The sequence below is a fragment of the Electrophorus electricus genome, chromosome 4 (assembly GCF_041902795.1).
Source record: "Electrophorus electricus isolate QZ-2024a chromosome 4, ASM4190279v1, whole genome shotgun sequence".
NCBI lineage: Eukaryota > Metazoa > Chordata > Actinopteri > Gymnotiformes > Gymnotidae > Electrophorus > Electrophorus electricus.
In genome coordinates, this window is record NC_137500.1 from 29,505,798 (window position 1) to 29,785,267 (window position 279,470).

Below are 279,470 nucleotides of genomic sequence, written 5' to 3' on the forward strand. Positions count from 1 at the left end.
ATAACCAAATATTGGAGTATCTGACCATAAGAAAGAGCCAGTACTCACACATTATGTAACTGCCCTATTAGCATGTGCAGCCTGTCTTGGAAAAGGCAAGTCCAAGCTCCTAAGTGGCTCAGTGGTCTAGTGCTAGTCCTGTCATTTTGTGATTGCTGGTTTGATCGCCAGTAATGCTGGAGTCAGACCTGGGTGGGAGTCCAAGAGGGCATAATTGGCCTTGCTCTCTGGGTGAGTTGGATGCCCCATATCCTGACATGGTGCCAGCCAATCAGACTGTCTGCTTGCTGGGGAAGCAGGAGCTTGTGGTTGGTGTTCTCCAAGTGTGTTGGAAGGTCTGGTGTGCTTGTAGCAGAAGATAGTTGAAAAGAACACACATGTGCTAGCCTTCATCCTCCTCATCCTAACACTGGGAGAAAATTGGGGCAAACCCATGACAACATATGAATATCATTTTTTATAAAAAGCTAATTAATGTTAAAAATCAGACCTGGACATATGTATATTTTTAAAAGGTCATTTCCTGTGATTGAGAGAAAAGCTGTTTTGAATTACTGGTCAAAAGCAAACTATTACTCTGTTTTGCCTTGACATAATGTACTTTGATACAATAATTGGATCTCATATATATGGGCAGTGGTAGCTCAGTAGTAAGGTGTTCTCTTCCATACTAACTTAGGAATGTTCTGGATGCCAGCCAATCCTCAGGATGCTACAGAACCACCAGTTCTCAACATGCATAGCAATATAGGCTGCATTACATTTACAGCATTTAGCTGACACTTTTATCCAAAGCGACTTACAATTATGACTGAGTACAACTTGAGCAACTGAGGGTTAAGGGCCTTGCTCAGGGGCCCAAAAGTGGCAACTTGGCAGTGGTGGAGCTTGAACCAGCAACCTTCCAATTACAAATCAACTGAGCTGACACTGCATTACTACCACATATAGCTTCAGCAGAATCAAATGTACAATTAAAACTTTTTGTATTGTCAGTGTGATCTTCCAAATACTGTTAAAAAAAATCTGTGATAACAAAAGTCTACTGGATCCTTAGCAGAAGTTGGCTCAAAGGAAGCTATAATCCATGAACAACAAAACAAGGTTGATAGCTGTTAACATTCTGCCCTCTGGTGGTGCATGTAAAAACGTATCCAATAGATTTCAAATTGCGCTTGGATTAAATTTATTACTGGTTCAGTATGGCCAGAAAAGCTAAACAGTGATTATAAACAAACACCAGGAAAGAAGTGGGCAGTGAAAGTTGAGAGGAAGAGGAAGAGGGGTTTAGGCAGCGGGTGTTTTTAATAAAAGTATTTCCCTCTGTTCTTCCCTATTCCTGTGTGCAGAACAGAAGTAGTAAAATTTTAAGTTACAACCTGTGAAAAGTTAAAGTGTTTATAAAATCGATGACATGGCTTGATAGCTATACTGTAATGTTGGTTGCTTCTGTATTCATCCAGCTGTAAAACATTTTTGGCCTTGAGTAAGTGTTTTACTCCCAACATTCCATGCACAACAGACGGAAGAGTTGTCATTCCATAATGCGTTTTGCTTTTTTACTGGATTAGAAATATATTACAAGCTGTCATGATCCTTTTCTGGGTATGCACCATGCAATCTGGCAGTCTGAGAAACAAATCTGTGGCTGCCAGATTCCAGAATAATGCTACATAGTAGAATGCATAGTCCAGTAAAGTTTGTTGCGAGGGATAATGGTCTGAAGAGAGAGATTTTATATATATTCATCATGATGTTTGAAGAAATACCAGTATGGAGGGAGGGTTTGTCAGAAGATAGTGTGCTGGTGCTCTCTGCTACTTCCCTCCTTACCCATCCCCTATGCTTGCACAAGCTGCAATGAGTGAGTGCATGACATTACATATGAGAACGCTAAGACTCACTCAAAGGGCCATATTAACACTACAGGAGAGACACTGAAATGTGCAGACTATTCTGGAAAAAACAAACTGAATATCAAATTTCTTCTGCTGAAGAGATAGATGTGATACAATCACAGTTGTACAATGCATAGCCAAGTAGGGCAATTCTCAGCTTCAACCTCAATGTGAGAAGTAACTAAATAAACTAACTGTGGCTTCCACCATTTACAACTAAAGCAGATGATTACAGAGCTCATACCTCTAGATACAAATTCAAGACCAAATCATGATTTATGCATTCTGAATGGTTTAAAGAACAAAAGATGGCCTATGTGGTAATGAACTGTGACCCACACTCACTTTTGGAATATCACCCACTTGCCAAATCACATGACTATGACTGCCATGCTGCTGTGGACTGAGACATTGATACAGGAAGTCTGGCTGGACATGTCTTGAGCCGTGAGGGTGACCAATCTTTTGTCTCCCCCTATAATATCTCAGAGTTCAGAGCCCACTGAACTGTGGATCAGTTTGCTACACTGAATGAAAAAACTGCATGCAAAAGATTAAACGAAACCAAGACCCCAGCCTGGGGTCTGTGCTGCCCTGAGCTGTTGCTTCAGGCTATTACTTAGCACTGCAACAGTTCGGGCTTGCAACTCCCAGTCAGGATGTACAATCTCTCAAGGAATATGGCTGCTCTGCGAAAAGAAGCTTGCCTTGGACTACTGGTGGAAATGTATCCATAGGATTCTTTTTTTGTAGGACACTGAACAGGCATGCAACAGACTTTTGACTGGCAACAGCCAGAGGTGAGGAGAGTAGAGACTACAGCAGAGCTGCCTGAACACCCTCAAACACCATGTTATGTGAAACTCTTAGTGAGGTGCTGCAAAAGAAACTTTAAAATAAGCGACACTGACCTAGGCTACCTGCCTGCTGTCACCCAGTACTGGAATAGCTAGGCCGGTCTGGGAGTCTGTAAGAAGAACACTTCTCGGCTTCATACTTCATACAGAAGCTACATACTTCCTCGTCACAAATTCTAGCACAACACACCAACACGCACATGCACACACACACACACACACACACACACACATATATATATATAAAATTTAAACTCTCCTCGTCATAGTGTGCACGATTGTTGGTCATTGTAGGTGTCACGTCTTGATGTAATATTCCTTTCGTCATTGGTAAACGTATTCGTGTTTGTCGCATGTGTTTATTGTTGACCGTTTCATGTTTGTGTTTATCGTTTGTAATGCTTGTGAGTGCCGTTATCGTTCTATGTTTATATGTAAATAAATTTACGTCCCAGTCGCTGGAGTCTGTGCGTCCTGCCCCTCGCCCTGTGGCACTCGGGCCACCACACGTTTTATATATATATATACAATTTGAATAGCATAATTGAAGGTATATATATATATATATATATATATATATATATATATATATATATATATATACCTTCAATTATGCTATTCAAATTTCAAAGAGTACAAAATTGCTAAACAAAATAGCTTTAAGCATTTAGAAGTGCTGTTTAGATTTTGATGTTTCCTTGCAATATTAATTTGCTATACAAGGTTTTTGTTTTTAAACGCTTTTTTTTAACGCTCCCCTCCCATATTAGTCATAGGGAAGTATAATCTGTACTGTTTTCCTGTCAGCAGCCTGCCGTTTAACCATTTTGAAGTTTCTGTGCTGAAGCAACAGTCATCTCTGACAGGAAGTCAAATGCTACACATCGATACAAATGCTAAAACTACTTCAGCAATCAGTAAGTAAAGACAAAACATTCTTAAGGCTGCTTAATGCACTTCTTAAGGATTTGTGATAGTAATGACTTCTACCAAACTGTTGACTGTTTTTTTTATCATTAAAAATATCATCTTAATGTCAATATACAGAACATGGTTTTGACATTTCATAATGGCATGTTTATAAATGGTATATTTCTAAATAGATTTTTTGAAGTTGTCTCTTGCCTGATACATAATATTCATAATAGTTGTGATACTCATATGTAACAATGTTCATGGTAACTTAGTGAGCTCAACTTCCAGGAAGTGTGAAAAAACACAAAATATAATACCACCTCTATATGTTCATGTATCAGTTTGTATCTAATCATATATCGTATTTATCGTGATCATTCTCTAAGCCTATAAAAAAGAGGAAGTTTAAACAGCTCTTTCTGTAGAAAATTATCAGTGGGAGTAATGACAGTAGAAGAGTACAGGCAGCACAGGCAGTTTGACCACTTATGGCTGCCTGAAGCCCTGCTTCTATGTACTAAGGATTGCTGACCTTGAACTGAACTTCTGTTTTTTTTTTTTTCTGACAATTTCAGAATTCTGGACTTTAAGGGGCTTTCCAATATTTTCACCATCACATTCATGACTTGTAATCACATAAAAAGTATATGGTAATCTAAGATGTGTAATAGTTTCATAAGAGAGCAACTGATAAAATATAGTTGGGTTGTAAAATTAAGAAACCAACAAATGTTTTAGCAATTAAGCATTTACATTAACATATTTTGATATATTTATACTGATTTAATATATTTTAATGTTATCAATACAGCTTTCTTTTAATCTGGAGGAGACACTTGCTGGCCACTTTATTAGATAGTCTTATATTAAAGTCTTATATATTTAAAAGGTGCATTAATATACAATATAAATATGTAGCTCATCTGATGCATGCATAATCTTTCAGCCACCTTGTTTCTGACTAATTCTGACTGGATATCATTTGGGTAGGAGGCCATTGTCAAAACAGCATTCCTGACAGGGAACCTTGAGGTAGTATGGTAGTGAAAGTTATGTTGTTGTTGCTGAAATTGTATACTTCAGTGCAATGGTATTGTAAATGTAAACCCAAATGGAATTTGTCAAGAAGGCTATTTATATATGAAATACAATAAATTAAAAAAAACAGATAATTGGTTATACATCACTTTCTCAATTATCTTATCTATAAAAGGAATATTTGAAACATCTGTGGAGTTATGTAAAGAAGAGTATTTTCAAGAGTGGTTTAATGGTAAAATGTTGTATGATGTCAGATAGTCTACAGTTCATACAATGTGTTCCTTCTAAATTAGTTTTTCTAATAATGTAATTGGCAAATATATACTGCAGCTCACATAAAACCATCTTGAGAATGTAATATTATAAAGGACCTGATATTAAAAAGTAACAGAACATGAATTCCAAACATAAGAACTTGTACTAAAAGTGACTAACACTGACAAATATTGAAAGTCATTTGATTTATGATAAAACAATTGGCCCATCAAGAAAACAGAGCAAAACGAAATCTCTCTAACTTCATATAATCATTCGATCATTATGTGCTCATTGCTTTCTATGGATCTCCAATGCAATTTCAATGAAAAAAAAAATCAATGTCAAGGTAATAAGACATTTTAAAAACATTTTAAGTTTAAAATTCCAGGAAAACATTTTAGCAATACATAGAGTGAATATTTCTTACTATTGTGTATGGACGTATTTAGTAACTTGAGATTATTGTATTAGCAAATGTAATAATTTATCATTATTTAGTAATTAACAGTGTAAACTGTGGTCTTTTGTATTAGAGAATGCACCAGGCACTGTGTCTGAAGACCCTTCTCCTGCTGTCATTTGGAGGATATGGTAAAGCTTCACTGGATAGAAAAAGACCATAGTCTATATGTAGTATTTAACAAGGACACACAGTGTAATTGATGCAAAACAAAAGTTATTTCAGTGTTAACAGCACCCCCTTGTAGTGAATTATGTTAAGTCTGAGCGAGTGTGTGAGTTTGCATCTAAAATGTAATGTAGGCCAGAGTATTCTGTGAATACATACATAAAAGTTGTTTTTACTTCCCATATCTAAAATATGTTACTGTATTAGTCTTCTCCCAGGATCAATGTACAAAAGCCTCAGTGAGTACGTGTGATGACTGTATCAAGTCCGGACCAGCCTGTGCCTGGTGCCAAGAACTGGTGAGTACTGTGGTCTAGGATTAAGCACATGGCTCATTCACATAAACCCATTTAAATTACATTGAATGTACTTATGAGAGAGCTGGCAATGGTCCATCTTATCAAACACCACCCATTACTTAATTAGTCCATTGTTTTTACAAAATTAATAGTTTTAATACTCTGACAATTTTAAGTAGAACTAATTTGGTGTGGTTCAGTCTTTAAGTACAAGAAACATCTGAGTAGACACTTGGTGGGATAGGGTATAAAATGGGCATAGTTTTGCTTGTTTGTTTTCTTGATAACTGAGAAATGTAACGTGTGTTGGCCCGAGTGCCGCAGGGCGCGAGGAAGGACACACAGACTCCAGCAACTGGGACGTACACTTAGTTTACATATACGACACAACGGCACTCACACTTATCAAACAATGAACATGAAAGGGTTAACATTAAACAAACATGATACAGAAGTATACATCGAACATTAGCACGTCACACTCACACATTACGCCGACAAAGACCAACAACCTGCACCTCATTAGTCTGTATGTATATAAACCCGTGTTGAGGTGCAGGTGTGGTTACAAACAAAACAGGCCTCCCACTGCACGTGGCAGGCCGAACCACATGCCTCGAGGGCGGCGAGCGTTCCATGACAGAACCCCCTCCCAAGGGGCGCGGCTCCCGACGCAAGTCTCCGGGCGCCGTGTACACGTAAACACATAGCACGGCAGTGCCCGGCGCCCACCCAGTACCAGGCAGGCCAGGTGCCGCCAGCAAGGGAGACCTCGCAGAGAGAGGGAGAAAGGCAGCTTCCCTGCCTCTCTCAGGGCAGTCCGGTACGCTCCACACAATGTTGTGCCTGTAAACACAAAAAGGCGCAAACACACACGATAGAGCCAACACACAAACATAAGGCGCTGACATGACACCTGCCGTCCCCGCAGGCGGCTTGACGTGTCCGTGGCCTTGACACGCGGGGATGCACATCCGCCCCGGTTGCAGACGTGCTACCGCCCCTAACGGTCCTCCTCTCTTCCGCCGCTCTAGGAGCGTCCCTGAGGTGGTTTGCCTCCGAGGCTTTGGGCAGACCCTTCCAGTCTCGCTGGCGAGTCCGCTGAGGGGAAGGTGCTTAGGAGATCCCGCTGGCTCCACCCGACCGCCCTCTTCCTAGTGCCCCTCGGTCCTCCTCGGCCCAGGCTCCACAGCCTTAGGCCCCCCCCGAGAAATTCCGGGGGGTGTTCAACTCCGCCTCCGGAGAAGACACGGACCGCAATCATGGTCCTCTCCCTAATATCCTGAGATCCAGGCGGTAGTGCAGGGGGTGTCCACGCACCTCCTGCTGGGAAGTCCGTTCTTCGCTGAGGGAGTAGGCGTCCTGTGGTGATGGTCATTCTGTAATGCGTGTTGGCCCGAGTGCCGTAGGGCAAGGGCCAGGATGCACAGACTTCCTCGACAGGGACGAACATTTATTACATAAATGACAGCGGCACTCACATGTATTACAAACGATAAACATGAAACGCTTTGACATTTAAATAAACACAATACACAAGAATCCATCTAACACAAACACATTACACTCAGACATTACATCTACAATGACCAACAACGCCGCATACCCTGACTTGGGTTTAAATACACACAGACAAAAGGAGGTACAGGTGTGTGCAGGCGTGACCGCAAATGAAAGTCCTCCCACAGCACGTGGCTGGCCAAACCACGTGCCTCGCGGGAGGCGAGCGTTCCGTGACAACACTGAAGTATATTAACACAGAAGTACAGTTATTTGTACTGTACTCATACGAATATGAATTCACCATCACTTTTGCAGTGTGACATTAAAATGGGCTTTGAGCAAATTGTTATTATTTTTTTCTTGTCACGGAACGCTCGCCTCCCTCGAGGCACGTGGTTCGGCCCACCAAGTGCAGTGGGAGGACTGTCTTGTTTGTAACCACACCTGCACCTCATTAGTCTGTATGTATATAAACCCGTGTTAAAGTGTGCAGGTTGTTGGTCATTGTCGGCGTAATGTGTGAGTATGACGTGCTAATGTTTGATGTATACTTCTGTATCATGTTTGTTTAATGTTAACCCTTTCATGTTCATTGTTTGTGATAAGTGTGAGTGCCGTTGTGTCGTATATGTAAACTAAGTGTATGTCCCAGTTGCTGGAGTCTGTGCGTCCTGCCTCGTGCCCTGCGGCACTTGGGCCAACATGCATTACAGAATGACCATCACTACAGGATGCCTACTCCCTTGGTGAAGAATGGACTTCCTGGCAGGAGGTACGTGGACACCCCCTCCATTGCAGAGGTATGTGGACACCCCCTGCATCCCAGGATATTGGGGAGAGGACTGTGAGTGCTGTCCATGTCTTCTCCGGAGGTGGAGTTGAATACCCCCAGGAATTTCTTGGGGAGGGCCTAAGGCTGTGGAACCTGGGCTGAGGAGGACTGAGGGGCACCATGACGACCAGAAAGAGGGTGGTTGGGTGGAGTCAGCGGGATCTCCTGAGTCCCTTCCCCTCAGTGGACTCGCCAGCGACACTGGAAGGGTCTGCCCAAAGCCTTGGAGGCAAACTGTCTCTGGGATGCTCCTAGAGCGGCGGGAAAGAGGAGGACCGTTAGGGGCGGTAGCAGGTCTGGAACCGGGGTGGACGTGCACCCTTGTGTGTCCGTTGAGGCCATGGACACGTCAAGGCACCTGCTGGGACTACGGGTGCCACGTCACAGCGCCTTATGTTTGTGTGTTGGCGCTATTGTGTGTTTGTGTCTGCGCCCTTTGTACAGGCACAACGTCTTGTGGAGCATACCAGACCGCCCTGAGAGAGGCAGGGAAGCTGCCTTTCTCCCTCTTGCCGTGAGGTCTCCCTTGCTGGTGGCACCTGGCCTGCCTGGTACTGGATGGGTGCTGGGCATTGCCGTGCTGTTTTTTGTCTACGTGTACACATCACCCAGAGGTTCTCCTTAACTGGAAGGACGCTTCGGGAGCTGCGCCCCTTGGGAGGGGGTTCTGTCACGGAACACCCGCCTCCCGTGAGGCATGTGGTTTGGCCAGCCACATGCAGTGGGAGGACTTTTTTGTGGCCACGCCTGCACACACCTGTACCTCCTTTTGTCTGTGTGTATTTAAACCCACGTCAGGGTGTGTGCCGTTGTTGGTCATTGTAGACGTAATGTCTGAATTTAATGTGTTGGATGTATTGTGTATTTGTTTAAATGTCAAATCGTTTCATGTTTATCGTTTGTAATGCGTGTGAGTGCTGCTGTCATTTATATAATAAATGTTCATCCCTGAGGAAGTCTATGTGGCCTGCCCCTTGCCCTACGGCACTCGGGCTGACGCGCGTTACAAGTGTAAACATACTCCAGTGTAAATGCACTTCAGTGTAAATGTAGTCCAGTGTATGCTATCTGTATTATACTGCATTTACTTTTCTGCAAACCTAATTAATCTGATGCACAGAAATTAGCAACATAACATGATTAAAAAGGGTTTCAAAACAACTTGAACAGGAACTAAACATTTGTTACTGATTGTGGTATCAAAGCCAGCTTCCAAATCATGCATGCTCTTAATCATCTCCCACTGTACTTGGATCAGAATCAGCCAAACATTTTCACTTCATGGGGCAAAGGATTTCCACTCTCAAACACTGCCAGATATCTTAAATAAATTGTTGCTAATACCACTGCACTGAAGCAAACTGATATCAACTTTCTGTTTTGACAACAAAGAATTTTACCAAGCCTGGGGAGCAGGAAGCAGTACGATGTGACACAAGGACAGTGCTTCTGGGAAAAGGTTGCCTAGAGACAAATATTGTCAGCCCCAGGAGCAATCATAAGAAGGATAAAGACAGACCACTGTCTGGGGGCCAACACCAGAAAGATCCAGTTCAAATACAACCCCAAGAGATCACACTTGAGTTAAGACCAGGTATTCTAATTGAAATTACAAAAAAATAAATACAAATCAAAAGGTGTGTTTCCTGCTTTCCATTAGGCAGCACATTGTTGTGCTGGTTAATTCTACTTTCAACCATTTTTAAATGATGCAAAGCAGTCAGTTTCTAAAACTGCTTGTGGACATGCCTTAATCCCTTCAGAGACATCCCTGGTATAAGATAATGAGTTTTACTTGAACTTAAGTGAATAATTGGTTAAAACCTTTTTTCCCAGGTCACCCATTCACGTTCGAGTTTAAGTTTCAAAGGGCAGAGGGTTACCCAGTTGATCTGTATTATCTGATGGATCTGTCCTACTCAATGGGAGATGATTTGAAGAATGTGAAAAACCTGGGGATACAGTTACTTAACAAACTGAAAAGTATCACTGGACATGCAAGAATAGGTAAGAGGACATTATTAAGAAGGCATTAGGAGGACATTCAAACTCCAATAATTTGTTCAAAACCACTTTGTGAATGATGCATTAACTTGTTTTTTTTGTGCAGGCTTTGGCTCATTTGTTGATAAGACACTTCTCCCATTCACGGACACAAATGAAGAGAAACTGAAAAAGCCATGTCCACCCAAAGAAAAGGACTGTCAGCCAGCATTTGGCTTCCAGCATGTCCTCAATCTGACAGAGGATGCAGAATTATTCACTACTATGGTCTCTAAGCAGAACATATCTGGCAACCTGGACACTCCAGAGGGAAGTCTGGATGCCATCATGCAAGCTGTCACCTGTGTGGTGAGACTGCACTCAAAATCATTTCCCTAACATGACAGAAAAGCCTTCTTTTTGCTCATGGTCTTGTTCTTGGTATTCATGGTTTAACATGCAACAAGCCCACTCTGTGCACAGTGATGATGACATTCCATCTTACTGCAACATCTTTTCCAAATGCACAGGACCAGATCGGCTGGGGGAACAGCACACGGCTGCTTGTGCTGGCGACCGATGCCGGCTTCCACATGGCTGGAGATGGGAAGCTTGCTGGCATTCTAGAACCCAACAAAGAAACCTGCCAGCTGGACGGAAACATGTACAGCAAGAGCAACATTTGGGTACCTCTGACCACTTATGTTATACAGATGAATTGTAATAAATTAATTATGGTTGTATGGCTGCACTGGGTTTTTTTTTTGTTTGTTTTTTTTGTTTTGTTTTTTTTTGAGAATCCACTGAGAGATCCCTCTATTAGGTACACCTACTCTCTGTTTGGATGCTCTAATACACCATTGTTGGAAGCCATATTTTACTCTGAAGTTCTATACCATGTGTACCATGTGAGACATTAAGTCCTATATCCTGCAAACACTGTGATGTCAAGTCCTGTACCATGTGTACTCTGTGTACATGACATCCAGTACCCTGTGTACATTGTGACATTAAGTTTTGTACCCTGTGATACCTTTTCCTGGCCTCTTGACATTATTTTGACCAATACATTAATACATTGATACATACGGTTTATATGTAGGTATCAATATATGTAAATACGATTTATGCAAACATGCTTGAATACAACATGAAATATGAAATCTCCAGCACTTAATGAGAGAGGCCACTGGAAACATGGCACAACTGTGCAGTGACAAGAAAGGCCACCAGACATTTCACTTCTAAGTGCATGGGATTAGATAATAAAGGACTGGTATCCAATCTGTATAGATGCAGAGTAGGTGTACCTAATAATATTGAAATATTTTCTCCTCATGGATGATTCAAAAATACAATGCCCTGAGTTTTCACAACTGTAATTTCTCTGTCAGGATTACCCATCTGTTGGCCAGATAGCCAGAAAGTTGGAGAAGCAAAACATACAGCCTATTTTTGCTGTCACAGAGAACGTGGCAGATGTGTACACTGTGAGTAGTAATACCACAATATGCTAGACATTACCTCAAAAATAAAGAATGCATCCTGCACACTACCAAAAAGGTCAAGAAAATCCAATTGAGGTTTTTATCAATTTTATTTATACAACATACTTCTGATCTGTTTTGGTAGTGTGTGGCCTACATTCTTTATTTTTGTAGACATTCTATTATTTGCTTTATGCACCTAAAGCAAATGTCTTTCTGTTTGTTTTCTTGGATTGAGCACAACTTCAAACTTTTGTTTTTCATTACATTGACCTCATATTACAGTGACCTGATATTACTGTGACCTGACATTACAATTTCCTGAGCAGAGACAGAGATAGTGCTCATGGCTGTGGTCCTTTTTTTAGGAACTGAGCAAACTGATTCCTAAGTCTGCTGTTGGAGTACTAAGTGCTGATTCAAGCAATGTGGTCAACCTAATTGTGGAGGCATATAATGTGAGTTATATTTGTTCTCTCTATTTTGTTTTAACAAAATATTTGTAAATTGTAAAAATTTGGTATAATATTTATTTACAGAAACTGTCCTCCAGTGTAATTATGACCCATGATGTGCTTCCTGAAGACATAACAGTAAAGTACGCGTCTGACTGTGAAACAGGTGATAAGAAGGAAACCTGCAATGGTGTCACCATAGGAAAGAAGGTGAGTTCACTATTAACATGATCACATGCAGCACAGAGACCAGAACTATTTTTTTAATAATGAATTGTAATTACTTTTTTTCAATTAATGGTTTGTATTTTTTTTGGTAATAAATTAATAATTAATTATTAATAATTATTTTGTGAATTGGACAGTAAAAAACATTAGCAATTAGAGCAGGGTGATTTATACTGAGTAACCACTTAGGCAAACAAATTCTAGAGCTAAGGCTAGAGGCTACCAGTTTTCTTTAAGTCAGATGTTCTCTGCACATTCAGTTTCCAGTCATGTTTCCATGAATGACATGTCTTGAAATTGGGGTATGTCATGTCAGGCTATTTTGTGTACACATAAGAGCATCTATACAAATGTATGATTTATGATGTAATTCATAAGTGTTTGAATCAACATCGCATCGCAACATCACAACAGTGCATCGGCTGACATGCAGCTAACACCTTACCATTGGTTAACAACAGGAAATTCATGAAAGAGGCAAATAGGCTGACAGCATATTCAAGTTACAGGACTGACTTTAGAATACTTCAGTACTGCAAGAAGTGGTGGGTTACATCTTACATCTGACTGTAAAATGTATGGAAGTTTGTTTGACAACTCTAGAGTAGGTCTACCTTACAAAGTGATCACCCAGTGTAAAAAAATCATTTGTTTAATAATGATAAAATAGTAAAGCAGTAAGAGTCACTGCATGATGGGCTGAGACTGTCCACTCCTGTTATGGTGTTTGTGCTGAGTAGGGATTATGTTATTTTCTCCAGGTGACATTTAACATAACCGTGAAAGCAGAGTCATGCATAGACACAAAGTCTTTCAACATTGGCCCCATGGGCTTTCGGGAGAGACTGAAGGTCAATGTTAAAACACGATGCAAGTGCGAGTGTGATAACAGGATGTCCTTGCATGAACACTGTAATAACCGTGGCAGTGTCATCTGTGGCACATGCAGGTAAAAGACTGTCCCACACCCCACTCCCTTTTTTGCCCTGTGAAAATACAAAAAAAGGGTCAAACAGCGGCACTGATGTGTAATGCTTTTCATCCCCTCTCGCCGTAGATGCCAGGGAGGCTTCTTGGGACAACGTTGCGAATGTAGCCTTGGTGAGAAGGACGAGGCTACACTGAAGGCACAGTGCCGCAAAGACAACGGCACAGAGTGCGAGGGTCGCGGAGAATGTGAGTGTGGGGTGTGCAAGTGCCACCTTACCGAAGGAGGCCAATATTACTACGGCTCTCACTGCGAATGTGATAACGAGCACTGCGAGAAGTACCAGAACAAGCTGTGCGGAGGTAGTGCCATACACGTAACACACACACACACACACACACACACACACACACACACACACACACACACATACACACACAGACACACACCCCCACACACACACATACATACACACACAGACACACACCCACACACACACACATACACACACACACACACACACACACACACCCACACACACACACATACACACACACACACACACACACACACAGACACACACACACACATACACACACGCACACACACACACACACACACACACACACATCAGGGGAAGCCAAATTGAGCTTGTGATTATGTGGGGTTTTTTTTTTGACCAGGCAATGGTAATTGCCGCTGTGGTGTGTGTGAGTGTTTTGAGGACTTTGAGGGATCAGCATGTCAGTGCAGGAAATCCAATGATGCTTGTACCACAAGTGGAAGCGATTGCCATGGACGTGGCAAGTGTGTGTGCAACCAGTGTGTTTGCATGCGGGAATACAAGGGACCCAAATGTGAAAAATGTCATACTTGCCAACTGCCATGCCAGAAGTCTGGGTAAGGAAAACATCTTCGCTCCAGAACTTGGCATTGCTTATACACTGATGTCACGACAATGCATTAAGGGACTTCTTTAATATATTAATTCTCCCCCTTGCTAGCATAATATGCTCATATAGCCATTATTATATGCTAATATTCACATCTCCATGCCACATGTTAGGAGCTGCATTGAATGTCTAGCCTTTGGAACAGGATCATTTGCGAAGAACTGCTCAAAATCTTGTTCCCACCTTCAACACGAAATGAATGAGAAATTGATAAATAATGACTGTCGAGTAAAAGACCATGAAGGCTGTTGGATGTTCTTCTCCATGACTGAAAAAGATGGATTTGACAAGTATTCTGTCAAAATTCTCAAGGAGAGAGGTAAGACCAAATAAATAATACATTAGCACAATAAACTTGAGAGACAGATAGATCAGCATAAATAGCAACACCAAATATTTTTAATCCAGTGCCACTTCAAGCACTATGCAGCTCATCACTGATACCTTTTAACTATGCTAATTCCATGTCTGTGTTATGTAACAGCAAATAGCAAAAATTAGATAAGCATTTAACCTGCCTGGAGGGTACATGTTCTAGGACATGGCACCTCATTCATCTATGTCCATCCTGTGTGTTAGAATGTCCTGAGGGGCCCAATGTAGCAGCCATCGTGGGTGGTTCACTGGCAGCTGTGGCACTGATTGGATTTCTACTACTCCTTATCATCAAGGGTTTTATTTATGTAAAAGATCTCAAAGAGTGGAGAAATTTTGAAAAGGAAAAGCAGCGCTCTCAATGGGCAAAAGTATGTTTTTTTTGTTTGTTTGTTTTTTTACTGCATATCATATAACAAACCTTTATAATACACCTTTTAAACATCAAATATTCCTGAAATATAACAATTCCCTACTGAGTTGCATGTTCAGTGGAAGCACAGATTCAATGCACTGTGTCAGTGGATGGAATGTAATTTTTGTGTTCCTGCTCCAGGGTGACAATCCATTATTCCAAAAAGCAACCACAACTGTTGCAAATCCAGCATTTACTGGAGACTCCTAAAGCAGTTGTAGAACACTGCAGGGAAACTGAGCTATGCATATGAAATCCACCAGAGATGCCTACTGTGCGAGCTGTGACGTCTGTGAACAATCCTCAAGGATGTGGACTATTATCTGAGCCAGGTGATCGATGCTCTGCTTTAAACACCTTAGCCAGATGATCACCTGGGCAAGGGAGTCGACCTCTACAGGCTTCAACTGCCTCTGGAGACATGACCTGGAAACCTCCTGAGGACTGGATTAATATGTGACAGTGCAATTATATTTTTCGAATCCCTTGTTACATTTGCAAGTGTTTTTATCATGACTGCTTGCTTTGCCAGTCTTTCAATGTACAATGAATAGTCATATCAATGTATAATTGTACAAAGTTGAAGATACAATCTAAATAAACATATTTCTTGGCTAATATATTTTGATGCTTGAAGCATGCATGAAATGGATGAACATGAAGTAGCTAGACATTATGACTTTTATAATTCAGCCCTCTGTTTTTTAGAACTACATGGATGCTTGTCCATATAATAATATAATGTAAAGAACACACTGACAATCTGAAGATTTGTGGCACATAGAAATGTGTCAGTGGGCCCATTTGCCACAGGGCAGGATTCACACAGGCACAGGGGCATGGAGCGAATGGGTGTCCAGGACTACATAAAACAGGGCTGAGGGTCACGAAGGCACGGGTCCCAGTTGTACCGCTCTCTCCACCTCTGCCTCCGCCTCCGCCTCTCCCCAGGCGGAGGTGGTTAATGAGTCTGCGTCTCAGTAGAGACACAGCAGAATACTGGAGGCTGAAGTTCACAAAGAGGCAGCGAGACAGCCTGCCATTCTGCTACCAGGGAGACACACACACACGGTACAAGACGCAGGTAGGATTCGTTTATTCTTAAATCTTAGTTAAGCTGGTGGTAACGACGAGGTTGAACTCATAGCCATTGAAAGCCTTTGTTAAAGTAATGAATGTTTGAGCACTGGTGGCAGCCTGTGTCGTTGCAAATAATTAGAATGTTTTGATGAGCTATGGTGCTATAAGGCTGTGTTTCTGTGCGTGTGTGGTAGGGTCAGAGGTTGCTAAATAGCATGCAAATCATAAATCATAAAAGCGTTCTAACCTCAGTTTCCCATGAAGCCCTCGCAAGCAACATCATTCACAATGGATCCAGTGTTGCTGTATGTGTTGGGCAGAACAAAAGCTGAAGCTATTAAACTGGTCCAAGAGAGCACTACAATGAGCCACTGTACATCTCAACAACAATCAACTTAACCCACATTTGGTGTTCTGATTCTGTGTAGCTCCAAATTCTGCCTTGTGATTTTATAAGATATTCCTGAGTTCCCATTTCGGGTTTTTGGTTGTCATAAAACAATGTAAAAAACAAAACAAAACAAAACAAAAAAAAAACTGGTCATCTGTAGCTCATTTAAGCAGTTTAGGGATAATCAGTGCACTTGATGCTAAGAATGACATGGTTAAATTCATGTGAAGGCACCACATGCAAAGAATATTCCAAAGAAAGAAAAGGAATGAAGTAATTTTTCTGTAGTTCCTGGAGTTTATTAATAAGAAATGCTGTCATAAGGGGAAGATTTTAAAAGGTTCAATTATCTTATGGTTTTTGATAATGGATGAATTAATTATTTACAAAGGTTTTGGGCCCACAAACTTATTAGTTGTTAACTGGAGTTCAAGAAAAAAAAAATTTAACCTAAACATTATTCTCTCTTGAGTAGTCTATTCTAGCATATTGTAATATTTATTATTTATTCTAATCATATTTATTTACCATTGTTAAGACAAATTGTAATAATCCTCTTTCCAGTTGTAGTTACTTTAAAACAATTAGGGTTGATTGTCCCAGATACAACGATTAGACAGAATAAATAATGCCTTAGACATGAAGGAGTTAAAGGTTCATGCATTCCAGTTGAATTTACTCTCAAAATGGTTTTGTATTCATTTCAGCCAAAACACAGACAGCATTTTTATATTATTACTTGGCCTGTGTTTCAACAGCTGCCAAAGCAATTAACAATCCATACTTGAAAATCAGGATCTTCAGACCAAACAGCTACATGTGTGGAACTTTACTGTTAACTGCAAATCTCCAGGAAGGGTTTCTGAGGCTGGGAGCTTCTTCCTGTGAAGCGCATTATACCATGCACACCTGTATGTAGATCCACTTCGTCTGCCATAAAAGGTCACTGTGGCCCTGACTGGCTGCAGAAAGACATCCCAGCGAGAGGCAAAGTGCAGGGGCTGTAAAGTAGGGAGGGAACAGTAGAGACTCTCCGACACCAGCTGTTCTATCCCATAGCACCTTTCTATCTCGACACCACTCTCTCTCTCTACAGGTGAGTCCTACCCTATGCTACTCTTGCCTCTAATAATGAAAGAGTCCTAGATAGCATAATGATCATTCAACATAATATTACTAAATGTATTACTACAGTATGGCCTGTCGAAATAAAAATATGCCTTGCTTTCATGTAACGTATAACAAATGAGTTCTACACTATGTGTTTTGGTGGCAAAAAAAATTGTTGTAGATTTTCGTAAAAGCTATGTTCAAGATAATGAATTTTATAACTGTGATGCCTGTAAACAGCCACATCAGTGGCTGTTTAATTGTGGCACAGCTACCATGACACAGCCATCGTCACCATGGGCATGTTTCTGGATCTGACGCTCATCAGGTTGAGAATGTCCCATTTTGTTCTGCGTTGGTGGCAGTAACATTTTGACTGTGTTAATTTGTTTTTTTTAATTATTATTTATTATGAAAAGGTGTCAGGAATAGAAACATATTCTCAGCAAGGGCAGCAACCGAATGTCTTCCATTTAGGGTGTGGTTATACTGCTTTGCTGCAGTTATGTCTATATTTAGAATCACAAGAATGAAAAAACAGGGAAATTACAACACCTTAACAACCAAACATCATCCGGTGCATATGTAGGGTCTTTATTCTTGATTGCCTATCAGCTTATTTGTGACAATAAAATAATGAGGTGTACTTATGAAGTGCCATGGTTTGGATTAGCGCTGGATTTCGGAGCCCCTGTGACGGAGTGTTCCAGAAAGATTGGTCTGGAGGTAAGCGGAGCTCTGTGCCAGTGGGCGGGTACACTAAGACAGGTTGATGACAAACCCAGCTTACCTTTCTCATGGCACTATCGGACCACCTTACGCAATCGTCCAACACACCGCAGTAGACCACCGAATGATATGGAAGACATGGTATACTGAAATGTCTGAGAGAAATTCTTGTTAAGGTGGCATTAGGTCTTGCACAGGACACTGAAGGTAGGATTTTTATTTCCTTCCTCCATTAGCACAGAGACTGCCACATGGGCGCATAGGGAATTCCCCTGTGTCGGCTCCTTCACCAATGACATCCATTACTGACTGAGCAGGGAAAATGATTTCCCTTTAGACTTACAGGTGTATCCTTCCCTTATTAGACTGAGTTCACCAATCCAAACTCAAGATCACCAGTGCACTCATGAGCCAGTCTTATCATCATACCACCATAAGCATATACAAAGAGAAAATGATCTGTGATGAGATAAACTGATGAATAAATAGTTTAACATTATACCTCTACTCTTGTACTGTGCACAGAGAGCAAGTAATGGCCACTGTATTATTTGTTTTTGTGTACAGTAAGTATAGAGTAAAAGCAATGGAAAAACATATGAACTGAAGAAAAGAAAAAAGTATTTTGAATCCCTGAGGTTTTAGCTATACCACTATGATAATCAGCCATCACCCAGTCAAATTATCAAATAAAATTTGATGAACTCAGTCATGGGAACCTAGTCCCTGAATAGTACCTAACACCTGCTGCCTCTGAAGCTCTGAGGCTCTGAGGTAGGTGACAGTTACTAAGCGATGGTGAGCAGACTGACTCAGGCCCACTCAAGCATTAATGACTCAGATGATCTATGTGTGATGTGTGTGTATCCAACTGCAAACACGACTGAACATGGTAGGTGATGTGGTTTTGAGCTATGTGCTCAATTCATGTATGTGTTGCTAAACTCTACACCATAGCATATTAAAACAGCTGGGTTGCAACAAATACACACTGAACAAACATTGTGGGGTAACCTTTTGCAACTTTCAGTATGCACTGTATTGCACATTAACTCTTCATACTATTTAATTAACTAAATTAGACCTTTGAGCCAATATCTTATGATCGACTGAAGCCATAATTACTGATAGAAACCTGCAGACACCAGTAAAAAAAAAAAAAGAAAAAAAAAAGCAATACCAGAAAAGCAGAATTACAAGGTCATTTCCACACAGAACCCCCTGGCTTAACATTACAATTTTCAAAATCTGGCTATGAATCTTAGAAATGACAGTAAGCTAGCAAAAATAACCTTATTCAAATTACAAATTGATAGGTGTGTGTGTGTGTGTGCTACAGACCTAGGAGGTAATATTTTCAATTTCTGTCCTGTGAGCTTTACTGGAGGAAAGTTATTAAGAGAGAGAACAGAATATAATATACTTAGTCCGATGAGCCTGTACGGTACAAACAATTATGTTGTGACAACAAACCTATGCTTATTAAACATCTAATTCATAGAAGGGGTATGTTCTGTGCATTAAGAAATTATTTTCTCATCTTTCTGTCTTAAAGGTAGGTCCTCGATTCTGAAGCTGGCAAAATGCCACAAGTCCAAGTTAAAAGCGAAGTTCAAAAGGTCCTTAATAAAACTACACCAGGTCTACAGATATGGAGAGTGGAGGTGAGAGGTGAATCACATCAGCTTGGACATGTTCACATATAGCAAGCAAAGCAATGTTATTCAATGTTAGTTTTTTTTGTTGTTTTTTTTCTCAGTGTGATTCTATAACATGCCACTTATCAGACCTCTGTTTTATTGGTGGCAGAATATGGAACTCGTGCCCTGCCCACCTAAAACATATGGGCACTTTTATGAAGGAGACAGCTATTTAATACTATATGTAAGTATTTACTGCAAGATATCAACTGCATTATAAAGTTTTAAGTTCGATTAAATGCTTCATAAAGGTTCATAGACTACAGAGTGCTAAATATGTGCTCCACTCTATCAGACACACAAGACAAGCAGCTCCTTCAGCTATGACATTCACTACTGGCTGGGCAAGTCAACCTCTGTTGATGAGCAAGGGACTGCAGCCATATACACCACCCTAATGGACGATCACCTGGGGGGCGTGGCAGTGCAGCATCGAGAGGCGCAGGGCTGCGAGAGCTCCGAATTCAAAGGCTACTTCAAACAAGGCATCATGTAAGATCCTTGCTTTCAACAACTATAGTACTGGTCTGGGGTTATCTAGCATGTCAAGATCAAACACCTGTGACTGAGTCTGATAACATTACAGTATGGTTTGAAATAACAAAACAGAGGCATTAAGCCATTGGCACTGTTGGTCTACTGAGTGACTGCTTGTGACCCATAACAATAATAGTAACAATACAACATCACACAACATCCCTCTTAGTGAAGGTTATTTCTTCAAGAGGTTTATAGACCATAGCCTTGCATAACTCTTTCTTCTGCATTTTGGAAAGGTCCAAAATGCATATCTAGAGGTTGCATATTTGTAAGAGGAGCAAATGACTATATTAAGAAGCAAATCCTCTTTACCACAGTTATAAGAAGGGTGGAGTAGCTTCGGGTATGAAACAAGTGGAAACCAACACATACAACGTGCGCAGACTTCTGCATGTTAAAGGCAAGAAGAATGTGGTCGCAGGAGAGGTGAGAAGAGACCCACACTTGTCTTAACACAGGAAATATATGTGTTATTTTCATGCCCATGTAAGAGAGAGCCAATGTGTACTTTTTGCTCAAAGATGATGCTTGAGCTGATGGTACACTGTTTAAAGGGGTGTAAAATTGCCGTGCTGTGAAGTCTGTCGAGTCACGCATGGTAACGTGAACCTTAGAATAAATGACTTGAAGATGGCTATGTCCAAAAATGTGCTATGCAGACAATTTTCACTCTTAGCAAAAGACTTTTAACACACGAAAAATAACAGTATGTTGCAAATTTGCTTCACTCTGTGCTCAGGTGAATATGAACTGGAGCAGCTTCAATAAAGGCGACGTGTTCCTGCTGGACCTGGGAAGCATCATCATCCAATGGAATGGCCCAATAAGCAATCGCATGGAACGACTACGGGTAAATCATGTCAGGGTATATGAATAATATGTAACCTGTACTGGCAGAACACAAGATGAGTAGGTATAAAAAAAAAAAATAATAAAATTACAAGGTCAGTCTAGTATGACATTTTCAATCTTTTGTATGTCAAAACGTCCCATGTCTATATGATACAGTAATAACTTGGTTTTGATGCCTGTTGTCTTTGTAGGGCATGAATTTGGCGAAGGACATTCGTGACCGAGAGAGGGGGGGGCGAGCACAGGTGGTGGTGGTGGAGGGAGATGATGAGAAATCTTCTGAGGAAGCCATGAAATTGATGAAACAGGTCTTGGGAGAAAAACGGGAAATTAAAGAGCCCATTCCAGACGAAGTGGTGGAGGAGAAACTCAAATCCAGCATCAAACTGTTTCAGTGAGATCACATTACAGTTGTGGCTATATTTACATTCTTTACAAAAAATATCAAGTACCATATCAAGGCACTTTCCAGGTTAAATTAAAATTTTATTACAAATTGCCCAGATATCAATTACACTATTAAAGGTTAATTGCCAATTTTACTATGTAGTTGTGCCTAAATCCCTATACAGGTTTATCAAACATTAATGCTTTTATTGACTATCTGAACTAAAATTTCTGCTTTGAGCAGTATTTCTGATGCTGGAGGTAACCTAGTGGTCCAGGAGGTAGCAGTGAAGCCACTTACACAAGACCTGCTTAATCCAGAAGTAAGAAATAAACCTTAACACCAGTTCAGATTACATGAAAGATTGCTATTTAAAAATCACTGGTAATATATAGTGTTACATAAGTGTTATGTGTTATATATGAGAATACATAACAGTGGCATTACATGTCAAAAATGCATTTATTAGCTGTGAGGTCTCTAGTCCTTTTAGGTTTTCATTGCATTTCAAAAAGCGAAAACTCTGGTTGGTTTACACCATGCAGAGTAAATGTTTAACTACAGCCCTGTGATTATGCAGTACACAGAAGGGGAAGAGCATGGTGCAAAGGCCTTACTGATAGGGAAGGATCTAATGTCATAGAAACATTACACCTCACATCCATGATTAGGTGTACAAGTATATTCCATAAGTCCTCCGCTTGCACGGGGCATGATTAAATTCCAAGGTCCATAAAATCCCGAGCAGATGATAAGAGGCCTAGGCTAATCAATAACAACATCACTGTAAAGCTACAGAAAGGAGATCTCCTTCCAAGATACCATTCACAATGCAGGAACTGAAACCAACTTACTTCCTGTTCAAGACAGTGCAATCAAAGTTAAATTTTGACTGTATGGTCTCCTGTGGAATCCAAAGATAAATTAAGCTGCAAAACACAGACAAAGAGAAGTAAAACCACAAGAAACTCTTTCCACATGAGCAACTAATTATATACTTTTTAGCTGCTCACATAGTTGTGTGACGTGCTGACTACATTTGAAAGACCTCAGAGGAGAACCATAAGGCTGACCAAATAATAGATAAAGAACCATCACCCATGGAAAATGTGAGAGAAACAGACTATATTTAAACAGGAACTTTAATGAAACTATTCCTATTACATCAAAGATACATCTAATCTCTTTGATAGGACTGCTATTTGCTGGATCAGGGTGGAATACGAATCTTTATATGGAAGGGCCGCAAGTCATCAAAGACAGAGAGGTCAGAAGCACCGGAGAAGGCTGAGGTGAGTGCTGAAAATGCTCTTAATTCCTAAAAAGGAACTGAAGCAACAATGTGTATCTTTCACAAGAAACTGGTATTTCCACAGACCTAATAATAACAGAACTGCGGGTTCCTTATGCAAGGTACTTCTTAATTCATTCTTTAACTTTAGGCCTACAAAAAGGCTAAAGGCTATCCTCCATCCACATATGTGGAAACAGTGAATGATGGCTCTGAGTCCTCAGTGTTCAAGCAGCTGTTCCAGAAATGGACAGTGAAGGGTCAAACAGCTGGACTTGGCACCACGCACAGCCCAGGCAAAATAGGTGAGCACAACTTGAGTATACAAAAGAACATTGATTACCAGTTAGAGCCACAAATGATGTCTGCATAGGCAAAAAAAAAAAAAAGACAGCTGAACTGACTTTGTGCATTTTAATTTTCTCCACAGCCAAAGTTGAGCAAGTAAAGTTTGATGCTATGTCAATGCATGCCAGGCCTGACATAGCAGCCCAGCAGAAAATGGTGGATGATGGTTCTGGTGAAGCAGAGGTCAGTAATGTATTAAGTAATGGCACTGGAAGGATCTATGTTAAAAATGATTCAATACATTGTCCCAATGGAAAGACTAAAAAACAGAATGTGGAGGCACTCATTCAGGCAAAAACAAATGTTTCCCAAGTATCTTTGTCATAATAAGTAAAGTTACACGAAATTATGCCAAGTTAGAGCATGCAGAAGCCATGGCCTGAAGCATGTAAAAAAATATATTTAAAAAATATTCTCTACATGCTAATGCCATTGATATTAAACCTTTACATGCAGGGTATTGAGTAGACACAGATGGAGTGGTACTGTCACTCACAGCAGTCCCAAGACTCCCCTTTAAGAACTCACCTTCAGTTTGCAAGGATTGACTGTCCTTATCTACTGCAATCCTGAGCCTGTTTTTTTCTTTTGGCCTTCTAAGTTTTTTATCTATACCTGTTTTTGCCTTTTGAATTTTTGCTCTATGTGTTTTGCTTTTTCTGTATCTTGACTGCTGCTTAGACTTATGAACATTGGCCTGTGGCACTGATTTTTGGATTGTGTGACCTTAACCTGACTGTTAGTAAAACCTTAAAAATGGATCCCAGCAGAGCATTCAGACAACAATCATTATATGAGGCATGTAGAATTAAAACTGACTGCAAACTTGGGATCTCATCAGCCCATAACACATATAGGGACTTATCAGAGACATGGCTTCTTTGTTTTTGGCAAGTCATTTTGGTTGCCATACCAACATGTTCATGCCGAATTCCAGGATCCTGGATTTGCTATGGGAATGATCAGTCAGACTGCTTTCATAAAACATAACTGCTGTTTCTTTGTTCAGAAAGATGTCATCGGGAGTGTGTGCACTATTGTTTCAGGGGGTAGTGGAAGTGTGTAGGATTCCAAAATCAAATAACTATGAGGTTCAGGTTTTGCAAGTAAATGTCCTTTTTCTTCTTTCAGATGTGGAGGATAGAGAACAATGAGTTAGTCCCCGTGGACAGAAAGTGGTTGGGCCACTTCTTTGGTGGTGACTGCTACCTCATCCTCTACAAATATGAAATCAATGGAAAAATGCACTACATTCTGTATATCTGGCAAGTAAGTGCACATGCATAATCTTTCTGTCTTTCTGTGTGTGTGTGTGTGTGTGTGTGTGTGTGTGTGTGTGTGTGTGTGTGTGTGTGTGTGTGTGTGTGTGTGGGAACGTAAAAAAAATCAGCTAAGCAACAGATGTCCAGAAAGCTAACCACAGGTGTTAGCCGGTCAGCCATATTGGTGTACATTCAACACAGTTAGGAACTTCTTAATGTGCAGGGACGCCATGCAAGCACAGCAGAGCTGACAGCGTCTGCATATCAGGCGGTCATCCTGGATCAGCAGTATAACGGCGAGCCAGTGCAGGTTCGAGTGCCTATGGGAAAGGAACCCATGCACCTCATGGCCATCTTCAAGGGCAGGATGGTGATTTATGAGGTGGGTCAAATATGTGTTGCTCCATCCATCAGTAAAGGTTGTGAATCTTTTGCCATCATCTAGTAACCTCTTATAATGACACAAATCTGCATTCTAAAAAGTACCTTATTAAACAGAATATTTGATGCATCCACTTCCTGTTTGTTCATAAGTTCCCATTCATTGGTTCACAGGAAGGAAGTCCCAGAGAAGGCTCCACCGACGCTCAGCCCAGATCAAGACTGTTCCATGTTCACGGCTCTAATAATTTAAACACCCGTGCCATAGAGGTGCCTATCCGAGCATCCTCTCTCAACTCCAATGATGTGTTTGTGCTCAGCACTGCCAACTGTTGTTACCTGTGGTATGGAAAGGTCAGTGTCAGCAGTGTCACCACAGTCTTGATTCCAGCCATCATGAAGTCAGCAGCAATACCTGGACCAAAAGCAGTGTAACTCTAAGTGCTTATACCTATGTCTAATGATAAAAAAATTAAATACCATTTCAATTTTTGTAGCACTTTTCTCCATTGTCCATATAGCAAATGCATTTACTGCTGAGATTTCAAGTCATTACCAGTTATGATCCAAGTGCATCATTCAGAGCATAATTGTTTATGATGTCAAGATTTATCATCTGTAAAAGTGATGAGAAGTTCTAACATACAAATCCAAATAAAATCATTTACCACCCCATCTTTCCTCTGCAGGGCTGCAGTGGAGATGAGCGCGAGATGGGCAGATCCCTGGCTGACATCATCTCCAAGAGAGAAAAGAATGTGATAGCAGAGGGTCAGGAACCTGCTGACTTCTGGGTCAACCTGGGAGGAAAGTCCCAGTATGCCAGTGGCAAGAGGTAAAATGTCAAAACACAGTCACCCCAACACTGCACATGTGCACTGCTCACATCCAGCACTATGATTAAGCTCTGGTTTCTGTTCTCATGAGCAGGCTTCAAGAAGAAAACAGCCAGATCACTCCACGCCTGTTTGAGTGCTCCAATCAGACAGGTACATTCGTTGCAACTGAGATTTCAAACTTTAATCAAGATGACCTGGATGAGGATGATGTCATGCTACTAGACGCTTGGGACCAGGTGAGTCATGTTCAGCTTCTTCTCCAGGATTGTGGCTTTCACCAACAGCTAGCCAACAATAGAGTTTCATCTCAACAGGGTGGAGATAACATATGCCCGTAAGGTTAAGAGTGAAATCCATGGTTGCCTGCTATATTTTTCAGATTTTCCTGTGGATTGGGAAAGGAGCCAATGAGACTGAGAAGAAGGAAGCTGTAACTACAGCACAAGAGTACTTGAAGACCCACCCTGCTGGGCGGGACTCAGACACGCCCATCCTAGTGGTCAAGCAAAGCTTTGAACCACCCACCTTCACTGGCTGGTTCCATGCCTGGGATCCTCACATGTGGAATGTAAGCACATTTCGACTGCTTTTAAAACTGAGGTTAAGAATTTCATTTAACTTGACAACTAATAGAATTTTAATGATTTCTGCTTTGTCAGGATGGAAAGTCCTATGAGCAACTGAAGTCAGAGCTTGGAGATGCAACTGACATCATCAAAATTACCGTGGTGGGTGTTTTCCCTTATTTAAAGCTGCCTAATTTTACCCAGCATGTGGTGTTGGTGAGCAATTGTGGAACAGCTCTAGGAAGTAATAACAATACAGTAATAACAAGAAACATATAATAAAAAATATAATAATAATAATAATAATAATGCACCAAAAAAATTTTTAATAAAATAAAATAAGCAAAACTGTGCAAATTGTATAAACATTTTCTGGAAAACTCAAGGGCACAATTTGCACATTAAGCTGATGCTTTTATCCAAAACAACTTATACTTTTGACTGAGTACAATTTTGAGCAATTGAGGGTTAAGGGCCTTGCTCAGGGTCCCAACTGTGGCAACTTGGCAGCAGCAAAAGTTGAACTAGCAAACGTCTTAACCACCGAGCTACCACTGCCCTTTTTAAATGTTGGTTTTTTGTTTTTTTTTTAGTTGCACCTATTTATCAATTATGTAGTGTCTAACATAAGCAAAACTGTATGTGTGAGTACAGGATATGGCCAAGCCTAACTCTCAGATCAATGGCAAGGATCCAGTAGGAGTCATGTCCTCATCTACGCTGCCAAACTTCCCAGCAGACCAGCTGGTGAACTGCCAGGTAGCTGACCTACCTGAGGGGGTTGACCCTTCCAGAAGAGAGGTATTTGCATCTTAATGAACACAAATGAGTATCTTAGGTCTTAATGTGTAATTCTTTCTCTAATGAGACAATGAATTATGCTGGACAATGTGAACTGTTGATCTAATAATGAGATCATCTTTTACTTCAGACACTAAGCTCCTCTCACTGTCTCACTGTCCCCAGGAGTATCTGTCAGACAAAGACTTCAGTCTAGTCTTGGGCTTTTCACGGATGGACTTCTATTCTATGCCATTGTGGAAACAGAAGAACCTTAAGAAAGAGAAGGGCCTGTTTTAGGAGAGCCAGGAATCCATTATCAGGATGAGTGAAAGCTAACAGGTGTCTGAGTTAAAGTATGTCTGAGTGACACCTCAAGGAGATTACACTACCGTACAGATGACTGAAACCTGTTGTGAGATTTTTCATCTATTTGTTTACATATAATTGTTTTATTTAAAATATACATTAAATAATTTTACTACAAACAAAACATATGGCTGGGTGTGATTAAGATTTTAAGAATAATTTTCCTTTAAACAAATTATACAAGGATCATTATATAATACAAAAATAGTATATATTAATACCTTTTAATAACAAGGAACTGGGATAAAAAATGTTTAGTTGAAATGCAGCCCTCTCGCTAGTGTCTCAGCTCTGTCGCTACTCTGTTGCAGCTCTGTTGCACATCTGTCACAGCTTTGTTTTTACACACATAAACTGCCATTGTCACCATAGCTCTTAAATGAATATGAGCCCTTACATTTTTATGAAGTGGTCTTGTAAGTGTTGAACAGTCATTTCATGCCAAAACATAGCAATATACATAGAGAATACCACGTTTCTGATGTTAACATGAAATAACACTATTTGCTAATATCTTATAGTGACATCTAGATATTATTTGTTGCTCTGTGTATATAGACTATTTTCCAATTGCCATACAATCGCTAATCAATAAAAGAGTAAACATCCTTATTTCAGTTGCATTATTGTATTTTCATTATCCTCACAATTTTCCTTTACACATATTCATACATGTAGGTTACTTTAGAGTTCTACAGTGGTGGGGGCCAAATCGTTAAGATATTCCAAGTCATCAGTATATAACAGCCAAAGATTGATTCAGCTCAGTTTTTATTCTAGGCCTGTTCAGTTCACCATTTTACAATACTAAAACCTCATTTTGAACATAGTCTGTCAGGCATTCTTAAATGTATGATGGTACTGTGCTTTAAGAGCTTTAAAAAACAAAAAGTTTATAAATTTTGTAAATTCTAAAAGAAGCATATATAAACATATGTATGCATATATGTTTACATACATATATGTTTACATACATATTCAGACATCACTTCCCGTGTTCTAAACAGGCTTTTCAGGAGAGAGGCCACATGTAAAATGATAGAGAACCAGACAAATGACAAGATTTGCATGGACACACAAAACTATATTCAAGGGCAGGTGCATGAATTATAGGAGTCGGGGCATCTAGTGTCAAATAATCTGGAGAATGTGCAGCAATACGGTATTGACATCAGTGATGGCTTGTGTTTTCCTAGGTGAGGCAATGTCATACCCAACCCAGTAAAACCATGCTGGGTTTTTTTTCACATTTCAGACAACAAATAGCTTGACTGTGAGTGTTACATATAACGAACCATGCCTATGGGAGCGACATATGAGACAATCCTTATCACTGACTAACCACTACACTGCAAAACAGTTACAATATCAGTTGCAATATCTCAACTTTTCTGACGCTCTCTTTTCCTGATTCATGTTGCTGTTGCTCCCACAGCTGCCATCTGTCTCCACAGAAATAAAAAATGAGAGACAGCAAAAAATGATTTGCTGCAAATAGCACAAATGCTAAAAATGGAAATGTAACCAGGTAAGGTATGTTAGGGTTGAAACTTCATTTTTATTATTGTTGATTTCATTTTTTTCCATCATTTTCTTTATAGCAGAGTGAGATCATTTTTAGGCATTGGGGTACAGAGTGAAATATAAGGGGTATAAAGCAAACATTATTGAAAGGTCTAAGCCAGCGACGGGACAATAGCACCATCTAGTGATATTGTAGTCTATGTTATGCCTCATTTTTGCCATTACTTTTACTGTGCTCTTGAAATCACACAGAGCCAATGGAACACAATAAAAATATTGTATATTTTATATTTAGTGAAAATGTATAACATGAGCAAAATAAGCAATGAAATTATATGGAAATTTAAACGATTTGTCTTTTTATCTTCTAAACACTGGACTTTTTTTTATTAATCACAATTGAATTATCCTTTTAAACTAGTAGTAAATTGACAACTTCCACATTACTTCTTTGAAAACTAATAAATCATGAATCTAAGTATTCTTTTAATTGTCAGTCAGAAATTTCCATGATTAAAAATGATTTTAATATTATCATATTTTCATATCATATTTTCTATGCTTGACATTGTCTTCTAGTTTGGTCACTATCACCATCCTGCAATGTATGAATATATACAATGTATAAGGAATAAAATCTGTAGAATTTCAGTGCAACTGCAAACCTAACATTAGGTCAAATGATCCCAAATGATTTGACCTCTAAACATCAAGACAGAATCTTATTCACTGTACTCCCACAACTTTAGCCCATGTCCTTGAACGATGCAAAGAACATGCTTACATAAATCATCTGTTATTGCAGTTGTAAAATTGCAGGGTCTTGTGATTTGTTTAAAGAAAGAAAAAAGGGTAATCTGCTTCTATGGACAGAGTGCCTTATCAGAATAGTGGTTAATGAGTCTCTGTGCTTCTCTGATCCCTGAGAGGTAGGCTCCATGTGTGGTGGTGTAGAAATTCACATGGGTAGCTTCACCTGCAAACAGCACCTGCAACGGCTTCCGAGAGAGACAATCTATTATCTTAAAGGTAATTTTCTTTTTTGTATGGATGTTGTATGTTATTGGCCTGGTAGACTTCAACAACACCAGTGGCAAACATTCTAATATACTACAACAACACGGGTGGCAACCATTCTAATATACTACAATACCATGGCAAGCACTACATGCACACACAAAAAATGTATATGCATATGCCCCACCCTGAAGATTAACATTTGTGAAGAGATTAATTCCACTCATGATTTAACATGTCTCACTATTGAGATGCAACTGAAGGCTGTCTTCGATGTGCAGAATACCAGAACAAGGCTGTGTACTTCAAAAGTACAGACACTCCTCCACAGCTCCATCAGCTGCAATAATTCTAGTCCACCGAGATGTGCCACACTAAGTTAGACTTTTTTATCAAAAACATGCACATAAGGTGTTGGTTATCCTGTTAATATTTCTTTGAGAAAAAAATATGTATTTGGTTATGTTTATTTCTACTTTATTATATGATAAACCATTGACCAGTTGCAGTTTTGAAAATGAAGGCTGTACATTGTTTCTGAAAAATGAATAAATAATTTAATTAACTTTGCAGCTATGCAGCCTGTTGTCCTGCCTTTATAACTCACTCCTTGGACATGAATCTCTAAAAAACATCAGCAGCAAATCAGTACTGATTTACAAAAAAGAAATAAAGATTTCATGCAAGCGTTACATGCACAATATTGTGCAACAGGTGTGAATTCAAAAATACTAACAGCAAGAATAGATAAATATGATACCTTGCTTTCTGAGGTTTCACTTTGAAGAGGAAGAGCTGCTGCAAGAGCCTTCTGTCTTCTCACCCCATTTACCCCCTTGGGAATAAATGAATAAGAGCCAAAGACCCAGGGGTCATGACCCCACCTGGAGATCAGTACTTGGGACACATCAGGAACGGACCAGCCAGTGAAGGACCTAAGCAGTCTTTCAAAATAAAAGCACCAAGTTTCAGAAATATGTACAATAGACCAAAATATATTGCAAGTCAAGATGACATACTTCACACAGGTATTTCCCACTTCACTGTCCTGCAGTGTCTCCATATGAAGGGCCTCTCTGCCTGTAATCCAGCCGCAGAGTACTGTAGGATGGCGAGCCACGGTGTCAAAGCCACAAATCCATGTCTTTTTCCAGCCATCCTCTTCAGTTTGTGAGCCATAGACTGCCTTATCCTCAGGCCCCTCATCCCACACAAGTTGGATTCCTGCACAGTCTTCTGGCCAGAACCTCTCGCTAAAACATAGGAAGATCTTATCTACTGTGCCAAAGCCAAGCCTCTCTATAGCATCCATCTTGGATTTTGGTAAGGCAGGTTCAAACATGGCTCCTGCATGTTGTTTTAAAACTCCTAATGACACAGTCACAAGGACATGGTCGGCCTCGAAACTTTCTTCATTCTCACAGATTATCTTGATGGGATGGCTCCTCTCTCTGCTCTTAGTACCCAGGGATATTTTATTCAGGTCCCACTGGATTCTCTTCACAGGTTTACTCGTCAGGATGATTTCTGAAGGAACATCTTTCAGAAGAACATCTAAAATTGCTTGGTAACCCCTTGAACCCAAGGAATTAAAGAAGTCTCCATCCAAGTCAATATAATCACTAATCTGAGATGCAGACACTTCAAACAGGGAAGAAGCAGCCTCATCACTGCATTCACTCCTCTTGCACCACTCAAAAATCCTTGGTCCATCTTCTGACATTGCTAAAGGAGATTCTGCAAAGGAAAGATCAAGGTAATCCCCCAGGTTCATGTCTCTATACTTGCGTCCTAGTTCTTCATCAGAGGCTTTAGTGATGAGTTTTTTAAAGAGAGAAACGACCTGGTCAGCAAGATTAACAGAGAGGTGTTTTCCACCATCCTTAAAAAAGTAATCACGAGAAGTCTCAGAACTGTCTTCAGATAGCAGATGGTGTTCTTTTGCTATCCGGAAGAGAGGGTTCCCTTTCTGCCCATGGATCCAATTAGCCCCAAGCTCAATAATATTCTCTGTGAATGGCTTAGTCGTGCACACCCTGCCACCTACTTGTTCATTTGCTTCAAGAATCTTGACATGCTGGAATCCAGCCTGAAGCAAACATGATGCAGCAGACAAACCTGCTAATCCTGCACCCACCACCACAATCATGGCATCTCTGGAAATCGCAGGGGCCACACTCATATTTGCTCTTTAACCACTGAGCGCAACTATCAGACTGATGAACAGACAGAATGCAATGACAGGAAAACCCAAAACACAGCAGTATCCAATTAAAGGGGGTTTAAGGCCGTGAAGAGCAGACTATAGGTGAGCGTAGTGCGCGATTCGGCAAAACTGAGAGGAGTATAAACAGCGTTTACCGAAGTCGTTCAGATCCAGGGTTAAAATCCAGGGGCAAAATTCAGGTTGTGTCCGAGGAGCTGTCAGGAAGCAGTGAGCAAGCCCTCGGTATACATGGCAATATTTCACAAAGATGAAAGGGTAAGAGGGTGGGAACAGAGCCAAGGATAGGGGAACAGGTAGGGCTGGTTTATATTTAAGTGAACTTGATGGCGTGTGCTGATTAACCCTAGTCAGAATGCCGAGTGTAAGTTGTGGACACAGGACAGTATTCTACAGTCTCTTGTGCAAGTCAGAGAGTCCGTGTATGAAATAAACGAGTTTGACTGCAAAGCGCTTCTCAGGTCAGACTGTGTAACGCGTGGTGGCCCGAGTGCCAGAATGCAAAGACTCAAGCAACTGGGAGATACATTTATTTACATAAATGACAGCGGCACTCACGCGTATTACAAACGATAAACACGAACATGTAACGAATGACATTAATCAAACACGATGAACATGAATACATTTTTAACAATGACGAAAAGACCATTAACACTCAGCACACTTTGACACGGGTTTATATACATTTAGACGAACGAGGTGCAGGTGTGGTTATAAATAAAACAGCCCTCCCACCGCACGTGGCGGGCCAAACCACGTGACTCGGGGGAGGCGAGCGTTGCGTAACAAAAGGAGAACGCCATCAGTTTTGCTCAATTTTTTGCATCATTCACTGGTTTAAAGCTGGTTATGATTTTGAGCCCTTTGAAATGATTTTACTACCATAAATTATGTAGCCAGCGATAAGAAGCCCAATCAGAAAGTTGCCAGTTCAAGCCCCACCTTTGCCAAATTGTGACTGTTGGTCCCCTGAGCAAGGTTCCTAATCTCCTATTGCTCAAGTTGTGTTCAGTCAGAATTGTAAATTGCTTTGGATAAAAGTGCCTGATAAATTAAAAATGTAAAAAAAATCTGCAGGCCAGGAGCCTACTCAGAATTTATTAACAAATTTGCAGATTTCCTCTCTAGTCACTCTAGTAAAAATAGCCATTATTGTAGGTGATTTCAATATTCACTGTGATAGTGTCCAAGACCCTCTGAGATCGGCCTTTAGATCTACAGTGGTGTGAAAGTGTTTGCCCCCTTCCTGATGTCTTTTTTTTTTTTTGCATATTTGCCACACATAAATGTTTCAGATCATCAAACAAATTTAAATATTAGACAAAGATAACTCAAGTAAACACAAAATGCAGTTTTTAAATTAAGGTTTTTATTAAGGGGAGAAAAAAAATCCGAACCTACATGGCCCTGTGAGGAAAAAAGTGATTGCCCCCTAAACCTAATAACTGGTTGGGCCACCCTTAGGAGCAACAACTGCAAGATAACTGGCAATGAGTCTTTTACAGCGCTATGGAGCAATTTTGGCCCACTCATCTTTGCAGAATTGTTGTAATTCGGCCACATTGGAGGGTTTTCGAGCATGAACTGCCTTTTTAAGGTCATGCCACAGCATCTCCATCGGATTAAGGTCAGGACTTTGACTAGGCCACTTAAGTCTTTATTTTGTTTAAGCCATTCAGAGGTGGATTTGCTGGTGCGTCTTGGATCATCGTCCTGCTGCAGAACCCAAGTGCGCTTCAGCTTGAGGTCACGAACAGATGGCCGGACATTCTCCTTCAGAATTTTTTGGTAGACAGCAGAATTCATGGTTCCATTTACCACAGCAAGTCTTCCAGGTCCTGAAGCAGCAAAACAGCCCCAGACCATCAGACTACCACCACCATATTTTACTGTTGGTATAATGTTCCTTTTCTGAAATGCTGTGTTACTTTTATGCCAGATGTATTGGGACAAACACCTTCCAAAATGTTCAACTTTTGTCTCGTCAGTCCACAGAGTGTTTTCACAAAAGTCTTGAGGATCATCAAGATATTTTCTGGCAAAACTGAGACGAGCCTTTATGTTCTTTTTGCTCAGCAGTGGCTTTCCTCTTGGAACTCTGCCATGCAGGCCATTTTTGCCCAGTCTCTTTCTTATGGTGGAGTCATGAACACTGACCTTAACTGAGGCAAGTGAGGCCTGCATTTCTTTGGATGTTGTTGTGGGGTCTTTTGTGACCTCTTGGATGAGTCTTCGCTGCGCTGTTGGGGTAATTTTGGTCAGCCAGCCGCTACTGCGAAGGTTCACCACTGTTCCATGTTTTTGCCAATTGTGTATAATGGCTCTCACTGTGGTTCACTGGAGTCCCAAAGCTTTAGAAATGGCTTTATGACCTTTTTCAGACTGATCGACCTCAATTACTTTGTATTTCATTTGTTCCTGAATTTCTTTGGATTGCAGCATGCTGTCTAGCTTTTGAGGATCTTTTGGTCTACTTCACTTTGTCAGGCAGGTCCTATTTAAGTGATTTCTTGATTGCGAACAAGTGTGGCCGTAGTCAGGCCTGGGTTTGGCTAGAGAAATTGAACTCAACTTTCCAAAGGTGTGATAAACCACAGTTCATTTATGTTTTAACAGGGGGGCAATCATTTTTTCACACAGGGCCATGTAGGTTTGGATTTTCTTTCCAATAATAATAAAAATCTTCATTTAAAAACTGCATTTTGTGTTTACTTGTCTTATCTTTTTCTAATATTTAAATTTGTTTGATGATCTGAAACATTTAAGTGTGACAAATATGCAAAAAAAAAAAAAAAAAAGATATCAGGAAGAGGGCAAACACTTTTCCACACCACTGTGTATTAGAATCAATAGGTTTCCCCTAATGTATAAGAGAACCCACACACTCTGATGGACGTATGCTTGACTTAGTACTGACATACGGTGTAGACATAGAGAACATAGTTATACTACCCCGGTCGGATGCCATCTCAGACCATTCCCTAATTTAATTTGAACTACATATGAGCCACAATATAGTAAACTCGCCTCACTATCATACCACACACATAATCACGTCAGCCACTGCACCTAGATTTATTGCGAATCTCCCAGACTTATCATTTGCGATGTCCCCTGCTGTAGCCCACCACACCGCCACCCCAGCCAACTACCTCTCTGTTGGACGTTCTCTTGCTGGATGTGCGAACCATCAGGACAAGACTAGGACCTCTAGAAAATTGCACTAGACATTATTTGCTTTAGTTTTATTTTATTTAATTTTATGTATTTGTTTATTTATTTTTCTCTTAGAAGTTTTATTATTGTGGTAACCGTTTTCGGCCAGAGGAGGATGGATCCCCCTTTGAGTCTTGGTTCCTCTCAAGGTTTCTTCCTCATGCTCTAGGGAGTTTTTCCATGAAACTGTTGCCCTTGGCTTGCTCACTGGGGGCTTGGACTTGGACATTTGTAAAGCTGCTTCGTGACAACATCTGTTGTAAAAAGCACTATATAAATAAATTTTGACTTGATTTGATTATAAATGCAAGACGTCCTGGTCTTTTAGAACTTCTTGTAAAATGCCAATCTAAATCTAAGACTAAATCTGTCAGACTGAACACTCTAACAGAGTATCTAACAGAGACTAACAGAGATGAATTGATGAGCCAAAGGAGGAGAACCATTCTAGATGGCAGAGCAAGTGGACATTAGTTAAATTTAATCTCATATTTGTAAATCTCCAAAACATTAAAGTAAGAAGTGAGAAAACACCAGTTTACATAATGTTTCTTACAATCAAGATCACAAATTGTAGCTTATCAGAATTTCCTTTTTGTTCCCTCAAGGACAAATTATTGCTGCTTGACATTGTCTTCTAGTTTTGTCACTATCACCATCCTGCAATGCATGAGGATATACAATGTATAAGGAATAAAATCTCTAGAATTTCAGTGCAACTGCAAACCTAACATTACGTCAAATGATCCCAAATGATTTGACCTCTAAACATCAAGACAGAATCTTATTCACTGTACTCCCACAACTTTAGCCCATGTCCTTGAACAATGCAAAGAACATGCTTACATACATCGTCTGTTATTGCAGTTGTAAAAATGCAGGGTCTTGTGATTTGTTTAAGGAAAGAAAAAAGGGTAATCTGCTTCTATGGACAGAGTGCCTTATCAGAATAGTGGTTAATGAGTCTCTGTGCTTCTCTGATCCCTGAGAGGTAGGCTCCATGTGTGGTGGTGTAGAAATTCACATGAGTAGCTTCACCTGCAAACAGCACCTGCAACGGCTTCAGAGAGAGACAATCTATTAACTGAATATTTGTCAGAGATCTAAAAAAATAAGTGTGTGCATTGATATATAAATTCAAATCATACTGCTTTCAATAAACAGCTGTATGTAGCTCAATTTATTTTCACACTGTAATACTGAAATAATGAAAGAAAAGCTCCAACTATACCTTACTCTCAGGGAGTTTACTTTGAAGGGGGAGAGGTGCAGCCATTGCCTCGTGCTCCTTCACCCCATTTACCATGTGGGGAACGAATGTATAGGAACCAAAGACCCAGGGGTCAGAACCCCATTTGGAAATTAGTACTTGGGACACATCAGGAACGGACCAGCCAGTGAAGGACCTGAGCAGTCTTTCAAAATAAAAACAGCAAGTTTCAGAAATATGTTTGTTTAAAATACTGTAGGCCAAAATAAATTGCAAGACATACTTCACACAGATATCTGCCACTTCACCATCCTGCAGTGTCTCCATATGAAGGGCCTCTCTGCCTGTAATCCAACCACAGAGTACTGTAGGATGGCGAGCCACGGTGTCAAAGCCACAAATCTTCTTAAACCATGTCTTTTTCCAGCCATCTCCTTCAGTTTGTGAGCCATAGACTGCCTTATCCTCAGGCCCCTCATCCCACACAAGTTGGATTCCTGCACAGTCTTCTGGCCAGAACCTCTCGCTAAAACATAGGAAGATCTTATCTACTGTGCCAAAGCCAAGCCTCTCTATAGCATCCATCTTGGATTTTGGTAAGGCAGGTTCAAACATGGCTCCTGCATGCTGTTTTAAAACACCTAATGACACAGTCACAATGACATGATCGGCCTCGAAACTTTCTTCATTCTCACAGATTATCTTGATGGGATGGCTCCTCTCTCTGCTCTCAGTACCCAGGGATTTTTTATTCAGGTCCCACTGGATTGACTTCACAGGTTTACTCATCAGGATGGTTTGTAATGGCAGACTCTCCAAAAACACATCTAAAATTGCTTGGTAGCCGCCAGGGCCTAAAGAGTTAAAAAAGCCTCCCTCAAGAGCAATGTAATACCCAATCTCTGATGCAGACACTTCATACAGAGAAGAACTTGCCTCATCTGTACATTCACTTCTCTTGCACCATTCAAAAATCCTCCATCCGTCCTCAGAAGCAGCTAAAGGTGATTCAGCAAAGGCAGCATCAAGATACCCCCCCAAACTTAGGATTCTATATCTGTCCTCAAGTTCTGACTCAAAGGCCTTAGAGGTTAATTTACTGAATAAGGAGCACACTTGATCAATATTGCCAGCACAAAGCAGCTTCCCACCTTCCTTAAAAAAGTAATCACGTGGAGTTACAGAGCTGGGCTGGCACATCACTTTATTTGCTGATATCCCCTCAACCAGCAAATCATGATCTTTGGCCAACTGGTAAATTGGGTTTCCTTCCTGTCCATGGATCCAGTTTGCACCAAGCTCTATAACATTTTTGCTGAATGGTCTTGTTGTGTGGATTCTACCTCCTATTCGCCTGCTGCCCTCAAGGATCTTGACATTCTGGAATCCAGCCTGGAACAGAAGAGATGCTGCTGCCAATCCTGCAAATCCTGCTCCCACCACCACAATCTTGGCATCTCTGGACCCCACGGAGGATACACTCATTGTATTGGTCTTCCAGATAGCTATGGAATGAGCATTCATGTTTGATTTGACCATCTCTTACACATCACATTTATTTATTCCATTTTTCGCTAACTCTATAAAAAGAATTATAAAAATGATACTTACAACAGATATTCCGTGAACAGTGTTACGACTTCTTGCTGTGTCAAATAGCTAGCTACTGACAGGTTACATTTATAGGGCAGGTTATTACATAAGTGATCTTTGGAACTAATCACTTATATGCTGTTATGGGATGATGTTATAAGTATAATGACTATGCCAAGCAACCTACCTATGTTTCCAATGATGCTAGCCTATAGGTCCTCACTCCGGACTTCCTGGATTCTGTAATCAGTGACAATTTATGTCATAGAACATGTAGATATTCAAATTCCAGCCCTCAAGCTCCACTGTTTATTATGCTGATATGAATACTGCCAAAGATAGTTACTTATTCACAGCTTATTTGTTGGATGAGGTTGGTTGCTTATTCGTAAAGGGAGTGTTCACGTTAATTATTTGATGTGGACTTTGTTTTACAGACATGAAGATGAAGATGTGATCATACATTTGTTAAGAATTGATTCTGTATCTCAACCTGGATTTAGACTAGCCCAACATCATTTCACACCTTAAAACTAACTGGAAACCTGGCACATTGAGCAATAGGATACAATGGCACATGAAAAAGAAGCTGAAATTCCAGATCAGTACTGAAGACTTTAATGACATTGGCCAGACAATAAGAAGTTGACCAAAGAGAAGAGGTCAAATCCTGTTTAAAAACAAACAAACAAACAAAAAAAAAACTACAACAAAAACAAAAAAAACTGATCTTTGGTTGACCCAAGGTGTGAGGTGTGAATGTTGCTTTAGTCAATGATCATTTCTCTTTTAATTCCATTGAAGTTGCCATTAAAAACACAAATCAGGCTTTCATAAAAGAACAACAAAAAATTTCAATTCCAGTCATCCCATTTTTCAGAGGAAAATGTGGGTCAACAAGATTCTGGAGCTGTTAACAGAAAGAAAGCTATGCTTCAGTAATTGCATTTATAAAAGGAAACTGCTGCTATGGAACTGTCTAAGACAAACCATGTGCTACTGCAAATGTAAGCATTTTTTATATTTTTCATCATAAATCAATCATAATACATCCCTTATTTTGTGTTAAGATGTAATCTTCTCTCAATAACTGAACTGTAATAGTTTTTGTAAAGTAGTGTTGTGACTTTATGCTAAAGACATTTTGCTATGGATGTAACTTTGCTTTGAAAAGTACTGGGGATAAGAATGTGGACTGGTGCCTGCATTCAGTTCAGCTGACCCACAAACTTACATTCCCTTCAAGAAATCAAGAGGAATCCGTTTAAATTTTCCAATCTGATTCATTTACGTATGTGCGTCATTGCTCAGTGTAGCATGTTGCCAGTTAGTTTTGAGGTATGAAATAATCTAAGGCCAATTTAAGATCATATTTTCTTACAGGACGTGACCTCTTCTACTTGGTTAGCTCATTATTTGCCTGGCCCAGTCATTAAAGTCCTCAAACTTGATCTGGAATTTCAGCTTTTTCCATGTGCCATGTTGCCAGTTAGTTCTGAGGTGTAAAATGATCTTGGACCAGCCAGATTTTTCTTACAGGGTAATAGGACTTCATTACAGTGAATTGGGCTTTCAATATGTCTCACCCTTGTATTCATTTATCTGTGTGCACAATGTGCCATGTTGACAGTTGTGATGTATTACATCACCATGGGCCAGATTCAGATCAAATTCTCTTCACATAAAGATATTTGTTCCCTAATGAAAAATTATTGCATGTCTGACCTGTGGTTATTTAAATTCTGAAACCTGAAATCTAGAATTTCTTCTGATTAACTTGTATAGAATCGCTGAATGTATCATGTTCTCAGTTACGTTTTGATGTATAACATCAACAGCTAGACAAAATAAATTTATCTTACGAAAGAAATGTAACCTAAAACAATTTGCATACTGAAATTACATTATACACTTGGAATGAATTGAAATAATAAATATTTCCCCAAATATTTTAATTACATTTTAATCTCATTTTTACATTCACAATATCAGTATGAGAAACAGAATCAATTTGTGATGACATCTTCATTTAGTATATAAAACAAAGTGCGCAGCAAATATGCGAGGTGAATACTCCCTTTACGAATAAGGAGCCAACTTCAGCCTCCGAATAACAAGCAGTGAATAATTCTCCAAAATAATATGAACCTGCGAATAAGTAACTCACTTCGTCGTCGTCTTGGGGTTCAGTTTTTTCGGCATTAGTACGGATAACGATATTACCGAAAACAGCTAGCGTTCTTGGGTTAGCGAACTTTTAAGAACTCTCTTAACTGTATTACGACACACCAAAACTAACAACTGCACACACATTTAATTTAAGCGCGTTTTCACTGTAATTTTTTTCTGGACCCAGGTCAGCTTGCTCCGCACGTTCAATAACTTTGAGAAAGTGATTGTTGAGAAAGCGGTGTCGAACCCGAGCAGTTCAGGGTACCGATCTCTGGTCCATCCAAAAACGGTGGTCTGGGGTTCGCTTCTAGGGCGGTCAAGCGTGGACACTCTCTGCTCCCAGCGCCGCTGGGGGGATGCAGACTCGGTTCATTTTGTAATGCGACTGCTTCGACGCATCTTCCTCTTGGTGTATTTTCTGAGTAAACGCATACTATCCAGATAAACGTTTTAATTCCTTTTTTTCTCAGGTACCTTGTTTTTGGCACAGCACCGTGCGGATTAAGTTTTTGTGTGTGAAAGCAAACCAGCGCTAAATGAGCCCCTCCCTCACACAATCCCCGAATCGGTCCTGGGTGCAGAGTGAAGTATTCGGGACAAGCGTGAAAACGCCCTAAGTTTCACTTATCTAATTAGCTACTGACAGTAGCCTATGTTTAGTAGCTAGCAAGGTTGCCAAACAAAGTCCTGTTGCTATTACACTTCCTCCTACACTTATAAAATCGTCGCACACAACAGGCAATATTATGAACGATAACCGAGAACTCGAATGGAATGACCGACCTAACTAGCTAAAAATTATTTATTAATTTATTAATGGGACATAAAAAGATATGGATGGTGAGCATTGTCATAGTTACAAGCGCAACTATGTAGTTATTAAAGCCTACACATATTTAAAAAATACAAGCAAAATGAAACAAGACAGGCCACATGTTAGCTAGAGAAACAATTATTAAATATTCTTTATGATTACCCATATACCACACGATTTGCGGATTTCTCTTGCAAAACATGGCAACCTCGTTCACGGTGTAACGTCCATTCCACTCTGAAGGAAACAAAGGCCAAATCTCCGACGATCCACTTCAAGAAAACAAATGCTGGCATTTTGATTGATGTTTAGTCTTTTCTCGCTCGAATGAATTAAAAACATCTGTTAGCTAACTGATTTCGCTGAGCATTTATTCCACAGTTTATGTTACTTTATTATGGAAGAATAAAGATGAAGTGTCGAGTCACCTTGTGACGGACATTAAGCTAACTGTAGCTAGTTAGAAAGCAAGCGGACATTGCACATGTAAACACCGACTTCTAATAACTTGCTTATAAAACGAGAAAAGTACACGGATTTTTTCCCAATCATCTTGACTTGACTTGACCTGACTTGGATTATGGGTGTAGTTCTACGCAACCTCCAACACGTTGTTCCCCTTCGACGTGCTAGGCTGCGCAAAAACGTAGAAATAGTGAGACATATTTTGGGCATTCAAAAATTTGATATGAGCATAATTTGTGTAGATAACCCAAAGATGCAACGTATCAACAATATCTACAGGAAAAAGAATATGGCGACAGATGTACTTTCCTTTCCATTTTATGAGGTAAAGATTCCTAAAGAAAATCCTTTTGTCAATGTCACGTTACAACGCTAAAACTGTTAAATCGAGTGTCTACGTAACTTGCGACCCTTTTCATTCTTTCTTCGATTAAAAAGACGCTTGTTTTCCTAAGGACCTAAGACCAGGGAAGCTACCGTGTGCCGTTCACAGAGATGAGTATAATCTAGGAGATATATTCTTGGGAGTGGAATACGTAATGCAACAGTGTAAAGAAACGTCCTGCGATTTTCATGGGACCCTGACAGTAAGTACCTCAGTCATGATATAAAAATAGTTAAACAAGTTGCATGAAAAGCGTCATGGCTTCTCTTGTCCCACAGGTAGTTCTTGCACATGGAATCTGTCACTTGCTGGGATACAGACACGAGACAGAGGAGGAGTGGGATGAGGTACAAAATGAGTGACGTAACGCAGAATAAAAGCCTCAGTGAATAATAGACAAAACCAAAGTGCTATCCCGCTGCATCCAAGTTGTGCTGATAAATTGCATAAAATGTATTCGAAAAGTACGAGGATTCTAGCTTATGAACGAAAGGATGCATGACTAACTGTGATTCACTTAAACAACTTTAGAGGAATATCACATATTCGGCTAAAACTAAATTTATCCTGTAATAATGCTAAAAAACATAGTAGTTGCACTCCATTTGCTGTAGATAATAGTTCATAAAAACGAGTTGTATTATAAGGTAGCTGTTTAAATTTGTTCTATTGACAGATGTTTCAGAGAGAAAATTACATCCTAAGTGAGTTCAACAAGCTAACTGGGAGTCATCTTGAGCCTCTAACCAAAAGATGCACACGACAGGTGACATGACACTGGAGGGAATGGGTTGAAGGAGTTACTGGACATCAAGTCAGAATAAAGACAGACAGTCACCTCAACTTTGCTCTACCACTGAAACATTTGATTTAATAATTAACATTCAAACAAAGTCTGCATTTTCTTTTTCTAAATAAATTTTATTTCTAAAATGTTGTTTAGGAAGTCAAAGACTTAATACTAAGCAACTAATTAAAGTTTATACCAGTTTTTCTGAGAAAATGTTCTTTATAACACCGGAATTCACTATTCAGCCCACTCTTCTGTTAATGCAATCAAGATGACAAACAGAAAGTGAAAACAGAAAAGCATAAATAAAAGTTCTGGAGATGTGATTACCAAACATATTAAAACAAGAGACAATATAACCAGACAGTGGCTTCCAAAAAAAAAAGTCATAAAATAAATATTCACATCTGCTGACCTCACAAAACGTAAAGTCACACTAGAATAGCTTCTCTATTCAGTAAAGGATTATGCGTTGTGTCTGTCTTCATTCTAAGGAAAGACATCCTACCCAAATTGGCTGTGCAACATCCACAATATAAAGCTCTATCTGGGAGAGAAAGAAAATATACTTTACTGGGTGTATATCAGAGGGTCACAAAGAAACCTTCAGAAGGGTCCTCTTAAAAAAAAGACAAGCTACATCAATCTTTTAGCTTGTTAGATTATATTTATAAAATATGATTAAAATAGCAATAAACAGTCTTCAGTAAAGCCTTGAATATAAACTGGAACACCCCCCCCCCCCCCCAACCCCCTCATCGCTATATGACAGACATAAAAGCCAACTGGCAAAGTAAACATTGCACCACATTTTCAGCTGCATATCAAACAGGAAACAGATGTCCCAACATCACCCCCAAACATAGAAGAATAAATCTTTATATTTCAATAGATCATAAAGGATTTTGGAAAAGTTGAAAAAGAAACAGCTAAAGGACAAATACTCCCTGACCTCAAACATTTGCTCTGAAATTATTAATGCATAAAATGTTCTGCTGTGCCAAGAGACTTTATTTCATTAAATGCAATACTGAGCAAATAGGAAGAATTGAAAAAATAGATTAACAAATGTCTCGAGGCGAAATTTCATATCCTACAGAATCCCAAAATGCATTCATTATGTTAATTTATTTCGTTGGTGTTGTCATAAACTTTGTTATATTTACACAGGCTTACAGAACATAAATACTGCTCTACTTTAGTGACAATGTTCCACACCAAGGGAAAAAAAGGAAAGCAAAAAGAAAAGTGCCTGGAGTAAGTGAGTAAGGAGGGTGTATGGACGGTGATCAGTAGTACTGGACAGAGGTACAAGTTCTACACTAGACTCGGCTCATCCGTCCATCACTCCATAGACCCATCGCAGCAGCACAGGACTGCAGGTAGCACCTGGTATACACAGTCTCATAAAGGTTGCAGAACAGTGCGGCTGGAATCAGTGGTTCCTCCTGCTCTCTCTAACTCTGACAGCTCCTCAAACACATTCCTAAGAAGACAATGTTTAGCATCAGAAAAACACAGGATCTGTACTGCTTCCAAAAAAAAGTTTTTCAAAAGGTTCACTATGGATTTCCCAATAAAAATAGGTGTTTTCCCCCCTTAAGACATTAGCAACCATATACCATGTCACATATTTCTGTTCCTTACTTGTGCATGTAGAAGAAGATGTATCCACTCCTGTCTCTGTCTCTCTGCACAGTGGCCTCTTGTGTCCGGGACACATCTAAGTCATTGTAAGTGAGCCAGGACTGCTTCTTCATATCATAAACATCAGTGATGTAGTGGCCTGAAGAGAAAGAAGGATCATGGTCAATGACACTTTAAATAGATATTAGAATTTAATCACATTTTAAGACAAGGATGGAAACCCTGACATGAGAGCAAGCACCAACCATGTCTACTTCATGATGAATCTATTGAACCTCATTTAACCATACTACTTTAGTGTATTGTATGAGATCCTGTTCCAAAATTATGCCATGTAGCTTGGTCATACCTGATGATGAGCTGGTGCCAATGTGACTGACCACACTAATGAGTCTGAAAGAGTTTGCAAGCTCTCCACTCTGCAAAGGAGACAATTAACAACTAGCAATTGTAACTTGATGTAAAGTTACTGCCATGTGGTGGTTCAAAATAGAGAGGTACTTGATGGTCTCAACATCAGTCTTACCTCAGCATTCCTCTTCAGTTCCTCTGCCTCAGCTTCACTGTACTCCATGTCTAGAGCATCCTCATTGCCTGAATCATCATCAGAGCACAGCAGCTCAGGGAGGGAGTTGTTGAACTCTGAGAGAATCAATGATGAAATTTAAAAAAACCAAAAAAAAAAAACCAACCATTCTTACTTCTGAGCAAGAAACCATCCCAAGCATTTGAAATGATACTGAAGTAGAGCAGCTCAGTCCCTACTTCCCTACCTTGCAAGCTGAGCTCCGTAGCTCTTTTTAGATCGTCATCCTCCCTCATCTCCCTCGCCTCCTGTGCATGCAAGACACTTCCTAATATTAGCCATTTACCTGACACACAACTGCTTATTACTGCATTATGTATCTCAATCCCCACCCCCCCAAAAAAAGGACCCACATGGGCATTTTACAATAACCCAAGTCAGCATTTGCCATATACAATTACACTTATTGTCATGAAGTTAAAAATACAATTAATGGGAAACCAAAAAGCTATACATGTTCTTGCAGGCTCTGGGCGAGAGCCTGCTGCAGCTCCTGCTCCTCACGCTCCTGGTCCAAACTGTACTGCTGCATCCAGTCCAGCTCGCCCTGAGTACCATCTGGAGTCTGGTTCTCCTTGTTCTCGTCCATGGTCAGGTCCAGGGAACCCAGCACATCTGAGAGTTAAAAAACAAGTTTCAGAGGAGGAGAACAACAACAACCACATATGCACAATCTTTTTAACCCTTGTACACAACACAGCCTCCTGCTGCAAAAGAAAATAGATTCTATGTACTACACACCATTTAAAAAAAAAAAACAACACAAACACACTGAAGATTCCCACAAAACACTGTTAGAAGATCAAAGAAAAGAAAACGAAATGATTTGTTCTGGGATCTCTGTACACTGCCTATACCTCCAGATGGTTTGTCTCCATCTAGCAGATCCAAATGGTGAGTCATCTCCTGAGCATCTGTATCACCAAACCCCGTGTCAGGGCTGCTTGTTGGTTCATCATCACGGGGCACAGAGGGACCAGCATCGTGCCGACTCATCTCAAGAACAGCAGCCAGCATTTCATCGTCATTCATGCCTGTGAACTCTGACTGCTCCACTTGACCACTCTGCTGCACCTGGGCAAGAAGATGGCACTTCAGTTACATGCACTCCAAAATAATTTAGCTCGAATAAGAAAGAGGGTCCATACCACATTTTCACAATATATTACCCATTAGTGCTGCCGTTATATTTAGTTACTGTTCAGTATTGAGCGTAGACACTCTATTGCGATTAACCATGATTACTGCAATACATCTAATTTTATTCCAAAAGCTCCAGTGCATTCAATGCACGGACTACATGTTTATCAAAAAAAAAAAAAATTCATAGAGAGGCATAAATATGATTAAGTACCATCAGGCTGAGCTTCACTCTGCAATAGTGTTGTATATGACCACAGCCACACACCCCTGCCACAAGTCTCATTTCAAAAACAAAATTAAGGCATTTCCCCCTTGCCAAAAACTGGTTGGAATTCTCATCAACCAGCCTTCTAGTATGTACCAAATCAAGAATAAGCCTATCGGCTCACCTCCATCCTTTCATCATCTGGGAGGGATTCACTCAGTCGATGTTTTCCACTACCTTTCCTGATTAGTTCCTCTTCACTATCAGAGTCACATAAGACACTTCCTGTGTTTTCAGACTTTATAGACCCTTTCCTAAGAGAATAAAAATAATGGGATCAAGTGATAACTTGTTATATTTCAGTTATATCTCAAAGGGAATAAAATGTCATATCAGGATTAATGAAAAATTTATTGCCTTACCGTAACATAGAGGAGTTGACAGATTGTGATGTTTTCAGTGTTCTGGACCTGCGATGACATGTAGTGCACAACACACAAACGAGTAAGGGACCAAGACACCAGTGTGCCATGACTACCAATTATTGAATGTAGTTGGGCAAAAACAAAGAAAATAATTTTAAATTTCAGCAATTACAATAGGGGCTTGAACCCTAAAAAATAAAACAATGCATTACCTTACAGTAATCTTATAAGAGCTTAATAATTAGCTGGCAAGTTGAATCAAGCAGGTGAGCTCAAAAAGTCTAAACTAGGCAAAGCAGAGGTCCATCAGCACTGAATGTCCCTGCTGTACCAGAGTTACAGAGTTTAATTGATGAGCGGAGTCTCACAGTGCTGTGTAGGCGCTCCAGCCAAGGCTGAGCGGGGGCCGTGTATTCTCCGTGCAGTGGGAGAGCAGGGTGAGATATTTCGGGATCAAGACCTGCTGGCCCAGCTTGCTGTTCAGAGACAGCTGAGCGTTGTAACTGTACCGCTTCAGATGAAGAATCAGCACCCTGACCCAAGAGGAAAAAAAAAAAAAAGGGGGGGGGGGGTGTCAGCTTCCCTTAGACATGAAAAATAAGCACATATAAACTACAATAATGTGTTCTAGATTACCGGGGCAGCCTGCTGAATTTGTGTGTAACTGTAGCAGCTTTCCCATTACACTTCTCACATGAATATTCGATTTCTTCCATCTATAAGGAATGAGCAACATAGTTGCTGGTTAGTACTAATTAAATCCATATAAAAGTTAACAGTATTTGGAGAGCAAGTCTTGCTCGTGTTCAGCGCTGCAGCAGTATAAAAAAGTAGGAGAAATTGTTATTAACCTGTCATTTCAAAATATTTGAGAAGAGAAGAACAAAAAACTTTTGGTTTTTTTGCACAGTATTAATATGGAGATGTGAAAATTTCCCTTTGTAGGAACATGCAACCCTACCCTGAAGAAGAGATCCAGTGAGTCCTGGATGGATCTGAGAGGGAGGGTTTTCTTTCTGCGAGGCAGATCTATGGATAGGTCATTGAACCGCTCGCGTTTTGTCACCACCTCCCCACAGCTGAGTTTCATGGGGTTAAAACCACACAGCAGCACAGATAATGGACATAGTTAACAGTTGCAATGTAAGAGAAATGAAAAAAAAAGTCAACTCTTTAAAAAAAAAAAAACAAATGAAAATGTTTCCAGGGTAATGTTTATCAAATTTTTTTTACTGCATTCTTAAGCCAAACTCTCATGAGTTTCCCAACTACATATTTTACACAAGCTGCCAGCATGCTACATCAGGTGCCATGCCACTACTTCCTTTTGTAAAAACAAAATTTAAAAAAATATATAGACAATTGTGAACAATTAAATGCACTTTGTAAGACATCCCACCTTTTACATGTGATTGTGTGCTGCACTTCGAATTCCATGTTGACGGTAACAGGGCACGTGTATATGCGAGCAGTGTCTGTGTCCTCCGTTAACCGCGTGCCCTGAGGCTCATCCCAGGCTGAGTACTCACTCTTCCAGCTCTTGTTGACTTTCTCCACATCCTCCTTTAGCTGATCCAGACACTGGCTCAGGAACTCGTGGGCATCCTAGAAGGAAAGTTTTAAATCACGTATTTAATACAATCTTGCCTAGTTCCAAATGCATCTTAAAAATGAAGGTACCAAGGCAAATCAAAATGCATTATACGGTTTCATTCAGAGGATCAACCCTGTTTCAAGGGAACCATTCTAGTGCACAACTAGCTAAGAAGGTAACCTCTCATCTTCGTGGGTTTGAACGCTATGTTCTCACCTGCACACTCCCAAATTAGGATTAGCAAAGAAGGTAAGAATTAAACTGATGTGCCCCTCTTACATTTTGCATATAGCCAGAAAAGCGTTCAGCTGTAGATGAAATTGCATTCTTGACCCTCCTCAGCAAATCTTTCTTCACCTCTGGAGACGAGTTATCTTTTTTGGCAAGCAGATGGGCAAATCGCCTAATAGAGAAAAAGCAGCAAGGAATTATATTACAGGCTGTAATTTAAAACAAAACAATAGCTCATGTCTGGTGTTTCTGAACCCTTTTTAGGAACCCACAAGTACTGTTTATAGATAGCAATGCAACTGTACCTCAACAGGGCATTGATGGGAACCCTCCTCCATGGGATACCCTGTTTCAGAAGGTCGTTTGAAAAACAGGGCAGGCTGAAAAGTGACTGCAGTATGGCATTCATGTAGCAGGTGTTTCCCAGGTTGGAGAATCTAAAGGAGAGAAACTGGTCATTAAACAAGCACCTGAAAAATCAAAGTGACAAAGTGAGTGATATTTAGGACTCTGACCCCTGCAGAGGTGGCTGAGGTTGTGTTAGGGTGGAAGGTCTCGGCTTATTCCAGCCTCCATATTCCAGAGATGTCCGGACTTTCTTAAACGGAGTGGAGTGATTGGGCAGCATGAGGCTTCTTTTGGCAGAAGGGGACTGGCTTGTGCTGGTGGACCTTTAATAGCAAAAGTCAACTTGATAAGAGCAAATGCTCAATTGTTGGCAATTCTTATTTGTCTAAGAGAAGAGCAGCATAACACTCAATCTTACGTGTAAACCACCAGGCTGTCAGATCTGAAACAACTGTAAACTGAACTAGAGTAAACATACATCATATGGTCCTTACCTGTCCAATAATGTATGTGTTTGACTGTAATCTTTAGTTCCTGTCCTGCTGCCATAGAAGGATGATGGCTGGAGGGGTGCTGATGCATGGGGAGCTATTGGTGAGCAAGTGTTAAAGACCAAAGAATTAATTAAAAATCAAAACAAAACCGCACCTCTGGAAAGAAATTAATTAGCACCATGAGTACCAACCTGTCCTGTTCTCCTCTGCCTGCTTCAGCTTCTCTTTGCAGCTGAGCAGATACTTCCTGGAAGGGTCTGCGATGGCCTTATTGTTACTAGACAGAAAAAAAATTGTTTACAAATGGGCCCAGTATTTATGTATTCCAGCAATACATCTGTGCTTTAAATATGGAGTAGGTAATTTTGTAGAAACCATCAAGACTAAGATAGTTTATGCAAATATCCATTCAAACAAAATCCCACTCTACCTTCAGTGCTCCCCAAAAACACATGAACACACACTGCCTGACAACAGCTGGAGTCCACAAGAGCGCACATTAGAGAGGAGCACAACATAGCATTTATCCCTATATTCAACCAGTTCATGTCTCATAATGCATGTAAATAAAGGTTATTTCTAGTAGCCACACCTGTCAAGCTAGTATGTTAATATTGCAAAAGATGAAGTCTCATTGTTGGCTAGCTTGCAACAGCTAGTTGCAGTAATGTTAGATATCACGCAAAAGCTAAAAACACCAACCAGGTTAGCGATTCTACACAGCCAAAGTTGGTTTTGAATGTTTATTTTTAATCTTCAGCAAATTTAATCAATCAATGCTTGCTGATGAAACAGCAGCAATACCTAGATAACTACTGCTGGAAAGCCACACAAGTGTTCTCTGGTTTACATTTACATCATTTGGCAGACGCACTTGTCCAGACAGGGATTTACAGAATGAAATGAAAATAAATAATAAGCAAGAGACCATCAAGATTTCAACAAATATAACAAAAACATGCTTCTACAATTAACTACCTACTCCACCATTACAGGATAGGGATAATACTAATAATAAAAGTGTCTACTGTCTAAGTGTTTAATGAAGTGTCAGAAAATAATGTGACGTGAACCCACTGGGTTTGTACCAATTTATTCATTGTGTTTAGCCATCTTGCACACAGCTGAGGATGTCTGAATAATTCTTGAACTGTGGAAATTGTTCTTTTAGCTCTGATTTCTGAAGCTACTTGAAAGTCATGACTACCTAGAAGAGTCATTCTCTTTGGGGTAGTCTTCATTCAGGTCAGTATCTGAGTTTATCAACCTCTTCCTCTTCTCATTCCTTAGGAAGGCACACAGAAGAACACCTCAGTTATATCAAACCATGCAACTGTGCTACCCAATCCATCAATTACTTGATGTGCTACACCTACCCAATCCATCAATTACTTAAATGTTAATTAACAACCACCGGAGTAGCAAAATATCACATTATAGAAACAGCCACAGAACAGCAAAATGAGTTAAACTTCACAGACCTGTTCTCTGAGAGTCCACTGCGCACAGGTGTTGATGTTACTCGGCTGGGACTCCCAAGAGGCTTCCGCGGAGTGCTTTCCTCTCTGCTGTCCAAGCTTGACCGCCTTTGAGTTGCCTTGAAAGCATAAACAAAATACACAGAAGAAAAATTACAATGCCAGAAAGCAACTGGCATTTAATACATTCATGAAATGTGCATATACACTACCTGTTTTTCTGACTGAGATAAACCGGATTCATTCTGCGCTGTTCGGTTCCCAAGCACTAATCCAAAACTGGCACTCCCCTGGTTTGTCTTAAGAGCTAAATTAAATAACAAAAAGAACAAGTTAATAAAAACATGAATAAAAAGGAATCAATATTTCTTAAAAGAGGTCACTGCCTTAAAAAAATCATCCCTCCAAATTTGAAAAAATGTAATATACAATTATATTGATTATTTACACATACCCATTTGTTTAGCCTGCTTAATTGTTTCAAGGTAGTCCTTTAATTTTTTTCCAACCATTGTGGACATTTTCTCAAATATGACAACACTTGAGTCTTTCAGTGTCAACGACAAACGGCTAAGGTTGTGCATGGAACCCAAAACAACATTCTTCACATTGTGGTTTAACTGTAACGAAAAGAAGCAAAATAAAAAGTTTAAACTGCAATGCCTTCTTTTTTAAAAAACTGTTTTATCTATACAAGCTATACTATTTAAACTGTTTTATCTAACAAGTAGTAAGAACATATTCTTATTTACAAATGACCCCCTGCAACACAGCAGAAACTACCTGACTGACAAAGGCATACAATAAGGAAAAAGGGAAAAATGCAATCGAAGTTATATACCAGTCAGCTTGTGGATATGTGTACAAACGTGATGGTGGGGGTGTTATATGGCAATTACATACCTGAAAATGTTTTGGGGTCCCACCACTGTTGAACTTCAATACTAGGTTTACTTTGTTGTCCCTCTCGTGGATCTCAAATATTCCCTCCCTCCATCTGCTAGTGCCCACATCCCGACTGATGTAGCGAATGCGAACAGCGCCACCGCTGGACATCTTGGGCACTACAACAGCCATTAGTGCGTCAACTGGACAAGGCGCTCAAATTTTCGGCTTTCAATACTATTGAGGACGAGCAGATGAGGCCAGTGCTCCTCACAAAAGCCCTAACAATAGAGAAAAAGACACATTGAAAAAACACTAGAATGACACACAGTTAAGTGTAAATCTCTACTGGAATACTATACAGTTTGAGTTACATTACATGACAGAAATTGAACAAATGTGCATTTTCACAATAGCAAAAACAACATACGGAATGCCGGGAAGCTCTAACAGATTTAGGAGTATTGCATTTTCAGTTAGAAGAGTTTAAACTGGAACGCAACAAGATAAATTTAGCTAACCAAATTAGCTGATTTGTAGCTAAACGTCCAAGAAGAAATTAGTCGGTCAAATTAAACGAACCTCTAAACACTAAAACTAAGGCTGTTTGTGACCTGTCCAAATGAGATGTTAAAGAGTGTGTTCCTTGCCTGACACTTATCCTAGAACAAGATATAGCTGATGTTCCGTTAACACAGCTTACATAGATAACGCTAGCCAACAGTCTATTAAATCAAACAATTCAACGAATAATGAGTTTCTCTTTTACACTCCTCTAATATCCCATCAATATGAAGGTTGTACACATTATAAGGTAACCTAGCTAGGTAGTTAAAGTTGTAACATTAAAAAGTTAGCTAGCTATTCTAGTTCGCTTGTCAGTCTGGGTCAAAACAGAGGAATAGTATTCAAATAAAACAAAAATGCTTTCTTTAGTTATAGCTGTATATGTTTAAAAGGAGAACAATCTGTCAATAATCACAGTAAGATAGCTGGCGTTGACTACCCAGCACAGCTAGCTTTAGCTATGTCAGGCATCTACCATGCTAGCTAAGATAGCTATCCTAGCTACGTAATCTTGCCTGCTGGAGATACTTTAGAAGTCGACACCATGAAGAATAAGAAGGCAATTAGTCAAACAAAAAAGAAAGAAAGAATCAGTAATAACGAAACACCACATGAATAATCAGATGCTGGTAGGTCTGATGGCGCTACTAGAACTCTACATACAAAATAAATAGAGTAAGCTAGCTGGCTAGCTAGCTGTCTATCTAATCAATTACATGTCATGGCTAGTGGTTCAAACATACAAACAGTAGCTTGTAGCTAAGCTAAGAAGCTAACTTAAGCCAAAAATAACTGAGGCCGTACAGATGTAAGTTAGCCAGCTAACCTAGCGAGCTAACGTGCTAGCAATACATGACTTGGTAGTGGTTATTTTGCTTGCTAGTAATTTGAGGGAACCTGCCAGTTCCCTCCCAGAAAACAATAAATACGTACCCGTTTCCAGGCCAAAAACGTAACGAAAAGTCTTTACAATTAATATATCTCCCAAACAAGCTGCAACGGTTGTGGGCGAAAGGTGCCGGCATGCGGTGGCCCAGTGTTGTGTTGTTGCTGGTCCACGACGTCGCGTTCTGGCAGGCGATGATGGCGGGAACGTGAAAACTCACAGCGGAAGCGAGAGGCGAGGAGAGATCTCGCGAGATTTGCGAAGCTCGTGTGTATATTGTCCCGGTTGGCGTTAATGTAGTTATGCACGCTATTATGTATTCCAAAGACTTACTAGCCTGTCCAGCAAGGATGAAACAGTGGGCATCCGTAGGCTATCAAAAGCAAAATATAGCTGCAAAACGATGAACTTTAGAAAATGTGTTGCATAATGTTGGCAAAGTGCCCTCTGCACAAATAAATAACCCTATCCAGCTCAGTCTCATTTCCCATCATTTTATTGTTTGTTGTATTGTTCCAGTCTCATGCATGTTTACACTGTGTATTGCTAGTGTCTCAGAGGAGATTAGTAAAAGGCATCAGATTTTCCAAACATCTCCCTCTTAAAACCTAACCATTTCTGTTTAAAGTTGTATTAACATGGACTCTTACCAGATAATAAATTAAGCCAGGTCATATGATGCGCTTGTTTGTTTTACCTATTCAGGGAACAGATGCACTGACCTGTAAACAATCCACTGTTAAGACAGTAATGCTTAATTACCATCCTACAAATAAAACTGGCTAATACTATGCTTAAACACTACAGAATCCTCCAGGATGATGCCGAAGCCGCATCCCTTTTTAAGGATCCTCCATTAATCGCTTAAAAATGAGGAAAAAAATCAAAAACATGTTTACCAAGAGTGAGATCAGTCAAATAACTGGTACTGTGGCCTATAACTGCACTAGATGTTCTATATGTATATTATTAAAATAACTAACACAAAGGATCAATTGTTTCACCCATTCCTCCTCAAGCATTGGGAACAATTGGCAATGGTAGCTGAGTGGTTAAGGTACTTGACATCTAATTGGAAGGTTGCTGGTTCAGGCTCTACCACTACCAGGTTGCCACTGTTGGGCCCCTGAGCAAGGCCCTTAACCCTCAATTACTCAAGTTGTGCTCAGTTATAATTGTAAGTCGCTTCGGATAATAGTGTCAGGTAAATGAAATGAAGCATTACTGCAGGAGTTGTCTATTGTATTTCTTGCAAGAGATGTAACCAGCTTTACATTCGAGAAACCAAGAGAAGGCTTGCTGATTGTTGTTGTTGAACATATTCAGATCATCAGTATTAAGGATTTGTCATTTCCAGTGGCAAAACATATTAATGCTAAAGGTCATTTTAATGCTAATGAACTAAAGAAGCATGTTGCTTGCACAGCTGATGATGAAGAACCTCTGTTGAAACGGTCCTGTTTCTAATGGAAACCTTATGTACTTCACTGAAATTTTGACTACTTCTACATCTTTATTAAAGTACACTGTAGTTTCTCCCTCTTCTTCAGATTTATATACATATCATGGAAATTATGCATGTGAACACGTAGTGCAGCAAAATCAGGTGATTTCTTGGCACAGGAAATTTTATGGCATAGTGCCATAAAGATATGTGCCAAGTATAGGCTGGAGGTGCTGAGGTCAAAGCAGGACATATCTGTAAAAGTGGTGGAGAATGACCGAGCTACGTTCCTATGGGACTTCCAGATCCAGACTGACAAAATGGTAATGGCTAACCAACCGGACATAGTAGTGATGGACCAAGAGAAGAAGAGGCCTATAGAGATTGATTTAGCAATCCCAAGTAAGTGCAATGTCAGGACCCACAAAGATCAAAAGCTCAAAAAATACCAAGGTCTGAGATGAAAAGATGTGGAAGGTGAAGGCAACAGTGGTTCTTATGATAATTACAGCACTAGGAGCTGTGACCACCAAACTGGGAATGTGGCTTCAGGAGGAACAACATTCAAGATCTATGTCCAGAAGAGTGAAGTCCTGGGAACAGGATATTATATTATATTATATTATATTATATTATATTATATTATATTATATTATATTATGTTATATTATATTATATTATATTATATTATATTATATTATATTATATTATATATGCTCCTCCTCATTCCCTTCTTCCTTGGGTTTCTGTTGTCTGAGGTACTCACTAAACATCACTAAACACTTCATCACTTCATGGCAGATAAGTGGTACAGAGCAATCAACATGTCACGTTGGACCAGTTAACCTCTGTAAAGAACACAGGAGCAATGAGGAAAGTGTCAGGGATCACCACTGAGTGAACAATGTGTTCTGGGCCTGCAAAGCAGACACATGCTTAAGACACCAATGTTAACCAAAGTTCATCGTCAACACCTCCTCCAGTGCTGCATAAAATGGATGAACAGTGGTGTATATATCATGAAATACATGAGAACCACCTCAAAGAGAAAACTGTGGGCCAAATGCAGGGAGGTGCTGCATTTGGGGGATGTTTTCCTGGCATGATCTTGGAAAGCTAATACCATTGCATGAGTCTCTGAACGCCAACGGGTACTTGGCAATCCTAGCAGATCATGTGCACCCCTACATGCTGACGTTCTTCCTTGATGATAATGGCATCTATCAACAGGATAACATCCACCCTTTGGTGTCCTTCTCTGGCCTGTTAACTCACCCTATCTCAATCCACTGGAGCACATCTGGGAACACTTGGATCACTAGGTTCACCCTGCTGACCTACAACCTCCACAACCACTGAGGGACTTCAGTGCTCTGCTGCAGTTGGAATGGGCATAAGTGTCCCTGGATACCTTCCATTACCTAATACAGTCCATGCCATGATGTCCTGCTAATGTCATCCAAGAAAAATGGAAGGTTAACACCTTCGAGGTTGTCCTAGTGATGAGAGGGGCACTTGGGGCTGTGACCCCTATGCTGTAGAAGTGGGTCCAACAGATCCCATAAATGTCATCAATCTCAGTCCAGTGCAGCGTAATTCTAGGAATAGCAAAAATAGTGTTCTGCACTCTCAACCTCCTAGGCCTGAGTGTGAAGAAAAAGATATAAATACCCACTGGAAGGGGGAGACATGAATTTTTAATTTTTAAGTAACTGCAGTGTACATGGGTTAAAAATATAGAGGGTTTCCAGAGAAATAGGATATTTCAGACAGAGGCTAGGAATAAATCAATGCAGAATGAAATAAGAATATGAGCAACAAATGCTAGCATTTTGATTGTGTGGCTGGTGTAGGACCTCTGTTTGAAATGTCCTTTTTCTCAGGAAACCTTGTGTACTACATTGCTAATAAAATTGACTAATTATTTCTATCTCTCTAATTTAATGGTATCTTCTTTATTTTCTTCTTTCAAATTTTTATTCTGTTCTTTTAATCAGAAATCAGTTGTAGCCTTTTACCAGCTAGAGTGGAGATAAAGCTTCACTGTCTAAATAAGAACATATATAAGAATTTTCTGGGTAGAAATGAAATCAATGCAGAATGAGCATGATCGACCAATCAGAATCTGGTGGAATAAACAAAAAAGCCATAATGGGAGTGGCGAGGAAAGGGGCGGGAGGAAGGGGACTGGGAGTTCAGCTTAGCAGAGGGGGCAGTGCTGAATACAGCTCCGCTCTCCCGGCTTCTCTCTCAGTACTGCCTGTCAGAGCAGAGTGCCTGGCCGCCCTAGACACAGCCTGGTTCCCAAGCCACCAGACGCTTTTCATCCATCATAGGTCTGCATCGGGAGGACACTTTCCAGACAGGTGAGTACTGTTGCTGACTGCCTTCTGGCTTCTCCTCTATTTCCATTTGGCAGGAATTAACATTGTCAACTGTAGCCCTGTGACAGGTTACAGTCTTAGTAGAGTAAATGTGGTTGGGATATTATTTTGTCTCTGCTTGCTGTTGGGTATAAGGAACACATTACAGCAGGGAAGGAAAAGGAAAAGAATAAACCCTTTAATTCACAGTTACTGTATGCCTGTGTAGTTTTGACTTTTCCTCACATACATAGCCCACTGCTCTGTTTAGAGTACTATAAAGAGAAAACTAAATAATACATTTTGTGATGCTGTACTGTGAATTCAATAATGTTGAGTGTTATTATAATTTCACGCATTTTAACTAACACAAGGATTTGTGCCATTGTTTTTCATGTAAGAACCAGATGGTTATTACTGTTCAGAAAAACTGTTACGACACCTGGCAGTTCTCATATCCTCCCATTGCATACTGCCCAACTGGAGGTAATTTATCCTCCCATTGCATACTTCCCTCATTGAGGTGGTTTATGCTCCCATTGCCTCCTGTGCTCCTGGAGGTAGTTATTTTTCATTGCAATGTGTTTGGTTGTATGCTCAGCCCCCAGAGGTTCCCCATGAATGCTGCCTCAGCACTGACCTAACGGGTCAGACTGACAGGCCTGCTAAACTGTGTTTCAGTTATTAGGAACCAATTTCAGAAATGGCTTACTGTGTGGAATTTTTAATCACTGCTCAGCACATGTATGTCAAAGGAGTGCTTCATCATTGTTTGAGAGTCACTGATAAGCTGATCTGTGGCCTTACTAGCAAAATAAACATGCTATGTTACATTTTTGTTGCTGCTCTGAACTAAAATTCACATTAGCAATGATGAAGGATGATAAAAGTAAAACAAATAAAGAATGTTCATGTCCACAGATAAATCTGTGTGGAAAATGGGATCTCCCCAGAAGTGCTGTAAGTTCTGGCCTAACCTCACTCTCGCCACTAAGCCCTCTCTTTTGGCACAACCTGTCCACTAATATAAATAATGTAAGGACTTCAGACATGCTTTATGGACATATTTCATCCTCTTGCAGGTGTCCAGACTGAAGCCAGTCTCGAAATTATGAAAGCTGGAAGTATCCTGAGGAAAGCAAAGTCTCAAATTTGGAGACACCGTCACTACAAACTGCAGGAAGACTGCAAGACGATTGCATACAAATCAAGCTGGGCTTTGAACTCTTATTCAACCTGTAGGTCCTTAATAATTGTTTCAAATCCCCCTGCAAAGGCATTGTCTACATGCATGCTGAAATCCATTATGGTCATCTCTTTCTGATGGATTAGTCAGAAATTTTGTGGATTAATGTTTAACTCTGGGTACTGACTGAGACTCACATTCGCATAATCCAAAAAAACAAGCAAAATGTGATATTTTCATTTTTCTGTCCTGGCACAATCGATACTTTGATTCTCTGGCATTTTAAATATTATGCTGATTGCAATATTGCACATACAATAATCACTGGTCTACAGTTTATACCATATAGGTTCACCATCTTGTAAGGTACTCCTAAAATTCTAAACACTGTTGATTTTGCTGTGTATTGTTTCTTTCTCAAATGCTCCAAACTTACAACTTACCGTGAACATTACATGCTATAAATCCACAGTGTTTCATTACTGAATGTTTTAATTCTAACTCTAATTTTAATTTTAACACTGAATTTTAATTCAGTGTGGTGTTTTCCCCAGTCTCTGTAGGTGATGTGGAGGCTGTGCGGGAGGGCCATCAGTCAGAGGTGTTCCTGAGTATGGCAGGAGAATTTCCTCCAGAACGCTGCTTTACACTGGTGTTTCATGGCCGCCGTGGAAACCTTGACCTTGTGGCAGAGTCTGCTGAGGAGGCCCAGGCTTGGATTCAGGGCATGCGGATTCTCATTGACAACCTGGAGAACATGGACAAGAGGGAAAAACTTGATCAGTATCCTCCTTATGCACATATCTGATACTCTTTCTTTGTGAGGCACAACAGAGGCAGGTCCATTTTGAAAGGACCCAGTTGCATATTCCTTAATGCTACTCAAAGATTAGTGTAAATATAAATATCAGGAATATGAAAGCATTTTTCTTTACAAGTCTATCTGCTCAGATGGGTCTCTGACTTGTTCATTAAAGCAGACAAAAACAGAGATGGCAGAATAAGCTTTAAGGAGGCTCGGAGGTTACTGAAACTTATGAACATGGACATGAATGAAGACCATGCATGGCTTCTTTTCAGGGTGAGAAGATCAGACATGGTCCTTTGCTCACAGCAATGCCTTTTCACAATTTATGATTATTTACAGTGAATAGTAGACAGTTCTGATAGGCTTACTTGTACTAAGTACAACTTACAATTACAGCTTGCTGAAATACAAGAAACAGAATAAGAACCTACACAACAGTTATGTATACAGATTTCACAACAGCCTGTAGACAAAATCAAGCTCATTTTTATTTGCACAGTGTTAGGGTGACACTGGAGGTTACATTTTATTCAACTGTTGTGATAAGTGGCCTGCCAAATGACCAGTGAAATAAATACTACATTATAGGGCATAATCTTAGTTATTTAAAGTATTATTTTTTAAAGTTATTTAATGTAACTTCAAAAGAAAGCAGTTTGCCAAAAATATGCATGTTGTAATTAGTGTCCATTTAAAATGTGTTTTTGTTCCTGCCATAAACATGCCTACTAAATGCTGTAAACACACCATGCCATTAAAATTGTATCTGTAGGTTTCTTTCTCTACTCTTCTTCTGACGCAGAGGGCTGATAAGAGCAAGACAGGCATGTTGGAAGGTGATGAATTTATCCTCTTCTATAAGATGCTCACTGAGAGAACAGAAATTTTGGAGCTGTTCCAGGACTACTCCAGTGATGGAGAGACGCTTTCGCACTGTGATCTGGAGGAATTTCTGCGAGAAGAACAGCTTGAAGGAGAGAGGAGTCATGAGCACGCACTCGAGCTGATAGAGCAGTATGAGCCATCAGATACGGGTACACTCAACCTAAGGAACATAGCTTTGCCTTCCACTGTGGCAAGATATAGTGCTGGCCTTCTGAAACAACAGAACCTAGAGATGTAAATGAAAGGCACAATGTTCACCCCTGTTCTTGATATTGAACAAAGTGTTCAGTGAATAAACCATTAGAGTTGATTAAACTAATGCTATAACAGTCTTATAATAAGAGCTTAGAGTAAAATAGAAGTACAGCATTCATTTACATTAAATTAGAACATTTTATAAGTAGAAGTGCTTTACTGATACATTGAATTTATTGTGACTTCTTTTTCATGTGTTCCTGACAGGAAAAACCTGCCACATCATGTCAATAGATGGCTTTCTGATGTATCTGACTTCTGTCGAGGGCTCTATCTACAACACAGATTACAAGCATCTCTATCAGGATATGACCCAGCCTCTCAATCATTACTTTATCTCCTCCTCACACAACACATATCTTTTAGAGGACCAGCTGAAAGGGAGGAGCAGTGTGGAGGCCTACATTCAGTAAAACACAGCTTTAGTCTCTTTGACTAGGCTCCATTATGTTTTAAATAGTTAAATAGCTTTGGCAAGAAAAGTCTAAATTCTTTTGTTTTCAATGTATTTATCCATTATTGTGAGAATATAAATATATATATATATATGCACAATGGTTTTATATGTAGCAAGTTCAGTGCAAGCTAGTTTATTCTGCTCGTCAGAAGGAGCTAACATCTTCTGTGTAGGGCTCTGAAGCGAGGATGCCGGTGCTTGGAGATTGACTGCTGGGATGGTTCAAACGGAGAGCCTGTGGTTTACCACGGACACACTCTCACATCCAAGATTTTCTTTAAAGATGTGGTCACCACAGTGGCAAAATATGCCTTCAAGGTGACTGGTGTTTAATGGGATGAATTCAACCAAACTGAGAATGTGCTAAGAATGTGTAAATTATCTTTCAATGCAAAACTTTGCCTTTCAGGTGTCAGAGTACCCAGTAATCTTGTCCATTGAAAACCAGTGTAGCATAGAACAACAGAAAGTCATGGCTCAGATCTTAAAGGATACATTTGGTGACATGTTGCTGAAGACTACAATAGATGGCAAGGTACCTCACGAGTTGCCATCTCCGGAGGTAAGTTAGAATTCAGAACATTTATGTCTTGGCATTAGCTATTAAAGATATTTTCCCACTTTTCTCACTTGTTTATGGATATCTGATCACAGACTCAGCCAATGTTTCTTTGCTCATTTAGATGTCTTAATATTAATGTCTGTCAAAACAGGAAGGTCTAATGTGTGTTAATGGAAGCTGCAGCATTAACAATTCAAAGACTTTGATTTTGAAAGTAGTTTCACCTAATAGCCTTGTCATAAAAATAGTTTGTCCAGTTAAATGGCTGAATTAAATCAATCAGTGTTTTGATAGTGTTCTGTAATGGTATGGTAATATATGTTTCATAGTGTTTTGCTAAATGAGAAAGCATTTTACAAGTAACCACAGTTATCACACATATATGTTTGTTTCAGGAACTTAAGGGCAAAATCCTCCTGAAAGGGAAGAAGATTGGTGGACTGGAGTGTTTGGAAGTAGACAGTCCAGTAAGCGTTGAAGTAAGTGATGAAGACGAAGCTGCAGAAACACTTAAGAGCAGTCCGACTGCAGAGAGCTGGCCGTCAGAAAGCAAGGTAGGCAAACCTGTACACACAGTATGGCTCTCACTACGATGATTTGTTCGTACTTTAATCATTCCTAAATTTTAGGACGGTCCTTTGGGATTGGCATACATACACTCCACAGTTAAGATTAGGGATGTGTTCTAGTTAAACATATGCATGACAGCTGAATGCTTTGTGCTCTCCAAAAGGTTGTAGTGCTTGACAGTACTAGATGCCACATGTCACTGTCACTGATACTATTATGCTGTCTAAGATGGAATAAATTCCTTGTTATGCCTTTCATTTTTTTCTTTTTAAAAAGTTAGTTTTAAAAATTGTTTTTTACTTTCCTTTAATAACTGTTTTATCTAATTTTATATTTCTATAATCTATTTTATGTGTTTATACATTTGTCTTTATAAAACACTTTGAAATACTACCACGCAATACAGTTAAATACTTGGAGCAAGACAACTGTGACTGTGACTAAACCGAGAGAAAATTAAAAAATGCCTAAAAGTTAGTAAGATTATGGTTGGGGACATCAAATGATTAAATGAAGATTGGGATTAGGGATTAGTGGTCTACCGATTAATCGGCCATCCGATTAATAGGGTCATTAAAAGTTGTTTTTAGATAGTCGGCATCGGCCGATTTAATAGATTTTAGGGGTTTTTTTTGTTTACTTGTAATTTTTAAAATTTAAAATAGAGTGCAGATCTACTTAAGCGACAATGCTCATCTTTTATTTGCAAATATTGTTCTGTGTGAATAATACATTAGTGTTAAATTTAATGGTCGCTGAGACAAAAACAGAGATGTGACTTGTTTATTTATCCTTTATTTATATGTTTGCTTTTTTTTGTTCCCTCTCAGAACTCTTAATTTTTTTTTACAAAGTTTACTTTCCTCATTACCTGTGGACATTTATTTAGTTCATACATTTTTATTTTGTAACGCGTAGTGGACCGAGTGCCGCAGGGCGAGGGGCAGGACGCACATTTATTTACATATAAATATAAAACACTAACGGCACTCAAGAATTACACACGATTAATACGAACATGAAACGCTTAACATTTAAACACGGACGATAAACACAAATACTTTTAACAACGAGAAAGGGAATATTACATCAAGACATTTACGACGTTACATCCACACTCTACGTCAACAATGACCGACGACTCTGCCCACCCTGAGGTGGGTTTAAATACACACAGATGAAACGAGGTGCAGGTGTGTGTAGGTGTGGCCACAAACGAAAGCCCTCACATTGTACATAGCTGGCCAAACCACGTGCGTCGCAGGAGGCGAGCGTTCTGTGACAGAATCCCCTCCCAAGGGGCGCGGCTCCCGACGCGTCAGTCCCATGAACGCGAACCTCCGGGCGCCGTATACACGTAAACACAGACACAGCACAGCGGTGCCCGGCGCCCACCCAGTACCAGGCGGGCCAGGTGCCGCCAGTAAGGGAAACCTCGCGGCGAGAGGGAGAAAGGCAGCTTCCCTTCCTCTCTCTGGGACGCTTATAGAGCGGCGGGAAGAAGGAGGACCGTTTAGAGAGGTGGCACGTCTGGAACCGGGCCGGACGTGTACCCCCGCGTGTCCGTAGAGGCCAAGGACAAGTCAAGGCGCCTGCGGGGACGGCGGGCGCCACGTCACAGCGCCTTGTGTGTGTGTGTGTGTGTGTGTGTGTGTGTTTGCGCCTTTGCGCCTTTTGTTTTTATAGGCGCAACATCTGTTGGAGATTACCGGACTGCCCCGAGAGAGGCAGGGCACTCGGGCCACCCCGCGTTACATATTTAAAACAAATACACGGTAGAGAGAGTGCAGATTTACTCAGACAAACAGAGACAATGCAGAAAATAATATTGTTAAATAACTTCATTTAAGTTCAGTAATTTTATTATTACTATTAAATTGTTGTATTTTATCAAATGCAAAAAACAACAAAAAACAAAACAAACAAAAAAGGGTATTATATCAGCATTAAATATTGACCATCGGGAACCCTTCTCTTTAAGTATTGGTATCAGCATCAGCTATTGCAAATCCCATATTAATGAATCACTATTAGGGATAGGTCAGGATCAATAGTAAAATATTTGGTTTACTTCATTAAACAGCTACAGTCAAACTACAGTGGACTCTCTAGATAAAATGCTGTTTTATTTAATTCCCTGTATCAAACACTTGATTACTGTTTTTATATCTTTTGTTTGTTGTCGATTAGAAATCAAAGCAAAATATATCCAAGGAGTTCTCAGACCTTATCATATACTTCAAGAAGGTACCATTCAGAGGCTTTGAGCACGCAAGCAGCCACAGCAAGCCTTATGAGATATCCTCCTTCTCAGAGTCCAAGGCTCGCAAATATATCAAGGAAGCTGGTATGCTCAGAAATCACACTGAGTTACAGCAGATTTACATATCACTCTCAGAAGATAACACAAAAATGGCAATTATTAAATGATTTTGATGTATTGAATGTATAAAATTATTGTTTAACTGCTTAGAGTATAATTATTTGACAGAAAATAAAGGTCCTCATTTGTTTGTCTCAAAATAAAGAATAAAACCACTGTAAAAGCATATTGTACATTGGCTTACGCAACAGAAATTCTCCATTAAAACACATGACTCAAAGGCTAGGCTTTTGTTTCTGTTAAATTATCCATTTGTTTTTCCCCTAAGTAACAGTGTGGTACGATTTATCAATACATGTAACATACTCACTATCAAAAGTAATCATGATGACAAATGGCTCAACCAAAAATTACTTGTTTGTTTGCTGTATGTGCTGTATGCATAATGCAAAGTCTGTGTGTCCACTCTGTCCAATAGGATGTGATTTTGTTCAGTACAATACAAGGCTGCTGAGCAGAGTGTATCCTAGTGGACTGAGAACAGACTCTTCAAACTTCTGTCCCCAAGAAATGTGGAATGTGGGGTGTCAAACTGGTAAGGGCCTACTGTAAAATCACTAATTTGTCTGAATGCGATTTAACTGTACAAAAGCATAAAGTAATATATTAATTTCTGTTGGAGCCATTTGAACAATGAATACTTTATTGTGCATAAAAACTTAATGGAAGTCTTCAACCCTGTAAATTGTACAAATGCTATGAGGGGTGGTGACTTGGACATAAGACTGTATTATGTATTCTATCATAAAATTGCATTATTTCATGTCTCTAATCCACAGTGGCTCTTAACTTCCAGACTGCGGGAATAGAGATGGATCTTAATGATGGTCTCTTTAGTCAGAATAATCGCTGTGGATATGTTTTAAAACCTGATATCCTGCGTAATAGAGAGCGATGTTTCAATCCAGAGAGGCCCCAGGACTGCAAGGACTTCTGTCCCCTCAACCTCACTATTCAGGCAAGAATTTTTTTTTTTACAAATTTGTTCATTAACATCTAGGCTTACATAACTTAGAAACATAAATAGAGGTATTAAAACTGTATATTGTTTTTAGGTAATTAGTGGCCAGCAGCTCCCTAAGATAAGCAAAAAAGAAGGCTCAATTGTTGACCCCTTTGTAAGGGTGGAGATCTATGGTGTTCCTCTGGACCAGACCAAACAGGAGACCAAATACATTGAGAACAATGGTGAGGAAAAGATGTGATGTCCTCAAGCCATATGGTTGCACAAGAAAAAAAGAGAAGGCTTTGCAATTTTTCTTTCTTTCAAAGCATTTATTGCATTTATAATATCCATTACTTTGTGATGAGATTTTGGTAGTCAGCCCCTGAGATTGCATTAGCATTGATTTCCTTTTCCTGTTTCTTTTGTTTGGAGGATTCAACCCATGCTGGAGTGAAATATTAGAGTTTGTGGTCCATACTCCTGAGCTGGCACTGGTGCGCTTTGTTGTGGAAGACTATGATAAAGCATCCAAGAATGATTTTATAGGGCAGTACACACTACCTTTTTCCTGTATTCAGACAGGCAAGTCTGCAATTAGGACATTAGATGTCATTCCACTATAAATATATATTTTTAATTTATTATATATATATATATATATATATATATATATACACACACACACACACACACACACACACACACACACACAATTTTCCATCAAATAAACTGTCTCCTATCTCTTCCAGGGTATCGCCATATCCATCTTTTATCGAAAGATGGCACAAGCATTTGCCCCTCTTCGTTGTTTGTGCACATTAAAATTACAGAGGTAACAGAGGTTCCCAGAGCCTCTTAGATTGCCTATCAAGAACATGCAGCATGATGGCAACAATCCTGGAGATGCCTCCACACACATTTGCAGAATGTATACTGATATAGTGTGCTGTTGTGTATACATACATATGAAGTTAAATTAGTTCAGAATTCATAGTACTACTACAATTACTGGTCTGGTTTTAAATGCTAAGCACATATGGAAAGATTCCCCAAAAGTAGCCAAAACTGAAGGACCCATTGGTTTAGTATTTATGTTTAACTGATAAATATGATATATAGATTTCAATGATTTTCTGGCTTTAGAAACTAGTAAAGGATTTTAAAACTGTAGAATAAATTATTTTACAAGTTGTAGACCTTCTACAATCTATGCAACACAGAACCCTAACTTAGCTATAGATCCTGTGCAGCAGGAATTTCCGACATGGGTGTTAAATGTTTTACTTTTATTTATTTAGATTGTTTACAATACACATTTATAACATTTCACTTTAAGTCTTGTTTTGAAGTAGTCACCTTGTATCAGTACATCCACTGCATTTACAGTGTCCCATTATCCCTGCTAATCATATTTTGTAGTCTTACCTCAGGGTGGAGGTCATTTTGCACACATCTGTGTCTCCTTAAATACAGGACTTTTGTGACATTCAGGGGAAATGTTTGAGGGAACACATATATAAATGTATGCTGCTATTAAAGCTATTTATTTATCCCAGTTGTTGATATTTTGTGTGTAGCTCTGGCCTGTTCCATTGTAAAGCCAGTCACTTCAAATAAAAGGTTATCAAATTACAAATTAAAGCATGAAGCAATTTTACATATGGTACTAAGCAATATTTTTCATGATAAAAGTGCCTTTAGAATCCCAAGAATAATTAACAAAATAAGAGTAAATAAAAATATTGTTTTCAATACCATATATGTGTGTGTGTGTGTGTGCGCGCGTGTGTATAAAAGACTATATAATTATTGTTGACTCTTTCCCCATCATGAAGTTTTCCCTTTGAATATGCAAGTGTTTCGAAAAGCTTAAAAGATATCAACTCAGATAAAAGACAATTCACCTTCAGTCAAGTGTATGTTAAACCTAAAACAAAACTGTTACAGTGTATGAATGGGCTAAACCCTCAGGGGAAAACAAAGGCTAAGGTTCTTCCATTTCTTTTACTGCCTCTGCAACACTTTGTCCTTCTGCGACCCCTTCTTCTTTTGACCCAAGCCTGGCCTTTTGGAGAGGGACTGCAGGAACGTCTGGGTCCTTATACACTCCACTGTGCAAGGGCTGGCCTGGATGATGCCTGCGTAGGTGCTTTACCACCTGGAACTTCTGCTTGGCACGGTAGGAGCAGTGCAGGCAGCGGAAGGGCAGCTGATTGGTGTGGGACAGGTAGTGGTGGCGGAGGCCGGCAGGCCAGCGGAACCCGCGCTGGCACACAGAGCACACATAGGGCCGCTCGTCGCTGTGCCTCTTCTGGTGCGTCTTGAGCAGGAAGCGGGTCTTGAAGGCCTTGCCACACTTCTCGCAGACAAAGGAACGCACATCCCGATGACGTGTCTCGCAGTGAACACGCAGGGCATCTGCGCGGTTTGTGCGATATTCACATTCCTCACACGCATATGATTTGGCTCCTTAATACCACAAGGAGAATTAAAAACAAATTTATATATATATATATATATATATATATATATATATATATATATATATGAGAATATATGAGAGAGAGAGAGAAATTATTAATTAGTAATTCATTAAACATGGTAACTGTGTTAATATCACTGCATTTAAGGACCTTACTCGTACCTGAATGTTTTGTCATGTGGTACTTCAACTGGTTTACCCATTTGCATTTGTAACCACATTCTGGGCAGAGATATTTGCGTTCATCCTGGTGAATCCTCATGTGATACTGAAACAAATAATGACTCAATAATAATAATAATAACGTCTCCATTTACATCCGTTAGTTAATCTTCATGGCTGTTTAAATGTAAACATTTCCCAAAAACTTTGTAATATTACAATCATTACAATTAGATGAAATGTTAAAAGTAGTTAATTACACTTTTGAAATTGTGCAATGGGACTCGTTGAGAAAACTACCAGTTGTTACAGTGACAGCCTCATTGCTGGTGTTTCATACCTTCAGTCGAGAAGGATCAGCACAGGTGTAGGTGCACTTCTCACAGCGGTACGGTTTCTCTCCTGTGTGGATGCGAATGTGCCATGTGATCTTCTGCCTGTTGCGGGTAGAAAAGTCGCACTCTGTGCATTTGTAGAGACAGGTGCCTCCATGAGAACGAACGTGCTGGTCAAACACAAGCTGATGTGAGCAAGAGAAGCCGCAAACATCACATTTCAGAGTTTTTTCCTCGTGACGTTCCCCCTCATGCTCATCCAAGATATGCTGGATTAGAAGCAGCCTCTTTCCAGTGGTGAAAGGGCAATCTGGACACTGCTGGGTGAGAGAGATCTTGTGGCGCTTCTCTGGAACAAGCCGTGAGTCTTGTGAGCTAGCACTATCATTTCGAGAATGTTCACGTTGCATGTGGTCTTTGAGGACAGGTTGGCTGGTGCAGGTGAAGCCACACTGGGAACAGCCTTGGCTGCTGTCAGTCTGGTGAGCCCGCTTACAATGCTGCTTCAAGGCAATATCAGAGCTGAAACGGGCCTCACATTGACTGCAGGAGTGACATAGCTCCCCCGTGTGGCAGCTGAGGGTGTGGCGGTTGATGTCGGTTGGGTTGTAGCCTTTGTAGTCACACAGAGGGCAGAAGTGGGTGGCCTGCTTGTCGTGGATCCTCTGACGATGCAGACGTAGCTTGGATGAGGTGCCAAAAGTGTGACCACACAGCTCGCAGCAGTGCCTCCCGACACCAGTGTGGATGGACTCGTGGGCATCCAGGCGGTTACGCCGTGCCGTGCTGAAATCGCAAAAGCGACAACGGAACGGGCGCACGCCCTCATGTTTCAGTGCCACATGCTGTGCCATACATCTCTCCTGTTTGCAGGTGAATGAACAGAGTCTACAACATAGCTGAGCTCTTCTGCCCCTCTTAGTATCCATTCCTTTACTGTGAATCAGGAAGTGATGCTTTAGCGATTTCTCTGATCTGGCCACGAATGAACAGTGCTGGCACTGGATCTCCCCAGGCCTTAAACAGCCTCGCTTTTCGTGGCTTGTCAACGCCCTCTTCTGTTGGCAAACAAACGGACATCTTGGACAAGAAATTCGCTTTTTACTCTTTATTGCTTTCTCTCCCAAGTCTCCTTTAGTGTTTCCTCTGTCTTGCTCCCCTTCCTCACAGTCTGACTCACTGTGCTGTTCCTCTGGCTCAGAGCCAATCACAGTAAACTTTCTTTTAGATATTCGTCTGGAGCAGGCTGCACAGTGCCGATCTATCATGGCCTTTCTGCTACATGAAAAGGAACATATTTTGCAGGTGAACTTACAACTGTCTTCATGATAACCACATGTTTCACCATGAGCCAAGCCAAGGGACTCTGAACCATCATTTGTTTTCGTGCTCTCTGAGTCAACATTTGCCATTTTAGCTCCCAATGTGATTTCCTGCATATTCTCCTTCCATTGATCTGTCCCTATAACAGGTGTCAACAGGCATCCAGTTTTGTCCTTATTATATGTTTTATTCTGGCTCTGTGCAGTTCTATCATGTTCTGTGTTCACAAAAAAGATTTTTTTCTTTTTCTGCAGAGCACGGCACTTTCTGAAACGGTGGGTGTTAAAGGAACGTAATTGTTTGAAGCGTAAGCCACAGTCCTGGCACTGGAGAGCCGCCTTCATCACCTGGCAGGATGATCTGCAATGCCTCACTAAAGCTGCATGTTTCCGGGTCACATACAAGCAACGATCACACTGGTAGATGTTGTTTCGAGTCTGGACCACCAGCATCTGCACTCGACCCTCCAGGATCAGGACCTCAGCTTGGTCTTTGTCATGTCTCCTCATGACCTGAAGCAAAGTTTCTGAACCTCCAGCCTCATTTGCATGGGCCGAAGAGAAAGCAGACTGAGTGGCTGCTGAGGTTTGGGCCTCGTCCTCCAAAATCTCATTTCCTCTGTCTGGTATCTGCTCATCAGATGTACTACCATCCTCATGGCCTGACATGACAACATCTTCCTCTTCACTTACAGTCTCCAGAGGGATCTGAGGGACATCACATGGCATGTAAGACCCAGTAGCACCATCTATAGGCACAGTCACAGCACTTTCTGTCTCAGTATCCAAGGGAGCCATCTGTGGATTTTCAGTTCCTGCTAAGGGAGTTAGAATACCAAATTGCTCTTGGTCAAGAATAACGGGCTGACTTCCTACACTGACCTTATTTTTTTCCTCTACAAACGACCTAACATCAGAACCGACATGGTGTTCTAAGATTGCATTGGCTTTGTCTGAATTATTTGCTGTTTCACATCTATGAGGACTATCGGAACTAACAATGTTTGTCACATTATTTTGCAACTCCACTTGGTTAGCATTTTGTGTATTGCTTCCTGAATCCGCAGGACTTCCTGAATTTTCCTCAACTGCTCTCTGAGGTCCTGCAACTTTAGAGTAAAAATTCTGCATTACATCCACAGAGTTCTTTTGTCGTTCTTTTTCTGCATATATCTCCAGCCATTTCACGTCCCCAGGGATATATCCATGAGCTTTCCGCTTGTGCAGGAAAAGACCAGTGTTGCTAAATGTGGTGTAGGAGCAGAGGGCACAGCGAAACTCCCTTGTCCGAGTATGTTTGCAGTTTTCATGGTTGTGTAGTGCTTGCCGGTACTTTGTTGAATATGCACAGAACTTGCACTGGTAAAGAGGAGGCTGGTGCTCTTCACCAGTAGAATGTTTAAGCTGCATGTGTTTCTGCAGTTCGGACTTCCGCTTGCAAGAGTAGGCACACACCTCGCAAATCAAGGTTTTGGCTTGATGACGGAGTTTATGGCTGTTCAGCTGGTCAATGCGGTGGCAGCGGTACATGCACTGGTTGCACTTGTACCTGTGACAGAATAAGAAATTGTGTGCTGTAAGTAGTGTTATACAAGTGTTATAAGCGTTAGCTGAAAAGGGAACCAAGAACGATCAAGAACCAAACGCACCGGAGATCACCAGTATGTTTGCGCATGTGGACATTCAGATAATGCTTCCATTTGGTGACATAGCCACATTCTGAACACATATGCTGCTTATCATCAGAGTGCGTCAGCATGTGCTTTGAGAGATACGTCTCATCTCGGCATCTGAATTCACACAGTGCGCATTTGTGGGGCTTTTCACCTGCAAACATTTGTGAATACAACTATGATCACCATAGAAAAATATATATTTCACATTACAACAATAAAAGAAAGATTACAAAAAGATCAACTCACCTGTATGCATCAGCAAGTGTCTTTTAAGGACTCTTTTGTGAGCGGTCACAAAGCTGCACTCCTGGCATCTGTGTATTTTCTCACTGGCATGGAGATGGCCTACATGCTGGTCAAACTCCACTGGATTGAAGGTGCTGAAAGGACAGAAGCTACAGCTAAGCTGTGTCTCACCTGCATGGCCCTGTCTTTTGTGCTGCTGGAAACGGCTCTTGTTAGAACAAGTGAAGTTGCACTGTGTGCAGTGAAAAGCCTGATGCATGCGAAAATGAGCCTCCATATCCTCTTGGCTCCCAAATAAAGCGCTGCAGGCATGGTGACGGCACTCCGTGGCTTTGACCCCATGTACATCAATTATGTGCTTCTGAATCTGCTTTTTTTCTGTGCTCTGAAAGGAGCATCCCTGCTGGAAGCAGAGCAGAGGCTGGCCATCGTGCGTCATGTGATGGGTCTTCATGTGGCTCTTTAATGCCTGACTCTGGTGAAAGCTCTTTTGGCAAGTCGGGCATGTGTAGGGGTCCGTGGCATGATCGTCCTCACCTTGGTGACCGTGCACGCTGATGAGGTGGCGGCGCAGTGTGTTACGCTCCACCGCGCTGTACTCACACAGGTGGCAACAGTGTCGCTTCTCGCCAGACTCACGGAGCATGTGGACGCGCAGCTTACTTTTGCTGGTGAAGTAATGCTTGCAGGTGGGACACTGCAGGCTGGGGTCGGGAAAATGGAGACGCATGTGTTCCATCAGGTGAGAGCGAGTCTTAAAGCAACGCCGGCATTCTGTGCATATGTGCGTGCGAAACATGTGCTCTGTACCCTCTTCGACATGATCTGCAATAAACAAATAATACAAGACAAAATATTAAATACATTAAATAATGTGCTGAGAATACTCAGTAAGGCTACTATGATGAAGAAGAGTATTCATAAACAAGAATCAACAATATAAAAAATGTAATTTAAAAAAACAGCATAATGAAATATAATAAAACCTGAAATGTTTTTTTAAGTGCTCACCTTGGATAGAGGGCACAGATGCATTTCTCTTAGGAACTTTTACTCTTTTATTTTTATTTTTATTTTCTTCAGGTTGTGGAATCTCAATATCAACCTCCCTATCTTGAGACAAAGCTGGAGACAGTTTTTGAACCTTTCTCTTTTTTTGAATTTCAGATTTGTTTTTATTGCAAAATGTATTCATAGTGACTTTATCCTTGTTACAAGCTAGTTAAGAATTTTAAGATAAAAAGAGGGCAACAAACAGAAGTCATTAAACAAGCAATTCTGTGGCATGGTTCTTGCTGCTTTTATTAGAACAAATGTGTAGCTCTCTTACCAATATTTGAAATCTCTGTCAAAGAATTCTCCTGCTGTATGGTGTTACGAACAGGTTCTTCATTGCACTGGGCTAATTTTTGTTCTTCCATCTTGAAACTTGTGTGAGCCTTTAAATCAGTGAATGTGTCTTCACAAGAGACGTCTAGCAGATGCAGGTGTCTCTGACAGAGTCTGACTTCTCTCCATGTCACAGTATTTCCACAGGCACACCTGCAAGTTATGAAATGAAATTAACCCAGTTACAGAATACCACAAAATAGTGTACTGCAAAAACAAAACAAAGTGCTCAGACTTGCCACAAGGTCAGATTTTCAGATATTTTTTACGTTATGCACCATGTTTAACTAGCTCTCTACATCTTAATCAAATGACAAAGTTGATCAATAGCTACATCTTTAAGAGCATACCATGATATTAAACTCTGTAACCCAGATGGTACCTTATGATGGTACCTTATTATCTGAATCAAGTAGCTAATATCTTAACGGAATTAAGACCCACTGCCTACGTTTTCAGACGTACTCACTCTAGAAAACAACGCATTTTCAGTCACCTAGGCCAGACAGGTAACTATCCTTGTTCAGTCATGAATTTACAGTTCGTAAAAAGAAGAGACTTTCAACAGAATAATTTAACCTACTGATACCTGATGCCAGTTATATTCTAGCTAATTAATTTTCTTTATTACCTTCACTTACGATGTTGATGAAACGTCGTGCAAGCGGCGCCATTTCTGTTTCTACGACACCATTGCTAATGCTAATCTTGCACTAAAAGTGGCAAGAAGAAGATAACGTGTTTCATGGCGTTTTAAATAGTAAATTAATAAGCGGTTATCATTTCTCTTATAAGATACACATATAATACCTTCTTTCATCTTAAAAGTTTTTATTGACATAATGTGTTATGGAACTATTTTGGTGGTACACATATCAGACGGATATTTTTTTCTTAACAACGGAAGTGTCATGGTAGCCACCAATGTGATTTGTCCTGTGCATTTATCCAATGAGAACTACACCGATGTGGTGTAACAAGGGCTTGTTGTGTATCTTAACTTATTGAATCTAACAGCAATGATGGATTTTTTTTAAATGTTTTACGCAAACAGTGAGCTGTACACCTAGCTAAACTTTGGGGAGATGATCATTTCATTAACGTAAGTAATGGGACCGTACTTTTCTACTGAATATTCAAGGAGACGGGCATATCTAGCGTTAGCTAACTAGCTAGTTAACTATCTACTATAACTAAACAATCTTATAATTTTGGAAGAATGTTTGTCCTAACTCATGGTTTTGTTAAATATCCAGCTAGTATAACCGGGTGTGTTTGTCATATTTTGTATTGTAGAGTGCACAGTGGACAGAAGAGGCAATTATAGCTAGTGGTCCTGATCCCCAGGAAAAAAATAAATAAATAAAAATAATACACCTACATAATGACCCTGTCCGATTTCCTTGGAGCACTGAAAGATAACCCCTACTTCGGAGCTGGCTTTGGACTAGTTGGTGTCGGCACAGCAATCGCAGTGGCGAGGAAAGGGTCACAGATTGGCATGATCTTCTTCAGGCGTCATTACATGATCACCCTGGAGGTTCCCAGCCGAGATAAGAGTTACCACTGGTTGCTGAGCTGGATTACTAAACATGCTAAGCATACACAGCATCTAAGCGTAGAGACCTCATACATGCAGCACGAGAGTGGCCGCATTCACACACAATTTGACTTCCACCCAAGTCCTGGCAACCACATAATTTGGTGAGGCACCACAGACAGTGAGAATCAGGGGTGTTTTGTAGTTTGACAACCCTAAGATGTCTGACTGATCTTATCAAGCTCATTGTCAGAACGTTCAAGAATATTGTGTAGAATTGACTGCATAACATCCCTGCAATAAAAACACAGTATTTTCAAATTATACCTTCAAGGCAATACACTGAAAGCCTGTTTGGAAGAATAATGATGGAATAATGTTATGAAAGTAGTTGGGTTTTTGTAGGTATGGAAGAAAGTGGATAAGGGTGGAGAGGACCAGGGAGAAGCAGATGGTGGATCTGCACACAGGAACGCCTTGGGAATCTGTCACCTTCACAGCCCTTGGCAGAGACAGGCAAATATTCTTCAACATACTACAGGAAGGTAGGAACCAGTCTTACAACTGCTGATGTGTTTGGTGCAGAGTGTTTCAATTGCTTCAGATGTTTTGAATAAATAATTGGTACAGAAGAAGTTTCTCTTGATTATGAATTGACATATCCATACATGGAAGACCATAACACAACACAGTTTAGTTTTTTTTCCTCCCAACCCACATAGTTTTACTCATCACCTAATTATTAAGCCCTTTATATGCTAAATCAGGTGTTAAAGCTGTTGGTTTTCAATACTGAACCCAGTTTCTTCGTTGTGTGGTAATATTGGCCCTTTTTTAAAATAAAAATTAATCAGAGTTTCTAATCTGAACTCACTGATGCATCAACTGCTTGCTCATGTAGCACGAGAGCTGGCTTTGAAGCAAGAGGAGGGCCGTACTGTGATGTACACAGCTTTGGGAGCAGAGTGGAGGCCATTTGGGTTTCCACGCCGTCGCCGCCCCTTGTCTTCTGTTGTGTTGGAGAATGGGGTGGCCGAGAAAATTGTGGATGATGTAAAGGAATTTATAAGTAATCCAAAGTGGTACACTGACAGAGGTATACCATAACATTCAGATAATTAATTAGGTCTGCATATTTGAAAAAGAGTGTATGGGTGTTGATCCTTTTTTTGTTTGTTTTTGTTTTTATTTGTTTATTGTAGGCATTCCATACAGAAGGGGATATCTACTATATGGGCCTCCAGGCTGTGGAAAGAGCAGTTTCATGTAAGACTTGTGACTTTCATCATTACTACAAAGCATTATGCTAGAGTTACTAAATATCATCAGTACAAATACATAATCCAGTCATATCAGAGAATTGTCCACGAATTATCAAACAGCATGCTGTGGTGGAGTTTTTTTCTTTCTGCAGTGTAGTGTAAAGAAAGCAAACTTTCTTTTGAAATTACTTCAGAAGAGTAATTTATTTCTTGGGTGAGATATGGCTTTCCACCTTACTCTCAGGTACAACAGAGAGAACTAATCAATTGCCTGGAGAACAAAGGACTCAATCTCCTTGATAACCTCAGTACATAAATTTGCAATATTCATTAGGCCTTACTGTATAAACTTTGAGTTCCATAGTGTCAACATGGTCATGTCAGTGTCAACATTACATGAATTTACAGGTCGTGTGTATGTAGGATTATGTCTGTTTGGGTCCTTTGGTTGTGTCTTTTAGAACAGCCCTGGCTGGGGACCTGGGTTACAGTATATGTCTGATGAGTCTGAGTGACCGCAGTCTGTCGGACGACCGGCTCAACCACCTGCTTAGTGTGGCTCCCCAGCAGAGCATCATTCTGCTAGAGGACGTGGACGCTGCATTCGTCAGCCGCGATCTACTACCCACCGAGAGTAAGTCTATGGGGTGATGCTTCTTGAGTACCTGATCGTCTGATTTTCAAAGTGTACCTGTTTTTGAATTTTTTACATTATTGCTAGATGAAGCAAGCTGGAATCATTTACTAAAGGCAAAGTGGCAGAACCAGGTTATGGGAATAAATAACTAATAATTTCATGCTTTTAAGTTTTGGTTTTGGATTTTGTTATTTTTTTAAAACAAACACAAAAAAATGTTTTCTATGTGTTTTACCTGGACCTTATGTTTGCTGTTCACAGACCCAGTGGCTTACCAGGGTATGGGAAGGCTTACATTCAGTGGACTTCTTAATGCTTTAGATGGAGTTGCTTCTTCAGAAGCCAGAATTGTGTTCATGACCACTAATTTAATAGAAAGGTAAGGGGGAAATTAATGAATACATTTGCTATGTACTAAGCATTGTTATGTTAATTGTTACCCTTCTGTTTAGAGATTCTTATATGTTTACCTTCACAGATATAAAACTGTGATACTTAAGCCAGACAACTGTTATACTACACTGTGCACACAATTATTAGGCAAGAGAGTATTTTGATCATATCATCATTTTTATGCATATTTTCCAACTCCAGGCTATATTAACTTGAATGCATATTGCTCAACACCCTATATTAAAGTGTGCATAATTATTAGGCAGCTTCTTTTCCTCAGGCAAAATGGGCCAAAAAAGATTGTTAACTGACTTTGAAAAGTCAAAAATTGTAAAAAGTCATTCAGAGGGATGCAGCAATCTTAAAATTGCTATGATATTGGGGAGTGATCACAGAACCATCGCACGTTTTGTTGTAAATAGTCTACAGCGTTGCAAGAAACATGAGAAAAAAAGACGCAAATTAAATGCCAAAGATTTCAGAAGAATCAAATGTGAAGCATCCAGGAACCCATTATTCTCCAGTGCTGTCATATTCTAGAACTGCAACCTACCTGGAGTGCCCAGACATACAAGGTGTTTAGTACTCAAAGACATGGCCAAGGTAAGGAAGGCTGAAACCTGACCACCACTGAACAATACAAGGTAAAACGTCAAGACTTGGCCACAAAATATCTGAAGAGAAAATTTTCAAAGGTTTTATGGACTGATGGGACGAGAGTGACTCTTGATGGACCAGATGTATGAGCCCGTGGTTGGATGAGTACACAGGGCACAGAGCTCCACTTCAGCTCAGATGCCAGCAAGCTGGAGGTGGGGTACTGCTATGGGCTGGTATTAATTGGGTTAAAGTTGGACTCACGATCAGCTCCCAAACCTACTGCCAATTTTTAGAAGACACTTACTTCAAGCAGTGGTGCAGTAGAAGGTCTGCAACTTTCAAGAAAACCATGATTTTTATGCAGGAAATTTCATCATATGCATCAAATTACTCTGCTGTGTGGCTAGCCAGTAAAGGCCTTAAAGATGAAAGAATAATGACCTCCTTCCTCACCTGACCTAAACCATATTGAGAACTTGTGGGCCATTCTTAAACAGGAGATTAATGGTGAAGGAAAACTGTACAGCTGTCTGAACAGTGTCTGGGAGGCTGTGGTTGCTGCTGCACAAAAATTTGTTCGTCAACAGATTAAGAAACTGACAGACTCCATGAATGAAAGGCTTATGACTGTTATAGAACAAATGGGTGGCTATATTAGTCACTGATTTAAAAAAAAAATGTATTTAAATGTCAGAAATGTTTATTTGTTAATTTAGAGTTATTTGTTTATTATTCTCACTTTAACAGATGAAAATAACTGGGGAAAATTTCCATTTTTCATTTAGCTTATGACTTAACTGTACAATGTTTGCCCAATGATAATGTTGTCTTTTTATTGCTTTTGTTTTTTAACCTGTCATGTGCTAAAGGCTTGATCCAGCTCTAATAAGACCTGGTCGTGTGGATCTGAAGCAGCATGTTGGCTACTGTACACACTATCAACTTGCACAGATGTTCCGGAGATTCTACCCACTAGAGTCTGCCGCTAATGGGGAGAGATTTGCAGAGCGCGCACTAGCAGTGCACTCGGAGCTCAGTGCGGCTCAAGTTCAGGGACATTTCATGCTATATAAAATGGATCCTATCGGCTCTATTGACAATGTTGCAAAAATTAAAGAGTGATGGTAATGGGAACAGCGGTGTGAATTGCCAAAGAAACAATGGACAGATGATGATGATGATGATGATGATGATGATGGGAACGGATATTAAACTTGACTTTAATCTTTTTTTGTTTATTTCTTATACAACACAAAATATTTGGTCATTAAAATTGAAGAATGTGAAGTTTTTCTTTATTCTTGTAGTTGAGGATTTTTTTCCCAGTTTTTACACGCTTGCACATAGGTGACTAATGTAGAACTGTGGTGATCTGCAAACATCTAAAATAGATGATGGGCTTTTCTGTTTTTTTACGATTTCTAGTCTTAAGTATTTTTGTTGACCAATAGGAAATCTGATTTAAGTAGCCCATTGATGGGATTTAATTATATGGGTGTCCATGAGTGCTTTGATTAAGTTGCAAAATGATCCTAACAATACGATGTCAACATTTTGCATTTGTTTTACTTTACTTTAAGTTGCCTAAAAGGAGTTTGTTTTAAAACAAACTTCAAGAAGTACAGTAATATGCATTCATACCACTATGAAATTACATATTACTAGTAATATGATCAGTTTCTGCACAAGCTACCCTTTCTGTGTTTCCAAAGAACTGATTGGAGATTATACATGCAAACTGGAAGTGACAAGAATTTCAAATTAAGACAGCCAGTGACAATGAAAAGCAAGTCTTCCGGTAAGTAGTTAATTTAATGACTGTATTGCAGTGTTCAGATTTGTAAATGACAAACATTTTAGCACAACTGGAGCTCTAGATGTTTAATTCTTTGCCAAGTTCATAATGGGAAACATCAGGCGTTCTCTGAAGTAAAGCAATACATAAAATAAGAGATGTTAATAAGGGAGATTAATTGTCTCCGCTTTGAGAAGCTTTAGCAAGGCATCCCCTATCGCCACTGCCACAAATCTTCCCACGGAGCAAAAATGTTTCAGGCTTTCTTTATTTTACTGGTAGGTGGACCAGTAATGTAAAGTTATACGGCAAGCACCGTTGTTACCAAAGTAGAACTCCGTGCTTATTTGGGTAAAGGGTTAATCTTCGGGTCTGTGGCCCCGCCTCATGTAACCTTTACACAGTGAAAAACAAGTTTCTGGGTACATATCCCTTCATGCTGCTGCACTGATGGCGGGTCGATTAGCTCTGTGTTTGGTCGAGGCGACGGCTGGACGGCTGTACTTGAGGCCCACCGCAGCCGGTCTGTGCCTGAGAAGAGCAGCAGGGGGGACTGCTACCACTCCTGTCCCACTGCAGGCCAGTTCTGGGAACCTTAGGACTCAAGCTGATCTCCCTGAGGTCACTCTGCCCACATTTCTGTACAGGATGATCTTCAAAGGGTATTACAATCGATTACATGAGCTGCAGGTACAGTAAGTATGTTAAACAATATGGCCGATGTGCTGTTGAGAGATTTCTGTGCCCACTGGGTTGTTTTGTAATACATTTTAGACTTCACTCATTTGTATTAAAGAGCTGCCTGTAAATGTGTTGTTACATTTATGGTCTTTCATTCTGAATTGTTTGCCGAGCTTTGGCTACCCAGATGACAAATTGATGGTCTTTCTTTCGAGCCAGTTCACACAAAAACCAAAGATTTAAAGATCAGAATTAAAAGATGAGATGGTATTGGGAGATAAGGTGGTTATGTGAGAACTAAACAGCACTGAAAACCGAACCCAGTGGTTTCAGATACTTCTGTCAGAAAACCACAACAGAGTCTTTTGTCAGTGCTGTTCAGGTCAATTTCAAATAATACGATTTGTTCAATGAATAGTTTATACACTGGACATCTGATTTAGTTAACTTGGTTTGTTTATCTGCTGCTCAGAGAAACAACTGAGATTAAATAGAATTGGACAAAATAGGGGTGGTTTTCCCAAAACCTTCGTAACGCGAACTACTAAGTGTATGAACATTCTTACATTTACGAGCGTTTAATAAGCTTTTAATAACTAATTTCGTTTTTAAACTCGTTCGTAAATTTAAGAATACTCTGATCTGTTCGAAACTCCCTAAGCTATGTACTTTGTAACTTGAAGCTGTAGTGTAGTGAAGCTGTAGAACTACCTAAAAAAGCGCAGAGGCCGATAATTTTCGTTTTAAAAACTCACTAACGCGCTGGTTCAAAGCATGATAAAAACAGTGTGTTTATAATGTGGCTGAGATCAGTCGTTATCGGTCAACGCACACCTGATTTCCCTAAATTAATTTTGATCACTGTAGGTTAATTACCCAATTTTCCAACTGTCTTTAAGCAAATGTTTCAATGTATGATTTCTCCAGTTGTATGAAAAGCAGATTTATGGCCCTATGCTTAAAATGAACATTCGTGGGGAGCAGACTATTAACCTAAGCAGTGCGGCGCTGCTGGAGGAACTGCTGAGGAGAGATGAGAAGTTCCCTCGCAGAGGAGATATGACTCTGTGGACTGAATATCGAGATATGAAGGGCTTTGGATATGGTCCCTTCACTGAGTAAGCCACATCCATATTCTTTATACCAGTGCTTTGAAACTCATCCGTTATGGTATATTCTAAGATGTATTATGCTCATCAATGCTCATTATGTGTTTCTGTAAATATGAAAGTGGTCATATGAGAAATGTATGTATATGTATGTGTGCTTGGGAAAATCCAGTGGTTATGTAATACAGTGTTATAAAGCACCGTTGCCTTACTATTTATTATTGCAACATCTAATTTTGTGTTTACAGGCAATCAAGCCTCTGCGGCTTTCTTTTCCAAAAGATGTGTCCAAGTTTAAAAGTGTAAAATACATGTTTGTCCTGTGGGAGCTGTTGTGATTAATTCTGTGGCTTTAGTTTCTTAAATCGCCAGTTTCGAGACCTTTGTGACCTCTCCAACAAAGGCAAACTTTTTCATGGTTTTTCACCAGAGAGGGAGAGAAGTGGTATAAACTCCGAGCTGTGCTGAATAAACGTATGCTGCATCCCAAGGACTCGCTGAAGTATGAGAATGTAGTTAACGATGTGATCACAGATTTTGTTAAAAGGATACGTTACCTGTGCAAGATAAGCCCTACTGGAGACCTGGTGCCCAATGTGACCAATGAGCTGTACCGTTTCTCTCTAGAAGGTATGATCAGTCAGGCTTAATTACATCCGGAGCGTCTACTTATTGTATCTACCCACATATTGTTTAATTTGTATTGTACGCTTAAATCATGTGCAAATATATAACAAGTGTGTTTACAGTGAGTATAAACACAGTTCTGATGAAGTAGAAATAATATACTGTTTAATTTCTGTGTTGAGCATTTCATCTTTCTGTCCTTTTCCTATTTTTTTAGGAATCTCCCGCATATTGTTTGAGACTCAGATTGGCTGTCTGGAAAATGAGATTCCAGCTGAGACTCAGAACTTCATTAACTCGATTTCCCAGATGCAAAGAGAGAGTATACCTGTGTCCGTGCTACCCAAATGGACCCGCAATTACTTGCCGTTCTGGAAGCACTACGTGGCTGGATGGGATGGCATTTTCAGTTTTGGTAAGTAATTGAAATAATTGTACAGTGTGGATGTTTTGTTTGTGTGTTCTGTGATATTTCACACTGTTTTGATTTACTAATAAGTACTAAAAGCTTTACTGTGTACACTTACTCAGTAGCTGTACCTAAGAGGTAGCTTTGTAATCCACAGAGATCTGCCAGTTGTAACCCACTAACATACTACTGGCAGTACTGTTGTATTGTGAAGTCAGTTGATCATCTGAGTCCCATACTCTCTGTATCTGTATCAGGTGGTGTTATTGCACTCATAAATACACTTTATGAAAATATACATTAATATATTAGAAATATACATATATACTGTATGTATTCATTTATATTTACTTATGCAAAATATCTAGACATCACCTCCTCAGTTTTTAAACAGGTTGTTAATGAAAGAGACCACTTGCCACATGTGCAAACAACAAGACAAGTTAGTATGAGCTTTTGAGTACATTAAATTGACAAAAAAAGGATGGTAAGTAGATGTACATAATAAAGTTGTCACTAAGCCTACTCAAGACAACTTCTCATTTACAAGTTTATTAAAACATGGTTTTGTATAGCATGCAAGCTAATTGACAGAAAGATGGAAGACATTCAGAAGCGTTTGGATACAAACCAGGAAGCTGCAGGAGAGTATCTCACCTACCTTCTCTCCAACACTAAAATGTCTAAAAAGGATGTGTACGGAAGTGTTGCTGAGCTACTACTGGCTGGTGTGGAGACGGTAAGTATTGAACACAATATAGCTTTGATTATGAATACACAAATTAGATTATTTATACGTGGCAGCATGAGTATAAACACAAGGAAAAATAAACAGTAAATGGGATAAAATGCACATCTGTCTCTGTCCTGTCCCTTAAGACCTCCAACACTTTGCTGTGGGCTTTGTATCTGCTGTCACGGGATCCAAAAGCACAGGATATTCTATATCAGGAAGTGGCCGACATCGTCAAGGGAGACCAAATACCTGCAGCTCAGGACATAAACAACATGCCTTACCTCAAGGCTGTCATCAAGGAGACACTGAGGTGCATGTCCTGAAGGAGAGAAAGAAGGTTTAAATTAACATTAGCATTCTGTTGAACCAGTTTTGTGTAAAATTACTTACATCCATGTTAAGGCAGGATTCCACAGTATGTTGTAGAAAAGTACTCAAATTATTTTCAGAGCAGTTAGAATATTTTACTATGGAAGGTAATGAGTTATTTATTTTATATATTCTTTAAAATGCCTTGGTAATTTTAACCACTTTATTAATGTTGTTATGATTACACATAGAATGTACCCTGTTGTTCCCGTAAATGCACGCCTTTTGTCAGGAAATGATGTGATCATTGGAGGACACTTCTTCCCAAAAGAGGTGCTTATTTTTTTTCTTTTACATTGCAACATTTGTCTGCTATGTATAAAGTGCAGTAACTAATCACCAGCCCTTATGAACAGACAACGTTTGTGATCTACCATTACGCAATCAGTCAGGATGAGACAGTCTTCCTTCATCCACAAATGTTCAAGCCTGAACGATGGTTACGGGATGGGAGGGAGAGGCCTCACCCCTTCGGATCCCTCCCATTTGGGTTTGGAGTAAGAGGGTGTGTTGGCCGCCGCATCGCTGAACTAGAGATGCACTTGGCTCTGGCAAGGGTAAGAAACCAGACATGCCCACCCTCACTGGGTCATATAGAGAATATCCTCTCTCTGCTTGCATAATTATTCAGTCACTTACAACATGTTTGTATGTAACAGAGTATTTTTTAAATGTGAAGCAGATAATCATGCCTTAATCCATTATGTAACTTACTTATTCATGCATGTTTAGCATACTGAACATCCTCCACAAGAGGGATGTATTAGCATTCAAGTAGAGACACTATGTAAGAGTGGTGCTTTGCAACAGTAACACTTTGTAACACGGTTTTGAATTTATACACTTTATTTCTGTCTAGATAATCAAGCTGTTTGAAGTCCAACCAGACCCCAGCATAGGAGACGTCAAATCAATAAACCGCAATATGCTCGTGCCAGACAGACAAGTAAACTTTCACTTCCTGGAACGGAAAGATGCATCCACTTAAACGGCTTTTTCACAGTTTTAGTTGAATTTGGATTGTCATTTTACAGCAGATTTAAAAAATATTGTATAAAGACATATGTTTAATATTATGGTTGCTATATGTTCATTTGACAATACTATGGTGAATTTGGTTGTAGTAGCCCACATAAAGCCCATGAGTACAGGACCGTTTTTATGAGTATTACTTTCAGTTTAAATAAAAAATTTAAATTGTTAATTTAAAATTAAAAACAATTTAAAAAACAATATGTGTGTTCACTCATATATTAGATCTTGTCCTATGGTATGTTCCAGTAATACACTTAGCAACAGATTTCTCTGGCTCCTCAACATGTATGTATGTGTGTGTGTGTGTGTGTGTGTGTATTTATATATATACACACACACATATATATATATATATATATATATATATATATATATATATATATATATATATATATATATATATATATATAAATTATGTATGTGTGTGTGTATGTATGTATATATATATATATATATATGTGTGTGTGTGTGTGTGTGTGTGTGTGTGTGTGTGTGTGTGTGTATATATGTATTGTGTGTGTATGTATGTATATATGTATGTATACGTATATGTGTGGATGTGGGTAGGTAGGTAGGTAGGTAGGTATATGGTTCATTAGTGTTATGTGACTGTAGTTCCCTTTTAATAGTGTTTGTCTCCAAAGGGGGCAGTAGTTAGTTTTGAATATCACGAAACACACCCGCCATTACGACGACGAATTGAAAGTGTCGGTAGGTCTTTTTAACTAGCTAGCTAGGATAACAACATTGGGAATATTCCATTGTTTCCTCACCGATAACAATTATTTTGTTACAACATATGATGTGGACAAACCAAGGACAATATCCGTATTTGGTGTTGTAGTGTCTACCTTGTAGGAAATTGTGTTATGAAGGGTGTGGTGAGAAAGACAACGTTGCTACCAAGCTATCCTAAAGAAATGGCTAACCAAGCTAGCTAGCTATCCAACAGTACCTAAGTTAGCAATTTGTCGAGGTTTACAGTCCGAAGAGTCACATTAACATGGTCATCTTCGTGTAGTTATAGCCCACGGTGCATATTGTGAACCAGTATTGTTAATTTGATCACGAGACTAAACATCAAGATGAATTCGTCTAATATTTTTGGCAGACAACAAAGTGGCTTTCAAGTACCGAGTAATACCAGTCAGAGTAGTGGCATATTTCAATCATTTGGTCAGCAGGGCACAAGTAGCACAACCCAAAATATCAGCTTTGGGCAACCATCAACGTTTGGCCAGCCTTCAGCTTTTAATCAGCAGTCAATTTTTGGTCAACTAACTGGGCAAACATCTGTCTTTAACCAAACTTCATCATTTGGTCAAAGTGGTGGGCTAGGACAGTCCTCATTTTCTTCCATGGCTCAATCACCGGGTTTTGGACAACCAGCTTTAGGTCAGGAGACACTTGGATTTGGAACACCTTCACCTTCTACCGTGCAGAGCCAGACTCCTGCCTTTGGTCAGGTATCAGCATTTGGTCAAACATCTGTATTTGGACAACCCACATCTGGATTTGGCCTTCCTTCCACTAACTCTCAGCTGGCCACTAGTTCTGTCAGCACAGGAGGTACTCAGCCCAGCTTTGGGCAGTCATCTTTTGGTCAGCCCTCTGCCTTTTCTTTGCCTACTGCTACATCAGGCTCTGTTGTGAGTGGTCAGAATAATACACAGACATTGTTTAGCTTTAAACCACCAAATGAGGCTGTCTTCAAACCAATTTTCAGTGTCAGTCCAGAGCCTCCTAACCCTCAGCCGGCTCCTGAGCCTTTGGGTTTACCCAAGCCAACGGCGAGTGGTTCAGACAGCAGTGCACCTGGTGGCTCTGGTGTATCTCTTTTCACAGGTGTAAAACCAAGCACTCTGGGCTTCAGCTTCTCTCAGCCTGGATCTGCCCCTTCTGTCTCAGCTACAAGTGGCAAGATTTCCCAGACAGAGACACTGGGTGGAAATGGTCTCCAATTCACATTCTCACAACCTGCCAACCCATCGAGCAATTGCAGCAGCACTAGTGCTCTTCAACCCTCCACGGTTCCCAGCAGTTCTTCCTCATTCAGCTTCTTAGCAAAGGTCCTCCAGCCCCAGACAGAGACTAAGATGCCCCTGTTTGGTGGCACTGGCACTGCTTTTGGCCAGCCACCCTTTGGATTTAGAGGGCCAAAGCATGGACAGAGTCAGGCTGAGAGATTAGGAGATGAGGAGAGCACAGGAGAGCCAGAATTTGGAAGTCTTGGGAAGGGCATGAAACGAAAAGATGAGCCTGTTGACCCAAATTCCAGTCAAGGAAAAAGTTCCAAAATTGAGGAGGTGCAAGGTGGAGCAGAGGCCCCAAGGCACCTATCAAAACGGCCCCTCCTGCGGAATCGAGGACCTGCTAGCGGGCTATTTCGGAATGCCTTAAGTGGCTTGATGAAGACGTCAGTTAGGAAAGAAGACCGCCCCCTCAACTGGAATGAAGAAGACAGACCAGATCCCCCAGTTCCAGATGCAGATGTGTCTGCTACCCCACCTAGAGCTCAGGTTCCCATTAGAAACATTCTGGAGAAAGCAGAAAAAGCTGGTGAGGTTTTGTTTTATATTCATATTTATTAAAGCATATGATACAGCTACCATGCCCATTTATAATCTGGAGATTGCTGTGAACTGACCCCGTAATCCATAGCTATGTCAGGACTATAAAGTGTCATAGTATATTTGGCTCAGTCTGTTTGTTTTTGAAGCTTTTAAGCCTGAAGCTGAGAGAAGTACCCCAGCCCGAAGAGCTCGACATGGGGAGAGCACTGACAGCCTGGCTAGTCTCTCTCCCTCTGAGACTACTGTCATACAGTGTAAGGGAGTTCCCCCCCACATCAACAATAAAGGCATGATTGGAAAACATTTTGGCCGCTTTGGAAAAGTGGCCAGAATATATTGCAGACTTCAAAAAAATGTAGCCATTGTACACTTCCATGACCATGTAAGTTTCTCCTTTTTTAAAATAGAATATGTTTTCTAGATTCTTGTCACAGAAATTGTATGTTACATTTGATACCATATACGACGTGCTGTATGATACATGGACTAATAGATTTCTGATTTTATCAGGCAACAGCAGTTAAGGCAAAAAAGAGGGGTAAAATTATCCAAGGGACTGAAATACAAATATTTTGGCAAAGAAAGAAACAAAGTAAGTGACTGCATTGATCTTAACTTAATCAGATGATTCATTACCAGATCATCTGATACATTTGCTTGATCAAATATTTGTTTTCCAACTCTATTTTTGTATCTGACAGTCAAAAATAATTATGCTATATTTACCCATTAAGGTCCAAGCGAAAAAGCAGAGAGAGCTCCAGAGATCAAGGATGTTGGTGTAGAAGGAGACTCGAGGCCTGTGGGCTCCCAGCTCACTCCACTGCGAAAATCTTTGCCCAGATCTCCAGCTGTCACCAGTTCCATCTCTCTCCCTAAAGGGTACCTGCTCCAATTTTTAAAAAAATTTGCCATTCTTGTATCTAATTAGCACACATTTTGCAAATTAGCATGCTTGCTTACTCTGTTTGAAGTACTCGTGTACTCCTCCCTAAGAATGTTTCTCTTCATTTCTGCTCAGCTGTATTTTAAGAATACTCGCTTACACTTATATTCAGTTTTGTGGCATGCCCCACTGGTCATTATTACTGACTCTGTTTTGTTTTCTTCTTTCAGGTCTCCTGCCAAGAAACCCTCTGTGACAACAATACTCCAGTTTGATAGTGAATACCAACAGGAAATGGCCTTAGAGGGCCACAGCCTAGATCGCCCAATGATCAGTCTTCCTTCATCCCTCCAGCATCTGATTGGTCAGGAGGCTGAGACAGCAGAAGAGAAATACCGCCTTCTTGAACAAAGAGACAAGATCCTTCGACAATGTACAGACACGCTGCTGTTATCTTAAATGAATGTATTACTGCCTTTATTGCTTGCAAAAATGTAAAATGAATGTAGCAACCATTCTTTTTTTTCCTCTTTGTAGTGAGACCCAAGAGAACAGACTTGGACATGTCCAAAGTGTTTGTGGGAACATGTCTTGATATGTGCCCTGAAAAGGAGCGTTATATGAGGGAAACTCGCAACCAACTCAGTATCTTTGAACTTATTCCAGACACAGAAAAGGTTTCTCCTTTCGGTTCTCTTCCACTCACATGTCGGAATCTTTATTTTATTTCATATTGAATGAGGAATTCTGTTTAAACTGTTTTTGGTTTCAAGTCAAAATGTTAACCATCAGTAGTTTTACAATGTCTTTATTATTGTTACTTAACTTGGTCTGGCCCTACTGTTTTCTCTAAATTTATAGCCCAAAGAGCTTCATGAGTGTGTAATTCTGAACATTGAACAGTGACACTGGTGCTCATTTGGAAACTGGTGAAATCAGCCATGCTCTACTGTCCAGGTGGACCATTACGCTGCCATTAAAGAATACAGCAGGTCATCAGCTGATCAGGAGGAACCTCTCCCTCATGAGCTGCGGCCCCTGCCAGTGCTGAGCATGACCATGGACTACCTGGTTACTCAGATAATGGACCAGGGGGATGGCAACTATCGTGACTGGTATGACTTTGTTTGGAACAGAACCAGAGGAATTCGCAAGGTGTGCCCCAGTGCTTCAATTCCCTTTTTTATTCAGATTGCTTTTGTTACTATAGGCAACACACTTAATGCCTGTGGTTCTCTTCTACACTCTTGATTTATGTTTTTACAGGATATTACGCAGCAGCACCTGTGTGACCCTATCACAGTATCGCTGATAGAGAAGTGCACTCGCTTTCACATACACTGTGCTCACCACCTCTGCCAGGAGCCAATGATTTCCTTCGATGCCAAGATTAATAATGAGAACATGACCAAGTGCCTCCAGAGTCTGAAGGAGATGTATCAGGACCTGGCCACCAAGGAGGTGTACTGCCCCCATGAGGCTGAGTTCCGCCAGTACAGTGTGCTGCTCAAACTCAATGAAGGAGATATTCTTCGGTATGTTTCTGGGTTAGCAGTGAAATGAGTTGCCATTTGGTCTTGTACTATGTTTAGTATTTGTGCAAGTAGTGTGTAGTATTGCCTTACAGACTGTAACGTTTGTATGCAAATTGTGAGTGATGCAGTGATCACAGAAACACAATTTTTTTTGTCTTATAGTGAAGTGCAGCAGTTTCATAAAGAAGTCCGTGACTCAGCTGAAGTGAAATTTGCAGTACAAGCCTTTGCAGCCCTCAACAGCAACAACTTTGTCAGATTCTTCAAGCTAGTGAAAGCAGCATCTTATCTGGCCAGTTGCATTCTTCACAGATACTTTAATCAGGTGTGTGCTGTTTAGAGAACAAGTCATATCCTCTAAGAATATTTACCCAAGATTTCACTAATGGAATGTTTTTCTTGGTAAGGTGTCCAATTTGATCAGAACTAAAATGCAGTTTTTTTTTTCTGTGTGTGGGGGCGGTGTTAGGTGAGGCACACTGCACTGAAGGCCCTGAATATGGCCTACACTGTGGGCTCTCAAAGGTCCACCACCTTCCCCGTGGAGGACTTGGTCCGAACGTTGATGTTTCGCAATGCTTCTGAAGCCACCGACTTCCTGCAGCAGTATGGACTCAGTGTTACTGATGGGTAAGGACTAACATTTACTTTTTTTCTGTTCTTGGAATATTTATCAAAAACATAACAGTTTACGCTTTTTGGGCTCTTTTGTGTGTGTGTGTGCGCGTGTGTGTGTTTATGTGTAATTTCTCCAGCATGGCCGAGCTGAGTCGTACAGCCTATCAGGAGCCAGACTTGCCCCTGCCCCAAAGGAAGTCGATGGCCATCGAGAGGAAGAGGGCGGTACTGATAGGGGAGGTTGTGAACGGTGGAGCGCTACCCAATCCCCCTCAGCACATTCCAGTCTGCAGCTTTGATTCGAACAACAAATACAGAGGGGAGGGAGCTTCTTTTGAGCTACCTCCAGCTGCAATAAAAGGTTGTGCAAGAGCATTTTCATATACTTATCTTAAATTGCTTGATCATACTACTTTTTCCTTGTAAAAGAGTTTAGTGCTGTGGTTTGGGTTGTGCCAAGTCATTAAACACTCAAAACTTCAAAAAATTGTCATAAACGACCAACATAAAGAGCTTAGTTCTTCCAAGTGTGAATGTTATGACGACTGACTAGGCACCAAGACTGTGCACCCCAACTCACTGTTCCAGAAGTGTCAGTCATTTAAAAAAGCAATAGAAAGAACAACTTTAAGTTTTGAGATTTAGGTTGTGATTTTTGATTTCAGTTCATTAGTCCATACAGCTGAACAGTCTATTAGACAATACATGACTTTTTTTTTTTTTCTTTGGGCACAGATCTGAACCATCTGTAAATTCCAAATATGAGCAAAATGGTCTATGCGAACAGTCCCCTTAAATCAGTCATGCAAGCAATTTAGGAATGAATCTGTGTATATATAATTGGTTGTTGCATGAGGCCTCTTGTACCATCATGGTCTTCCTCTAGGCTTAGTAGTCTAATGGGGTTAGTCATGTGACTATACTGAGTGGTTTACATGTCTCCTCTTGTGCTGTGTGTCTACAGTGGAAGTTCTTCCAAAGCCTCTGAGTGCGACAGATGCAAGATCTCATCTCAGACCTAAACTGCTGGTAGAACCTAGTCTGTTTGCAGAGTCGCCTGCAGTAGTGGAAATCCCTCAGCCCACAGAAACGGAGCAGACTGGGGAGCCTTCCCAGCTTGTTGTCCCTGGGCTGCCCCTGAACCCAAAGCTCACGTTCCAGCCCATAGCACAGCCCCAGCCTATCAGACCCACATCCCCCCCTCCAAAACTCGAACCAGCCTACTCCAATCAGGTGAAATACTCAGAAGGTGGGATAAGGACAGGATTAAGGACAGCTGTGTGTAGTTTATGCATGATGAATATGTAAAGATAATTAGCATCCTCCTGTGCCTCCTGTAGGATCTAATGAATGAGCTGGAATCTGTGGTGGAGGAGGTTTTGCAGGCTGAGGTTGCAGACATAGCCAAAGCTGGGGCTGAATATGTCTCTGCAGCTCTGAGGTCTGAAATGTATTTTTCAGTATGTTATTATTTGAGAGATATATAATGTATAAAAATGTGTTTTTATTTATTTGTATATAGTTTGTTAATGCATCATCCTGTTGTAATGTGGGCATATCTTTGTGCCTTTGCACACTGCAGCGTGAGTGAGACTGAACTGGAGACAGTGGTTTGCGAGGTGGTGACTCAGATGCTCAGAGACCTGTCAGCTTCAGAGATAGCTGCTGAGAGGGAGAGGATTGCTGAGGAGAAACGCAAGCTAGAGGAAGCCAGGTGTCTGAATCTCTGACTCTTTGTTCAGGCTCACAAACAACTGAGAGGCTTTTTTTTCCACATTTCTTTAGTTTCTATTTGGATTGCAGTAAGAAAGTGCCACACAACTGCCAACTTCTCTAAAAGCACCAGTGGGATTATGTAAAATGTTGACATGAATGCAGAACATTTGCGATATTTGGATTAAGACTAAGTTTGCTTCATGCATTTGTTTTCAGGCAGAGGTTGGAACATGAGGCCTTCCTGGACGAGCTGAGTTCAGATCTCTGTGCTGAAATCACCGAGGAGGTCCTAACACAGTGCACCAGGGAAACAGCCGATGCAGAAATAAAGTCAGTCCAATTTTCAATGCAGTTAAAATCCAAACTTGCTCAGAGGCATTAAATATCTTATTGCAAATAGCAAGACATGGATCTCCCTCTACAAATTGATCAATCTTAAAAGCATGTAGTACCAGGAATTAATCCAGAAATTTTAATGTATGTGTGTACATGCATGCATGCATGCATGCATACATGGGTGTTCATTTTTAGTACATATAGAACGAATGTCTTCCCCATAGATGTGCGCTGGAGGAGAAGGCTGTATATGTGGCCCACTGCTCAGAGGAGGTGTGTAACAGCTTAGTGGAGGAGGCACTGGAACAGGAGATCGCTCATCTAGCCAGAGACTTGCTGGCAGTGGAGTTACGGCGAATACACAAGTTTATCAAAAGGTATAAAACACTTTTATTGCTGTGTCAGTTCATGTGTTTAATGTGTGGTCCTGAAGAGTGCACTTGTGCCCCTCTCCACAGAGTTGTCTCTTCTGCTTTTATATGTTTTTGAGAGTTTCTGCTGTGAATTTATTCCATGTGTAATGGACTCTGTGTTTTTTGCATGTTTAGGTGGCGTGATGTGGTAGCTGTGCGCAGACAGCTAAAAAGGCAGATGCGTGGGTTCCCTGCAGCCCCATGCTGTGTGGACCCTCGCTTCAAGCTGAAGGCCTGGGCCCCCAGCGCTCCGTCCCCCAACTCCAAGGACGTCCTCGCACGAGGCGTTGTCAACCTGGGCAATGCAGGGAACATGGTCGTCTCCTGCACCAGGTAACCACACCGGATTTGTCACTGCTCACATTCTCAGTATCACCATTAAAGTCATAACTGCGTGTTATGGTAAATGCATTTTATTTTTTGTAATTACAGTCTACTAAAAACAAGGAATGACAGCATCCGTCAGATGAGAGTGGACTTCTACTTTAATTTGTTACTGAGGTGAGAGAATTTGGACTTGGCTATGTGTCTGAGTGTGCAGTGCACACTTCATTGTTGATCTGATTGAATGATTTGTGTGTTTTTCTTTGGTGCAGTGAGCGTATTTGGGCTCCTCTTGACCTGCCCATGCTGGTGGCTGAAAGCACCCCCAATCCACCTGACAGAATCTTCTGGAAAGCGGCTCTTCTGCTTCCCAGTGACCAGGATGATGACATGAGCTTTGCTGACAGGTGTGAGAAAGACTGCATGGCAACACTTTGTCCTAAGTGTCTGGACCATCATGTTTTGTCAAATTAGCAAAATCAGTCATTTTAGCTGTCTTTTGAGTCAATTTTCATGAGATTTTACAGATTAAAAAAAAAAAAAAAAAAAAGTTTGGAATTGTGTTGGAAAAACATTTGGAAAAAGTTTGGAATTGGGAAATCCTTCACAAAAAACACTTTTTGATGGCTGTGCTGCAGCACCCTAAAACACTGGCTGGAAGTGAAGCTGGGTGGTGCAGTGAGGAGGGAGGAGAGTGCAGCAAAGGTGGAAGGGAGCATGCAGACACTGCTCATCAGCAACAGCCTGAGAGATACAGGACTGAAGACCCACAGAGTTCACCTCTGCATAAAGGTGACTCCCTCTGCTGACAACCCAACACAGTACCGCAAACATTCATGTCTTTGTCTAACTGTTCAGCATTACTGTTAGACTGGGTCTGTACTGTACCAGTTATGTTTTCTTTCTCTATACATGTATTTTTATAATTATTTATTTCAAATTCTCAGATGTTGAATGCAATGGTTTTATTTCTGAGTACAGTTGAGCTCTCCATGTAATAAGTGATCTGTTAATTAATGTATTTATTAGATTTATCAGTTTTTGGTTATATTTTGGGTTATTGGGTTTTTGTCTTTTGCAGTAATAAATGCTGTGAGTATGGCATTGTGGTGTGTTTAACAAAACCTTCTATTGCATAGAGGTCCTGTAAAAGGATGTTGGAATTTAGTTCTCTCAAGTTTAGTCTTGATGTTCTCTCCCCATCTCCTTGCAGGTGAGCCATGGTCCTCTGAGCGAGGAGGGCCAGAGTCAGCTGGAGGAGGGAAAGGATCTTCTGGGAACCAGTGCCCTGCTCATGCTGCTGCCACCGCTGTCCAGCAGAGGCCATCCTGGCCTGGGGGAAGCTGACGGAGATGTGCCCTTGCTCTCTGCTCTTCTCCAGCTGAAGCAGGTGCAGCAAGCTAGTTGCTGGAACACAGCACTTCCCCTGGTGCTGCTTATACCTGGCCAGCTGGAAGGACAAATTACTGAAGAGAAGCTAGAGGAAGGTAGTGGCAGCTGTGTACATATACAATGGTGTTATTACAAAGTCATCACTATTTTTCTGTTTATCTCTCATTTTATCAATATTCAAATCCACATTTTCCTGAATATTTGTGACTTACAAACTCATGAGCTTTATGACCATGTCATTAGTTTTTCTCTCCTTTGTCCTATAGTTCTTATGTTGAAGACCCTAGTTAATGATGGGCTAATCTCAGAATACATCTTTATCCATGTTGCGGGGAACATCACTGACCTGCAGGGATCCCATCAGGTCAGTCCCATCATGTTACTAAGCCCCCAATCTAACACAAGCAGCTTTGGTACAGAGACCAGAATCAAAAGAAGTCAAAATATGCAATATGATGATGATTTTTCATCTGTAAAGTGTCCCTTCAGAGGGTTGACTCTTACTGTGTGTCATGCAGCATCCCATATAATACACATGAAATGCCTGGAAGTCAGCATGCTAATCCATAGCCTTCTTTTTCATCTCCAGCTTGTTGTGTTGTAGTGATTTGATCACATATAGCTCAGAAAAGACTGTATGAAGACAAACGAGATTTTGTTTGAGTAAAAAATACAGCTGTTGTTTTATTGATCTCCATCAGATTGGCGAGGCCGTGCGCTGGCTGGTAGCCCACTCTCCAGCCTCTACTGTCCTCTCTTGCCAGCCCCTGCTCCAGTTTGTAGAAGCAGGGCTGTGCCGCGAATTCCACGCCAGGTTCGGTCATGACAAGCAGGAGCGGCTCCAGGCTGGTTTCCCATGCCAGGAGCCAGCAGCCATCATTCGCCTGTATAATAGTGTGCTGGCCTATCTAGCAGGCATGGTCAGCTCTGAGCAGCTGGCCAGCCTCTCCTGGCCCCCGCCTGAGTTCTCTCTACCTGAGAACAAAGAGCTGGTGCCACACCTGGAGTGGAATTCTCCACAGCATCTGGCCTGGCTGAAAAGGGCCATTCTCAGCCTGCAGATCCCTGAGTGGGACCGGCCCCCTCCAAACAGTATGTCTGTTGCACTGATGAAAGTTTCTTCTGACTTTCAGTTTCTAGGTGTGCCTTAGGTATTTCATATATTAAAGCAGTGCCACGTCACTTGTAATTTTGAAAATCCTTTGTAAATAATTAAACAAATGTCTCTCTTCCACCAGCTTCGTGGCCCTGTCTATGTGCATACATATTTCAGTATGTATCCCAGATCCCTAGCTCTGCCCAGAGCCAGCCCCTCCTCATGTCTCGCCTGGAGCACTTGCTAGCCAGAGTGCTTGCCCAACAGCAACGTCTAGCCAGTGATGAGGAGGTCGATGATGAGAAAGACAGGCCTTCCTTTAATCACATACCCTGGGATGACATCTTATTCCTCTGCATAGAGCATCGGCTGAAAGACTGGAATCTACCAGAGACTCCAAATGCAAAGGGTGAGTGTGTCATTCATGGGGATTTTCAGAATTTTGTTCATGTTCTCTGATATGTGTCTATGTAGTTACATTTTCCACAGCTTTTTGTTTTGGGGACTGTGGTCAACTTGGCTTTCTATGTCTGTTATAGATTCCTTCACTGACAGTGGCGATATCTGGGTGTACTATTACAAAGACCAGCTTAAGGACTTCCTTCCTCCAGAGAGTTGGGTAGCAGCTGTAAAAGGCACTCACATGGAGAAACGGCAGCATGCAGATGGGTAAGAATCACAGGCTGTAGATGCACGTAACTCTTCAGTCCCGAGTCCCACGTTTCCAACTCAGTAATCAGCTTTTTCTAGTTCTTGTTTCTCTGGTACAGGCATGCTGGGAGGAAATATCGTTTAAGGGAAAAGAACCCTCAGTGTCATGCTATTCTGTTTTGTTTACATTCATGGATTAAACCTGGCACTTTTCCTGCAAATAAGACATTTCTCAGGTCATTGTGTAGCCAGATAGCTCAGAGTGATTTGATCAATCTCTGGGAAGGCTCAGAGAAGTAGAGGGTGAAAAAGGTCCATAGATCTTGATTATTCAACTAATGCAACCATACAACAAATGACGAAAAATAAAAACAAAAATATGGGCTGGCTTGTCCTTTATACTCCATTATTTATCCAATATAGAGATAATTTTGCATAAATTCCTTATTTGAGCTTTCAATTAGGTTTTCTTCCAGGTCAAAGGTGAGCTCAAGGCTCAAGACTCTGACCCCAGCTGCACAGTTGCCCAGGCAAAGGTTGTTCCAGAGTCAACCGGAGGCCGAGGAGAGCCCTTCTGTGCTGGACATCACTCGTACTCTCTCCACTCAGGAGCTGCTGCCCCACCATCTGCTTTCTAGCATCCAGTTGGAGAAGGCTCATAACCAGCGGTTAGTGAAACACTTCAGTCTGACCCTTAACAGTTTCTAACAGCTGTGTTGCATGTTGATGGATGCCTTGAAAGTGAAGATAAAAGTAGACCTAATCCCTGGTTTGTTGAGCTTGGAAACAGGTAAAGCTGTCTCCTCTGGACCAGTGTGCTGAACCTTCTGATGTGTGTTCAGATTTGAGCAGCAGCTGGAGCGCTGGTTGGCACAGGATCCCCTAGACTCTGTCTCCATGCCTCTCTTCATCCCTTCCACGCTGCTGTCTGTGCCTGAATTTTTGGCTCCCAGCCGCCGCCCTATTGTGTCTGCTGCCTCTCTAAAACAGGTAATCTCAGACCTGATTTTACATTTTATTTATTTTTCTTGCTGCAGTAGGCAGTCCTACTGTGTTTGTGATTGAAGGTACTTGTCATTGAAGTTGAGTTCTGGGAAGTGTTTTTAATAGTGTAAAATCTATTGCAGTTTGTCTCTGTATGAGCTGAAACATGAGTTTTTACAAAAAACATTTTTATGTAAAAAGAAAAAAAAAAACAACTCAAAGAAATCATGGACTGGTTTTGATCTTTAGCTGTTTGAAGAATAACTCCATTTTATTTAGTTTTGCATTTAAAGTGTGACGAGACACAGGTGTTTTTGCACAAACTCTGTGTGTGTGTGTGTGTGTGTGTGTGTCTGTTTGTCTACCTACTTTTGCAGGGGATTGAAACCGATGACCCTGCTGAAAAGGTTCCTGCCACTTGCAGAAAACATGCACCTCTGTCTCTGACACAACGGCTGGAGGAGCTTGAAAGGTTGATATTAATCAATCAAGAGGAAGAGATGGCATGCAGTCTCAAGATAAACAGCCTGTTGGAAATCATAGAAGACTGAGCAATGTGCTCCTATCTCTTAATACTTTCTGTGGTATTATAGTTGCTTAATAGCCAGTGTTGGATTGTTTTGAAAGGATTTTTAATGTATGTATTAAGTTTTGATGCAATACATTGGCCTTTAAAAATAACTTTTTTTCCCTTTTAGTTTTGTATATCATGGTAGTTGTAATTAAAAAAAAAATCAGCTGCCATTTGTACTTTAACATTTGTTATGGTTCAAAGTAATGTGCCTGGCACATGAGTTGATTTATTTGCTGATATTTATGTTTATATGCGAGTGTAGAATGCTTTTTATTGTGTTTTATTTATAGTACAGAAATGTGTGAGCTGTATTTTTGCCTTCTGCCCACTTTTGGGAAAGCAATAAAGTTATATACTGAAAGCTTGTAACCATTCTAGAAAGATTGAAATTGCTCTGCGTTGTGGCAGCGACTGCAAATTATTTGAATACCACGCCCATTTCCCCACCTTCCTAAAGGATAGTTGGACGAGCCGTCCTATGGTACTATCACTCCACGCAGAAGATGGCTCGGAAGGCGTCGCTGAGGGTTGTGGGGAATTTAGTTTTATGGTGTATTTTCGTGGACGAAGGTTGCATAAATGACTAATGTAGAGAACTACGTTAAAAAAAAATCCTCGTAGAGGGAGGATCGTCGGTGTCGGACGAAATTTGACGCATATATTTCAACTTTTAGAGAGGTTTAATCATAAAGTGACAATATGAGTGAGGGGACGTAAGTATATTTCAGCGCATAGGACAGATTTATTGAAATGCGATTTTAGAATACGTATGGGTTAGATCCTGAGGACATTTGTGTGCTTGTGTAATGTACTGGAATTAGAGTATCACTGGGGTAGCTTTTTCATGTTTTTTATTACTAACTTCACTTTCCATGTTACTTTATCGGCCTGCGTTATGGTTTCTTTATTACACGTTCTTAGTAAAACCTAAGTCCCAGTGCATTACCCAAACACTCCAGGTGTCTGCGGAGAAGGGGAGGACCCTATAAGACTGATCCAGCGACGGCCCTAACACGATGGAGGTTGTCTAGCGTCGAGGGGCGACAAACATGGAAATATCTGGAGGATGAAGAGAGCGTGGAGAGGAAACAAACGATGCTGGAGGCTCACTGCCTGGGTCTGGACACGGTAAACAACAACGAGTACAGCTTGTAATAAATGTGCACCAGTTGATTTAAAATTGCCACTGCATAACTGCAGTATGTGAATAATAAACCACACACACACAAAAAAAATCCTCATCGTATTTTTAAAGTAATGAAATAGAATGAGACGTTAAAGAAGTCAGAGCAACCTAATTTCAAAGTCGAACAAACTCAAGAGACGTTTTAAATTCATTCAACTTCATATTAGTGTATACAATATATTAATAATATAATACAGCAATGCTGTCTGCTTAATTAGCTCCGATTAAAAAAAAATGATAGTGAGCTTTGATTGTGTTATTTAAACTTTTATGTAATAATACTCACCCAACGGTTATGCCCCCATAGAGGGAGTTCATGCCAGCTTCCCCTGCTGCTCTGACAGCTATCGAGGCTGCACTCAAAGGTATGGAGTTTTACAGCCGTCTCCAGGCTGAGGACGGACACTGGACTGGTGACTATGGTGGACCACTTTTTCTGCTTCCAGGTACAGTGCAGTTCTTCACATAAAAATGTCTTTAGCACAAATAAGCAGGAAGGTACGAGCGACAGTTATTTTATTTCCTTGGAACATCTTATCATATAAGTGAATCTGCATTTTGCAGGCCTTCTCATAACCTGCCATGTTGCTAAGATCTCTCTGCCAGAGGCCTGGAAAAAAGAAATGGTGAGGTATCTGCGTTCTGTGCAGCTGCCAGATGGAGGCTGGGGACTGTAAGTTTGACATGATTCAATACGTGTAATCAAATGGTTAAAGGAGATCATGGCAAGTAATTTTCCAGGAAAATGAAACAAGTTTAGTCAGTATTCTTTGTCATAAATAATAAAATCTTCTGTGCAGTTAGTGGAAATGATCAATTCTATCTATTTGATCTAAACATATTAAAGGTCTATTATCACAAATATGAAATACACCATGTCAGTGACAACATAAAAAACCCACAAAGGGGTCTATTTAAAAAAAAACAACAACCTGCCTCTATGATTAACTTTCCAGGCATGTTGAAGACAACTCTACTGTGTTTGGTACAGCCCTAAGTTACACGACACTGAGAATCCTGGGAGTTTTGCCTGATGACCCAGATATGGTGCGGGCAAGGAACAACTTGCACAGTAAAGGTCTGTGCTTAACACTTAAGAAGTACAAATGCACAGTGAGCTGTTATTTAAGTGAGTGAGATGCAGATGTGACTCCACTCTAGTCTTCCACTGTTACTGAATTCCAGTCCTTTTACAGGAGGCGCTGTAGGTATACCATCTTGGGGAAAATTCTGGTTGGCCATCTTGAATGTGTACAGTTGGGATGGAATGAACACACTCTTTCCAGAGATGTGGTACACAAACATTTCAATACAGGCCATAATTTTTGATGATTTCCCTCATTTTTAAATGAATGTATTCCATTTCAAGTCTGTGTTATCAATCAGGCTGTTTCCAGCTTGGATGCCTGCACATCCATCCACACTGTGGTGTCACTGCAGGCAGGTGTACCTTCCAATGAGCTACTGTTATGCTGTTAGACTTTCTGCCCAAGAAGACTTGCTAGTGCATAGCCTGAGACAGGTACAATACAAACTTAAACCAATAGAGGGAGTCCTAGAATAACACTCATCCTTTAAGTGAGGCTTGTAATGGCCATTAATGTTGGGTGTCCTGGGGTCCTTCCAGACTTCTTTGACATATATTTTTATGCCCACATTCAGTTTTTATAATTGAGATTAGCATGTGATTTATAACTAAATGAAGAACACCTCAATGGTTTTCTCAGCCCATTTGAGAAAACTAACTAAACATGTTCAATTGAAACATTGATTTCAACTGAAACACATGGAAGGTTTACATATAAGGTGAACTCTTATATAAATGGTCGGAGGGGTCATTGGAATATTATTTGGTTTCTATTCAGACATACCTGTCATCATATATCATTACTGGATTGCACATTTCGACATGTACATTAGTTAAATTTCTAAGTATTGTTTTACAGTATTTTACAATGTATGCTATTTATTTATAGGAGTTGTATGTCCAGGACTATTCAAGTATTAACTGGCCAGCTCAAAGGAACAACATTGCATCCTGTGATATGTACACCCCCCACAGCACCCTCCTCACTGTTGCCTACAGTAAGTGTATATTTTTGTTTGTATCTTTTTTGTTGTTTACAGTCAGCAAAATGTGCCAGCTAATCTCTATTTCTCAGTGATCATGAACATATATGAGGCTCACCACAGTACTACATTGAGAGAGAAAGCAGTCAAAGAGCTGTTTGATCACATTAAAGCAGACGATCGCTTTACCAAGTGCATTAGTATTGGGCCGGTAAGTTACCCGACAAGCATCTTTCACATTTTGCCTTTAATGCCGTGATCAAGAATTTGTAAAGATACAATAACCACATTTTTGTTGTAAACCGATTGGTTTCCACTGTTAACAGTCAGAATCAGGTTTATAGGCCAAGTATACTGACATGCACAAGGAATTTGGATCCAGCTGTTGGAGACTCTTGAGCAATACAGTTATCTTCAGTAAAATTTATTTCATTGAATGCAAACAAAAGAATTTGAATACATATATGCCATTTGCTGCCTCTTGCATTTAAGGCTGTGGCCTGATGAGTTGTCAACTTTTGGTTTTAAAGCTTTGACTTGAACATGAACCAATGCTTCTTTATACCATCATTTTGTTGTGTTTTTTTTGGGGGGGGGCTGTTTGGGTTTTGCTTTGTTGTTTACTTTGCAGCAAAGTTGAAATTTAATTATTGTTAGTAAATACCCACCATGAAAGCACAGTTTATATTCTGGCTGTATCCTCAGATCTCAAAGACCATTAACATGTTGGTGCGCTGGTATGTTGATGGACCCTCATCAGCAGTCTTCCAGGAGCATGTAGCTAGGATCCCAGACTACCTTTGGTTAGTGACATTTGAGTGACAATTGGACATTTGTGATCTGAAGATTCCCATGTACCTTTCCACTCAGATGTGTAGAAAGCACTCTTTAATGTCATAATAGAAGTATATTTAATAACATAAAGACTTATACAAAGTCACCTGTCCCTTCCCAGGTTAGGTCTTGATGGCATGAAGATGCAGGTGAGTGTCTGATTCACCAAATGTTCATACATACAGCTTTTATTGTCACACAGTAAACAATTGAAAGTGATCAGGTCAGGACTGGGTTTAGGTAAGAAAGATTCCTGGAAATGTTCTTAGTCCATCAAATAGTTATGACAGGTGTATTATGCACTTACCACTGCAGTGCTTTTGGCTGCCATAGGTCAGATAAGATCATTTCATTCATCGTATGGTTTTGTTGGGAATTGTGTCTCATTCTTTTTAAAAATCTGCTATGATTTTCCTCCAGGGAACCAATGGATCCCAACTATGGGATACTGCTTTTGCAGTACAAGCATTTCTCGAGGTATGAAAACGTGTCTGAGGTATTTAAATATTCATTTATTAAATAGTCAAATCAAATCAATCAAAGTTTGTCACATATGTAAACCATTCATTAAATTGCAAATAAAATAAAATCCAGACCATTGTGTTTTAGTGTTCCCCTGGGTGTTATTGCGTATCCCTAGGTGTTGTTGAGTATCCCTGGGTGTTGTTGAGTATCCCTGTGTGCTATTGAGTATCCCTGGATGTTATTGAGTATCCCTGGGTGTTATTGAGAAGCCCTGGGTGTTACTGAGTATCCCTGGGTATTATTGAGTATCCCTAGGTGTTTTGCCATTGATGTTTTCATGTGCAGGCACATGCCCAGGACCACCCCCGCTTTACACAGTGCCTGAAGAAGACCCACCAGTTCTTTAATCTAACTCAGGTAGGAGCAGCACAGACTTTCCTCACTGTGTTCCATAGTTGCATTTTAGAGCTTTGTGGAATCCAAGACCTGATTTCATTATTTCAGATTAAAGAGAACCCTCCAGAATATGAGAGATACTACAGACAAATGAACAAGGTACTGTAAGCATGCATTTAATGTTAATTCATTATCTGAATTTGGAACTTTTAAATGACTTAAAACATGTGCATGTGTGTGTGTGTGTGTGTGTGTGTGTGTGTGTGTGTGTGTGTGTGTGTGTATCCCTGCTTCTGCTTTTTGTGTGTGTGAATCAGGGAGGTTTCCCCTTCAGCACACGGGACTGTGGCTGGATCGTGGCTGACTGCACAGCGGAGGGGCTCAAGTCAGTGCTGTTACTGCAGGAGCAGTGCAGGTTCATCACTGAGGCCATACCTCCACAAAGGCTCTTTGATGCGGTCGATGTGGTACGGCCCTCAGAAAACCCCTCTGCGCAACGTACAATTTATGACATCGAGTCAAACTCTCTCTCTCTTATTATAGCTTCTTAGCATGAGAAACACTGATGGTGGTTTTGCCACATACGAGACCAAGCGTGGAGGAAAGCTGTTAGAGCTCCTGAACCCTTCAGAAGTGTTTGGTGAGAGTTTGTTAATAGAATGCGAGATTGTTTTTAACTCAACCCTTTTGAAAATCTATGCCTATTTAAGTAATTACGAATATATCACACTGTATTTTTTGCATGGTTTTAGGGACCTCTTGTTACATTTTCAGTGAGGTACTGATGCAGCTGTTTTTCTTGCTCAGTTTTGTATTTAACTACTTTGTGCCGTGTGACAGGTGATATCATGATTGACTATACCTATGTGGAGTGCACTTCAGCCGTGATGCAGGCTCTACAGCATTTCCACCATGTTTATCCTGAGCACAGAGCCCCAGAGATCAGGTACTATTTCAGTAAACCGGTCACAGCACTTATTAGTACATTCAAAGCATGCCAGGTGTTGAGCTCTAATGTGTTTATTATAGGAGTACTCTTCAGCAAGGGCTCAACTACTGTAGACGGGTGCAAAGACCTGATGGCTCATGGGAAGGGTAGGCAGAGCTTCAGTACTAATTTGAGACCTGAAAATTATAGAAGCTTAGAAAGGGACTGATTGATTTATTGATTTTTTTTCTTTGATTACTGTAATGTAGCATTCTGTAATGTATTACATATATTACAAAGAAAACAAAATCAAAATGCCTTTTTGACTAAACACATAATATATGTGAATATGTGCCTTTCCTTTTACTTTTGTGTCTGTCCTTGCAGGTCTTGGGGCGTGTGCTTTACATATGGAGTCTGGTTTGGACTGGAAGCGTTTGCATGTATGGGACATATTTTCCAGGATGGGTATGATGGGTACGTTACAGACCCATAAACCACGTGAAAAGTCGGCTCTTTCTGGTCAGTTCATGAGTCAGTCAAGCTGTCGTACTGGCTTTTCCTGTTCTTCGTGCTGCAGACTGGTGTGTGCTGAGGTGAGGCAGGCCTGTGACTTCCTGCTCTCTAAGCAGATGGGAGATGGTGGCTGGGGAGAGGATTTTGAGTCATGTGAACAGCGCCGCTATGTACAGAGCAGAAACTCACAAATACACAACACCTGCTGGGCTCTTCTGGGTCTGATGGCTGTCAGGTATTCACCATCCCCCAAGTACATTTGTTTAAGCATGCTCATTGATTGATTTAAGATTTTCTTTTTATTAATCAGAATTTTATTTTTTTTAATTAAAAATTCATATTTATCCACTGCGTATAAAGTCCTTCATTCCTTTATTCATACTGTAGGTACCCTGACCACAAAGTCATAGAGCGTGGGATACAAGTTTTGATTGACAAGCAGCTTCCCAATGGAGACTGGCCACAGGTGAGCTGTGTTTTTCCATTAGTTTATTTATGCATTAAGATTTGTAGTCTCCACTGTCAGTCTACTGTTCTTTTAAAATGAAAAAAATTTACATAATCCAGACCCTTCTTGACCTTTGCAGGAGAACATTGCTGGTGTGTTCAACAAGAGCTGTGCCATTAGTTACACATCCTACAGGAATGTGTTTCCTGTTTGGACCCTGGGCCGTTTCTCACGCCTCTACCCCTTTAGCTCTCTAGCTGGGAAGGTGAAACTTTGAGGCACTCAGGGGTCAACTGTGAGGAGTTCGCATTGCTTTAGTGTTTCATGGCCTGCTTTAATGCCTGAAAAGTGTTCAGTTTTCATAAAAACTGATTTGCTGCTAATATGAGATTAGAACTGAAGTATGTACACTGATCTCTTATGATTGCAGAGATTATGTTCCTTGATTTTGGTACTTTTTATGTAATTTTGAATGTCTTTTTTTGCACATGTGGAGCTTTGGTATAAAAGATGTTTTTGTCATCTTAAAGACCTGTAGGGTGAGCAGCTGTCCCCGGTCAATCAGTCATGTTTTCCTGAAAGTGAACCTCAACCTTTAGATGCACGCACCTCATGTACCTGTAGTATATTTCTGTTGCTTAACTGAAGAATCACATCTGGGAAAGACATTATTCCACACCTCATATTCTCATCATCTACTTTTTTAGAAGTAAAGCTGCATGGTTTTTGTGTCAAATTGTAACGTTGAGCAGTAAGGAGGAGGACGCATGTGCGGAGAGGAGCGAGATTTATTATGGGCAAATCCAAAATCCAAGAGTCGTTTAGGCAGTCCAGGGTCATAGAGCTGACACAGAGAGTATGAGGGTACATGACTAAACAAAAAAAACAGACACACACGAAGGCAAACGGGGAAGCAGGCTATAACTAAGGCTAGGAAACACGAAGGCTAAGATAAACACAAAGGCACGGAGTACAAAGAAACAACCGTAATGAAACACATTCAAACAATAATTCAAACGCATGAAACAGTCAAGCATCCAAACAATGAACAACCACGACCAAGGCACACAACAGAGTTTAAATACATGAACTAGAAATGAGGGACCAGGTGTAAGCAATCAATGTGAGGACAAAACGAAACTATGGAACGGAGCTAAACTGAAGACAAGGAAAATACGGAAGATGGAAGGGACTGATCGTGACACAAATGCATGATATGTTTCATTCTTCATCCTGTGAATGTGTCTCTTTTCAGTCAACTCTTTGTAAACAGCATAATTTTCTTTATTGGTTTCTCTTTGTATGTTGGAAATAAAACCATGCTCATCTGAAGACATTGATTGCTAAAATATCAGAAACATATTTGTTGATTTTGTAGAGATTGATGCTACTGATAGGTTGCTAGGTTTAGAGCTAGTTTAGATGCACATGGTATTGACCTTTTACACACAGTATTTTCCTTTAATTTATGCAGTAATCACTGCTAAAGTGTATTGCTAGTCCACAACTGGTAAATTCACATGCCAGGTTTAGGGATTTCCATAGTTGTTGGCTCTTTAGATCTAATCAGTGCCTCAGACATCACAGAGAAAAACTCTGATGCACCATAAATAGTAAACATCTTTGTGTGTGTGAGAGTGTGCATGTGCACACACTCAAGTGAGTGCACATGTCACCTATACTAACTTTTATTTAGATTTGCAGCCCTAGTTGTGTTTAGGAATAAACATTTGATCAGGATAATAAGTTTAGGCTTGGGAATTTATGTAACGTTAAAAGCACATGTATGTATGTGTGTATGTGTGTGTGTTTGTGTGTGTGTGTGTGTGTGTGTGTGTGTGTGTCTTCTAGGCAGCTGAAACTTTGGTTCCAGTCTATGGAATTGTTTTAAAGTTTTTGTAAAACACACTGTAACAGTGAACATTATTACTACTAAATACTAAATATTACATACAAATAAAAAATTGCCACACCTTTCTTAGATAACCTGTTATGCAAATATTTGTTATGTTGTGTTATTTTTAGGGTTGACCCTGAAACTAAAATGTGTTTGGTTACCTGTCATGTGAAAAGTGGCTTGACCTGTTTGTGAGTCTTAGTTATGGGCATGTTTCATGCTATTTCTTTCTCTCATTTTATATTTTATTATTGTCATGACATGTTGGGTAGTTTCTTCATAGTTTATGTCTTGTATTGGTATCTCTGTTTATATTCAATAATGTGTACTAGTACAGTGTGTGTTAACAAAGCTTGTTATGTGATTAAAAACTGCATTCCATTATGATGCTTTATTATTAAGTATGGCATACACTGGTTACCAGTCACATTTGCTAAATGAAAGAAATCTTGAAGTCAATTACAAAGACAAAATTTCTATATAATTACAGACATATTTTATTCCTTTTTGCTTTAAATTTATGATCAATTGTATACTTTCAAATCATTATTATATGTATGCTTATATTCATATCTGTCATTTTCTGTTAATACAAAATATGATGTATAACATATATAATAATCAAATTCTCTGTACAATGAAACTTTTTGTTAAACAGTTTGTCCAAAAAGTTTTTGTAAAACACACTGTACCAGTGAACATTATTACCACTAAATGCTAAATATTACAAACACAGGATTACCACACCTTACTTAGACAACCTGTTATGCCTGTTATTTTTAAGATTGACACAGACATGAAAACATGTTTGATTACCTGTCATGTGAACAGTGGCTTGACTTGTTTGGGACTTTTATTTACAGGGGTGTTTCATGTAATTTTTCTCACATTGTATGCTTTAATATTGTCATGACATGTATTAGGAAGTTTCTTCATAGACTATGTTTTGTATTAGTATATTTATTTATATTCATTAATGTGTAATGTGTACCAGTTTGTGTTACCAAAACTTATGATAAAAATTGTTGGTGTTGATTATATTGATTGCTTTATTTTTAAGAAGTATTGCATACAGTGGTTACCAATAACATCAAATGTAATAAATCTAGAAGCCAACAAAAATGACTAAAACCTTTCTCAGAAGAATCCCAAACATATTTATCCCTTTGTTTTAAATTTATTGTAATACATTTTATACTTTCAAATCATTATCATATGTATGCTTAAATTCTGTCATTTTCTGTTAATACAAAATATGATGTATAACATATATAATAATAAAATTCTCTCTACAATGAAACTTTTCTGTATATGTCTTTAAGCTCTAAGTTGTACTACTCCAACTCAGAGCTCCTATTGGTAGGTGAGTTGAATGCATAAGCATAACATGTGACCTCTTTACTGAGGCTCTCAAAGCTTGTATAAAGAGACAAACCTTCTGTGTGTCCTTTACTGGAACAGAGCTTTTACACACCTTGGAATTTTAGAGACATTGCTGTAAGTGAACCTCTTGTCATTATTTTAATATTTCTTATGCTGATAATATTATCATTCTGAAAATGATATCTGATTTTTAACATTTTATTAATGATCTAATACATTGTAGATGACCTTAAACAGTTTTTTTCTTACTCTTTCTTTTTTCTTCAACCATACTTCAGCTGAAATGGGCATTTCATAATTAGTGTTAACACTCGTATTGATGTCAAACTCGTATTATGTAAATGTTTAAGGTATTAATACCTACCACCTTAAGTCTTATTTTTTTACGTGTTGAGGTTGTGTGTGTTGGCCGTTAAAGGTTTTCAGTTTAATGAAGAGTCATATGTTTATTAATATATTTATCAACAAACTTCTACATCTGATGTAGAAACTTCTACAGCTGTGCATTATAGTTCCAGAATTTCTTACGTCATTACAGTGTACCAGCAGTTTTTCTTTATTTGTAGTTTTTCTTTATTTTATGATAATAAACAAGTCACACTACACATTATCGTTAGTCTGTTTATTGTCAGCATTAATTTTATAGTTGAAAAATTAAAAAATATATACCTCTAGAACTTCGTCACTTAAGCATGCTATTTAGGATAAGGTCTTTAGGATACGTTGACATGATGAAGTGACAGTTCGTTAATTATTTTTAGCAAATTTAATGACAAAACAATTAAATATACTTTTTTATCAATATTCTTATTTTGCATACTTTTTAACACATGGAGATATAATCCAATATATTTAAAATATTATCAGACATATTACAAAATATTTATTTAAAATTATAAAGCATGATTTTGATGTTTTTATTTCAGGAGAGAGTCTTACTGGCACCAGCATGAACCCCAACTACCCACAGCAGCCATGGCCATGGGGACAACCTGGACAGATTGGCCCCAATCCAAATGCTCCTTATGGCAACATACCATACCAGCCCCAACCCCCACAGCCAGGCCTACCAGGATTCTGTCCAGCCAGTGTATGTCAAGGACCTTGTCCGTGCGGGCATGGCCAAGGAGGTTATATCCAGGGGCCAGGATGTGGGCCTGGATACGGGCCTGGATACGGGCCAGGATATGGGCCTGGATATGGGCCAGGATATGGGCCTTTCCATGGGCACAGTCACGGGCATGAGCCTGGACGTGGGCATGGCCTCGGGCACTTGCTTGGGCACTTGCTTGGACGTGGGCATGGGCACGGGCATGGACATGGGCACGAGTATGGGTACGGGCACGGGTACTGGCACACGGGTCACTGGCATGGTTATAAGCATGGGCATAAACACTGGAAACACAGAAAGGTGAGAACCCAATTACATAAAACTGAACAATAAATAAGTACATTTAAACACTACACAGAATTGTGCAGTTACTACTCATGGTAAACATGCAGGTGTGTGGCTAAATTAGTATTCATATGTCCTATAACTGAAATATAATTTGTTTCTTCCTTTCCACAGCATTCTGGGAGCAGCTCTAGCAGTGATTCTGATTAGGGAATGGATGAAGTTTGTCTACACATCGAATCTTTATGTTATCCACACTTCAAAAAATACATTAATTTATTAAAGTGTTCATCAGCATTAATAAGTAGGCTGCACTACATGTAATTGTCAACTTTATGAGATGAAATATCTGATAAGTGACTGAATGACAGGACACAAATTCAAACTCAGTATAAAGAAACCTCCCATCATTATACAACTTTAAAGCTACCATTTTTTACTTACTTTTTAAATAAAACTTTAGGGTCCAAGAGACCAAAGTTAGCAGCATGGTGCAACAGGTGTCAAATGACAAAGGACCTTCACTGGCCTAATGGTGGTACTATAGCACACCCTTTTATATTTTTTGTGATTTTCTCTCACAATGTCATTTTTAGAGATAGAATTCGACTTCAAATGCATTCCTTGGCTCCCCCCCGCCCCTCCCAACAAATCAGATTATTAAGATCCACCCGCTTTTTTGCTAATTTGCATAATATGTGACACTTTTGCAAAGTAGTCCTAGATTTTTCTTGTTGCCATTGTTGCCATAGAATCTCATTAAGTGTCTCAATAGTTATCACAAAATAATCTCAGTAATTATTAAAAATAATCTGAAATGTCAAAAATATGGCATAAACTCTTTATGCTTCATCAGTTTATGAAACTTAAACACTCTGAATATTTAAAGATTCTCTAAGATTCTGTAATGTTTCAAAACATTTGGTCATTACGGGCAACTATTCAAGAAAATCAAGTACATATTTTCACTTAGGAACATAACACTGTATTCAAATGATTATTTTCAGGAGTTCTAATAACCTTGTAATTACAACTAATTATTTTAAAAATGTCATCAAAATTATTATTTTTAAAACATTTTTTTTAAATCAAGACCTTTTGACTGTATGTTACTGCAACCTGTTGATCAAAGGGGTTCCGGTAAGACTTTTCTGAGTTATATCACTGAAACTCTATCATAGTTTGTCTGAATTTGACTACAATGGAAATATCTATTCAATCTATTTTAACATTCAGAGGAAAACTACAAAGTTTGAGACTTAATCACTGGGAGGTTCTACAAGGCAGAGTTACCTATTTTGCATATAATCTTGTACAAAACAATGTATAAAACAAATTTTTGAGACATACATGTAATAATAGATTGATATTGAAACCTGAGAACCAGGTATAACAGCTGCAATATTTTAGCAACTATATACGATAGAATATTGCATGAATTTAGAGGTCTGTTAGAAGTCACTAAGCATGGTCTGGCTACACACTATACTTAAGTGTAATTGCACTTAAGAATGCTGATCTAATAGGTTACCAAAGAATTTAATGAGTTTTTTGTATTGTAATTATTACCTCTGAATCACTCAGTAAGATAATTGCCTAACAAAAATATACTAATCAATGTTTTTTTTTGTTGGACTATTATTGGTTTAGTCATAACAATATTCTGAAGTTAACACGAATGTAAATAATGTTCATTCCCTGTCACATTTACCCTTCTTGAAAATTCAACTGTTTGCATAGTGGAAATAAAACCAGTTTGTCCATACATACTTAAGCTTGATAACATGCACTGTTATTCTCAAATGGTGTATTTGTTAATGATGACATTGGTGCATTGGTCTTTCCTTAAAATGTGGAAGATGGTTTGGAATGAAGATTATGTTTAGTTTTGTTGTGGATACAGTTTTTATAGCTAGCTAATATTTTTAAAATTACATTTTGGGTTTTATGGGTTTGAATGAAAAACACTTTTCCAGTTTGTTAGTTTGAAGTATAATATCCCTTTTTGTGAAACGTGGGTTGCAACATAATATAAAAGCCATGCTAAAAATAACATTAAATATAATAAAATCATATGGTAAACCATTAAACTTTTTAAAGTTTCATTGGTAGGAGTAGGCGAGGCATAGCTATGAGGTGTGACGAGAAACAAGAGACATTTCAGTATAAAGAGCCATCTTCTGAGTATGGTTTCAGTTTGTGTTTAAGGTGCCTGATATTTGCTGAACCATTCTGGACTTTAGTGATATTGCAGTAAGTACATTTGGTTTTATTAAAATTAAAACAAGACAATACCTGCTGTTGAACTACACTTTAAAACAACTGGAAATTTCTGCCCTAAAATATTGTGTTACAACTACAAATACTATTGGAAAGAACCAAATTTAAAAACAGAATGACATTTTCAGAAATAACCTAATTTTTGGCTGTGGCAATTGTGATAAGCAATGTAAATTTACAGCCTTTGGTAGATGCTCTTATCCTGAGCAATTTTTCAAAGTGCTTTGACTGCTTGAAAATAATTTACTTTTGTAATGTTGCGAGGCAAGGCCGGATGCAGAGACAAGCTGTGGTTCAGATGACACAGACAATTGTTAACACAATACTGAAAGCAGGAAGAACGACACTCAAACTCAGCAAGCAGTTAAACACGGTATGCACATACAACACTAGAACTAACATGGGTGTGTGTGTGTGTGTGTGTGTGTGTGTACTTTGCACTGTTGTAAGAGATGTAGAGATATTCAAAATTGTACTGAAGTACACAAGGTTTCCAGTCAGAAACATGTACTTTTTGAAATATAAATGGGTTACCCCTCCAACTATTTCAGAAGCACTTTGCTTGCACAGCTGATGAAGGACCTCTTTCTGAAATGTCCTGTTTCTCTATATATATACTGTGACACGGGGGCAGGGAGGGAGTGAGATGCAAGTGTTGTGAAGGGGTTTCTTTATTCTTTATTTCTTTTATTGTTCTATAAGCGAACAAAAGCAGCACAGCATCGAGTGTACAAAAAGAAAAGACTAACAAGCAAGTGGAAGCTGGCAGTAAAAACTCAGAAAACAAAGAGCAAAGTTTATTAGTTCTCAGTCTGAGGGCATCTCAGTTACACACACACACACAAGCGTCTGTAAGGGAGAGGCAACCTCCCCTTTTCTCAGTGCACTTTTATACTGGTATCTTATCGCACTACAGCTTTAGCAGGTGCACCACTCCCTGGATGGGGAGCAGGAACAACCCCATATAAGGAGTTGTTTTCCTCTTCTGTTGCTCTCTTTATCTAGCAACAGTGTGAGTGTTCTCTTTGCTTTGAAGCTCTGTGAGGTCGGCTGTTAGGGTAACAGTATTAGTTTCAAGAGAAAGGGAAGTGGATGTTTTGGATATTAGAAGTTGTGATGGGTTTCTGCGCTGCTGCGGCTTTGGCTACAGTGTCTGCTCCTTCATTTCCTAGAGAAACTGAGTCGCTGCGTGACGTGTGAGTGTTCAGAAGGGCTGCAATCAGGTTATGGTGTGTAATGCGTTTACCTGATGAGGTTAAAATCTTCTATGTTTCCACAGTGTGCCAAAATTGTAGAGTACCCCAAAGGCATATTTACTTTCTGAGTAGATTGTCACTGTCTTCCTTTCTGCTATTTTACATGCCTTCTGCTGCTTGTGCTTATAAATGTTATGGCAATGTATCTGCCAGGAGAGTTTCAATTTGATTCACTGCTGCAAACCCTGCGCAGTTCTTCTCTGACTCAGCATCTCTGAATGCTGATCCATCCACAAACAGTTCCATAATGGGCTTGCACAGTGGTGTCTCCTCGGGATCCAACCTAGGAGAGCAAACCTCTAGACAATCATGTTGTTCATGCACAATCAGGCAGGATTAAGCACTGTGCATCGTTTCATGGTTACATTCGGCATTTCTAATAAAACTGAGTGATGTTTCTGTTCTAGCAGCAATTGTGCAAATGTATGAGGAACTAACAAAGTCAGTTGACTGTAACCTACAATGTCACATGAGGCAGTCACAGCTTTTGCCACAGCCGCCACTGCTCTGAGACAAAGGGTAAGTCCCTGAGTCACAGGGTCGAGTTTTGCTGAGAAGTAACCCATAGTCTCAATTTACCACCAACTAAGTGCGCTGTGCGCCTGTAGACCCTTCCCATATGCTATTGCATTTAGGGGTGCCTTGAGGATTGAATACGCTGCAGAAAGAGCACATTCTCAGAAAATACATTAGTTGTTTCTTGTTGTAGGGCTTTGTTATTTTCTGAATTGCTTCAATCCTATGTGGATAAAACCTTTTTCTCAGTTCTAAAACTAAATGAAACTACAATTTCTTCCAACTAGCTTTGTGACCTTCTTTTGCTAGATGATCTAAGAGTTTTATAGTATCTTGTCTACACTGATCTTCAGTGAGAACTCCCAGGAGACAGTCATCTACATATAGAAAGTACAGAGGAGTACAGAACCTGGGAACAGTTGCAGTGTCTCCAAGCAGTTTTGCAATGACCCATTATATATAGTTGGATATTCACAATATCCCTGACAGAGCCGTGTTAAGGTATATGGCTTCCCCTTAAACTCAAATGCAAACCAATATTGGCTGTCTGGGTGGACTGGGATGCTGAAGAAGGTGTTGGCTAAGTCTACTACTGAAAACCATTTACAGTTCAGTGGGATCTGTGACAGTATTGTGTATGGGTTTGGAACGTTTCAGGCTCTGGCCATCACTGCCTCATTAACTGCCCTAAGATCTTGTACAAACTTCCATACTTCTGGCTCCGCTTGGGCCCTAAGCTATTTTACTGGGATATTTGTGTTCTATCTGAGGAGTTTTCACAGGGCACTATCACCCCTGTTTTAAAAGTTCCTCAAACACTGGTGTGATACCATTTATAGCTTCTGGTTTTATGGGATATTGATCATTGCACAGCCTATGGTCTGATTTAGGAGTTATTTGTACAGGGGCAAAGTTCATGATTAATCCTACATCAGTTTTGCCCTTTGCCCATAACCTTTCATGTGCGCCTTGCAGTTCTTCCTCAAAGCTAACTTTTGTGAAACATCCCTCTGCATTTTCACCCTCCTTTGGTGCTAATTCTAAGATGCTTTTTCATTAGGTCACCCAGTTTAATCCCATGCAAAACATTCTCATGTCCGGATTATATTTTACACCCGGGTCGGATGTGTTCAACCAGTTACTCTGTAACCCGGCTCTTTTTACTCACAGGCCCAGTGTCTCCCACCCACTCCCTTTGAAAGGCATGACTCCCCTTTTCATTATCAGTTCTTGATAAATTGACCTCAACCACACATCTGTGCATCCCAGAAAAACTTCTCTGTTTTGCTCCCTTACTTAAACCACACTTCCTCATAACTTCCATCGAGTCCCTCTCTGTGTACATGAGCAGTGCAGTGCAAATTGTTGTGAGACATATATGTGCCTGCGGGGTTAATGAGTGAGCATGCCATTTCCAATAGCTTTTGGTTCACTCCATCAACAGTGAGCGTACACAGTTTCCATACAGTATGGGTTCTGTGCTGAGTTTGATGGCTTGAACAGCAATATGATCACATTGAATTGTTAACCCTGGTTCAACAATAATCTAGTTTACTAATCAGAGTGATACCCAGTTTACACATTAGATCTCTGTCCATTAAATTTATAGGACAAACCTCTGACACTACAAATGAGAATTTGAATTTGTATCCATTATCAGCAGTACAATTTATTTTAGCTGAAAACTCCTGTCACTGACACACCAGATGCCCCCACTGAGTGTTGTGACGGTGGCGGTTCAGAGGAAGTGAGAGGCAAGGTTGCTCCAAAGTGCTCTTTATTTTCCATTGTCAGAACGTGAAGATAACACTGCAAATGGTATACACTACAAGGATACAGTAGTCCTTGTAGCAACGTGAACGATAGGAGTAAGTAGTCCGACGTGCCACTAATGTGCAGCGCTCTCTCTCGGAACCTGTGGGTTTAAATAGAGAGAACGAACAAGGAACAGGTGAAGGTGATTAATAGGCAGGAGACTGGGATCGAGGCAGGTATTTAATGAAATGCCTAGCAGGAGTGAGCATGTCCCTCCCTCTGGCTACCCAGCCAACCGTGACAGAACCCCCCGAAGACCCCGCTAGCCTGCCAGAGCACGGCCAACGCAGAGCAGGCTTTTGTAAGTGTTCCCTATGGAAGGAGGTGGTGAGGTCAATGTCTAATATTTGGGAGGCCAGTATCCAGCTGCGCTCCTCCGGGCCATATCCTTCCCAGTCCACCAGATACTGCAACCCGTTACCCCACCTCTGGGAGTCAAGCAGTCTTCTTACCTTATAAGCTGGTCCCCTGTGGAGGTGGGGTAACCGAGCGACCAGAGTCTTCTGCGAGGGGGCCTTCTGCCACAGGCTTTAGGGCGGATACATGAAAGGTCCTGGACGCCCGGCTGTTACTGGGCAGGCCTACCCAATAGGTGACCTCGTTGATCCGCTTGGTGATGGTGTAAGGACCTTCATATCTAGCTCCCAGCTTGCCCATAGAACCTGTGCGACCGTCCTTCGTTGCCACCCGCACCTTTTGTCCTGGATCATATGAGGGGGTCTCTCCATGTTTCCTGCCAGCTTTCTTCTTGTAGCTTAGCTGCTGATGCGTTTCCTCCTAGACCTGTTTGCTGCGCCGACACCAATCCTCTACCGCTGATTGGTCGGACACAGGGGTGTTCCAGGGGGAGAGCGATGGTATCCTAAAATGCACTCAAATGGTTTTAAACCAGTCCCTGTGTGATGCAGCAAATTCTGTGCATACTCAGCCCAGGAAAGGTAAGTGCTCCAGGTTTCGGGGTGTCTTTGACAGTAAAGCCACAAGAAATTATCTAATTCCTGATTTGCCCTCTCTACCTGACCATTAGCTTGAGGGTGGTAGCCAGACATCAGGCTGACTGTAATGCTAAGTTTCCCAAGTAGTTCCCTTCTAGTTACCCTTCTTGCTTGTCCCCTTAGTAGGTCAGTGAGAGGTATAGCCATCATTCTGAAGGACTTAATAAATCTCCTGTAAACATTTGCGAATCCAAGGAACCGCTGTAACTCCTTACGAGTCTGCGGTCTTGGCCAGGCCATCACGGCCTCCACCTTGCCGGATTGCATACGTACACTGCCCTCCTGAATGACGTAACCTAAGAAAGTTACCTCTCTGTGGTGGAATTCACACTTCTCTGCCTTACAGTAGAGGGAGTTGTGCAATAGGGTATGGAGAACGGTCCTTACATCTTGCACATGTTGGTCCCAGGAGGAGGAATAGATCAGGATGTCATCGATATAAGCAACAACGGATCTACCCAAGAACTCCCTTAAGACCTCGCTGATATACGCTTGGAAGATAGAGGGAGCCGTGGCCAGGCCATACGGCAGTACTAAATATTCGTAATGCCCTGATGATGTGCTGAAGGCAGTTTTCCATTCATCACTCTCTCTAATCCTTATGAGGTTGTATGCACTGTGTAGGTCTAATACCTGGCTCCCCATAACTGTTCAAGCGCCGCTGGGACCAACAGCAGGGGATAGTGGTACTGCACAAGCAGCTAGTTAAGCCCTCTGTAGTCCAGACATGGTCTTATGCCACCGTCCTTCTTTTTTTACAAAAAACACACTAGCAGAGGCTGGTGACTTAGAGGGATGGAGGTATCCTTGCCTGAGGTCCTCTGTTATGTATTGCTCCATAGTCCTCTTCTCCTCCTAGGAGAGAGGACATATTCTGCACCTGGGAGGAACTGATCCCTCCTTGAGGGTGACAGCGCAGTTCCACTCACGATGAGGGGGAAGTTGCATGGCTTTGGTGGGGCTGAATGCCTGCATCAGATCTCGATACTCGATACAGCTGGGGTTAGCTGAAGCATTTCCTCATTGCAAAGCATAGAAAACTGTGACTCACTCGACCCTTCTGGATTCTCCACTGCTGGAATTCCCCCTCCCCCCCATCAGTTGCCTCCTTTGACCTTTGCTGGAGTGCTTTTCTCTGTCTGGGCATTCCCTAGCCCAGTGCCCAGATTTCTTGCAGATGAAACATTTGTCATGATCTGGGTCTACTCTTCCTTGGCTACATCCAAAAACACTTCCTCTTCCCTGACCTCAGCTTCGTTTTCTACCCTTGTGGTCCATAGTCATTTGAAGCATTGCCAATTGGGCCTTATGCATCTCATCCTTACGTTTGCAAGTTTTCTTCTGTTTTTCAGTGTGTACTGTGTGTTGTCCTATCAGACGCAGTTTTCCAGTATCCCACATGACACATTTGTCCTTTAACTTCTGAGCAATGTCCTCATGCATTCCATTTAGGAAGCTATTCCTCAGGTGTGCCTCATATTGTCCCTCCTTCAGGCTGTCTGGTTTGCCTAGTCCACTATGTGCATTATGTACATCCATTAGGCATGCTAAATACTGAGAAATAGTCTCTCCCTCCTGTTGTTTGCACATGGCTATTTTGGTCATATCCATTCTCACAGGTAATGCCATTTTGATGACATCACACAGTCATTGTACAAATGCAGTGTAGGGGTCATTGGCTGCATCATGCCAGTCTGGTTTTGTCATGTGGAAATTCCTCTGAGGTCAGTCCACTCGAACTATGCCAATGTCTACTCCTAGATTCTTGCCCAGTATTCATCTCAGTTCATGTGCCATGGAGCGGAACTCTTCACACAGTTGCTTTAGTTAGTTCAGCTGCGAACTTCTCACTGCCCACCTGGGATCGGATGTCTGTTTCATGATGTCCTCTATGTCCGATGCAGTCCAAGGCAGATGGACCAGGATTGCATCTCCTTCTGTTCCTGCCACTTCAACCATTGGCAGCTGAAAGATGCCCCTCAAGGAGGGACATCCAGAATGGTCTACTTGGCCATGTTCACTGTCATCATCAGGATGCTGGTTTTGTAGCGCAGTCTTCAAGCATGTTCAGTTGGACACGGGGGTTGTGCCAATATCGTCATATACAGGTGTTGGATCTGGGACTCCTGGAGGGGGCTGATGGCTACCGTGGTCTGGTGGGCCTGTGGTTTGGGATTCCTACGGGGACATCCATCCAGGTCTGCATCTGTAATTGTAATTGTAACTTGGCACACTGCAAACTGGTGTAATTATTTTGTTTTTTGGTTGGCTTTGATCACATCTCACGTGCCCTTGCCACAGTGACCCACATGTAATAAGCCTTCCAGTTTACCATCTTTTTCCCTTTTCCGTCTTCCGTCTTCCGTCTTACACTTCAGTATTTCCAACTGTCTTATTGGAAAGCTGCCCTTGTCTGAGAAGTCAGATCTATTTACCCATAGGTCAAACTGGTCTAATGATAACTAGACTATAATTTTTAAACATGAACATTACATTTTGGTAATGGCATTGTTCTAAGGATAGCTTTTCTTGTTTGCTCTTATTATTACCCACTCTGCCTCTGATTAGATCATCATTAGACTGTGGAGGCCATTTGAGTACAGTGAACTCAGTTATGTTCAAGAAAACAGTTTGAGATGATTGGAACCTTGTGAAATGGCATGTTATCCTAACTGGAAGTAGCGATCTGAAGATGATTACATTATAGTCATAAAAGGTTGGACATGGTAAGCAACAATACTCAGGCAGGCTGTGGCATTTAAATTATGCTCAGTTGGTATTAAGGGGCCCAAAGGGCCAAGAAAATAACTTCCACACTAATGCACCACCATCACCAGCCTAAACCATTGACGCAAGGTAGAATGGATCCATGCTTTAATGTTGATAATGCCAAATTCTGACTGTACCATCAAATGTCACTGCAGAAATCAAGACTCATCAGACCAGACCATCTTATGCTGTCCAATTTTTGTGAGCCCATTGAATTGTAGCCTGTTCTTCGCTGACAGGAGTGGCATCCAGTCTCGTCTTCTGCTGCTGTAGCCCATCTGCTTCAAGGTTCAACGTGTTTTTCATTGTGTCCCTTCTGCATACCTCAGTTGTAACAAGTGGTTAAGTTACTGTTGTCTTTCTATTAGGTTGAACCAGTTGGCCATTCTCCTCTTACCTCCTGCATCAACAAAGCTTTTTTTGCTTTGCTGAATTGCCACTCACTGGATATTTTCTTTTTTTTTTAACCATTCTCTGTAAACCTTGGAGATGGTTGTGCATGAAAATGCTGGTAGATTATCAGTTTCTGTATTACATAGGCCTGTAATACAATATGACTGACTGATTAAATATTAATGAGCAGTTGATCAGGTGTACCTAATAAAGTGACCAGTGCATGTACATATACATTTTATACTACAATATATATATATATATATATATATATATATATATATATATATATATATATAGTGGGGAAAATAATTATTTGATCCCCTGCTGATTTTGTAAGTTTACCCACTTGAAAAGACATGAAAGGTCTATAATTTTCATGGTAGGTTTATTTTAACAGTGAGATACAGAATATCAACAAAATAATTTAAAAAATCATTAAATAAAGGTTCTAAATTAATTTGTATTTGATTATGTGAAAAAGTATCTGATCCCCTACCAACCAGCAAGAAATCTAACCCCCACAGGCCGGTTATGTGTCTCTTCCATTCAAACCTCTCAACCACCATGAGCAAGACCAAAGAGCTGTCAAAGGACATCAGGGACAAGATTGTAGACCTGCATAAGGCTAGAATGGGCTACAAGAACATCAGCAAGAAGCTTGGTGAGAAAGAAATCACTGTTGGCATGATAATTCAAAATTGGAAGAAATACAATATAACAGTCAATCTCTCTCACTCTGGAACTCCATGAACTCACCTTGTGGGGTAAGGATGATTCTGAGAAAGGTTTGGTGTCAGCCTAGAATTACACGGGAGGATCTTGTTAATGATCTTGAGGGAGCTGGGATCACAGTCACCAAGAAAACCATTAGTAACACACTTCATCGTAATTGATTGAGATCCTGCAGTGCCCGCAAAGGCCTGTCTAAAGTTTGCCAATGAACACCTGAAAGATTCAGAGAAGGCTTGAGAAAATGTGATGTGGTCAGATGAGACCAAATGAATGAGAATGATACCAAATGAATGAGAACCTCCTGGCCTCAGCCAGACCACTGAAGATGGGTCATGGATGACAATGACGGAAAACATATGGCCAAGGCAACAAAGAAGTGGCTTAAGAAGAAGTACATTAAGATTCTGGAGTGGCCTAACCTGGATTAAGGTCCCTGGACCTTAATCCAATAGAAAATCTGTGGAGGGAGCTCAAACTGCAACCTTCAGGATTTGGAGAGTGTCTGTAAAGAGGAATGGGCCAAAATCCCCCCTAAACGTACACAAACCTGGGGACCAACTACAAGAAATGTCTGACCTCTGTGCTTGCCGACAAAGGTTTCTCCACCAAGTACTGTCACGTTTTGCTTGAGGATCAAATACTTATTTCACTTAATCAAATACAAATTAATTTATAACCTTTATTTAATGTTTTATTTTGGATTTCTTTCTTGATATTTTGTCTCTCTCTGTTAAAATAAACCTACCATGAAAATTATAGACTGTTCATGTCTTTCTAAGGGCATAAACTTACAAAATCAGCAGGCGATCAAATCAATATTTTCCCCACTGTATATATACACATGTATAAGTTATATCAGAAATATGTATGTACCAAGTATGTATCTATGTATCTATGTTTTAGGTTGGGTGCAGTATGAATCCTTATTGTCCACTGCAGCCAGGTGCATGGGGAAATCCTTGCAACAACATGACCTACCCAGTCCCACCACCATGCGCATATGTCTACCCACCGATGGGCCCACATTCTATTCAAGGATGGAATAGACAAGGTCAAATGTTCCTTAATAACCATCATGGTCATGGTCACTGGCATGTTCGCGGATGCGGGTTTTGCCATGGCCATGGTTGTGGGCGTGGCAACCGTGGACATGGCAAATTTTGGTAGAAGAAGCAAAGACTGAGCAAGGCCACAGATATTTAAACATCTCTGAAGCTACAATATGGTATCTGGTAGCATTTTGAAGGAAACTCCCATTGTGATTCAGAATAGATAAAGACACTCCACACATGAAGTCCACACATAATGAATTGATGGTTAAGGTGTGTTACCATGAAGTTGGATTTTTTATTCTATGTAAACTTTTTATTCTTTGTAAATGTATATATAGATTGCATGGATAATTATTAGAACCTTTATCAAAGATTATTAAAACATCAGTTAACAATAGTTAAACATGACGGGTAATAATCTCTATAATAAACATAGGGAGGATGCCTGTTTATTATTATTATTTATACATTACCAGACACTTTATATTTTATCATATTGTAGTGTATAATACTGCAATATCATATATGGACTGAATACTTGCACACTTACTCAACTGTATTTCTTATTGCATTTCTTTTCATTACTTTTCCTTCATAGCACTCTAGTAAGGAAGCTTGTTTGCTTGCTGTACAATGAAAATAAAGATTCTTTTCTATTCTATTATAAATATTTGAATGTAAACATGTATATATCACTAGTACATGCAATAAAGTGTTATCCTTATGTGTAAAAATAAAATTTTTTTTAAATCATCAACAAGAATTGTTTCTGTATTTGCATGGTTTCCTATTTTACTGCAGTGGATTTTTCCATCATGAGCTCTAAATTGACCAATTGAGAGAGGTATAGTGGTTGTCCTAAATGAATCACAATAAATATGACATACATAAAGAGAACAAACAAAAAGATAAACAAACAAATAAATAGCCCAAAAGTTCCGAACAAAAAAACGCAGTATTTGATAGCATGTAGAGATCACCAGGTTTTCAATAGATAACATATCAATATTAATAAGCTAACTGAAAGGAAGTCCATAATAATCTTAAACAGTTTGAAGCATCTGGAGTTGTTGTATGCCAAGGGAGGTTTTTTTCTGACCAAAACTGAATTTTCTGTTCACATTAGAGGTATATTTTTTTTCTGAGGAGGGCAGCTTACAAAAAAGAGTTGTCTATTCAATGTTCAGTGTCTCCTATGACTACTGTTCACTGAAGCTGACACTCCCATTAGAGCACTTCTGTAACCACTATCATTTTATCCTGAAATATAAATTTGAAGACAAGTTGGGTCAACAAACCCAGAAACCTTCCCTTCAAAGAAATCTTCAATATGTTTAAATCTGCTTCATTTTTTTTCCAATATTTTTTTCCCTAAACTTTCACTCTAAATATTTTTTGTCCTCTTTCCAAATTGTTCGTATAAACACCTAGAGATATCTGAACATTTTAGATGAACAGGAAAGAGAACCAAGGCAACTTGTCTTAAAATTAAATCAGGGTTTAAAAGTATTTTATTTACAGAATCACTTTAGTGGGCAGATTAAAAACATATTTTGGCCCAGCCCTTCAGGGAGTCAGTTGCAAACATATTACAATTTGAGCATTATATATTGCTTTTACAATATTATATAGTTTGTCACATCAACACACAGAGATTCTGCCATCTGCACTCAGAGGTCTCTATCTCCCTATCATTGACCATATTACAAGGTCTGGCTTTAACTCTCAAGAAGTGCAAGTGCACAGTGAATTGTTATTCAGACTAGACTCCACTCTAGTCTTCCACTGTTACTGAATTCCGGTCCTTATACAGGAGGCGCTATAAGTATACCATCTTGGGGAAAATTCTGCTTGGCCATCTTAAATATGTACAGTTTGGATGTAATGAACACACTCTTTCCAAAGATGTGGTACACACACATTTCAGTACAGGCCATCATTTTTGATGATTTCCCACATTTTTAAATGAATGTATTCCATTTCAAGTCTGTGTTATCAATCAGGCTGTTTCCACTGTGGTATCACTGCAGATAGGTGTACCTTCCAATGAGCTACTGTTATGCTGTCACACTTTCTGCCCAAGAAGACTTGCTAGTGTATAGCCTGAGGCAGGCACAATACAAACTTAAACCAATAGAGGGAGTCCAAGAATAAAACGCATCCTTTAAGTGAGGCTTGTAACGTCTGTTAATGTTGGGTGTGCTGGGGTCCTGCCAGACTTCTTTGATATATACTTTTATGCCCATATTAAATAGTTATAAATAAGATGGTTACACACAGAATAGGAAAAAATATATAAGGTATTTTTTGTAGAAAAATCTTTAGATTAGAAATCTAACCAAACATTTCATTGAAACATTGATTTCAATTGAAACACATGGAAGGTTTACATATTAAGGTAAACACTTATTTATGCTTTCTCAGGGATTGTTAGAATATCATTTGGTTCCTGTTCAGACATGCATGTTGTTTTATCATTACTGGATTATAGATTTCTGCATTTACGTTAGTTAGCATTGTTTTATACTGCATGGATGTATGTATGTTTTACAATGTATGTTATTTATTTATAGGAGTTGTATGTCCAGAACTATTCATCTATTAATTTGCCAGCTCAAAGGAACAGCATTGCATCCTGTGATATGTACACTGTTGCCTACAGTAAGTGTATATTTTTGTTTGTATCTTTTTTATTCTTTATGGTCAGCAAATTGTGCCATCTGATCTCTGCTATGCCTGATATGAGATGAAAAAATGCACAGAGAGACAGAAATATAAGACAAAACAGCTCAGAGCAAAAAGGAAAAAAAGCACACAATAAGATAAATGTTAAATATAGTTAATTTTGTTTGTCTGAAATGAAGTAAATGGCATATTAGGTAATCTAAACGTCTTAAAATGGTTGGTTTTGAAGAACACCTGAAATAAACATATGGATAGTCATTTATTGATTGAAACACAGGGAATTTGATCTTATTACTGGTTTGAGAGAACTCTGTAGGGATAGAACTTTGGTTATTGACCAATTCACATAACTTAAATAACGCGGAAACCGCTTTTCCTCACTTGAGATTAAGGAAGTGAATGCACTATTGATACTTGTTGTTTAGCTAGCTATCATTAAAGGTGATATTAGTTTTGGAACTTTTGCCATGGGAGGCAGGTGAACCGTTGCCAACACCAGGAGATGGTAGACAGGTCAGGGAGTTGGAAGCGCATGTTACAATCGAAAAAAATAGAAGTGATATGTGAAAGAAAACAAACTGCATTATTACTGGTAGCCAGAATTAATTAATTGAGCCCAGGATATTCCTGGGAATTGCCTAAACAGAAAGCCGTGAAGATGAAGAAAATAGTAGCAGTTTTAAATTGGAATCAGATGGCTGTTTTTAACCCTAGAAATTTGCAGAGATAAACAGCTTCAGGAACATAGAGATTGGGAATATGGGGATAAAGTTGAATGGCAAACCAGAGACTTAGTTTTACAGTGTATAAGGATATTAGTGTGTATAGATGTAGTTCTGTAATACATGTTTTTAGTAAAGAGGAAAATTGTGGACACAAAGGAAAGTAATTGTTTGGGGGTGAATGTTGTTTAGTAGATAAGATAACATAGTAGGGGGTGATCCGCTGTATTACATTTTAACATCAGATATAAATTCAGAAGCAGATGTAATATGTAGTTTTAGAGATGGAAATTGCGAGTACAACATGTTAAGATTACTTCAAATATGTTCCTGTTAATTAGAGATGGACATTGCTTTAATGTAAAAAGGTAGAAAATGAATTTCCATAGCAAAATACTGTCCCTGATATGTTAGATATAAAATTGCAATTTCTTACACCCGAACAGCTAAGTATCTGAGTTCCAAAGGAGGATGGCTATTAATTCAGGAAATTATGTAAATGGTTTTTATTTGAGAAAAATGGAAAAAGCAGAGTATGGCTATTGGAAATTTAATGTTATGAAATACTCAAAAATAATAATAATAATATTTGAAATGATGAACATCGTTTAAGATAATAACAATTAATAAAATGTGAAGTGAAAAATGCATGGGTACTAATATTGTATTTTAGCAGGCTACTACCATAGAAGTGAACTACGGAAGGGAGAGAAGAGTTAGAGTTCTAACAGTAGGAAAGAAGTGCAGTCAGGGGAGAGAAAGTGAGCTCCTTTGCACACACCTACATGACTCCTCCCAGCTGAGGAATAGGGATTGTCTTACATTCACACACATACAGCCCCTCACAACTGACAGAAGGGGTAGTCATATACACACACACAGTCCCACCCAACTGGCAGAGAGGAACAGCAACACATAATAGATACTAGACATGATAGTAGTAATTATTTCATTTTATTGACTTATTTTTGTTTTATTTTTATTTTATTCCATTCCATTTATTTTTATCATTCCACCCCATCATTTCATCAAATAAGATGCATTATGTGAAATAAATCAGTAATGCATAAAATAAAAGAGACAACACCCCTTAGCTTAATATTATCAGAGGGAATAGGGACTAAGAAGGAATTGAAAAGACTTATGAAGAAATGGCTAGCAAAATGACTAGCAAGAAAGAAAAGAAATGGCCAATGAGAGAATCCTTTGATGTAGAATTATGTCAAATAATAAGAAATATTGAAAAACAACAAAAAATTAGAACAAGAGCTCAACTAGTTGAACAACAGCGTGAATTAACAGTACTCCAAGATTTTGAAAAACACATAAAGCAATGGAAAGAGAAAGAATAAAAGCAGAAGAGTGAAGCAGAGGATAAATGTGAACAACATTTACAACTACAGAATGCCCCAAAACAAGAAGCCACATCAAAACTATATCCATAACTCACTACAAGAGAATGGACTGAATCAAAAGTACAGATGGATGGGAAAGTGAAGATACCGACTACTGCTGAAGAATGGAATAGAGGATTGCTAAGAGAAGGAATTCTAACACCAGACTCAACAAGAAGTGGACCACCTTCCTTGTTTTGGGTAGTGTGGATATTCAGCTGGAAGTAAAAGAAATCCCTTTACAGATCCAAACTCAAGGCTTAACCCAAACAGTCTATTGACTATCTCAGAAGGTATGATAAGAGAAAAGGATCCACCAACCCTGTAAAAAACTCCATACTGGGAAAACAAATTAACATGAGAACTACAATCAGAATCAAGGATTGAGCCATGCAAAGAAGAAAAATGCCCATTTCACTGATGATTTGAAGGAGAGATAATAATAGAATCAGAAGAGCAAGCAAAACGAAGATATGATGTTGTATAGAAAGAGTTGAAAGAAATGGAAGAGCAAGTGAGGAGGAGACATGAAAGTATGTTGAAAGAGTTGGATAAAGTGAAAATTCACGATGAAGAACAAAGAGGACAAGAAGTTCAAAGACAGCATGGAAGAGAAAAAGAGCTTCGAGAATTCAGAGCATTCACAACAGAGATGACCAAGAAGATTGCAGGAAGGGAAGAGAAAAGGCAAAAGAAAGTTATGAAAGAAACTGAGGCCCGAATACAGGAAGAAGTCTTAATGGGCTTTAATGAAGAATACAGTGAAAGTGAAAGTGAATATGAACAACCACCTAGATGATCTGCAAGATTAGCACAGAAATATCAATTTATAAAGTGTCCACTATTATATAAAACACATAAACACACTTATGTGCCATGGTCATTTATGGGTTTAAAGGGACTAATTGAACAACTGCCAAACAAATAGTGGAGGTCAAAGATGGATTACAGCCTTTGAAGAATGCACAGCAGAGCATCAATTGGACCCTGGAGATATAAAAGCTTGTCACAGAAAGTTGGAAATGGAAGGCTGGAAAGCAATTTCTCAATGGCACACATGGAAAACTACATCAAGAATGGATGGGATGGTACTCTGTTCGACCCACACAGAAACAAGATGTGGGATGCTATCAGACAAGAATTCCTATTAAAGATGGATCCCAGTCAGCTATAAAACATGGAACTGAAGTCAGGAACTTGTTTCAATGAGAACATCAACAACTTTCAAAAAAAGTGGCTGGAGGAAACCGGGTCATCATGGAATCAAAATGAAACCAATCAGACTCTTTCAAATGTTGCTCAAGAAAAGCCTGCTGAAGAAGTGCTAGATGCATTGGAAGAAGCTATAGGTTTAACTGGACAAGAAAGAGAAGAAAAAAGAGGATGCAACAACTCAGGCTGTTATAATAGTTAAGCAACACTGAGACCCCAGTAGTGCTCTATCCAAGTGACAACTCAAGCTGCAGTAATAACTCAACCAGTCCCTAACACAAACAACAATCCACAGAATATACAAGCTGTACCAACTACAACTCCTATAATACCTCCAATTAATGTTTATGTGAATAGTGTAGGAAGAGGAAGAAGAAGAGGAAGAGGTAGAGGACGAGGAGGCAGCCTAAGTCCATGTATCCCTTGATGTATGGCCAGAACAAATGATTCGCCTGAAGGGTAGTCCTTTGTGCCTTGGTTTCGTATTCAGCAGTCTCATGAATGCAATGGATGGGTTTTCATACAGAGGAGCAGGGGGAAATGAGGCATGGGCATTATCAAGTGTTTATTTGGTTCGTTTATTTTTGCTTGTTTATGAGTGGTTATTTTGTTCATTTATTTTTGTTCACTTATTTTGTTCATTTATTTTTGATCATTTTTTGTTTGTTTATATACACATATTTTTCAAAAGCTTATGTTGTTCAGTTAAAAACCATCCATATGTTATGTAATTACAGAATAAGCAGAAACTGAAAGAGACCTCTCTTGACTTGTTAGAAGTTAAGACTGTAGTAGGCTTAACATTGAATAGATGTAATTTTAAGTATTCCTTTAAAAGTATTCATGTGGTATTTTCCTGACATTAATGTGCTGACACTACGAATAACAGGGATAAAATAAGAATAATTGTAGGTATATAATAGTGCAGCTACACACAATGGTTAAATTTGCCCTGAAGTATATTACACATGTTGGGATAAGTGTAATTATAGCAACCTTACATATATGCTCTGTATGTGACTAAACACTTAAAATGTTTGAAAAGAGTAGCAAAAAAAGAACAGTAGACTGGTTCATGACATTTACCCGACACTTTTATCCAAAGCGACTTACAAGTATGACTGAGTACAACTGTGACAATTGAGGGTTAAGGGCCTTGCTCAGGGGCCCAACAGTGGCAACGGTGGGGCTTTAACCAACAACCTACGGATTATAAGTCAAGTACTTTAACCACTGAGCTCAATGGTGCCACCAAAAACCCTGGTAGCATGGTTAACAGGCTTGATGGTTTTCCAGTGCATAACACTGATGCCTGCATGGAGCCCTAAGAAGAATTCTGAGTTGCAATTGACGCTAACATAGGACAAAATAAATAAATACATTTAAGCGCTCTTGGGAGCCCTCTGCTGGCCATCGGGAGTCCTTAGCAGGTGCTCATTTCGCTTATATGGCTGGACAAGTGTACTGTTGTTATCCTACCTATCGAGCAGTCCTACCAAGAGTTAATGCACGTATGTACATCACCATTAAACCAGGTTTCTGGTGTTTATTTTAGATGCATTTGTGGTTGTATATATTATAATTAGGCTACTTTGGACATTTATATTTCGTATAGCTACAGCAGCTGCACTTCACACACGTAATAATCTGATCTAGAAAGTTGCCAACCCTATTAAAATATTAGGTTTATAGTATAATAGTTGAATTAAACAAAGCATTAATCACAATTATCTGCATGATGGTTAATCTTGAACCAAAAATGTCACTGAGAGCTAAATAAGAATAAATTAATTCAGGACAATTGCAGCATAATAAAAATGTTTAATTTCATGCAGACCCAAAACCATTAACATCCTGTATAAAAATGTATAAAAATGTTGGTTATTTGTTTTATTTTTAGACATTCTCCAGAGGTTGCCTCAATAAAGCTTATTAATGTTAACCTGCAGCAAAGGATGGGACCAGCTATTCTCCTCTACTAATTCTGAAGTCTGCGCCTTTAATTGATATTTGAATGTTTAACAGCTGACTGGGGATTTAGAAACGACACCCTCCCAGGGCGAAGCCATCACTGAAGGCATGACCATGGCCAGCGACTTGGGCAGGTTGGCGGCTAACTTCACGAAGTTTGACAGGTGCTTGGGGCTGAGCGGGCAGCACGTGGATGAGTCTGAGTCCTGCGTGGCCACGCAGTTGACGACATTCACCTGCTGGTTCATGCCACAGCTGGGCAGGGTTAAACCACAAGATAAAGGATTTCATAATGGCTTTAAAAAGACTGAGCTATAGTGGAGCAGCAGGTGGAACAGCAGGGGTGTCAGAGGTCCTCTGAGTCGCTAGAGATGGTGATGATGTTCACAGATGGGCTGAGCATGTCAGAGATGATGATGATGGGCTGTGACGGGTTGCATCCCTGCAATAGGCACACACGTACACATACACGCGCGCACCCCCCCCCCCCCACACACACACACACAAATAGCTTTTAAAGAAGAGGCTTCAAGCTTCAAGAGGCCCAGTGGAAGGCCCAGCACTGTGTTGCACAGCTTGGGGGTTGAATGGGGGGTGTGTGTGTGTGTATGTGTGTGTATAGGATGTGCTGATATTGGAAGCAGCAAGCAAGTGCAGCCAAATGAGTCCCATCATGCTCTGCATCAGCCTTGCAACAAGCTGGTGAGTAAAGGAGGAGCGAGAAGGCTTCAGCGGGGCCAGGGCGTGGGGTTGAGTGGGCAGTGGGGGTGGGGCTTGGCTTTACACAGGATTTTCTGGGGCAAGGCTTTTGGGTGGTGGGGTGGGGGGGTCTTGTGCCGGTTGTCCCACCTGGCTGTGCTGGCCGAGCTGGCTGCTAAAGGTGTCAGTGAGGTTGGCAGTTGTGCTGGCCCCACCCCCAGACCCACCCCCACTGCCAAACAGGCTCGCACTGCTGCTTGCAAATATCCATTTTATGGACAATTTTGCACTGCAGCGAGAGAGAGAGAGAGAGAGAGAGAGAGAGAGAGGGAGAGAGAGAGAGAGACAGAGACAGAGACAGAGACAGAGAGAGACAGAGACACAGAGACACGGGTGGGGGGCAAGTTACAGTACTACCAGGGAAACCCTGATTCCATTTGGAATTCTAAATTAAGATGGTGTTCCTTAATTTATTTTTTAAAACACTGTGATTGTAGATTGGAAGGCCTAGAACAACTCACTGTACACTTTGAGGGAACTGGAGGAGGTGGGTCATGGTGACAAACAGGTGCTTCAGGGTCTTCATCGGCGTGATCCGTTTGTCAGCATCTAGCGCGAGCATCTTGTTCAGCAGGTTGATGAACTCCCACTGGTCTGCCTTCTCTGCCAAGATGTCTGTGTCTTCCAAACTGGTCATATTGACTTGTGCGAGAGACCCATGGGTGAGTCATATTATGGACCAGCAGAGGGTGCCGATGCACCTAAGATGCAGCAAGTTCTGCAGCAAAATACTATGCACTACTCTGCCTTTCGCAGACAACATTCTCCAGAGCGACTTATATGCGTTACTCATTATGACAGCACGAACGCTCAACCTTTGAACTAGCACCTTGCTCTACCTGCTCTATAATGTGAGCTGTGGGAGCTGTTTCTCACATTCTTCAATTTTACATCACAACAGTAAAGCAATGTATATGTGTGGCAAAAGCCCAAATAACTTGCATCATGTTGTCAAGGCCGGTGAAAATATACTTCCTAGTTTCTTTGGACTTGATGCCACACTCTGCCTCATGCTCTGAAGGCATCTGGAGAAAGGAAAGAAAAAACATACCATTCAGCTCCACCATTAAGTTACATGAAATCATTACGTTACATCTCTTATGAAACAAAAGCATGGTGTTTGGCATTTAAAGACTGGCGAACATTGAGCCTCCACAGGGGGTAGCTGGAGTCAGGGCTCCTGTGGAAATAGTAGGTGCTCTTGGTCCCTGCACTCAGCAGGTACTCTGCTGATAGCCCCTGCGTCTGGGAGATGTAACGGATCTGCAGAGACACCACACGGCAAGAGGATTACAATTTTATTTTGCGCTCATCCTTCCATTTTCAACATGAACGTGTAAAAAAAAAACAGCCCATAGAAACTCATTATTTATATTAATCCTAAAAATGACAGCGAAGACAGTAGCTAAAGCTCAAACCATACACATCACTACAACCACAAAACCACTACAGGTCTGTTAAGTGTTTTGCTAAATAACAGTACTCACATGACTCAATACAAATAAACCAATTATAAATCAAATATAAATCAATCATGCTCCAGTTAACTGTAATGATTATTGCAATTTTAATGTGTAGCAGGGTCATCACAACTGTCCACAATGTGCAGCCCTACTCTCAAGCACACTATAGTGCAACAAGTGCACACTTATTTCTAGCACATAGTTATTGTAGTTAAGCATTCTTTTTATAGTAAGCTTCAAGCTGTCTATGTGTTATCTGAACTAGCTCCTACTGATGGCTTGAAAATTAAAACTAGTGTGCTAACCTGGTTGTATACAAACTCACAGTGTGAGTTAACACATCTGATACCAACAGATCACATGTTGTAAAAACTGAAACAAACTGACAGAATCAGGGCTACGGCTGATTCTAGGCCATATCAAAAGCTCAATTAGAGTAGGCACAACTTTCCCACCTCGATCTGGCCCTGTCAAGCATAGAATGGATGATTTTTCAGGATCCTGATGGCAACAATTTCATTGGCGCCTTGCTTTGAGCACTTGGCCACCTGACCAAAACCTCTGTGACCAAGGAACTCCAGCACCTGGTAGCTGCTGGAGATGAAGTATAGCATCTCATTCTGCACCAGGTGGTACTCATAATTGCTCAAAAGGTTGCTGCTCTCTGTTGAGGCAAAGCAGGAAATATGGAAGAGGTGGTTGCCCTGCCCCTGGCCACACGCTAGGACAACGAAGGAACGGAGATCTCCTCCAGGATCTGTATGCCATCACTGCTGTGTCTCATCTCTATTCATCTTCAAGCTGCCCTGCTTCTGGTAGGAGTCAGGACACTACGAGGCCAATGTCTCATCTTTGCCCTGCCAGCTGGATGAAGACGAAGAGGCAGAAGATGATGACGACGCTTCGTCTGAGGCTTCAGAGGGGGAAAAGACCGGGGCAGGCAAGCCATCAGTTGAATTGAATCCTGAATCCGAGGGCCAGGGCTGTGCAGGTAGTAGCTACTCTCGAATTTTACCATTTAAGGAATCAGAAAGGGAAGAGAATATACCTTTAGGGAAAGATAAAAACAGGATCACTAACCAAATGAATGCCATGCAGATCTAGTTAGGGGCTATATTCTAAATGAAAACTAAAACAGCAGTAGATTAAAAAAAAACACAATCACAAATCTGTGATTTAGCAAACCGCTAAAGCTAACTTCATAACTCACTCACAGAGTTGATTATTTTCCCACCTTTAACCTTACAGAAAGAAGGTTCAAGAAAATGGATACATTTATCTTATGCTTTTATCCAAAACAACTTACATTTATAACTGAGTACAACTTGAGGATTAAGGGCCTTGAACAGGTGACCAATAGTGGCAACTTGGTAGTGGTGGGGCTTGAACCAACAATCTTCCAATTACATATCAAGTACCTTGACCACTGAGTTACCACTACAACTATAAAACCTGCTCATCCATGTTGTTTTGCCTTTTTCATCACTCTGACTGCTTAACTGAAATAATTTAAATTATTATCATGTTATATAGACATGATTCTTGCCATGGCAATGAGGTAAACTGGCAGGAGTAGTATCATAAAGTGGAATGTCAAAATGCATGTATTTGAACATAGCCAGTAGACAAGATAAAATGACACATATGGTCACACATTTAAGTTGCCTTTTAAGATACTATATTTTTCTCTTTCCCCAGAAATAATCAAAACTGCAGTGTCTGCTTGTTTACGCTGAAGCACGCTTAAGTGGGTATAGTTTCTGTGGATTCCACATATATATTAAAATGAAAATGTTGCCCAGTCATGTCGGAAATAGCAAAACAAAAATCACAGGCTGCAAGCTACTGAAAAAGAAGTACTCAATGAGGTCCTGGTAGAGCATAGCTGCAGGTTGGTCATATATCTTTATGAGGAGTTTAATTTAAACAAAATCCTCATTGCACACCCAAGAACAAAGCCTGCAAAATCCCCAATTAGCAAGACTGCATCAAGTTAGCACTGGCTGATGGAAAGCAAAAAAAATAGTGCTGTGTCCTGCTCTGTGGCTCATCCACTGTACCAATCTCTTAGTATTGGACTTGGTGTGGTTAATTCATCTTTGACTGTGCTTATATATTGTGCCATTTCAAGATTTAGCAACATGCCCTCAGTCCATCAGAACAGGAAATCTGAAGGCTGCACTGATAAATTACCCATGTCAGAATATACCTAGATGGACACAATCATTATGTGAAATTGCACTCACTATGTAATGTGGCCATAATTATATTTTTACATCTTATATTGTTTTGCAAAACAGCAGAAGTTTCAGGTTGGTTATGCTGCTGTGTCGGTTAAAGATAATCACAGACTGGGCCCATCTCAAACAATGAATTAGGATAGTTCACATAATCTACAAATAGTTTCAGCAAAAAAGTTAAAAGTTACAGGTTCTACAAATGTGTTTTATATTTTTGTTTAAACATTAAGTTAGCATACTAATTGCCAGCCCTGTGAATGTTTCAATTTTTTTTTTTAATTTTAAACACAAAGAATCCTGAAAAAGATTTCTCTATAGTAATACAATTCACTACTACGGGTGTAGAATTAGCTCAGAATTTCCCTTTAAATTAAACCAAAATTCAAAGTCAGAAGTTAAGTGTAACGGTGACCTTCATTCTTCACACATCATTTTTCATTCTTGCACACAACACATTAGGAAGGACTAAATACCACTCAACATCCACTTCCATCCACCTTCTCCATATTTGCTCTTTATTTACAGGACTTTTCTAAAATTATAGTTTTTAAATAAATTAATTTATAGATGCTTATAAAGGGATTGATTGATTTTTTTAGTGTTATTACTGTAATGTTGTCACGGAACGCTCTCCTCCCCCGAGTCACGTGGTACGGCCTGCCGCATGCAGGGGGGTTCACCCATGTTTGTAACCATGTTATTAGAGTCCATGTTTTGTTACGTGTGAGTCATGTCTTTCTTTCATTCACGTTGTATATGAGTGCCGTGTTGTTGTTCATGTCTTTTGTTAATAAATGTGTCACCTCATCGAAGGAGTCTGTGCGTCCTGCTTCACGCCCATCGGCACTCGGGCCAGCAGATACGTTACAACGTAGCATTCTGTAATGTATTGCATACATTACAAAGAAAACAAAATCAATTTTTTTTTACTAAATACATAATATATGTAAATATGTGCCTATTCTTTTACTTTTGTGTCTGTCCTTGCAGGTCGTGGGGAGTGTGCCTTACATATGGAGTCTGGTTTTGACTGGAAGCGTTTGCATGTATCTTTATATTTTCTAGAATGGGTATGATGGGTATATTCTGGACCCATAAACCACATTAAAAAGTGACTTTGTTCTCTGGTCTGCTCATAAGTCAGTCAAGCTGTCATACTGGCTTTTCCTGTTCTTCGTGCTGCAGGCTGGTGTGTGCTGAGGTGAGGCAGGCCTGTGACTTCCTGCTCTCTAAGTAGATGGGAGATGGTGGCTGGGGAGAGGATTTTGAGTCATGTGAACAGCGTCGCTATGTACAGAGCAAAAACTCACAAATACACAACACCTGCTGGGCTGTTCTGGGTCTGATGGCTGTCAGGTATTCACCATCCCCCAAGTGCATTTGTTTAAGCATGCTCATTGATTGATTTAAGATTTTCTTTTTATTAATCAGAATTTTAATTTTTTTAAATTAAAAATTCATATTTATCCACTGCATATAAAGTCCTTCATTCCTTTATTCATACTGTAGGTACCCTGACCACAAAGTCATAGAGCGTGGGATACAAGTTTTGATTGACAAGCAGCTTCCCAATGGAGACTGGCCACAGGTGAGCTGTGCTTTTCCATTAGTTTATTTTTGCATTAAGATTTGTAGTCACCACTGTCAGTCTACTGTTCTTTTAAAATGAAAAAAATGTACATAATCCAGACCCTTCTTGAGCTTTGCAGGAGAACATTGCTGGTGTGTTCAACAAGAGCTGTGCCATTAGTTACACATCCTACAGGAATGTGTTTCCTGTTTGGACCCTGGGCCGTTTCTCACGCCTCTACCCCTTTAGCTCTCTAGCTGGGAAGGTGAAACTTTGAGGCACTCAGGGGTCAACTGTGAGGAGTTCGCATTGCTTTAGTGTTTCATGGCCTGCTTTAATGCCTGAAAAGTGTTCAGTTTTCATAAAAACTGATTTGCTGCTAATATGAGATTAGAACTGAAGTATGTACACTGATCTCTTATGATTGCAGAGATTATGTTCCTTGATTTGGTACTTTTTATGTAATTTTGAATGTCTTTTTTTTGCACATGTGGAGCTTTGGTATAAAAGATGTTTTTGTCATCTTAAAGACCTGTGGGGTGAGCAGCTGTCCCCGGTCAATCAGTCATGTTTTCCTGAAAGTGAACCTCAACCTTTAGATGCACGCACCTCATGTACCTGTAGTATATTTCTGTTGCTTAACTGAAGAATCACATCTGGGAAAGACATTATTCCACACCTCATATTCTCATCATCTACTTTTTTAGAAGTAAAGCTGCATGGTTTTTGTGTCAAATTGTAACGTTGAGCAGTAAGGAGGTGGACGCATGTGCGGAGAGGAGCGAGATTTATTATGGGCAAATCCAAAATCCAAGAGTCGTTTAGGCAGTCCAGGGTCATAGAGCTGACACAGAGAGTACGAGGGTACATGATTAAACAAAACAAACACACACACACACACGAAGGCAAACGGGGAAGCAGGCTATAGCTAAGGCTAGGAAACACGAAGTCTAAGATAAACACAAAGGCACGGAGTACAAAGAAACAACCGTAACGAAACACATTCAAACAATAATTCAAACGCATGAAACAGTCAAACATCCAAACAATGAACAACCACGACCAAAGCACACAACAGAGTTTAAATACATGAACTAGAAATGAGGGACCAGGTGTAAGCAATCAATGTGAGGACAAAACGAAACTATGGAACGGAGCTAAACTGAAGACAGGGAAAATACGGAAGATGGAAGGGACTGATCGTGACACAAATGCATGATATGTTTCATTCTTCATCCTGTGAATGTGTCTCTTTTCAGTCAACTCTTTGTAAACAGTATAATTTCTTTATTGGTTTCTCTTTGTATGTTGGAAATAAAACCATACTCATCTGAAGACATTGATTGCTAAAATATCAGAAACATATTTGTTGATTTTGTAGAGATTGATGCTACTGATAGGTTGCTAGGTTTAGAGCTAGTTTAGATGCACATGGTATTGACCTTTTACACACAGTATTTTCCTTTAATTTATGCAGTAATCACTGCTACAGAAATGTATTGCTAGTCCACAACTGGTAAATTCACATGCCAGGTTTAGGGATTTCCATAGTTGTTGGCTCTTTAGATCTAATCAGTGCCTCAGACATCACCGAGAAAAACTGATGCACCATAAATAGTAAACATCTTTGTGTGTGTGAGAGTGTGCATGTGTACACACGCAAGTGAGTGCACACGTCACCTATACTAACTTTTATTTAGATTTGCAGCTCTAGTTGTGTTTAGGAATAAACATTTGATCAGGATAAGTTTAGGCTTGGGAATTTATGTAACATTAAAACACATGTATGTATGTGTGTATATGTGTGTGTGTATGTGTGTGTGTGTGTGTGTGTGTGTGTGTGTGTGTGTGTGTGTCTTCTAGGCAGCTGAAACTTTGGTTCCAGTATATGGAATTGTTTTAAAGTTTTTGTAAAACACACTGTAACAGTGAACATTATTACTACTAAATACTAAATATTACATACAAATAAAAAATTGCCACACCTTTCTTAGATAACCTGTTATGCAAATATGTATGTTATGTAGCGTTATTTTTAGGGTTGACCCTGAAACTAAAATGTGTTTGGTTACCTGTCATGTGAACAGTGACTTGACCTGTTTGTGAGTCTTAGTTATGGGCATGTTTCATGCTATTTCATTTTCTCATTTTATATTTTATTATTGTCATGACATGTTGGGTAGTTTCTTCATAGTTTATGTCTTGTATTGGTATCTCTCTTTATATACAATAATGTGTACTAGTACAGTGTGTGTTAACAAAGCTTGCTATGTCATTAAAAACTGCATTCCATTATGATGCTTTATTATTAAGTATGGCATACACTGGTTACCAGTCACATTTGCTAAATGAAAAATCTTGAAGTCAATTACAAAGACAAAATTTCTATATAATCACAGACATATTTTATTCCTTTTTTCTTTAAATTTATGATCAATTGTATACTTTCAAATCATTATTATATGTATGCTTATATTCATATCTGTCATTTTCTGTTAATACAAAATATGATGTATAACATATATAATAATCAAATTCTCTGTACAATGAAACTTTTTGTAAAACAGTTTGTCCAAAAAGTTTTTGCTAAATATTACAAACAAAGAATTACCACACCTTACTTAGACAACCTGTTATGCCTGTTATTTTTAAGATTGACACAGAAATGAAAACATGTTTGATTACCTGTCATGTGAACAGTGGCTTGACTTGTTTGGGACTTTTATTTACAGGGGTGTTTCATGCAATTTTTCACACATTGTATGCTTTAATATTGTCATAACATGTATTAGGAAGTTTCTTCATAGACTATGTTTTGTATTAGTATATTTATTTATATTCATTAATGTGTAATGTGTACCAGTTTGTGTTACCAAAACTTGTGATAAAAATTGTTGGTGTTGATTATGTTGATTGCTTTATTTTAAAGAAGTATTGCATACAATGGTTACCAATAACATCAAATGTAATAAATCTAGAAGCCAACAAAAATGACTAAAATGTTTCTCAGAAGAATCCCAAACATATTTATCCCTTTGTTTTAAATTTATTGTAATACATTTTATACTTTCAAATCATTATCACACATATGCTTAAATTCTGTCATTTTCTGTTAATACAAAATATGATGTATAACATATATAATAATAAAATTCTCTCTATAATGAAACTTTTCTGTATATGTCTTTAAGGTCTAAGTTGCACTGCTCCAACTCAGAGCTCCTATTGGTAGGTGAGTTGAATGCATAAGCATAACATGTGACCTCTTTACTGAGGCTCTCAAAGCTTGTATAAAGAGACAAAGAACTTCCCTTCTCTACCTGTTGTGTGTCCTTTTAGAACTGAGCTTTTACACACCTTGGATTTTTAGAGACATTGCTGTAAGTGAACATTTTGTCATTGTTTTAGTATATGGTGTAGATGACTTTAAACAGCTTTTCTTTTTACTCTTTTTCTTTCTGTTGTTTTCTTTTTCTTCAGTTGTAGCTTAAATGGCCACTCCGTAATTAGTGTTAACACTGATATTGATGTTGATACCTACCACTGTTATGTGTTGAGGTTGTTTATGTCTTGGCATGCTGTTAAAGGTTTTCACTTCACTGAAGGGTCATGTGTTTATTAAGTCTAGCGCACGGTAGTGCATGATTGTTCTAGAGCCTATTACATCATTTCACTGTTCCTGCAACTGGCAGAGCTTTCAGTGTTTTGTTTTTTTTTTTGCATTTTTTCTTTGTTTTTAAATAATAAACAAGTCACAACACATATTATTGTTAATATTGTTATTGTCAGCTTTCATTTTATATTTGAACAATTAAAGAATATAACTATAAGATTTCTTGCTTTAAGCAAGCTATTCAGGGTCTTTAGAATATGTTGAAATGCTAATGTGTCATTTCTTGAATTATTCTTAGCATATTTAATGACAAAACAAAACAAATATTCTCATTTTGCACCCTTTTTAACACAAAATGGAGATCTTCAAACCATAAGGTCTCTTAAGATCTTAACAGTGGCCAGCCAGTTTATTATTATGAAATGTATTTTTTTCAAAATCCTCTCTCACATACTACAAAATATAAAGTATGGCTTTAATTTATTTACTACAAAGTATAAAACATGATTTTGATGTTACTTTTATTTCAGAAGAAAGTGTGTCTTACTGGCACCAGCATGAACCCCAACTACCCACAGTATCCAGGGCCATGGGGACAACCTGGACAGCCCTGCCCCAATCCAAACATGCCATACCAGCCCCAACCCTCATATCCAGGCGTACCAGGGTTCTGTCCAGCAGGTGTATGTCAAGGACCTTGTCAATGCAAGCATGGCCAAGGAGGTTATATCCAGGGACCAGGATGTGGGCCAGGACATGGACCTCACCATGGGCATGGGCATGGGCATGGGCATGGGCATGAGCACGGGCATGGGCATGAGCATGGGCATGGGCTTTTTCATGGGCACGGGCATGAGCATGGGCATGAGCATGGGCACGGGCATGGGCATGGGCATGGGCATGGGCATGGGCATGGGCATGGGCATGGGCATGGGCATGGGCACGGGCATGGGCACGGGCATGGCAAACATGGGAAACATGGAAAGGTGAGAAACACAACACAAAAATGTACAGTTACTACTCATGATTAACATGCGAGTGGGTGACAAAAAAAGTATTTATATGTTATATAACTGTTTAATGTGTGTCTACCTTTCCACAGCATTCTGGGAGCGGCAGTGACTCTGATTAGGGAATAAATGAAGATTGGCTATAAATGTAAACTTTACCCTATCCACACTACACTTCAAATAAATAACTTCATTCTTAAAAATGTTCATCAGCATTAATAAGTAGGATGAAATGTAAGGGTAAAATTTAAAAAATGTACAACCTGCTTAACTGCAAATATATACATCACTCAACGTAGCACTGTGTGTACCATGTATACCGATTGCATATTGTGCATATTGTGAATGACAGGACACAATTTCATACTTAGTACAAAGAGACCTCAAGTCATTATGCAACTTTAAAGCTACCCGTTACTTTCTATATAAAACATTACAAGCATTATTAATTGGAATTTGTGAATCTCTTATTCATAACTATATGAATAATGCATTATTTTGAGGAATAAAAGGGTTATTCTGGTTATGTCTTGTCTTTTTTTAGTCCTAACATTTTCATTGTAGAATAGACCATGCATATGAACTAACGTTGTAGAATGGATCATGCATATGAACTAACGTTGTAGAATTGACATTGTAGAATTAATTCACCATGCCATGGAAAAGTTTTAGGCCATACAGGAGTCTGTAGGTTTATAAGTATTAATGCAGCAGATGTTTCATCATTCCTCTCATGAACAGTAATTACTGTGATAAATGGGATATGCAAAGTTTGAGCTGTATGCTTATACCTAGTTGATGCTGATGTTACTTTAATATTTAATCTATTGATTCTGTTCTCATCTTGGGAAAGATTACTGATTATTTTTATTTCATCCATCAAAGCACTAGAGACAAAACATTTTTCTTTTTAAGTAATGATTTTATAATAAAATAGGTATTGAGACTGCTACTGATGGTTCAGATTTTTGTTTGCCATGGCTATGTAAATTGGCTAGTAGTTGTACATAGGTCATGTATAAGTATTACAGCTGTTTTATGCTTGTTTTAAGATAAGGTGCCATGCTCATGGCCTTCTGTAATAACCATCATGGTCATGGTTAGTGCTGTGGCTGCGGCTGCAGGTTTTGCCATGGCCATGGTTGTGGGCGTGGCAATCATGGGCATGGCAAATTTTGGTAGAAGAAGCAAAGACTGAGCAACATGAGACCACAGATATTTAAACATCACTGAAACCACACTATGGTATCTGGTAGAAGAAAGACACCTATGTCAACAAAAATTTTAATATGGTACTGCAAGTTTTACAAGTAAGCGATAAAGATGTTGTTTCATTGTCTGACCAGTTTAACTGTTCTTACAGCATTTTGAAGGAAACTTCCATTGTGATTCAGAATAGATAAAGGCATTCCACACTTGAAGTCCACACATAATGAATTGGAGGTTAAGGTGTGTTACCATGAAGTTCAATTTTTTTTCTCATGAAAGCTCTATTTAATATATGTAAACTCTATGTATATCCAGATTGTATGCATAATTATTAGAACCCTTATCAAAAATTACTAACACAGCAGTTAATAATAATTAAACATGAGAGGTAATAATCTCTATAATAAACATAGGGAGGATGCCTGTTTTGATTATTATTATTTATACATTGCCAGACACTTTATATTTTATCATATTGTAGTGTATAATACTGCAATATCATATATGAACTGAATTCTTGCACACTTACTCAACTGTATTTCTTATTGCATTTCTTTTCATTACTTTTTCTTCATAGCACTCTAGTAAGGAAGCTTGTTTGCTTGTTGTACAATGAAAATAAAGATTCTTTTCTATTCTGTTATAAATATTTTAATGTAAACATGTATATATCACTAGTACATGCAATAACTAGTGTTATCTATATATATAAAAATTATCAAAATTAAATCTGTATTTGCATGTTTTCCTGTTTTACTGCAGTGGAAGAAAATGACACATACTTTTGCTATTTTCCATCATGAGCTCTAAACTGACCAATCGAGAGAGGAATAGTTGTTGTCCTAAATGGCAAAAAGATAAACAAACAAATAAATAGCCCAAAAGTTCCGAACAGAAAATTGCAGTATTTGGAATGGAATAGGAAAGGAAGTTCATAATAATCTTAATAACCTATTTGAAGCATCTGGAGATGTTGTATGCCAAGGGAGTTTTTATTTTGACCAAAATTGAATTTTCTACCTGTTCACATTACAGGTATATTTTTTTTCTTAGGAGTTTGGCTTACAAAACAGAGTTCAATATCTAGTCAATATTCAGTGTCTCCTATGACTACTGTTCACTGAAGCTGACACGCCCATTAGAGCGCTTCTGTAACCACCACCATTTTATCCTGAAATATGACTGTGAAGACAAGTTGTGTCAACAATCCCAGTAACCTTCCCTTCAAAGAAATTTTTCATATGTGTTTATCTGCTTTATTTTTTTCAAATAATTTTTTTTTCAGATTTTTAAAAAAATAAAACTTGTAGTCTAAAGATTGTTTGTTCTCTTTCCAAATTGTTCATATAAACACCCAGAGATATCTGAATATTTTAGATAAACAGGAAAGAGATCCAAGGCAACTTGTCTTAAAGTGAAATCAGGATTTAAAAGTATTTTATTTACAGGCTCACATTAGTGGACAGATTAAAAACATGTTTTGGCCCAGGCCTTCGTCAGGGAGTCAGTTGCAAACATATTAGCATTTGAGCATTATATTTTGCTTTTACAGTGTTATACAGTTTGTCACATCAACACACAGAGATTCTGCTATCTGCACTCAGAGGTCTCCATCTCCCTAGCATTGACTGTTATTGCAAGGTGATGGCCTTAACTTAAGAAGAACAAATGTGCAGTGAGTTGTTATTTAAGGAGTGAGATGCACATGTGACTCCACTATAGTCTTCCACTGTTATTGAATTCCAGTTCTTTTACAGTAGTTGCTGGGGGTATAGCATATTGCGGAAAATTTTGATTGGCCCTAGTTAGTCCCTCCAAGCTTCCATGTTCCATGTTTTTCCTGTCTTGCGTATTTTAGTTCCATTCCGTCGTTTCGTTTCCTCCGCCCCCCGTTTGATTATCCACTCCCGTCCCTCATTTCTAGTTTTGATTAAGTTCATGTATTTAAACCCTGTCATATGCCGTCTCTTTTCTGTTCATTGTTTGGTTGGTTGTAGTGGGGGTTCATTGCTTGGTTCATTGCTTGGTTCATTGCTTTTGTGTGGTTGTATTTAGGTTTGAATATATCGGATGTGCGTAAGCCCGTCTGTGTTTTGAAGCCTCCGTTTACGTTAGCCTGTTTGATTCTAGCCGTTTTGTTTTTCTTACCTCGGTATGTCACTTTCTAGTTTCTGTTATTGCCTGCATCCCCTGTTTGCCTTCGTGTGTTTTGGTTTGTTATTCCTAGCCTTCCTTTTTTCCGAGCTCCTGTGTATGCTATCCTAGCCCATGTTTTGTATAGCAGTATCCCAGTATCTCCATAATGGCTCTATGATACTGGACTACGACTACGACTCTGGATTTGCCCTTAATAAATCTCGCTCTTCTCCGCACATGCGTCCGCCACTTTACCGCTCAACGTTACAGCATACTGTTTGGATGGGATGAACACACTCTTTCCAGAGATGTAGTTCACACACATTTCAATACAGGCCATAATTTGTGATTTACCACATTTTTAAATGAATATATTCCATTTCAAATTCTGTGTTATCTATTATGCTGTTTCCAGTTTGCCTGCCTGCACATACATCCACACTGTGGTTATGCCAGGTTTTTGTTTTTGTTTTTTTTTTTGTACTGAAACGGATTAATTGGCACGTCATTTGTAACCACATAAAGGAGAACCTAATGGATTTGTCAGCCCACTTGAGAAATCTAACCAAACCTTTCAAGGAAATATTGGTTTCAGTTGAAACACATGGAAGGTTTACATATAAGGTAAACATATGCTTTCCCAGGGATTTCTGGGATATCCTTTGGTTCCTATTCAAACATACATGTTATATCATTACTGGATTGTACATTTCTGCATTTACATTAGTTAGCATTGTTTTACAATGCATGGATAAATGTATGTTTTACAATGTATTCTATTTTATTTATATGAGTTCTATGTCCAGGGCTATTCAAGTAATATATGGCCAGATGAACATTGCACTCTGTGATATATACACTCCCCACAGCACTCTCCTCACTGTTGCCTACAGTAAGTGTATATTTTGATTTGTATCTTTTTTGTTCTTTATGGTCAGCAAACTGTGCCAACAGATCTCTGCTTCACAGTGATCATGAACAAATATGAGGCTCACCACAGTACTACACTGAGAGAGAATGCAGTCAAAGAGCTGTTTGATCACATTAAAGCAGACGATTGCTTTACCAAGTACATTAGTATTATGCCGGTAAATTATGTGACAAGCATCTTTAACATGTTGCCTTTAATACCATGTTGAATTTATAAAGATTTTGCTACAATAACCAAATTTTTGTTGTATTCAGATTAACAGTGGTTTCTACTATTAATACTTTGAACCATCAGAATCGGGTTTACTGGCCAAGTATACTGACATGCACAAGGCAAAACAGTTATCTTCACATTATATACAGTTATACTGGAGCAATACAGTTATCTTCAATAACATTTAATTCAATTAATGTAGACAAAGGGCTTTTGAATACATCTGTCTTCTGTCATCTACGGCTTTGGGGGTTTAAAGTTTTGACTTGTACATGAAACCATTGCTTCTTTCCACCACCACTTTTTTATTTTGTTTAACAAGAGGGTGTTTGGGCTTTGTTTTTGATTTGTTTTTTGTTTACTTTGAAATTGAATTACAATTAGTAAATACCACACCATGAAAGCACATCTTATATTCTGGCTGTATCCTCATATCTCAAAGACCATTAACATGTTGGTGCGCTGGTATGTTGATGGACCCTCATCAGCAGTCTTCCAGGATCATTTAGCTAGGATCCCAGAATACCTCTGGCTAGTGGCAACATATGCTTTATGACATCAAGTCAAACTCTTTTTCTCTCATTATAGATTCTAAGCATGAGAAACTCTGATGGTGGTTTTGCCACATAACAAGACCAAGTGTGGAAGAAAACTGTTTGAGCTCCTGAAGCTTCAGAGGTGTTTGGTGAGAATCTGTTCCTAGAATGCGAGATTGTTTGTTTGTACCTCGACACTTTTCTTCTTTGGACTGGAAGCGTTTGCATGTACAGGTCATAACTTCCAGGATAGGTACAGTTGTATGTGTTAGACTCATAACGTGATGCATGGAAAGGCGGCTTTGTTCTCTGGTCTGCTCATAAGTCAGTCAAGCTGTCATACTGGCTTTTCCTGTTCTTCGTGCTGCAGGCTGGTGTGTGCTGAGGTAAGGCAGGCCTGTGACTTCCTGCTCTCTAAGCAGATGGGAGATGGTGGCTGGGGAGAGGATTTTGAGTCATGTGAACAGCGCCGCTATGTACAGAGCAAAAACTCACAGACTTGCATGTTTTATTAATTATGTTTTTATTTTTTGATTAAAAATACCTATTTATCTACTGCTTATAAACTGTGAGGAGGCACAACATGTATAATTGCAGAGATTATGTTCCTTGACTTAGTACTTTGTCATTTGGAATGTGTTTTGGTATAAACACCAAGGCCAAATGTTTCTTGCATAAAATAATACTTATGTCTTTAAAAGCATATGGATGTGTGTGTGTGTGTGTGTGTGTGTGTGTGTGTGTGTGTGTGTGTGTGTGTCTTCTAGGCAGCTAAAACTTTGATTCCAGTCTCTGTAATTGTTTTAAAGTTTTTGTAAAACACACTGTACCGGTGAACATTATTACCACTAAATGCTAAATATTACAAACAAAGAATTACCACACCTTACTTGGACAACCTGTTATGCCTGTTATTTTTAAGATTGACACAGAAATGAAAACATGTTTGATTGTCATGCGAACAGTGGCTTGACTTGTTTGGGACTTTTATTTACAGGGGTGTTTCATGCAATTTTTCACACATTTTATGCTTTAATATTGTCATAACATGTATTAGGAAGTTTCTTCATAGACTATGTTTTGTATTAATATATTTATTTATATTCATTAATGTGTAATGTGTACCAGTTTGTGTTACCAAAACTTGTGATAAAAATTGTTAATGTTGATTATGTTGATTTTAAAGAAGTATTGCATACAATGGTTACCAATAACATCAAATGTAATAAATCTTGAAGCCAACAAAAATGACTAAAACATTTCTCAGTAGAATCCCAAACATATTTATCCCTTTGTTTTAAATTTATTGTAATACATTTTATACTTTCAAATCATTATTATATGTATGCTTAGATTCTGTCATTTTCTGTTAATACAAAATATGATGTATAACATGTATAATAATAAAATTCTCTCTACAATGAAACTTTTCTGTATATGTCTTTAAGGTCTAAGTTGCACTGCTCCAACTCAGAGCTCCTATTGGTAGGTGAGTTGAATGCATAAGCATAACATGTGACCTCTTTACTGAGGCTCTCAAAGCTTGTATAAAGAGACAAAGAACTTCCCTTCTCTACCTGTTGTGTGTCCTTTTAGAACTGAGCTTTTACACACCTTGGATTTTTAGAGACATTGCTGTAAGTGAACATTTTGTCATTGTTTTAGTATATGGTGTAGATGACTTTAAACAGCTTTTCTTTTTACTCTTTTTCTTTCTGTTGTTTTCTTTTTCTTCAGTTGTAGCTTAAATGGCCACTCCGTAATTAGTGTTAACACTGATATTGATGTTGATACCTACCACTGTTATGTGTTGAGGTTGTTTTATGTCTTGGCATGCTGTTAAAGGTTTTCACTTCACTGAAGGGTCATGTGTTTATTAAGTCTAGCGCACGGTAGTGCATGATTGTTCTAGAGCCTATTACATCATTTCACTGTTCCTGCAACTGGCAGAGCTTTCAGTGTTTTTTTTTTTTTTGCATTTTTTCTTTGATTTTAAATAATAAACAAGTCACAACACATATTATTGTTAATATTGTTATTGTCAGCTTTAATTTTATATTTGAACAATTAAAGAATATACCTCTAAGATTTCTTGCTTTAAGCAAGCTATTCAGGGTCTTTAGAATATGTTGAAATGCTAATGTGTCATTTCTTGAATTATTCTTAGCATATTTAATGACAAAACAAAACAAATATTCTCATTTTGCACCCTTTTTAACACAATATGGAGATCTTCAAACCATAAGGTCTCTTAAGATCTTAACAGTGGCCAGCCAGTTTATTATTATGAAATGTATTTTTTTCAAAATCCTCTCTCACATACTACAAAATATAAAGTATGGCTTTAATTTATTTACTACAAAGTATAAAACATGATTTTGATGTTACTTTTATTTTAGAAGAAAGTGTGTCTTACTGGCACCAGCATGAACCCCAACTACCCACAGTATCCAGGGCCATGGGGACAACCTGGACAGCCCTGCCCCAATCCAAACATGCCATACCAGCCCCAACCCTCATATCCAGGCGTACCAGGGTTCTGTCCAGCAGGTGTATGTCAAGGACCTTGTCAATGCAAGCATGGCCAAGGAGGTTATATCCAGGGACCAGGATGTGGGCCAGGACATGGACCTCACCATGGGCATGGGCATGGGCATGGGCATGGGCATGAGCACGGGCATGGGCATGAGCATGGGCATGGGCTTTTTCATGGGCACGGGCATGAGCATGGGCATGGGCACGGGCACGGGCTTTTTCATGGGCACGGCCATAAGCATTAGCATGAGCACGGGCATGGCAAACATGGGAAACACAAAAAGGTGAGAAACACAACACAAAAATGTATGGTTACTACTCATAATTAACATGCATGTGTGACTAAATTAGTATTTATATGTCATATAACTGTTTAATGTGTGACTACCTTTCCACAGCATTCTTGGAGCAGCAGTGACTCTGATTATGGAATGGATGAAGATTGGCTATAAATTTAAACTTTACCCTATCCACACTACACTTCAAATAAATAACTTCATTAGTAAAAATGTTCATCATCATTATACTTCACTCAATGTAGCACTGTGCATATCGAATGACAGGACACAATTTCATACTCGGTACAAAGAGACCTCAAGTCATTATGCAACTTTAAAGCTACCCGTTACTTTCTACATAAAACATTGCAAGCATTATAAATTGGAATTTGTGAATCTCTTATTCATAACTATATGAATAATGCATTATTTTGAGGAATAAAAGGGTTATTCTGGTTATGTCTTGTCTTTTTTTAGTCCTAACATTACCACTGTAGACTAGGCCATGCATATGAACTAATGTTGTAGAATGGATCATGCATATGAACTAACATTGTAGAATTGACATTGTAGAATTAATTCACTATGCCATGGAAAGGTTTTAGGCCACACAGGAGTCTGTAGGTTTATAAGTATTAACGCAGCAGATGTTTCATCATTCCTCTCATGAACAGTAATTACTTTGATAAATGGAATATGCAAAGTTTGAGCTGTATGCTTATACCTAGTTGATGCTGATGTTACTTTAATATTTTATCTATTGATTCTGTTCTCATCTTGGGAAAGTTGAAAGTTTATAAATATTAAGGCAGCAGATGTTTTATCATATCTCAGATGAATTTTAATTACTGTAAATATTATATGCAAAGTTTGAGCTGTCTGCTTAAATTCATGTTTATGTCTAGTATATAGCATTTTCTTTTAGATCAAATTATTAAAAAAACTTTTGAAAAATTAACCATTCAGTGTAGCTCTAGTCCTTACTACACCAATACACAGTGCTCCCATTGGTAGGAAGGGAAATGAATAAGCATTTCACCACAACACTCAAATACAATTTCCAGAGCCTAGACAGTGATTATACCTTTAGGTTTTACATGCTTTGAATTGGGAGATACTGTTGTAAGTGAGCATGCTGATGTTAGTTTAATATTTTGTCTTTTGATCTTGGGAATGATTATTGATCATTTTATTTCATCCATCAAAGCACTAGAGACAAAATATTTGTCTTTGAAGTTATGAATTGATAATAAAATAGGTGCTGAGATTACTATTGATGGTTCAGATTTATGTTTGCCATGGCAAAGTTGGACAGTAGTTGTACATAGATCATGTATAGGTATTACAGCTGTTTTATGTCTTTTGAAATGACGCCATGTCTGGGTGTCACAGTACATGTTCTGACTAGCACCCTTGAATTCTTCACAGTCATTGAAGTGTGACAAATTTCCACATCAGTGCAATGTTTTTCAGTATGAACTGAGTTTTTTTTTTTTTTTTTATTCCTTGTGCAGCTTCTTTTGTATTTCTACAGTCAGCTATATTCCATTAAATAATTTACAGCAGTCTGCAAGTTGGCATTAATTCATTATAGAAATTATTTTACACTGAGAAATACCAAAGCATTCCTTACAAGTTCTTGCTATTTTTACTGTTAGTATAACTCAACTTATTGCAGAGAATAGAAATGATTTTTGTATACACAGTATAATAATTATTTCTGATTTTATCATGCACATTATTACGGCAGGGTCCCCAAGTCTGTGTGATGTCTTGTTGGTTGGTGTGTGTGTCTCCCTTGTTAATCGGTCTTGTGTCACACCTGTCTTTTGTTATCCTCGTTAGTGTATGCATTTTAGGTCTTGTTCTGTGTTTGTCCTTTGCAGTGTAATGTGTGCTTCTGCCGTTCGTGTTTAACAATTTGTTGTGTTTGTTTTGCTAGCGTAATGTGTTTTCACTTCATTGGGTTCGTGTTAATAATCATATGGGGGGTGCAAACAACAACTCCTGCTTCAGGCTCCTCTATGTCACACAAAATTTTATTTAATGTTTAGACACATTAAGGATAAATTCTCATTTAACTGATGCTTTTTATCCAAAGTAACTTACAGTTATTACTGAGTACAACTTGAGGGCCTTGCTCAGGGCCCCAACAGTGGCACCTTGGCAGTGGTGGAGCTTGAACCCACAACTTTCTAATTACAAGTCAAGTACCTTAACCACTGAGTTACCCCTGCCCATTTAACATCCTTGTATGATATGATTTGTTCCTGAATTAAATTTATTTTTAAAAGTATGGCTTTGATATATTAACTACATAATACAAAACTTGAATTCATGATTTCGTATGTGTTTATTATGTAGTGGGACACCAGTATGAACATGAACTATCTACAGCAAGCAGAACCATGTATCCAATCTACACAGCTTTGTGCAGCCCAGATTCTCCTACCCACAGGGCACTGCTACACAAGTCACAAGCAGTTGCACAGGCATTGATTCTGTACTGTCATCATGAGTTATGTGTGCATGCATTTTGGAAGAAATGTGGAAACACCCTCACAGTGAGAACTAATTGGCATAAAACAGAATAAGAAACAAGTACGTTGAAGTATTGTGCAAAATTGAGCAGTTACTACTGAACAACAGGCATATGCGTATATCTTTGTAAACTATAGTTATTGTTTGATGAGCACTCACCTTCCCACATCTTTTGTCTCTAAGAGTGGCATTGATACAGTGGGTGATAGATTCTCTCTACCTTCTATACAGAGTAATTAAGTCATTAATGTACATTAACATTAATAAGATGCTAAAATATTTTAGGGTTTCTACCTGTATTTAAGAAGATGCATAAACATTCATTCCAGGAACTTTACAATTACTTAGATTGACTTTATTTGGTAACTCAGAGCATTGCTGAATGAAACATATTTCTGCAGCTTGGAGAGAAGCTCCAAATATATGGCTTGGCTAGCCATGTTGGCTCATTGGCCTCACTACTTAGCTAGGTATGGCAGCAGATTTGACCAGTCCTACAGTAGGATAATAAAATATAAAAAGAATTTAAATTATGCCATGTTAGGAATCAGATATAACTAATGTTAATAGTATTGACATCTTTTACCTATTATATATGGTAGAATATATTAGCTATATTAGATATTACATTTACCTTACATTTACTTTAAGGCTTTAGTGACTGTTGGAAGTCACAAAAATACTTTTGTGAGTATTTTTGTATATTATAATTACTACCTCTGAATCACTTGATTATACTATTGTCTGACAAAATTATACAAATCAATGTTTTTTTCTTGGATTGTTATTTAGTCATAACAATATTCTGAGGTTAACACAAGTGTAATGTAGTAACTATGTTGATTCTCTGTGACATTTACCCTCCTTGAAAATTCTACTGTCTGTGTAATGGAAATAAAACCAGTTTGTCCACACATGCCTAAGATTGTTAACATGCGCTGTTATGCCAAAAGAATGGAGCATTTGTTCATAATGGCATGTGCGCATTCATCTTTCCTACAAATGTGGAAAATGATGGCTAATCTAAAGTTTCTAATCATTGGGTCTGTTTTGGATACAGTTTTAAACCAATTATAGTTAGCTAATATTTTTAAAACTGGCAATTTTAGTTTTATGGGTATGAATGTAAAATACTTTTCCAGTTTGTTAGATTGAGGCATACTATTCCCTTTTTGTGAAACATGGGTTACAAACACAATATAAACACCATACTAAAATAACCTTAAATATAATAAACTTACATGTTAAACCATTAATAATTTCCTACACTCTAAGCCTTGATGTGCACGTGGCATGATTCCATTGGTAGGAGTAGACGAGGCGTAGCCATGAGGTGTGACGAGATACAAGAAGCATTCCAGTATAAAGAGCCATCTTCTGTGTATGGTTTCCTTGTGTGTTTAAGGTACCTGATATTTGCTGAACCCCTTTGGACTTTAGAGATATTGCAGTAAGTACATTTGGTGTTACTACGTCAAAAACCTTTGTTTTACGTGCTTTTGAACTACACTTTTAAACAACTGGAAATTTCTGCCCTGTAATATTGCGTTATAATTACAAATACTATTAGAAAGAACTGGATTTCAGAACCAAATGACATTTTCAGCCACAACCTGATTTTTGCCTGCAGCAAGTGTGATAAGCAATTGAAATTTCCAGCTTTTGGTGGATGCTCTTATCCTGAGTAATTTACAAATTACAAAAGTGCTTTGTTGTCTGCTTAAAAATAATTTACTCTAATGCTGGTATATGTAGATTGAATTGTAAAAGACAAACAATGAATAAACAGTAAAGTAAATTATGTTAAAAAGGTTGAATAAATTGTATACAACAACAAAGAGTTTTTGGAAAGCAAATCAAGTTGTTTCCCAAAGTATTTAACAGGTTTATCTAAATAGCACATTAGAGGGGATTAGAAGCTTGATCCTTTAACAGCACTTTTTTCAGTTTTATTCCTGTTTTACATAATCTTTTCACTTTGATTTTATTGTTTCCACAAACTCTTGATGGTGATTAGTTCTCATCAGGCAGCTCATGTAGTGTATAAGATAATGGTTAATTCCATTGTAATCAAACTGTAGTGTGTGTGTGTGTATATATATATATATATATATATATATATATATATATATACACACACATACACACACACAAATCTTGTTCATAGGTGTGTGTGTGTGTGTGTGTGTGTGTGTGTGTGTGTGTTATGAAAATGATGTATGTATCAGGTATGAACTGATATGTTTATCTTTTAGGTTGGGGGTGCAGTATGAATCCTTACTGTCCACAGCAACCAGGTGCATGGGGAAATCCTTGCAACAACATGACCTACCCAGTCCAACCAGGTGCATATGTGTGTCCACCAGTGGGCCTACAGCCTATTCAAGGATTGACTGGAATAGGAGGTCCAATCTTCCATAATAACCATCATGGTCATGGTCACTGGCATGGTCATGGGCATGAACATGGGCACCATGGGCACCACTGGCACCACAGGCATGGATTGTTTCACCACCACCACCACCACCACCACCACGGGCATGGAAACCATTTCTAGAAGAAGTCACAACTGAGCAAGGTGAGACCACAGATATTTAACATCACCAAAACTATACTATGGTATCTGGTAGAATGGTACAAGTTATTTCAAAACAGACATAAATGTAGTAAAGCAAGTTTTACAAGTAACAGGTGTTGTTTCATTGTCTGACAAGTTTAACTCTTCTTACAGCGTTTTGAAGGAAACTCCCATCATGATTCAGAATAGATAAAGACATTCCACACATGAAGTCCACACATAATGAATTGCAAGTTAAAGTGTGTTACCATTAACTTGGATTTTTTTTTCTCATGAAAGCTCTATTTATTTTATGTAAACTCTATGTAGACCTAGATTGCATGCATAATTATTAGATCCCTTATGAAAGATTACTAACACAGCAGTTAATAATAGAGATTATTAACTGTCATGTTTAACTATGATAACTATATAGAGGGCATGCCTGTTTTTATTTTATTTTGATTATTATAAATATTTCTTTCATGTAAACATCACTAGTGAATGCCATAACCATTAAAATCAAACAAAAATCAAATCAACAAGAACTATTTTGTGTATTTGTATGTTTTCCTATTTTACTTGGTAAAATTACACATACTTTTGTTATGCTATGAGGCCTAAACTGACCAACTGATTAATGTCAATAGTTGTTGGCTTTAATGAATCACAAGTGAGCCTGGTTTCTGTACTTAGTAAGGAGTACAGAATGTGAGAGGGCAAAAAGATAAATAAACAAACAAACAAGTATCCTAAAAGCTCCAAACAGAAAACTGCAGCATATGATAGCATGTAGAGATCACCATGTTTCTAATAGACATCATATTACTATCAACAAGTTAACTGAAAGGAAATCCGCGCAGGGCGCGTAGCAGGACTCACAGCAGGACTCACATACTCCCTTGACAGAGACAGGCGTTTATTCACATACGCAGTGGCGCTCACATAAAGCAACCAACGAGCACGAGCACGAGCACGAGCATTGACAATGTGAACAAGTACACAAACAAAGCTAACATAAACAGAGACAATGACCAACGGTGACGCACCCCCCGACAGGGGTTTAAATACACAGACACAGAACCACACTAACTAGGTGCAGGTGTATGCAAAACATTTAGGCGTGATTACAATCAAGACAAAAACGTGACATTCTAACTGAACCACGTGACGGTCTAACTGAATGTTAATGTAATTCTGAGTCTTTGTAATTCCTGTTATAATTTCTTAGCGGACCTTAATTGAATTACATTCTTTTCTACTACTTTAATACCTGCTGACTGCTGGCCTATTGTTATTTGATTCAGTGTACAATCGTGATGAATACTAATTTTATAAACTTTAATGGTAGAAAAATGGTAGTAAAACATTATTGCATAATGTTTTTTATTTTTTTATTTTTTATTTTTCCAGCATGTAAGAAATGAATAATAAATAAAGTTTATTTTTAAAAATTCTAATTGTGTCAAAGACCTTTTGTTACGTAACATTTTAAAATGCAAATTACAATAAACAATAATTTCTTATTTGTGTGTAGAAAATATTTTTAATTAATGTTGACTTTTATTATGAAAGCATCTCTGTACTCTTTCTTACTGTTGCTGCTTTTACATTGAACCTGGGCGAGTTGTCAGCTGAATGAACGGCATATGCAATGCGAATGTATATTGACTTATCGAATGTACAGTTTTGCTATCCACCCCATTGTTTGAGGTATGCATATTAAAACTGCAAGGTCTGCGTGTGCAGCAAGAGAATATTTGGTTTGGACGTCGGGAGTTTGTCAGCAGCAGTTAAATGATGGCGACTGGTCTAAGCGGCTGTTGGAAGCTCCTTGGATCACTTAGCCGTGCTTGTGTACTTTCCTTTCTGCTTATCTGCGCACACTGTCACACATGTAACCACAAAGTGCCCTTGCCGTCAGAAGTAAGTTTACTCTTACGAGCTCTTTTTTTGTGCTGAAATTACAGTTCCCATAAACCTAGTTAGTTAGCTGGCTGAGTACCTTGCCTAGCTATCAAAACAACAGCAGACGGTTGTCGCCTGTCACCAGAGCCCAGTACAGGGAACCTAGGTTAGGTCATCTAGCTAGTTTGCTAGTGTTTTGTTTTATTACCTGTTCCCTACTCCCATATTAAGTCTGAGTCTAGACAAATTGTGAATTACTATTGATACTGCATTTTAGTCTAAGACTAGGCTTAATTCATGTCTCGGTAACTAATCGCTTTAGCGATTCACTCTCAATTCAACCGCGCTTTAAATCCGCATGCGTCTATATGTCTTATAGCTACGGTATTTCGATCAGCGCTAGGTAACGCCACCGAAGCAGAGAGAAAGGGAGACTTTCATATTTATTAAAGAACTTTGGTTCTTTAACATACACGTTTACTAAATTTATAAGTACAAAATATGGTTTACTTGAATAAAATGAACAAATAATGATTAAGGTTTAAGTTAAGCTCAGTGTAGAAAGAACACAAAATGCACATTTTTCTTGTTTAAATTTTTAAACAAAAAGAATCTTTAGTCCCCTGCAATTAAAATAATTCAGGAGCAGAAGCTTACAGTTGTAAACAAAATGTAGTTTCCATAGGTCAAGTGTTTAAACAATGCGTTCAAACAATGCATCGGCAATAGACAGTATATTAAGTAGAATGCAATGTCGTCCATTGCCACAGTGTCACATTTCTACATCGCTATGAATCGTCTCACTATGCATCGTTACACCCCTAGTAAATGTGGTTACTTAAAAATAAAATCTGTATAATGTATTTGTATGTGATGCTGCATGAAAGCACACATTGCCGGCATGTACCTTGAATGGATATTGCATCATTACCTTAAACACAATTAGTAATATATATAAATACCTTAATAAGCACAGTACTGAATGGTTTTTCTATATGTATCTGAGAATTTTTCCATTATGTTTATCCTAGGGTTTGACTGCCAGCTAAAATAGGGGCTATCACTAGTAGAATCTTGCAAATGTGCATGGCAGGAGTTACTCCAGCCTCATAAAAAATTCCACTGCCAGTGGATTGTAGGGGGCCTTGGCTATCAAATTCTACTGTGCCAGTTTTTATAAATCCATATTGAAGTCCTAATATCTTTATATTGGGGTTTAAATGCCAATTTCATATAGAGAAAGTATGGTTAGCTGTTTCTCAGAATTGTCGCATAATCCCCATAATAATAACAGTTTGGCTATCACCAGTATAGGATTGGGTAGATTCTACCATATCATTCTTTCATAAATCAATATTAAAGTCCAAATAACTTTTTATAGTGCTTAGAGAAAGCATGGTTAACAATTTCTATGAAATTTCCCATAATAACAAAACAATTCAGCGGCAGTTTGAGCAGATTCTGCTGTACATTTTTTCATAAATATATATTAAATTCACATTACTTTTATGTGAATTAATATACGAGTTACATATATGGTGCTTTGATTAGCTTTTTTTCACAGAATTTTCCAATAATGACAAAACAATTCCACTGCCAGTAAGGTTTGCTAGCCCATGGCTATCACCAGTGCAAGTTTAAGGACAGTCTAGTGTACCATTAGCTCATAAATCCATATTGAAACACAAAAATCTAGAGATGGATTATTCTTCTATTTTGAAAGTCTTGCAACTCGACTTGGACTTTTGTTTAACTGATTGATGATTCAACTCGTGACTTAAGACTCATGACATTTAAATGTTGGGAAAAACAGTCTAACTGAGTGTTTGAATAAAACTTATTTTATGTCTGAGCTCATGCAAGCATCTTGTGTATCAGTTTTAATACAGAATCTTTGCATCTCTCGGTGCTCACGCTGACATTAAATTCAGCATGGGTACACAACAAGCAATCATGACCTTCCAGTACAAAATCAATGCGTCAGAACGACATAGTCGAAGTGCTACATGCAGCATCAGAATAACGGATACTGGCAAAATGATGTCACATTTTAGGCTTAGAACACAACCAAAAGGTTGTTATGGACAGCAAACATGCTGGCTAGCCTGTAATTGGCAGAAAATGTATGGTAGTCAACTAGCTAGATTGATAGCTAATAAATACTTTTTCTAGTAAACTCCATATCATTTTAAGGAGTTTCTAGCTTTGTAACTACATGTTCCATTATTCAACTTGTGTCATGCAACCCATTTCTCCCAGCTCAGCCAACAATCAATATTACTACATTTCCCAGAATCCTGTTCACAGAAATGCACAATGTTCAACCAATCACCGATCACTTACTTGTTCATCCCTTACTTGTTCATCCTCACCTAACTATTGAATTCACCGGTTCCTTGTTATCCATGCTTATTTAAACCTGTCTGTTTCTTAGCCTCACTGAAGTATTGTCCCTAAGATTTTTTAGTATGTGCTGAGTTATGGGCATTGTCTATTCCGTGTTTGATCCTGTTGTGCTTTTTGGATTTTTGCCTCTTGTCTCTCCCTTTGAGTTGGTTTACCTGGTTGTATTTTCCTCTCTGGATATTAGATTTCTGGACTGGCTCTCTCTCTCTCTGGCATTTTGGATTCTCCCTCTAACTACTTTGTCTGTGTAAATACATTTTTCCCTTTATCTGTGAGCATCTTACTTCTGAATATTACAGGCTACTTCGCTCTCATGTAAATGGCAGATACTGAGGATCTGGTCAAGGCCATTACCAGCCAGGTACACTTGCATGGCCAGCAACAGCAATTACTGTCAATGCGCTTCCTAAAAAAGTCGAACAGCAAGCACAGATGGCTAAGCTGATTAGTAGCATGAGAAACTTCACTGCCAAATTGCAAGTCTTGGGCAGTACTTCTCAACCTCATGATCCTTCTGCTCCCCCTGCTTCATCCATTGTTAACAGCACATTGTTTCCTGTGAGTAAACCTGATAAATTTGATGGTGGTCCTGACATGTTTAGAGAATTGTTACTCCAATGCATCTTGTATTTTTGTAATAGTCCATCCAGCTCTGACCAAAGCAAAATAGCTTTTTTTTTTTTTTTTTACTTCCCGGGTTAACTGACAAGGCTCTGGACTTGGCATCAACAGTTTGGAATAATCTCCAAACATGTGGAGACTACTCCACCTGCTAATGTGGTGAGTCCTCCCACAAAGGGGTTGGTTTCTAAATAATTTGTTTTACATGTCACCATTGACTCTGTTTGGTTCTTCTATGTTTTCATTCCTGATTGACTTTGGAGCGGACAGAAACTTTATGCGTGCATGGCTGGTTGATGAGTTGAACATTCCAAGTGGAGCTGCTTCTCCGTACTCTATGTTTAGCTGCACTTGATGGTTCTGCTGTGGGATTTGGATCAGTAACCCACCACACAAGACTTAGTAATATCATTACAAGTGCCCTACATGCTGAACTCATCTCACTTCTAGGAGCTACTCAGCTTCCTCCTCACTGCTCATACGACTGTGCCATCGAGTTATTAGCGGGGGCTACGCTACCTACGGCTCATATTTATGCCCTCATACAAGAGGAGGAGAAATCCATGGAAGCTTGCATAGATGAAGCCCTTCAACGGGGTTTCATTCAGACATCCACCTCACCTGTTCCTTCCAGTTTCTTCTTTGTGAAGACAAAAGATGAAGGTCTCCGTCCTTGTATTGTTTATTGGGATCTCTACAAGATCACCAAGAAATACCCTTATCCTTTACCCCTCAACCCGGTATCTTTGGAATAACTGACAATTAGATCTCAGGATTGCATATAATTTGATTTGCATCAAAGCGGGGGAAGAGAGGAAAACCGCCTTTGCCACCACCAGAGGACACTGAATATGGGGTAATGCCTTATGGATTAAGTGTAGCATCGTTGGTATTTCAGGCATTTATTAATGGTGTACTTCGTGACTTTATTGGACATTATTGCTTACATTGACCTTCTCATATATTCTCCTGACTTACCTACCCATGTACAACACATTCGTTCCATTCTCCAAAAGCTGTTAGAACAACTAGTTGTATGTTAAGGGTGAGAAGTGCGAATTTCACCTACAGAACACTTCCTTTCTCAGATAAGACATCAGCCATACAGGCATCGGCGAGCTGAGGATGCCAAATTGCATCCTGTGACCGCCCCCATGAGCTATGCCCAGCTGAATGTAGCTATGGCATTGATGAACGTGAACTCCTATTAGAGAAGTCGGCCCTAGAGGAATGGAGACACTCAAGGCGGCTGACCACCCTTTTTTGGTACTAACCAACTGCAGGAGGAAGGGGGCACTGTTTACAAGGAGACAATCCTTCCGGCCCAGGTACAAATAGCCCGGTGCCAGCTCAACCATGGATTCGTATCACTATAGGTGGTCACTGATCTCCCGAACTCTCTCGGGCAAACAACTATTTTGTTGACTCTTTCTCACGTGGTGTTAAATTGATCTTTTTCCCTAGTCTCCTTACAGCCTTTCAGACAACTGATGCACTAGTTTAGCATGTGTTCAGAAATTTTGGCATACCTGAAGACATTTTACTTGACAGAGGTCCTCAGTTTATTTTCTGTTTGAATCATCCATCTGATTGGTCTAGGTTCCTTATGTGGGCCAAAATGCCACAGTACTCTCTTACGAGCTCCACCACTAGCCTCACTCCTTTTGAATGTATTTTAGGAAATCAGTCCCCCAATGGCTTTGTGGACAGCAGTAATGACTAAAATTCCTTCTGTGGAGAACTGGATGAAAAGGAGTAAGAACGTATGGGATGACACATCAGTGCATAGAGTGAGTCTTACAATGATGGAGGTAGCTGATCGCCACCAAGGGGCCAGTGCAGAGGTTTAACCAGGGATTTCCATAAAAGCTGGTCACTGTCATAAGATTAGTCCTAAGTACATAGGACCCTTTATGATTCTCAAGCATATTAATGAGGTCACATACCAGTTAGACCTACACACTACCGTACTTCTTGTTTGTTCCATGTATCTCTGCTTAAAGCTTTGGTTTCTGGCCCTCTGGACAAGATCTTGCCTGGTGCCCCTCCACCACCTAGAGTATGACGGAGACCCCATATACGCTGTACGTTAGTTCTGGATTACTGGAGACATGGACAAACCCTCCAATATCTGGGGGTACTGTCATGCAACCAATTTTTTCCAGCTCAGCTAGCAATCAATATCACTACATTTTCCAGAATCTTGTTCACAGCAAGCAACATTCCACCAATCACTTGTGTTCATCCTCACCTGACTATTATATTCACTTGTTCCTTATAAGCCATGCTTATTTAAACTTGTCTGTTACTTAGGATCACTGAAGTATTGCCACTCTGCTTCCTAGTGCGTGCTGTTTGCTTTGTACTTTTGTCCCTGTTGTGCTTTTTGGATTTTTGCTTCATCTCTCTGGATTTGTTCATATGGGGTTTGTTTTGTGTGTGTGTGTGTGTGTGTGGGGGGGGGGTTCCCTCCCCTCTCGATATTGCATTTTTGGACTGGCTCTTTTTCTGTCATTTTGGATTCTCCCTCTAACTACTTTCTCTGTATAAATAAACTTCTTCCATTTATCTGCAAGCAACTTACCTGTTCCGAATTGCATTTTCTTGTTCTCTAAAAGTGTAAATTTAGGGCAGTGGCTAAGGTATTCGACTGGTAATCAGAAGGTTGTCAGTTCAAGCCCCACCACTGCCAAGTTGCCACTGTTGGGCCCCTGAGCAAGACCCTTAACCCTCAATTGCTCAAAGTTGTACTCAGTCATGATTGTTAGTTGCTTTGAATAAAGGCATCACACAAATGAAACTTTTGGTTTTGGGAACTGTTCCACGTTTTGACTACAGAGGATGCACATTATCAACATCATAAATGGAACAGTAAATATTTAGATTAAAGCAAACTGTTTCTAAGGAGGACTTGAAATTTGACTCAGACTTGCACACTTGAGACTTGACTCGAACTTGTATAGTCAGCTGTGAACATCTCTGCTAATATCTTTAATGGTAAAAAGTAGAGAAATCAAAGTATGTGTAGCTTTCTTTCAGTTTTCCAATAATGGCAAAACAATTCAATTGCACACTCAACTGTGGTAGCCTCTTGCTATCTGTAGTGCAATTTTTGGTAGACTACTACTGTACTTTTTTTCCCCTCTTTCTTCTCCTCCCATAAATTCATATTTAAATTCAAACTACTTTTAGATGGATTAATATGCTCATTTCATATATAGTGATTTTGGTTAAATACTTCGAATTGACTACAATGCCATAAACAATTCCACTACCATGCAGGAGTGGTAGCCCCTGGCCTATCAGCAGTGAATGTTTTGTGCAGATTCTACTGTACCTTTTTTTTTTTAGTATGTGCTAAATCCATATTAAATTTCTAGTATCATTGATGGGACTTGGAGAGCGCATGTTTATTTATCAGAATTTTCCCATTGTACCAAAACTATTTCACTACCACTCAAGGACAGCAGATTCCACTGTATCATTAATGTGTGAATTAATATAGTAATTTCATATGTGCCGATTTGGTTAGCAATTTTCAGATTTGTCCCATTTAACCATTTTTTGCTTTGTTGAAGTGCTGTGCAACATATGCTCATTTTATTCAAGTAAACCACATTTTGTATTGATACTATTACTAAAAGTGCGTGTCTACACCAAAGCTCTTCAAAAAATGTGAAAGACTGCGTTTCTCTATACTTTTGGTGTGTTAGTTTGCACTGGGCATTGAAATACCATAATATCTCGCTTTTAGGCACATTTAGAACTACATAAAACTCCAGCCTCTCCACTGAAGCAGAGATTTTTTTCCAGCAATAAACCAGCTTACCCAAACACTCCATGACTATCCTTTTAGGTAATACATGAGGTATATCTGAAACCGGGGAGACTGACTAAAAGAAGCACTGAGCAGCAGTTAAAGGTTCAAATTGTTTATGACTCCAGTTTGGATGTGTAAGTAGTAGCCTACATCTGTAAAAATTAAAATAGAAGATTTTGTGGCTGTATGGAGACTAAACAATGTGTCTTTATTTCCTTTCTAGGTTGGATGAAGACAAGAGCAGCCTTGTAAAGGTATTTACCAGTGTGTGCTATTAGTACTCTATCAAATCTCTTTCCATACGGAGGATCAAATACAACTTAATTCAACACATGAACAATACTATGTTCTACCCTGCTTTGTCCACAGGACAAGCTCTTCCCACAAGCCATTGATTATCTTCAGAGGGCTTTCAAAGTGCGCAGACAGACAGGCACTGTGTTACTTAGCAGGTATTTGTTCTCCCATTCATGTCTTGCCCTACTTATGGATCAACTGACCGTAAAATTTTGCAATAACTTTAAACTGCATATTGATTATAACATATAGTTTATAGTTTTTGGCAGTAAAGGGGTCATCAGGATATGTAGTTATGTAGTTATTTTATTGTAACAATGATTCTTTTGATTAGACAATGTGCAACAAATCAGTATCTGAGAAAAAAAGATGATCCTCATCGTTATTGCCAAGGAGCTTGTGCAGGTATCACAAGATGTGGACCAGTTATTGTACCTGAGCAACATTTACAGGTTAGTCATTTACTTCTGTTAAGAAAGTATTCAATGAACCATATATGGTAAAGATATTAATTGTATGCTGAAGGCACAAGTGTTGCACATTTGGACCTGTCTTTTGCAGTGTACTTATAGGATGACCATGTTGTCCATGTTAATGTTGGTTAGGTTACTGCTGAGTACATGTGCTGGTCGACCTCCTGTACATAATGACATCAGACAGTAATGACAGTATTTAATGAGATTCAGCTGAGGAAGATAATTGGTATCTGAAATTCTTATTATGCTCTTGATACAAACTAGTTTTTAGTTTTTACTGCCCTTTCTTATGTTTGCATAGATTAAATTAGCATTTTCTAAATCCAACCCTAGTTGAGTCAGGTCTGTTAGATTCAGATATTTGCTTTGTGGTATTAAATTTGTTATGAACAAAGCCTAGCTGATTATAATGCATTCATGTTGTGCAGCAATGTAGGGTGTGCAGTGAGATGGGGAAGTCCTGTGGACCCGTGGGGGCCCCGGATGGCGAGGGCGTGGAGAGTGCCGATTTCCTGCTGTATGTGAGTGGTGTGACAACAGAGCGCTGTGGACAGGAGAACATTGTGGCCTATGCAGCATACTGCCAGCTGGAGGCAGAACTAGATAGGTATACACAGGGAGTATGACATTTTGAAAGTTTGCCATTAATGTCATCATTCATAATATTTTGTTTTTTATTACTGATTTAAAAGTTTCCTAAGTATCAAAATAGAGTCTAAATCTAAAAATAGAATAAAGTTGAAAATGGTGTATTGGCATTCCATTATTGCATTCTTTCAAATAGTGTTTAAATGCTTTTCAGATGTACGTTCCCTGCTGTCTTTGTTTGTAGGCCCATTGCTGGATATGCTAATTTGTGTCCAAATATGATCTCAACTCAACTTCAGGAGTTCGAGGGGATGCTATCAACTGTTAAACATGAGATCATACATGCATTGGTGAGCACTGAAAATGTGTTACCTTCTATATAATGGCTGCAACATGGGGCCTTATATAATTACACAATTACCCTGTTTTCATTACCAGAGACAGGACTGTCCCACTGGTATTCATGTCTTCCATTCAGACCTATCATATATCATATGATATATCATATCCATTGCAAGGGTAGACATGTGTTAGAAGGTATTTTTTTTAAAACTAAGTCTTTGCGACTTTGCAACTGTGAAAATGAAGCTGATACTATATATCATACAAAGCTTGCCGGTCACATAGGACCTGCCTAATGACAGTCAAGTGTTCTCAAGGGTAATGTTAGAGGATAATGTTAGAGTACCTCTCCATTGCTGAAATGTTCATAAACAAGAAACCCAATGGATGTCATAGCTATGCCTAACAGCGGCAAAGTGCAAAGAGGGCTAATATTTTGGCACAATGTCTCAGACAGATGACCACTCAAATTTTATGGTTCATTTAGAGATTTCAGATATTGTACAGTTGACACTTGCAGGAAGAGTGCTGTGCAGTGAATGGAGGTTTGGATAAACCAGTTTTGCCTAGCTGTCTTTTTTTTCGACTTAGTAATCAGTCTTGATTTTCTGTACAGGGATTTTCAGCAGGGCTGTTTGCGTTTTACCATGATGATGATGGGAAACCACTGACACCACGCTTTGCTAGTGGCTTGCCAGCATTCAATGAAAGGTAACTTATAGAAAGTATTTGTTGCATTACTACATAATGTTTGTGCCATAGATGTGATCTCAAATTCTGTTTATTTTGGTGACTGTAAATAGATTCATTGCAGACACTTTTGTTTCCACTTTAGTCTGGGCCTTTACCAATGGAGTGATAAAGTCATAAAGCGGGCAGCACGGTTGTGGGACCTCCGAGGTGGTCGCATGGTTCAACATGAGGTCCATCTTATGGTGACACCACGGGTTGTAGTGAGTGTTTTAAAAAAGCTTTATAGACATCCTCCTTACTAGACTTATAAGTCCACACATTAGGAGCTTCTACATGGTCTTTTAACTGTGTTTCTTACACTTCATTAGGCGGAAGCTCGAAGACATTTCAAGTGCCCTATTCTAGAGGGCATGGAACTGGAAAACCAGGGTGGCATAGGCACAGAACTGAATCACTGGGAAAAGCGCTTACTGGAGGTACAGCAAGGCATAATTAACAAAACTATTAAGGGATTATTATTAGACTTTTATTAAACTATTACTAAACTTTATTTAGTTGAGTACACATGTTTCCAACAATAGAATGAAGCAATGACTGGATCTCATACTCAGAACAGAGTGTTTTCCAGGATCACACTGGCTATAATGGAAGATACAGGGTAAGTGGTCTGCCAAACATCTTCAGAATGGATAACACATTAAGATAACAAAAAAAACAAACAGATGTTAGACTCACCAAATGCTGTCAATTTGTATACAAAGTATATATGTACTGTCGTACTTTGTGTTCAAGGTATTACATGTAATACCCTTGTCCTGGAGAATAATTAGTGTTGAGCATTAGTTCTGATGATAAGACATCAATACTTGACTTATGGTAAGCGGGTACGGGGTGACGGAAAAGGGAGAAGTAAACGATGGTCTGGTTTGCTGGGTTCCCAATATGTATGGTAAAGAAGAAAGAAGCTCTCAGGTGTTAGACTTTCATGGCTTTCTGATATATTGGATATTACTTCCTCTTCTGTTGCTTGACCTTCTTTATGGTTTTCTCTGTGTTAGGTGGTACACTGCCAACTATAGTATGGCAGAGAATTTGGAATGGGGCAAAGATTTGGGCTGTGACTTTGTGATGAAAAGCTGTAAATTCTGGATTGACCGTCAGCGCCTGATGTAAGTTCTTTAGCATAATGTATATCTTACACCTCATATTTGAAATCCCGAATAATGACTCTTTGTCTTTCCCAGCAATCTTATTTCAACTTTATAATTTGGCTGACATCCTTGCAATTACTAATCAAATATTAGCCACTCTACATGTTCATGTATGTTTAAAATGTAATAATTTCCTGAGGATTATGGAACAGTGAAGCCAGACTCTATGTATGAAGGTGCAAGAACTTTGCTATGTTTTCAGCTGACTGTGAGGTTAACAGGATCCTGTATCAGGGCTTTTACTGTGAGAGGCTTGTAAATGTGATGTGCAGGAATCCCACCCGTACCCCGTACTGTAACTCTGTGCGAGGCACTCCACTGCAGCTCTCTTGCAGGCAGGACCAGTTAGCAGTGGCTGTGTGTAACCTGCAGAAATATGGTCAGCCTCTTCCCCATGAGTATCAGGTAAAAATAATGATGATAATAATACTTTTTTCATGCTTCGTCAGTTGATAGGAAACAGTAAGTTTGATCAGAATCAGGGATGACTTTAGTTCACTTTGATCCATTTCACTCTGTTTAAACAAATTCTAGAATACTGTTATCCATCCTCAACCAGCTTTTGTTTTTTCAGTGGTAAACCAACCTAAATAATTTAATCATATTTTCAAAATAAAATGCTTAATCTAATGTGCTCTTTTTCTCAGTACTTTGACAGCATCCCTGGAGTGCCTGAAGAGGATTTGCCCTTGTATGGAGGTGCAGTGCAGATCGCTGACTTTTGCCCCTTCAGCCAGGAGTTCAGCTGGCACTTGAGTGGAGAGTATCAGCGCAGCTCCTACTGCAGGATCCAAGCAAACCAGCCAGGTGTCCTGCCAGACTGTCCTGCCCTTTCCATGCCCTCACTATCCTCAAGCACCTTCAGAAACTTTGTCAAATTAGTTGATGCTCATTGTTGGTTTCTATAAAGGACTCATCATGCCCAGTTTAGAACAGGTTTACTGTTCTCTGCGATGTAAAATTTACCTTGGTACAGTTGTGTTCAAAATAATAGCAGTGTGTTTAAAAACGTGAGTAAAGCTCAGAATCCTTATAATAGTTTTTATTTCCATGCATTGGGAACACTGCACATTATATTCTAAATTAAAACATGAAGAAAAATGTATCAATTTTTTAATTACTTTACAGAAAATGAAGAAAAATTAATATTGAGCTGTTCAAAAAAATAGCAGTGTCTGCATTTTTATTCACAAACTCAAATAATTACTGTATAAACTGAAAAATCTTTAGGAATAAGTATTGCTAAACTAATATTTAGTTGTATTATCACAGTTTCTGAGAACTGCTTCACATCTGTGTTGCATGGAGTTGACCAACTTCTGGCACCTGTGAACAGGTATTCCGCCCCAGGATGATTTGACAACTTTCCACAATTCCTCTGCATTTCTTGGTTTTGCCTCAGAAACAGCATTTTTGATGTCCTCCCACAGGTTTTCTATCGGATTAAGGTCTGGGGATTGGGCTGGCCACTCCATAACTTTCATTTTGTTGGTCTGGAACCAAGATGCTGCTCGCTTACTGGTGTGTTTGGGGTCATTGGCTTGTTGAAACATCCATTTCAAGGGCACTTCCTCTTCAGCACAAGGCAACATGACCTCTTCAAGTATTTTGATATATGCAAACTGATCCATGATCCCTAGTATGTGATAAATAGGCCCGACACCATAGTAAGAGAAACATCCCCATATCATGATGCCTGCACCACCATGCTTCACTGTCTTCAGAGTGTACTGTGGCTTGAATTCAGTGTTTGGGGGTCGTCTGACAAACTGTCTGTGGCCCTTGGATCCAAAAAGAACAATCTTAATCAGTCTAAAAATGTTTCTCCATTTCTCTTTAGGCCAGTCCGTGTGTTCTTTGGCAAATTGTAACCTCTTTAGAACGTCTTTTTTTTTTAACAGTGGGACTTTGCGGGGGCTTCTTGCCAAAAGATTAGCTTCACACAGGCGTCTTCTAATTGTCACAGTACTCACAGCTAACTTCAGACCGTCTTTGATCACCCTGGAGCTGATCATTGGCTAAGTCTTTGCCATTCTGGCTATTCTTCAATCCATTCGAATGGTAGTTTTTCTTTTTCTTCCATGTCTCTCTGCTTTTGCTTTCCATTTTAAAGTATTGGAGATCATTTTAGCCGAGCAGCCTAACATTTTCTGCACTTCTTTGTTTTCCCCTCTCCAATCAACGTTTTAATCAAAGTACGCTGTTCTTCTGAACAATGTCTGGAACGACCCATTTTTCTTACGTTTTCAGAGAGAAATGCATGTACAACATGTGTTGGCTTCATCCTTAAATAATGGCCACGTGATTGACATCTGTTTTTTCACAGAATGAATGACCTCACTAATTGAACTCCACACTGCTATTATTTTGAACACACCCGTTTCAATTAATTATTCATTTACACAAACTCAGGAGCATGCATATCATAAATGTTGGGTCTGATGGTTTTCTATGACTCTACTACACCTACTGGTAAATTATTTGCCATGTAGTAATATAATTTCTACCAAAAACAGTGATTGATCTGGTTAGTCATGTTGGATTGCTATTATTCTGAACACCAATGCATATTATATTTTCTTGAAGGATAGGATTAAAGTGTGGGACTGGGTTTGCTCTTATTGATAATGCAGTGACCTCCTTTGATATAGTACACTTAAGTCCAGTTTAAACTGCATAATCAAGTAAAACCCAATAACAAAATATGGAACTTTGCCAAGAGCACTTTGAGGCAGACAAATTCTTCAAAGCTAGAGATTATGCTTGAATAATATGTTTTGCTGCAATAATAAAATATCTATATCACTGTCCTTTAGTCCTGGATATTTTCAGTTTGTAAATTAAGATAACTGAGGTCCTTAGTTTGAGTTATGTTCTCATGTCTTTCACTGAGGCAGACTCATGGAGGAACTATGCAGCTGAGGAGTATGGCCCCAACTCTGTCTGCCTGTACCAGAAGTCAGCCTTTGTCATGGAGCAATGCAATAAACGCATGACCTACCCAGACTGGGGAAGTGGCTGCTATAAGGTGGGGCATCTTACATGGAGGGCAGTGGTAGCTCAGTGGTTAAGGTACTTGACTAGTAAAAAAATTCAAAACTGATGAAAATACTGAATGAACAATATAACACCTTAAAAAACATTAGTGGTTTACTCTTTTTAAAAATTTATGTTGAGAGTTTAAAATCTTTCGAGGTCATACATATTCAACCCAGGATGCGTGTGCTGCTTTCCACGCTGGTTGGTTGTTTCACAGACGACGTGCTCAGCAGAGGGGCTGCTGGTGTGGGTGCAGGAGCAGAGCTTCCTGTGCATGCACGCTGGGCATCTGCTCAACGTAAATGTGAAGGTGAACGATTGGGTGTACCGTGGTCAGCTGATCTGCCCTGTGTGCTCACACTTCTGCAGTCACTGCCCCCTCCCTCACGAGCTCCCACCAATCAGCACTAATCGCAGTGTGCACATAGGTAAGCTCAGCTTTCCATCCACATCTGCTCCCAAACCCTAACACTTCAGATGATGGTATTCATCTCAGCTGAATTTGATTAAATTAGATTGCAGATAGTAGAAAAGCATTTTTGAAAGCATTTACTTGATGTGCTGCTGAATCACTTTTCTTTTCTCAGACCCTTGTTCCAGCTCTTCTGGCTTGGTGGTGAAGTTGTGGCTACTGCTGCTCAACCTCATTCCATTGCTGGCAGGCTTCATTCTCTGTGTGAGGGGCTGAAATTAGGTCACATACATTAGGTCAGGGAGGGGAGGACACAGGCATGTCACTGCCATAGGCTTCTGTCTGACATTCTTCTGTTAGCAGGGAAAGCAACACTATGTACTCTGTACTGATGCATTAACTTCCCTTTGAACATGAAGGCCAATGTGAATGTTATTAATGAGGGATGGAAAAAGCCATTGACTGTACTTTGCTTTGTGTAGATAGCAAGTGCCAGTCAGCAGTTGTTCAGGCAAGAAGCCATAGCCGTGCAAGCTGGTGGTGTGCAGTGGATGACCTTGAAATGCTGGTGCTAATTTGTGGTGTTTTCAAATTCCTAATGTACATGTAGCATTGTGATGTGTGTGTGTGTGTGTGTGTGTGTGTGTGTGTGTGTGTGTGTGTGTATATATATATATATATATATATATATATATATATATATATATATATATATATATATATATATATATATATATATATAATGTGTATATATATATATATATATATATATATATATATATATATAATGTGTATATATATATATGTGTGTATATATATATATATATATGTGTGTATATATATATATATATATATGTATGTGTATATATATATATATATATGTATGTGTATATATATATATATATGTATGTGTATATATATATATATATATATATATATATATATATGTATGTGTATATATATATATATATACATTTTATTTCCTCGACTAAAGCAGTTAATGATAATGTTTATTTAAATAATTAATTTAATTAATTTGTTATAGATCTGTGAATGTGAATTATGATGTTTGTGAAGTGGCTCAGACAAGTCAGAGAAACCTCCTGAAGGTATGGAGGTTTGAGATCTAAGTATAATGGTGGTACCTAACACAGATGAATGAGTCTTTGATTGTTGCAGTTTTGTTTGAATCAGCATGTAGTTTTATTTTTAAAAATGAACTTAAGGTAGCCTATAATTCAGTATGTTTACTATTCAGTTTCATTTGATGATTTTGTCTTTGCTTGAATTCCTGGGTTGCCAAAATGTAGTTTTTTATTCTAAAATGCGCAAAGATTGTCAAACCAATGCGATACACAACACTACCCAATGCACTAATTTGAAAACCCAGATTAACTTCAGTTTTACTGTCCAATAATATAGAAGTATAGTGGTGATCAGTCTATCTTAGTGGACTATATTTCTGTATAGGTTTTTGTTTTGTTTTTACTTTTTCCCCACTCTTTGTTATGCTTTTTCTTGCAATGCATTTCTTTGGACTTGCTGTGAATGACATTAGTGATTCCTGCAAAAAAATTGCATTGTTTTTCATTGTTTTTTCACATAATAGACTACATCCAGGCAGAAGACTGAAGACCATAGTCTTTAATTGTTATTATCTCACAAATATGTTGCAAACAATAATAGAATTTTAATAACCAACATGTTTTATCATTTCTTTAGTTGTAGCTATAGCATATCTGTCTATCTATCTATCTATCTATCTATCTATCTATCTATCTATCTATCTATCTATCTATCTATCCTTTAATTTTATGTATTTTTATTTCAGTCGTAGGAGTTATTCATTAAAGTAATATTCCAGCATTCAAACTAAGATCTATCTACCATGTCTGTAGTGAATGAATGATTTCAACAATAATTACAAAATGTTTCCCTTTACTTAATGGAAATCTAGAGACAGTTGTTGGGAGTGTCAACATTTTCTTTTGTGAAACATGTATATTTGTAGTATGCTATACATTTCTTAGTGAGAAAAAAACTTTTAAAATTTGTAAAGCTTTAATTCTGTAAACATTTCTTCTTTCTAAGATTGAATTTTTCCAGAGAAAATAATATGTGGTAATGCAATACATCTTACTGTAAACGCAGTTCTGCTTGACTGTAAATGGATATTACAGAACTACATAACAGTTTTAGTAAGACATTATGTGATGTCTGTAACATCCTAAGACATTTATTGTTAGAATATTGTTAGTTTTGAATTTGTTATTTAGTGTTTTGAGTAAGCAAGTTTTCTTTCTAAATACAATGAAACATTTTGAAATTACTTCCCTTGGTAATTGACCATGTGCTTTAAATATGGTGGATACGGATTAGGTTGAAAAATTCTGGAATATTCTTCTAAACCTTTCGAAACACTAGTCATAGGGTACTGAAAACTTGTATCAAACATGGCAGCTTGCACTTATGTTAATGTGTAATGTTAGGGGCATATCAGTTATATACATTATATTGTACATGTAATTTATAACCTGGCATATTGGGACAACTGTTTTTTCCCCCCAATTCATGACTTGTAGCTTTTTCTTGGAGGTGAAGCCTGCAGTAAGAAGAGATGTGTTAAAATGATATTATGAAATGTAAAACATTAGTTTTTTCTATGAGCAAAAAAATAAGCAGTTATATTCTTAAAGCTTTTTATGTTAGTGCAGTATGGCGTTTTAATATACATCTCCTGCACTAAAATATAGTCTGAATGAACCTTCTAGTCCCAGAGGGTCATTCCTATTGAAGTCAGGGACAGGAGTTTCTATTGCACCAGAATGCCTACCTTTCCATAATTTATTTGTATTGTTTAAAGTGCTGTGAAGGTAAAGTCTGGATCACTGTGTGTGCATGTTTCATTTCTCTGTTGGACTGAAGGGTATATTGTCAGTTAAAAGTTTAGAGACTGTTGTGAACATAAGGTGCTGCAGACCCTGAGGTAGCATAGTAAAATCTTGGTATGTAGTGTCCTTTTAACTCTAGGAAATTGTCATGTTTTCTTTTAGGTGTTTGAATTTTTTGTCAATAAAAGACAAGCTAATGGCAAATGCCAACATTTTGATAACATTTACCCCCTTTATTTTTAGTATTTTTTATGTGACATAGTTAAATTGACTGTAAATCTTTCTCTTTGCCAGTAATTCAAACACATGCTATTGAGATTACCTTACCCTGAAAACTCACAGCAGACTTTGTACATATTCACCCAAAATTTATGTAAAATATAATCAGTGATGTTTACTATAAACACATTTCTATACATTCTAGGGCTTGCTTTGTGCATCACCTATTCCAGTAAAATTGGATACATTTTTTCCCATTTATATCTCAGGGTGCATTCATATATCTGTGCCCAGTACTTAATTAAAGCATATTTGAAAGCTGTTTTTTGGACACAGTTTAAACATGTTTGCACTAAATTATCTCGTCACTCGTAATTTACCACTGAAAACCCTATCTATCGCATACACTGCAGCTCAACAAACAGCCCAGGTTATTTTACAATTCATATTTCTAAATATGAATTGTTTACTTCATCAGTGATGATTCAAATCATCACCATTCACCTTATATTAAACTACAGGAATAAAAACTACAAATGAATAATGACAAATATGCCAAATAACACTCAGAGACCAGAGTTCTTGGATAAATCAACAGAGATCAACATGATAGAAGCACAGAAAGGAAGTAAATATGTGGCAAACACATATGGAGAGAAAATAAATGTGTGATAGACCAAAGAAAATTCTATGCATAAGGTATTGTACACAGTAAGCATCATCAGTTTTCTCATAGAATTACTCCCTGCTCCATTTTGCATTTTGAATAAATTCGTATTTTGTGCATTTTATATAAAACCGACAGTATGTGTATTGATTTCCTCTAGTTAATTATGTATTTTATTAGAAAAAAAAATTAGAACTGCAGCACATTGTGGAATAATTTAACACAATAAAATGTATCCCTTTTTTGTTTTCATAATAAATTAAATGATTTTTTTTAGAAGGGTTGGCTCTACCTTTAATGCAACCTGTGGTATTGGTTTCAGTGAATAACAAAAAGCATGGCACTGCACAATGTGGAAAATGTATTTTTAAGGATAGACTTTTAAAAAATTCTGGAGCCCAATTTTGTGTTTTGTTAGTGTTGTTAACATTGAAGAAATCATCTTAAAACATTTCCAAAAGATGTTAAATGTAACTAAAATGTTTATTATGATGTTTTAAAAATAAGTGATTAATTTATTCATTTGTTAATACATTTAGCTTGCTGGCTGGCTAGCATTAGTGTTGTGATTGTAAAAATGCTTGGCAAAATAAAATCTGCCAAAATAAAAGCCCATGCATAAACTTTTTTTTTTTTTTTTTTAAGATTCCAGAAAGGAAAAAAAAAAAAAAAAAAAAAGATGTATTGTGGGAAACTAACATCCTAAATAACTTTTAAAGATTTATAACATTGGTTGTAAATTCAAGTTAAAGAACAATTTTAAAAGTTTGTGCAGGTATTTTAATAACTTCAGGGCATCAGGAAACATGATAGATGGCATTTTGAAGAAAAATACGTCACAACATTAGATATTCTCTGTTTTGACTTATTTGACATTTCAGGTTTAATTCAAAATGCATCTTATTAAAGTTTTATGTATTCTCATCATCATGAAGCATCAGCAGTGCTTCATTTTCTAGCAGCTCTAGTCTGGTATACATGCCAATGTCTGAAATTCTAGTTTTTATTTATTTATCATGTTTGATGTGCTCCCACAGGCTGAAAGGCCTATATATCACATCACATGATTATGTCTTGATAAAATCCCAAAAACTCAAAAATTCTATTGACATGGTGCCATAAGATTCAGTGGTGGTTAAACAAAAAGGATGAGTGATAGGAAAAACAGAAAGAGGAGCACAGGGTTTGGAGAAGGAATGTGGGATAGGAGAGAACATCTGAAAGTTAAGTTGGGATCAGTCCAGTGAGTGAATTGAATGTACAGAGGTGTTTCTTACATTCACAACAGGTTTTGATAGAATACCAGTGAAGGTTTTCAAGAACTGGGGTAATATGGTAGCGGGATATGGAGGAGTCATGGGGGGATTATTATATATGGATGATATTTGCATACGCTATAATAACATTGGCTTTTATTTTGACGGGGAAATCAGAATTTCCCAGTGACATAGCGTTGTTTTTTTTGTTTGTTTGTAATGCTTTTTCAAAGATAAACTTTCGCATTGGAATCATTTTACAAATTAGAAAAGCATTACAAACAAAGAAATATATAACAAAGTATATAAAAATGTATATTTGTAAGATATATCTTATGAAACATTTTTAGGAAATATGCTAGCGACCCGTGCAACGACCCCGAAAACCATGTCACATGATCTGGATGGACACTTCACGTTCTGGCATGGTGGCATAGGGCTGAAAAGGGGCATACACGTTTGTTTTTTTCCCAACTACATTTATCATATTCAGACATTTGGGCATGTAGAATGGGAAAAACATAAATAAGCGCAAAGCATTCGAGGTGCATTTCGGTTCCGATAGCCGTTTATCAAGCTTAGCTTGATAGTTGGACTTCTTTTGCTACAAACACTACTAGTGTTAGCCAAACGCTAGCTAAGCTAACTCCGCAACTATCCATCTAATCTGCTTGTCTCTTGTGAGAGGCCACCGATAAATGCAAGTTGAGACAACGGCAATACGAATGTCTGAAAGTGAGGCGAAGCTAGATGTTCACGCCCAAGGGTCCTTCAGGACAAAATTAAAAAATTGGCAGTACAGGTATACGTTCAATTGCCTGACCCTATGATGTGTGATGATAGCTCTGCTAGTTAGCCTTTAGCCACCCACTCTTTCTAAGTCGGGTCCAATCCAGTCGCAGAGGGTCAATGTTTATCCGATTTTAAATGGAAGGGATGCTTTAGCGACAGTTTTGGCTTTTTTTTAGATGCGTAGCTGCTTGAGCTTGTTTATGTATGGCTACGGCCATAGATCACAATCTCTTGAGTTCAGTATTGTATTGTGTGTGTTAGCTACACAAGAGGTCAGTAACCCTTAACATAAGTATTTTAATTGTATTAGCTAACTGTAGAAAAGACTTATGTGTTGATGTAGCTAGTTACCAAGCGATAATTCACCTAGACAGTTCTATTGTCTTATATAAACAATGCACCTTAAAATATAGGTTAGTAATACTTTGTTTTATGTATAATTTAATAGAAGGTAGGTAGATATGTAGCTAAGCAGGTATGAGAACTGTCAAATTGTTAATTTTTTTCCCTTTTTTATTTACTCACTGAAGTGATCACATGGAGAATGTGGATGGGTATTTAATGAAATATACAAATCTAGTAACTGGATGGCAGTATCGGTGAGTACTTGTTCAGAACTCTCATGAAATAGACATGTTTTATTTCTGCACTGAGCTTCAGAATAACTTATGTGAGACTGTGAAGTAGGCTTATCTGGGTTTGACTGCCAGGACTATTGACAAGGCTTTCTCTACTGTCTGTAGATTCTTTGTACTCAACAATGAGGCAGGGTTGCTGGAGTATTTTGTGAATGAACAGTCTCGGCACCAGAAGCCCAGAGGGACTTTACCTTTAGCAGGTGCAGTGATCTCCCCCAGTGATGAGGACTCACACACTTTCACTGTCAATGCCATCAGCGGGGAGCAGTACAAACTCCGAGGTGATTTGGTGATTTTGTCTTTGCACTCTCTCTCTCCCATCTTCTTTTTCTTCTAACCCTTGTATCACTTAAGTCAGCTGTGTTAATGCTTAAACAACTAATATTATACGTATTCGTAACTGCAAGGCTGAACAAAGTAGTGAAACAATAACACCATTTCATATTTCCTGTTGTTATTATAGTGGAGTACTGACTTTAAAACTACTACACTTTAGCTTCTTATAAATGATTGTACTTATTACTGGAAACCGTTGCTGCCAATATTTTAAATGAATGACAATCAAGAGTGCACCTTTCATAGGATAATTATTAGTGCTCTTGTGATCTCTATAGACTGGGTTGTTATTAAGCACTTTTGTATACGGTCCTCTCAGCTACTGATGCAAAAGAGCGACAGCACTGGGTGAGCAGATTGCAGATATGCACACAGCACCACACTGAAGCTATGGGCAAGGTGAGGAAGCCTAGAGCTTCATTAACACTTCTAGTTTCTTCCTATCACAGCTCAACTCAGTAACACCCTGGCTAATTCACAGGTCCAGATAGTCTTAGTAACAGATGGGGTAAGGATCAATTTTTGGTGCTTTCTTAGTTTGTATGAAGTATAGAAATTTTTTGCCCTTCTTTTAGTGTCTGTGTGATGGCCAGTCTTACACTTTACTTTTATCCTGAAGACAAATCCACCATTAAAGACTCGCAGTCTGTCCACAACATCTCAGGGCAGTGCCAGTTCTCCGGGATCCCAGCGTCGGATCAGCCATAATGCCGGCTCCGTGCTTAGTCTGTCTCAGCTCCACCGTGGCTCCATGGCTTATGCTGGCAAGCGCTCTCTGCTGCCCGACCACCTGGTGGAGGCTCGTGAGGTGAGGCCATATGTGTGCAGTGTATTCAACATTAGTGTCACAATTTGTATTCTGCTGACTGCCCATAGTTTTAGGGCTGATGTCTTAATACACGTCAAGAAGCACATTTAAATAGACATGATCCTTAGCTGAAGGACCTTGTGTTCTCTTAATCAACGCCAGAGAACTGAGGAATTCCTGGGGTTTTTTTTGTTTTTTTTTTCTTCCATGTACAGATGATGAGTCAGGTGCAGGGCCAGCATAGAGACATGGTGCAGTGCATTGAGGGTCTGCCGACCAGCCATGGTCCTTCTCCACTAGACCAGGACCTCCTGCTGCTCAAAGCCACCTCTCTGGCCACCATGACCTGCCTCAGTGACTGCCTTCACATTCTGCACCTCCAGCAAGTGGCACATCAGAAGGTTCCTCTTGGAGGTGAGGGGCAACTGCTCCCATAATGATTTTACTTTAGACAATACTAATCCCAAATAAGCTTTACATGTCCATATAATCCTATTCATCTGGATGTCAAAGACAAAAACATACTAAGATCAATACTCTTGATCTCAGATACTTGAATATAGTTCTTTCTATAAGGGATTTTGCTGGCTTCATGGATTTGTGAGTTGACTTTAATCTTAAAGTAGCCTTTAACCCAGGTCAAGTTAAAAGGTCAATATTATTTACATAATAAACACTAAATTGGCACTGCTCTCTGGGTTAGGGGGATGACATTACTCTGTCCCCTGTCAATTACAGTGGCACGAGCCTATCTTGTGCTCACACCTGCTGGCTGTGTTCCTGTGTTGCAATGTGCAGTGGTTCAGAAAGATGCAGTGCTTAGTTTCATGTGTTTTGGAGAAGGCATGTGCGTGGCTAAAAACCCCAGGGTTGGTAGCCATCATATGATGTGAAAATTAGCTAGTTGATGGGTGGGAATTGGAGTAATGAATGAAATTGGAATTAAAATGAGGTAAAATGTAGGTAAAAAGGTAATATGAGGTTTAAAAAAAAAGCACTAAACAATAGCATGCGTTCTCTTGTATCAGAACCTTTGTATTGCATTTTCATTCCATAGGCCAATAATTTGTACTGGTTTGCAAAATGATTTTGTTGGTAACAAACACTTTGCATAGTAGCTTATGCCAGTATATGCACAAACAATTCACATATAATTCACATACTGATTGCTGTGCTCTTATGCATGATGCTTATTTAAAGAAAGATAAAATTAAATTGGCCATGTAAGCTCATTGTTAAGATTTAAATAAATAATGCAAAGCAGTTAGAGAACAGGGTAAAGTCTTATTTAAATTAACTATCAGACAGTTACTGAACACCTTAAATCACACAGTGTCTTGGACTCATTACTCTTCATTTAATCAAGGCATTTAAGATGACACCAGATACCTTCAATAAAAATAGAAAGGCTTCTTGCACAACTTAGGTTCTGTGTGTGACCTATATATGAAAATGACTTAAAACCTCAAAGAATTATCCCTTATTTTCAGTTTCATCAAACATGTCTCACTTGTTGTGTTTGCAAATCTAAATCCAAGGCCATGTTCTTGTCTGTACATTTTATGACCTGGGGCCTTGTCTAAGGATGGAATGGAATATAGTTCTATAATGAATGAGGAATTGTATCTCCCTCTGATAGGCCAGTGCAGGTAACTAGAGCTTTGAGGGCGTCACCCAAGTGAGCCGCTTGCTGGCTTCCTCAAACTGTGCTCCTGTGCTGCTGTTAAGAAACCATGTTACTAATGCATAAACGGATCTTCTGTCTGAGTGGTTGGCTTTCCTTATCTAGCACAGGTGTGCAGTTGTTTTTTCTGAATTCCTCTAAATCAGTATAATATATATACTGCAAGCCTGCATTTTTATTGAAGAAATAAGATGAGCATTGATGGCCTTCTAATTCTTTGCATTTTCAGACTTGAATTTGATCCATTTAAAAAGCATACATATTTTATACTGCCCCGAAGGGAAAGGAGTATACAAACCGGCTGATATTCAGTGAGGTGTATCGGTATTTTAGTTGCTGTGTAGCTGGAGTAAGATGAAGAGGTCAATATTTCCTCTTAAGTTTTAACTGCTTAACATGAGGCAGAAGTGGTGAAAGTAATCTTCCCACCAGCAAAACAGCAGGTCTGCAATAGACAGAGTTGTGAGCTCTCGCTAACCTCTGGGCTCAAGTTGCAAATGTGAACTTTAGGACAATTGTGAGGCGATTGGACACCTGGGATCCTAGTTGTGATAGAATCAGCCATTGGCCTGTCGCCACTGTGTGTAGAGTCTGGTGACATGAGCAGCTCTGAACAAGGCTCCGTTTGCCCTGCAGGGCCGACCATTGAGTGGCTGGAGCCCAAACTGCCGGACATCCTAAAGAATGGTGGCACCCTGGCCAGTATCACCAAAGACGGCGGCAAAATACAGGAAACGGCTCTAGAAACCATGGAAATGGACTCCTGTGACATCGCTGTGGTAGGATAGGCTTTACACTTTCCCTTACTAGATACCTAGTCCTATTTGAGATGGTGTGGCTATGGCAAATACTGACCAAAGCAACACTAGTATTTGAATTGTATTACTGAAGGTTATAGTTCTACACTTTTTAATCCCCTCCCTACCAGTCCTACTTTATGTACAGTTGTGTATTAAATGAGTTTGACTTGGACTGAAACTCCCATCAGACTTGTCAGTAAGATGAAGCTTGGATGGAGGGTGTTGCAGTAAAGCAGCATGTGGGTTAGTCAGTTACTGGAAGGAAAATGCAACACAAGAAAAAACTGCTCTTCCTGAAAGTGGTTTCTGTCAGTAGGCCTGTAAAGTGATAACACACTTCCCCACAAAAACTTGTTTACGCTAACTTTTCATCTCCTCAGTTGCTGTTGCTCTACACTTATTGCTCCATACTTATTCTAAGTTTAAGGAACTGGGTTAATAGAGCATGATCGCTGAACTTTTTTATTCTGTTGTAGTCTTAATGTTTAAAATTAGCTGGCTGATTTGGGCTTGAATGTGAATAGTCCCTGATGTCACTTGAAAGTTAGCTGAATTTGTATGAGAGGACTTGCGAGAAGTAAACACACATTTCTGGGAAGTGAATTTGTTTGAATGAGCTTGGTGGTGATTCAAGTGGTGATTGAAGCCGAAAGCATGTCTCTTTTTTTAAGCACGTCTCTTTTTAAGCACGTCTCTCATGATTGAAATGTCTCTCATGATTGAAATGTGCTGTGCTGACATTCACTCATGTTATACTGAAGTTTTATATTTTCGGCTGATATTACAGGGTTTCTTGGTATAACCATTCAGTCCCGAAAGTGCATTAAGTATACAGTGGTGGTGCGTACCTGATTATAAAACCTTTCCTTAAAAACGTTCAGATTAATCACACCTATTTTAGGTAAAATATCTGCCTAATGTTTACTGGTGAAATTTATTCTTGTGTTGATGATGAATGATGAAGGGCAGACAGTGGATACAGGGTTTGATAGATGAGTGTAATCAGTAGTGGGAAAAGAGAACAGAACAGCAATGTTAAAAAAGTACTGTATACTCGACTGCACAACTTTACTGTGTTTGCCAAGATTGTTGTTTAGCTTGTAATGTTACAAGCAAGAAGGCATTTAAATGTTTAACAGCAAGGGCCAAAACACTAAAAAGATGAAATAAAAGAATATCTCTTTTTTTTATACTCAAACATAATCTGTTTTCATCCCCCCCCAAAAAATAAATAAGTACTGATTACAGTGTTGGTGTACATGCTAGGAGCAGGAGGATATTGATGTGGAAGAGGAGCAGGAAGACTCTGTCTTGGCTGAGGAAGAGGACCTTGGAGCAGTAGAGGAAGAACGCAGCGTCATCCTCCACCTCCTCTCTCAGCTCAAACTAGGCATGGACCTCACCAGGGTGAGCAATCTGACCCAACTGTCTGCCCCACAAATGCGTAGGTGCTAATTAGGAATTTCTAAGCAGTCTGCCACAGATCACTTCACTGCTTAACAGCATTCCACGTTAAGACAAGTTTGCCTTACACAAAACGTTGTGTGTTAAGAATAATAAAAGTTATAAATGGGAAATAGGAAATATGAGTAAACAAATGTGTGTGTGTGTGTGTGTGTGTGTGTGTGTGTGTGTGTGTGCGCGCGTGCTACTTGCACCATACTGGATTCTCTGATGTGCTCCCTACCATTTAGGTGGTCCTTCCTACCTTTATCCTGGAGAAACGCTCTCTGCTGGAGATGTATGCAGACTTTATGTCCCACCCAGATCTATTTGTGGCCATTACTGATGGGACAAGTCCTATGGAGCGCATGGTCCGATTCGTGGAATATTACCTCACTTCCTTTCATGAGGGCCGCAAGGGTGCCATCGCCAAGAAGCCGTACAACCCGATCATTGGCGAGATGTTCCACTGCTCCTGGAGAGTGCCAAAGATGGCAGCATCTCATGGAGGCGTTCAGAAAGAGGGCTTCAATCCATCGGACTGCTACCACTTGCGTTTTGTGGCTGAGCAGGTGTCCCACCATCCGCCAGTTTCAGGGTTCTATGCTGAATGCCCTGAGAGGCTGATTTGTGTAAACACACACGTGTGGACCAAGAGCAAGTTCATGGGAATGTCCATCGGCGTTTCCATGGTTGGAGAGGGTAATGCTTTTTAAGATCTTAAAATCAGGGTGTTATTATTTTTATGTTACTTATTTTATCAAGAGCTTTTTTAAATAATTTTATTTTTTTAAAGATATTTCTGATTCATAGAGGTCCTAACCTGTTGCTTATTAACCCAGATGTTTAAAAATGACTGATGATTTTTTAGATATTGTTCAAATGCCTCTGTACCCATTACTTTTGATGTTAAAAAAGTTTGATGTAAAAAAAAAAATAAGTTTTTCAGTACTCAAGTTATATTGCAAATATATTGGGACAATGGTATGAATTATCAGTTGTGTGTATTTGCTAAAGTGTTATGTCATATTTCTGATATTTATTCTTGACCTTGTTGTGGGTTCTCAGGTAATATGCACCTGTTGGAGCATGGAGAGGAGTACACATTTGGTCTGCCGTCAGCGTACGCCCGCTCCATCCTCACCGTACCCTGGGTGGAGCTAGGTGGAAAGGTCAATGTCAACTGCGCCAAGACCGGTTACAGTGCGGCCATCACCTTCCAGACCAAGCCTTTTTATGGGGGCAAGCTACACAGGTCAGTGGCACATGATCAGATTACATATTAAATGGCTCTACTGTTAGTCTGCCACACTGTGTACTGTCTGAGAAAAGTAGAGCAATAAAAAAGCTCTGTTTTTTTTTTTTTCTTTTCTTTCTTGTGGTCTGAGTCTTGGACAGGTTATTGTGATGCGAGTCACAGTAATAGTGGCTACTTGATTTCCAAGAAATTATTTGTAATTACGGGAGCGTGCCTAGACTTTGGATTGGTAGATATTTGGAGAGCTTTTCACCAGCAAAGGAGCACATGTATTATTCAGGAAGACATTTAAGCTGGAACAGAGTAGATTTTTCTTTATGTTTAAAAGTGACGTCTCCCTGTCAGAAAAGTTTAATGCAGGTTTGACAAATTCATTATGAAATCACATGGAAATGGGAATGATTGTGTGGGAAGGGCCTGTGCAATCAGAATCAGAAGAACTCGAGCTGCAGAAAGGAGAAGCGTTGGAAGAATGAACAGGTCCAGGTAGAGGTATCTACACAACAAGTTTTATCCAAGCCAAACTTATTAAAGGTTGTAGGATATAGGTAAGAGGCAAGTAAATAATCTTGCATTACTAATTTAAAGATAGATCTGACAGAAATTGTAACGTAAAACAGCCCAGCTGTTTCTGAAGTGTTAAGCAAAACTATTATTAATAATATAAGCAGTAGTTATGAAGTAGACTTGATCAAATAGAAACTTTTAATTATTTTTAATATTTTAAATAATTTTTAAAAATGCTTTAAAAAGGCAGATAAGGTGACACTGTTTTGTTATATATATATATAGAGATGTGGGCTTCCACTTGGAAATCCACTTTAATATTTATATAAAGACGCCATAGTATTAATGTACTACAATATTATCTGTAAATACAGACTACAAAATGCCAGCTATCAGATTAAAGCATGCTCCCAATATAAATGATAACAGATGAGGGTGGTTTTATTCCTGGTAGGCTCCTATCAGATAACATAGACAAATTGCAAACAACTGACAGTGCATTACGGACATCTGTTACTTTTGAGTGGATGCAGTTTGCTTACAGAGCAATAAAATATTTGCAGTTTTATGAGTAAACGTAGGCTATCAATTGCTTTTTATGCAGACAATGTTTGTAATTTTATGTTATTAGAATTATCATTTCCATTTTGGTATGTGAACTATATTTAAATTAATGTAAAAGCTATTGGTACCTAGATAATGAAATAAATAAAACTATAGACAAATTCCTACAGTTATCTATAGTTCTTCCATACGGGTAGCACAGTGACTTAGTACGTAGTTAGTACTTTTGCCTCTCAGTGTTCAAGCCCCTATCTGGATGGAGTTTCCTTGTTCTCCCCATATCTGAATGGATTTCCTCCAGGGTCTCCGGTTTCATCCCACCGTCCCAAAAAAAAACTCTGAATTGTCCTCTCTCTCTCTCTCTCTCTCTCTCTGTGTGTGTGTGTGTGTGTGTGTGTGTGTGTGTGTGTGTGTGTGTGCGCGCGTGCGTGCGTGCGTGCGCGCGCCCACTGCAGTCCTCCAGGGTTCTGTGGTTTCTAATAGAGAGCATGTTGTGTGCAAACTGGCTGCCACTTCTCATCACTGTGTGTGAATTGATCATAAAAAGCTGATTTCTCCATCTTAGAGCACACAGCAACAAGTGCGTCTATCACTGGGAAAACCTATTTTTCCAACTTTTTCTATTTGTATTTTTCTCATGTTCCTTCCTTTGGATGGTTTCATCACTTGGGACTGCTACATCTGCTACCACTACTATTTTCTGCATCTTGTCCACTATCACAATGTCTGGATGGTTCGCCACTTGTTTTATCTGTCTGGATATGGAGGTCCCAAAGGATTGTAGCCTTGTTGCTTTCCACCACACTGTGCTGCCTCCCATTTGGACTTGGCTCATACACCTGTGCCTCCCAGCTCATGTCATGATTTTTTTTTTCTTTCTTCTGAAGCACTTTGCTTGCTCAGCTGATGAAGGATCTTTGCCTGAAGCATACGTTTCTCTGGAAACTGTGTACTTCAGTATAACTTTGAATCTATCTATCTATCTATCTATCTATCTATCTATCTATCTATCTATCTATCTATCTATCTATCTATCTATCTATCTCTCTCTCTCTCTCTCTCTCTCTCTCTCTCTCTCTCTCTCTCTCTCTCTCTCTCTCTCTCTCTCTCTCTCTCTCTCTCTCTCTCTCTCTCTCTCTCTCTCTCTCTCTCTCTCATATATATAAATAAATATCAAGTCAATGTCAGGCATTATCTGAATTGGTGAATTTGATGATCAAAAATAGAAATAATTCAAATAGTAAATTATTAAAATCGCATATTATATTCTAAAAGCTGATTGTCTAAGAGAGGACAGTGTGAAACAGAAATAGGAAACGGCTTGTAGCACAAATACCAGAATATTGGAAAGAAATATATATACATATTTTAATAGTGATACCAAATATTGCAGGGAATTTTCAGGGAGTATAAAATTATTTGTAGTGCCAAAGTTGCAAGAAAGTTAAATCTCCCAAGGATGGCTGAACTCTAGGGGAACCATGAAGACAAGAAAGCCATTCACATGTTTTTTATGGTTGCCCATCATTAAAACCCTGGGAAGCAATCTGGAGTCAGTTAGTAAACAACAATGTCATAAGAAGTGTGTTATAACCACCCAGAAACCACATGAATCAGACAAACATTTTTGAAACACATGGGGAACCATTATAAAGGTGATTAGGATGTGGCTGTATCCTAAATCACAACAATAAGGTTGATGCTTTCAGCAGGAGAAATAATAAAAATAGAAAAAATAACAAAGAGAAATTAAAAGAAAATGGATAAATTCATAAAATGAACAAGCATGTGAAGCAGTATAAAAGAGCTTATGATGGAAAACATGAATAGTACAAAAAAAAAAACAAGATGACAAATACCTTGCAGATCTATAAGATGTTAAGGATTTTTAAGCAGTCATCATTGCAGTAACGTTTTAAAAGCAAAAATGTAATTGTTTACATTTGAGCAAATATTACTCATTATATTCAAACAGTTGTTGCTCAGTCTTTTATTGTAATGTTTAAAGTGGTTACTGTGTTGTGTTTTGAAGCATGGTCTCAGTTGGTATTGACTGTCTAAAGAATTGTGTAGATAAACATGCTGTTCATAGTTTATCTGAATGTTGTGTAACTGATCAAATATCAGTTGCTTGATTATTTATACCTGTAGCCTTCTGATGATTTACTGGAGAAACCCATATTCTCACAATCTGAAAGCCCATTTCTGTTATTGTGTCTACCTACAGCTGTCTCCCACAATCTGTCATTGTGTTCTTTTTGACTGTCCCATGTTTCCGTCGTGAAAGCTGAGCATGTAGCTTGTAACAAGAACCCGTGTTTCTGTCACGTAGAGTGATCGCGGAGGTGAAGCATAACCCCAGTGGTGCAGTGGTGTGTCGAGTGCAGGGGGAGTGGAATGGCGCACTTGAGTTTAGCTACAACAACGGTGAGACGCGCGTCATAGATGTCACCAAGCTACCTGTCATCAAGAAACGAGTGCGGCCCAATGACCAGCAGGGACCTTATGAGTCTAGGTGAGGATAACCAATCAGATGATTCCTCTTGCAGCATGGTTTGTTATGATGTTTTTCTTATTTTGTCATCACCTTCCAGTTAAATACATAACGAGCATTAACTAGCTGTCTGTTCCAATTCAGTGTTGACTATTAGGGTATACTGCCATCCACTTTTATAGATAACTAGATAGTTATGTCCAATTAACACAAGCATAAAAAAACCAAAAATATGGTATAACTTGTCTTAATGAGTTTGTATGTCATATGTCAGAGCCTATAATTAAGACTCTTTAATTTATAATAAAACTTTCACAATTCAGACTCACAGTTTATTAATGTATTTCACATCACCCATAGTTCTACTCTGAAACCGCAGCCTCTGTGATGCAGCTGTGGGTGGTCTTTCTGCAGGCGCCTATGGCGGCATGTGACTGAGTCCCTGCAGCAGAAGGACATGGAGAAGGCCACGGAACACAAGCGCCTCCTGGAGGAGAGACAAAGGAAAGAGGAGAGGCATCGCATTGAGACAGAGACGCCCTGGAGGACCAAATACTTTGAGAGAAAAGTAAGTGGCCTCATCGATGCTAGGCTCTGTTAACAAAGAAATTCACATTTTGTTTGTATGTTGATTTGTTGAATTAGTGGAACCAACTAACTACTTGAAGGGGGAGGTTCTTCCTTAAAATTTACTGATTGTTTTTGGACAGATTGTGGGTTTAACAAACAAAATGTCCTTATTAATGATCCTAAGCAAGTTCCTTTACCTGTTCTTAACCTAGGGCGAAGGCTGGGAATATCACAAACCACTGTGGAAAACTGTCTCAGGCCAGACCTCCTCTCCCATAGCCCCTCAGCCCAACCCCTGACCCCAACACCTGCTGTAGCCTCCAGCCTGGCCCCAGGTGCTGTACTGCCCCCAGCCACTACCCCGGGGTGGGCGCTTCCACTCTCAAAAATGAAGACACCCCATGTAGACCCATCTATGATTCCTTAATGATAACGCTGATATTGAGTGAAATGCTCATTGGAGGGAAGTGGACTGCTGGTTTTACACTAAAGAGAATCAGATGTTCGTATTTTGCCTTCCTTGATTGGTATTATTTTGTATAACTTCACAGTGAATTATTCTGATCCACAAGGAGTCCCAGTGTGCACAGAGGTCTTTTGTTGATGTTGCCTTAATGGGAGTTGTGAATAGCAAGGGATTATGGTGGTCATGATAATGATGTGACAGTTATGTGGAAAAAGATTGTGTTTCAGGATACTTTATCAGTTTCTCTTGATCTTAATATAGAATGCTGTTATTTGACCACATTGTGGTCAGACGTTTTCAAACACTTGTAAAATTGATGTATTATGATTTTGATATCGGCAGAAACACAAGAAAAAGGGAGATCTTGGCTAAAATTTGGAGTTATAAGAGCCAGCATCTAGATGATGAGCACTGTCTTGTTCTTCTTCATCTCAGCTGGATTCCAGTGAGCACCTGGAACCATGATGAATGAACCTTTTAGTTCAGGTCTTATTTTGTCCTACTTTGGTTAGCTGGGTGTTGCTGGGGGAGTGTTAAGGGTGCAGTTGTATTTACTTTGAAAATGCTTTTTCCCCCTCTTTTTCATTCTCTTTCTGTCTTTTTAATCTGTCTTTCTCTCTCACCATCTCTCTCTCTGTGTGTGTCTGATGCTCAGGTAGAGGCTTGTTCTGTTTATTTGCCTGTTTCGAGAGCACGCAGATTATTAGCTTCTATTATAGACTTTTAAACAATCCTTCACTGTTACACTTTAGCAACATAAACCATTTGTTCCAGACTCCATGTTCCTTCTCTCCTTCTATCTGTATGAAATGCCGGTGAATATGTAGAATTCATACAGTATTAATGCAAATTGACAAGTTCAAACTTTCCACATTAATGTGATCTGAAATTTCAAATTGGATAAATTCCTCTCATGTAATTCTATCTCTCGACTGAAACTGTTCAGTCTGAAAGGCAATCAGATATGTTATCTTATAAATCCATATGTAGCTTGGATATGCCCTAAGCATATGCTTTACTGCAATTTTTGCAATTTTAATTTGAAAGACAGGGTGACTCTAGTTTTTGAGTCATGTGAAGCCAGCAGGTAAAATGTTTGGATATTCTTGTTTGACCGAAAAATTGATGTAAATTTTTGTTTGTTTGACCATGAATAGATGGCATGATGCGTGAACATGTGCTGGACAGAGCACAAGTTAAGCGCCTCTTATATGAAGTCACTACTTCAGCCCTGGTTGGTCTTGCTGAGAAACTTGTCGTGCCTTATTTGTGTTGGTCTTCCTCAAGTTCATGCCTGCAACACATTCTTCACCTTCTTCATGAAATGCATTTTGAATGAAACCACAGCCTGTGTACATACCTTCCCCTAGCCCCAAGTTTCCTGACAAGGACACCCAGAATGTCTGCTATCTGCTGGTCACTGTGTGTTCGAGAATTCTCTCAGCTTTCCACTCAAAAGGTTGATTTTCAGACCACAGATCCAGCCAAACCATAGGCTCAAACACACTTTCAGTGGAGGATCTCTACTGATCATGTCCAAAACAAGGCTTGATCTATGTCTGGAAAACAGACCTAAAGTGTATATCCTGCTGAGCTGTGAACTGCACTGATGTTTTAATTACACTCCCAGTAGCCTGAGAAAAGTCCTGATGAATGAACTAATAAAATTGCTAATATATAAATTCAGTTTCTGGTTTCTTGTTTAGTAATTTTGTTTGAAAGATGAATGCTGTGTTCTAGCTGTTCATTAGCTGAAATGTGCAAGAGGTTTAAAAAATCAACACAATGATATATAAACCCTTTATGAGTATATGATCTATACATTTGTGACACCAGTTCACAGTTTGAAAAGGACAAACTGGCTCAATAGATCTGTCCTTCATCAGTAATGTATAACAGCCTCTTTTTGGTTGTTTACACAATTATTTCTTCCAAAAATCTTTTTTTTCCTTCATTGTCTCTTCACTCAGTGCATGATCTGGCTTATTCTATAAAGCCACAGATTATATCCTCTCTCTACAGGCTACTTGTTTAAAATGAATTCTGCAACAATCTGTTTAATACTGTGACTCATTTCCCAAAATAATCATAGTAATGGTAAAGTCTAGATTTAGATTAGTGATACTCTGCCCTTGTCATCAAAGGACTTTGTCCTCTGACTCTTGGGAAATGTACTGAATTTAATTTCACACAAAAACAAAGTCAGGACAAGTTAATTGGCATCCCATGTCTCCTAATTGGTACATGTCCTTTTACTCAGGCATGTTAGCTTTCTAATGAGAAATTGGCTGGGTGAATATCTAAAACAATAAAGAGTGCTTTGATTAGTTAATTGTTTATGATCTAAATCTAGTGCAAACTCTTCCCATGACCTCTGGGTATATGAGTGTATGACCCCACTGGGTTAGACAAGTTAGTATTAACTGAAAATGGCAAGTCACCAATTAAAGAAGCTTGGCATATGAATGATTGTAAACCTCAAGTCCATAGCAGATTGCAAAAGAGCTAAGAATTGTTTCCATAAAGAAATGCGTATGAGCACTGATCAAATTAGAGAAATGATAAAACTCTGACTTTCTTTCATTTGAAAAAAATGTTCCACTAGTGTGTTGGGCCTTTGACACATATACTTACTTTAGGGCCTGTGGTTAATCAAATTGAAACCCTCTAAAAGCCAAGCTCATGGGAAGACCACAGTGTTGTTAAAAGAAAGCAACTCAGAGGGCAATGGAAAAATCTTAAATGAGAAAATGATGTGTGGTAAACAGTTTTTGGAAAACTATGCTAGCACAGTGAGGTCCCTGTCCCTTGCTCCTGCTACATTAACTTTCCATCTCTCATTCAGGATCATTTAAGACTGGCATATTGCAGTCTGTAAAACTAGTATTTTAAATATCTGCTGGGGTGCCGAAGACTGAAGCTTAAATTGCTACCCCAAAATGTGGTTCACATGCTGCTGACTGAGGGCAACATACCCCTTTTGCAGGAGCAGTCTACCGAAGAACTAAGAAGTTATGGGAATGGGATAAACTCAAAGTCAGAAGCTATATTTTCTTACTTGGAATTCTTCAGTCCTTGTTCAGTCGTATAATATGTTCATTAATTCTTTTTGCACCAAAACAAAAGCTGATATTTAGATAAACAATAATAAGAAACCAATGGAGACCAGCTCCACATATTGAACCAATATGGTATACAAAAATAAGTCTGTCTTGTAGGCCTTTGGGAGTGGTCACACTTCACTCAGTTGCCTGATGGGGCCAGTATCCTGGGTTGCAGCTGTAGTAGGAGCTTGTGGATGGGATGGAGATGTTGGTGAGCTCCCAGTGCTGTGCTCCATGCAGGGAGAGGCGAGACAGGACTCTGGCTGCTCTGTGGAGCTAGGAAGAAGAACGGTGATTGTGGTACTCTCCAACTCCTCTTGGGTCAGCGCATTGAAGCGCTCCAGCACACAGTGTGCTGTCAGACGCGCCTCTGGGTCATGGTCCCAGCACTCTGTGATAGTGGCACACAGTAGCTTCATTCCCTGCGAAGGCAACGGCAAAACAGAAAGATTCTTTCTAGATCCTTCATTGAGGAAGAAAACCCACAAAGGATAACAAAACTGATAAGCAAATACGTACAGACAAAACACATTCAAATCCATACACTGTAGTATTAGTATTTACAGGATTGTAAGGAAAGCATAACATTTACTTTACGTGTTATTGAAAACTGGTTTTCACAAATATTTTTGATAATATAACTTAAGACACTATGCATGATTTATACACTGTAATATTTTTTACATTGTAGTTTTGAATTGTAATTTTATACTAAGGAGCACACACTTGGTGTATTGTCCAGCTAGGTGGGATATCAGGACGACCCCTGTCCCTCAGCACCAGATCCCTCATGCTGTCCACGCATGGCTGCTCACACACCTTTGAACCAAATGGAGGTTCATAATTCTTCACCTCTGTCCAAATATCAATAGAGATAAGGATGCATTTCATGTTAGAATGACTTGGACATAATTTCAGTGGCATGTCATTTGGTTAGTAACACTTTAGGTTTCTATGGGCTTCTTGATTTTGCCATAATTATGTACACTTATCAAACCACAAGACCACACTGACGCATTGCTGGTAACGTGAAAAAGCACACTGTAAACGTAAAGAGAATTAAACTATATAGGCAAAAGTATGTGGAGAAATGATTGTCAGACCTATATGACTTTGAAGGTCAACCCACTCCTTAAACATGTGCATTGATATAGTGTTGACTCTACCTTAGGAGCTGTGATAGCGTCCACTTGGCAATGTGCATAGTGATCTATGATGTGTGTGTTTCTTATCAGTCTCTGCACCATGCTCCCCAATGACAAAGCAAAAACAGTTTTTTAGAATGTTTTGTAAATGTATTAAAACTACAAACCGAAATATTCTATTTACATATGTATTCAGCCCCTTCACGTAGTACTTGGTTAAAACACCTTTGGCAGCAATGAGAGCCTCACATTTTTTTTAGAAACTTGATACATCTTTATTTTATAAATTTTTCCCAATCTTCTTGGTAGAAGAAGCTACCCAGGTTGGATGGGGTCATTTTCAGGTCTCTCCAAAGATGTTCATTTGGGTTCATCTCCACACTCTGGCTAGGCCCCTCCATGACATTCAGCTTTCGTGGCGGTATGCTTTAGGTTGTTGTCTTGTTGAAATGTAAACCTTTGATATAGCCTAAGATCTTCAGCACTCTGGAATATGTTTATTTAGGAATAGGTCTACTTTGGAATAGGTCGCTCTGGAACTGCTCTATTTTTCTGCATCCATCTTTCCCTCTATCCTGACCAGTTTCTCTGTCCCTGCTGCAGGGGAAAAAAAAAATTATTTTTGGTATTAATTTTGAGGCTCACTGTCTGGTTTCCTCCATACACACTGCTAGGAATTTTTTACCAAATAGTTCAATCTTCATTTCTTCAGACCAGGGGATCTTGCTTCTCATGGTCTTAGAGCTGTTCAGGAACCTTTTGCAAATGTGCCAGCTATAATTTAACTTTAGTGAGGAATGACTTTCCTGTGTCCAACTGGCAGAACGCTGCACTGATTGTTGTCCTTCCGATGGTTTGGCTGGGTGGTCAGATAGGAAGACTGTTGGTGGTTCCAACTGTCTTCCCTGATGCACACCTCCCTACTCTTGGGGATTTTCAGTGCAGCAGAAACATTCTTGGATCCTTCCTTAGATCTGTACCTTAACACAATCTTGTCTCACAGATCTACAGACAATTCTTTCAATCTCATGGTGCAAATGGACTCAAGTGAAGTAGTAGATGCATTTCCAGAATCATTGATAAAAGTAGAATGCACCAGAGCACAACTGTGACTATCATAACAACTACCATTATGTAAATTTGATATTTTAGTCTTTTATTTTAATACATTTACAAAACATTAAAAAACAGTTTTGCTTTGTTGTGGTGGAGTATTGTGTGTGGATTGATGAAAAAAATATCTATTTCTAATTTTTTTATAGTTATGTCTGTAACATTACATTTTGGAAAATTTAAAATGGTCTGGAAACTTTCCATATGCACTATATGAAGTCATTATTTTATTTACATGATTTACTTTTACATTATTTTATTTACTTTAACAGCATATGTCAGATTCCCTTGTCCAGAGTGACATACAGAAGTGCTTTGTAGTCTGAAATATACTGCAATATATAGTGCAATCATAGCATTTTATGAATTCTGTAATATCCTGTATAGAACATTGTTGTGATTGATGTTTAAGTTAGCAAATTCTAGATAAAATGTGTAGCCCAAATGAGTTGCATATATAATAATTTCTAGTTGGTAGTCTCATCTCTCTCACCTCCTATGACATCACAGCGAGAGGCCATTTCCCACAGCACCAGGGCCATGGAATAGACATCCATCTGTTTGAAGGACTCCAAGTCCTCTAGGTTCACTCGAGATTCTAGGACTTCTGGAGCCATGTAGCGTGCAGTGCCAACCTTGGTAAGACCGAGCAAATGAGTGAACTTCAGGTGGTTAAGTTCTTCAGTGCCATTATATCTGAAATTTGTGATTTATCAGTGGGGCATCTTATATATAGAATATATTATAAGAATTCTGTACACAAAAATATATTTTGCTAATCCCCTAAATGGCAGGTTTTATGGAGATTTTTTACATTAAAGGGGCCTAAAGGATGCATAAAAGTGACAGTATAAAAATGCTTTCAAGAACAAAGCAGGTACCATGGGTATTTATACTGCTTACCTGTCCACTGTTAGCAAAGTCATCCACAGTGAGCGTTAGATCCAACCGCAGAGCCAAGCCAAAGTCGCACAATACACACTCTCTGGGGCTTTTCACCACAATGTTGCTGCTCTTCAGGTCGCGGTGAGCTATGGGCACTTTTGACATGCCACTGAGAGTGGTGTCACTGTGTAGGTGTGCTAGTCCTCGTGCCACCGAGCCAGCCATTGCACAAAGCTCGGTCCAGCTGAGGACATGGCTGGCTAGGAAGTCCTGCAGGTTACCCAGGGCATGATAGGCCATGATGAGCCAGTACTGCCTCTGGGGGGTACTAGCTGTACCACCACGCTCCTCTGCTGTGAGAAACTGTACAATGTTCTCATGTTTTAAGTTGGCATCAGAGAAGATGGCCCTCTCATTGCGCCATGAGGCATACTCCACAGCAGGAAAAATTTTCACTGCCACTGTTTCATATTGGCCACATTCACTGTGGTTGAGTTGTGCACGCCACACCTCAGCAAATCGCCCTTTACCTACTAGCGCCTCCAGCTGGATGGGTAGGTGCTCTGTGTTGTGGTTTAAGCTGTTTGCGCAGCTTGATGACATGTCTGAATTTGCGTCATTACTGAGTGACAGAAGCTTGCCATGGTAGTCGATGCCATTGGCTTCACGAATGCAGCCATCTGGTGGTTTGAGGGACTGGTAATGAGTGCGCTTTGGGGGCCAGTCTTTGGGCTGTTTGTTCTGCTGGCGTGTACGGTAGAGATAGAAGGCCATAGCAGCAATGACAGCTACCAGGAGTAAAGGAACCAGGCTTATTACAACTACTGGAATCACGTCTTTACTTTTGAGCCTGGAAAAACCTAAAAGTAAATGTTAACATGTTATGTCTGCATCTGACTTAAACCATATCCAACTGTCACTGAAAAAGAAAAAGTAAAATATGTTAGAATTTACCATTTGTTCCTTTGTCAAAGATGAGCTTGTCATTGCAGTCTTGCTCTTTGATACAGCTGCAAAGGTAGAGCATACTCTTCTCAGAGGGCACAGGAGTCATCACGCATTCAGAGGAGCTGTCATTAGACAGCACTGTGTTCTCCAGTGCATGGCGTGGATTATGACACAGAGTTTGTACAGTCAAACTCTCATTCACCTTCTTCCTGTGAAGAACACACATGCATTCATTCAGGCTGCAAAATTAAAGGGTTTTTTTGTAATGTAATTTTAACATAGATAAGATACTCAAATCTTTCTGAATGTTTAGGAACATTCTTCCAAGGCAAAAAGAGAGAAATGAATAACCAGTGTTTGGGAAATCACTGCTCAGTTTTCTTTGTACTTGTTTCCAAAGTCAACTCTTTTCTGAAAGTTATAAATGTGTTTGTTCTTCACCCTGTGTGAGTGATGAACAGGAGTTTTTATTTGACCATTTTATTTGAGTAGTGTTCTGTTTTGCATTCCCCGAGAGAATTGGCTCTCCCTCAGTATGCCCAGTTACTACGCGGTCAATCAGCGGTCAGTTCGATTAACTTCCCAGAAAACCTCCCCAGGGGCCAAACTGGGTGGAACTAGCTCAAGGGAAATCTTTAAAAACAGGGTGAATTATCATAGCAATGGGCCAGAAAGGAAAAGCTCAGCTAAAATCCTTGTTAATTTAAATCAGAGTATGGTACGCTGGAGTTTGCTGCTGCTTTTGGTCCTTTAAGCATGTCTTTAAGCATGTCTTTAAGCATGTTATCATTTCAATACACGGAGCAAACTATAACATTTGTAGGACATTTAAAAATAGCTGGTTACTAATGACAAACTGAGTTTGTACTGTATTATACATAAATGTCATGTTTATTAAAATTGATAAGGGCTGTGCTCTGGCTATGTCTAAATCATCCACTATGGCTCCAGACTCAGTTATAGACTACTCACACCTCAATACAGAAGGAAGAAATATTTGTTCAGCTTAAGAACTTTGTGTACTGTTTAATAAAAAGTGGCATGGCCCATACTTACCATATAGCCACGCAGACTTCTTCAGCCAGCGTACAGAAGGAGCTGAAGTTACAGTTACTCATGCAGATGTTGTCCTCACAGACAGGATTGGATTGATCACACCACTTACAAAAATTACTTGTAGGAGTGAATGCACTGACCTGAAATACTAAAATGTGCAAAGACAGAAGTAGAGCATTTATGAACTTAAAAGGAAGTAATATAGGTCACTTGTATAATGCAACATGTTTTACCAATCTCTAGAGAATTTCTAGACAATTTCTAATGAAGTTATAGCACTGACATCAAGTCATCACACCATAAAAACATACATAAGTCATGATTTTGTTAAAATTTCTACAAAGAGAATCCTTAACAGAAATAATAAATAAGAAAACCACAAACCCTTAATTGCTTGAATGCATAGATATCTGCTTTAGATTATAGCATGGAGTATTTTGGTCGTAATGCTATATCATAATGAAAATTGTGATGAGAAATCACTGGAGCAATTAAAGTCATAATGACAGCCGCATTCAAGATAGTATCTATGGCCAACCCTGTAGGCAATGTTGTAGCCTCTCTGGAGGCTATAGCGAGCTAAGTGGATTTGGATGATGTGTGTTGGGATGTGTGTTGGGATAGATTTTGTTTGGTTCTCTCTCTCCCTCTCCCTACCCCCCCCCCCTCCTTTGTGTGTATGTTTTGAAGGTGAGGGTCGTGAGTGCTGTGATAATGTGGGTGTAAGGAGCAATCCTTCCTACGCATCGTCTCTCCACTGTCCTTACACTGCCACATCACAACCATATTAATTGTTGATTGAAAGCAGATGGGGGGTTCACTCTGAGAGTGTGGTGATCTAACAGAACTGAATAAACATTAAAAGAAGCTGCATAGATATTTCACAAAGACTTCCAGATGTTCACTGATGCCAACCATCAAAATATAGATGTGAATGGGGGGAGTGGGGTGGAAAAGAAAAAAATAAAAGGCTGGATAAGCAAAAAAGCCTCCTCTATAAACTTTCAAGTAATTAAAATCAGCACTGACTGCTCCAGAAATAAATTGAAGCCAGAAGTGTTCATTCTGGCCAAGTTTGAAGCACAACCCCTTTGTACTTATGGGAAATCCAAAGGCCGCATGCTTACAGGAGGCCCAGAGATGTTGGCTTACAGTTATTTGCTTTGCAGTCAAGCACGCTTTCTTCTTCAATCCCTACTTGTAATTCACAAGTTCTATCAACTCTATTAAATTCTATTAAAATCTATTAAATTCTTATTAAATTCTTAATATGGCATGAGGCAACTCTTTAAAAGAGATTACTATCTGTGTTACTATCTTTTGATGTCTGATATAATACAGAATTAAGTGCTGTAGAGATCATAGTATATTTTTAAAGAATTAAAGTAACCTTAAACATCATTATATTTTATTTTTAAAACAAATCTGCAGCTCTTTTCTGGCGAGCCGTAACACTGCACCAATTAGGTTTCACCTGCCCCAGCACACCTGGTTGAACTCAATGAAAGGCTTGTTAATGAGTGCCTGGACAGAATGGTTTGTTTCAACATGGAACACACTAAACATTTCAGTTTGCCTGTCGTGTCTTAGAAGAAAGGAACATTGCTCTGAAACCTCTGAGATTTTCAGTGTAATATTCAAATTCAGCCACTGGGTGGCATATTTATTCCACTAGCATGTTCCAAAGTGCTTCCTAAATAAATTAATCACAAAGCATAATCAAAACATAACTTTTCTATGAAGTTCCCAAGCTCAATAATAATACATATATACTTCATCAAAACGTTTATGGCTCAGTTAATTTCTTAGAATAAAGTCAGAGGATGCTGTCATCACTGCATTACTCTTATCCTTCCTATATTGTTTTTAGAACTCAAATTCATTTAGAACACAGACAGGAGAGACCAACTCTTAGAGCTGCCAATGAAATGCTTATTATATCATATCAAATGAACAAAAACATCTGTTTAGCAAATAGTTAAATTTAGCCATTTATCTTACTTGTAATCATTCTGATTCTTTTCCCTGAGTTACTATTTCCTGCACAAAAAAAAAAAAAACAGAAAGAAAAAATGCAAGAGAAACATAACAGTCCCTCTTTCTGCTCTCTGGGCATGACACAGGGTGGCTTACAGCATGTCAGTAACTTACATAACCTTCATTTTAGTTCTGACAACATTAGCATTGTGTGAAACTGAGACAGCATGTCAGAAGAGAGAACGTCACATCAGGTTCTTGAGATCTTTTGTCTTTGTATAGTAACATTCTTCCAAGCTGGTCTCACCTCACCACATGTGCCCTCTGTCTCTTTCAGTATTCACCAGTTATTTTAAATAACACAGTTTCAAACAACAGCTGGTGTATGGTGTGAATGAAAAAGAGGTTACGGATTTTTCTCTCCACCCACACAGTAATATTTCATAATTGTTGGTGAAAGTGTAACTGCTCGCTCACACACCCAGTCCATTTAAGGGGGCCTCTGTAATGCAACAAAGATAATTTGGAATCTCAAGATGGATTTCCTGCTGGAAATTTCCATTGCATATTACAGTGACATTTTAGTCTAGTCACAGTCCATTGCATCTTTTTATCTTGATAGCATAAATCCTGTTTTAAATTGCAGTATTTCAAGTATATAATGTAGGGTTCCAAATATACACTTTCAGCATATGTGACTATGCAAATTGTTGTGTAGAAGAAATATTTCTATGCTGTTATATGTCAGGATCATTCTGTTTGTGCCATAGGCTTAACACATTTTCTTTCAGAAACAGAGGGAAATGCAGATGATTATATTAAAATCTATTCATAGTATCTGCCAGTCACATTATAGCATACAATGTTTTGCGATCCCTAATCCTAAACATTAATAACATGCATTAGCGCAACAACAGTAAATTTAATGAGCAAAAATCCTGGAGTGATTATTTTCATTTTTAGTATAATATGTGAAGTCTAATTGTAAATAGACAGTATGAGAAATATACAGTTAATCCTAATTCTATTCTGTGTATTTTCTACACTTAAATCTTATGAATTAAGACAAGCAACCAACCATAAAATCCACAGATATTTGTCATTTGACATATTTCCACTTTTTCATTTTTAAAGTGTGTAAACAGTACAATATGTCAAACTGATAAGACATTCTTTATTCTTCCCAGGGCATAATCTTACTTAAATCACAAGAATGAGGAAAAGATTTACCCTAAAATGTATGTCGTTTGATAAAAGCATACAGTGCTTATTTAATGCATTATGACAACTTGGGGATTTCAGTGGGAGAATGAGGTAGAAGAGACACTGGATGTGAAGCTTTTGTACCTTTCAACTATTTTCATAACAATCAATTACTGTGTATCTGTCTATCATAAACATCAAATATTTAAATAATGAATGCGTAGTATCAGTATTAAGTCAAAAACTAATACCAATACTGTGCAAACATTATCTTCGCATTAAAACCTTTGTTTCAAGGGCTATTTGCTTCAGGCAACGTAAGTGAACACAAAATTGACGGTTTTTAACTTTTCCTATGTAAACGTTCCACTAAGAATCACTTTTAAAAGTGTTCACACTTTATCTTAAACCTAAGATGCATTAGATTTTTTTTAACAAAAGTTTTTTTAAAGCTTTGTCTGACATTCTGTTGTAGACTGTCAAGTTCAAATAAGATAGCAATGATCGATTAACGGATCCAGTGAAAACAGGCAAATTTTTGATCGCCGTATACTTGGCTACAAACCAATGATCACTGCAGCAGCTAAATACGGCGAAAAGGCGAGCAATAGACTAAGATATCCTACTCACGAAGCGACAGAAGAACAGATGTTAGAATCGAGAGCCTCCAGTGTCTGTGCCCCATAATCTTGAGCGAGATTTCAAATCAGAGTACTCCGAATCAGAGTACTCCAAGATATTCGATGGTCTGTAGGATAACCCTTTCTTTACATTTCTTTGTCAGGGACAAAGATAAATTCACATGTAGGCTATGAACTTTTAGGCTATAGGCTATCACGCTGTAAGAGGAGTTGCTGGGACTGAAGCTTTTTTTTTTTTTTTTGGTTTAGCATTACTTGTAGGCGGATCCAGATGTTTTTAATCCAGCTGTATGAAGGGGCCGGCCCTGGAATTTGAGTTTATTAAAGTAGTAGTCTATTCAAAGGTCTATTCAATACTCTATACTCTTATCATCACAGGATAAATAGGTAAATACAAGATATTTTGCTAAAATATATGATTTTAGGAAGAATAGACTAGCCTGGATTATAACCAAATCAACATGACTACAGTGAACATGCTCTTTTTAATGGCATGGGTCCCACAGAGCGAAAAGCAAATATTAACATACTTAATGGTGATGGATGTTTGGTGTTGTGTCATTTAATTTCTTTCTGAATAGATTTACATATAAATTGACCTCTTTGTTTTGTTTTTAATGTCTCCATTTTGGTCTTCTAATTGTTATCCTAGGCCTATTTAATATACTTTCTTAATTTCCTGGCACACCACAGTGAATCATTTTTGACAACCTTCATATTTCCATCTCAATTATTTTTATTCCACAACTTCTCTGTCTCTTTTCGCTGAAACATGCGTATCAGTGATATAATCATAACATAACAGACACAGAGGGGGTTGTTGAACGGCGCATGCACCGAAATAGGAAACAGTCGGAATGATGGCGGACACGGGAAGTGAAGACGTAGCGGTGATCGGAAACACTGATCAAACCCCTTCGGAGTTACAAAACAATATTAAAAACACGGTAAAAATAGTTGTTTTCTGTTGATTTAAACAAAATACGAACGTGTTACCTGAGCTATGGATAAGTCAGAACCGATTCAATTCAGAGAGGCCCGATGTCCGTCCACGGACTCGCTTGGATCATGATAGCTGGGTTAGCTGGCTAGTCATCTAGATTATGAACAAGTTGTGCAATAGCTCACTGCGTAGCCTTTTCAGAATTTTTAACGATCCTTCTTTTTTTTTCTTTTTTTCAGCAAACATATTTGCTTGCTAGCTAGTCATGTCACAGAACCGCAAGTAGATAGCGATATCTGTACAGCTTGTTATTAAATAACTAGCTAACAGTTAACTAACTATCTTACTGATGTTTGATGCTAGAGAACACATTAAAACACCTTTAGCTAATTGTGTATAAGATAACAAATTTCAAATTCCTATTCTTGTATTTGACTTCCACCTCGAAGCTCAGTAAGTAAAGGAACAAGAGAGCTAGGTTGGTGTTATGCTAACTAGGTATTAAGCTACGTGGGTCATAGGAACATGAATCCACTGTGTAAGTGTGTCTGTTATAGTTCATCAGATTTGTGATGTTACTTAAGTACCAGAGGGTCAGGCGAATGCTTTAGACCTAGGTTGGCTAACTTGAATAATGCGCGGATTTCCTTCCTATGTTTTCCTTTGTTGTTTATTATGTAAACACATTATTAATAGATACTTATTTACTTTTCACTCCACAGATGGTTGAGAAGGGGGGCACTCTCTTGAAGGGACTGGAGATCAGCGTAGCTGAGGCAGAGAAGAGAACAGGAAAAAACGCAGTCAGCATACAGGAAACGTACACTGTATATCTCATCGAAACAAGGTAAATTACTTCACTTGCCCTTCTCTCTTCCCCACTATTAAGTTTGATGATACTGAAGTAAAAAGATGAATTCAACTTTTTTTTTTTTTTTAATCTCAGTACCTTATCAGTTTTGAGTATGTTTCAGATTTTGTTATATTGCTCGAGTACATAAAGTGATTTAAAAAAAAACAGGTCCAGTAGTACCATTGGTCTTATGTGACCAGTCTGCTTATGTAATTTGGCCTCTTGAGCCCCAAACTTCATTGAACCTAACTTTTCATGAATTCCCCTTCCCTTGGTACTGTACAATTAGTGGAACTGTACAGTTGTGTTGTGGTTGATGTGTGGTAAGTAAAAGGAAGGGAAGCAAAAGCTAGGTGGAAATGTTAGGTATGCTCAAAACCAGTATGTCCACATGACTGAATATAACAGAAGACTTAAAGATAATTAGCCATTGAAGGGTTGAGCTTTTTGGATATTCATTTTATTACTATCCTACTGGTCTTAGAATTATGTTTTTTTTCTTAGGAAAAAGGTACCCTTTGATTGTATGTGATTACTTATTCTAGATTAAACACTTATTCTGACCAAACACACTTTCTATATTAATGCCATATGGGTAAAGGATGGCCAGGTCATGTCCTTATGCCAGAGCATGTCTCTCTTGTCTTCCCTCACATCTTTTATTGATAAGAATTGTGGAAACACTAAACTGTGCTACATTGTGGCTGTCTAGTACTAGACTTCCCCAGCCCTGCTTGGAGCCTGTAGGCTCCCAGAAACTGCAGGCTGGTGTATAGCTGCACAAGATCCCCAGCACAAGTGTGAAACGTAACAATGGCTGGAGAGGCATTCCAGGTTCGGGATGCATAGTATGCATTAGTGTTTACAAAGATCATCCTCTTTCCTTCAGTTAAGATGGCTTTACAGTGTTGCACAGTGCTCAAGCCGTAGTCTCTACTGATCAGAAAGTCTGTGCAACAGAGGTTTACTTTCTTCTTTGTCTCTCTTACGTTTTGTGTTTCTCTTGCCCAATAGCGCTGCTGGAAACCAAGATGTCACTTTTTATGTAGGAGCTGAGTCGGCAGTTTGAACCACTGTACACTGTCTCAACTGTTTTGACTTTTGGACCACAGGCATATACAGTACAGACTCAGTCACAAGACCCATTCATAAACATCAACATTTTCCTTTTTATCGGCCCATCTAACCTGTTGGGCCATGTTGTGTGCTACCATTTGAGCAGTGCCGCTTTGTGGAAAACATTCAACACATACAGCAGGGTCACCATAAAAGATAGGATCTGTTGGCTGCAGAGAGTTTCTGTGGGGGCACAATGTTCAGTGGTAATGCAGGCTGTTCCACCATTGATTCATTTTTAAACAAAACACTACAAATAGAAAAATCCTGTGTTGCACACTCATGGCCTTGGAGTGCACAGAGTCATGTTGCTAGATCACACCATAAAAGAAAAGACATGTTTTCTTAAGGATTTGTGCAAGCTACACATTATTATTATTATTGTTGTTGTTGTTCTTGTTGTTGTTGTTGTTATAAGTAAACCCAAAGATGCTTTTCAATAAGCAATAAACATTAGGGATTAGAGAGATATTAAGAAAGGAAAGTTTTAAGCAAGGATTTGAAAGAAGACTGTGATCAGCAGTTACAGAGAGATTGAGGCAGAGTTCCAAAGTTTGGGGTCAGCACCGCTGAAGGATCTGCTACCAATGGTTGAATATCTAGTTGCATGTGTGCATACATCGTGGGTTTATTTATCCCATACAACACAGGGGGAGCGGTTTTGGGGTGACTGGGTTCTTGGGCACAGTCATGCAGATGGGAGTGCAGAGTGCCTCCCAGTGAGTGTGGCACTCCTGCTGCTGCTGTACTGAGGGTTATTAGCATAGAGTCCATTATAGGGTATCATTTCCTCCCTGGAGTACTCTGTATCCTGAGCTCTTATTTCAGAGGCTCCCTCATCTCTCTCTGTCCCTGCTTTGCCCTGCTTTTCCCTGCTTCTCTGTCTGTGTGCATTTCTGCCAACTGTATTATTGCATGTAAACTAGATTGCCTGTTTCTCATTAAGTGTAATGCTTTGCTAACTAGTGAAGCAATGTAGGGAACGCTTCATACAAGACCTTTGTTCTGCTGCTATATACTAGGTTTTTTAGTGGTGCTCTGCCCTTAAATTAGAAGCACTCCTGGTTCCAGGCACCCAGCATTACACAGTTGAACTTCTGGTATGTGTTTATTATAGACCCTTAAGATTTCTTCCTTTATTGTCTAAACTTAAGCCATCTGAAAGTTTGTAGCTCTTCTTTGTGTTTGTCAACTTAGTTTTATTTGGGATGTTGGATTAAACTGTTTGAGCAAACTCACATTTCACTGGTAAGTTTTTATTTATTTTTTTAAATTTCTGTTTATCAATTTATTTATTTATTTTTGGGTTTCTTGAAACCTCTGTATAAGTGTTTTTATTCAGAGTAGTTCAGTATCCGATATTTTGTGCCTTGATTTTCCTTCAGCTACTTGAGGGGGTGGTAGCAGAGAACTTGGCTTTGACCCATGAGGTCAAGGTCAGAGCTCAGCTGATATAATTCTGCCACAGCCATTGTTCCTTGGAGGAAAACAGTTTCATTTATGGCTGTCAAAATGCCAGCATTTTCATTTGGCAAAATACTAATGCTGACTTATGCAAATCATGACCATAGTGTTATGCTTGGTTATATCGATTAACCCCAAGATATAGCTATAGCAGCTATCAGTTACGTTGGGCTTTAAAATGGCTAACAAAAACCTTGATCAACTCTTTCTGCTTCAGGGCGGTGGATAATGTGTCTGAGGTTGCCAATCCCACCCCTGACTCGCTTTGGAGGCGCTACAGCGAATTTGAGATCTTCAGAAACTATTTATTAGTCACCTATCCATTTGTAGTCGTTCCACCTTTGCCAGAGAAACGGGTAAGAGAAGTGTCTTCCTCAATTGCTTGCAGACATTTGTAAGATTGCAGCTGACTGTTTGTTGGTGTTGCAGGCAGAGTTTGTGTGGCACAAACTGTCTGCAGACAATATGGATCCAGACTTTGTGGAGAGGCGTAGGGTTGGGCTAGAAAACTTCCTGCTCCGGGTTGCTTCCCATCCAGTCCTGTCTAATGACAAGATCTTCTACTCCTTTCTCACTCAGGTAGTGCTGATTGGAGAAAAAAAGTTTCAATGAAACACTTCCTCAATATCTACTAATCAGTCCAAAGTTCCTTAACCCTAAACTGTACTGAGTTACCCCAAACAAATAATATAGTATTTCTGCTGAGATCCCTAAACATTAAGCACATTTTAATTTATAAAAAGATTTTCCATATTGACTAAGGTTGCACACTTTGATAGTATCTTCTGTTAGGCAGTTATGGTATTTGTCAGTGTCAAAATATCTCTTCATTGTCCCACAGGAACAAGGCTGGAAGGAAGTGGTATTTGAGACAGGATTTCAGGCAAAGGTATTTAATTAGTGATTTATGTAAATGTATGTTCATGCACTCCCTGAGACCCATACTGGATGTCTGTAATATCATTGTTGATGTGTAGCTTGACTGTATTTCTAATTATAAATTGATATGCCATACCAATATGGAGTTGAATTAATATGAATGCATCATTAAGATCTAATTGTTCTCAACATGATAATGACATGAGGCAGTTAAGGTACTACTGCTGTGAAGAGTGTTTTATCAGTACATGCTAGTATATATAAATAACCAGAGGAAGTCTGTTTTAGCAGCCTGGACCAACCCAGTGAGAGCAGCATAGTTTTTTCTTTCGTGTGTGTGTGTGTGTGTGTGTGTGTGTGTGTGTGTGTGTCTGTGTGTTTGAGTTTGACTTTTTGCAGTGTTTAAAATCTATGAAGGGACTGAATAAAGACTGAACCTCAGTAGTTTTTTGTTTTATGTCTGTTGTTTTGTGTTGGGTTTTTTGGCCACCTTTTATAGGCAGATTCGAGGTTGAAGGCTTTAAATGCTACTTTTAGGGTGAAGAATCCAGACAAGTAAGTTATTTAATGCAGAATTTCTTTGACATATAGACAGTTTTATCAGTAGTATAGTGCACAATTATTAGAATGGCTTCTTTCAGAAAAAAATTAATTGTTTAAAAAAGAGGACTGACAGCAGGAGTGTCAATCCACATCATATTATGTTGTTTCAAGTCTTGACCCCTTTGTCTGTCTCTTCCCCCATCTCGCTTTCTCTTGCTCACTCTCTCCCTCAGGAGGTTTGCAGAAATGAAGCACTATGGAGACGAACTGCAGTCTGTTATATCGCAGCTGCTGCGTGTGCGAGCAGTGAGTATGAACAGCTGCTTGACTTAGAGACACACACACACAGGCAAATAGACTATGAAATCGCAGTACTGCTTCAAGTAATGCTTGCCTTATTTGGACTGAGATTGTGTATAACAGACTAAACCATGTTAATTGCAGTAATGTGTAGTTCCTGCATACGGGCAATCAAATGATATTGGTGCAACACTTTAGCAGATGTCTTCAAGTTTGTATGTTGATAGAGGTGCTAATTTTTTACTAACTAAAGTGAACTCTTTTCTCAGAGAGTGGCTGATCGCCTGTATGGGGTCTACAAAGTGCATGGAAATTACGGCAGAGTCTTCAGGTGGGTGTTTTTTTTTGTTTGTTTGTTTGTTTGTTTGTTTTCTTTTTAAACACACTGAATGCAACAGAACAGCATAGTAACCTATTTAGGGTGGCGTGTATATGGTTCACGTCACTGATCATACCCATCAGATTCATGCTGAATGTGATACCCATACACCATGTTAACCTTGAATATTAGTCTTTCACAGATAGTAGCTCACAGTTAAGATCGTAGTTTAACCTGTTACACCATTTTCTTTATGAGCTCCTTTCCTATTCTGAAATTCTAAGGCTGAAACCAAATATTCTGTACAGCTTTATTTGCATGTTTCATGGATGTTTCATAAGCATTTGAAGCTTGACATAATTTAATTTTAGTAGTTATCACATATTAAAACGTAATTAGCAGTTGAAATGTTATTAGCACAATTTTTCAAATGACTGATCTTTGAAACCAAGCAATTTGTATATAAATCTGACATTCAGAAGCTGTTGTACTTGTTTAGTGCTTCAGATACATTGAAAAATCATACACTAACAGCTGATGAGCAATTCCTTTTTGTTCTGGACAGTGAGTGGAGTGCCATTGAAAAAGAGATGGGAGATGGACTACAGAGTGCAGGACATCATATGGATGCGTGAGTTTGTTTTGCATTGAGTTTGAGTTTCTTACATGCACATGCACACACATCCATACCATATCAATAGGGGGTCACTGCCACATTTATGAGCTATTCTCATGTAACCTTTAAAGGATTAGTGCAGGATTGTGTTGCAACAGTTTTGTGTTTTCGTTTTCCCTGCATGCTACCTTCAGCTTCCCAATCAGCCTATCCTGTTACCCTCAGAGAGCTCATTGAGAGAACTGAAATATGAAGTCCCTGCAGCTTGTAAATCTGATTCTCTGTCCAGAGCGTTAAAACACATTTGCTCAATTGATTTGAAAGCACTCCGGTTTCTAGAGAAGCCCTCACCACTACCACTGACCCCTGTAACAAGTAGCCAGGAAGGTGAGCTTTTGGGAGGCTCCTATTTCAGCTTGGCTGGCTTACAAAAAATGTATCTGTAGCAGCCAGAACCAATAAGATTAGCATATTTCTTGAAACATTGAAGAGATGTTGTTAGAACTTCACTAGAGGATTGGTGCTTGCAGTCGGTGGTGTTAGCCTGATGCTATCCAGCCCACAGCACTTCTCCGTTTGTCAATGCTACCATCTATACTGACGGCTTCCAGATTGCTTCATTCAACTGCAAGGTCATCTGGTCCCAAGCCTGGTCTTGCGGCACCTTGTCATCTGCCAATCATGCTCTCATGAGGGCAAATGGCCTGTCCATCATCAGCTTCCCTCAGTGGCTGTCAGAATGCTCCAAGTATCACATTTCTCAACTTTTCCCAAGAATCAAACAACAAAATTAAACGCATGTGAACGTGATGGCTCTTGATTTGTATTTATGCACCACAATGCTGTTTTTTATGGTAAAAGTTGTCTTTATAATGAAGTGTATTGTAATGTGATTGAAACAGCACGTTACAGTTATTTGTAAGAAGGGCTGTTCCATATTTTGTGGCTTTGCTTTAAGCAGCAGTTTCTATTTCTGGAGTAAGTGGTTTAAAATTACAACACTTACTCTTAATTTCCTCATCTTTATATATTTTATACCATGATGCATTACTGAAACACATTAAAAGCACATTTGAAATATTTTATGCCTGTGTGTATATGAAGTACTTAACAGGAGCCTTTTCTCTTGGTAGGTATGCTGCTTCTATAGACGATATATTGGAGGAGGAGGAGCACTATGCTGACCAGCTGAAAGAATACCTTTTCTATACGGAGGCATTAAGGTTTACTATACAAAAAATATTGGTGCAACAGAAATGGTCTTGGATCAGCTGCAGTAATATGCCCAAATATGAATGTCCTTAATTATATTCATTAAACTGTGAATGACAAACTTTTTTGGATCAGTGTGCCTTCTCTGATCCACACAGTAAAGTATACAGCCTGTATCTATGGCCTCTAAAGCAGAAAAAAAGTATCACACTGCAGAGTTATTTTCAAGCCCATGTGTGTTGGATTAGTGCTGGAAGTAAATGCTGCAGGGAGATCTCATTGGTACTGAGCAGCATGTGAAGCAACTCAATCTGCCCAAAGTCTGGTCTCCATAGACTGCTGAAAGGGCCATTCTATCACAGAGAGCGATATTGATTAGCTAATTTGGCCTTAAAAATTGTCACACAAAGTAGTTAATACTATTAGCCCTTAAGATGTAGTAGAGTGTATAGTGAAGAAAATCTTGTCTGTCCCATTAGGGGTTAAGACCTATTTTAATTGGCTTTAAATTACCATTCTTTTTGTTTGTTTCTTTAGTTGTGCTAGTTTTCAATTAGTTTTTAAGTAGTTGATTTGGTTTTATATTGTATGTAGGGCAGTGTGCAGGAAGCATGAGCTTTGTCAGTTTGAACTGGAGATGGCTGCACAAGACCTGATCTCCAAGAAACAGCAGAGGGAGGAACTGGCTACTGGGGTGAGTGTCCATTCATTTCCCCCTGCAGTGACAGCAGAAATTTCTCACAATGTAGCATGTTTAGAGCATCTTGGAACTAATGGCCCAATGGCATATTCATAATTTTTAAAAGCTTTTTGTTTTTCATAAATTGCCTTCTGGACAAACTGTTGATCACAATTTGAAAAAGCTGATGTCTGGAGAACAGATTAACTCATGTACCTGAGAGCGAGACTAGCTAGATCTTGAAAACTGCAACGGTTTAGAGCACTGTGCTCAGTCACTTATGCTGTCGTTTCATTAATACACATTCTATGAAAAACACTGACTTTTAAGAGAAGATGCTAAACATCCATAAACTCCAAATCTGATAACTTTTTTGCCATCTCTTTGCAGACAGTCCGAACCTTTTCCTTGAAGGGGATGACCAGCAAGCTATTTGGCCAGGAGACGCCTGAGCAGAGGGAGACCAAATTGAAAACCCTGGAGACCCAGATTGAGGAGGGAGAGGAGATGGTGAAGGAGAGAACTGCAGAGTGCGAGTGAGTATTCTTCTCCTTTCCCCACATCTGTTGAGTATGAGTGGAAGTATAGAGTCCCATGCTCATATTATTTTATTAAAACTAACAAAACCTTCTTTATGGTGTTTTTGTGTTTTCCTTTTTTGCTTCTTTTATTAATTATTCTTTTTTTATTTCTGAAAGATGGGTAAGGGGTTGTTCCTCTTTACTTGACTCACCCAGAGTGATGGGCAAGGTCCACCGTTTACTTGTTTTCATCTGAATATGAGCTATCGTCTTAATTCATAATTGCTGCTGGTTCAACATTAGACATGAATAATTATATTGACATTTTTCTCACGTGTAGTGAGTTTGTGAAGAACGCTTGGGAGGACATAGAGAGGTTCAGAGAACAGAAAGACAGAGACCTCAAAGAAGCTCTTATAAGTTATGCCATCATGCAAATCAGCATGTGTAAAAAGGTGAGTGATCCCTTTGCAGACAATAGGGACATATAAAAGGTGAAGTAGTTTTCTGAAGCTCTAAAGAAGGGGGCAGGTTCCTCCTAACATTATAGTGTAATTTAATAGTCAACGGTCAGTGACAAACACCCAAGTATTAAAAGCTCTGTATGATTTATGTATTTATATGTCCATGATATTAAAATAATGATACATTAAACTGATCCTGTTTTGGTTCACAACTGTTGTATTTGAAAAGGAGGTACCTCAAGAGTGTAATCTTTTGTTGGTAACAATAAAAACCAAGTCTTAACAAAATATTGTGGTTTTAACCTCAAATGAAGTGAAATCTAATTGCTGCCCAACCACTGATTTTTGTCTGTAGGGAATTCAAGTATGGAATAATGCTAAAGAGTGCTTCAGCAAGATGTGAGTTGTGTCTCTAGCCAGAGTTTAATACACAGCCATACAGCTGTACAAACATCTCAAGGTAAGAGTGCTGACCTATGATCAGTTGTTCATCTCCTATCATCTCCTGGTGACTATAAATATGTGGACCAAACTGATCCAAGATTAGCATTCTTGCAGAGATGCTCAATAGGTTTGAGCCCTAAGCACAATCTAAGAGGGCACTGGAACCACCATTGCCACAGAAGCACACTCCTAGGCTGACCTAGGGGAATGGAACTTTCCTCTGAATTCTGCATTTTCCTCTGCCACATCCACTTAAATCCAGGAGTATCTTTCATATATGCAGTAAAACACATGCATAAATAAAATAATGAGTGGGGGGAATTTTTAGTGTTATTTCTGTTGTGCTGACTGGTATGGATTATACCAGTTTCATACCAAATTCCCAGAATCTTTGTTTGTGCAAGCTAAAACACAAAGTGGTTTAAACTTTTTATCATTAACAAAATGTATGTACATTGATTTATATCAGGTCTGGAAAATGGACTGTTGGCATACAGGTATTTAGGGTAAAATCATTTTCTTTTTCTTTTTAATGAAGTGACCATGCAAATGTATATGCCATCATTCCTCTTTTGTATGTTTTATACTTTTCGAAAACGGAAGTAATGACTTTGTGTACCTGAAGGAAATGTCTTGTGATCTGCTTACGGTTGCCATCAGTGCCAGAAAGTCTGTGCCACAAAGATATGAGGCTTCAATGACAGAAAGATGTCTGTGAAAACATTGAGTTTCAATACAGGATCATCACATTAAAGTTTCCGTAAACATCTGAAACATGTTCATTTCATTGAAACTTAAAAGTATAAAAAAAAAATAATGTAGTGAGGTCTACATGAGGCAAATACGCTCTGGTAATAAAGCAACCAGGCTTATTGATAACTGAGCTTACATGGCCTGTGGCTGATCTCACTACTGATGTTCATAATAAAATTCTGTATGCTCATTATTAGCACTTTCTGCAAACTGCCAGGACACGCAAACTGTTTTATAACCACTACTCCCTTTAATATGGTCCAATTAGGTTGAAAAATATAAGCCTGCTTTTTGTCTTATGCAAGACCTTATGCAGCATATTTTCTTTGTGGCTACAGATTCCACTTTGAATGCTAGACTTGTAATTTTTGATGATGTGTGGGTGGGTCCGTATTTTGAATTAAATCTGGCTCTGGAGTAATAGGAAGGTCACACAGGAAAGGCAGGGTAATTTATGTTAATTTCTTCTTAACAGTTTTGTGTGGAAATAAGCCTGGCCTACCCCAATTTTTTGGCTGGATTTTTTATGCTGTTTGCTTGCTTGTTTTGTTTCTACACCTTGGAGCTGATTGTACTATATTCGCTGTTTTATTGTGCAAACACTAATAAATACAATTTTCTAAATTTTTTTTTTTTTTTTTACATTTTCATCATATTGTGATTTTAAATGTTTATAATAACATAATTCCTAACACTGTTTAAAAGAATTATCAAAATATCTCCTTTTTGTCTTCATATAATTACTTTTCTCCTAAAAATATATAGTACACCCTCTGAAAATATGGAGTTTCCCAAAAACTGCTGTAGCCAAAGCTAAAGTCATAACAGAATTGTATAATTTGAGAAGGATCTCTAATAAGCTGTAGGTTTGATGGCCCTCCAATGTAGACTATTAGAGATGATGATGAAAACTGAGTTTGGACTATAAAAGTACAGTTGGTACTGGCATAAAACATAATTACTTAGTCAGTCACAAGTACTCTTATCAGTAATGAGGACCTTTTTTAAAATAAAATTAGTTTGGAGTGTTTACTGTCACACTGCTATTTATCATACAATCATTTAAAACTGAAAGATGTGCACAATAACACGACGTTGAGCATGTTAAATAGTGTGTAAATGCTGCCCTCTTGTGGTGTTAGGAGGTTTCTCATTGCTTTACAGACCTCTAAATCTGCGTTGAGTTGTCAGCGTTGTAAAAATGCGGTAAAAACTAGCTGAAGAGCTGATAGCAGACTTATTTAGACGCTTAAAAGTGGAAGAGTGGTAAATTAACAATAGGTGAAATTTTGTCTAAACAGGTTACACACAAGTGGATAATCTGCATTAAAAGATATGTTTAATAAGGTTTATTTAAATCTGATGTATTTAGATTTGTTTCTACAATAATGAGTCTCCACAAGTCTTTTAGTGGGGTTTTAAAATTACTAAGTATGTTAGATTCTAAACAGCCAAGCTACTGTTTTACCTGAACATGTACTGTTATGAAATAGAGAAAATGCATGTAATGGAAAATGTAAGGAGGGATCTCACAATTGCCCGTACCTCTAATAATAAACACTTCTAATAAATTAGTACCAATAAAAAGCATATCTAAGGCATAAACATTTAGCTTTTTTCCCCATTTTGAAAGATACATTAACCCATGCCTCTTAGGATGATTGTGTATTGATGGAATCTCAAAAAAATAAAATGAAGTGTCTAAAGACTGACAGTATTCTATTATGGTGGTAGAAAAAATAAGATAATGCTTTATTGATCCTGATGAACACTGCAGTAGATCAGATAGATCAAAACCATAAAACTTGTACTTTAAGGAGAAAACAGTATATTACATTTCATATCAGTCCTGTCAAGACAGCATTGTTTTTGCAAAAATACTAGCCCGCCCCGCTTCTGATAGAATCTTCCAGTTAAGATTCAGGATTATTTTTATATGACTGTATTACAGAAGTGCATGATCAGGAAAATATAAAGTAATGCCTTATACAAAAACAATATCCCTGGGAATCTTGACATTTTTCTATTTGCTCCACAATTGAGAAACTATATTATACATGTATGATGGATGCGGTTCATAAATCAGACTACATATAAAAATAACCGTTGAATCACGGGATGTATTTGTAAGTTATACAACTGCCTACATCTGAATCCATCTTCTTCACCTGGATAAATTCAATGAAACAGACACCATGTAATACAGATAAGTCCCACAATGCACCGCAAATAGATTACAGTACAGATGGAATGTTACTAGCTGGTTATTAGCATCCAGTTAGCCAGCTCCTATCAATCTGCACTGCACAGAAAACTTTTACAGGAAGATGTTGACTCCTGAATTTATATTGCCATCGGCGCTGTAAAAACGAGTAAGGTACGTAGCTAGATAGCTATAGAAACTACAAGTCAAACCTTGCACATGATTGTGCGTTGATTCTGGTAATTTTCTCCGAAACGAGTAGCTAATCGTGTCATTCCCAAAGTGCAACTTGTCCGTTTAGCTAACCTACCTAACTGCTGTTTTGATTTTCCAGGCCTGGACCTGAATACACATAGCTAGCCAGGTCAGCTAATTGGGGATGTAGTAGCGGTCAAGCAGCATTTTTACATTTGCAAACGAAATTTGTCCCCACAATTTTATGTCGGATGTTTATTAAAGGATGCTTTTGGATATGGAATGGGTTTGGCTATTCAAATATTCATTCGGCGCTAGCCCAGCCAAATAGCTAGCTAACGGGTTAGCTAACCTAGCTAGGTATCTTTTTCTCCACTCTTCGACAGAGTCGCTCCGGAACTGCACTTGAAGCTGATGTTATGTCGATAGCATATACATCGTCTGTGATGGTTCCAAACGCAACAAACCTTCCAGTAATTTGTATGTGCCAAAGGCATGTGTCTTTTGCGGCCTACATTGCTAGCATTAAGTAGTTAACGCTAGCTAACGCCATAACTTGTTAGCCAGCTAGCGTTAGCCACCTGACTTTGCAAGGACATGGCCTGTTACAAAATCATTTATTAGTGGTAACATTAGCTTTTTTAAGACGTGCAAATTGTTTAGTAGGCCAAATGATAAATTCCTAGGTAGCTAGGTTGAACTTGGACCCATCATGATTAAAACAATATGGCTCTTCGCTGTGTTGAATATTTTAGTTATTTGAAGGAGGACTTGAAACCTTGAACTTACTTTATATCAGTTATCTTGGCTGGCTAATGCTAGCTAACGTAACTTGGCTTCACAGGTACTGCCCAGTAAGCAGATTTTTAGCTCTTCCAGCTGTATAGATGACTTAAAAAGGTTTTATATTTGAGATCGTCAAGTTCTTAGTCCCAAATGTATTTTAGAATCGAGTGTGGGTGATTGTATAAATTTTTATTATTTTTTTAATGTTTATTTTGTATTGGTGTGCAATTTTGCTTATTGTTTTCCCATTTAAAACTCTGCTCTCACTTGTTTTAAGATATTGAATGAAATGTCCTTTTTCCTGACTTAGCCATTAGAAACTTTGAAGACATACTCTTTTTTTCTTTTTTTTTTTTGTCTCATCTTTCTCTGTACCTCAGCCTTCACTCAGGTTTACAGGAGATTTAATTTACTCTGGACAACGATAGGGACTCCTGTCAAGAATACTTAATAGGTCCATGACTATTAGCCCTTTCCTGGTACCTAACACCAGCTGAATAAGTCACAGAGATGAACATCGATGACAAGCTAGAGGGAATGCTGATCCGATGTGGCACTGTGGGTCTACACCACTCAACAAGAGCACTGGAACCCTCAGGGGTGGACAGGAGGGGCGGAGGAAGCTTGGATATGGCTCTCGGGGAAAAGAGCTTGGCCAATCAACCCCTCCTTGCAGAAGACGACGATGATGAGGAGGATGAAGACCTAGCTGGAGGGACGCTCTCCTCACATGACCTCATCTCACATGATGAACTAATGGTTCATGAGGAGACTGTGAAAAATGATGCAGAAGAGGAGTCCGAGTTGTCCCAGCAGCTCTCCCATAAGCTACCATATACACTCCACATGCCTGTGAGTTCAGTCAACATTATAATGTTTGTGAATGTAAGTCACAGGAGCATTCTGTAAATGCCAGAGAGGTTTAAATTAGCATTTGCTGGGTTACCTTTGTGTTAACTGCCTTATAAACACTCCTCATTATTTATAAGTGTCAAATGGCACTGATCTTTCTCCTGTTAGGCTCTTGCGGAAATTCTCTCTTTCTCTCTCTCCCTCTCTGGGTTTTTATTATTAATTGATTTATTTATTTAAAGTTGCTGTGCTAAATTAAACAGTGGTGATTTAGTCTAGGGCCTAACATTAAATTGTGTGCTTGTCAGGTGAATATTAAACAGGAAATGAACCTGTCTGACTCACTAATTCTCACTAAGAAGGACAAGAAACGGGGGAGGGACATTGCAGAATGTCACAAAAAAAAGAAGAGAAAGCAGCGATCACCTGCCAAGGTAACTATACCATCATATTTTTATTTATAGAGAAAATGTATGACTTGCTCTTTGAAGGGCTGTGTATTTTTGATTTATTTATTTATTTTGAAAACTTACTGTTGGGTCTGTTAGTTTTCTAGTCTATTACTCTTACTTGCATTTGTTAAATCATTTTTATCACTTTTACTGAACTATATGGTTTTTAAAGCAGTAAACAGGGAAATAGAAAGCTGAATAAATGTGATGATGCATTTGCATTAATTTGTCACCCTGTTAGATTCTCACCATTAATGAGGATGGCTCACTAGGTCATCAGAGTCCAAAGTCTCACATCTGTGAACACTGCAATGCAGCCTTCCGAACAAATTACCATCTACAGAGACATGTCTTCATCCACACAGGTACATACACATCCTGAACATGATCATCAAAGATTAGCTTTGTTTTGTTTCTTCTGCATGCTCATCCTCAATTACTTCAACAGGAGAGAAGCCTTTCCAGTGTAGTCAATGTGATATGCGTTTCATTCAAAAGTATTTGTTGCAGAGACATGAGAAAATTCACACAGGTAAGATAATTTTAAATCATGGATCTTGCTTTCAAACCAGAGATACCAGTTTATTTACACATAAGATTTGTGTTTCATACATTATGAAACTCTCATTCCATAGGAGAAAAGCCTTTTCGATGTGATGAATGTGGAATGAGATTCATTCAGAAATATCATATGGAGAGACACAAGAGGACACACAGTGGGGAGAAGCCCTATCAGTGTGATTACTGTCACCAGGTTGTGATGTTTTTAGAATTTTTAATTTCTATACTAAACCAATAAGCCATGAGAGGATGTGAATTTCAACAATGAAATGCATCATGCTGAAAACACCCTTACCTATGATAAAATCACTGTAATACACAGCCTCACGAGGCTTATTGATTTTATAAAATGGCAACAAAAGCCATATGATGATATACACTTCTGCTCAGTAAATAGTTTATTATTAACAATATTCTTAATAAACAGTTAATCTGCCAGGCAATGTTGTTTGCTAATGAGCTTTTTTTTTTTTTTTTTTTTTTTTTTTTCCTTTCTTTCTTTTTTTTTGTTAAGAAGCACAACAGTTTTATTGGTTTAAGAACCTGGCACATTAATACAGAATCTGGTTACTGTGAAGCAGTCATGGATGTGTGTATATCAAAGATTTTACGATGGCTTCCAGCGCAGCTCAGCCAATCAGATTATGACCAGAACTATCCATTTTATAATGGTAGTCCCATTTTATAAAGAGTTCGTTGTGCTCTTTGACAATGCCTAAACCTTCACTCTTAAACTAAAAAAAAGTAATGTTGCGTTTTATAAAATTTTATTGAATACATGAGATCCCTGTGCCCTGATCTATAGTGTGATTTTAATATAAGGAGATGGCACCTATTCTGGATATCTGTAATCTTAATTTGGATGTTAATTTCATTCTCAGTACTTCTCCAGAACTGATAGAGTCCTGAAGCATAGGCGCATGTGTCATGAAAATAAAGAGAGGAAGGCTCATAAAGCAACTTCCAGAGATGGCCTTCTACGCAGCGCAGAAACCCTGGCCTTCTCCTTCTCTTCCAAGGAATGCACGCTACCCAAGAAAAAACGGCAGAAATCCACTGATAAGAATTGCACCCCAATCACAAACCCTGCTGTTGCCAGCAGAGTGGTAGAGAGCGGTGGTGAAGAAAAGACAGAGGACAGGCTTAGCAAAAATGAATGTCTTCCTCTTTATGCTGTGGCCACAAAGGTGAAGGATGAGTATGTAGTGGCAGAATATTCTGTTGAGCTACCAGGGGCTTCACCAAGAAACCGACACCTTACTGGGGAGGCATCTACTAATGAAATCATCACTCCTCCAAAGTTAGTGCTTAAGAAGATTGCCAGCAAGAAGAGTGTGAAGCAACAGTCCTTGGAACAACCCCAGCCTCCTTCCCCCATGTCAACATTTGAGGAGGGAAAAGTCACAAGATATACATTTGAGATTGTGGATAACAAGGGCTTATTGGATGTAGAGCCGAGCTCTGACTTGGAGACGGTCGATTCTCTCCAGGGTGGGCCAGCAAAACCAGTTGGGTGCAGTACAAATTATGATGATGCCATGCAGTTCCTCAAAAAGAAACGCTACCTCCAGGCGACCACGGCTAATCGGGACTATGCCCTAAATGTGAGTAGCATCTCTTCACAGCCCTCTGTCACTCAGGCAGCTGTGGTCACTGTCATAGATGAAACTGTTCCTGCCACAATCCTCTCTGAGACTCAGACTCTGAATGTGGAGATCAAGGCAAGCCATGAGAAGAATGTTCTTCCAGATGAAGTTTTGCAGTCACTCCTGGACCACTACTCCAACAAGGCTAATGGACAGCCAGAGATCAACTTCAGTGTAGCGGACACAGAGGTGACTTCCAGCATATCCATCAATTCATCTGACGTTTCTGAAAGCAGCCCTACTGAGGCCTTGGGAACCAGTTCTCAAGCGCCCCCAGCAGAGAAAGCCAGCCTTCTTCAGGAGTACTCCAAGTTTCTCCAGCAAGCATTGGAGAGGACCAGTCAGAACGACAACTACCTTAACAACCAGAGTCTCACCTTTGTGAATGATGGTGCTGGGCCACCCTTGTTTTCTACAGACAAACAATTCACTTCCACAGGTCGGTTCAGATCAGGCCTGAACTCTCCTCTAAGGTCAACTTTGGAGAAGCCCAACTTTGGTCTTTTAGTAGATTCACAACACTCGTTTTCATTTTCAGGGGATGAGACTAACCCCTCTTCAGTGTCACCCACTGAGGACTTTCTGGACCAAGTGTCATCTCCAAAAAAGTCAGACTCTCAGGGCATCAGTCAGACATTTCAAATAGCCACTTTTGACCATAACTTCAGATCACAGTTCCAGTCATCCCGCTCTGGACTGTCTTCACAGTTTAGCGTTGCCAATGGACAGGTCAGCTTAAGAAGTCATGGAGGAACAGACTTCCCAGAATTCCCTCTTGTTAATGTTACCGAGACCAGAACACAGATAACTTCATCCCCAGATGCTACAAGCAGCCAAACGTTTGGCTAAAGAAAGCTATTTAAGATTTTAATCATGTTAAAAGCACTTTATACTCTTGGTATCTGAGTTCTGTGAATGTAAGAACCAGATCCTCAGATGTTGATCTCTTTGCAAGCATTTGAACTGAAGATTTTCTCTTTTTATTTGGTGGTTTTATTAATCAAGCACGAGTGAAAAATCACTTTACCAAGTCGATCTTACCAGTCATTTAATGTTTCTCTACATTTCAAAATGCACTTTCTTTAAAGTTTTCTTTATTTTGTATTGCAATCAGTACATCTGCAAAACTGGTTGCAGTTTCTCCATTAGAGAGCATTTACAATGCCGACATGTACAACTCTTAAATTTGAAGTGACCTAAATTCCTTTTAAATTTTTATATAACAAAATTATACAGCTAATGTATTTTTGCACATTGCTTTTAAGGTAGTATAAAATCAGATGACTGCTCTTAAGGTACAAATTAAATGTAGATCTGTCATTATTTGTTCGTTGGAGTAGGTACATAGTTTTCTGACATCATTTTTATCTTTGTACAAAAGTCATGCCAATGAGACTTGTATCCATTCGTTTTATATTAGATTTCTACAGAACATGCATACTGTATACTGTACAGGAGACCTGCATAGACATATTTTTTTGTTATTGTAGAAGTTTCATGCAGGGATTGACAGGTTGGACATAAATGGATCAGTTAAAAGGAATTCATTGGAATGAAAATAATTCATATTATACATGGACAGCATACCTCAGATACAACATGGAGTAATTAATATGATAGACTAAAATTACTAAATTACTATTTCAAGAGTTTGATTTGGTTTTAGGAGTTGGATAAAGTAGGCCTACTTATTTTTGTGCATGTAGTGCCTTGTGTATTTGCAGATACATATTCAGAATATTCTTTTTTTTTTTTTTTTATTGCCTCTCTCTTTGTTTTAGAAGTGGCTTTGAAAGCAAAGAGGCTAAAGAAGGCTTTAGGCTTTAGAAAGTAACCCACTAAATTTGCACTTGGGCCTTATGGGTAAAAAGCCAATGCTCTTTATCATTTGTTTTACATTTAGATGGAAGCAAAAGCCCAGCTTGAATAACTTGGTTATTCTTTTTTTTTGATGCACCTTTTCCCATTCATTGCAATCACATAGACATTTACAAGGTCAGAGGTTAGCATGTTGGATAATGAATTTGCAAATTAATAATTCAGTCTTCTGGCTTTAATCATGAACTAAAAGATGAATTATCTTTTGAAAGAGTACATTTTACATTTATCAACTGACATTTCTATGCTTTATGGCCAGTTGGAATAAAAAGGCTGAAGTGCATGATTTTGATATTTGGTATAGATGCATATATTTGGTATTTGTAAACAGTTATGTTTGTTAAACATCAAATTTAATCTTAATTCATTGTGTAAATGTCTTTCTCTGTGTACTAATATTTGTTTTGTTGTTTATGAAAGTGTCTTACAGTTCTGTGAACAGTTGCATTTTATTCAACACCATTTCTCCTTTCAGACACAGTACTATCCTGCTAAACTGCAAACTACATGGAAATTCATTATCATCTTATTATAAAACAGTAAAGTCTACTCAGTCAGGGACAGAGACAATCTTTGTTGCTGTTACTTCTCATAAGTCATTGTAAACATTCCTTAATTTAACAGTCGGTAGACAACTAGTGTCTTGTTTATTGTAAATAAGTTGTATATTTCGAACTGTACATTTTGGTTTTTGTATGCTAAGAGTGATATGGGAAAGTTGGATGTTTTTAGGCTTTCTTTTAAATTTTATGTGAATGTACTCTGTGTAGTAAGCATAATCCTATTGATTCTGGCTCCACTGATCAAAGATCATGTTATTGTTATAGACTGGGTTTCTCTGCTCTTCCATCTATCCGTCCATTCCTCCATCTAAGATGAAAATGCCAACAGTTAGCAGTGTTTAGTGTTATTTTGAAGTCTTAAAATACTTATTTCACACCACGTTAAGAAATGATGAGCTTTTCCACTCAATGCATTCTTTAAACATACAAATTTTTTCTGTGTACAGTTACTTCTCAGATCACTCCACACATGAGAGATGCATTTCTTGAGCAATTTCATACGTATGTTAACCCCAATTAAACACAGATACTTGGACAACCAGGATACCTATAAGTGCCCCTTAAGTCAAATGTGAACAGATTCACCACAACTGTTTTGCTGTTGAAAAAATTAAATTATTTTTTCCCCCTTGTCTGTTTTTCAGACATTTGAAGTCAAGTGAGTAGGGGTAGTGATTGATTGATTGATTGATTGATTATTTCTTAGCTTCTTAACGGTTTCAGACATTTCATTCAATAGGGTGATTGCATGTCCAAATCCACTGTTTTTGTACACTGGTTATATTTTTATATATAATGTGTGCATTTTATTGTAGCCTAATTATTTCCATAGAATACTATTACTTTTATGCAGTACTATATGTAAGACATGGAAAAAAGTTTTAATCAGATTTGGGTGTGGAGTTTGTGGTTTTTTTCGGGGGGCGGGGGGCGGTGGTTGTGTGTGTCTTGTGTGTTCTGTCTTTACAAATACAACAGCAAAAGAAATTAGTGTTTTTCAATCATCTTTTGCATTTACTTCCTTCCGCCTTCCTTTCTTGTAATTACGTTTCACAATCAGACGTTTCACTGTTATGATTACTTTGAAGCTATTGAAAAAATTCTTGTGTTCTGGCTACCACCTGTCAATATACAATGTCAATAGAGACATTCCTTTTGTCAACATATCTTGCTGAATACCAATGATGTGTACACATAATGTGCCAATCAGAGAAGTGTTTATATATTACTTAGGATATATGAGGACTGTATAGAAGGTGGAGCCATTTCCAGCAGACGTAATCATTAGCTTTTGAGGGGAATATCTGTCACAGTGGTATGAGGTATCATGTTCTTAACATTTGCTGTTGAAATATTTGTGAAACATCACCTCAGTAACAATCTCTTGATACTCTGATGCATAGGCAGGCTGTCATTACTAATTCATATTAGTAAATGGGTAAATCTGCTTCAAATGAACCCTCACTTTGTACATCTATTTTATAGTATAGTTGAATGGAGCCAATTTGTGGGAATGCATATGTCATTGCTGGTCAGTTTCTGACTATAGCTGACCAGATGTTGGACTCTTCATAACACAGCATTAACACACATTGTAGTTTTAATGTGACTGCTGGGTTGAGAGTGGTTGGTCACCCAAAGATATCTGGCCAACAGCTAGAGAAAGACTTGCGTATTGCAACAGATAGGATAGCCTCAAAATAGAAAGTGTTATAATAAAGTGCTTCTAATAAAATATATGGTGAGTATATGTGGTGTCTCCATCGGAATTGCTCAGTAGCCTCCTAACATTTATGTAGGGGCGTCCACTCCTGCACGCGTAGTGTTAGGATACTTTAAGAGTGAAGGCCTGTCGCATGGATCAAGAGGTTGATCACAGTAAAATTAAATGGTTTTTAACTAAAGTGGTAAAATGTAGGGTATTTAATATTTTCGAATGCTTATGTTGCTAAAAGAAAATTGATTTGTCAGTTGTAGTAAAGGCTGAATGGCTGCGGAAACAGCACAAAGAGTAAGATCAATAAATGTTTCTTGAAAGATCTGATTCGTAGTTTGTGTTTTTCTCAAACCTCTAAAAAATAAACTCGAATTATCATAACCTGCCAAACGAAAGAAATAAAGCCGCTTTTTGAGGCGTTAACGTGCGCACCTAAATGACGCACATACATACACGTAAGTTGCATCCGGGAGGCATAGGTAAGGTGCAGTATGTCTCGTGTTTATATAAAGTGTTTTAAAATGTGTTGCCATATCAGACTTTATAAACGTTTGTAGGTTGGTAATGTTGCAATATCAGACTTTCTAAAAGTTTATAGGTTATGTGAAAAGTTCTAGTCATCACAGCTTACTTATTTTCATTTTTTCCATAAGGAAATGGTCGTAGTGGACAAACTGGAAATCTGTCCCATGGGATTTGTTCTACTACTACCATATATAGCTCTTTTAGATGTTTTTATTGGTGTCACTTAATCATTGTTTACAAATGCATGTCATATAGCAGTGGAAATGGGTGAGAATGTATAATTGTTCTCTGTTGGTTCATTAACAGCGTAAATACTTAATTCATTAGCAATGACCAGCGCGTGTATAGGCTCATATGACAGTTTACCAGAAACGTTGTTTTTTTTCCCCCATGTCTACAACTAAGGTTTAACAGTCTTAAACGCTGGAAAACCTGTTGTGGAAGTCTTTGAACTGCCCTGTAGCAACACAAAAAAATTCACTAGAAACTTTGGGGCATTTTTTTTTTTCTTCTCTGTGCTTCCAGGTGGTAGAGTAGCCTGAATTAGTGCTACATTCAGGGGATCCCTCATCCACTTGAACCTCAGTGTCCCTAACACCTCACGTGGACAATGTTACACTGTTGAAATCTTGGCTATAAGGCAACATGAACTCACAGATTCAAGAGTTATTCCATGAAAATGCTAAGGTATAGTTTTCTTTTTACATGCATGTCTTTATAAACACTTGGAGAAACCTTTAGTGTAGTCTGCCATGAAACAGCATAGCTCATTGTGATGTGTTTGTTTTTAGTCATTTGTCATTTGTTTTTAGCTTTAGGTTTAAAACATTTTGATCCTTGTTTCCTTAGTCTCTGCACATTTGTAGTGTCTAGGTAGTGTCATGGTATGTGAGTAGGGTATATTTCCTTGCAGGGCTCTCAGATGCATGCTGAGCCATGGTGGAAGGTGAATCTGTTCGTATGGGAACCTGTGCTCTTTGGCACATGGGATGGTGTCTTTACCACATGCATGATCAACATTTTTGGAGTAGTGTTGTTTCTTCGCACTGGTTGGCTTGTTGTGAGTGATGTTACACAACATTAGAGTTTTCTTCATTTGGTGAAGCAGCAACAAACTATGTCATAGTTATTTAATGTTCCTAAAATGCTTTAGTTATATTTTAGTGATAAAGTGATTTTTTTTTAAAGTCCTAAACAGTTACTGGGACCATTAGCATAGAATTTTGGAGTCAATATTCTGTGTTATTCTATGAAAAATGCCAGTAACTATACAAACGTGTAACAATGATGTTTTACCATGATGTAACAGGTAGAGAGAGAGAGACAGAGACAGAGAGAGAGTCTCTTTACCCACCTGTTTACTTGTTGCTTTTCCTAGGGTAACACTGGAGTGTTGCTGGGCTTGCTCCTGGTGTCATTGGTGGTATTGGTCGCTCTGGTGACAGTGCTGTCAGGTATTGGGGTGTGTGAGCGCTGTAGTGTTGGCAGTGGGGGTGTTTATTCAATGATCTCAACGGTTCTTGGAGGAAGAGTTGGAGGCACTGTAGGCCTCCTCTATGTGTTTGGACAGGTGAGAAGCATAGTTGCTGTCTGAGTGCGAAGCCATGGAGTATCTGTAATTTAATGCATCACGATATTTCTCTCTGTTCCCTCTCAGTGTGTGGCTGGAGCCATGTACGTCACAGGCTTTGCAGAGTCAATAGCAGAATTGCTGACTGTGGAGAGTGTGTGGGCTGTCAGGGGGATCTCTGTGGCCGTCCTGCTGGCCCTGCTAGGGATCAACTTGGCTGGGGTGAAATGGATCATCCGGCTACAGCTGGTCCTTCTGGCCATCCTGGCAGTGTCCACTTTGGACTTTATTATCGGGACCTTTAGCCACCTGGATTCAGGTATGTAATTAGTAAATTCCAAGCAAAGTACTGAAGTAATTTGTATTGTTTTCAGGTCTATGTAGCTTAAGCATTAGTTCAGCAAGCTTTAAATCTATATTTAACTATATCATTGCATATAATTCATTAAGAAGTTGATCTTGATATCCATGGGCAGGTTGTCTGAAGTTATCTGTTTAGAAATCATGATAATTTAACTTTTTAGAAATATTTCCTAGTGTCAGGGTTTCATCTGGTCAAAAATGCAGAGACTGATCAGTTTAGGTTGCAGATGTATCTCTAACATATATTTTATATTGAGTAAAAAAAAGTGAATTTGGCTAGAAAGTTTATATTTCTGATTGTAGTCTGTTGAGTGTAGAGGCTATCCTTTCAGACACATGTTGAATATCGGGGCTTTTCTTTTAGATGCTTTTCCTTGCTTTCCTCTTCCTTACATTTCCATCTGTACAATCTGTTGTCTTTCACTCAGCTGTCCAGTAGGTGTCAATGTCGGGCTGATGGGAAGTTCTTTTACGTTTTAATTTTGATTACATTTTTTTTGGCAGTAATATAGTCCATTTCATATGAATTTTAACAGGCACACAGTCATTGTTGTTTTGGCTCCATATGTTACCATACTGGATTTGAAATGAAAACATTAAAACTATAAAGCTACATTCCACAGTGTCAGATTGTGAAGCACAAACAGTTTACCATGTGGCAATTTATACATGGTGCCCATTTTATAGTAGGGTCCTACCATAAGTAAATGGACAGTTGGCTGAACACTGGTTTCTTGGCCACCTGTGTGTCATCACATTGTCCTCACATTGTTAGCACATGCACAACAAGCTATGCTAGTTCTAGATGTAGTTTTTGCATCTGGACTCAGCTGTTGTGTTCAAAACGTGATGACCATAAATTGTCGGGGACAGAAAAACAGGCTATCATGAGGCTTAAGGGACACAGCTAACACATCAGGTGTGCCAAAATTAACTAATGTATAGTTATATTAGTGAGCCTTATAATCATGGCCCAACTGATAAAACTACACTAATGGGTGACTGTAGAATATTTTTAATCTTGTGCAAAATCCCCATGTACAGCTATTGGGCAAATCAAAACCATTGTCTGAAATGAAGGCATAGATGTCTCAGAAGCTACCATAAACAGAGGAAGCAGCATAACCTCCGGTTTTACCACAAGATTCAAATCACTAATAATCCTCAAGAGCAGAAAGGCCATGTGTGAAACATGAGTGGTTGCACATTTGTGACTGCCAGTGGAACTTACTCACTTGTCTTTACTGATGTGACTGAGCAGCATAAATTCTGCTGTATATAATGGGGAACAGCCTTCTCAGAATAGCTGAGTCAGTCTCATAATCTGAAATGAACTGAGCACCATTTTCACTTGCTACAGACAGGGCTGGTCGCAAAAACCTCTGAAACCACCAGGGTCTGGATATTGCTGCATTGCACACCTACCAGAGTACTGGGGAAATTTAATTTGAATTAATTTAATTACTTCTGGATCCCTGCACTGTTATGTCTACTCCCTGAAGCAGGGCTACGGTTCCTATTTGGTTCATGCAGTATTGATAAAATTAAATTAAATTAGCAGCAAATTAAAGCTGCTGAATATGGTCAAGCTATAGTTGAAGTGTCACATTTTGACTTCATAGTTGGTTTTAATTTAAAAATAAATGTGCTGGAGTACAGTACCAAAACACAAAAATTGTCACGATGTGAATATTGCACTGCATTCTCATGGAGTCTAATATAAGTGCAGTATGAGACTGAACTCTAACTCCAATTTTATGTATATAAATACTATAAAATTCTGATAAAACTTAAAGCAGAGAAGCTACATCTCTGCAGAGCATTTGGGTTTCGACTTGAAAGGCCTCTCTGCGTGCTGCATGATGTTTACACAGGAGTCTTGGGTGCTGTTTCAGGTTGAAGGAAGGGCCCGAGCTCCACAGGACGGGCCCGTATGTACTTTCACACTAACCCTTCAGGAAGTCCACCCCAGCACTTCCTGTTCTCTTGATTACTGGCTTCCTGTCCCTAATGGAGAAAATACTTCCATTCTCTCTGCTTCTTTCTTCTCTCTCTCTCTCTCTCTCTCTCTATCTCTCATATACTCTGCACCCCCTGACCCCTATGTTAAGATGCAGTAAAAGATGAAGAGTAGGGTATTAAAAACTACAGGAAGAGATTAAAAACCTCTACTGAATTTCTCAGAATGTGAGAGATTATTCCCTTGGCTACTGTTGCTGCTCTTATCCTGTGCCCCATGCATGTGTTCCACTCTTTTGGTTTACTCCTTTGAAATGGGCCTGGATCCAGGCTGGGTTGTTTGGGTTGTATAGTGAATAGAAATTCCTAATTTTTCCAGGGTTTTCCAATTAGAACTCATGGTACTGAAGTGATCTCACCACTGGCACCGTGCCAGTGGGTTCCACTTCGGGCATCACATGGGCCACTTACCTGCCAGTGGCAGGAAAAGGGAGCTGGGACACAGATGTGTTTGCACTTGGATAATGCTGTTAATCAGATGGTCAAGGCCAGGCAGCCAGCACAGTCATAACAGAATAACTTCCCCTGACCCTACTGTAAAACTCTCAGATCTCTTGACCTTTCTTTGCAATACTGTGCGGTCCTAAACCATAGAAATTAATCATTTGTTCCTAAAAAGTACCATTTGGTAAAAGTGAGGGTAGCACATACTAACTTGCAGTTGTGTTAGATCATACCTAAAATGCTATGGCTGGAAAAGAAGAGCAAGTTACAAGCAGTTATCCTCCTGAGATTTCTTCAAAATTTCATACCATTGCAATGAGCGCATTTGTTTTAGGGGCCAAAACAAGGGGAAAAAACATCCCCTCTCATACCTTGTCCTCTTCAGTGGGATTTTCTTAAGAGGGGCATTTATCCTACCCCCACCCCCAATGTCCCACACAGTCTGAACTGACTTCTATAACTCAATAACTTCTATAACTGCAATACTGTTAAGTGTGTTGGTCAGTGGTCAAAATTAATTTAGTCCAGTTACTTTTGTTTTATTTTTAATTGTTTTCTTCTGTCCACAAATTGTGTTTCTGCGATGGGACATTCAAGACACCCTGTTGCAATGCCTCAGTTTGGACAGGAAATGTATATGCGCTCATGGTTTTCGGTTGAGGGTGTTAACCGGGCTCACCCACATATTTGGCCTGGGACGAAAGAACAGGCAGGAAGCAAATCGTAGCCTTGTGCTTGAAGTCTCCACATCACTTACTGGTCCCCAACTTCAGATGAGAAGCACTCTCACTATAAATAGCTGTATGCAGATTTGATTTGAAAAGATGTCAAGGAGGGTGGCAGTCACAATCTCTCTCATTGTCTCCCTGTCTGTGTCTGGCATGTAGGTGTAGCTTGCTTGTTGTTGTTTTTTATTGATTTATTGATTTATTTATTATTATAATTATTATTATTTTTTTAAAGAGCTTACACATGCTTATGTCACTGAATCTTCACCTTAAACAATGCTATGAGTATGTATACCTCAAAGGATATGGCCACCAGAATGAATCTAAACAACCTGACATTACAATGATTCACGGATTTCTCAAGTCTGAAGTTCTCAAGAGACTTAATTATGTAACAAATATATTTAACCGTACCAACCATGCTAAATATATTTTAAATTACATATCAGTTTATTCATGGAATTGCAATTGGCAGTAGTATAACTGCAATAGTAACATTAGCTAATATAGTATTGCATTGTTTTATTCTTCATCACTGTGATATTGCTTGAAAAAATGACAAACTAGAATTTTTATTTTATAAATGCTTTATATATTAATATATTTGTTGGAGAAATAAATTCTGTCCAAGGATGCAACATTTTATTTTCATACATGTAAATGATGACTGGAAGTGTCTGCAGTGTAAATCAATCAAAAATACTGCAATCACAAGCACATGGCTGGCTCATCAAATCTCTTTAACCCCAATCTCTTGTTTTCTTCTCTTTGTTGTTTCTTCTCTTTGTCGTTGACAGTTCGTTTTCTCTCTTGCTCCTACTCCGAGCTGTGACTTGGGAGGCTTTGAGGCAGGCAGGGCTTCTGAAAGGGTGGTGACTTCCTTTTGGAAAAACATGTCATTAATCCAAGAGAATGCATTCTTTCCCATCACAAGATAACCAAGAGGGAAATGGCTCATGCTGCTGCTTAACCAGGCCATACAAATCTTTCTCTCTTGCTCGCTTGCTCTTTCCTTCTTCACTGTGATAATTTTCTCACCACTGATGGTTTTGTATACACATATGATTACACTTGGTATGCTTAAATCTATAATTTTATGTAAGTAAAGGGTCAGGTGACATTCAAGAGAGCTGTATTATCCTGTGTCCTTGTTGTTAATACTGTTCTGTAATATTTTATATTGTATACAGACTGAATTTACCATGGCAGAGAGTCATACAGTGTCAGTGTTACATTTCGTAGTTTTCACAACTGCCATCGAGTCTACCCTTCTTGGCACAACACTGATCTTTCCCATCAGTATTTGGGTATCTCTAGTGTCTGTCTGTCTGTCTTATTTTGTTTGCCTGTGAACACACCCAAACACCATTCCAGCATTTGCTTCTGTTGAACGTAGCCCTTGTTTCTGAACATTGTACCCAGTACTGCTCTTGCAGGCATCTTGGTGGGAGCCAATCCAATACCAATATAAAAATATGACATAAAAAAATAATCCAATACCAATCTAAAAATAGAAGAAATATCATCCTAATGTTCATAGTGAATGGTTAGATTCCATTTTGAATGTAATTTATCTCAAAATAACTTTGAAACTATATTAACTTATGTAATGGTGTTGCATGTAATCACTGAAAATATTAGTAATCATTGTTGAATGCAGACATTATTCCAGTGTGAATGTGTTATTTTTAGAACATGGATTCATTGGCTATTCAGAAGAGCTCTTGTGGAAGAACACTCTGCCAGACTACACTGCTGGAGAGACTTTCTTCACTGTGTTTGGAGTTTTCTTTCCAGCTGCTACAGGTACCTCTGCTGGGCTATATATTGTGATGATTTTATCTAACTTGATAAAGATTATGTGTCGTTAATCCTATTCGGATTTAAAGTGCATGTTAAACCATTACTTTGACGTATCCAGTCCCTCCAAATCATCATCTTGATCTCCATTTTTTTTGTCTTTTATATCCTAATAGATACAGTTACATTCATAGGGTGAATGATTGATTCTTTCAGTTTACACAGGGAATGAAAACAGTCACTGGTTTCCTCTGATTCTTCTTTTCTGTCTTCTTTACAAATGTCACTACACCCAAGACCATATTTCTATCAGGTTCTCTTTTATCTTAAAAGTAGAATCACTGACTCTAGAGAGAATCCCATTTAAGGATATTGTTTTAAAAGCCTTTTGTCAGTGACCAAAGCCAGGTACAGGCAAATGTGACTGAGACTTTCAATATTTATCATCATCTTGTCATTTGGCTCTGGCTGAAATCTTGTTTCCTGCATTTGTGTAGCCATTAAGAGCGTGTGTGTGTGCGTGTGCGTGTGCCCATGGTGTAAAGGTGTGATGGCAGGATTCAACATGAGCTCAGATCTTCAAAAGCCTGAGCACAACATCCCTGTGGGGACCCTGGCTGCTGTCTTCACCTCGTATGTGCCTGATTTACCTCCAAATATCTAATCTTTTACAACCTGAAATTTTATTAGATATACATTTGATATTCACTGTTCAGTATATCTTTTGATGGTTATATTTAAATCATTATTTAATAGTTTCACTATTCACTGTTCTAAGGAAAAACCTACCATTTACAGTGCCTACACATACTGGCCACCTCTCTTGTAGGTTCATTAATATGTGTACATTTACAGACTATAGTCCATCTCTTGCCATGCAGTTTGTTAGCTAGCCTCTACACCTTTTAATACTGGCAAGTACCTAACCACAGGACCACTTATGACCAGATTATGGAGAGAGGACCGTTCTCAATGCAGCAGTGACACTGCCATGGCTGTGCTGTGGGTGTTGCAGTTGTATGAGTGTATTCATCTATTGCTGGAGTTTTTACACATGTCTATGCTGCTGCTGGTTTAAATGTCATTTGCCATGCAGAAATCTCCATCTGGCAACTGTCCTGTGGTCAGAAACAGACCGCTGATGAATAGTTAGGGGACGGTTAACACAAACTGTGCATGGCAAAATATGGGGTGTAGTCTATAACTGTACATATACAAGGGGTTTCTAATAAATGAATGTTTTTAATATAGTAGGGGTGGATATTTCTGACAGTTTTCTGAGTAAGTGCTCTGATCAGGGATTTGTTGCATAAAGGCAGTTTGTAGAACCCTCATGGGGGTGAGACTGTGGGTTTTTGCAGGTGGTTCCTGTATCTTGTCTTTGTATTCTTGCTGGGAGCTATATGTACCAGAGACGCCCTGCGCTATGACTTCTTAATAGCAGAAAAGGTAATGTGACATTGTATTCAGCTTAAAGGTTTAGGGTTGTTTGTGGTGTCTTTTTTTTTTTAAATTGTGCATTAGATACCTACAGGCTTATAAAAACTCACAAAATGTGCTTCAGAATGATTTCCTTCTCATTTGAAGTATTTAAGGTAGTTATTGGCTGTAAGAGATTTACAAGTACTACACATTAAAATTTTATTTAAAAATCTATAATTTTTCCCAAAAGATTATGTAAATACCCTCAAAGGCTGCCATTCCACTTTATGATCATAGTAACTGTTTCAGACACCCTGAGCTAGTGTATAGAGGCAAAACAACAGGAACTGTGTTGCTGTCCAGTAACTTACAGATTGTACTCTGTAGTAACTTTAAAGCATACATTTAGTTATATTTATGAATCAGTGGTGAGAGCGGTTTGAGGTTCAGCTCTCGACATTTATTTAATTATACTCCTGAAGATCCAGAAGGTGTAGAAGGGTATCTGAGTTCACGCTGCTTATATTGTAGATGGCATGAGAGCAGCTGGTATGATCGCTGAGATCAGGGACTAGCTGGGGCGTGAGTGTCTGCGGGCCTCACCCTCTCTGGCGGTCATACAGCTGTTCCTCGGCTAGGGTTGCTGTGCAGGACAAGGTCCCTGCTAGAGCTTCTCAGAGTTGAAGCACAGACTGCAGGACTACCTGCAGTGTGATGGTAGATACATATGCAGGCTTAGGGAAATGGGTAAACCAGTGAAGCATGTTGAGTTTTGCATCCTTATTACCCCGATAGCCAATTATTAAGAACATAAAACAAACATTTCTAATTTTCCAGGAAAATAGTTTTTAATGAGACAATGAACAGGCTTATTCATTGTAACAAAAATTTGGTTAATTCGTTGTTTCAGTGAATTATTTATTTAATTCAGCAAATTATTTCTTTGATTTGCTTTGAACTGGACTTTTTTTTTTGTTTGTTTCTTTTCCTGCGGGCTGAGCATAGCTGGGTTGGGTGGGGTCCTGTGCACTCTCTTCCTCTATGTATTTGTTCTGTTTTTTTTCCCCAGGTCTCCTTGGTGGGTTTCCTGTTTCTGCTGGGCCTCTATGTCTCCTCCCTGGCCTCCTGTATGGGTGGCTTGTATGGCGCACCCAGGGTTCTGCAGTGTATTGCCCAGGAGAGAGTTATCCCAACTCTGACTTTCCTGGGCCAGTGGGTGGGTACACAGACTTCAGTCAGTGCTGCAAGGCAAGCATATTATCTCAGAGGCCAAAATTGTAGCATAACATTTTAGAATATAATGTAGTTGTAGAATTTTTTTTAAACCCAGATACAGCCTGGAGTGGTCAGCAATTTGTGCATTTCTTTGTAGGTTAAAAACAGAAAGCAAGCAACTTTTCATGCTGTAAATACTTTAACAGCCTGAATTGTATTTTTATATTCTAGACATGAGGCAGACAATTGGGATAAAACAGATTAAACTGAGTGATACTACTTTTATAAATCAAATCCTTGCCATCATGCTTAATCAGAAGCACTGTTTGGTGTGTCCAGGGAGGCAGATAGTGTCCATAAAAAGGAGGACTTCCTACTTATAGGGCATTTATACTGCTCATCTAAAAAACATATAAAGGGCTAATTATGGCTTTTTAAAAAAAATTTAAAAAAAAGAAGAAAAAGAAAGCACAGCTTGTCCTTTCCCTTGCCCCTCACTCTGTCTGGCCCTACTGTGTGGACTGGAAGCAGGCCCTAGACATCTCGGCCTCGAATCAAAGACCCAGAACAAATGCAGGAATTGGAGCCAAGGCCAGCCCAGGTTAGCCTGGCTCCCTGCCAGATAGTACCAGGGGCACAAGCACAGCACTAATCACACCTTAACCAGGATGAGAGAGAGAGAGAGAGTGAGTGAGTGAGTGACTAACTAAGAGAAGTTGTGTATTGTTAGAATTCAGAAAAGATGTTTTCTCTGGATTGTTTTAGTTGGATGCTAAATAATATGTGGAGATTGTGAGAGATTACTGTGGGAAGATGTGGAAAGCAAATGACTCTTTTACTATGTTCATTTAGACTGTCTGTTCTTATCTTATTTATCATGGCTTTTCATTAATTAAAAGCACAAACTTATTAAAATCTAGTCAGGCATAGCTTCCAAGCAAGTTTTTGATGCCATATGAATGGCCAATATTGCACTGCTTGTTCAGTTTTTAATGTAGTCAGTAAACACATCGGTTGCTTTGAGTATGTGCACTGCATCCATGTTCTCCCACCCCTGTTCATTTGCAGAAGGGTCGCAACAAAACGCCAGTGGCGGCCATTTGTTTGACGAGCTTGATCTCCATGGCCTTCATCTTCATCGGGCAGGTCAACGTTTTGGCTCCCATCGTCACCATCAACTTCATGCTGACCTATAGTATTATTGACTACTGCTACTTCTGTGTGGCCAAAAGCTATGAGCTGCAAGCCAAGCAGAGGAAGCCCTTAACTGAAAAACCCAGTTCAAGGAAACCACTGGTGGCTACCAGTCACCCATGCTATGGCAGCAACAGTGTCATGAACAACACCAACAATGGCACTCTTCTGGAGTTCACCAAGGACATGAACCAGATATTCCCACTGCCCACTGCAGACAGCCTAGAAGAAGAGAGAGCCTCCAGTTCCACAGCCAGGGCCCAGGGCAAGAAGGCAAAAGTTCCTGCTAAGGAAACACTGAACAGCAGTTTCAGGTTGCATTTGAACAACAAGAGTCCACTAGAGAAAGTAATGGATGAGGGGATGTTTGAGCAAAGCTTTGGCCAAGATGATGAGACCAGCAGCCAGGTAGGGCTTATGGAGTCTGAGCCAAGAGTGGAGAGGAAACAGGCCTTGCTTACTGAAAGCCCTATTGAACTGGATCAGCTACCAGGAGAGCCAATAGAAAAGAATGGTGAGTTAGAGAGTTCATCAAATGACATGGAATGTTTATGAAGTGGTCAAGCTCTAAATTTTTCAATGTTTTCTTTATTTTTACAGATTTGAAACAAAAGATGGAGGGATCAGAACTCAGACCAATCCCAAAATCCTTTTATGCCAGGTTCTGCAACCATTGGGTAGCATTAATTGGCGTGAGTGTACTCTTAAATGGCAGTTACAAAATATTTTGAGAAATGTATGTAGTTTAAATTAAATATCATTTTAAGCATATTTTATGTACTTCTTAAGAAAAAGATTGTGTCTAATCCTGTGTAGGCTCTGTGCTCTGTTATGATAATGTTCGTCATCCAGTGGGTGTATGCCTTGGTGAACATTAGTGTTGCCCTCCTCCTGTACCTCTACATTGGAAAAGCAAGCCCTGGTTTGCCAACAGGTAACTGTGGTTTGCCAACAGGTTTTTCCCCCACCTGTTTGGACTGTTTGGATTACATGATTATGGGAATCTGATAAACAGCCACAAATGTTGAAAATTATCCCTGTGCAAAAGGATATGTTTTTTAATATTAATTTGTTTTTTGCATGTAGTAATTTTAAAATTAACTAAGTTTTAATATTTTATTTTAAACATTTCTGCAAACAGTTCATGTATAAATACTTTTATTACTCAGTCTATTAAGATGAGAAAACTGCTAAGAGTAGTCTTTTTGCATTTGTGGTTGTGGCTTGGCATGGTCAGTGTGTTCTGCAGCTGCCGTGTGGGATTTCTGGAATAGTTTGATAGGTGGATTCAGCAACTGTGTATACATACTATTAAGTACTTATCATTGCCATGCCTCCTTCACCTGCCTACACTCTGCTATCCATAGTAGCAGAGATGATGAGTGCATTAATAAGCCTTTGGCATCCATGACCCTGTCACTCGCATCCTTACACTTGCCCATTTTTCCTGCTTCCAACACGTCAGCTTCAACAACTGACTGCTCAGTTGTCACCTAACATATCCTACCCCTTGACATGTGACATTGTAATGAGAATGAATTTTATGTGTGTTAAGATTAGAGTTTTTTCCTGGTAATATTGATTGTTTTGTTCTCTTTCTGATAGGTGCAGCAGCACACTTCAGTTTTTTCCAATGGATTAAGAATTCTCTGAGTAATCTGGGCAGGTAGAGTATGATGGATTAAGGACTCTCTGAGAAACCTGAGCAGATAGATTATGATGGATTATAGAATCTCTGAGTAGCCTAGGCATGTAAAGTATGGTGATGAGGTTATGGTAGAGCTGTGACTCCCTTTTGTTCTTCGGGAAACTCTTAAAATGTCTCCTACTGATTGATGACTTTATCCTTTGCCTTGGCTCATTAAGAGATTTCCTATGCCAAATTCTACAAATAAAACTTTTGACATGGTGATGGATCAGAAAAATGATTTGTCTCTTTGAACTTTAGGAGTGTTTTTCTTGAGTCTTTGAGTTAATATACAGCACTTGATGCCACTGATGGCACTAAAACATTTTTCTCCTTTAGGGGAAAACAAGCAATTCAGGACCAGATTGTGGTGACACCTTCTTTGTCAGAGGTTGGCATGGAAACCAAGCAGTTGACTGAGGAAAATGCGGACTTTGCTTTCCGAGACCGTTACCATCATTCATCCATTATCACCACCACAGACAAAATGGTTCATCCTTAGCTCACTTAACAGACCTCATCCCCCTTAACTGGTCCTGCAATGCATAGCACAGGTGAACTGAGTCAGGGTCAAGTTGTTTTTTTTACGTGATCCTCAATCAGCACACCTTCTTTGGTATGAATTTATGAATATCAGCAAATACTTAAGAATCTATAGAACTACATAAAACTGTACATAGATACAACTTTATAGATTACAATGTCTAATGAGAGCAGTCTAATACCATATAAGTAGTTTTGTTCTTAGACAGGCTCTGGCCTACACTCTACATGCAAATGGACAGGGCTTGTAACTTATGAAATATTACATCTTATTAGGTGTTGTTTGACTTTTGTTTTTGTTATTTTTCGATTGGTATCATGCTGCTTATTTCAAGAACAATTTGAAGTATGCTGTGGGCAGAACAAGTGAGTTTAAATTTTCAATGTACAGGAAGTGCAATAAATCTAATATAAACCTATCCACATGACGGAAAGGGTAGGTGCAGTCTTTTCAGACTTTGTTACAGCCTGTGTTTCGATAGGCTCCTTAAGCAGTGATTTGCAATAAACGGAAGATAAAGATGTGTCAAATGCATTTGCTTCTTGTTAACCTTGTATTGAAGGGTCTCAATTTAAACAAACTTGGCATCCAGTTTTGGATGCCGACGCACCGTTCTGTTGAGCATCTTTTGGACTTTGCGAAAAACAAGCCTGTGATGCAGGCCTTATCACATGCTCGTTACAGCATAACGTAGGCTGCAATGTTTTTCTTTCATTCATACAAGCCTGAATTTGGAGTTGAAGGAATGTGTAGGAAATCGCTTTATTTGATAGGGGCATTCATTTAATAACCACAGGCTAATTAGCCATTCGGTTGCAACAATAGGCACACCAGTAGCTGTTGGGACAGAGAAACTCTATTCTTACACCCATTATTTCTCAGCAAACTTCAGATGGAAAAATCCCGCAACTGAGAGCGGAGTGGGGTGGAAACCGCTATCGCTATGCCGAGGGGAGGAGTTAGTCCATTCGGATGTGATACGAACTTCGGTTTCTGCTTCTCAGCGATCACTGGAATAAAAACCCACTCACTCTAAAAATGAAGGTTAACTAAATGTTCGGGCTTTTACAAATGATAAACTGTTACAGGACACACATTTCCGATGGTGACCCAGACTATTTTATCGTTTGATTTACTACGAAGTCCACAATATTTCGGTCGCTTTTTATCATGGAAACGTGTGCTTTCAGACGCACTCAACGTGTAATTTTGGTGGTAGTTTTCTGTCTCTTAAAACCAACAGTTGCTGGAACCTTCGCGCCGAATATCGACCCGAACGACTCGTTCATGACTGGGACATATTTATCAACTGGCACACACGATTCAGAAGAAACAACTTATTTGCCAAGAAAGCTGACAACTTCCACAATAGTGTTCACTGGGGAGGCTGTGAAGTTTGACCACTCATCCACAGCAAGACTCTCGGATATCCACCCTAGCCTTTCAGAGAGTGAAGCCCAAACTGGTAAGGGTCGCCGCATGCTCGTTCCTTGGTGGAGTTGCATCACAGTGAAATGGTTACCTCTTGTAGTAAACTGAGTTTACAGTAGGCCTAGTTTGCAATGAATTTGCCTGGTAAATTAATCTCTCAGCAGGTTTGTAGTGATGACGGATAAATATATATATATATATATATATATATATATATATATATATATATATATATATATATATATTTTTTTTTTTTTTTTTTTTTAAACACTGACGATTACTTAAAACCTAGTATGCTATATAAAAATCATATCATGGTAATACACAATTTGTATTAGTGTCAGTGCCATAATATTATGCCTGCTTTGGCGGGGATAACCTATGCTGTATGTGTACAAACACTAAGCAACTGGAAATTCTCCCTGCACTCATCGTAAAACTAGACAATAAGTTCTGATTCAGGACTGTATTTACATTTATTTAGGGATGTATAAAGTTCTTAATTCTTAGGTGCGTTTTAATATATAATTCACTGCATTTTTATTTTTTAATTTTTTTTATAGAGTACTCCTCGAGGTTTGATTGGAAGGTCTGAATATATTAACTGGAGAAATAAATAAACAATATTCTACTTACACATGCTAACACATAAAAGCTTACAGTATAGCCACAAAGCCCATAAGCAAATGCAGTTACTCAAATGCTGCTGCCTGCATCAGTGAATATATCAAAAAGCTGCTTCATTCTGACTAATTTGGGCTTTTAAAACACTTCAGCAGAATGACCACAGCTGCTGTGTGTTGAAGCTTATGAGTAATATACCAAATCCACAGTCTTTGCACTATAATGGACCAGAAATGCAACATTCCAAGGATAGATAAACAGATAGGCCTACTCATAAATGCTGAAATCTTCATTGCCTGTCATTCCCAAAATTCATTGTGCTTTTTAATGTATGACACAAGTGATTCAGTGCAGGTGGGGAAGTTGCATGTTACAGCTTCTTGTTTCAAACATAGTTAGGTATATCAACCTACATCATGCTGTTTCTATTACATGTACTTAGTCTCATATTTTTATTGATAATTTATTGTGTTGATAATATTTTCTGTGATGCTGCACTTGACTGTTTTGACTTACTCATAATAAACCTGGAAATATACACTAGGTTTTCCTAGGTAAGAACATTAAAGTTGTGGCTTCTGTCTGACCTTATTGAATTGGGCTTGTTCCCATGTTGCAGTCTGGTGCAGCTGAGTCGGCTGGCTAAATTGTTTTGTGCTGTACATTAGACTGTACTATATTGACCACTTTTTGGTTGCCTGTCTTTCCATCTATTCACAAATGTTGAATTGCAGTTAACAAGGTGAAATTTGTGTACCTTTTTTAGGGGATACTACCTGAACTTGTACCATGTTGCCTCAGAAATTCAGTGTTTCAGGTTAAGAAAGGGTTGGTACACTGTACACTGATATTTTAGAGCATCATTTGAATTTAGACTGCAGTTCTTGTATTCGTAATTCTGTTAAGAAAGTAAAACATCAGGATTTGTTTATGAAAAGTTATTTAATTGTAATTAGTAGATCAGTAGATATTAATATATATATATATATATATATATATATATATATATATATATATATATATATATTAATATATATATTAATGGGGGACCAGATTCCATATTGTAAAAAGTATGATATCTTCTCGGTCAGACCTTTGTACTTTTTCATTACATTATTACCAGGGTATGAACTCCATGTAGAGTTTGACATTGTTATATCATGGTCTTTGCTCGATCAGCGTAAGGAAGGAAACTGCTATTCCCAATGGGTCAGGGTCTTCTCCATTTTTAGGGCTAAAGCTTTTGTTAGCTTAGGCTTTGGCTGCCAGTTATTCTCCACCCAAAATCATACTCATTTTGAGAACATCTTCTGAGATGGGCACACCCTAGTGGTGTGCCACACAAAATGCAGAAAAATGAACTCGTCACTCTAAATGGCCATATGGAATTTTCCTATGGTTAATTACAATATACACATTATGTTGTAATTCACTTGGTTGACAAGCATTAAAAGGTCCTGTTTAAAGTCATTATTAAAGTATTAGAAAATGAATGTGTCTATATATCTGTTAGAAAAAAACTTCTTTTTTTTTTTTCTCTGTGATTTGTGCTTGATACTTTGCTGTTTGCTATTTATACAGCCACTGATCAGAACTCTTTCCACGTGGACACAGAGAGCTGGACAGAGACCAACCCAGATGTGTCCATGGAGCCACTGAGCTCCAGCTTGAAACTACCGACTATCACAGCCACTCAGCTGGGAGAGCCAGCAGTTCTAGCTAACATCACTAATGCCTATCTGGCTTTAACAGAGGATTGGCAGCCTCCAACTGAGGCCAGGACTGCAAGAGACCTCACTGTGACAGAGCTGACCAAACCAGGAATCAACAGTACCGATGTGGCTGATTCCATCTCGCATGCTGACAGCCTCCACATCTCTACCACTGTTACACGCACTCTGCTCTCCATTACATCCAACAGCAGCTTTCCATACATAGAGGACACCAGCTCCTCCGAGACGGTTCCCCGCACCGTTACCTTGGGGGGAGGTAGTACAGGTGTTACTCATGGCAGGAACTACCCAGATGGTCTCTTGTCTACTGAAAGTGACCATTCCAGTGCAACATCTGACGATCATCTCCCCATGAATGCCACCCAAGGGACAGTTCCTAGGTCCGAGGTGCCCCATGTTTTCTTGGGCACACAGTACCAGACTGGACAGCCCAACGTCACAGGGCCAGGCTTTGCAGGGATGGCTGACAGCACCAGTCCTGAGTCCAGTCCATCTTTCACAGAGTTCAACAGTGAGGCAAACACCACAGCTGATTCTTCTACCAGTGGGGCTTCCTACACAGATAGGAGTATGTTGTCACCCTCTGTCCCTCCATCCGTGCCCCCTGAGAATAGTCATGCCATTACGTCCCACCACGACAGTGACACTGTGGCCACTGAGACTGTCACAGGGCGTGTGAGCACCAGCCTAGGGGATGTGGAAGAGCCCCAGACTCATATGGAAGAGACCACTATTTCCGGCCTGACCACTGCACCTCTCGCCCCCTCAGATGTGGACACCACTGTGCAAGAGTCCTTCTCAAAGTTTCTCTTTGGCCAGCAATCCTTTGTCCCCCCAACTGATCATTCATCAGATGGCCTTACCACAGCTTCAGGCCCACAGACTCAAAGACCACAAAATACAGAGGAAGGCACTAACATGGCTAGCACTATCCCTGTTGCTAGCACCAGGCTAGCCAGCACTAGCACTGCAGCTTCGATTACAACACAGAATGTTCAACCCAGCACCACTGCCTTGATGCACATAGCTCACACCACCCTTGTTATCACAGACACTACTCAGGTGCTGACCACGCCCACTACAGAACAGTATGCCCCCACCTCCCGAACAGCCACACCCCTCCAGCATCCCAGCTCATCCCAACCTGGAGATATGGGTACTGATGTGAACACACCACACCAGGAAACCAGCACTGCTACCCCAGGAACGACCACCAAGCATACCACTGCCTTCTACACTAGGAGCACCCCCGCCAGGACTACTGCAGTAGTGAGCACAGGAAGGCACACTGTCAAAGGCCCTACAGAGAAGGAAACCACAACCACACAGATGTCTTTGAAGTCAACCCCGTCTCCTGGTGTGTCTCTCAAGCCTAATATCATTTATTTAACTACATCCTTTTTCAAGCTTGCTGACATATCTTTACTATGTTGATGATATGCTGCTTTTTTAGTAACACACAAATAACCCTTTAAAACCTAATACTGGTATATTTAAATGATATTGTACATTAATATGATGTAATTAATGGTCTCAGAGAACAACCTATCATAGTTTTGTAAAAACATAGTAATGTAAAGATGATCTAACCTATTACACAGTTTGTTGAAGGGACTGCTCAATGGGCTGTCCTACCACGATCATGATAATACAATACCTATTACGCACGTTTTGACCTGCAGATGTGGATGAGTGTGTGAGCAACCCATGTCCACAGGACTCGGTGTGTGTGAACACTCGTGGCTCATTTAACTGCGAGTGTGCCCTGGGCTATGACCTGGAGGATGGCCGCAGCTGCACGCAAGGTAGGGGGTCAGAGATCTGCTCCACAGTGTGTAATTTAATGCTGTCAATTTTGCTGTCTTTAATAAAATATTGGCTTGTTCAAACTGTTTACAAACTACTGACTACTGACTAAACTTCACAATGAAGACTAACTTCATTGTGTTTGTGATTTTGCTTCACAGCAAAGACGTTCTTAGGTATGTTCAGTGTAAACAGCCCTTTGTACAACTCCAGCACTGATCCGCATGTACTTCACAGGGAGATCCTGCAGCTGGTATGTAGTGGGAAAAATACATAATATTGCCCATTTTGGACTCTGTATTAGATTGTGCTCCAATGCCATGTTAAGTGGATATGCTATAGTCAGTTGAGAGTTTGAATTAAAAACAAAACAAAAAAATGTCTAATGAAATTAATGCTTTATTCATCCTCTAATTTTAATTATATATTTTTTCCAGCTAAATGCATCTCTGTCCATTCTACATGGTTATAGACGTTCTACACTGCGGTGAGTTTGTTTTTATGTCATCAAAAACTGTGCAACCATATTATTTAAGGGAAAGGATACAAATTAAATCAGGGAAAGTTGACATTCTTAAGTGGTTGTATTACTTGACAGACACTTTTTGCTAGTTCACACACATTTGGTTCTGGCTTGTTTAAATAAACACCTTTCATTGACACATATCGTTATATCTGCTGTGGTTTTCGTTTGATGGCGAGATGTCATGACTTTGCTGTTTTTGTGAGCAGAGACAAAGATGGCTTGCATATCATGAATATGTTCTCCATGTCTGCCAATGTGACCACCCATGAGGTTAATAGTAGCATCCAGATGTCTCTGAAGAACTGTGGGAAACCACAATCCGTCTGCTCGCTCCATCAGCGTTACCAGTTGACTTACCAAAGTACGTCCCATCTTTCCTTCCCCGCACTAGTTCTCCTACTCTATTTTACACACTTTTCTTGCTTTGTCACCCTTTATCTTGCAGTCCTCTTTACTTCTCCCCTCCTTAATCTTCTGTCACATTCTCCATTTACTGTACTTTCTGTTTGGAGTTGCTGACACATAGCAATTTGTTACAAGGCAAATGACCAGATGGTAGTTCTGCATCTTGATTGGTTGAACAGCACTGTATGATAATCAGTGAAGTACCCAACAGCTCATATAGAATTACATTAAACTGTTAAGTAGAAATGGCTACACTAAGTAAAAAAACAGTCAAGGTTTTGGATAGCTCAGGTAGTTAATGTGTCAGTTTGAAATCCCTATGTTCTTGCAGCGGAAAGTCTGTGCTTGGTTCAGAAGAACAGATGTGACACCCAGTATTCCGTGTGCAATGATACCTATGGGACGCCATACTGCCAGTGCCAGAAAGGCTACTTTAAAAAGAACCCGGAGGACACCACCTGCAGAGGTAGGAACTATAGATCCACTTAGCAGTCGGGATCATGTTTGGAAGAGCAAAGCTTAGGATACTAGAGGTATTTGAACTCAAGATTGTCATTGTTGTGTAATAGTGTTGATTTTGAGCTTAAGTCCTTTTCCAATGTTCCCATTTTTCAGACTGTGGTGATGGCTTCGAGCTTTTTAATGGAACTTGTGTAGAGTAAGTGTTTGTGGACCAGTTAATACTTTTCTGTGCCTTTTACCTTCAAACTACTGTACTTTAAATCAAAGATTTAGATATATTTGTTTACTGTCTTTCAGATGCACATTTGGATTTGGAGGTTTTAACTGCAATAATTGTGAGGAGCTTTTTATATTAGTTCATATTGAATTTACTCTTTTCATATGAATTACAGTCTGTTACCATGTGTAGAGACAAACCACTGCTAAGAGATATTTTGAGAATATTATTTGTTACAGATTATGTTACGTGCAATGTAAACTTAGAGTTACTTTAGAGTTGCACTACTGTTTACATTTAGGCATTTGGCGGTTGCTTTTGTAATAACTTGCTTTTTTATATCAGTTTATGGGCTGATAGCCAAAGTGGTGTCACCTGCTGCTGGAGGGTTTTTGCTCCTTGTCATCATTGCTCTGATAGTCACATGTTGCAGGTACCCACAGCTCCATTATGGACAATAGTAAAAATGAAATCATAACAATATATATATATTTTTAAACCAGAGGTTTAAAGCTGTAAAATTGCATAATAACTTGAGATAAAACTATTATAGAGATGTAAATATTTTTTAGTGTACAGTATATTAAAAAAAGGTTATTGAACTTTTATGATACTTAGACCAAATAATATAGTAACACAAAACTGCATGGTCTGTAGTTACCTTTGTTAAATTCTTGTTAACTTCTTTCACAGGAAAGACAAGAATGACATCAACAAAATCATTTTCAAAAGTGGGGACCTTCAAATGTCTCCATATCCAGAGTTTCCCAAAAGCAGCCGTGTGTCTCTGGAGTGGGGCCGTGAGACAATCGAGATGCAAGAAAACGGCAGCACCAAGAATCTGTTGCAGATGACAGATATCTATTATTCTGTGTGTACTCAAATAAACACACTGATCGTTCTAATTATTACTCAAATTTTATACTTAAAATAATAAATAATAATAAACTATATAAATGTATTTTATCGCTACCATTAAGCAACTTGTTCTTAATTTTCTGTCTTGTTGTTTCATAATCTCTGGTTTACAGTATGGATGTGCTGCATGCAATTATATCATCACGTGACTAACATGGAACTCTGGGTTTTATAGCCAGCTCTGCGGAATGCTGATCTGGAGAGGAATGGGCTGTATCCGTTCTCTGGCCTCCCTGGTTCGCGGCACTCCTGCATCTACCCAGCACAGTGGAATCCGTCGTTCATCAGTGATGACTCAAGGAGGAGGGACTATTTCTGACCCCGCCCCTATCACCTCAGCAGGTCAAGCTCAGGCCAGGACATTAGGCCTCTCACTGGCTGAAGCTGGACAACAACTGACCACTAAAAGGCATTTGAATGTGAAAATTAACTGGCAGAAAAAGACTGTTATTAGATTAAGGCTGGAAGAAAAGTTCTGATCAGGGTTGTTTGGCATTTGCATTCACAGTGACTGGGTAAAACTGCAGTTGTGTTTCTGTTCAATGACTGAACTTTAGTTATTTCAGAGGTGTTTTGTTTTTTTTATTTTGTTTTGTTTTCATCTAAAATCATTTCTATCCACACCTTAGAACTGTGAAATAATTAACAAAAATAGGAAATTACACACAATTTGTGCAGTTATTAGCATATTCATTGTTGCACTGCAAACTCATCACAGACATTTCATTATCTCAAACGGAATAAGCCATAAATGTAACATATTTATAACTAGAGTGATTCACCTCCTATGTTTTGTAAATGTGTGTGCATGTGTTCAATAAGGGGTGTGTGTGTTGGGGGAGGGGGGGGTGTGTGGGTGGGTGTGTGTGCACATATGTGTGTTTGCACATGTCTGTTTGCATATGCATGTGCATCAAAAGTTCTGTATTGTGCAAGTTCCTTATGTGTGAGGGATGAATAATATTTTTTATGAAAAACTGGTAAGCTTTTGAAATGGTATATTGCTGTAGATTTTGTTATCAGTAGATGTAGCAGGACATAAAAGGTCATTATATTAACATTCACTTAAGGACCTTCAATGACCAGAAATACACTTGGTGCTACTTCTTTGAATAATGCATTTGATAGCAATGCAAGCTTGACATATAACAAACAGTACCATGATGTCTAATTTATTCTAATAGCAATGCATTTCTAGATAAATATGCAGTTCTGTTGGATATATCTTCTTCTATCAGAATCTATGAATTCAGCACCTCCATTCACGATGTCTGTGTGAGTGAGGGAGAGGGAAAGGGTGTGAGAGACGGGCAAAGCCGCTGGCCCCATGTGGTGCCAGCTATCCACTATCTTGCATGTTTGGTTAGGAGAAACGGCTTACTACCTTTATCAGTATTGTTTCCCTCCTTTGTGGATGGTCGTTTAATTCTGGCGTTTTAGTCAGACATATTTAAATAAAGGAAATGTAATTATGTTGAATCTCGTGTTTTCATGGCATTTGGGTAGACCTTCCACTCTTGCTTTTTCAAAACAGACGTAGTTGAGTCCAGACATTCAGATGGGTGTGGGGAACACATGCCACAGCTTCCACTATACATAATATAAATAAAAGCTGGTAAGGTTCAGTTAGCATAATTTCTCATTGCCAAGTCCATGAATAGTCCTGGATTTGATGTCTGTGACATCCAGATTTTTTTTTTTTTTTAATTGTGAAGCTAAATGAAACTAAATTATTTCCATGACATACAGGAAGGAACAACAACATGAATTCAGCCTCTTTGTGATTAAGACTTCGTGACATTTTTGCAATTATTGTATTCAACAGGGAGAGAAAAAACTAAATTTGAAATGTTTTCCCTGTCTCTAGACTTAATAGTCCTGTACAACACTAAATATGCCTCTGGGTCTTTGTTCCAATGATGTATAAGTGAATGTTCATTTTTGTATATTGAATTGTATCTTAGTAGCTTTATGTCTGACCAACATGACCAATTTCCAATGTAAAAGCAGAAGGAAATGGTCATGGTACGTTGCTCATCATTTTCATAGCTATGGTATGTATGTATATACAGTGTGGTGCTACAGTACACTGCTGAATAAGGGTTTCTCTTGTCACCAGGGTTCCTGAAGAGACTGAAATTCATTTTGTATCCAATATATCAGATTAGTAGGAAATTGTGTGAATTTCAATATAAACACTGCCTGGCCAAAAAAAAGGTCACCCACCGGATTTAACTAAGAAAATAGGTAAGAGCCTCCCATTGGATAATTACTGCATGGGTGATTATGGTTCAGATGCCAACAAGTTATTTAACCCTAACTGATGCAGTGAGTAGCTTCTCATTTGTTAAACAACCATGTCAAAAGACACATCCTGTGTTTGTAGAAAAGATGTTAATCTGTTTTAGAAGGGTCAAATTATTGTCATGCATCAAGCAGAGAAAACTGTACTACTGTACTACTGTACTACTAAAATTGGGTTAAGAACTGTCCAATGCATTATTAAAAAGTGGAAATGGGGAAACATCATCTTCGAGGAAGGAACGTGGTCAGAAAAAAATCATGAATGATCGTGACCGGTGATCACTTAAACGTGTGGTGAAATCAGATTGTAGAAAAACAACAGTAGAACTCAGGGATATGTTTAATAGTGAAAGTAAGCATTTCCACACGCACAATGCGAAGGGAATTCAAGGGATTGGGACTAAACAGCTGTGTAGCCTTAAGAAAACCACTTGTCAGTGAGGTTAACCAGCAAAAATGACTTCAATTTGCTAGGAAGCATAAATATTGGACTCTGGAGCAATGGAAGAAGGTCACGTGGTCTGATGAGTCCAGATTTACCCTGTTCCAGAGTGATGGGCGCGTCAGGGTAAGAAGAGAGGCGGCTGAAGTGATGCAACCATCATGCCTAGTGCCTACCGTACAAGCCTGTGGGGGCAGTGCTGTGATCTGGGGTTGCTGCAGTTGGTCAGGTCTAGGTTCAGCAACCTTATGTGCCCAAAGAATGAGGTCAGCTGATTACCTGAATATACATAACGACCAGATTATTCCATCAATGGATTTTTTCTTCCCTGATGGCATGGACATATTCCAAGATGACAATGCCAGGATTCATTGGGCTCTAATTGTGAAAGAGTGGTTCAGGGAGCACGAGACATCATTTTCACACATGGATTTGCCACCACAGAGTCCAGACCTGAACCCCATTGAGAATCTTTGGGATGTGCTGGAGAAGACTTTGCACAGTGGTCCAAATCTCCCATCATCATACAAGATCTTGGGGAAACATTAATGGAACTCTGGACAGAAATAAATGTTGTGACATTGCAGAAGCTTGTGGAAACGATGCCACAGCAATTGCGTGCCGTAATCAAAGCTAAAAGTGGTCCAACGAAATATTAGTGTGTGACCTTTTTTTGGCCAGGCAGTGTAGATTCATTATTCTGTTTGAGTTTAAAGTGAAAGCTTCCTATCACTTTTCAGAAAATCTACTGCACAAAAGGCAAAAGAAAAGGTCATATTGTTTAATTTTATTACAAAATTTAGAAAGAAAGAAAGAAAGAAAGAAAGAAAGAAAGAAAGAAAGAAACTAAAGAAACTAATAAACCAGATTAGTTAATGATTGTTAATGGGCTGCATATTGTAATATTACCTGTATTGTAATAAAACCTGGTCAGAGACTATACTCTCACCAGCTACCTTTTAAGGAAACCATTTTAATACTACGTAGGACCGCTGTTTGTTCTCAGAACACCTTAAATATTTTGTGGCATGGATTCCACAAGGTCTTGGAAAGTTTTAATTGAGATTTAGTCCATGTTGGCAGGGCTGGATCATGCATTTCTTGTGGCCACACATTTGTCATCCCAAATGTGTTCTGTAGGGTCTGGCCCTGGGGTCCGGGGAGGATGTTGGATTTACTGTCATGGGCTTGGAAAGAGTTTGAGGTGACTGACATGAGATGTTTCAGATGTGCTCTGTTACATAACACATTATCATGCTGGAAGTAGGCATGATAATATGGGCAGTAACATATAGGTCATAAAGAGATGTACTTGGTTAGCAGCATATCTCAATTATGATGAGATATTCAAACAATGCACTGTTAGGAACTGGGGGTCTGATGTGCCAAGAAAACATTCACCACATGATTACACCATCACTATCTGAACTGCTTGAACTGCTTGAACAGCTTGGGCCCATGACATGTTTTTTTCCAGTCTTCCGCTGTCCAGTTTCAGTGATCCTGGAACCTGGGGTGGTCTTCTGATATTGTAGGCCATCTGCCTAAATGTTCCACATGCTCTATATTCTGAGATGCTTTTTTGCTATTATTGGTTATTATTGAAGTTACTGTAGCCTTCCTGTCAGCTGAAACATGTTGATGCAAGCACAATGCTGACTGGCTGATGGAATAATTACATGAATGGGAAGGTGAACAGGTTAATGTTTTGCTGTGATCACTGGTTGAAGAGGAATATTAGAGCCTTTGCATACTGTGCTGATTATGTGTTGATTACACTTTCTGTTAATGGATTGTAATTTGAGGAATTAATATAAAACTACACAATGGGAAAACAACTCTGAGCACTTGAGCTAGACTTCTGATTAGCTTTGGCTTTGTGCTAATAGACTAGACCCCCAAAAATGGACTGCAAGAATTAGGGAGGTCAATGCCTGCCTAGTCACATGTGTAATATATTTCCAGTAAAGATGTGAGAAAGATAAACACAGTCTTGTTTTAACTGACTTTATGAAGTACAAATGACATATGACAAAAGCTACAAATTGCATAAAAAAGCTTTCTTCACATGGAGACTGAACAAATGTCCCCACCAGGTCAAACAAGTTAAATGTTTTAAATGCTTAAATGCTCTTTCTATTACCATGGGGGACATTACCACAAGGTAATCATTTTATTCATCCCCCACTCCCCAAATAAACAACTGTAAATTCCCTTATGCTTGCAGCAATTTCCCTTTGACTTCTATGTTTATGGGATGGCCATCATATTTTTTTGCTAAGATTATTAAGAACAATACCAAGATATTATATTTTTACTTGCAATAATTATTGATTTGAATAATTATTAAAATAAACGTATTTTAATAATAAAATTAATTCATGCTTTCTCAACCCTGGAATAGATAAAACCTTTGACACTATTTTCAATATTGCTTTAACTTTGTTTTAAATGTCAAAAACAATAGAACATATCAGGCATTCTAAGCTGCTTCTATCTTTATGGTCATAGGTGTCATGGTACGGCCCCTCCTCCCAAGTGTCTCCCCGTGTGGCCACCCCCCCATGTCACACCTGTTTGTAATTGCTTGTCATTTACGTGTGTGTATATAAACCCCTATGGTTCTGTTGTCAGTGTTTATGTTAAGTTAGTTTAATTGCTATGTAGTCTTTGTTGTCTGTATAAATAAACGTAATTCGTCCCCGCATCCTGCTTAGCCTCCGTTTGTTACAATAGGACAATAAAAGTGAATTATGAGCTGATATAAATATGTAAGGAAATTGATATGGCACATTACCTCTAATTTCCATAACTCAATGAGAGCAATATAAACATGCAGTATGCTGGGTTATCGTATGTAAATTCATCACAGTACCTGAATAAGATGTGTGGCTTTACTGGCAGCAGATAATGGCAGTAAGAGCTTCTGATTACTCAGTTCTTATTTAAAAGGAATTATTATATAAAGTTTGAATGAAAAGCCAAGTCTTATTCACAAGCAAGGTTTATTGCTTTTGCTCATTCTCTCATTCATTACTACTAATTTTGTGGTATAATATATGTAACCAAGAAGTGTAAAGTAATGCCCCTCAGATGAAAAGAAACAGTTTTGGTTAAATTATTTATTTAAAACAAATTTCTCATTTTCAGATCAAACTAGTGTGAAAGAACACACAAACAAACACATGCATTTATAGTACTTTGGCTATATCTGTATGTTTTGTAGCAGTGAGCAAACACTGGCCAAAATCCCATCAATATTTCCATGAAGAGTTTTTTCTGGCTTAGTGAATAAAGAGGGTGGTGCCTTCTCACATTTAGAGAGCATATAAAGAGGATCTGACAATGTGCTGACAATTGTCTTTTAGAAAGACTGTATAAGCAGAATGGTGCTTAATGACTCTGAAGTTTTCTCTATAGCAATGAGTACCTTTGTGTTTGGAGCCGTGAACATGTCTCTCTCTACTGTCAGTATCCCTCTTAACCTTTTTGATGTCTTCTGTTTGATCATTACACAAGGATCTGAGTGGCTGAAACCACCTCTTAACATTTTGCTGGGATCTCTTATTGGAAGCAACATAGTTCTTCATGTATTCACCTTTGTCCTTGCATTATGTGAATTTATATCGATTTCACTGAGCGAAATGTTTACAGGTGTTGCAGAGGTCACTATGATGTATATCATGGAGATCAGTATAACCTCCTCCATTTGGCTGAATGTCTTCTACTACTGCCAGGTTGCTCCTGCTCAGCATCCTGTCTTCATCTGGTTAAAGAAGAACATCAGAGTCTTCATATACTCAGCTCTGATTATGGACAGACTCTTATTTTTGTTTGGATTCATGGCCAATCTTGCATATATTATCAAAGAAAGACAAAAAGATGTTAGGGTTATGGATGCAATGCAGAACAGAACAAGTATGGATTTTCTTCTTAATACATTGACGTCAGATTTTCCGTTAAGACTGGCTTATATCTCACTAAGTCTTTGTGTGATGTCAGCATCCATCTGTGCGATTGTTCTCCACCTGTGGAAACACATGCAGAACATGAAGGAGGGCAGTAGCTCCTTCTCGTCTCCACAGCTTCTGTCTCAGCTAAGGTCGAGCCTCACTGGCATTATACAGGCCTTCCTTTATCTCCCCTGTTCAGCATTTATGATAGCCTATAAAATTATTACACTTGAATTCCCAGAAATACAACTAGAGGGATAAATCATTACCACAGTTATTTCTTTGTACACTTTAGTGACAACCATTAACATTGGGGTTGGTCAGTCAATTTTTTGGCAGCGAGCAATTCATGTTTATCAAAAACTGTTCCAAACTCCAAATATTTTTAGCTCATTGATTTGGTAGGTTTGCTGTTCTGTGAGATGCAATGTGCATGCAATGCAGCTAGTTATAGGCTAACTGAATTGTTTAAGGAAAAACTTCAGTTCTTTTATTGTGTGTACACTTTTATTAGTGAAATGGGATAATAAAAATATATAATTATTTAACCAGGGTAGTGGTTTAGATTTTGATAATATGCCAATTCAAAAACTGTTCGAACATAAAGCAAATTATTATCTTAAACATCAGATAAAACTTAAAATGCAAAAGAGATATATCGCAGAACTTGTACAGACATTTGCCATTATGGTGCTGTTAGGAATGCTAACATTTTTTTTTTCTTTTTTCAACAGTAGGCTAACTTATGTTTTATTCTTTATTATTTTAGAGGTTGTTACTATCTTTCCTTTGAATAGTTAAATCAATAAATTAATCAGTTTATTGTTAGCAAAATGTTATTTTGTTATACTTTTATCAAAATTGATTCTTGATTATTTAGATTATTTATATACTTTTTGTTTGTCTGTTTTTGTTTTTATTTTTGTAAAGACCTCCTTTGACTGTTTAACATAATTTTACAGTTTCAAAAAACTAATTTATTTAAAGTCTCATTTGATTCTATGCATCTAGTTTGGTTTAAAGGCATTTAAACAGGAAAAAGTACCCATGGATTTAAATCTGCAAACAGGCTACTGTAGGGTGAGAGAATTAATGGAGCATAAAGATTGAGAACGACTTCACCAGGTCAGAGATGTATACTGGTGGTAAGCTTTATATGTTAAAATAAGGGTTTTAAAATCAGTGCACAGGGAGCCAGAGTAGCTGGGCAGTACAGGAGTAACATGAGCACGAGATAAAGTGGGAGTGAGAACTCTGGTTTCACAACACATACTGAAGCCTTAGAAGAGCCTTAGAAAGTAGCTCTGCAAAAAGATGTTTATATTTATTTATTTATTTATAGTGTTGGTTTTATTGTTTTAAATTTAAATTGTTAATTTTGGAAGGTCTGCAATATTATTTAATAATTTATTAGTCAGGAGCAAGGCGTGGGTAACAGTATTCAAGGAATTTATTAACAAAACACACAAAGAAATAAGCATAAGAAATAAGATATCGATTGAGAGAATGCTACTAGCACGCAGGGTAGTACCAGACTTGGCGGAGTCTGTAATGGCAGGTTAAGGACCATCACTGGACTCAGGCATGTATGGGGGCTAAATAGGGTGAAGGTAACAAGGCACAGGTGAATGAGTAACTAATAAACTGGTGATTGGAACCAGGGAAGTGAAGGTGCATTGAAAGATAGGTATGTGTGGATTGCGTGTGGATTGAGAGGCCTGGCTGGGTACCAATTAAATTATTAACATTAAATAATTATTAGCAACCACTACTACTAATACTACTACTACTACTGTTATTATTATTATTATTATTATTATTATTATTATTACCACCACAATTATGAGTAATAGTATTATGAGTAGGAGGAAAACTACATGCTTTATTCTCACCCACCACTGGATGGCAGCATCACTTAATCTTGTAATATTACAGTGTTTACAGTTACAATCTTTACCAGTGTGTGAGTGTTTTAAAATATTTATTTATGGTCATAACACATCAGAACAGTAAAATGATAAATGAATAATTTAATAGAATATAAATAACCTGCTATGTGCGGTAAATCAAGACTCCATTTTATATCAATGCAAGCTTAGTCATAAATCCAACTAAGAATGTATTTGCAAGAAAAGGGTAAGAAAGCCCATGGTACACACACACACACACACACACACACACACACACACACACACACACACTTCTGCAGGTCAAAACAACAAAAAAAAAGCTAGCAGAGTGATTTTGCCCTGAAACTTTTGTGATAGGTTGTAATGGACTATTTGATACACTACATTTGCATCTCTCATTGTAGATTAACACTGGGTCATGTTGTAGATTAACAGTTGGTCATGTGCTCTGTTCTGTGTGTTGTCCTCTCTCCCCTCCCTGAACCTGATTACTGAGGTTTCTTCTGAGAGTACACTGTGCGTGATTGGCTGCTGACTGTGTGTGTTAATTGTAAAGTGACCTTGGATTCCTTGAAAGGTGCTGTATAAATATAACTTTATTTACGCATTCATAAAGAGAGTTATGGTTGAAGCTTACCCATGCCTGTGCTCTTTTCTTACCTTCAAAAACTGATCAACACCTCACTATAAAATTAATTGAGACTGACTAGAGATGAGAATGTGCCTGTATAATACAGTAATAATCCATTTAAGTTTGTTGAACCAATTATTATACTCTTTTATAATTTCATAAGGTAGCCTATGTTAGATAAATGGTCATTAAAATGGGCATAAGATAGCCTGTGCTGCAATCTATGTGTAGGCAAATATGTAGATAAGTATTTGGAAGGAGTGAAATCTCCTATCAGCCAGATTAATCAGTTAAGAGAGCTCACTGGTTTGTTGTAAAGAACATCACCTGACAGGTGATACTGAATGAAATGGATCAGGATTCTTACAGAATAATTCTACACTTAAACAGTAGTAGAGCAGCACAAGCAGAAGCAATTTGCAGTGTTGAAATGGCTGTGGTCAATTTACCAAACAGGTATTTCCACAGTCTGGACTGTTGCAGTGCTGAAGGTCCACTTGTGAAAACAGAATCAGCTGAGCATTGTAGTAATTGCCATTTATATTATTGGCAGTCCTAAAGGTTCCTGATCTTTTTTAACATCCTGGTAACAAGACCAGGAAGTTGCAGAACGTTGACTTAGCCAACCCATGCAACTTGCTTGACCATTCTGCCAAAGAGATTTATATATTGTAATTGGGAATACATTTTCTTGTTAAAAGCAGTTATCTATCAACAATAGGTCAGAAATAGAGTAAAGATACACTAGGGGAGAAGGTCAACTTTACATTTTGTGTAAAGATCATTTGAAAGTTTCAAAGGTCAAATTTGTTGTTTTTTTCCTATTTGTAACATAAAATATATAAAATACATTAATAAAACTGATCAATGTAACGAGACTTGTCAAGGGAGTGTGATGCCGAACCAAGTCTCCGTTACGAAGAAGATTTTTATTGACAAACCCGAAACCAAAACACGAAAAACACAAAACCGCAATAACGTAGAACTAGGCACGAACCAGAGAATAATCGCGTTTAACCGTAACGTGTAATACACGCGGGGTCAAACCCCGACAATAGACAAAAGAACAACAGGGGTTTAAATACCTGTGCTAACAAAGAACGGGTGTGATATAATCAGGTAACAAGTGGGGGGCGTGACGATGGACACACACACACACACACACACACACACACACACGCGGAAAGGAGTCTAGGAGAGGGGGACCGTGCCATGATAATCAGTTTTGTTCATGTATATGGTATGGTTCTTATGTGCTAGCAATTCTGGAAACTTGACATTCTCAGATGAAGATAATGGCAGTTCTGAAATAAAATAAAGTACACCGAACAAGTTCAAAATAACCTCTAATCATTAGTTTTTACAGTTTAACCACAGGGAAATTACTGAATGTTAACCTGAGGAGTCGGTATGCGGCAGCAAAACCGCTATGAGAAACATGTCTAGGTCATGTCTAACACTGTCTAATAGTAGTGTTGTTATTCATATGATAATATTGGGTCCAGGGTCTGTTTGGCACACTGATTTTACTGAGCCGATGACTGTTAGGACAGGGAGAGTATATTACAAAAATAAATTATGTTTACGAGCTACAGAAACCGACGTCAAACGAGGTAACCTATACCTCTCACAAAGAAGGTTTGTGAACGACTTTATAATCTAAACAGAACGTGTTATCTACACTCTGTTACACTCCGTATGGCTTTACCACGTACTGAGTATGCAAAACCAGTTAAACCATAGATCACAGTTAGTATTCGTGTTTGATACAGCTTTGTGCTTACAGCTAGGTTACTACGTCAGCATTCAGGAAATTCTTCTCGTTAACTTTGAAAACACATTTGACTTAATAAGAAATGCATTACCGTCAAGTTTTACTAACAGTACTAAGAGTCAGCCTACTTTTTGAAAATGGTTATTGTCAGTTACATTGCGTTTGAAATGTTAGTTTGAGCTGTTTCAACCTTTGCGTCACTTTATGGTTTATAGTTACTTTTTAGCGTTTGTATTATATTCGTTATATTATATTCGCCACAGACCCTTCACCAGCTTACAGTAATTATGGAATTCCCACAGCTGCCATTTGAGCAGATAAAGTTACATGCCAGCGATCCAAAATAAAAGAGGGATCAACATCAAATCGGCTAAAATGGAAGAAATACTATATAATTTTTAAGAATGATTCGTGATCAGTCTTGTTGAAACGCTGTGACGTGAAACAATTCATTCATGTAAAATATCTGTGACCTGTGTAGTATAAGAGATTCCACTGGTCACTAAATATAATTATTAAGTGTTCACGGACTTCTTTCTTACAACAGTATGATGTAGGCAGATAGTAACCATTATTGTGCCAGAACCTTAATTTGTGTTTTTTCTCTAAATTTATAGACTACTTAAATTTGAACAAATTCAAAACGCAAGTTCAAAGTCTCTGCTCTAATATACAGAGTGAGACGCATGTATTCCACTGTATTAGAAGCAAATATTTATTATAAACACCTCTTATAGCTCATCTGATGCCGAAGACTTGGTTCCACCGTCGAACCAGTTCCATTTCTCACCACATTATGCTGTTGGTTGTATCATTTGAAGATCGTCCAAAATCAGCCCAGCGATGACAGTAACTCAAGCAGCACAATAGTTGATACACTCATATTTGTGCAGTACTCAGTACAATGTCAGTGTTGATGAATCATTGATGCAGCAATAATATTAGAAATACTACGAAGAACTCAAGCTGCGTATTAGGCATGAATTATTTTTGTGTGAAGACAATGTGTCATTACTGCCATCTCTGTAATTTATACCATGCTTTCTTATCCCATAAAATCAGTCATAGCCATGACAGAGGTCCTGTGGTAAAAATTTATTTTATAGACATGTTCAGAAAATGAATCCCACTCACATAGCCACCACACCCCCAAAGCTAAATATGGTAAATCGGGTTATAGATATTAATTTACTTCTTGAATGTAAGTTTTAGTGTCACTAGTCTATAAATGCTACTGAAGATGCAGTTCGCTTTCTAGAAACTGACAAATTTCCTCATGCAGCTCGAAACATCTGTTCAGTACATTTCCTCTGCTAAACATATCACCTCTGCATGACACGGCAAGTCTGCGTATTCCGAACAACACTCCTCCAGAAAAGACTTGAATCGGTGGTGATTCAAACCTTTAGCTCTTATAAAGTTAACTACTCGTGTTTTGGTGCTCATAATATGTTCCATCTTCAGGGCTTTGCCACACAACGATTCCTGATGTATGATGCAGTGATACAGTTAGCTCACCTGCACAGTTCTCCCCCTGCATCTTCTCCCGTATCCTGGCCACCAAGCCACTCTTTTGACCGCACATCACGGGCGCACCATCTGTTGTTAGTCCCACAAGTTTTTCCCAAGGTAGCCTCATTTGAGTTACACATTTGGAAACCTCTTCAAATACGTCTTTTGCTGTGGTTGTGCCATGCATTGATTTTAATTCCAAAAAGTTCCTCCGTAATGCACAGATTTGAGTCCACTCCACGGATGAAGCTGGGCAGTATCGGATGTGTCACTGCTCTCATCCACAGCAAGGGACAATGCAATGAAATCTTTTCCCTTTTCCATTAGCTGTTCATGTAGATCACATGCACGATCAGCTACTGTGTTTCTGCTAAGGCTCACACTTAAAAATGCTTGCCTTTTATGTGGGCACACACTTCGCAAACTTTGATCATACACTTTTTGACGCGGTGAACGTTTGGCATCCCAGCATCACACCTCCAAGGTCACTTTTAAACAAGCCACACCTCTTTAAGCACTATGCCACTGGCAAACACAACCAGTAAAATCCAAGATGGCCTTCCTTGTGACTAAGGCCTTTCCCAGCTGCACTGGCACCATTGATGCATACTCAGTGCCACCAGTTCCACATGGATTTTATCTATTATAACAGCACGGGCACCCTAGTGACTAAAGCTGGCACTGTCAATACCTGCTCCATGCCACCAGTTCCATCTGGATCTACCACTTTATACAGTGACTCAACAACCTCAGCCATTTCACCTTTATGGTGCATTACTCCAATTAATCTGAAATGTCCTTTTCCACAACCACTGCCTAGCCCTTTGAGTTACGTCTGATAACTCATTCACAGCTACTCTTAATTTATGGCCTTTATAGAAAAACTATGCAAGCACTGATGTGGCAGACTTTGCTATTGACTTTACCTATCTCTACTGGTCTTACATGTGTCTGCCAATTGCATTCTCTCTCCTCAGCCACCAAGTCTGCATACTTCAGCTTTTTCCTTTCAAAAGCTTAATCCACTGCATCCTTAAATGGTATTGTTAATAGTGTAAAATAAACTTTCAGAGTACACCACCATGTCCAGCCACAGTGTAGTTACACAGTACACTGTGGGACCTGTAGTTTTTTATCTACATCCATAAGCAATTTCCAGTCTTGCACTTCACCCTCTCTACCAATATTTATAGCCTGTGCTCCAACACGCTGTGCTCCAACATGTTGCCCATCTTGCACAAACATAAATGCTTTATTACCACTCAGCAATGCATTAACCTCTAGATGCTTACTATTAAATAAACACACTAATATGCTAATCACTTGATTGTGTATATATCGACCGTGCAAAGACTATCTTTACATGCTGATAAAATATGCTTCAGCATGCAGATTTGGAAGGCCGGCTTAAGTTGTTTCAAGTAAAACTTGATGCGGCTCGCATTCATTGCCCATAGCTCTTGCCATGTGATTTTCCTTTTCTCCACACTTTCCCAGCAAAGCCATTGGCATTGCTTTCCATGCGATTCTGCTGCTGCATGCCATGCATCCTCTTCCTGCTCACAAATAAAACTAGTCATCATTTGCATTCTTTCTGCTGATGTGGTCTTATTAAATGCTTTCCAGGAACACATCACCCAAGACCTGTTTTTCCATATTGCACTGGTCCAATGATGTCCCTTAACACTAAAGAACTCAGCTAATTGCACCGCCATTTGCAAATTCCACTTCCTCCCTGCTTTCATCACTGGTGCTGCTGTTTTTATCACCAAATCCTTTGATCCTAACAAAATGATCATGTGACTCACCTTCGCACATTTAGCACATGTAAATTCCTGAACTAAGCTTTTCAGTGGTAGCTCTAGCATTCCTCTCCCATACCATGCTATACTACTTAAACACGGCACCCTAAGCCACTTCCTTATAGATTTATTCATAATCCTCTCCAGTCTCCTTACTTCTGTAACTGGGACCTCATACATTGTCAACGGCCATCTAGTATGAGGCATCAGGCCAAACTGAAGACACCGCAATTTCAATTTACCTGCTAGATAGATAAATTTTCAATACTGTCTCAATTTTGTCTTTAGCCCCACAACCTGCTCTTTATCATTTAGTGCTGCAGAACTATGCACACCTTGTCTGCTAGCAGGCCAGAACAGATATTTCCACACTCTGGCCTGAACATTGTGGTAACTGCCCTGGCCATATTTACAATCCTACTGGTTCCTGATTTTTAACATCCTGAGAACAAGCTCAGGAAACAGCAGATATCCCTTAAGCATCAGACAGAGTAACAGTTTTAAGGAACAGACAGAGTAATGTTTTAAATAGATATATGTTATCTGTCTTCTCACTCCAGCCATAATGGATGAAGAGTGCTTATGCCCTCTGAGATCAGTGTAAACAGTCACTTCATCTTCAGATGTGAATGGTCAGTGTCCAATTCCGATTGCCAGGAGAACAGTATTAAGCCCCCTGTCCCTCACAGGCAGAAGGGCCAATTGTGTCCTCTTATACTTTTGACAGAGGAAGGCTATTTTATGTGACAAATAAAAATGCTAAAATGATTATGGAACCTCGATGAAGGCATCACTATAACTGGTACAACAATAAACTATGTTTGAGTCCCAAAAAACTTAGACATGATTGAGACTTCATGTTCTGAATTACCATGCATTATTTTGCTCAGGATTTACAGTACTGTGTAATATTCTTGTACATTTGGTTTCCCTTACAGCTCCTTACGCTGTGATTTGTGTTGAAAACCCATCTTATGTAGAAGAGTACCGATGTGTAGGTGATGCTGCCCCTGAAACCACAATATATAGCTGGCAGAGGTAAAAGAATGTTTGAATGTTAATATGTAAATGTAATTGATTTAAGTCAGGGGTGCCTCAGTCTGGTTCTGGTGATTTACCACCCTGCAGATTTTAGTTCCAACCCAAATCTATGGTTCCTGACTTACAGTCTCAGTACTCTTGGAATTTTAAAAACAGAGTGTTAAATTTATACTTCTGCATGTAAACAGCAGTTTCATTGACATATAAACATGTGAAAAACAAACTCTAGCCTTGCAGAGGTGTGAGTAGAGACAAAGAATGTGACAAATAATCAATTAATCACAGCAAACTTAATCTTAGCTTTTTTAGACTTTGTGGGTTAAAAGTAACAAACAATAACCTGACCAATACGGTGCAGTGATGGCCCAAGTGCCGCAGGGTGCGGAGCAGGACACTCAGACTCCCTTGCCTTTGACAAACATTTATTGACACACAACGTATATGACAATGGTGGCACTCACACATAACATCAACAGTGCACATGAATAAACATAATGCTAACGACGATGACCAAAACATTGATAGAGGTTATATAAACATTAACATTGGCTACACAAACAATGACCAACGAGAACATACACACCAACAGGAGTTTAAATACAGACAGACACACAACACTAAACCCTGTGCAGGTGTGTACCATCAAGGAGGTCGTGGTTAGAAATAAGACAAACGTGAATCCCACTGCATCCCTAGCACATGACGGGGGGGGGGGGGGGGGGGGGAAGCATTTTGTGACAGTTGCTCTTAGACTGGGGAACTTGCAGATGTTTGGTGCAAAACTGAAAAGCAATGCTTACTAAATGAAAACCGTTTTTATGTTTGGATAATATGGAAATGTTAGAAATTCAATGAAGACAAAGGTGGAAAAAAGCGGTTTTGTAAATAAATTATGTGTCACACAGTATACAGGGTTTTGAACTGGGGTCCTTCTGCCCTGCAAAGGCTTCATAATTCACTGATGAGCTGAAATAGCTGTGCTATAGCAAAGACAACTGTGGGGGCAGAAGAGTGAAATTGAAAACCCAGTGGCTAACAGATGCTGTACTTTATGCTATCTTACTAAGCAGGGTCGGCCTACTCTTCCTGAAGGAGTGCAAGCAGACAGAGACTGACTGCATTTCTTGAAGTCAACATCTGATCTCAATGGACTCTGTATCTGCACAGCCACAAATCACAACGGTATTAAATCTGCCTCATTCTATAGGTACAAGGAGAAACGTGAAGGCAGCTTCCTGCACTGGATTTTAAATATGAGCAAGGGAAAACATTAATAAATTAAACATTAATAAATTAAAGTTTACAGTTTACAGTTCTCCCAGCATATATCAGGTGTACCTCATTGTTTATAACCATCCCCCCTTTGTATTCAGTAAGACTTGTTAAAGCCACAACATCACATAGCATTACACAGACCCTCCTTAGCTTAGATACTCATACTTGTCTATGTTAAATACGTTTTCCTGTTTCTACAGTTTTAGGGCTATGGATGCTGCTGAAAAATCATTGTTTCTTATACTCTCTTCAGTACTGATCTCCTTCAACACCTCAAAACTGTACTGCGACTATCCAGCCTATCAGGAGACTAAAGACGTATATTCTTAGCCACCTCCCTTGGTACTCAGCTTTACTGATCTACAAACCACCAACCATACAGCTGAAATCTTGACTCCCCCCTTGGCTCTATAGCTATTAGAATCATCTGTTCATCATTATGCAGTCATTAGGACTTGGGCCTCTTTGTTAATTACTTTGTTAATCTCAAATTCATTCTGTGTCTCAAACCTCAGTTTGCAGTAGACCCAATACCTTGTACCTCCTTGTTTTCACCTGGACATGTTATATGAGTTTAATACACAGTCATATCAGAATCACCAGGCATCACCATTGAGTGAACACTGTTACATCTGGCCTGCAAAGCAGATACATGGTAATGGTGGCAATGTTAATCAAGATTCATTGTCCCTGTTGCCTCGAGTTTGTAAGGGGGTACCATAATTGGACACTGGAGGATTAGAAAAACGTTGTGTCTCAGATGAATCCAGGTTTATCCTACAAAAAGTGGACTGACAATGGCATATATGCCACCAGAGAACTGCCTCCAAGAGAAAACTATGAGCCAAACAGTGGCAACTGTGGACCAAACGCAGGATGGTGGTGGCAGTGTACAGGTATGGGGGATGTTTTTCTGGAATGATCTTGGAGAACTAATACCACTGCATGAGTCTCTGAATGCCAACAAGTACTTGGTAGTCATAGCAGATCATGTGCAACTCTACATGCTAATGTTTTTCCTTAATGGTGGTGCATGAGTGGTTTCAGGAACATGGCAGTGGTATCTTCCCTGGCCTGCTAACTTTACCGATCTTAATCCAGTTGAGCACATCTTGGAATATTTGGAGGGTTCACCAGGTGCACCGTGCTGACCAACAGCCAAACAATCTGAGGGACCTCAGTGCTCTGCTGCAGTTGGAATGGGCACGAGTGCCTCTGGATACCTTCCATCGCTTAATACATTCCATGCCATGACTTCTCACTAGTGTAATCTGAGCCAAGGGTGGTTATTCCCACTATTAGGAAGGTGGTCATAATATTTTGATATGACTGTGTATATAGTCTATTCTCCAGTAGCCTATTTACCATTGTATTTTTCTTAATTTGCCAATTTTTGACCTCTTCATAGAAGCTCCCACTGTACTTGACTAAATGTCATGCCATTTATAACACTATCTGATCTTCTTGAAACAAAATGAATTGCTGACAGAACAAACTGGAACAAGGCAGGTAAAACATATCAGAATAATCTTGCAAGAGAATGTGCCCACTGTAAAAGCCCTTTTGATAAGGGTAATATGCAATGCTGTATATTACACTAATGTGTCACCACCCTTGTGACTGGATGTCTGTGCTGTCCTGATTTGAATATTGCAGTGCCACTGCTGCCAACAAGTAATAGAAATGCATTTCCATTGAGAGGCATTACTCAAAAACATGACTAATTCTTCTTACGTATATCTTATTGCTAACAACATTGCTAAGCAAAGTAAAGCAGAAATAAACAAAAATGACAACAGACATGCGTCGGGGAATTGACTTATTAAAACTTATTACGGTGAGCAATAAGTGTAAATGTGATGTATTTTTAAATATGTGAGTGTAAGTTTGGAAATGTATATGTAAATATGATCATGTATTAGTCCAAACAGCTTCCTTAAACGTTATATACATCAAATATAAACATCTGAAAATATGTTTTTGAATTTTGACACTTGGTTATAAACAATACCATATCAGTGTTCAACTCTAACTACTAAATAATTTTCACAGGAACTTTTGAAAATAATAGATTCCAGTTTTGGCTGAGGTCATTTAAATTTCACCTGTTGTGTGATACAGTGATAAAATTGCCCTATTGCCTTACTTCCCAACTGGTTAGTGATGTTTCAGGAGATTATGTGCACATGATTTGCAGCATTGCCTTGAGGGTTTCTTTGGGGCATTCATCGGAATCCATCACTAATGTGTCATCTCCTTGAGCTGTTAGCTTTCAGTTCCCCCCAAAACAGATATCTATGTTGTATCATCTGTGCTATAACCTGTTTATGTATCATAACATTAAACTCAGCATTGCTGTGGTTCTCTGGGGCTGGAGGTATGCAACTGTCCTCTAGATGAAAATATTTAGTAGTTTAGGAAAGCAAATCTACTGTTGTTGTTGTTCTTCTCCTTCTTCTTCTTCTTCTTCTTGTTTTAGATTGAGCAAGCTTTTGACCTAATTCACTGCTTGCATGCTCCATTTGGCTTGCTTGCAAATTATGCCAGTTTGACCACATCCTATGAATCTCTACACAGAATGTTTGCTAAATGTTAAATGTTAAAATACATCTATTGGTTTAGTTTTGCCTTACTGTGCCTGCAGATGCACTCACACCTGCCTTCTGCCATTCCCGAGCAAGCTGGTAGTGACCTGATCTCATAGCTGCATCTTCTTTAGGAGATGGTCCTGGCACTTTCTTGGGCACCCTGAAGCCATCTACACTGCAATTGAACCTCTCTCCTAGAAGTTCTTGATGATTTGATAAATGCTTGCCTGTGAAGACCTTTCGATGCAATGCAGTGATAACTGCACGTGTTTCCTTGGAGATAACCATGGTTAACAGAAGAAAACTTCAAGCACCACCACCCTTTAAAAGTAACCAGTCTGCTTTTCTAATCAGCGTGACACAGTGATATCAGCTGTCTTGACCATGACCAGATCACTGAAATTATGTTAGCAGGCCATTTTGTGGCAGGGCTGACTTTGCAATTAATCACAATTCATCTGATCACTCTTCATAATCTCGAGTTAATGCAAATTGCCACCATAAAAACCAAACTTTTTGCTTGTCTAAAAACCTTTGGCCACGACTGTACATATAAGATAAATAGATAACAAGCAGACAGGAAATGCAATAAACATTGTAAACTGTACACAACACTATATAGATTGTTTGTTTGTTTGTTTGTTTGTGCGTGTGTGCGTGCGTGCGTGCGTGCGTGCGTGTGTAATGCAAAATGAATGGGAAATGTTGCTAGCTAGCTAACTGCCCTTTTAAAGTAAGATGTCCGAAGTACTTAACCATGGTGACTACTGCTAGGTCTACTAAACTTCTAGCTAGCTAGCTAAGAACTGTATAAATAAATGAATTATAGAGCAAATAAACACATATGTGAATCCCAAAAAATAAACAAACACTGGTTTATCAGCCGATAAAATCTGTAGTGAACTGGTCTGGTCTGACCTTGTTCATGAGCATTGATCAAAGTTTAACCTTTATTGGCTGTCAAAAACCGGTAGGTGGAGTTCATTATTTTAAAGCAGTGCTTTTAATACCATTGGAGGGACACGAAAGTAGCATTATAGCGCACTTAAAGTGGCGTTTTTGGTGGTTTTTGCGACGTATCTTACGGCATAATGAAAAATGTATTTTGCGGCGCAAAAACGTCCAAAACGCCGCTTTTTTCGCCGTTTTACAAATAAACCAAATTTGAGGCAAATTTTGACCACTTTGGCTTTCCATAGAGCACAGCTAAACCGGCATGTACAAATGAGGGGTGCGGGCATGTACGTGCGGGGTAATAGAACAGGGCTTGTGTGACTGGATCAGATCTACCCTTTATTTCGTTTCTACTGGCCACAACCTTTCGAGGGCTCTGTATTCCGCCACACTTATTTTACATTTTTCATTTTCTGTATATCAAAGTTGAAGGTTAGTATTTTAAGTTTTGTTCCTTAAGTTTCTATTTCTATTCTAAATGAAATGGTCTGATCGGTTTAACCGACCAATGGCATGACACGACATTAACATATTCATTCGCGCCGGTATAAGACATGGTAAAGGTAGCCGGTTAAACCTATTAAACGTCGTACCTCACTTCGACTAGTGAAAACTCTTCCTTAATTTATTTGATTTAATCTGAAATGTGTCGGTGTCAGTTTCTGATTATAATTTTAGTTGTTAATTTCTTCTGCGGAGTCACCCTAGGTAAGATGGAAAACTTTACAACTGATTGACTTTCTTCATACTTTTATGCGACGGTATATACATTGTAAAGCAATTGTATAGAACACAATCCAGCATGTTGTGTTACAGATTGCTAATCCATACCTAACCAAAACAGCACATGAGCGAAAGAATTACATTTTCATGTAATATACATTTTATGTAAATTCATGTACATTTTGGAGAAAAGGGATTCAAAAATTGGTAAGATACACCTAACCAATAGATTGCATGAGTGAAATAATTACATCTTCATGTTGGCTTACCTCTCTGAATTATTGTGAGATTTTCTTTAAAGGGTAGCTCTGAGAAAGGATTTTCATTTACATATTAAATTGTCTGACTCAACTGAGGTTACCATTTGAAGTAAGCTGGCTAAGGTGGCATGTACATGGTGAATGACATTTTGTTAATAATGTCGTAACCCCTTCTTCAGAATGCTCAGAAGGGCCAGCCCACATTGTAAAAATTGTATATTTCTTTGATCAGATTTTCTGTAAGTGTGCTAATAGATTTGCATTACAAAATATCCAAAATCACTAGAAGGGACATGTAGGCAGCTATACTAACGAGCAGTTTTAATTCAGATAGAAATGCATCCTGTAGTAAGCAAGAATATTTAAAGTAGCCTATTTGAAGAGGCTGATGTTTTGTTTTTGTTTTTTTACTTTATATAAGGAATATTTGTATTATTTTTTACATCCACTTTTTTATTTCAACTTGTTATGTACATAATACTTCAAAGACAAAGCCATAGTTTAAATGAATAACACAGAACCCATAATTGTTAGATATGCTAGGATATGCAGATTTGATTTGCCTTGGCTCAAAGAGAAAATATTTTATATATGTCTGCAGACAGTGTCACGTGTGTTTCCACAAACAATGCTTGTGTGCTTTCTTGGCTCCATTGCTGGGAATTCATGTCCAGATAATTAAAATGATGTATGATGATTGAGGGCCAGATTTCCCAAAAGCATCTTTATGTTAAGATCAAGAATGAGTCTCTTACTGAACACTCTCCCCTTCTGTCATTTAAGATTTAAGTACTACAATGCTTTTGGGAAATGGGGCCCAAAACAGCAATTGCAATTTCTTAATTGGTGCATGCATATGCCTCCCTAGTTTCCTCCTAGTATCAGTTACTTTTGATTTATTCCATTAAATAATGATTTGAGAGAAATAGATCTCTGTATTTTTGTCTTGCTTGGAAATTAGTAATATTTGGCTCAGTAAAGGTTTTATTGTTTGCATGGGATTTTGTGTTTGGGGATTCATTTTATATATATATATATATATATATATATATATATATATATATATATATATATATATATATATATATATATATATATATATATATATATATAATTTTTTTTTCTTTATTTATTTATTTATTTATTTTGCTTTTCAGCTCATCCTCAGATAGTATATGTGACGCCTGTTGACAATCCAACTAATGCAGAGGAGTATCAGTGTGTGACAGATGCTGACCCTGAAAACACAAAATACAGCTGGCAGAGGTAAATGAATATAAGCTTTACCATAAACCCCAAAATTGAAAAAGGTGAGACTGTGCCTCCTTACAGGGAGAGTTTTGATTTAATTTCTTCCGTTGCGTGGCATTTGCAATTGTACTGTAAAGGTACACATAAAGGAATCTGCAGTAGTTTTACCAAAATCCATTAATTTATTTTGAGAAACATTAGTAATTCCCTCGGTAAGTGAACTATGGGCATTTCTATTTCTATTTATTTACCACTGCCTCATGCACACATTAAACTATATGAATTTTTATAGATAACACAATAGACTTTTTTCACTGCAGGTATCATTGTAGAAGATCAATCAACATAATAATTGCTTTTAAAATTCTTCTCAGTTTGAGGCATGTAAAAAAAAAATTTGAACTATGCCTAGTGTTGAGTGATAGGTGACATTATGCTTCATCAGGCTGATCGCATGCTGCTCAGCTTCAGCGCAATGGTCACGTGTCGCTCAGCTTCAGCAGGTTGGTCATGTATCACTCAGCTTCAGCAGGTTGATCCCATGTCACTCAGGTGCAGCAGGTTGGTCACGTGTCGCTCAGTTTCAGCAGGTTGGTCATGTGTCTCTCAGCTTCAGTAGGTTGGTCACGTGTCGTTCAACTTCCACAGGTTGGTCACGTGTCGTTCAGCTTCAGTAGGTTGGTCACGTGTCGTTCAGCTTCTGCAGGTTGGCCACGTGTCGATCAGCTTCAGTAGGTTGGTCATGTCTCGTTCAGCTTCCGCAGGTTGGTCACGTGTCGCTCAGCTTCAGTAGGTTGGTCACGTCTCGTTCAGCTTCCGCAGGTTGTTCACGTGTCGCTCAGCTTCAGTAGGTTGGTCTCGTGCTGCTCAACTACATTAACTTCATTCTGCAATCTCCAATGGAGGTCTAGAGAGGCACGCATGTACTAATATTTTCATTCTTACACACACATGCTCAAACCTTCTTTGCTCTTCATTTCTAGGCAGGATGGGAATTTGCCAGAAGGTGTGAAGGCAGAGGGAAACCGATTGCATTTCCTGAAGTTGAGCTCCGACCTCAATGGTTTGTACATCTGTAAGGCAGTGAACAAGTTTGGCGAAGCAACAGGTTCCCTCTATCGATATAAAAGTTTTCATGAAGAGTTATAACAATGCTAAGTCAAAAACAGGTGTTTTCAATTTCACTAAAATGTAAAAACTTAAGGATTTCTGCCTGATCAAAACCAAATTTCTTTAAAAAAAATGGAGAACTTCAGCTAAATGATGTGTGTTAGAGGTCTGATTTATGATAAATACAATAATTTTAAATTAGCATAAAAATCATGTTCATTTCATAACCACAAACATATGCTTGGAGTTTATTAAACCGTTCCCTGATGCAAAAAAAATTTTTTGTGTAGTAAATGGGCTTTTGTCCGAAGGGATCCCGTCCCTGCAAATTCCACAACAAATGGCAAAAGAGCAGCTTCTTTCTCTCACTCACTGACTGTCTCTCTGTCTCTCTCCAAAAAATATAATAGCATTGTTAATAATGAGATAAGAATGAGATGTGTCGCTTCATTTGTCTTCTGTCTGGGTTCCAAATGATGACAGTAATGATAGTAGTTTGTCCTAAATTCACTCTGTTGTGTTACCTTTCATCGGATTAAATTTTAAATTTGGAGTTTTTCAGTACTGATCACATAGCATTACGCAGACCCTCCTTAGCTTAGATACTCACACTCATCTGTATCCTTAAATGAGTTTTCCCATTTCTACAGTTTTAGGGCTATGGATGCTGCTGAAAAATCATTGTTTCTTACACTCTCTTCAGTACTGATCTCCTTCAACACCTCAAAACTGTACTGAGACTATCCAGCCTATCAGGAGACTAAAGACGTATATTCTTAGCCACCTCCCTCAGTACTCAGCTTTACTGATCTACAAACCACCAACCATGCAGCTGAAATCTCGACTCCCCCCTTGGCTCCATAGCTATTAGAATCATCTGTTCATCATTATGCAGTCATTAGGACTTGCATTAATGGCCTCTTTGTTAATTACTTTGTTAAGCTCAGGTTCATTCTGTCTCAAACCTCAGTTTGCAGTAGACCCAATACCTTGTACCTCCTTGTTTTCACCTGGACATGTTATATGAGTTTAATACACAGTCATATCAGAATCACCAGGCATCACCATTGAGTGAACACTTTTACATTTGGGCTTGCGAAGCAGATGCATGGTTATGGTGGCAATGTTAACCAAGGTTCATTGTCCCTGTTGCCTCCAGTGTGTAAGGGGGAACCGTAATTGGACACTGGAGATTTGGAAAAACGTTGTGTCTCAGATGAATCCAGGTTTATCCTACAAAAAGTGAACTAACAATGGCATACATGCCACCAAATAGAGAACTGCCTCTATCACTAATGTGTCATCTCCTTGAGCTGTTAGCTTTCAGTTCCCCCCAAAACAGATATCTATGTTGTATCATCTGTGCTATAACCTGTTTATGTATCATAACATTAAACTCTGCATTGCTGTGGTTCTCTGGGACTGGAGGTATGCAAGTGTCCTCTAGATGAAAATATTTAGTAGTTTAGGAAAGCAAATCTACTGTTGTTGTTGTTGTTCTTCTACTTCTTCTTCTTGTTCTTCTTCTTCTTCTTGTTTTAGATTAAGCAAGCTTTTGACCTAATTCACTGCTTGTAGTCTCCATTTCGCTTTCTTGCACATTTTGCCATAGTTTACTCACATTCTGTGCACGTGTCCACAGAATCTGTGCTAAATGGTCTAAATTTGTACTATTAGCTTTCAGTTCCCCCCAAAACAAATGCACATTTTGCCCACATCCTGTGAACCTCTACACAGAATGTTTGCTAAATGGTGTGAAGTTGTACTGCAGAAATCACAGCAAACTGATAATCAATCAGGCTCTGCTACATAAGAGCTATTCAGGCTTATACAAAAGGGACAACTGCAAAGCATGCAGCATTAATCACAATGCCTGTACTCATTCATGCACTGCAGCAGCAGCAACAAGTATTCACAACTGATAAAGAAGCGTTTTGGATTCCAAGCTGCTCAATAAGTTTAGCTCATTTATATGAATGTGGTCACACATGCTCCTCTACTATTGTAAGGTGTCTCATTACAACTCAATCACTGTTGGCCATTATTACATTTACGGCATTTAGCAGACGCTCTTATCCATTATCCTTATCTCATTACTCTGTCACTCTTGGCCATCACTTCTCTGTCATTCTTAGGCATGCAGTATTATTTAAGGAGCTGATGATATATAAGCTGTGAAATAATTTTAGCACCAATAATATGCTTGGAGTTTATTAAACCTTTCCCTTATAGAAAAATGTTTTTGTGTAGTATATGGGCTTTTGTCCAAAGGGATCCTGTCCCTGCAAATTCCATAACATACTTTTCAAATGGCAAAAGAGCAGCTTCTCTCTCTCTCACTCACTGTCTCGCTGTCTATTTCCAAAAATATAATAGGATTGTCAAGAATGGAATATGAATCTTCTGTCTGAGTTCCCAATGATGACAGAAATGATAGTAGTTAGTTTGTCTTAAATTCACTCTTTCATTGAATTACATTTTTAATTTAGAGGTTTTAAAAAACCATGCCTTTATATGTGTGTAGGCCTAATATAATTAAATCGAAGTTTCCCAAGATGTAATACACTGTAGTTGAGATCCTGTTACTGATAAGGACTTGTTTACTCACATGTAGGTTATGGAATTTTAGTGTTTATCAAGCAATTTGGAGCTTATATCACTACAGTGGCAGAAAAGATGCAAGACATATGGGAGAGTGTAAGAGAGTGAGATAGTATGTACTAACCGTCAAAATGATTTGTTGCTTGATTTGATTGCTTGATTTGACAGCTGTCAATCAACCCTCCCCCTCAACCCCTCCCCCCAGATATTTATTATATATTTATATATTATTATTATATTATATAAGATGTGACATATGAAAATAAAATAAAACACAATGAGGGATCCTCAAAATAGTTTTATTGACTTTAAAAAAACAATAATTTAATGGAGAAATAATCAAGTGATTAAAGTAAATAAAAGTTTTGAGTCTTAAATGAATACGTATCACCCAGTCTTTAATGTCCACTCTGCTCCCTACCAGTCATGTACTGATACTCAAACATGTGTATAGGTCTCAGTTGTGTCTCTCTCTCGCTCTCACTCACCCACTAACTCAACCATCTCACTCCCCTCCCATTGGCTGATTCTCTAAGAAGTCACACCTCATATGGGAATCCTCTTTGACACCCGCACCGGTCCTTCACTTGAGAAAAAAAAGAGTGCTGAGGATGGAGTTGAGCAAGCTGTTCTGTAAAACCCTTGAAAATAGAGTCAGAACAGTAAACGTTACCGATAAGATCAAATCTGTATATAATTTGGAAAAGCTGATGTGTGTAGTACATGAGTCTAACAGTCAGTGGAGTTCCCTAGTATCAGAAGCCAATAATGCATGTTATCCTTTACATATAATATGTTTGAAAACCCTGATGAATGTAAAAATGGGCATCTAATATGTATATTCACCTGTGTAATAGATGTATGTGTTTTGGAACTAAGTAAAGATGAAAAGGTTGATGCATATAAAACCTTTGATTACATGCTTTAATTTTTAGTTGAATGTAACATAAACATAACCTCTTTTGCTGAAAAGATGCTAATAAAACCATAATCCATTCTAGCACTCTCTTCATTGTGTTTCAATCATTTCGCCATGACTGATCATCTGATGAAAAATATTTACTATACTTCCTCAAACCCCGGATCCTATAGAGGGGTCGAGAGTCTGCAAAAGTCCCTGGTGGGTACGAGCATGGGTATGGATTAATATTTTTCTGTTTCTGAATGTCTAAGGAGACACCTTCCCGAATATATATTATGGGATTTCAATGGGGAAAATATAGATGGGATCTTTTATGAACAGGAGTTGCAAAAGATTCTAGTGGGAAAAGACAAAGCCATTAAAATAGAAAAGATTCTAACTGAAAAAACTAGGAACCGAAAAAAGATGTGCTTGATCAAGTGGGTTGGGTGGCCCGATAAATTTAACTCCTGAATTTCAGCCGAGGACGTCCTTAACATGGTGAAAGGTTAAAGGGGGGGTGCTAAAATCAAAATGAAATTATAATCTAATCACCAGGGAAGAGAGCGGATTCTACCTGACTCTACCGTGCAATGCCTCTAAAGACATTTAATAAGATTTTTTTAAGCTTATAGAGTTGGTGGGGGGGTGCGAGGTCACACTCACTGAGGTGCAATACCCTTACACATGGTACTCACTGAAGGAGTCAGACATGGAAAGTGTCTTTTTTGTTAAACTCTGCAGAAGGAGAAAATGGTGTGGTATTTACATGTTTTTTAAACCATGGGTATTATAATAGTATAGAACATCTGGTTAAGGAAATGAATAAGGAGATAAAAAGTTTAGATCTTGATCTAAAAATAGAAGACCAACCCATGAAAAACAAAATTCATCTGATGACTAACAAACCCTATTGGCTTTGGACTCAAGGAAACCTTTCACACATTCTGGGGATGGATCTTAAACCTGTGTGAGGGTAAAATGCTTAATGCTTGTTTGAAAGAGGAAGTAAGAAATATATGACCTTTGCCCTTGTCTTGACCAGTCTGCAAGAAAGGTGAATAGAGAAGTGATGGAGTATGACAGTTATTGCTTAGCTGTTGCTTGGCAGGGGTGCAGCAGCATGGAGTAACAACTTGTTTTTAGCAGGAAAGAATGTTCAAGGAAGGTTGAGATGCCTGGCACCTGGAGTCACAAGATTAGCGCATGAGACAACAACAGGGAATGATGGGGGTATATGAATTCATGGGAGATATAAGTTTGAGGCTTCCCTCCCTGAGTGCATAAAGGACAGAACCAATAAAGCTTGCTCAACTGCACATCTGGCTCCAGTCCAATTGATTTTTCCTACACAGGAGAGAGAGGCACCTTTACCCGCCAACATTCACCTGGGGTTTTACACCATGTTCGTATATACGGATATTATACAATATCAGAGAGTAGGGGACAGTTTTGTTCCTTTGCTAGGATGTGTACATATAACTAGGGAGAACAACGAAATCAGCACTTTAACGTACGACAAGCCACATTGCGTACCTGTTAGCAAATCTCTCATAAATGACATTACCATTGAGGTGAAATCTGATCAAAACATTCATATACCCTTTCTGTACAGGAAATTTGTGGCAGAACTTCACTTTAGACCCACAAAACACACATTTTGTATCAGATTAAATAAATAAATAAATAAATATAAATATATATATATATATATATATATATATATATATATATATATATATATATATATATATATATATATATATATATATAAAAAATTAAAATTTATTTATTTATTTTTTTTATGATCGGCGCAAGTTACGTGAATCCTCAGGTCTACGTGGACTATTACAAGCACCAGGCGGGGAATGGACTTCCCGGGCTTGCAGGAACCCAGATGATGTATGGTTCCAGGCTCGGTGGTTTATTCAAAGCACTATATAGGATGGCTGTACCCATTATTAAAAGAGGTATCTCTATAGCAAAACGTCATTTAAAATCTGCCACAAAAGGGCTTGTAAGTGATATGGTAAGTAACATAGTCACACGTAAAACGCACGCGCAAGAAGGGTCAGGACTAGCGGCTATTGCTTACAAGAATGTCAGACATCCTCCGGGAAGTAAATAAAAAATGCAAGATCACCAAGAGTAAGGTCAGAGTGAAAAAGAACAGACAAAGAAGCAACAAGCGTTCTTCGTCCTCTTCCTCTAACAAACGAAGAAAACAGAACACATTCTAACGCTATGGCCTTCCTGCATAGTCTATCGACTGAGTGCACCAAGTCGGAACTAGACATTTTCATATTACCTTACACCCAAGCAAATATGGAAACGTACATATACGTCGAAGTCCCACCGCTTTCAGCCATTACCGACAATTCTCCGATCGAATTTTACGTGGTAGGCAATGGTGATGATTACCTGGACTTGAATAACACAGTTTTGCATCCAAGATGTAAAATCACAAACCTCGACGGGAGTAACATTGCTAACGATGCTAAGGTCGGCGTGGAAAACTATCCTATAGCGTCTCCATTTCCACAAATTGATGTTTAATTGGGTCACCGTGCCATCAGCCAAGCGAGTAACACGTACCCCTACAGAGCCGTCATCGAATGTCTTTTGGATTATAGTACGGACACCCTGGAAACAGTTTTCTGCCAGATTGTTTTACAAAGACACGTCAGGGCGTAACCTCGGACTCAGGACCAGAGCCACTTTCAGCGCCGAAAGTAAAACCTTTGACTTGATCGGTCACATACCCTCTGACATATTTTTTCAGGATAAAGTTTTAATGAACGGCGTTGATATGAAAATTAAAATGATGTGGAGTAAAGATGAGTTTTGTCTAATGAAAGAAGGAGCCGGGGATTACGTTCTAAAAATAATCACGGCTTCCCTGTTTGTGAAAAAAGTAACCGTTTCACCAGCTGTCAAATTAGTTCACGCACAAGCCCTTTTAAGAGCCACCGCCAAATACCCCATCGACAGAGTTTGCACGAAAACCTTCAGTTTGCCATCCGGGAGTCGTGTGTGCACCCAAGAAAACCTCTTCCTCGGACCGCTCCCTAAAACTCTCATTACCGGGATGGTTGACAATGAGGCTTACAGCGGAGCGTACCATAAAAATCCTTTTAATTTTAAACACTACCAACACAGAGTTTATCGCTCTCTACGTCAACGGAACGCAGCATCCTGCAAAACCGTATCAACCCAATTTTCAGTCCGGGAACGTGGTCCGTGAATATTATTCATTATTTATAGTTTCAGGAAAACATCTTAAAGATCAGGCTATGTCCACCAATCGGCAAGAATACGCTGCTGGATATACCCTTATAGCTTTTAATCCTTTCCCAGATGATGATTGCGGGCAGCATTTGTCGTTAAAAAGGTCGGGTGATACGAGACTGCAACTCAGATTTGAAGACCCGCTCCCAAGAACCATAAATCTCGTTATCTACTCCAATTTTGACAGTATTTTGGAAATGAACAATCGCCGCAACATACTCATCGATTATCAATAAAATAACATGGGCACCAGAGAGCTCACAAAGGTAATGAGAAGCCGTCGTGATCTGGAGAGGATCTTTTGCGACGTGGTTCCGTGCGAATAGCAGCCAGGGTTAAGATGAGATGATTCTCTGCTCTGTACATAGTGAACACTTACCCAAATCACATGCTTGGGGAACACTAGTTAGCCCTGCATCTCAACAACGAAACCTCAGGAGATTTTTTCTATTCATACGGAAACCCACCAAACTATGAACTTTTCCCTCATTTTATTTATTCATTTATTAAAAAACTGTAAACAAATAAAACATAACTCTAAACAAGTTCAGAGTTTTGATTCTGTTTGTTGCAGACAACATAGTGCATTTTTTGTATCACAGGGCTAAAGGATGATCTTTTAATCAGATTATATCGATGTATACCGATGATTTAAAACGTAACGATAAAGGGCTAGTATCTTATGTGAAAAACATATATCCTAGAATAAACAAGAACTGTACCCTTAATTGTATGAAATCAGCTAATACCTATGAATAGTTTAATTTACGGCTTTAACTTGTGTGAAATAACAGACACGTGATACGTAAATTGTCTTTTGTAATTATATTTTATTATTTAATAAAGATTTTCGTTACAATAATATTCATTAATGTTTTCGTATTTAATCAAATGTCAACCAAGAGGAAAGGGGTTTAGAAACAGAAGGTCTGAGAAAAGAATAAGAATCGTCGCTATCAGGTGACGAGGGAGTAGCGGGTGAAACAACCGGTGAATACAATGATTTAGATTTTTTAATGTCTGACAGTTTTCAACGAACACCGTCATTAGGAATGGTTGAATAGGGAATATTTAATTTGACTACGGCATGCAGCATTTTGTACCACCCTAAAGGTCGCTGGTCATCAGATATCTTTTGCGTCACAGTTAAGTTTTTAATCAAGTCCAACATATACGATCCTTTAACGGTTATTCCTTTGAAAATAAACTCTCCTTCATCGTTCCACGATGCTACATCACCGGATTTTGCAATTTTGTCCATAATGTAGGAAGTATTTTTTCTAGCTCTTGTAGGATCATTACCTATAATCTCGTTAGCGATTTCATCCTCACTCATTCGACTGGCTTCTTCATTTACACCGGCTTATTTTCAGGTTCGGAGTGGAGGGATAGGGTCACTCGAGCCGTTTCTTCTTCTCCGCTTTTAACTAGGTTTAAAAATCTTTGCAACGCCGAAGTGTAAAGTTTAGCCTTTTCACAAGGGTCCAAGTTAGACCTGTTTAAAATGTGCGCATCACTTCGGCTAGGTTGTTTTCCACGGTCTGTCTTAAATTTGTTTTATCGGACGCGATATTTCTAGGTTTTTCCATCTGATGATGCGGTACCAAATACATTTTCACTGCAGTATCCATTTTAATTTTTGCGCGATGCTATCAAACTGCTTATAAAGGGTACGGCTACACTAACCAAGGGTAAGAGGAAACCTCCAGACTGATTAATAGCTTTTCTCTTTGTATCTACAGACGATCTTTTATTAGCAAACAGTTTTATCCACTTTTTTTGCCTTTTCAAAAGCCGATACTGGTGAGCCATCAGAGGGATGTTACCGCGGAGTAGGTTAAAAGTCAATTTGCAAATGGAAAGTAGGAGATCCGGTGACACCTTGTGTAATATAACCTTCCTCTGCCGGGGGGATGACTTATAAAGGATATTCAGCATCATTTGATTTTAGTTGTGTAGACTTTTTTTTTCAATATTTTAAAGCTTTTTTCTTAGGAACGTACACCGCAGGGCTCTCCCAGGAAAACGCGCTTGACCTAAGATGAAGCTCTTCTGGCGTTTGAGCTTTCAAGTCTACAAATAAATACCCGTTAGGTCTAGAGGTGGCGTCTCGAAAACATTCAACAAAATATTTGGCATTACCCGGATACATCTGACGAGCCAATACGCTGACCTGTGATTTGTCTCTGGGGTTCTTAAATAAAATCATGTAGTTTGTGTTCAGGTTGATAGTTCTGCTGGTCTTTCCCTGGAAAAACAGATTCTGTACCAAATACAATACACTCAGGTTCCTGTGATGAGTATATTTTGTAATAGCTTTTTCTACTTCTTCCTTCTTACTGGCGTTATTCATCAAATCGTTTAGAATTAGAAGGTTAGTCTTGCTGAGGGGAAACAGTTCATCATCACACAAAGATTCTGGTATTCCCTGAACAAAATTAATGTTTATTTTGTGAATGCACTGCAGTGTCTGAATTTTATTAAGACTGTTCTAGCGAACGTCTCCAAAGGTTTCTGAGGCTTTACTTAAAGGGTGTGACGTGCATGATAGAAAGCACGTATCACATCCGTGATAAAAGCAGCCGAGAAACTCGAACGCTTTGCGCGTTTTACCATCATCAATGTAACCATCTACAAAATAATTTCCAATAATTTCCAATCCAATTTCCATTGTTAAGTACATGTTGAATGGGTATGTTCTGTTTGAGATGTACTCGAGCCATTGAATAGATGGTGTCAATAAAGATTTCTGACAGTTGATGTAATTATCTAGGGGAGGGATGGCCAAAGTGTTTTCTGGCAGGAACATGGTGTGGAATATTTTCATGCATATGGGTGCTATGGTAATCGACTTGAACGGCTCAATGCCTGTGTCTCTCAGAATCTTAATCCTGAAAAATGTACACCCTGTTTTCAAAATTTTATATCGTTACAGCAATATACTTTAATCTCTTTTCTGAAGTCAAAGACTTTATCACTGACCGTTTTATACCAATCAAAGAAATCCTGCCTCTCTTTGGGTTTCATTGTATCCACACCGTAAAACTCAGGCTGAGGATACAACTCCACATAGTTCTGATTCTCTAGGGTGTTGTAGAAGTGGGGGAATGTTCCTTTTTTAGCGTCTGTAAACCCCATGGCTTTTGGAATGGCGCTGAGTTTCATAGGTAGGAATGAGAGACTGTCTATGAATCTCTGTTCATAAGCGGTGTCTTCAAAGCACAAACTTTTCCCCCTTGTGCTATGATAGTAGGAGTAACCCCTTCTTTCACCAGATAATTCAACAAAAGATAGGAATCATAACCCCTTGCATTATGTGCTACAAATGTGTATCCTTCGAATTTTCTATGACAGAACATTTTAAAAAACCCATCCCCTTCAGCCGTCCACACACCCTCATTAAACCCCATGCAGCATATAAAATTAGCTATATGTACACCTGTTTCCTGTCTGGACTCTATATCATAAAATATGTAATGTTCGTCCGCCATCTCTACCTGTAGCAGTTGTATGAAACATTCGTGATTGACCTCTGATTCTGTTTTTTCCTTACAAACTTTGCACCGAGGCTGAGCACATTTATGTTCTTTTCTACCTGTGCTAAAGGAGCTCAGATGTTCTACCATTCCACATTTGGAGCAATAGAATCCTATTTTGCATAACGAATATGTATCATCCAACAAGGTTCGCATCTCTTCTTTGTGTTTTTCGTAGCAGTTATCTGACCTACACAATCTTAGACAATCTGAACACTGTAACGTATTCTGAGTATAAGTATAACATTCAGGATCAAGACATACTTTACAGTAATACTCGCATTTGTGTTTTCTCATACTTGTGAACCCTTTGTAACAAAAACGACAGACGTAATGAAACCCGAGAAGACCCTCAATATTTTCAACACTGTAGTAATGGTTGTTGTGTAAGAATAAGAAAATGGTATTCTCATGGGGTGTCCTGCTAGTTTCCAAAAAAGAGTAGCCACTTTTGTTGAACGTCTGATACAACACAACTATTTCACAATTCAATAACTTCTCAAATCGGTTTACAGTGCATCCAGAAAGTTTTCACAGAGCTTCACTTTTTCAATTCACAATACAAATACAATTTACAATTCGATAACTTCTCAAATCGATTTATATCATTAAAACTACCATTATCAGACACCCTACACCCCGCTGCATTTGATTAGCAACATTTTCAATGTATTGGGGTGTTTCCTGAGGATTCAAAAGCTGTGTGACGCATAAGGCAAAGCATAGATTGTTGACAGTGTTGTAAAAAACATTCAGATGTCTCATCTTCTTTCGGAAAATGTCTGATATGAAGAGGTGTGCTATTTTACTCTTAACACCGCCTTTGGTGGGGGGGGGGTGTACTATCTGAATCACCAGTTCCATTCTATCACTTGCCAGGATCTCAAGATTGCTCTGCATAGCTTTCTCGAGCATGGTTAGAAAAGAGTCTAGTTCCATGGCTCCGTTATTCAACTCTAGTTGTGATGAAACATTCAGATTATGACCTTGAACTAGAAAATTTACAGCATCTCTCGGACCAGCTATTTCATTAATGGTATCCATCATGCCATTTATAACCTCTAGAACGTAATTGTAAAATTCTGCAAAACTGTTAACGTTACCCAGTGAGGCCAAATGAACCCTCCTTCTAATTTCTGTGTTATTGAACTTTTCTCTACAAATTATTCTAATGTTAGGATCTACTCCATACCCCGTTTGTTCTGTTTCCATACGGTTTTCAGCAATATCCAAAGGGCGAAATTCTACATCAGTTTCATATGTTCTAGGACTCTGTTCTTCATTATCAAAACTGGTGGAAGAATTCTGTGAGCCTGGCTGTTGAGTACATTCACCACTTAAGAGCCTCTCATTTAATGCAGCCAAGCATTGATTCAGTTCATAGAAAATGTCGTTTTAACTAACCTGTATATTTTCAGGACACTGCACTTCATATTCATTTTAACTAAGGGATTCTGACATTAAAGCTAGACTTTCATTCAACTGATTCACAGCATATAGTACATAATGGTTCAAAGAATCTTGTTGGCTTAGACTATTTTATAAATTTATGAAGCTTTGATTAAGCTTAGAAAATGTCAGTTTGACTAAAACCCCCTGTGATATCTGATTTTTTTTAAGCATTACCTAGTTGGTTATTATTTGGATGTTTCTGAGCCATAGTATGATGCCGTATATTCAGTATGCATGTGTAACAGTAATATTCCTTCTGATGGTTTATAAATCTCAACACGTCATACAATGCAGAACCAAACCCACACCCCGGACCATATACAGGCGTGGAGATCAATTTAGCAAATGCTCGATCCAGAAGTTCTTTTTCATAACATAGGTCAGTCAACGTATGCCCCCCTTGTGAAAGATCATCAGGAGGTGTTGCTGCCACCGCTGTTGCTTCTCCTACTTCCGATTGCAGTGTCTGATCCTGGTACGACGTGTCACTGTTGACTAAACACAATTGATAACAGCTTTAGGAATTGAGTGGAAAAAATATGAATTATTTTCAGTAATTAGTTAGAATTCTTTATCAGATCACTCACATGATTGTGGAGGCACTCTTAAATCAGCCTCCCAGTCAAATAGACTCAACTCTTGATCCCCGTTGTCCGAGCCATCTTAGAAGAAAAAAAAAAGATTCAATTATTCTAGTATAAATATGATTAATAATCATGCTTTTAAAATTTTACTTATGCGGTGATGGTGGCTTACAGGTTAATGGTTGAATAGCTTGAATAGGCTTAGAGTTATATAGACGTATGTTATAAGCCACAGTGACCTCTGCATACGTTTCTATAGACGTTGCCAGTTGTATGAGGTCCCCTGAAAAAATTGTGAGCTCAACCGGAACGCTCAATGAATAGTGGATGACGGTAGAGGGATTCACCCCTTCTGCCTCTGTGTGACAAATTAATGCACTGCATAAACCTTTAGACAAAATGCTGTCTTTTAACATATGTTAGACTCACTCTAGAATGGATTACCTTGTATCAACTTTAGACTCACTCTAGAATGGATTACCTTGTATCAACTCATTCAGTATATGAACTGTTTCATCATCATGTGTCCTTATATCTGCTGATAAATAATTTTTAAAAATTAACATGATAAATAAAATACATAAAATTAAAATGTAAAAAAGTTAATAAATAAGAAATTACCTTGATCAGCAATTCTCTCCATAGATTCAAGGAACCCGTGATCATCTGAACCTACGGAATTAAATAGAACAGAATTATAGACCGTGAGCAGAAAAGATCATCATGATGGTATCCTTTATACCAAAACAAATAGATGTTATGTCATTTAATGCTTAATTTAAGTAAATAGAATTACCTACTTCGAAGTTAAAGTTTTTCTATATAGCTAGCCATGAGAATAAGAATAGCCATCAATCAAAAGAGTTTTAGTGGATCAAAATGTTTCACGTACTCTAAAACACAATGGTCATATTACATAATGATCAATAATCATCAGAATAAAGACAATATCCTTTCCTAGCTAGCTCACAAAAAGAATATTTACAATAGCTTGTTTAAAATATGTAATGATTGTTTGATAAAATACAATTAAGTTACACAACTGGTAGAGATATCCAATCAGCTAATTCATAAAATACCTTCGTGAAAAAACATTACTATTTTCCCCTAGTTTAGCTAATATGTGGCGGTGAAAAAAAGATGACTGACCAACGTATTCATTTCCTGTTATGATTATTAATTTTCAGATCCTGACAGCGTAGGCCTTGTAGGTTTTATCTAGACCTGAATTTAATTACTATGTTAGGACCCAACAAGTTAAATCATACAATGCGTGATAAAATATTTCAACCATTAGCTAAATTAATAGCTAAATACATGTCAGCCTTTTTAGTAACTAATATAAGTTAGAACATGAATGGATAAATAGAACGTACCTGTTGATAACAGATGAGCCATGTTCATGTTCGTTTGGAGGTCTTGGCAAATGTTTTCAGATGTATTGCTTACAATTACGACTGTGAACTAAAGGAGTGGAGTACCATAAAACACGTCTTAAGAAAGAATGGTCGGCGGGAAAAAGAGATGGTTTTCAGACAAAAGCTGTAAATTACAATCCACCCCTCCCCAACACCACTCTCCGATGTGTAATGCACTGAAAAGTGTTAAGGGCTCAATATGTGAAAACGGACAAGAACCTTGTGTGATAAAACGTATAGAGAAAACACATTTGTTTAGAGATCACAGAAAAAATAAATAAAAGGAAACTTTATAATGTTTTGTGAAAAATTTACTTATTGCCGTTTGAGTACATATGGCAGAAAAGATGTGAGGAGGTGTGTGTGTGTGTGTGAGAGAGAGAGAGAGCGTGTCAGTGATCCCTGACTGCAGAGTGTGTGTCAGAAAGGATCCTGAACAGACAGAGAAAGTGGTGAAAAACTAGTGTAGTAGAAGACTGAAAGCTTTAATTTTCTTTAATCATGACAATATTTCTCAATTAAAGAAACCTCTTATACACAGGTCTGGTTCGTGGGGTAGAAGGCAAAAAAAGGCAGCAAAATTGTAACTTTCTGGTGATCAATATTCGGAATTGGGAACAAGATGGATGTGGTGTGTGTGTGTGTGTGTGTGTGTGTGTGTGTGTGTGTGTGTGTGTGTGTGTGTGTGTGTGTGAATTGGTATGTCCCTCTGGTTGGGTGCCCCATGCACTTTGACAGTGTGGTTAGGGGTTAACAAGCTGGGAGGCACGTAGGCCTGGTCTTCACTGCTGTTGCTTTATTGTTGGTCAATTATTGTTACTCCATTTAACGATGAAGGTGGGCTTACACATCTGTTAGGACAGTTTTGGTACTAAAGCAAGAGAATCTTTATTCTAAATCAACGGTTTACACGATGCACGGTGTTTAGTTCGTATTACTCAGCCAAAAATCTTTTACATTTTTAGGTTCCAATGAACAGTTCCTTACAAGAAGAGGAAACCGTAATGCTTTCTTTAGTCTTTTTGAGAAAGGTATGACAG

At 38.9% G+C, this 279,470-nt stretch overlaps 26 protein-coding genes and 2 long non-coding RNA genes across 69 annotated transcripts; 22 read left to right on the forward strand and 6 right to left on the reverse strand.

The window, feature by feature from the left end:
* Positions 1–3,521: 3,521 nt before the first annotated feature.
* Positions 3,522–15,673, forward strand: itgb2 (integrin, beta 2). 4 transcript variants are annotated; one of them, XM_081713157.1, is made up of 17 exons: positions 3,583–3,672; positions 4,246–5,315; positions 5,503–5,560; positions 5,805–5,896; positions 9,624–9,825; positions 10,068–10,238; positions 10,342–10,583; positions 10,745–10,900; positions 11,609–11,704; positions 12,070–12,159; positions 12,241–12,366; positions 13,146–13,333; positions 13,442–13,674; positions 13,996–14,212; positions 14,379–14,584; positions 14,845–15,011; positions 15,197–15,673. In XM_081713157.1, the coding sequence occupies exons 2-17, from the start codon at positions 5,292–5,294 to the stop codon at positions 15,263–15,265; spliced, it is 2,337 nt and encodes a 778-aa protein (XP_081569283.1). In that variant the 5' UTR covers positions 3,583–3,672; positions 4,246–5,291; the 3' UTR covers positions 15,266–15,673. The 4 variants fall into 4 exon arrangements, with proteins under 4 accessions (XP_026865540.2, XP_081569283.1, XP_081569284.1 ...); XM_081713158.1 differs by having other exon boundaries at positions 3,617–3,672; positions 4,246–4,320; XM_027009739.3 differs by lacking the exon at positions 4,246–5,315 and having other exon boundaries at positions 3,522–3,672.
* A 93-nt stretch (positions 15,674–15,766) lies between these two features.
* vil1 (villin 1) lies at positions 15,767–28,293 on the forward strand. 3 transcript variants are annotated; one of them, XM_027009748.3, is made up of 21 exons: positions 15,767–16,139; positions 17,285–17,622; positions 19,921–20,029; positions 20,175–20,249; positions 20,361–20,557; positions 20,923–21,031; positions 21,345–21,455; positions 21,649–21,851; positions 22,089–22,167; positions 23,039–23,137; positions 23,288–23,441; positions 23,567–23,667; positions 24,616–24,753; positions 24,970–25,128; positions 25,302–25,481; positions 25,817–25,962; positions 26,058–26,202; positions 26,346–26,534; positions 26,626–26,694; positions 27,187–27,333; positions 27,499–28,293. In XM_027009748.3, exons 3-21 carry the CDS (start codon positions 19,949–19,951, stop codon positions 27,610–27,612), a joined length of 2,496 nt encoding a protein of 831 aa, XP_026865549.2. In that variant the 5' UTR covers positions 15,767–16,139; positions 17,285–17,622; positions 19,921–19,948; the 3' UTR covers positions 27,613–28,293. The 3 variants fall into 3 exon arrangements, with proteins under 3 accessions (XP_026865549.2, XP_026865550.2, XP_026865548.2); XM_027009749.3 differs by having other exon boundaries at positions 17,469–17,622; XM_027009747.3 differs by lacking the exon at positions 17,285–17,622.
* A 950-nt stretch (positions 28,294–29,243) lies between these two features.
* Positions 29,244–32,628, reverse strand: LOC113577225 (spermine oxidase-like). The gene is made up of 3 exons (XM_035534430.2): positions 31,242–32,628; positions 30,983–31,166; positions 29,244–30,203 (listed from the first exon to the last, which is right to left on the reverse strand). Exons 1-3 carry the CDS (start codon positions 32,402–32,404, stop codon positions 30,069–30,071), a joined length of 1,482 nt encoding a protein of 493 aa, XP_035390323.1. The 5' UTR covers positions 32,405–32,628; the 3' UTR covers positions 29,244–30,068.
* A 3,498-nt stretch (positions 32,629–36,126) lies between these two features.
* LOC113577205 (spermine oxidase-like) lies at positions 36,127–41,142 on the reverse strand. 6 transcript variants are annotated; one of them, XM_081713161.1, is made up of 6 exons: positions 40,636–41,142; positions 38,656–38,708; positions 38,487–38,538; positions 37,159–38,380; positions 36,897–37,080; positions 36,127–36,725 (listed from the first exon to the last, which is right to left on the reverse strand). In XM_081713161.1, the coding sequence occupies exons 4-6, from the start codon at positions 38,358–38,360 to the stop codon at positions 36,591–36,593; spliced, it is 1,521 nt and encodes a 506-aa protein (XP_081569287.1). In that variant the 5' UTR covers positions 38,361–38,380; positions 38,487–38,538; positions 38,656–38,708; positions 40,636–41,142; the 3' UTR covers positions 36,127–36,590. The 6 variants fall into 6 exon arrangements, with proteins under 6 accessions (XP_081569287.1, XP_035376677.1, XP_035376674.1 ...); XM_035520784.2 differs by having other exon boundaries at positions 38,487–38,541; XM_035520781.2 differs by lacking the exon at positions 38,487–38,538.
* Positions 41,143–41,718: 576 nt separating this feature from the next.
* On the forward strand, positions 41,719–43,295 carry ybey (ybeY metalloendoribonuclease). The gene is made up of 4 exons (XM_027009724.3): positions 41,719–42,244; positions 42,375–42,506; positions 42,583–42,651; positions 42,981–43,295. Exons 1-4 carry the CDS (start codon positions 42,035–42,037, stop codon positions 43,077–43,079), a joined length of 510 nt encoding a protein of 169 aa, XP_026865525.2. The 5' UTR covers positions 41,719–42,034; the 3' UTR covers positions 43,080–43,295.
* Positions 43,201–53,787, reverse strand: usp37 (ubiquitin specific peptidase 37). Its single transcript, XM_027009717.3, has 24 exons — positions 53,631–53,787; positions 52,149–52,411; positions 51,700–51,865; positions 51,458–51,552; positions 51,249–51,364; positions 50,975–51,052; positions 49,959–50,044; positions 49,768–49,861; positions 49,441–49,596; positions 49,231–49,362; positions 48,974–49,097; positions 48,500–48,705; positions 48,062–48,179; positions 47,737–47,816; positions 47,469–47,633; positions 47,098–47,145; positions 46,860–46,989; positions 46,185–46,401; positions 45,782–45,942; positions 45,515–45,575; positions 45,268–45,383; positions 45,091–45,160; positions 44,742–44,880; positions 43,201–44,580 (listed from the first exon to the last, which is right to left on the reverse strand). Exons 2-24 carry the CDS (start codon positions 52,320–52,322, stop codon positions 44,499–44,501), a joined length of 2,814 nt encoding a protein of 937 aa, XP_026865518.1. The 5' UTR covers positions 52,323–52,411; positions 53,631–53,787; the 3' UTR covers positions 43,201–44,498.
* Positions 53,788–57,255: 3,468 nt separating this feature from the next.
* Positions 57,256–66,560, forward strand: plcd4b (phospholipase C, delta 4b). Of its 6 annotated transcripts, none has more exons than XM_081713162.1 (17): positions 57,256–57,393; positions 57,792–57,876; positions 58,312–58,350; positions 58,473–58,628; positions 59,131–59,359; positions 59,528–59,657; positions 60,157–60,418; positions 60,732–60,933; positions 61,155–61,299; positions 61,391–61,543; positions 61,939–62,097; positions 64,304–64,460; positions 64,915–65,031; positions 65,276–65,454; positions 65,552–65,684; positions 65,875–66,024; positions 66,192–66,560. In XM_081713162.1, the coding sequence occupies exons 2-17, from the start codon at positions 57,798–57,800 to the stop codon at positions 66,299–66,301; spliced, it is 2,400 nt and encodes a 799-aa protein (XP_081569288.1). In that variant the 5' UTR covers positions 57,256–57,393; positions 57,792–57,797; the 3' UTR covers positions 66,302–66,560. The 6 variants fall into 6 exon arrangements, with proteins under 6 accessions (XP_081569288.1, XP_035376011.2, XP_081569290.1 ...); XM_035520118.2 differs by having other exon boundaries at positions 60,187–60,418; XM_081713163.1 differs by having other exon boundaries at positions 57,296–57,393; positions 57,798–57,876.
* A 153-nt stretch (positions 66,561–66,713) lies between these two features.
* znf142 (zinc finger protein 142) lies at positions 66,714–73,839 on the reverse strand. Of its 4 annotated transcripts, none has more exons than XM_027009707.3 (8): positions 73,696–73,839; positions 72,996–73,207; positions 72,677–72,883; positions 71,666–72,490; positions 71,393–71,570; positions 68,427–71,292; positions 68,087–68,192; positions 66,714–67,911 (listed from the first exon to the last, which is right to left on the reverse strand). In XM_027009707.3, exons 2-8 carry the CDS (start codon positions 73,084–73,086, stop codon positions 67,427–67,429), a joined length of 4,758 nt encoding a protein of 1,585 aa, XP_026865508.2. In that variant the 5' UTR covers positions 73,087–73,207; positions 73,696–73,839; the 3' UTR covers positions 66,714–67,426. The 4 variants fall into 4 exon arrangements, with proteins under 4 accessions (XP_026865508.2, XP_026865507.2, XP_026865510.2 ...); XM_027009706.3 differs by having other exon boundaries at positions 73,686–73,817; XM_027009709.3 differs by having other exon boundaries at positions 72,677–72,790; positions 73,686–73,816.
* On the forward strand, positions 73,389–78,784 carry bcs1l (BCS1 ubiquinol-cytochrome c reductase complex chaperone). 3 transcript variants are annotated; one of them, XM_035520119.2, is made up of 8 exons: positions 74,002–74,156; positions 74,351–74,758; positions 75,000–75,139; positions 75,496–75,690; positions 75,797–75,860; positions 76,318–76,490; positions 76,755–76,872; positions 78,356–78,784. In XM_035520119.2, exons 2-8 carry the CDS (start codon positions 74,439–74,441, stop codon positions 78,606–78,608), a joined length of 1,263 nt encoding a protein of 420 aa, XP_035376012.1. In that variant the 5' UTR covers positions 74,002–74,156; positions 74,351–74,438; the 3' UTR covers positions 78,609–78,784. The 3 variants fall into 3 exon arrangements, with proteins under 3 accessions (XP_026865517.1, XP_035376012.1, XP_026865516.1); XM_027009716.3 differs by lacking the exons at positions 74,002–74,156; positions 74,351–74,758 and adding an exon at positions 73,389–73,563; XM_027009715.3 differs by lacking the exon at positions 74,351–74,758.
* Positions 78,785–79,678: 894 nt separating this feature from the next.
* cyp27a1.1 (cytochrome P450, family 27, subfamily A, polypeptide 1.1) lies at positions 79,679–84,445 on the forward strand. 3 transcript variants are annotated; one of them, XM_027009742.3, is made up of 9 exons: positions 79,686–79,971; positions 80,890–81,080; positions 81,502–81,701; positions 81,916–82,113; positions 82,683–82,846; positions 82,987–83,153; positions 83,404–83,485; positions 83,569–83,769; positions 84,072–84,445. In XM_027009742.3, exons 1-9 carry the CDS (start codon positions 79,732–79,734, stop codon positions 84,198–84,200), a joined length of 1,572 nt encoding a protein of 523 aa, XP_026865543.3. In that variant the 5' UTR covers positions 79,686–79,731; the 3' UTR covers positions 84,201–84,445. The 3 variants fall into 3 exon arrangements, with proteins under 3 accessions (XP_081569294.1, XP_026865543.3, XP_081569293.1); XM_081713168.1 differs by lacking the exon at positions 84,072–84,445 and having other exon boundaries at positions 79,679–79,971; positions 83,601–83,744; XM_081713167.1 differs by lacking the exon at positions 80,890–81,080 and having other exon boundaries at positions 79,686–79,976.
* Positions 84,446–84,914: 469 nt separating this feature from the next.
* Positions 84,915–97,714, forward strand: mcm3ap (minichromosome maintenance complex component 3 associated protein). Of its 4 annotated transcripts, none has more exons than XM_081713170.1 (28): positions 84,915–86,806; positions 86,967–87,202; positions 87,331–87,412; positions 87,555–87,702; positions 87,937–88,139; positions 88,244–88,383; positions 88,664–88,861; positions 88,973–89,241; positions 89,404–89,566; positions 89,711–89,871; positions 89,997–90,220; positions 90,824–91,092; positions 91,200–91,300; positions 91,442–91,573; positions 91,792–91,905; positions 92,136–92,288; positions 92,460–92,657; positions 92,757–92,825; positions 92,921–93,055; positions 93,287–93,440; positions 93,862–94,135; positions 94,307–94,404; positions 94,742–95,180; positions 95,279–95,545; positions 95,676–95,805; positions 96,252–96,455; positions 96,630–96,777; positions 97,149–97,714. In XM_081713170.1, exons 1-28 carry the CDS (start codon positions 85,333–85,335, stop codon positions 97,320–97,322), a joined length of 6,357 nt encoding a protein of 2,118 aa, XP_081569296.1. In that variant the 5' UTR covers positions 84,915–85,332; the 3' UTR covers positions 97,323–97,714. The 4 variants fall into 4 exon arrangements, with proteins under 4 accessions (XP_081569296.1, XP_081569297.1, XP_081569298.1 ...); XM_081713171.1 differs by having other exon boundaries at positions 96,264–96,455; XM_081713172.1 differs by having other exon boundaries at positions 94,742–95,132; positions 96,264–96,455.
* A 148-nt stretch (positions 97,715–97,862) lies between these two features.
* LOC113567698 (lanosterol synthase (2,3-oxidosqualene-lanosterol cyclase)) lies at positions 97,863–105,520 on the forward strand. 2 transcript variants are annotated; one of them, XM_026995794.3, is made up of 22 exons: positions 97,863–98,058; positions 98,305–98,473; positions 98,839–98,977; positions 99,096–99,204; positions 99,488–99,609; positions 99,728–99,824; positions 99,918–100,053; positions 100,508–100,616; positions 100,694–100,812; positions 101,307–101,404; positions 101,557–101,584; positions 101,856–101,912; positions 102,246–102,317; positions 102,405–102,455; positions 102,614–102,763; positions 102,840–102,936; positions 103,137–103,242; positions 103,326–103,391; positions 103,612–103,701; positions 103,805–103,975; positions 104,128–104,206; positions 104,328–105,520. In XM_026995794.3, exons 1-22 carry the CDS (start codon positions 98,045–98,047, stop codon positions 104,463–104,465), a joined length of 2,217 nt encoding a protein of 738 aa, XP_026851595.2. In that variant the 5' UTR covers positions 97,863–98,044; the 3' UTR covers positions 104,466–105,520. The 2 variants fall into 2 exon arrangements, with proteins under 2 accessions (XP_026851595.2, XP_081569300.1); XM_081713174.1 differs by lacking the exons at positions 104,128–104,206; positions 104,328–105,520 and having other exon boundaries at positions 103,612–103,746; positions 103,857–103,975.
* A 1,993-nt stretch (positions 105,521–107,513) lies between these two features.
* Positions 107,514–109,178, forward strand: LOC145657655 (uncharacterized). The gene is made up of 3 exons (XM_081713882.1): positions 107,514–107,582; positions 108,395–108,879; positions 109,039–109,178. The coding sequence occupies exons 2-3, from the start codon at positions 108,485–108,487 to the stop codon at positions 109,145–109,147; spliced, it is 504 nt and encodes a 167-aa protein (XP_081570008.1). The 5' UTR covers positions 107,514–107,582; positions 108,395–108,484; the 3' UTR covers positions 109,148–109,178.
* A 1,856-nt stretch (positions 109,179–111,034) lies between these two features.
* LOC145657560 (uncharacterized) lies at positions 111,035–121,424 on the forward strand. The gene is made up of 4 exons (XR_014123362.1): positions 111,035–111,117; positions 111,409–111,517; positions 118,651–118,783; positions 120,527–121,424. It is a non-coding gene; the product is annotated as an uncharacterized LOC145657560 (long non-coding RNA).
* Positions 121,425–128,706: 7,282 nt separating this feature from the next.
* On the reverse strand, positions 128,707–131,495 carry LOC113567697 (homeodomain-interacting protein kinase 1-like). The gene is made up of 5 exons (XM_081711716.1): positions 131,430–131,495; positions 130,562–130,681; positions 130,363–130,443; positions 129,880–130,067; positions 128,707–128,914 (listed from the first exon to the last, which is right to left on the reverse strand). The coding sequence occupies exons 1-5, from the start codon at positions 131,493–131,495 to the stop codon at positions 128,707–128,709; spliced, it is 663 nt and encodes a 220-aa protein (XP_081567842.1).
* Positions 131,496–133,840: 2,345 nt separating this feature from the next.
* Positions 133,841–136,026, forward strand: LOC118240981 (lanosterol synthase-like). 3 transcript variants are annotated; one of them, XM_081713176.1, is made up of 5 exons: positions 133,847–134,002; positions 134,112–134,191; positions 134,307–134,477; positions 134,631–134,709; positions 134,831–136,026. In XM_081713176.1, exons 3-5 carry the CDS (start codon positions 134,359–134,361, stop codon positions 134,966–134,968), a joined length of 336 nt encoding a protein of 111 aa, XP_081569302.1. In that variant the 5' UTR covers positions 133,847–134,002; positions 134,112–134,191; positions 134,307–134,358; the 3' UTR covers positions 134,969–136,026. The 3 variants fall into 3 exon arrangements, with proteins under 3 accessions (XP_035379616.2, XP_081569302.1, XP_081569301.1); XM_081713175.1 differs by having other exon boundaries at positions 134,112–134,477; XM_035523723.2 differs by having other exon boundaries at positions 133,841–134,477.
* A 1,892-nt stretch (positions 136,027–137,918) lies between these two features.
* LOC145657561 (uncharacterized) lies at positions 137,919–139,838 on the forward strand. Its single transcript, XM_081713177.1, has 3 exons — positions 137,919–138,071; positions 138,835–139,290; positions 139,407–139,838. Exons 2-3 carry the CDS (start codon positions 139,016–139,018, stop codon positions 139,441–139,443), a joined length of 312 nt encoding a protein of 103 aa, XP_081569303.1. The 5' UTR covers positions 137,919–138,071; positions 138,835–139,015; the 3' UTR covers positions 139,444–139,838.
* A 5,985-nt stretch (positions 139,839–145,823) lies between these two features.
* LOC145657562 (uncharacterized) lies at positions 145,824–147,609 on the forward strand. Its single transcript, XM_081713178.1, has 3 exons — positions 145,824–145,976; positions 146,739–147,158; positions 147,273–147,609. Exons 2-3 carry the CDS (start codon positions 146,920–146,922, stop codon positions 147,568–147,570), a joined length of 537 nt encoding a protein of 178 aa, XP_081569304.1. The 5' UTR covers positions 145,824–145,976; positions 146,739–146,919; the 3' UTR covers positions 147,571–147,609.
* A 3,453-nt stretch (positions 147,610–151,062) lies between these two features.
* Positions 151,063–153,704, forward strand: LOC118240983 (uncharacterized). The gene is made up of 3 exons (XR_004775755.2): positions 151,063–151,143; positions 151,949–152,271; positions 152,425–153,704. It is a non-coding gene; the product is annotated as an uncharacterized LOC118240983 (long non-coding RNA).
* A 164-nt stretch (positions 153,705–153,868) lies between these two features.
* On the forward strand, positions 153,869–168,728 carry lmln (leishmanolysin-like (metallopeptidase M8 family)). Its single transcript, XM_081713179.1, has 18 exons — positions 153,869–154,176; positions 161,042–161,139; positions 161,229–161,259; positions 161,375–161,457; positions 161,637–161,754; positions 162,207–162,385; positions 162,611–162,716; positions 163,325–163,419; positions 163,544–163,661; positions 163,770–163,877; positions 163,983–164,059; positions 164,460–164,570; positions 164,885–165,017; positions 165,260–165,419; positions 167,510–167,640; positions 167,869–168,079; positions 168,239–168,327; positions 168,546–168,728. The coding sequence occupies exons 1-18, from the start codon at positions 154,048–154,050 to the stop codon at positions 168,636–168,638; spliced, it is 2,070 nt and encodes a 689-aa protein (XP_081569305.1). The 5' UTR covers positions 153,869–154,047; the 3' UTR covers positions 168,639–168,728.
* Positions 168,729–173,501: 4,773 nt separating this feature from the next.
* osbpl11 (oxysterol binding protein-like 11) lies at positions 173,502–187,142 on the forward strand. Of its 9 annotated transcripts, none has more exons than XM_027030805.3 (14): positions 173,502–173,898; positions 174,419–174,487; positions 174,632–174,807; positions 175,182–175,261; positions 175,344–175,370; positions 175,482–175,670; positions 175,886–176,084; positions 177,991–178,133; positions 179,421–179,561; positions 179,849–180,299; positions 180,666–180,852; positions 184,259–184,441; positions 184,835–184,988; positions 185,203–187,142. In XM_027030805.3, exons 1-14 carry the CDS (start codon positions 173,795–173,797, stop codon positions 185,287–185,289), a joined length of 2,190 nt encoding a protein of 729 aa, XP_026886606.2. In that variant the 5' UTR covers positions 173,502–173,794; the 3' UTR covers positions 185,290–187,142. The 9 variants fall into 9 exon arrangements, with proteins under 9 accessions (XP_026886606.2, XP_026886608.2, XP_081569307.1 ...); XM_027030807.3 differs by having other exon boundaries at positions 175,527–175,670; XM_081713181.1 differs by having other exon boundaries at positions 175,182–175,210; positions 175,296–175,370.
* Positions 187,143–187,571: 429 nt separating this feature from the next.
* Positions 187,572–198,571, reverse strand: tgfbr2l (transforming growth factor beta receptor-like). 3 transcript variants are annotated; one of them, XM_081713187.1, is made up of 7 exons: positions 198,525–198,571; positions 193,708–193,855; positions 192,658–192,860; positions 191,722–192,563; positions 191,312–191,453; positions 189,287–189,414; positions 187,572–188,982 (listed from the first exon to the last, which is right to left on the reverse strand). In XM_081713187.1, exons 2-7 carry the CDS (start codon positions 193,767–193,769, stop codon positions 188,689–188,691), a joined length of 1,671 nt encoding a protein of 556 aa, XP_081569313.1. In that variant the 5' UTR covers positions 193,770–193,855; positions 198,525–198,571; the 3' UTR covers positions 187,572–188,688. The 3 variants fall into 3 exon arrangements, with proteins under 3 accessions (XP_081569313.1, XP_081569312.1, XP_026886611.2); XM_081713186.1 differs by lacking the exon at positions 198,525–198,571 and adding an exon at positions 195,709–197,776; XM_027030810.3 differs by lacking the exon at positions 198,525–198,571 and adding an exon at positions 197,518–197,773.
* On the forward strand, positions 198,322–209,258 carry snx4 (sorting nexin 4). The gene is made up of 14 exons (XM_027030812.3): positions 198,322–198,475; positions 199,194–199,318; positions 202,122–202,260; positions 202,334–202,483; positions 202,746–202,793; positions 203,283–203,338; positions 203,560–203,632; positions 203,896–203,957; positions 204,511–204,576; positions 205,695–205,784; positions 206,368–206,467; positions 206,843–206,988; positions 207,314–207,428; positions 207,793–209,258. The coding sequence occupies exons 1-14, from the start codon at positions 198,386–198,388 to the stop codon at positions 207,838–207,840; spliced, it is 1,308 nt and encodes a 435-aa protein (XP_026886613.1). The 5' UTR covers positions 198,322–198,385; the 3' UTR covers positions 207,841–209,258.
* A 1,635-nt stretch (positions 209,259–210,893) lies between these two features.
* On the forward strand, positions 210,894–219,809 carry znf148 (zinc finger protein 148). 2 transcript variants are annotated; one of them, XM_027030814.3, is made up of 7 exons: positions 210,894–211,011; positions 212,199–212,670; positions 212,979–213,104; positions 213,364–213,487; positions 213,571–213,654; positions 213,758–213,876; positions 214,565–219,809. In XM_027030814.3, exons 2-7 carry the CDS (start codon positions 212,329–212,331, stop codon positions 216,176–216,178), a joined length of 2,409 nt encoding a protein of 802 aa, XP_026886615.2. In that variant the 5' UTR covers positions 210,894–211,011; positions 212,199–212,328; the 3' UTR covers positions 216,179–219,809. The 2 variants fall into 2 exon arrangements, with proteins under 2 accessions (XP_026886615.2, XP_026886616.2); XM_027030815.3 differs by having other exon boundaries at positions 213,033–213,104.
* Positions 219,810–220,517: 708 nt separating this feature from the next.
* On the forward strand, positions 220,518–233,532 carry slc12a8 (solute carrier family 12 member 8). 2 transcript variants are annotated; one of them, XM_027030813.3, is made up of 13 exons: positions 220,523–220,699; positions 220,926–221,072; positions 221,391–221,582; positions 221,670–221,901; positions 226,829–226,942; positions 227,482–227,569; positions 228,298–228,385; positions 229,428–229,574; positions 230,642–231,281; positions 231,368–231,459; positions 231,584–231,701; positions 232,373–232,433; positions 232,794–233,532. In XM_027030813.3, the coding sequence occupies exons 1-13, from the start codon at positions 220,658–220,660 to the stop codon at positions 232,954–232,956; spliced, it is 2,124 nt and encodes a 707-aa protein (XP_026886614.2). In that variant the 5' UTR covers positions 220,523–220,657; the 3' UTR covers positions 232,957–233,532. The 2 variants fall into 2 exon arrangements, with proteins under 2 accessions (XP_081569314.1, XP_026886614.2); XM_081713188.1 differs by lacking the exon at positions 231,584–231,701 and having other exon boundaries at positions 220,518–220,699; positions 232,794–232,932.
* Positions 233,533–233,911: 379 nt separating this feature from the next.
* On the forward strand, positions 233,912–242,599 carry heg1 (heart development protein with EGF-like domains 1). Its single transcript, XM_027030817.3, has 12 exons — positions 233,912–234,463; positions 236,635–238,143; positions 238,469–238,591; positions 238,754–238,845; positions 239,030–239,079; positions 239,325–239,479; positions 239,855–239,989; positions 240,139–240,181; positions 240,283–240,320; positions 240,548–240,635; positions 240,896–241,073; positions 241,296–242,599. The coding sequence occupies exons 1-12, from the start codon at positions 234,169–234,171 to the stop codon at positions 241,437–241,439; spliced, it is 2,850 nt and encodes a 949-aa protein (XP_026886618.2). The 5' UTR covers positions 233,912–234,168; the 3' UTR covers positions 241,440–242,599.
* A 4,653-nt stretch (positions 242,600–247,252) lies between these two features.
* Positions 247,253–248,080, forward strand: tas2r201.1 (taste receptor, type 2, member 201, tandem duplicate 1). Its single transcript, XM_035534437.2, has one exon. The coding sequence runs from the start codon at positions 247,253–247,255 to the stop codon at positions 248,078–248,080; it is 828 nt and encodes a 275-aa protein (XP_035390330.2).
* A 13,537-nt stretch (positions 248,081–261,617) lies between these two features.
* LOC113590602 (uncharacterized) lies at positions 261,618–268,254 on the forward strand. 2 transcript variants are annotated; one of them, XM_081713189.1, is made up of 4 exons: positions 261,864–262,014; positions 263,447–263,555; positions 264,524–264,603; positions 264,941–268,254. In XM_081713189.1, exons 1-4 carry the CDS (start codon positions 261,951–261,953, stop codon positions 265,024–265,026), a joined length of 339 nt encoding a protein of 112 aa, XP_081569315.1. In that variant the 5' UTR covers positions 261,864–261,950; the 3' UTR covers positions 265,027–268,254. The 2 variants fall into 2 exon arrangements, 1 of the variants encoding a protein (XP_081569315.1); XR_014123363.1 differs by lacking the exons at positions 261,864–262,014; positions 264,941–268,254 and adding an exon at positions 261,618–261,738 and having other exon boundaries at positions 264,524–264,934.
* Positions 268,255–279,470: the final 11,216 nt, after the last annotated feature.

Bases quoted from the DNA above. Each gene is read 5' to 3' on its own strand.
- mcm3ap (XM_081713170.1), top strand. From the start codon at position 85,333: ATGAATTCGTCTAATATTTTTGGCAGACAACAAAGTGGCTTTCAAGTA. The intron at 91,093-91,199 runs GTGAAATACTCA...TGCCTCCTGTAG, and splicing joins AACCAGCCTACTCCAATCAG to GATCTAATGAATGAGCTGGA. The intron at 96,456-96,629 runs GTTAGTGAAACA...ATGTGTGTTCAG, and splicing joins GAGAAGGCTCATAACCAGCG to ATTTGAGCAGCAGCTGGAGC.
- snx4 (XM_027030812.3), top strand. From the start codon at position 198,386: ATGATGGCGGACACGGGAAGTGAAGACGTAGCGGTGATCGGAAACACT. The intron at 203,633-203,895 runs GTGAGTATGAAC...CTCTTTTCTCAG, and splicing joins AGCTGCTGCGTGTGCGAGCA to AGAGTGGCTGATCGCCTGTA. The intron at 206,468-206,842 runs GTGAGTGTCCAT...ATCTCTTTGCAG, and splicing joins GGGAGGAACTGGCTACTGGG to ACAGTCCGAACCTTTTCCTT.
- osbpl11 (XM_027030805.3), top strand. From the start codon at position 173,795: ATGCAAGTTGAGACAACGGCAATACGAATGTCTGAAAGTGAGGCGAAG. The intron at 174,808-175,181 runs GTGATTTGGTGA...CGGTCCTCTCAG, and splicing joins GGAGCAGTACAAACTCCGAG to CTACTGATGCAAAAGAGCGA. The intron at 180,853-184,258 runs GTCAGTGGCACA...TCTGTCACGTAG, and splicing joins TATGGGGGCAAGCTACACAG to AGTGATCGCGGAGGTGAAGC.
- slc12a8 (XM_027030813.3), top strand. From the start codon at position 220,658: ATGAACTCACAGATTCAAGAGTTATTCCATGAAAATGCTAAG. The intron at 221,073-221,390 runs GTGAGTGATGTT...TGCTTTTCCTAG, and splicing joins TTCGCACTGGTTGGCTTGTT to GGTAACACTGGAGTGTTGCT. The intron at 232,434-232,793 runs GTAGAGTATGAT...TTTCTCCTTTAG, and splicing joins TCTCTGAGTAATCTGGGCAG to GGGAAAACAAGCAATTCAGG.
- plcd4b (XM_081713162.1), top strand. From the start codon at position 57,798: ATGGTTATTACTGTTCAGAAAAACTGTTACGACACCTGGCAGTTCTCA. The intron at 61,300-61,390 runs GTGACTGGTGTT...TTTGCCTTTCAG, and splicing joins TGGCAAAATATGCCTTCAAG to GTGTCAGAGTACCCAGTAAT. The intron at 65,455-65,551 runs GCAAGAATTTTT...TATTGTTTTTAG, and splicing joins CCCTCAACCTCACTATTCAG to GTAATTAGTGGCCAGCAGCT.
- usp37 (XM_027009717.3), bottom strand. From the start codon at position 52,322: ATGGCTGTTGTAGTGCCCAAGATGTCCAGCGGTGGCGCTGTTCGCATT. The intron at 51,365-51,457 runs GTAGTGTATATG...TATGCTTTCAAG, and splicing joins TATCTCAGTCAGAAAAACAG to GCAACTCAAAGGCGGTCAAG. The intron at 45,161-45,267 runs GTAAGACTGATG...TCTCCTTTGCAG, and splicing joins AACTGAAGAGGAATGCTGAG to AGTGGAGAGCTTGCAAACTC.
- lmln (XM_081713179.1), top strand. From the start codon at position 154,048: ATGATGGCGACTGGTCTAAGCGGCTGTTGGAAGCTCCTTGGATCACTT. The intron at 161,140-161,228 runs GTAAGTAGTAGC...TTTCCTTTCTAG, and splicing joins TATGACTCCAGTTTGGATGT to GTTGGATGAAGACAAGAGCA. The intron at 167,641-167,868 runs GTGGGGCATCTT...GTTGTTTCACAG, and splicing joins GGGGAAGTGGCTGCTATAAG to ACGACGTGCTCAGCAGAGGG.
- LOC145657561 (XM_081713177.1), top strand. From the start codon at position 139,016: ATGGCCAAGGAGGTTATATCCAGGGACCAGGATGTGGGCCAGGACATG. The intron at 139,291-139,406 runs GTGAGAAACACA...ACCTTTCCACAG, and splicing joins AACATGGGAAACATGGAAAG to CATTCTGGGAGCGGCAGTGA.
- LOC113577225 (XM_035534430.2), bottom strand. From the start codon at position 32,404: ATGAGTGTGGCCCCTGCGATTTCCAGAGATGCCATGATTGTGGTGGTG. The intron at 31,167-31,241 runs GTATGTCATCTT...TTATTTTGAAAG, and splicing joins GTGGGAAATACCTGTGTGAA to ACTGCTTAGGTCCTTCACTG. The intron at 30,204-30,982 runs GTATCATATTTA...CTCTCTCGGAAG, and splicing joins GTGAAACCTCAGAAAGCAAG to CCGTTGCAGGTGCTGTTTGC.
- LOC113567697 (XM_081711716.1), bottom strand. From the start codon at position 131,495: ATGCTATACTTCATCTCCAGCAGCTACCAGGTGCTGGAGTTCCTTGGT. The intron at 130,444-130,561 runs GTTCGCCAGTCT...TCCTTTCTCCAG, and splicing joins ACCCCCTGTGGAGGCTCAAT to ATGCCTTCAGAGCATGAGGC. The intron at 130,068-130,362 runs ATGCAAGTTATT...CATGGGTCTCTC, and splicing joins TCACCGGCCTTGACAACATG to GCACAAGTCAATATGACCAG.
- ybey (XM_027009724.3), top strand. From the start codon at position 42,035: ATGGGTGTAGTTCTACGCAACCTCCAACACGTTGTTCCCCTTCGACGT. The intron at 42,507-42,582 runs GTAAGTACCTCA...CTTGTCCCACAG, and splicing joins ATTTTCATGGGACCCTGACA to GTAGTTCTTGCACATGGAAT. The intron at 42,652-42,980 runs GTACAAAATGAG...TTCTATTGACAG, and splicing joins CAGAGGAGGAGTGGGATGAG to ATGTTTCAGAGAGAAAATTA.
- LOC118240981 (XM_035523723.2), top strand. From the start codon at position 134,359: ATGGGAGATGGTGGCTGGGGAGAGGATTTTGAGTCATGTGAACAGCGT. The intron at 134,478-134,630 runs GTATTCACCATC...TTCATACTGTAG, and splicing joins CTGGGTCTGATGGCTGTCAG to GTACCCTGACCACAAAGTCA. The intron at 134,710-134,830 runs GTGAGCTGTGCT...TGAGCTTTGCAG, and splicing joins CCAATGGAGACTGGCCACAG to GAGAACATTGCTGGTGTGTT.
- znf142 (XM_027009707.3), bottom strand. From the start codon at position 73,086: ATGGAAGAACAAAAATTAGCCCAGTGCAATGAAGAACCTGTTCGTAAC. The intron at 71,293-71,392 runs GTGCGTTTGGTT...ATTCTGTCACAG, and splicing joins AAACATACTGGTGATCTCCG to GTACAAGTGCAACCAGTGCA. The intron at 67,912-68,086 runs GTACGAGTAAGG...TGTGGTATTAAG, and splicing joins CCACATGACAAAACATTCAG to GAGCCAAATCATATGCGTGT.
- heg1 (XM_027030817.3), top strand. From the start codon at position 234,169: ATGGAAACGTGTGCTTTCAGACGCACTCAACGTGTAATTTTGGTGGTA. The intron at 238,144-238,468 runs GTGTGTCTCTCA...TTTGACCTGCAG, and splicing joins GAAGTCAACCCCGTCTCCTG to ATGTGGATGAGTGTGTGAGC. The intron at 240,321-240,547 runs GTGAGGAGCTTT...TTTTTATATCAG, and splicing joins AGGTTTTAACTGCAATAATT to TTTATGGGCTGATAGCCAAA.
- tas2r201.1 (XM_035534437.2), top strand. From the start codon at position 247,253: ATGGTGCTTAATGACTCTGAAGTTTTCTCTATAGCAATGAGTACCTTT.
- itgb2 (XM_027009739.3), top strand. From the start codon at position 3,649: ATGCTAAAACTACTTCAGCAATCA. The intron at 3,673-5,502 runs GTAAGTAAAGAC...CTTTTGTATTAG, and splicing joins TAAAACTACTTCAGCAATCA to AGAATGCACCAGGCACTGTG. The intron at 5,561-5,804 runs GTAAAGCTTCAC...TTACTGTATTAG, and splicing joins GCTGTCATTTGGAGGATATG to TCTTCTCCCAGGATCAATGT.
- LOC145657562 (XM_081713178.1), top strand. From the start codon at position 146,920: ATGGCCAAGGAGGTTATATCCAGGGACCAGGATGTGGGCCAGGACATG. The intron at 147,159-147,272 runs GTGAGAAACACA...ACCTTTCCACAG, and splicing joins AACATGGGAAACACAAAAAG to CATTCTTGGAGCAGCAGTGA.
- bcs1l (XM_035520119.2), top strand. From the start codon at position 74,439: ATGACCCTGTCCGATTTCCTTGGAGCACTGAAAGATAACCCCTACTTC. The intron at 75,140-75,495 runs GTAGGAACCAGT...TTGCTCATGTAG, and splicing joins CTTCAACATACTACAGGAAG to CACGAGAGCTGGCTTTGAAG. The intron at 75,691-75,796 runs GTATACCATAAC...TGTTTATTGTAG, and splicing joins AAAGTGGTACACTGACAGAG to GCATTCCATACAGAAGGGGA.
- LOC113567698 (XM_026995794.3), top strand. The intron at 100,617-100,693 runs GTAAGTGTATAT...TCTATTTCTCAG, and splicing joins CCTCCTCACTGTTGCCTACA to TGATCATGAACATATATGAG. The intron at 101,405-101,556 runs GTTAGTGACATT...GTCCCTTCCCAG, and splicing joins AGGATCCCAGACTACCTTTG to GTTAGGTCTTGATGGCATGA.
- LOC113590602 (XM_081713189.1), top strand. From the start codon at position 261,951: ATGTGTCGGTGTCAGTTTCTGATTATAATTTTAGTTGTTAATTTCTTC. The intron at 263,556-264,523 runs GTAAATGAATAT...CTTCATTTCTAG, and splicing joins ACAAAATACAGCTGGCAGAG to GCAGGATGGGAATTTGCCAG. The intron at 264,604-264,940 runs GTTTGTACATCT...TTTTTTGTGTAG, and splicing joins GTTGAGCTCCGACCTCAATG to TAAATGGGCTTTTGTCCGAA.
- znf148 (XM_027030814.3), top strand. From the start codon at position 212,329: ATGAACATCGATGACAAGCTAGAGGGAATGCTGATCCGATGTGGCACT. The intron at 213,488-213,570 runs GTACATACACAT...TTACTTCAACAG, and splicing joins ACATGTCTTCATCCACACAG to GAGAGAAGCCTTTCCAGTGT. The intron at 213,655-213,757 runs GTAAGATAATTT...CTCATTCCATAG, and splicing joins ACATGAGAAAATTCACACAG to GAGAAAAGCCTTTTCGATGT.
- vil1 (XM_027009748.3), top strand. From the start codon at position 19,949: ATGCCACAAGTCCAAGTTAAAAGCGAAGTTCAAAAGGTCCTTAATAAA. The intron at 24,754-24,969 runs GTAAGTGCACAT...CTTAATGTGCAG, and splicing joins ACATTCTGTATATCTGGCAA to GGACGCCATGCAAGCACAGC. The intron at 26,203-26,345 runs GTGAGTCATGTT...TATATTTTTCAG, and splicing joins TACTAGACGCTTGGGACCAG to ATTTTCCTGTGGATTGGGAA.
- LOC145657655 (XM_081713882.1), top strand. From the start codon at position 108,485: ATGCTCCTTATGGCAACATACCATACCAGCCCCAACCCCCACAGCCAG. The intron at 108,880-109,038 runs GTGAGAACCCAA...TCCTTTCCACAG, and splicing joins AACACTGGAAACACAGAAAG to CATTCTGGGAGCAGCTCTAG.
- cyp27a1.1 (XM_027009742.3), top strand. From the start codon at position 79,732: ATGGCGGGTCGATTAGCTCTGTGTTTGGTCGAGGCGACGGCTGGACGG. The intron at 81,702-81,915 runs GTATGATCAGTC...CTATTTTTTTAG, and splicing joins GTACCGTTTCTCTCTAGAAG to GAATCTCCCGCATATTGTTT. The intron at 82,114-82,682 runs GTAAGTAATTGA...GGTTTTGTATAG, and splicing joins GGATGGCATTTTCAGTTTTG to CATGCAAGCTAATTGACAGA.
- LOC113577205 (XM_081713160.1), bottom strand. From the start codon at position 38,414: ATGGTCAAATCAAACATGAATGCTCATTCCATAGCTATCTGGAAGACC. The intron at 37,081-37,158 runs GTATGTCTTGCA...TTATTTTGAAAG, and splicing joins GTGGCAGATATCTGTGTGAA to ACTGCTCAGGTCCTTCACTG. The intron at 36,726-36,896 runs GTATAGTTGGAG...CTCTCTCTGAAG, and splicing joins GTAAACTCCCTGAGAGTAAG to CCGTTGCAGGTGCTGTTTGC.
- tgfbr2l (XM_081713186.1), bottom strand. From the start codon at position 195,823: ATGCCCAGAGAGCAGAAAGAGGGACTGTTATGTTTCTCTTGCATTTTT. The intron at 192,564-192,657 runs GTAAATTCTAAC...ATTTACTTTTAG, and splicing joins CTTTGACAAAGGAACAAATG to GTTTTTCCAGGCTCAAAAGT. The intron at 189,415-191,311 runs GTGAGAGAGATG...ATATTTGGACAG, and splicing joins TCGCTGTGATGTCATAGGAG to AGGTGAAGAATTATGAACCT.